A 208,208-nucleotide genomic window follows, 5' to 3' on the forward strand; every position below is an offset into this window, starting at 1 on the left:
TTTGGTCTGTTTCTTTTTTCACAACATGACTAATATGAAATTTTGGCAGCTAAGTGGTGAAATGGATAGAGCACTGGCCCTGAAATTGGGAGGACCCAAGTTCAGACACTAGCTGTGTGACCCTGGGCAAGTCATTTAACCCCAATTGCCTTAAACATCTAGGGTCATCTCCAGTCATCCTGATGTATATCGTGCCACTGGACCCAGATGGCTCCAGAAGAAAGAGTGAGGTTGGTGACCTTGCAGAGCCCTCCCTCACTTAAATTCAATTCATTGCAAGTCATTGCATCACCCCGATGTGATGGCCCTTTTCCAGCTAGAAGGACAAACAATGATATGGAAATATGTTTTATATGATTGCACATATATAACCTATATCAAAGTGCTTACCATCTTAGGTGGGAGGTGAGGGAGAGAGGGAGAAAATTTGGAACTCAATTTTTTTTAAAAAATGTTAAAAATTATCTTTACATGTAATTGGAAAAAATACTATTGGGGGGCAGCTAGGTGGCACAATGGATAAAGCACCAGCCCTGGATTCAGGAGTACCTGAGTTCAAATCTGGCCTCAGACACTTGACTCTTACCAGCTGTGTGACCCTGGGCAAGCCACTTAACCCTCATTGCCCCGCAAATACATACATACATACATACATACATGCATACATACATACATACATACATACATGGATGAATGAATGAATAAATAAATTAATTAAATACTATTAATTTTTTTTAATAGAGAGGCCTCATTCTGGGCAAGTTGTAATTTCCCAGAGCCTCAGTTTCCTCATCTATAAAATGGGAATGATAATGTCTACCTTTATTTGCTCACCAGGGTGTGATAGCAGCAAATGAGTTAATACATGTAAAGTACTTCATAAGCTTCAAAACTGTGAATACTATTATTAAGCTTCATAAGCTTCAAAACTGTGAATACTAATATTATTACTCTCCAGAATTTAAAGTTGGTCACTCTTTCAAATGCAAATGATAGGCGTGACTGGGGTGTCTTAAATGACTTTTACTGTCTGAATACATGAAAAGCCTCTGCTGTAATAACACCTTTTGTCACGGCACCTTTTACTGAAACCCAGAGGGAAGAGGGAATCTTAATTAACCCTATGACATCCTTACAGGAGAAAGCTGGGTCCTCTTTTTATAACTGTGTAAATATCCATGATTAGGAGAAGGAATCCTTCTCTTGGTACTAAAGTGTATACTCAGCCCCCATCAGCCCTTTGCTATTTATAGTTCTGGGCCACAGAGGAACTTGGGGCTCATCAGACAAAACCCAGAAAGATGGCCAGATGGAAAATGAGACCTATGGGGAAAAGATGAATACAACTAGGGTTATTCAATCTGGGGAAGAGAAAGTTGTGGGTGACCTAACCAAGTTTTCAAGTCCATAGATGATTATATTACTTGTATATGACCTTGGGCAGTGAGGTGGCACCATAGTGCATAGAGTGTTGGGCCTGGAGTCAGGAAGACCCATCTTTTTGAGTTCAAATCTGGCCTCAGGCACTTTTACTAGCTGTGTGACCTTGGGCAAGTCACTTAACTTCTGTTTGCTTCTATTTCCTTAACTATAAAACGGGGATAATAAGAACACCTACATCCCAGGGTTGTTGTAAGGACAAAAATGAGATGTTTGTCAAGCACTTAACCTAACGCATGGTATATAGTAGGTGCTATATAAATGCCAGTTGTTATTATTATGACTGGGGGCAGCTAAATGGCACAGTGGACAAAGCACTGACCCTGGATTCAGGAGGACCTGGGTTCAAATCCAGCCTCAGACACTTGACACTTACTAGCTGTATGACCCTGGGCAAGTCATTTAACCCTCATGGCACCCCCCCAAAAAAACCCACAAAAAACCTATTATTATTATTATTATTATGACTGAACAATTGCCAATATCTTCTCCTTCATGCCTCTCTCTTCCCTCCTCCACAAAGCTGCTAAACTGATATTCCTAAAGCATAGCTCTAACCAAGCCACTCAGATACTCAATAAACTCCAGTGGCTCCCTGCTACATCAAGAACAAATACAGGGGCAGGTAGGTGGATAAAGCACCAGCCCTGGATTCAGGAAGACATGAGTTCAAATCTGGTCTTAGACACTTAACACTTACTAGCTGTGTGGCCCTGGGCAAGTCACTTAACCCCCATTGCCCACAAAACAAACAAACAAACAGAAACCAAATACAGACTCCCCTGATTGGCATTTAAAGCCTTTTACAACCTGGCTCCAACCTGCCTTTTTAAGTTTACTATAGGCTGCTCTCCTTCATGCATGCTACAGTCCATCCAAAGTAGCCTAATCTTTCTTCCTTACACATGACATTCCATCTCCTCTCCTCATGCCTTTGCAAAGCTGTCTCCATATTCACTCCACACCTGAGAATTCCTAGTTCCCTTCAAAACTCAGTTCAAGCACCCTTCTAAAGTGGCCAGTAAGCTTTTTTTTTTTTTAGTGAGGCAATTGGGGTTAAGTGACTTGCCCAGGGTCACACAGCTAGTAAGTGTTAAGTGTCTGAGGCCGGATTTGAACTCAGGTCCTCCTGACTCCAGGGCTGGTGCTCTATCCACTGCGCCACCTAGCCACCCCGTCAGTATTCATTTTGCATATATTTGCCTCAATAATTGTATGTTGCTTTCTCTGAGAGGATATAAGCTTCCTGAGGACAGGGACTATCATTATTTCTATCTTTGTATCCCCAGCACCTAGGCTGTGCCTGGCGCATAGTAGGTACTTGGGAAGTGCTTGTGGAACAATCGATAAGTGGTTCTCTCTCTATTCCTTTCCCTCCCCTTCCAATAGAATATGCTAGAGGAGAGGCCAGAACCAAATGCCAAGGAGATTATAATGGAAGTAGAGATGGCAGAATTAGTTATGCTGCAGGTCCCAGGCCCTCTCTCTCTAGGTGCAGCTTATTAACCTGTCTGTAACTTTAAATCTTAGCCTTGCCCAAAAAAGGTTAAATGAATTGTTCAGGTTTGGGGAGTGGGGGAATGGGGAAAGAGCCTGAGCATTCATTAAATGCCTATTCTATGTTGGGCACAGCGCTAAGCACTTTACAGATAAGTGATCCTCATAACAATCCTGTGGGGTGGGTGTTAGTATCATTCTGATTTTACAGTTGAGGAAACTGAGGCAGGCAGAAGCTAAGTGACTTACCCAAGGTCACACAGCTAATGAGAGAAATCAGATTTGCACTCAGGTCTTCCTGATTTCAGGCCCAGTGCTGTCAGACGTGTCAGAGTTAGGACCTGAACCTGATTGCCAAGGCCTCTATACTCTGCACCAGGCTGCCTTTCCGTGAACATAGTGATATCCAATGATTGCCATTATTAGACCCCCTGTTGTTATTATCCACTTGTTTCAGTTGTGTCTGACTCTTTATGACCCCATTTAGGGTTTTCTTGGCAAAGACACTAGGGTGGTTTGCCATTCATTTCCTTTTTCTAGCTCATTTGACAGATGAGGAAACCAGGGCAAGCAGGGTTTGCAAAACTAGTGTCATCTGAGGCTGGATTTGAACTCAGGTCTTTCTGACTCCAGGCCTAGTGATCTATCCACTGTGCCATCTAACTACCCATAAGCCCCTTCCTAGAAAAATAACTTGGGAAAAGTTGCTGTGGGCATGAAGCTCTGCTTCAGGATAGACCCCAGGGAGCAAAGAAAGAACCCAAGCTAAGACATGATTACTGACTCTCTGAACAAAAGTAATGTGGTTTTAGACATCATGAGTCATTTAGAAATGGTCAGTAGGCTGTCATTTCTTGCTTCCTGATATATACAAGGAAGAACTTAAGACATCATTTTGTAGGCCACCTGCCTTCATATTATTCTGAACGACCCAGATTCAGGACTTAGTACCAAGGGGGTAACTACTCCAAGAAAGTGTTTATATGGGTCACCAAGGGAACATTGGGAAGAAGCCCTTTTTTTTTTTTTTTGGCGGGACAAGGAGGGTGAAGTGACTTGCCCAGGGTCACACAGCTAGTAAGTGTCAAGTGTCTGAGGCCACATTTGAACTCAGGTCCTCCTGAATCCAGGACCAGTGCTTTATCCACTGTGCCACCTGGCTACCCCCAGAAGAAGCCCTTCTAACTTTAGTCCTTGGATAGAGAAGGAAAGTGGGTGTTTCTGGAGATCTGAAGCGGAATGAGAGAGCTTGTGGCCACACAAAAAAAGTCACAGTCCTTTCAGTGACTCTAGCCTCAATAGTGAAGAGGCCTCAGCCAAACAATGGTGGATTCAGCCCAGCCAGGCTTGTTTGTCAAAGGAGTCTCCATCAGAGTGAGGGAGATTATTGGTGCTGAGAAATGTTCTGGGGGAAGGGAAGAGAGAGAGAGATAACCAGTCAGGGCATCTGTATTTGTGTGTGTGTGTGTGTGTGTGTGTGTTCACACCCCCACACATTTTGCTACCCTCTAGGGAGAGAATAATGGGACTGCCATCAAGACTGTGTCTTGGTTGACATAGAGAATGAATAGCTATCACATTCTGGCAAGGATTTCAATTTCTGATTATTACTGTGAACAATGATGGAGGCAAATCTATAAAACAGAAGGATTACAGTCTCATGAATGTTGGGCTTCTCTCAATAAGACAAGAAAAATGAATAGAAAAAAATGGTAGAAAGTTCATTAATTTGTTCAACAAGAATCTATTAAACACTCACTATGTCCTAGGCACTGTTGCTACAGAGATAAAATGACAAACTCAATGGCTTTACCCTCGAAGACCTTATAGCCTGCTGGGTAGTTATATTTACACAGGTGGGTGAGTGTAAATCAATCTGGAGAGGGAGAGAGTATTAGCAACCAGGAGAATTGAGAAAGGCTTCCCATAGATGGAAGAAGCTGAGCTGAACCATAAAGGAAGCTATAGTTTCTCAAAGGCAGTCGTGAGGAAAGCTATACACCAGGCATGGGGGACCCCCACCCTTTGCAAAGTCAGAGACAGGAGATGGAATGCTGAGGGCTGGAAACCACAACTAGGATACTTCAGCTTGAAGGTCAGATGAAAGATGGGGAGGCAGCTTGTGGTGCAATGTATCGATAGGGCACTAGGTCTAGAGTGAGGAAAAGCTGAGTTCAAACCCAGCTTCAGATACTTCCTTGCTGTGTGACTCTGAGCAAGTCACTTAACCTCTGTCTGCCTCAGTTTCTTCATCTGTAAAATGGGAGTAAAATTAAGGGCAGATAGATGGTACAGTGGATAGAGCACCAGGGCTGGAATCAGGAAGACTCCTCTTCATGAATTTAAATCTAACCTCAGATACTTACTAGCTGTGTGACCCTGGGCAAGTCACTTAACCCTGTTTGCCTCAGTTTCTTCATCTGTAAAATGAGCTGGAGAAGAAAATGGCAAACCTTCCCAATATCTTTGCCAAGAAAACCCCAAATTAGATCACAAAGAATTGGACATGACTGATATGACTGAACAACAAAAAATGGGGGGTAATAATAGCACCTCCTTCCCAGGGTTGTTGTGAGGATCAAGTGAGATAACTGTAAAACACTTAGCACAGTGCGTGTCACATAGTTTTTTTCCCCTTCTCCTAATGTGAAACAATTCTGGAAAGGTAGCCCAGAGTTGGATTATAAAGGGATTTCAATCTTTGGCTGAGGAGTTTGCATGTTATCCTAAAGGCAATAGGGAACCACTCAAAATTCTTGAGGAAGAGAGTGACATGGTCATACCTGTGCTTTGTATAGATTATATTAGCAGCTGTGTGGAAAATGGAGTGAAGAGGGGAGAGACTGGAAATAGGGAGATCAATTAACTTCCAGAGACATAGTAATCACAAATATAAAATGATTCTAATCCCTCTTTTAGGACCTCTACTGCCTGCCTTTCCACTTCAATAATACACCTCTCTAGCTACCAGAGGGAGGACCTCTCTATTTATTCCACCTATGATATAATTCCAATTTTATACTCTCAGGTAGGACCTGTGATTTCATCAATTGGGGGGGGGGGGAAGAGAGAGGATTCCTGGTGGGGAAACTCCCTGCTCCAATACAAATCTCATCTACCCCTACCCTTTTAAAAGTGGAGAGCTGAAGGGATGAATCTCATGTCTTCAGATTTAGGTTGGGGAAGGGGGCATGTGCTCCTTTCTCCTCTTGAAAGTTAAATCTAGATACTGAACAAAGCTTGGTCCTGGAGAATTGAAGAAATACAACTCCCTCCCTTCATTATAGAGGTGGGAGACAATGAGTATGGAATGGCATGTGCATTATCAGCCACTGTTAATGTGTTGATTAGTTTTGCTGAACTGCCTTTTGGCTTTTTAATCTGTTGGAAGACTCCCTGAATGAAGAGGAGGGAAGATGTAGGATTGTAGATTTCAGGCTAGAAGGGACCTGAGAGACAAGCGGAGCCATTTGTAAAATGGGGGGCCTGAAGCTTCAGAGGTTGTGTATTTTGCCCAAGGTCACACAGCAACTCAGTGTCTGAGGCAGCAATTCGAACCCAAGTCTTCCTGACTCCAGGTCCAGCACCCCATGTACTCCGTCATGCTGCCTCTATGTATGAACAGGATGTGAAAACATGATTTTTAAAAATATATATGTATTTAAATCTAGAGGTGGGCAGCACAGCACGGGGGCTGAGTCACTGTGTATTTCCCCTCTGTAAGACATGGGTATATCACCCACACTAGTACAGACACAGCCAGAGCTCATCTGTGTAGTTGCCAGTGCTAGATCACACCTAGATCACACAGGTAAATACCTGTCCATACCTGTATCTGTTCCCTGTGTCCTGCCGGATTTGGGGGAACCCCAAGCTCTTGGTTGATACAGAGATTGCCCATGGCCAGAATTTTTTCCTATAAATCCAGAGATTTATAGGGGGTCACACTGTGTTTCCAGCTTTGCCAATTGTGAGACTAGAAGGGAGGGGGCTGATCTTTCTACCCTGATATTACAATTGTAGGGATGCAGACCCCCAGAGAGAATACTGAGAGACTAAAGAAAGAGGGACCCATACCAGCTTGCTTTTAGAATAGGTTTGTTAGGTTCATTGGGTTGTTTGGGGGAGCTTACTTATGAGACTCAGTTTTTGGTGGCAGGAGGACCTAATAGTGTGATGGATGGATCGTCGCACCAAGCCCAGGTTAGGTAAGCAGAACAAAGAAGGCATAGGGCCAGGCGTGGCCCAGAGTCACCAGCAAGTGCTCCAGTGGCATACTTGGATCTTCTTTTGTTATTTACATTTGCTCAAGGTAGTTTACATTCATACCTGTGCTTTGTATAGATTATATTAGCAGCTGTGTGGAAAGTGGAGTGAAGAGGGGAGAGACTAGAAATAGGGAGATCAGAGGCTCTGGCCTATCCCCTACACCTTATAAGACCTTTTTTCATTCAATTTCTATCCACCTTGCTGTGTGTGTGTGTGTGTGTAAAAGTGGGGGCAAGGGAATAAGTATTTATAGAGCTCCTACTATGTGCTGGGCAATATGCTAATCACTTTACAAATATCATCTTAATTGATCCTCGGGACAACCTGGTGAAATCAGTGTTATTTTTTTTTAATATTCATTTTGCCGTTGAAAAAACTCAGGCAAAGGATGGTTAATTGACCATCCCTGGGTCACACAAGTAGAGTAGCATGTATCCTCTTCTCATCTCTGGCCTGGCCCTATCCTACCTCTCTAGCCTTCTTAAAGCCTTTTACATCAATCTCCTCTGTATATTCTATGGTTCGGCCACACTGGCCTATTTGTCATTCCTTGTTAATGGCAGGCACAGTCATTCCATCTCGCATCGATCTTTCGGCTGTCTGCACTGCACTGGCCCTGCCTCCATGCCTAGAGTGCTTTTCCTCATCATTTCCATGGAATCTGGGAATCCTTGCTTTCTTTCAAGACTCACCTTAAGCTCCCTCTTCTCCATGAGGCCTTTCCTGCTACTGCCTCCCCCTCTGCTTTCTCTGACACACCGTCCTCCCTCTGGTTACCTTCAATCTGCTTTATGTTTTGCATACACTTCTATGTATTTGGAATCTATCTCTAAGTATAAATATCACCTTCCCTATTAGAATGGGATCTCTTTTTTTTTTCTTTTTTGGTGAGGCAATTGGGGTTAAGTGACTTGCCCAGGGTCACACAGCTAGTAAGGGTCAAGTGTCTGAGGCCGGATTTGAACTCAGGTCCTCCTGACTCCAGGGCCGGTACACCACCTAGCTGTCCCTAGAGTGGGATCTCTTTTTTTTTTGTTTGTTTGTTTTTGTTTTTGTGGGGCAATAGGGATTAAGTGACTTGCCCAGGGTCACACAGCTAGTAAGTGTCAAGTGTCTGAGGCTGGATTTGAACTCAGGTACTCCTGAATTCAGGGCCAGTGCTTTATCCACTGCGCCACCTAGCTGCCCCAAGTGGGATCTCTTTAAGGGTAGGGGCTCTTTCCGTTTTGACTTTGTATCCTCAGTGGACGGCACTGTGCCTGGAACATGGTGGTTGATTAATTGATTGATTGATTGATTGGTTAATTGACAAGTTCCATGGCCAAATGAGTTGGTGGACCCCCCCCCACCCTCCACCCCAAGAATCTGACCAGCTCTGGCCTTCCCAATGCTAGATTGATGCTGGTTCTAGTATTGCGACTCCTGCCACTGCCTCTATTATAACTACTATTATTAATTATTTCCTGAGTACTAGGGCTGGAAGGTGAAGGGTTTTGGTCATACGGTGGGATGGCTTGGTGACTAGTTTGGGTTGTAAATTACTTTTTTTTTTTTTTAGTGAGGCAATTGGGGTTAAGTGACTTGCCCAGGGTCACACAGCTAGTAAGTGTTAAGTGTCTGAGGCCAGATTTGAACTCAGGTACTCCTGACTCCAGGGCCGGTGCTCTATCAACTGTGCCACCTAGCTGCCCCTGTAAATTACTTTTTTTTGGGGGGGGAGGGCAGTGGGGGTTAAGTGACCTGCCCAGGGTCACACAGCTAGTAAGTGTCAAGTGTCTGAGGCTGGATTTGAACTCAGGTACTCCTGAATCCAGGGCCAGTGCTTTATCCACTGCACCATCTAGCTGCCCCGTAAATTACTTTTAAAAGAAGGAGATTGGCCTTGGAATCTGCAACAAATCAATAATAGTACTTATTTCATCCACTGTGAGGATTAAATAAAAATCTTTCTTCCTCCCCCCACCCCAATCCTTTAATCCTTTGAATTTATATAACAAAATTTTGTGTGTGTGAGGCAATTGAGGTTAAGTGACTTGCCCAGGGTCACACAGCTAGTAAGGGTCAAGTGTCTGAGGCCAGATTTGAACTCAGGTCCTGACTCCAGGGCCACTGCTCTGACTAGCCGCCCCAACAATTTTTTTTTTCCCAGCAACTTCCCTAGACCCTGGATCCTCACAACAATGTATGTAGCTGAGGCCTTATTTGTGATTTACATCATATGGAGAGGTTAAGGGACTTCACAGAATCCTAGAAGTTGACTTTAGTTGACACATCCAGTCAATAAGCCTGGCATTCTGAATCACTCTGCTCCAGGAACAGAAGATGCTGAAAGATTTCATCCTCTGAGGAAGCCACCCCAAAACCAGACATGCATTTATTGGGATGCCCTGGGGTCTAGTGTCATGGCATTGTCATTCCATTTTTTGGGCAAGGTCCCTTGTAAAAGGCTGAATGCCTCATTCCCATATACAGAGGCAATGTACTTACCTTCATGGTATCAGAACAGTTTTAAACATAATAAAACTCCAAGCTGTTTTCAGATAGTTCATCAGCACACAAAATCAACTTTATCATCACCTTCTATTGGCTACCATTTCTTATACTTGTTGCGTAAGTGAGTAATTGGATAAGTGTCTCTTCATAAAGCCTCCCTACATCCTCCCTACAATTCCCACTGTCCTTGGGGAAAGCAGAGGATTAATAGAGCCTCAGGTGGGAGAGGATCTAATGAACAAAGATTGGAGTAGAAGCCTGCTAATGCCATTGCCCAAAATTTGGCTCAAAGTTTGGCAGATGATGTGTCTTTTTTGCTACGTCTAGAATCACTGCACAATTGATAAAAAGAATAGGTGATTTTCAGAGGAAGGAATCTAAGCTATCAATAGCCATAAGGAAAAAAAATGCTTTAAGAAATGAATATTAAAAGAACCCTGATGTTCCACCTCACACCTATCAGATTGGCAAAGTTGACAAAAAATGTAAAATGACAAATGCTGGAGGGACTGTGAGAAAACAGCCACGTTAATGCACTGATGAGGGAACTGTGGCCAGACAGAACAAGTATGATTCCTCTTCCATACAACATCCTCTTAGATACTTGAAGGTAGTTTTCATGCTCCCCTCCCCCAATATTTTTTTTTCTCTAGGTTTTTTCCCCTCTTCAGCACCCATTGTGCATCTTCTGACCACTGTGCCACCATCCCTGCCCTACTGCTCAATCACTGTTTGGCACTGTTTTAGGCTTGGTGGGTGGGGTGGTGCAGGATATAAATTACAGTCTCCATTTTTAAACTTGTAGTATTATTGAGAAGAGCCTCCAAATGATCCTGCCTTTGACACTTTTTAACAGTATCATCTTGGGCAGTTTCCCTGGGCCCCAGATTCTTCCTCTGTAAAATGATAGGGTTGGACTAGGTGGCTTTGGTCCTTCAAGCTCTAAACTTTTGACTACACCCCCCGACACACACCCTCCATACCCCATTTCATGTGTTCCTTTTTGAATTATACTCCAAATTCAAGGTTTGTTGTTGGTTTGTTGTTATGGGTTATCACCCACTTAAAAACTGTATTCACAAGCCCCCATCAGTGTTTTTCTTTTGCTAGGCAACTAAAAACCATATCGATTCAAAAAGTAAAAGACATTTAATTAAATAGCATCTAGCAAGGTAAATGACAAGAAAGATTTATTCCCATATACATGTGTTCACATATATGTGTACACATGTGTTAATATATGTGGCTTCTTATGTGTGTATACATGTATTCATACATATACACATATACACACATGTGTATGTGAATACATTTTCCTACAGGTTACAATATCAACCTTGGAGGAGGAGACACCAATTTGTGAAATATGTATCATGGGACACATGTAACTAGTGAAGATGTATACAGGGGTACACATACAGAGAACATACATTGTTAAAACAATTCACTCCTGGCATTGCAAAGCTGCTGATGTCATCTGGTGTTATTAGGCAGCCTGCTTTCTCTGCTATTTTGGGGTCGACTGCTCTCTGCTGTGTCACTGTGGAGTTGCCTTCTGCTTCCATCTGCTGGAGCGTACCCTCTAGTCAGCCTCTCCTGCTGGAGAAGGGCTCTGATCTTTTAGCCATCAACCCAAGTCCCCTGCCAAAACCTAACTCTACTCACCCAAAACACACTAGTATAGGAACCCAAGTTGAGATTAAGTGAGGATCTTTTTAAAAGCTTCTTCCCTTCTCCCCACCTTGCTAATCTTACATTCCTGTATCCCAGTCTTCTATCTGACTAGAGGTTAGAAAATTGCTTCTAACTCTTCTCATACCTTTAATCACTACTCTGAATTCTTTCAAATTATCACAGTTGTTTAGTAGTTTTTCACTCATGTCTAAATCTTCATGACTTTTTTGGAGTTTTCTTGGCAAAGATACTGGAATGATTTGCCATTCTCCAGATCATTTTACAGATGAGGAAACTGAGGCAAATAGGGTGAAGTGATTTGCCCAGGGTCACACAACTAGTTAAGAGGCTGAGACAGCATTTGAACTCAGGTCTTCCTGACTCTAGGCCCTGTGCTCTATGCTACCTACTTGCCCCAATATCAAATCATCCCAAGTGTTACACTTAACAAAACTCTGTTTTGGGTTTTTTTTTTGTTTTGGGGTTTTTTTTTGCAGGCAATGGGGGTTAAGTGACTTGCCCAGAGTCACACAGCTACTAAGTGTCAAGTGTCTGAGGCCGGACTTGAACTCAGGTACTCCTGAATCCAGGGCTGGTGCTTTAACCACTGCGCCATCTAGCTGCCCCTAATATATAACTTTTTTTTTTTTGGCAGGGCAATGGGGGTTAAGTGACTTGCCCAGGGTCACACAGCTAGTGTCAAGTGTCTGAGGCCAGATTTGAACTCAGGTACTCCTGAATCCAGGGCCAGTGCTCTATCCACTGCGCCACCTAGCTGCCTTAACAAAATTCTGAAGGACCTATGTTAACTTGGAGAGACAAGTTTTCTTTTAAACCCCATAATGTCTTTGGTTTCCATGTAAATCAACCTCTGTCAAGACTGAAAGGGCCAGGTGGAGCCAGCTGAGCTGTTGCCATTCACCCCATATCCTTTGTCCTACATTCCTGTCTTTGTTTTGCGTTTGTACCAGCAATGCAATCACTCCAAGGTCTTTCAGTCCTTAAATAACATAAAACCTGAGAAGCACAGTACATAATTAATTTCTAAATGAGTTGTTTAAAAACAAACAGTAAATGTTATAAGGTCAGAAAATGATTAGATCACTGAGATATGGAGTGTTCTGAAAACCCTTCTTGCTGCCTTTCCCCAAGTCATTACCACTCTCACCCAGAGGGAGTCTAGTAGGCAAGTTTCAAATTCTATCCACTAGATGCAAGAACTCTCACTATAACACAAAATATGAACCTGTTATGCCAGGAAAATGCCAGTGGTGTTTTTTTTTAGCATTAAGATGCCAACATTCATAAAAAGTAGTACTAAAAAAAAATCCTTAAGCACTGGCCCTGGATTCAGGAAGACCTGAGTTCAAATACAGCCTCAGACACTTGACACTAGCTGTGTGACCCTGGGCAAGTCACTTAACCCTCATTGCCCCACAAAAACAAAACAAAACAAAAACAAATAAAAATAAAAAGCATCCTTAATTTCCCCCCTTTCCCCTGCTTGTTGTTCTGACTCTGACCTCTTCTCCACTCTGGACTTTGGTTACTAGCAATGATAGCAAACAGAACAGAGTTTGGATTTCCATTGGCTATGTTCTTCTAAGCCAGAAAATGATCAGGGTTTAAGTGGGGTGAGAGTTGATTTTTACAGACCAGAGCACAGGCCAGGAGAGTGAAGAACTTGCCTCTCCTTAAATCCCATCCACCTGGGACCCCTGAAGCTTGGGGCAGTGTGTCCTGGAGGCAGTGCCCCACTTTAAGAAGGAGTTAAAAGTCAAGAAATAGGCTAGAAAAAATGAACAGACAGAAAAAAAATGCGGACCATTGAAAGTTTCTTTGGTGACAAGGGAGATCAAAATACACCCTCACATGAAGATAACAAAGTCAAAGCTCCTACATCCAAAACTTCCAAGAAAAATATGAATTGGTCTCAGGCCATGGAAGCACTCAAAAAGGAATTTGAAGATAAAGTAAGAGAGGTAGAGAAAACAATGGAAAGAGAAATGAGAATGATACAGAAAAGTCATGAAAAAAAGCCAAATGGAAAAGCTTTCTGAAGAAAATAATTGCTTAAGAATTAGGATTGAACAAATGGAAGCTAATGACTTTATGAGAAATCAAGACACAATAAAGCAAATCCAAATGAATGAAAAAATAGAGGGCAATGTGAAATATCTCTTTGGAAAATAAGCTGACATGGAAAATAGATCCAGGAGAGAGAATCTGAAAATTACTGGACTACCTATGTGGGGTGAGAGTTTAAGAGACAGACTAAGTCATGGCTTAGGCTTCATTTTTCTCATCTGTAAATGACTAAGTTGAAAGAGATGTCTTTGAAGGTCCATTCTATATTTCTAAATTTAAAGTGAGAGATGGAAACAAAGAACCATAATTTTGATAGCTCATCCAGATACGGTTGCTTCACATAAACATAAATAAATCACAGGAACATGACCTAGCCAACTTAACTCCTCAAAAGTTTTCCCTGAGATTTGCTTCAGCCCTACCCCACCCCTACCATTAGAATTCTTAGAGATAAGGACTGGGTTTATGATTTCACTGGTATAGGGAACTCCCAGATGAAGGGGGAAACCCTCTATCGGATTCCCAGAACCATCATTTGGAGAATCAATAAACTATGAAGAAGGAGCTTTGGGGGCAGCTAGGTGGTACAGTGGATAAAGCACTGGCCCTGGATTCAGGAGTACCTGAGTTCAAATCTGGCCTCAGACACTTGACACTTACTAGCTGTGTGACCCTGGGCAAGTCACTTAATCCCCATTGCCCTGCAAAAAAAACAAAACCCACACACAAGAAGGAGCTTTGGATCCCCACCAACTGCCAGCCATAGAGTAGGCAAGGGGGAAGTATCTTGAGGGGAAGACAAGAGGTAGCATGTCAGTTCACCTCCGTTCCATTAACTACTACCATCTCTTTTCAGACTCCAAAGGGGATAGGCCAGGACCTTGAGCCCAAGAGCCCTGGGAATAGCAGTGTTTCCCAAACCATTAGCCCTGCTTTCAAGCTAGTTCCCGTAGCCACCATTAAGGGGAGAAATTCTTGTGGAGAAGGGGGCCTACCTTTCTCAGCACCACCACCAACAATAATTACCTATCATCTGCCACAGGCAAGTAAGCTCAAGAATCCTGGGAATGGTAGGTCCTGCTTTAAACCCAATTCCTGAAGCATCCCAGGAAGCAACCTGTGTGAGACCTGGTAACTGCTTCTGTCGGTGTTATGGTTCCTATCTCCTTAGAAGCTCAGCTATACCACTAGTAGGTGGTACAGAGGATAGAGCACTGAACTTAGAATTAGGAAGACTCTTCTTCATGTGTTCAAATCCAGACTTAGGCCCTTACCAGCTTTGTGACCCTGAGCAAGTCACTTAACCCTGTTTGCCTCAGTTTCTTCATCTGTTAAGTGAGCTGGAGAAGGAAATGGTAAACCACTCTGGTATCTTTGCCAAGAAAAGCTCAAATGGGGTCACAAAGAGTTAGATGTGTCTGAAACCATACAATAAAAAAGTGGTGTCAAACTAAAATAGAAATGGGGGCCACATATTGACAGTTTTAAAATATAGTATTATCTGTGTTTTATTGTAATTTTTAAAATTTTGTTAAATATTTCCCAATGACATTTTATGCTGGTTCGTACTCAACTCAGGAAGGCGAGCAGGCCCATGTTTGACACCTCTGGCTAAGAGCACTGAGTTAAAGAAACTTGTCCAAGGACCCTATAGCCAGCCAGTATGTTAAATAGGTGAGACTTGAATTCAGGTCTTTCTGACTCCAAAGGCAGTTTCAAGTCTAGCATCAATATATAGTTATTATGTACTGCAGAACTTCGATCCTGGGTAACCTCTCAATGATCTACGCAATTGCTGTATTGGTTGAAGGTTTTTCCTCATATGGGAGTGCCCTATACCAGTGAAATCCCTGGTTTGGTCTTTAGTCTCTGTCCCTTTCTTTCAGACCAGAATTCTCAGTTCCTCAACTTATCGAAGGGGAAGGTGATGCTATTCTCTGTACTGCTTCACCTTGAAGGATCACTTCCACTTCACTTCTACTCCCTCCCCCACCCACCCAGGAATATCCAATTACCAGTAATGGAAGCCTTCTAGAAGTCAGGTGGGGGTGGATTAGAAAAAAAGCTGCTAAAGGGAACAGAGCCTCCCCTCCCACTTTGTTCTCATTTGTGGTTGGCATCCTCCCTGATAGTACAGGGAAAGAAAGAGGCATTTATTTGCCTAGTAGTTATTAAAATGCCCTTTTAACAGCCAGCAAATCTCAATGAGTAATTTAAAGGCACAACATAGTCTAGTTGGGCAGAATAGGCTAAGGACTCCACCACAAGTCAAGTCCTGGCAGCTTTTAGAAAAGGGAGATGAGAGGGGAAGAGGAGGGAGGCAGAGTCCTGGGCTCCATTACCGGTCTGCTAATGACTCAGCCATTAGCCTGTGGCAAGTGATTTCCCTTCTTTGTGCCTCAGTTCAACGACCTTTCATCTGTAGTGGGATAATAATATACCTCTTAGAGAGGATTCTTAAACTTTAATGCTGGTAAAGTCTTTTAAGAGTTTTAGATAAAAGGTTCTGCATAATTGTACGGTGGTTATCATAGCATCCGTCTTATATCTAGTGAGGGCATTCTAGAGCATTACCATGCACCGGGCTGGGGAAACCAGAGATGAGTAAGACAGATTGAAACCTCAAGGAGCTTACTAGTAACAAAGTATAAGTGATTAGTTCAATTAATGAGATACAAAGTACCATGGGAACTCAGAGGAAAGTAAGGAAATAAGTTCCTTTTCCTTGGGAACAAAGTACTTTATGCATAGTAATGTTTATAAATATATGACCCTGGGCAAGTCACTTAACCCTCATTGCCCGGCAAAACAAACAAACAAAAAATAAAGATGTACTTTTTTTTAGCTCCTGGGGTCGTGAATTCATTTTCCTTGAAAATCTTTATTTGTTACAAGAGTTCTTTTTTCTTCCCATTTTTTTTTTGTGGGGCAATGGGGGCTAAGTGATTTGCCCAGGGTCACACAGCTAGTAAGTGTCAAGTATCTGAGGTCTAATTTGAACTCAGGTTCTCCTGAATCCAGGGAAGGTGCTTTACCCACTGTGCCACCCAGCTGCTCCTTCTCATTTTTTTAAAGTGGAGGTCAGGGGGGCAGCTGGGTGGCTCAGTGGATAGAGCACCGGCCCTGGATTCAGGAGTACCTGAGTTCAAATCCGGCCTCAGACACTTAACACTTACTAGCTGTGTGACCCTGGGCAAGTCACTTAACCCCAATTGCCACACTAAAAATAAATAAATTAATTAATTAAAGTGGAGGTCAGGGTAGGAGGAAAAGGTAGCAATGGAGATTTAAAAAAAAAAAAAGAGGGCCCCTGAACATTTCTTAAAATGCATAGAAGAGAAGAGGAAATTCAGAAGGAATTAGAATCAAGAAAGTTTTGAAAGTAACATATGGAATTTATTATGTACTTTTAAGAAAAGTGGTATGAAATAAGAGTCATTGTTTTGGATGCAATCTTCTCTTTGTTCTTCTATATGTGTGACCCTGGGCAAGTCACTTAACCCTGTTTTGTCTCAGTTTTCTCATCTGTAAAATGACCTGGAGAACGAAATGGAAAATCAGTGCCTTCTCCAAGAAGAGTTGGACGTGACTGATGTATATGGAAATGCTCTTTTGGTGCTTAAGTTCAGAATTTTAAAATAAAATAAAATCTATGATCCTATAATCTGAGCTCAAATGCTAGCTCTAATACTTCCTAGCTATGTGCCTATAAGCAAATCATTTAATTCCTCCAGGTCTCAATTTCATCATCTACAAATCTTGGACAATAATTCTTGCTCTGTCTGCCTCCCAGGGTTACTGGAAGAAAAGTATTTTGTAAATCTGAAAGCATTGGAGAAATGTGAGTTATTATTAACTACCCACTTCTTCAGTCCTTTTGCTTCCCCTATCAGCTCCCCTCTCTGGTATGTGGCTTGTGTCAGAGAGAGATTCTGCCACCCTTGCTGTGTAGCCATTCTGTCACAGTTGTGAGCAGTGGGCTCCTTTCCCAGGAGCTCAGAGTCAGGCCACTGCTTCCCTCTGCTGGCCCCAGGGAAATGTCTGGACTTAAAACAACCCTGTGCTTTACTCCCTTGAACCCTATCTGTCCCAAAGCCCTGATTGGGGTCTTAAGAGGGAGGAGCTACTAGAACTCTGGGGACAGGAGGGTGGCTTGATCAAAACTGTCCATTAGGAAGATTATCTTGAAGCAATTTTCAGGATAGATTAGGAGCCTGAAATCCTGCAGGTGGAAAGAGACCACTTAGGGCTATTGCTCTAGTCCCATTGAAATGTATTGGAGAAAAAATTTAAAAAGAAATAAAAAATTAAAAAAAAAGAAATGTAATGGAGAATTGAGCTACAGTGGTGACAGTAGAAATGAAAGGAGGGGGGCAGCTAGGTGGTGCAGTGGATCGAGCACTGGCCCTGGAGTCAGGAGTACCTGAGTTCAAATCTGGCCTCAGACACTTAACACTTACTAGCTGTGTGACCCTGGGCAAGTCACTTAACCCAATTGCCTCACTAAAAAAAAAAAGAAAGAAATGAAAGGAGGGATGGAATCAAGAGACATGTCAGGAGTTGATATGGTTGATGAGAGAGCAGCCAAAGATGAATTTCAACCTTTTTAAACTTGAGGGATTGCCTCATTAATAGAAACCAGCAAGGGGGCGGTTAGATAGCACAGTGGATAAAGCATCGGCCCTGGATTCAGGAGTACCTGAGTTCAAATCTGGCCTCAGACACTTGACACTTACTAGCTGTGTGACCCTGGACAAGTCACTTAACCCCCGTTGCCCCGCAAAAAAAAAAAAAAAAAGAAACCAGCAATCCAAGGAAACTTTTTGTTTGTTTGTTTTTGGTGGGGGCAGGGTAAGGGGAGGATAATAAGTCCAGTTTTAGATATATCCAATTTGAGGTTTTAATAGGACGTTTGAGCTTAGAACTGAAGGACAATATGTGGCACACAGCTGAATAAATGTTGATTGAAAGAGAAGTAAGGGTATGAGAGAGAGATTAGGGAATCCTTTTTTTTTTTTTTTGGCAGGGCAATGGGGGTTAAGTGACTTGCCCAAGGTCACATAGCTAGTAAGTGTCAAGTGTCTGAGGCTGGATTTGAACTCAGGAACTCCTGAATCCAGGGCCGGTGCTTTATTCACTGTGCCACTTAGCCGCCCCGGGAGTCTTCTTTATAAAGGAGACAATTGAAGTTCAGGAAGTAGATGAGACTACCAGGAAGCAGAGAGAGAAAGAGGGAGGGAGAGAAAAGAGGGCCAAGGATAAAGGGTTGTTGTGAAGATCAAATGAAATGATTGTAAAGTACTTAGCAAGTTACATACATTAGCTATTATTGGTGTTTTTGCTATTATTTCAGGGGACAGGTAGGTGGCACAATGGATAGTGTGCTGGGCCTGAAGTCATGAAAACCTGGGTTCAAATCCTACTCAGACACTTACTAGTGTGACTTAGGCAAGTCACTTGGCCTCAGTAACTTTTGTGAAAAAGGGGATGATAATAATAGTACCTGCCTTATCAGGGTTATCGTATAGATTTTGTTCAGTCATGTCTAACTCTTCAGCACCCCATTTAGGGTTTTCTTGGCAAAGATACTGGGGAGGTTTGCCATTTCCTTCTCCAGCTCATTTGAGAGATGAAGAAAGTGAGGCAAAAAGGGTTAAGTGACTTGCCCAGGGTCTCACAACTAATGAGTGCTTGAGGCTGGATTTGAGTTCGGGTTTTCCTGACTCCATGCTTAGAGCTCTATCCATTGCACCACCTCACTGCCCATTGTAAGGATTTCTATATGTGTGTATGTATATACATATATACACACATGCAAATACATACATGTGTGTATATATGTATATAAATTATATATACATATGTAGAGAGAGACAGACAGACAAAGAAAGTGTTTTGCAAACCTTCTAAAACAATATAAATACTATAATGATGGTGGTGGTGATGATGATGTCTAAGAGGGAATAGGGTACAGTGGATGTAGCTTTGACTTTGGTGTTACCTAACTTTAATTTGAATATTGGTTCTGCCACTTAGCACCTGTCTGACCATAATAACGTCCTTTAATTTCTCTGGGCCTCATCTGTATAATGAAGGGATTATACTAAATGATCTCTAAGGTCTCTCCCAGCTTTCTATGATCCAATTACCCTGTGCTAGGTGTTGGGGATACAGAGAGTGAATAATATGAAAGTGTAACTAGGACTGAGGGTTCTTCAATACATGATCATGATCAATCAGTCGGAGCCTGATTAGATACCTCTAGACCCCTGGTGTCAAACTCTGATAGAAAAGTAGCCACTAAATACACATAACAATCCCTGCAGGGCACCTATTGTCTTAGAAAACCACATATTAACATTATCTCCACCCTATTGTATTTTTATTTATTTTGTTAACTATTTCCTGATTACATTTTAATCTGGTTCAAGGCAGATCTTTGGGAGTATTACAGGCAACTGAGGGAATCTTGTTGGACACCTCTGCCCTAGACTATAATAGCACCATTGGTGGCATCCCCTAGCACCTCTAGAATAAAGAGTCTAACATCACTCTCCCAGATTCTTAGCATTCATTTTCAGCTCAGTCACTAAACATATTCATAGGATTACATGAAAGATGCTCCTTTTCCACTCTGTGGGAAAGAATGTTCTTTCCTGCCTTACCTAAACACACTGAAGACACGACAAAGAACTGACAAACTTCTGTGATGAGTCAGTCTGGGACCTGTTTAAGCCACACTTAAAATGGGGGCAATCTCCACGTGAATGCTTGCAGATGGAGCTTGAATTTGTTTATGAACAATGATGGAGTGATTTTGATGAAGGAAGAGAAAGGATCTGACACTGAATATGGAGTTGCATATACTCATATCTTGCATGTCAGTGTGATCGGGCTGAAATTATGTTAGTAGATGATCAAACTTCACATCTTGTTTTGTGGAGGTAAGGCTACTCTGATCATTTTCTGTGGGATTCATTAACCTTGTGGCCAGAACTGGGACTAGAAGTAGAGAAGGTAGGCAGCCACCTAGAGCGTAACTTGTGATAGCCTGAAGGAAGAGAGATTTTTTAAGCAGCAGAGATGGTATCCATATAGCACATGTGGAAATGGTTCTGTAGGGGCTAGCCCAGGAACCATGCCCCTGAAGTCCCCTGTATACTCCCTAGCATGTCCCCTATAGTGAAACCACCTCTACTACATTAATATTACTTTTTATACGTGTATATATTTTTAATATCTGAAAGTTCTGTTCTCTTTGGTTTGAAGATGCTCATTTGGTACTGTCAATTTGCACAATGATGTGCATACAATAGGTGCTGATTGTGGGGGGGGTTGTGTTCTTTTTTGGTATGGGCTTTTTTTTTTTTGGCTAGGCAATAAGGGTTAAATGACTTGCCCAAGGTCACACAGCTAGTAAGTGTCAAGTGTCTGAGGTTGAATTTGAACTCAGGTTCTCCTGAATCCAGGGCTGGTGCTTGATCCACTTCAACACCTGGCTGCCCCTGCTAATTGTGTTTTAATACATTTCAATAAATGTTGTGATGAGAACACAGGCTGCAATTGTAAATGTGTTTTGAGGAAAGGGGGTGGTGTAATATTTAAACCTTGCCTAGTGTTCAGAAATTCCTAGTCTTGGCTTTCTGCTGTCTCTGGTCTATAAAGACATAAGGACTATAAAAAATAAATGCCCCTCTTTCCTTCCCCTTTCCTCCCAACTCTTTAACTCCTTTATTCTTTGTTTGTTTGTTTGGGGGGTTTTTTTGGGTTTTGGTGAGGCAGTTGGGGTTAAGTGACTTGTCCAGGGTCACACAGCTAGTGTCAAGTGTCCTGAGGCTGGATTTGAACTCAGGTCCTCCTGACTCTAGGGCCGATGCTCTATCCACTGTGCCACCCTAGCTGCCCCCCTTTATTTCTTTTTAATGTGTCCAAGCTATCACTGAGTTAGGATGGTTGGATTGGGTGGTGTGAATGGTGGAAAGGGTAGTAAAGAGAAGAGAAGAACATCATTGTGTGTGTGTGTGTGGGGGGTTTAAGCTGCCCCTCTCCCTCCACTCCACTTCAAACCCTCCTATAGCCATTTAAAAGCAGTAATTCTTTCCACACTATGACATGTAAATGTCTTTTAATGCATAATTGTGGCTGGGAATTTCAGTTGTCCCAAGTCGGGCTGTGGCTAGGTTTATGGACAAGCTCAGCACATTTTCTAGAATTCATCATCCTGGGCACATTTAACTATGTGAAGACAGGCAATTGTTGATGGGACTGAAATGTTGAAGTTTTAACCAATACCTGAGTTTGAGAACCACAGCCAGAGATGCCTGACCTTAACTAAATTTTATGATTCCCTTAGCCAAGTCACTCAATTATTTTTATTTCTACATTGTCTTGTCAAGTGTTTAAATCCCTTTTTTATTCTCCTGTTTAAAGTCAAGTCTATATCACATGATAGACCTGAGGACTAAGCCTTTGGTTAGCAATTTTTTTTGACGGGTTGGGGCAATGAGGGTTAAGTGACTTGCCCAGGGTCACACAGCTAGTAAATGTCAAGTGTCTGAGGCCGGATTTGAACTCAGGTCCTCCTGAATACAGGGCCAGTGCTTTATCCACTGCACCAACTAGCTGCCCGCAGGACTAAAAGCCTTTGGACAGCATTAGGGTGGTCCGATGTCGTCTTTTTTTTTTTTTCTTCAAATGTTAAAGTCTTCTCATTTAAAGTACTATCTTTAGACATTTTAAGGCCTGTTATAAGGCAGAAAGATTAGATTTATTCAAAATGGTTCTCAAGGGCAGAACTAGGACCAATGAATAGAGATGACAGGCCTTCAGATTTTCCCTCAATATGGGGAGGAACTTCCTGATGATAAGAACTGCCCCCAAATAGAATGGGCTACTTTGTGTGGTCATGAGTTCACCATTATCCAATGAGCGTTTGTCAAAAATGCTGTAGAGAGTGTTTGTACTTCAGGAAGGGGTTGGGGTAGGTGATATCAAAGGTGACTTCCAACTCAAAGATTCCATGATTCTAAAATAGATCCTGATGATCTTCCTTAAGCAACTTTGCATGGATCAGTTAACGATTCTGATGGACCTCTGATCTCAGTGATGTGGGTAAGTCCCTCCAGAGCTACAGATTGCAAGACAGCCAGGCCCCCACATCTTGTGCCACTCCTGTCCATATCCTCTCATAGATCCCTGGCAGGGGGACTGCACTGGTAGTCTTCTTGTAGTTCTCTTGACCTTTCATGGGTAAAAGTAGAATGTGCTAGGGCAACTAGGTGGTGCAGTTAATAAACCATGGGCTCTGGATTCAGGAGGACCTGAGTTCAAATCCCACCTCAGACACCTGACACTTACTAGCTGTGTGACCCTGGGCAAGTCACTTAAACCCTTATAGCTTGGCCCCCAAAAAGAGAAAGTAGAATGTGCAGGCCATCCATCAATTATTCCCTCCTTTTTGTCATATGAAAACTTTCTAACTGTATGGAATGCCCAGACACCCAGATTCATTTGAAAATAGTGCAAGTAAGAACCAGGAGAACATTGTATACAGTAACATCAATATCGCGCGATGATCTACTGTAATGAGTAATTTAGCTCTTCTCAGCAATATAATGATCCAAGACAATTCTGAAGGACTTATGATGAAGGGTGCTGTTCATATGCAGAAAAGAACTGTGGGGGAGGGAGCCTGAATGTAGATTGAAGATACTTTTTCTTTACTTTATTGTTTGGGTTTTTTTTTGGGGGGTGGGTCTATGGTTTCTTTCACAGCATGACTTACATGGGAAATGTGTTTTGCATGACTACATGTGTATACCCTATGTCAAATTGCTGGCCTTCTCAATGGGGGAGGGGGCCACAAGGGAGGGAGAGAATTTTGGAACTCAAAATTTGAAAAAAAAAATGTAAAATTGTTTTTACATGTAATTTGGGTGGGGGGAATAAAATATTTTTTTAAAAAAGAAAATAGTGCAAGTAACAGAAGTATTAATGAAGTGTTCAGAATGTCCCAAGCATTCTAGGGAATACAAACAAGAGAAAGCTTTTGTTATCAAGGAGCTTTTTAATAGGGGCAGACAAAACACACACAAAAAGACATTCTACAGAGGCATGACTACACAGACTAGTAAGCTGAATGTGGAGTGGGGATGGCCGGAGGTGGGGAGGAAGAAACTACCTTTGACTGGCATATTGGCAAAGCACAGCTGGCTTGGGCCTTTCCCCAAAATAGACACCCTGGAAGGGGTTAAATAACAACTCAGAGGCTTATAGATCTAGAGATAAAAAGCATCTCAGAGGGTATCTTGCCCAACACCATCATTTTACAGATGAGGAAATCGGTCCTGGGAAGGATGACTTTCCAAGGTCACGCTGGTAGTATGCACTGGAAATGGCATTTAAGTCCAAGTCCTCTGACTGTTGAGCCTCTGATTATTTCCACTGTGCTGTGCTGCCTCTCTCAAAATCTCAAAATGCCTTTTTAAAAAATGTGTTTCCATCTTCCTGAGTCTCTGTAGTGATGTTGCTAAGCGACGTGATATAGAAGGCTTTTCCCAGCTTCCATGCATTGTGCTTAACCTGTGATCTCTGTGGCTCTTCGGCTGTACTCTCCCCTGTCTGCTGACTCAAAGCCCTCTCATGTCTCATGATTTGGGGGAGGAAGAATTATTTCAGTCTCTCTGAGAATAATCTCTTGATGACCAGTTTCCCCATTTGGCTCCTCTCCCTTGCACAAATAACCAGTTTGTATGTGGACACCCAGAGATGTCCTTGCACACACATGTAGTCACATTCAGTAACACACACTTAAATCTTCTTTTGACAATTTCTTTCTTTTTTGGGGGGGGGGCAGGGCAATGAGGGTTAAGTGACTTGCCCAGGGTCACACAGCTAGTAAGTGTCAAGTGTCTGAGGCCAGATTTGAACTCAGGTCCTCCTGAATCCAGGGTTGGTGCTTTATCTACTTCGCCACCTAGCTGCCCCAACAATTTCTTAAACGAGTCAGTTGTGCGGTCAGCAGGTTTTGCCAGAGTGTGCCTTGGTTTCTCTACTGTTTGAATGGAGGTTTTTAGACACATACATGTATACATTTACTGACAACCCATCCCTAACCGTATGACAAAGGTTACCTTGAATGCCCTGATTCCTTTATGAACAAAGCATAATATGAAATGCTGTATCTTTAGATAGTTATGTGTAATTTTTGATGGACAGGTCCAGCTGTCTGCTTCTATTTGCGGAAAAGGTAATATGATATTGGCAGAGCATGACACCTTGTAAAAAAGGAAAGGATAATCTTTGGGGGTTTGGGGGGGAATATATGGTTGAAATAGGTGGATTGTTGAACCATTGTATTTATTTGTCAGTGGAAATCGGTTTCTTTGGAACTGTCACACTTGTCAGAGGAAGGGAAGGACAATAAATAGATCTCAAAAAGGAACAGTTGTCTGCATGGAAAAGTTGGCTGTTAATGCAGCACAGGGCCAAGGTTTTTTTCCCCCTTTTTCTTTGTGATTGCTCAAAGCTTGCCCGGATCTGGCCACAGATGCACTTCACTTTATTATTATTAACAACAAAAAGAATAATATTAATAATACCTTGTACTTATCTAGTACCTGCTAAGTGCTTTACAGATATCTCATTTGATTAAGCAAACCATGACTGTATTATTGGTCTGGAATATAGGCCATCCTGAATGTAGGTCATGTCTTGAAAAATGAGCTTCTTTGAAAAGAAAATAGGTCTGCACACACTCAAAAGCCATGCTGCTTATGGGCCACAGTCAAGTTAATAAATCCAGATTTGAGGAAATGGTGCTTATTATATTTGCACTAATGGAACATATGGAAATCCAGATTTCATACAGATGGAAAATTAGGGAGTGATTATTTGTCTCCCAGAAGGATCTGCTCTAGGATTACTTTAAGTAGCAAGATCTCTTAGTGCACTGAAAATATAATTCTATTTGCAGACATTCTGCAGAATAATGATATCCTGTCAAATTTCATTCATTGGGTCCATAAAATGTGATTTAAAGATAAAATAACACAACAAAGGGCAGTCAGTCCCATGGAACAATATTGCAAGTATCAAGATTCTGGTGTTTATTCTTACAGGGTTTGTGAACTTAGAGAAAAATTTGGCTTGAATGAATGAATGACAAAGCATTTATTACGTGCTTACAAAGTCATTGGGGACACAAATCCAAAAATGTGACATTATTGGTCCTTAAAGAGCTTTAAATCCTTTTGGGGGAAGACAACATATATAGGGGATGATGGCTAGGGTGGGATATTTTGGGGTTGAAAACTTACAGGGATGAGGGGCAGACTAGGTGGCTCAGCGGATAAAGTAACCAGCCCTGGATTCAAAAGAAGCTGAGTTCAAATCTGACCTCAGACACTTGACACTAGCTATGTGACCCTGTGCAAGTCACTTAACCCTCATTGTCCCCACCAAAAAAAAGTTACAGGGATGTTGACACATGGTGGCTGTACAAACCTGGGAAGTTATTTAACCCTTCAGTGCCCAATAAGCAAGAATCTAAGTTGAAGAGCAAGTATATGCCCTCATTGGTAGAGGGAATTTGCTCAGTGAAAGTAGCCTTATCCCTGGGGCAGCTAGGTGGTGCAGTGGATAAAGCACAAGGCCCTGGATTCAGGAGGACCTGAGTTCAAATCCACCTCAGACACTTGACAATTTACTAACTGTGTGACCCTGTTCAAGTCACGTAACCCCATTGCCCCCCCCAAAAGATGTCCTATCCCAGTAAAATCACATCTGATTAAAAAACAATTAACCTATCAAAATATGTTTAATCATTCCCTATTGTTGGTCACTAAAGCTCTTTATAGGTTTTTGCAATCACATTTTATGATGCTATGAAAATCTTTAGGGGGGCAGCGAGGTGGTGCAGTGGATAAAACACCAGCCCTGGATTCAGGAGCACCTGATTCAAATTTGGCCTCAGACACTTGACACTTACTGCTGTGTGACCCTGGGCAAGTCACTTAACCCTCATTGCCTTAACCAAAAAAAAAGGGAAGAAATCTTTAATGTATCATCAAAGTGATTGTAGAATGAAGCTGTTCTGGCAGTATAATCTAGGGTAATAGCCTACATTTGTCTGTCTGTTTTTACAAGGTGCTTTCATATACTTTATCTCATGCAAGCCTCAGAATAACATCTAGGTGTCCTAGTGGGCCACTTAGATCCTGGAGTCAAGAAGACCTGAATTCAAATCTGGTCTCAGTCCTTACTAGCTAGGCGACCCCAAACAAATTATTTCATTTCTGCCTGCCTCAGTTTTCTTCTTTGTAAATGGAGATCATACATCTACCTCACAGGGTTGTTGTAAGGACAAAATGAGATAAAGTAGATTTGTAAAGAACATTCAGTCTAAAACCCTCTGTAAGAATGCTAGTTATAATTTTTATTGTTGTTATCCACCACCACCCCTTCCCGCCAAGGAAGCATATGGCCAGGTGACCTTCAATAACTCTTGATCTTGTCTGATACTGAAAGCTAAGCAGAATCCTACCAAGTATGGATAGTAGCCTGCTTGAAACACGGACACTACTATGATACCTCATTTTCACAGGACAGAAACCCTGGATTTTTTGAGAGCTTTGTGAAACAGAAGCATGAGCTGTTTCTGTGGCAGGGTCCTACTGAACTGAAAATATTTGGACTCAGGACCCAAAAATAGACTGGGCATCAATTGAGGAAACTGAGTCCCCATAGGTTATATGACTTAACCCATGGTCACACAGGGAGTGTTAGAGGCAAGATTTGAACCCTGGTCCTCTGAATCCAAGTGTTCCTTTCCATACTACTTCTGAGGACAGCCTACCAAGGTGTGAAGAACTTTCAACCAGAGAAGATGATAGACCAGGACTGTCCCTTTTCCAGAAGGATTTTGCTCCAAGATTACTTTTAGGTAGTAAGATCTCTTAGTTGCACTGAATATATATATAAAATATTTTCTCCTCTTTTCTAGAAATTCTGTCCAATAAGGGTCAAGGGTTGAGGAGCCAAAAGGCCCTGGTCCATTTACATGCCTAGAGAGGTCAAAGATTTGAAGAGCCAGAGCAGGGTCTGTAGGAAGCTCGGTTCTAGGGCTAGAAATTGGACCCAGTCTGCAGTAACTGATAGTAGAGATAATGAGGATTTCCAAGCACTGGGTGATGATTAATATCTGTGTTCCTTTCAGAGACATCGAAACTGAAGGTGGACGTAGAGAGCCTGACAGAGGGAAATCCAGGAAAAGCAGCAGACCTGGATATAAAACATGGTGAGCCCACCTCTTGGTGATTACCTGAAGCTCTGGTCCCTCCCATCCTCCCAGTGACTCCCTGCTCTGACTGCTGCTGGCTTGCACATGTTAAAACAAGCAGAAAGAAGAAACCCCAAAGAACTCCTGATACTTGTTTCTCGTAACTACACCAGGGACAATGGCTGCTATAGCAATATGGTGGCATGATTTGATACATCCAGTATAGCAACATTTATTACATACCTACTGTGTCCAAGGTACCATGCTAGGAACTGAGAATACACCACGAACATAAACAGTTTCCACGTCCCTCCCTCCTTCAACGAGTGTTACTGGCTCCCTATTGTCTTTATATAATTGGTTCTCAAACTTTTAGTCCAAGAACCAAAAATGATTGAGGACTTCCATTCCCGCTGAAGAGTTTTATAGCTGTAGTTATAGAGATTTATCATATCAGAAATTAAGCCATCTTAGTATTATTATGTAAACAGTTTTGACCTTGAGGAACCCCTGAAGTGTCTTGGGTACTCCCAGGGGTCTCTAGACCTTACTTTTGGAATTGCTGCTTTGAACAAAGAAAATGCTCCTCTTTTAGCATTCCTTTTGACCTCAACCTCAGGCTTATACCAACTCTTCTAGCCTCAAAAGAGCCAGCGAGGTGGTAGAGTGGATAGAGCACCAGGTCTATAGTCAGGAAGACCTATATTCAAATCCAGCCTCAAACATGATTGTGGGTAAGTCATGTACACTCTGCTTTGGCTTCCTTATTTGTAAAAGTTTCTTATTTGTTTTTCATTTGTGTCCAACTCTTCCTGAACCATTTCAAGCTTTTTTTTTGTAGAGATACTGGAGTGGCTTGCCATTTCCTTCTCCAGTTCATTTGACAGATGAGGAAACTGAGGCAAACAGGGTTAAGTGACTTGCCCAGCATCGCACAGCTAGTCTGAGGCCTGATTTGAACTAGGGAGGATGACTCTTAAAAGTGGGCCTGGCACTCTATCCACTGCATCACCCAGCTTCCCTGTTTTGTAAAATGGATTTAATAACAGCACCTACCTGCAGGCTTGTTGTAAGAATTAAATAAAGGGGCAGCTAGGTGGCGCAGTGGATAGCGCACTGGCCCTGGAGTCAAGAGGACCTGAGTTCAAATCCAACCTCAGACACTTGCCACTTACTAGCTGTGTGACCTTGGGCAAGTCACTTAACCCTCATTGCCACCCTCCCAAAATTAAAAATAAAAATAAATAAAAGTAAGAATTAAATAAGATGAGTGTAAAGCTCTCATCATAGTGCTTGACACAGTAAATACTATATAAATGTCAGTGATTATTATTACTGTTGTTATTATTATCTGTAAAATAATATCACAATGGCACCAATCAGCATCACCATCACAATAGCACCTCTCTCCCAAGGGTTTTGTAAGGATCGAAGGAGGACGGTATCTGTAAAGCACTTAACACAATGCCTGGAACATAGTAGGTAATTAATAAATGCTTGTTCCTTCCTTTCCCTCCCCAATAGGTCCTCCATTCCAAGGGACTGTTAAGTAGCTCCCTGAGAGGAGGATGAATCTCTGCTGCTCTAACAGTAGACGGTAGTTGCTGGGGAATGGAAGGCATCAGGTTCCTAATGAGCTTCTTAGCAAAGCTGAGTAGCATTGAGCAGGGTCAGCTCTCAGTAGGGAGTCTCCTCTGGTCACCTTGGATACAGCCCCCAGCATGAAACAGAGTTTCCATGGAGTCAGCATCTCTAGCCAATATCCCATGGCCTTGGAAGTAAAAGAACCTGGTGGAAGTGGACTATAGTCAAGATAATGATTAAAAACTTGGAATAAAAAATCCAAACCGCATTAAGGACCCTCAGCACTTGGCTCTGAAAATGCCATCATCCTTCCTGTCCTTCTCTCTTTCCCCATTCCTCGTAAGTTAAAGGGCAGCTGCCTGCCATCTATAAATAAGCCATGTGAGGGGCTGCTAGGTGGTGCAGTGGATAAAGCACCGGCCCTGGATTCAGGAGGAACTGAGTTCAAAATCTGGCCTCAGATACTTGACACTTACTAGCTGTGTGACCCTGGGCAAGTCACTTAACCCCCATAGCCCTGCAAAAAAAAAAAAAAAACAACTAAATAAATAAATAAGCCAGTGGCACCTGGTTCACTTGCTCTGGGCCTATCTAGGCATTCCTGTGGATAGCAGAGAAGCGTAGCTGTGCCAGAGTTCTGGGCTCTCCTGGATACAATGGTTAGCACTCCACCAAAAGAAAACTTTACAAAGCTCTGGTTGGGGCTGCACAGATTTTGATGGTCAGTCTACTCTTGACTGTCTGGTGTCAGAAGCAATGAGAATTCAAGCAACAAGTGAGGTTGGGGGCTAAGAAGGAAGATTCCAGGGACAGAGAAAGTTATGAATTGGCCAGGCTTCCCTTCCATCTTTCAGATGTTTTTCTGAAAGGCCCCTTTTCCAATTCTTATTTTGAACCTGTGGTAACAGTGAGATTTTTTGTGGGGGCCTGGGGCATATGAGGGTTAAGTGACTTGCCCAAAGTCACACAGCTAGTAAGTGTCAAATAGGTAACAGTGAGATTTGGGGGAGATGGATAAAATCTACATGATTCAATGAACAACTGTGCTGAGTTTCTTAAAGATCATATCAGAGAAGGGGTTGGAAACTTCACCCTTTGAAACCCTTTTCCTATCTGAGGTCCATGAGACAATTCATCTCTTTCTTCCTGGTCCAAAAGGACTTGAAGCTAGGGGGCAGCTAGATAGCGCAGTGGATAAAGTACCCACCCTGGATTCAGGAGGACCTGAGTTCAAATCTGACCTCAGACGCTTGACACTTACTACCTGTGTGACCGTGGGCAAATCACTTAACCCTCATTGCCCTACCAAAAAAACAAAAACAACAACAACAACAAAACCCCAACAAAATGACTTGAAAGCTACAAGAGCAAACTTGATGGCTTCACCTATTGTCCCCACGGGACACGAAGCCTGTCAGTCAGTCAAACCAACATATATTTGGCACCTACTATATGCCCGGCACTGTTCTAAGCACTAGGGATACAAAAGCAAAAAACTGCCCCTCGCCTATCCCCGCCAACCCCCCCCCCCTCGCCCAACAACCAACCACAGTCTCTGCCCTCAATCTAATGGGGAGGCATGAAGAGAAGGAGAGACAACACACAAGGGGAGAGAGGGGAGAGGAAGGACTGGGAAAGTACTTGACATGGGGGGTGTGGTCAATAGGTCAGACCAATGCCAGAAAAGTTCAGCCAGGTGAGAGGTGAGGAGAGCTTCAGATTAGCTGATGTCATGTCATTGCAGGGTAGCAGCAGAGAGTCTGGACAGCCATCATGAAACTGAGCTTCAGAGCCATTATGAAGAGAGGCAGCAAGAGACCGAGCACACGTATGAGCTGCTGGAGAACAAGATACAGCTTCTGCAGGAGGTAAGTGTGAGCTCTGGAGCCCAGACAAGGACACCTCTGACCCACTCACTCACATCCTCTGCCTGGGAACAGGACTAGTAGCCCTCATATGTGTGTATATTTACACACACATGTCTATATGTATGTGTCACCTCCCTCTAAAACCCCGACCTGTCTTCCTGCCCCCATCCCAGGGTCATGGTTTTCAGACATGCCTCTTAGAGTCCAAGGCCTCGACTTGAGTCTCTGTCACTAGTCCTTGGTTACTATGGGCAGGTTGCTTGCTTAATCTTTCTAATTCTCATCTGTAGAATGGGAATGATCATGCTTTGCATATCCACTCCCCTCAGGGTTGTTGTGAGGAAAGTAATTTCTAAACTGCATGGTTCAATATACATGGAAGTGGGCATATAGTTCTGCATACAATGAGGCAGCTAATTGCTGCGGTGGATAGAGTATGGGGCCTGAAGTCAGGAAGACCTGAGTTCAAATCCAGATTTAGACACTTATTAGCTGTGTGAGCAAGTCAGTTAACCTGTTTGTCTCAGTTTCCTCATCTGTAAAATGGGGGTGATAATAGCACCTACATCCCAGGGTTGTTATGGGGATCAAGTGAGATAATAGTAGTAAAGTACTCTATAAATATGAGTATTACTATTATTAATTATTGTTATTATTAAATTGAACTATTATCACCATCCTCATCGTTGTTATTACATGTGACCTATCATTCTTGAATACTTGAATACTCGGAGCTGTTGTCATTTGAAGGCTCCTGCCTTCTATGGGCTTCCTTGAGATCTCCATTTCTATTCTCTGTCCAGGAAACCAAGCTTGCAAAGAATGAGGCTGAGCGAATGGCAGCACTGGTGGAGGCGGAGAAAGAATGCAACCTGGAATTAACTGAGAAACTGAAGAAGGTCACCAAGGATGGCGAAGACGTACCAGGAATTAAGTGTCAGGATAATAACCACTGCACCGCCCTGGCCCAGAGAGACAAGTAGGTGACTTGGGCCAGCCATCCTTCAATTTAGCCTTCCCTCTTGTCTTGTTGATGACAGAACCCATTCCACTATCTCTGATCCAAAGGAGGGTGGAGGAGGTCATAGTGGTTCTCAAACAGTGCGTGACGAGCTTTGGTAGTTGTACAAGGAATCTGGAACTGGTATTTGCAGTGATGGGAATGTTCTAATCTCCCAACTCTCTCATAGCATCACCAACTTAAATATTCTCTGGGTTGCCATTCTTCATGGCAAAGCATAGGACTGGGTTGGAAGATTTTTAAAAGGTTGGAAAATCCTAGGGTTAGAGCCTTGATCATTCCCAGTGGCTGGCATAGGCATGACCAGAGGAGTGGAAAGTCTAAAAACTAGCTTATCTATACCAGTGATAACAATACATGACCACATGCATTATCTTTTACATCTGAATCTCACTTTTCAGTTTAAAAATATATATATTTTATTTTCATGATCTTAGTTCATCATAAAACAAACTTGTGAAATAAGTAAGGAAAGTACTTCTACCCCTACTTTATAAGAGTCCACAGAGTAGAGTGAAAAGAGGGGACCATTCTTGATGCCAGGAAATCTGAATTTTGATCCCAAATCTTGTTACTTACTACTCTGGGCAAGTCATTTCCTCTCTGCCCCTCAGCAGCCATCATCTATAAAATGCAGGGTGTGGGTGGAAGTAAGGTGGTATATTAGTTGTAGCGCTGAACTTGGAGTCAGAAAGACCTGAGCCCAAATACTGCCGCAGGGGATTACTAGCTGTTTGACCCTGGACAAGTCACCTCAGATTGGTCAGCCTTGGTTTCCTTATCTGTAGAATGGGGATAACAGTGTTGTTGTGAGGAATAATTAATATCTAACATTCCGTTAAAACGATTATCTTGGTTTAAGCTTAGGAGGCAACATAATAGCTCTTTAGGTCCACTTAGTTCTTTCTTCTTCAGTTTTAGGGAGATCATTTTAGATGAAAAGTTCTGAGTTCAGTCATAACAACTCAGAGCTTCCATGTAGGAAATTTTCTGACAATTAAGCAGAGGTTCCCTTATGTTTATGTTTAGCTGTACTTAACCTCTGTCTTCTATGGTTCAGCTTACTGAATGTTTGGGTAATGAAACAACAGATTATTAATTAAATAAAAAATATCTATGTCTATATCTACCTATGTCTATCTATCTACATATATATATGTGTGTGTGTGTGTATGTATGTATGTATATATATATATATGTATGTATGTATATATATATATATGGATGTGGATAGACAGGCATCCATCCTGTGGGTGAAGTTGGAAAAAGAGCTGACATTTTCTTTTTCATTTTTTTTCCTATAAAAGTATTTTATTATTTTCCAGTTACATATAGAGATAGTTTTCAACATCTGTTTTTATAAGATTTCTAGTTTCAAAATTTTCTCCCTTCCTCCCCTCCCTCCCCCCTCCCCAAGACAGCAAGCAATCTGATAAAGGTTATATATGTACAATCACATTAAATGTACTTCTGCACTAGTCATGCTGTGAAAGAAGAATCAGAGCAAAAAGGAAAAACCTCAAAAAAGAAAAAAAATAGAAATAGTATGGTTCAATCTACATCTAGATTCCACAGTTCTTTTTTTCTGGATTTAGAGAGCATTTTCTATCATGAGTCCTTTGAACTATCTTGTACCATTGTATTGCTGAGAGGAGTCAAGTCTATCACAGTTGAGCAACACACAATGTTGTTGTTACTGTGTACAATGTTCTCCTGGTCCTAAGAGCTGACATTTTCTTAGAACTTCTCTCAGCCTAGGTCCTATAAATCTGAGATGCCTGTTGAGACAATGGCTTTCCTCCATAGCTTCCTTCTCTTCCACAGTTTGGTCTGCCATTTTCTCTTCAAAAGAGCACTGGAAATGCCACAATTGCTTCAATATTTTGGCTCTGAGATCGCTTCTTTCTTTTATACAAGTTGATTGAGGAGGAGGAGAGAAGAGGGAGAGAGAAACACATCCAGTCTCACACAACAGTTTTGATTGATTCAAAGATGTTTCATGGGCCTCCTTCAGGTTGTTTCAATCAATGCTACCAACACTGATAAAGGCAACAAAGCTAAAATAGAAGTGGTTTCAACTTTACCCTTACAAATGGATGAATGAATGAATAAGTGTTTATTGAGGACTTACTATGTACAAAGAACTGGATGTATATAGAACTGGAGATACAGAGACAGCTCCTGCCCTCAAGGAATTCATATTTGAATGAGGAACCAAAAGATATAACATTATGTAAAGCACTTTGCAAACCATTAAGTCAAGTAGCATTTATTAAGCATATACTCAGTAGCAAAGTTAGTTGTTATTATTATTAGGACCAGATGATCTCTCATTTACTTCCTATTTATCCTGTTCTATAGCTTATTTGTATGTTTTTGGTTGCTTGTTGTCTCCCCATTTGATTGTAAGCTCTTTGAGGGCAGGTACTGTCTTTTGGGGTTTTTTTGTATCCCCAGAGCTTTGCACAGTGCCTTGCATATGGTCAATGCTTAAAATCAATCAATCAGTCAATTAATAAAATAATTAATAAATTTTAATTTATTGACTGATTAATCAGCACAGTGCCTGGCACATTGGAGGTGCTTTACATCAAACAATAAAATAATAAATTTTTATTTATTGACTAATTAATCAGGTTCTTTCCAGTTCTAACAGCTTATGATTCCAGCTGAGGAAAATCATCTAAAAGTAAGTTAGATGACTTGCCTCAAGCCACAGAGCTAGTTAGCAGCAGAAGCAGGATGAAACTAAACTTTCCTGGTGCCCTTCCCAGCCCAGGGCTCTTTTTACTAGCCTCTTTATTCTTTCTTTTGGGTTGCCTTAAGCCAAAGGTGATAATATTTTCTTCATCACCCCCATCATTATTGACATTCTTTCATTGTTCCAGAAGGATCGATGAGCTGAGCCAACGCCTGGCTGCCCAGGAGAAGCTTGTGGAACAGCTGTCCAGAGAGAAGCAAGAACTTTTGCAGCACTTGGAAGAACACAAGGGCATGGACATACAGGTAAGGCTCAGGCTGCCTGCCTGGGAGATCATCTTCATCTTTTCCTCACCCCCAATTCCTGGTCAATAAAGCCATTTGTTGTCTGAATGCAGTCAACAGTCTTGTTCTACTCTCTGAGATTTCATACTTCATCTAGTATCTTGTTAAAGTTTAATTGGATTGGGGCAGCTAGGTGGCTCAATGGATAGAGCACTGGCCCTGAATTCGGGAGGACCTGAGTTCAAATCCGGCCTCAGACACTTGACACTTACTAGCTGTGTGACCCTGGGCAAGTCACTTTAATCCGGGTTGCCTCACCAAAAAAAAAAAAAGTTTAATTGAATTAATTCTTATTCATATAGTGGCATAGAGAAAAAGTATTGGAGAAAGATTTGCATGCCCACAAATGAGATGCCTAATTTCAATTTCCTGAGAAATCATTTTTTTCACTGAATTCCAGAACATGTCTCTGCTCAAATACCATTGACAATCCTGAGATGCTCTGATGGAGAACTTTTGTGGCTAATAATGTAGGACCACAAATTTAGCACTAGGAGGGAACTGTGAAACCATATAGTACAAACCCCTCATTTTATGTGATGACCCAGGGAGGTCAAATATGATTTACCTGTTGTCACACAAATAGGAAATAGATATGAACCTAAATATATTCAAGACTTGTAGGCAAGTAGGTGTCAAGACAGATCAGGAAAGAAAAGAATGACAGCTTTAGTGACCTCAAATTATTATATGTATGAATATACCCTTGAAGAGCTAATAGCATCAAATGAAATGTTTTTGCTGGCCATGAAGGATGTTCTTAAAGGGGAGTCACTACATTTTTCTGAGCAATGGTAGCCTCACTGCAATAAGTATATCGCTTCCCAGAGGGACTGCTTTGAAGGGAACACTCATTTAGAATGATAAATTATGGCATGTGGTTTAAAAATTAGTTAGGGGCAGCTAGGTGGCACAGTGGATAAAGCACCGGCCCTGGAGTCAGGAGGACCTGAGTTCAAATCTGGACTCAGACACTTAACACTTACTAGCTGTGTGACCCTGGGCACGTCACTTAACCCCTTAACCTCAATTGCCACACACACACACACAAATAAAAATAAAATAACAATTAGTCTAGACCATATATGTACAGATTTATCTCTTGGTTTTGGTAAATACTAAAATGCATGTTCTAGTATTTAAAGTTTCTTCAAACATCAGTCCTTTGAAAGATCCATTATTTCAATAGTTTGGTATTTCCTCCACCAATGCAAATCACAACCAATGGACCAGCAAACATACCTACTTTGTGCCAGGTACTGTGTTAGGCAGCAAAGAGACAAACACAAAAATGAACTAGGAGCTCACATTCTATCATGAGTAACTAAGTGTGAGAATATACAAAATTGGATCTACACAAGTAGGTGCGGTGGTCAGTCAATAAGCACTCATTTAGCATCTGTTCTGTGCTAAGCACTGGGGATACAAAGAAAGATCACAGTCTAACGGGGGAGACAGCATGAAAATGACTGTATAAAAAAGACATGCACAGGATAACTGGGAAATAATCGACATAGGGAAGGCACTAGAGTTAAGAGGGACTGGGAAAAAAAAGGGGGGGGGCAATGGGAAAAGCACCGACCCTAGATTCAGGAGGACCTGAGTTCAAAACCAGCCTCACACACATGACACTTACTAGCTGTGTGACCCTGGGAAAGTCACTTAACCCTCATGGCCCTGCAAAAAAAAAAAAAAAAAGAAGAGGGACTGGGATATAGAAAGGGGGATTTTAAATGGGACTTGAAGGAAGTCAGGGAAGACAAGAGGTGGGAATGATTGAGAGTATTCCAGGCACGGGAGATAGTGTGTGTATGTATGTATTTTTAAAACACACCAACAATAAATATATACACAAAATATATTTCAACCACTCCTCTCCTTCATATGCGGTCTTCATGAGTTGTTGGGGCACCCACATCCATAACCTGGCAGCCAACCTTGTAAGGATGAGTCCCGCCGGAGTTAACTAAATTGATCTCAGACAACAAATGGTTTGTTTCCAGGACCCATACTCAAAACCTTCTTAGGTCCTAGTGGAGGTTTCCTTCTGAAGGCCTACCCTTCAGGAACTTGGGGCCCACTCCAACCAATGCATTGGAAGAGGATTTAAATGAAGTATAACTCTGTCCTGAAGGGTGCAAATAATGAATTGACTGAATCAGACCAGAATTTGTACTATTCGAAGATATAATTGTATAAAATATGGAAATTGGGGGGCAGCTAGGTGGTGCAGTGAATAGAGCATGGGGCCTGGAGTCAGGACCTGAGTTCAAATCCAACCATAGACACTTACTAACTGTGTGACCTTGGGTGAGTCACTTAACCCCCATTGCCTCCAAAAATATTTTTTAAATGGAAATTGGTTTCGGTGTGGTGGAAATGTTCAGGGTGAATTTGAATAGAGTGGCTACTTCAGGGAGATTCATTATTTGTACTAATTAGGACTTAGCTGTAATATTTCCAACATAAGTGAGAAAAACAGGGTCTTTCAAAATCAGTCTTTCAGATGGAAAAAGGAGACAGATTTAAAAAACGATTCTCTTTTATAATCTCATTTTTTTTCTTTGAACTTTTGATTTAATTGGTTTAATGAGCTCCCTCTGCCAGGGCAGATCAGTATCTTCTCTGCCATTTATAGCTAGCACTTAATAATATTAACAAGCTTTAAGATTTGCAAAGCACTTTGAAACTATTATCTTTTGCTTTCACAACAATCCTGGGAGGTAGGTGCTTTTATTATTCTCATTTCACAGAGGAGAAAACAGGCAGGTAGAAGTCTTGTCCAGGGTCACAAAGCTTCTTAGGCTTGTGAGGGCCAAAATTTGATATACGGAGCATTATTTGGGTGACTTGCCTTAATATTGAGGTCCCAGAAATATGAGGGACCTTTTAGGTTCTCTCTCCCCTCTGAACTGCCCTTTTTAGATATTTCTCCCAGGCCAATAAGAAAGGAACTTCTAAGCTTTAGTTCACAAAAGGATCAGATTTTATTACTTGGGAATTAATTAGACAACAAAGGTGAAACTAATAAAAATCAAAGATAAGAAATAGGAAAATAGAAATACAGATAAATATTCGTAATTCTAAGCTTAACCTATTTAATCCTCAGACTGTTTCCAATTAAGCTAGTTAAAGGAGTTTGGGTTTTCGATAATTAACTCACTGAACCTGAAAGTCTACAGTTGCTCATGCTGCCAGAACAGCTAACACTCCCCACCACCACAAGGGCCAAATTCTGAAAAAGACCTAGTCCCAGAAGACACCTAGCCTTCCAGAAGACACCTAGCGTTCCGGAAGCAGCCTAGTGTTCTGCCTCCCTTCAGGGAGCGTTCAATCTTTCCTTCCCCCAAAGGGGAGGTCCTTCAAAAGCTGCCTATGGAGAGTCTAATTTTTTTTACCACAGGCTGGAGTTGAATTTGGGCCTTCCTGATTCCAGGACCAGCATTGTCTCTACCTAGATGCCTGGACAGAATAGTAGTGATAACAACAACATCATTTGTATAGAGCTTATAGTGTCGGCACTGTGCTAAGCTCTTTATAGTATCTCATTTGATCCTCATGACTTGCCCAGAGTGACATTTACTAGCCAGTAAGATTCTTTGTCTGGATTCGGTAATTAATGAATACATGGAATATAGCAAACTGAGCACTGGACATGAATGAATACATTGCCCTGCACGGATCATGCCACATTTGAGAGGTTCTTCTAATCTCCCTTGTCAGAACTCAGGGGCTGAGCCTTCAAGGACATCACCTGGTGGGCATAAGTGGCTGATGGTTGGGATTGTGACCTGGGAGATAGATGGCAGGAAGGGTGGGGCATATCAAAGAGCACCATTCTGAAAACACCTGAATGACCCCGTGGCATTGCTATAAATTTCCATCAAGAATTCTCTTCCTGCTGATTCTTATCTCTGAGTTATCATTCCCTGATCCAACCTACTCTAGCTGCAGGTCAGCTGCAAAGAATATGGGTGGCATCAGCAGTAACCACAACACAGCAGTATCCAAGTCCCTGTGCCCTGACTAGAATTATGGGTGTGGGTATTGGCATTGGCTCTTATATCCATCTTACTTGATAGAGTGGGGACCCCTTGTGGAGGGAGTTCTGTTTATCTGTCATCATTGGGAGGATCAGTGGGTCAGTTCACTGGGAAGTTGAGTTAGGTAAATAGATTAACAGAAAAAAATGGGAGTTCACAATGATAATTGTATGTTGAGAACTCATTCATTCAGCAAACTTTTATTAAGCACCTACTATGTGCTTAATATTCTTAGTATTTTATATAAATATACCAGCAATATGCTTATATACATATATTAATATTCCAGTGTTATATTAAAAGAGCTCTTTTCATCAATTATTTATATGAATACCCCAGTGTTATATTAAAGGATATCTTTTAATATCCCAGTGTTTTAGGCACTGAGATATAAAAAGAAAACACTCCACCCTCATAGAATTGTTGCCAGCGAGCATCCAATGAGATAATATTTATAAAGTGCTTAGCTGAGTGCCTGGCACATAGCAGGTACTTAATAAATGCTTATTCTCTTCCCTTCCCATAGTCATCACAGTTGTCCAAATGGAAAGCCTACGTTCAAGCGCAGTGGGTTTCCTCTTACTGCAGGTCTTCAAGCAAGACTAGAATGATCATTTGTTGGCTGAGTTTTAGAAAAGATTGTTGTTTAGGTCTGAGTTGGACTGAAGTTTTCTGAGATCTCTTCCAACGCTCAGATTCTGTGGCTTTGTGGAAGTGGAATGAACAGAACTTGGCTACAGTTTGGATCTGTGTAATGATTCCGAGGTTGAAAACCTGATTGAATAGAAGGATGGTGGTGCCGATCCACAGCAATAGGAAAGTTAGGAAGAGGGTAGGATTTGGAGGAAAGAGAGAATGAGTTCTGTTTTGCACATGTGGAGTTTAAGGTACCTTTGGGGGCAGCTAGGTGGCGCAGTGGAGTCAGGAGGACCTGAGTTCAAATCCAGCCTCAGACACTTAACACTAACTGTGTGACCCTGGGCAAGTCACTTAATCCCAATTGCCTCGCTAAAAAAAAAAAAAGAGAGAGAGACCTTTGGGATAGCTAGTCTAGTAGGTAATTGCCAATTCAGATTGAAACTCCAGAGAGAGACTAAGGCTGAATGCGTTGCCATGGGAGTTGTCTTCAGAGAGAGGAACCGAGCCCAGTGGAAGGATGAGATCAGTACAGGAGGGTATGAGGAAAGAAGAGAAGAGGATCCAGACTAGACCCCTGGGATACACCCACACATAAGTGCCAGGATGTGAGCGATGATCCTGCAAAAGAGACTGAGCAGGATTGCTCTGAAACATAGCAAGGGAACCACCACTGAGCTGTGTCAGAAAAACCAGGAGAAGAAAGAAGGAAATGCTGCAGAGAGAATTCAAGAAGGAAGAGAAATGAGAAAAGGCCACCAGTTTGACAATTAAGAGATCATGAGTGGGGGCAGCTAGGTGGCGCAGTGGTTAAAGCGCTGGCCCTGGATTCAGGAGTACCTGAGTTCAAATCCAGCCTCAGATACTTGACATTTACTAGCTGTGTGACCCTGGGCAAGTCACTTAACCCCATTACCCCACAAAAAACAAAACAAAAAAAGAGAGATCCTGAGTAACTTTGGAAAGAACAATGTCAGTAAAAAAAATAATGAAGTACAAAACCACATTGTTAGGAGGTTGAGAAGTGAAAGGAAGCGAAGAGGAGGTGATTTGTGTGGATAGTTTTTCCTAGGACTTTGGCCATAAAAAGAGTAGTAACTTGAGGGGATGGCGGGGTCAACTGAAGGGTTGTTTTGTTTTGTTTCGTTTATAGGCTGGGGTAGATCTGGGAATATTTGTAAAGTAGCAGGAAAGGAGCCAGTAGATAAGAAGAGACTGAAAAATTAGAGGGATAGGAGGGGGGGTACAATCGAATCTAAACTCTTTGAGTACTTCTTTGAGTTTGTTTTTGTTTTGTTTTTATCTTTGGATCCCCAGTACCCAACAAAGTGCCTGGCATATGATAGTAGACACTTAATAACTGTTTGTTGAAAGAATCCCTGACAACCCCTGATGACTGGCACCCCATGCCCAGGCCCAGGAAGGAGTTCATAAGACTGTTGCAGTTCATTTTGACAGAGCTTCTGGCTAGCACCCCGTGTACCCGTCTAACCTGATGATACAGCATCCATTTGTCTTCATGTTTAGAAGAACCTGAGATGAGAGAGAGAGAGAGAGAGAGAGAGAGAGAGAGAGAGAGAGAGAGAGAGAGAGAGAGAGAGAGAGAGAAAGAGAGAGACAGAGAGAGAGAGAGAGAGAGAGAGAGAGAGAGAGAGAGCCCTTCTGAAGCATAGAAAATGAAAAGCTCTTCTTCAATCCCCTTCCCTGATTCTCTCTTTTGTTTCTGGGGCTGGAGAAGACTTCCTCTTCACCTGGAAGCAGTTTGAGAGGAGTTTATATGACAGCTTCTCCAAAGTAATGTAAATATAGTCCAAAGTTACAAAGCAGTGAAATGTCTCATCTCCATGAAGCTTATTCATGAAACCAGACAGACAGAGAAGGTGTGATACTGGAGAAAGGGAGGTTGAGTCAGACACTGTTCTTTGTAGTCTCTGTGTTTTGTGATTTTTTTTTATATCAAGAGATGCACCCAAACCAAGATGCATTAATAGAGCTGTTCACTGAAGAAATGAAAAGAATTCCAATGCACAGTGAGATCAGAAGAAGCAGGATATTAGTCAAGCAGAATCGTTCCTGTCTTACAAAGCAGTCATCACTCTTGACACTTTGTTTAGACCTGGTATGGGCTCAGATATAAACAGTGTTGCCTGTGCAACAAAGCATACTATTTCTCAAAATAGCCCACATTCCCAAGTTGCCATGGAGAGATCTGACATAGAGCTGTGAGTCAAAAATATTCCACATGCTCAAAGCAGAGACTGAACGCGTCACAGGAATTAATGACCCTGGGCAGCGCCAGGACACTCACACATAAGGAGATTTCTCAGAGCGGCTTTGTTCAATCTCCTACTGGAGTGGACACCTATTAAATCTGCAGGCAGAGTTTCAACTTACAGATCTTCATCCAGCAGTCTTGTGTCCTAGACACCCATTAGATGCATGTCAATGACAGCCCTTATCAGTTAAGGCAGAAGAATGCTGAAACTTCATAACCAGCCCTTCCACCCAGTTAAAAAGTGTAAGATATTGGGGCAGCTAGGTGGTACAGTGGATAGAGCACTGGCCCTGGATTCAGGAGGACCTGAGTTCAAATTTGACTTCAGACACTTAACAATTACTAGCTGTGTGACCCTGGACAAGTCACTTAACTCCAATTGCCTCACACACCAAAAAAGTGTAAGATATTGATTTCCAACTTTTTCATCAGATATTTACAAGACACCTGCTACTGTGTTCAAGGCCCTGGGATATGTCCTGTGCTTGCCTCCCATCTCTAGTCTATCCTCCACCCACATTCCAAAGAGTTAGCCCTAAAGCACAGGTCTGACCATGTTACTCCCCTTCACACTTTAAACTTGTGTTGTCTTCCCTGATAGAATGTAAGTTCCTAATGTAAGAGAATACTCTCCCTTGAGGGCATCTTTTTTCTTCACTTGCCCTAGGACCTAGGAGCATAGTAGGTGCTTAATAAATGTTTGAGATTGACTGATATAAGGCAGTACGAGGAGGCATATTTTCAGTACCGAAAGAGGGGCACAGACAGTGTTCACAGTAGGCTGAGGTGACAGCAAAGAATTCACAGAAAAGGTGGAGATTTAAAGAATGGGTAGGGGCAGCTAGTTGGCGCAGCCCAGGATTCAGGAGGACCTGAGTTCAAATATGCCCTCAGACACTTGACACTTACTAGTTGCGTGACCCTGGGCAAGTCATTTAACCCTCATTGCCCCGCCAAAAACCCAAAAAAGAAAAAGAGAAAAAAGAATGGGTAGGATTTTAGTAAGCTACAAAGGGGAAGGTGGGGCATTCCAGACAAGGAACTGAGTTTAGGCAGAAGTTCAAAGGGTATATAAAGTATTTTCTGGGATAGTGAACAGACTATGCATTAGAGAGTTTCTGTAGGTGATTGGTTGGAAATAGAACTAAAAAGCTATGTTGCGGCCAGATTGTGGAGGGACTGAAGAGTTAATCTAAGGAGTTTGGAACTTCTAGATGTTTTGGTTTTGTCATTCAGTTATGTCCACCTCTTTGTGACTCAATTTGAGGTTTTCTTGACAAAGACACTGGAGTTGTTTGCCATATCCTTCTCCAGGGTTGAATGACTTACCCAGGGTCACACAGCTAGTGTCTGACATCATATTTGAACTTAGGTCTTCCTGACTCCAGGCCTGATGCTCTATCCACTGCACCACCCAGCTGTCTCTATCCCACAATGGCCTTTTCTCAGTCCTCATCCTCTGACTTCTCCAAAGCACATGATACTATTAAACTTCTCATTAATTAGAATTCTCCTTCCTTGCCTTCTCTGCTTCTGTTCTTCCTAGTTCTCCCTGTTTCTGTTTCCTCTACAGGGTCCTCTTGCTACTTTGCCTTTCACTGTGAATATCCTTCTAGGGGCAGTTAGGTGGCTCAGTGGATAGAGCACTGGTCCTGAAGTTGGGAGGATCTGAGTTCAAATCTCACCTCAAACACTTACTACCTGGGCAAGTCACTTAACCTCAATTGCTTTAAACATCCAGGGCCATCTCCAGCCTTCCTGATCTATATGTTGTCACTGAACCCAGATGGCTCTGGAGAAGAGAGTGAGGGCTGGTGATTTTACACAGCCCTCTCTCAATTAAATCCAATTCACTGCAAGTCATGACATCAAGAAAGAAGGCCCAGGGCAGCTAGGTGGCACAGTGGATAGAGTACTGGGCCTGCATTCAGGAGGACCCGAGTTCAAATCTGACCTCAGACACTTAACAATTACTAGCTGTGTGACCCTGGGCAAGTCACTTAACCCCAATTGCCTCACCAAAACAAAAAAAAGAAAGAAGAAAGAAAGAAAGAAAGAAAGAAAGAAAGAAAGAAAGAAAGAAAGAAAGAAAGAAGAAAGAAAGAAAGAAAGAAAGAAAGAAAGAAAGAAAGAAGGCCCAACAACAACAATGAATATCCCTCTGCACTCTCCCCATCATCCACTGACTTCTTTAGGGGATCTCCTCCATTTGCATGGTTCAAGTTATTACTACTATGTGTGTCTCTCCCGAACTCTGTCAGCAGCAAGCAAGGACATGGAGCAATCATATCTATCACAGTATAAGAAAAGGAGGAGGCCTGGCCATAGGGAATTTTACCTGGGGGTAATGATTTCAGATTTGCAAGGTATTTAGCTCAGGCTCCAGTACCATAAAACTGCTAGTGATCTGCTAACTGACCCAACCCCATTCTCTTGGAGCTAATGAAGAGCTCTGTGATCTATGTGCCAAAAATGGAGGAAAGATCTTTCTTTGCTTCAGCATGTTGAGAAAACCACAATGAGATCATAGAATCCTCCTTTTTTTATCATCATGCCAGAGTATCAGTAGGAATTGTTAATGGAATCAATCACATCACCAGTTGATGTGTCTCATGCTCAGGGCTGTGGCAGCTTGAACCAGCTGGAACCCATTGTTACCTTTTCAATGTGAGTGTATATACTACAGCCAATGATAAATGCTATAAATCAGGGCTTGTTTTATTGTGTTATTGATAATCTCGACTTCAGAAACTGAGAGAGAAAAAAGTTCATGCAAATTGTAATTAAAAGTGTGTGCTTTATCCACTGTGCCACCTAGCTGCCCCTTTCCTCTTCTTCATGTCCTGAGTACAGTCTGTCACTGGGTTTATGATTTCTAGCTTTGAAATCTTTGTCCTATTTGTTCTTTTCTCTTCACTTATACTATTGTCAATCTGGGCCGCTAGGTGGCACAGTAGATAGAGCACTGGCCCAAATGTTAGAGGACCCAAGTTCAAATCTGACCTCAGACACTTGACACTTACTAGCTTTGTGACCCACTAAACACCTAAAGCCATCTCCAGTCATCCTGATGTATATCTTGCCACTGGACCCAGATGGCCCTAGAGAAGAGAGTGAGGTTGGTGACCTCACACAGCCTTGCCTCACTTAAATCCAATTCACTACAAGTCACCCTGATGTCATGATCCTCTTCAAGAATGAAGGACAAACAACTGTCAATCTAGTCACTTTGTCCTCCCTGTCACATGCCTTTATTACTCTATTGCTATTCTCTCTATGATTGCCCAAATATATTCTTCCATGTTTGCCCCACTACCACCTTTTTTTTTTTGCAGGGCAGCAGTGAGGGTTAAGTGACTTGCTCAGGGTCACACAGCTAGTGTCAAGTGTCTGAGGCTGGATTTGAACTCAGGTCCTCTGACTCCAGGGCCAGTGCTCCATCCACTGTGCCACCTCATGTTTGCCGTTTTATAGGTCTAACACAAATGGGCAGGCAGCTGAGTGGTGCAGTGAGTTGAATGTTGGAGTTAGGAAGACCTGAGTTCAAATCTGACCTGAAACACTTACTAGCCATGTGATCTTAGGCAAGTCACCTAACTTTTCTGCCTCAGTTTCCTCATCTGTAAAATAGGGATAATAATAGTTGTTTTTTAAAAAAACTAATTACTATTGGTATTTCTGTATCTATATATGCATCAGTTTGGGGTAAGCATGTTATTAATTTATTCATATTATACCAGTAAAGGATTGGCCACGTGTCTCCCTAACTTCTCATGGTCTCAGGCTGAGTGGTAGAGAAAGCAAGGAGAGAGTTTCAGCATGCCAGTTAGCTCAAGCAGGAAAAAAGACCCAGAAGACCTAGAAGACCCCATGAAGATCCATGCTGTCTTAAAAAGAGAAACCTTCATGGTATCTTCCAAGGGTTTTTATCTTCTTTTGATAGAGGCAGGTCATTATACATTGGTTAGCATCATTCAATTCCATTGGTTGATAAGCTTTGAAGGTGGTCTACATTAAAATGAACTCTAGAGATGATTCCAGAGAAAAGAATGCAAAAGACTCAACTGAAGTTGCTTAAGGCAAAGTCCATTATCTAGGTGGGGTTTGATCCCATCAGTCCTTCACTGAGCTATAAAAAAGTCTGTCTCCATTTCTTTTGTTCCCTTGGGCATGTCCCAGATAAGATTTCTTGAAGTTTCTCAAGGAGAATTGGACTTTCTGGTGTGAGGAGAAAGCACTAATCTCTGGGGCTCCCCAAGAAATCCATTATCAATAATTATTTTCTCACATAGAACCTACTTTCATGCAGGCTTGTTGGAAGGATAAAATAAGATGTTTGTAAAGCACTTCATAAATCTTAAAGTAATTTCTAATACCAGCTATGTTGTTGTTATTAATTGTCCTTATTATCAACCAGATCCAATCTTGGAGTAGTCCCAGAAAAATCAATAACTTTGACTCACTATGCTTATACCCAGAATTTACTGTTTAAAAATGGCCAAATATAGCTGATGCCTAGGTTTCCATAAACATGCATGATAGCATTCCCATATCCTTACAAGTATGTAAAGTAACAAATGTCCAATGGCTACAGCTCCAAATGAACCGACCCATCTCAGGGCAGTGCTAGTCACTGAGGCTTAATCAAGAGGAGTTGTCACAGAGGAGAGGTGGTGGTTCTCAGGTATTGCTCAATAAAGAATTACACTATTGCACACAATTAGAATTAGTGGTCTTTTATTTGGCACTAGGGAAAGTGACTGAGTGGGAAGTCAAAGATTTCATCCCACAGGGAGGAGAGCCAAGAAACACTCTCCTCCTCTAACTGAGGGAAGTCAAAAGCTTTTACAGAGGATAGATGGGGTATCCACTTGAAAACTGGAACGCTCCCTTTTGGGGTGGGGTGGGGAAAGCTTGGATGCTTGTCATATTCCTGAGAATCCAGGGGGATTTTTTTGAAATGATGGTCCTGACCTTTGGGGTTATCTCTGTCTCCTAGCTCCAGTCTGGTAATAGCCACACCTAATTGACTTTCCTGCTATGGAATTTTATCTCCCCATACTTCTTAGGTATGTCTGTTCTGATATCAGGTTGGTGAATCTAAACTTTAATAGTCCCTTGATTCCTTGATACGTCTGTCCTGTTATCTGGTCATCTTTGGCTTTGCTTCTCACAGGAGAAACTTCTGATTTATTCCAAGCCCATGTCCATTAGCATCTATTGATTGTTGTTCCTCCTTTGGTCTCATTGACATCTGGAGGGTGATGTTTTGGCTTGCCAGTGAATTGGACTTAGGTGAGGCAGAGCTGTGCAAACTCATCAGCCTCACTCTCTTCTTCAGAATCCAGTGGTCAGGATGACTAGTGATGATGGCCAGGGCTCCATCTATTGATTTAAGAAAATAGATGGGGCAGCTAGGTGGCGCAGTGGATAAAGCACCGGCCCTGGATTCAGGAGGACCTGAGTTCAAATATGACATATAGACTCTTTGCAGTAACTTTTTCCCCCAGGAATTTTTGGCCTACAAGTTGGGAACCCCCGGTATAGTCTAAAGCAGCTGTTCTCAAAGGGGTCTCAGGACCCCTTTATACTCTTAAAAAGTATAGAGGACAGGGCAGCTAGATGACACAGTGGATAAAGCACTGGCCCTGGATTCAGGAGTACCTGAGTTCAAATCCAACCTCAGACACTTGACACTTACTAGCTGTGTGACCCTGGGCAAGTCACTTAACCCCCATTGCCCCACAAAAAAAAAGTATAGAGGACCCCCTCCCAAAGAACTTTTATGTGGGTTATTTCTGTTGAAATTCACAGTATTAGAAATTAAAATGTCTTACTATTATTATGAAGATAGTTTTGACCTGATAGGCCACATGAAGGGGGTCTTGGAGATACCCCCCACCCCAGACTATACTTTGAGAACTATTGGTCTAAAAGAACACTGAACTTATATAACATTGCCAACTCATTGAACTTTTTTGAATAGTTTCCTCATCTCTAACAGAGGCGTAACCCAAGTGGGACCACTAGGGCTTTGTTCCAGAGTGCAAGTGGGTAATTGACATCCAGGGGATACACACCTTCTCTGCCATTGTTGACACAGCCATAAGTGGGATTCTGCCTGCTCTGTGCCAATGGCCCTCCAGCTCTTTATGGGGACATACAGAAGTTATCAGGTAAGATCTTCTCCAGTTCAGCCTGTACAGCTTCTTCTAAGAGTAGGCTTCCAATACTACAGGGGCTCTCTGCCTCTCCAGTAGAATTTGCCCTAGGCTCAGAAGTGCTAGTTATTTGGGATAATAATACCTTATCAAAGGAGGCAGCTAGGTGTTGCAGTGGATAAAGCACCAGCCCTGGATTCAGGAGGACCTGAGTTCAAATCCAGCCCCAGACCCTTGACACTTACTAGCTGTGTGACCCTGGGCAAGTCACTTAACCCTCATTGCCCTGCCATAAAAATAATAATACCTTATGAGGTTGTTGCTAGGATCTAATAAGATAATGTAAGTGAAAGCTCTTTGTAAACTGTAAAGTGCTATACAAATAAGGCATATAAATGCTTGTTGATGACTATTATGCTGTTTAATTATTTTACTTCTCATCCTATGTTGACTCTACCTGTCAACCTAGTTTCCCTTCATTCTATACCTGAGATACTCATTAGTATCAGTCATTTTATTATGAATTATCTAAATAATAAACAAGACCTTTAATGTCTTCCCAACAGCATATATAGCCTTAGTTTTAAATTAGACACATTTTTAGGTTTAAAAAAAATCTAGCTAATATGATAATAAGAAGAATCATGAAACTCTTAATTTGCTAACTGGGTCACAAATTCTTTGATCCTGATGCAGAGGATAGAGCACTGACCCTGGAGTCAAAAGGACCTGAGTTCAAATTTCACCTCTCTCTGTCACTTACTAGCCATGTGACCCTAGGCAAGTCACTTAACCCCATTTGCCCTAAACATACAGAGCCATCTCCAGTCGTTCTGATGTATATCTTGCCACTGGACCCAGATGTCTCTGGAGGATAGAGTGAGGCTGGTGACATTTCACAGCCCTCCCTCAATTCAGCACAAGTCTTCACCTCTTTTTTTTTTTTTGTGAGGCAATTGGGGTTAAGTGACTTGCCCAGGGTCATACAGCTGGTACGTGTCAAGTGTCTGAGGCCAGATTTGAACTCATGTCCTCCTGAATCCAGGGCCAGTGCTCTATTCACTGTGCCACCTAGCTGCCCCAACATCACCTCTTGATGTCATGGTCCTCTTTGAGAAGGAAGAACAAACAACAGCAACAACAACAAATTCTGACCCTGGAGAAATGACTTCAAACCTTTGTGAGCTTCAAGTAATTCCCTAAGCATTATCTAAGTCATAAATCTCTTGGTGAAGGGAATTCCCTACTCATATATCAAGTCCTTATATCAGCCTAATGTTCGGTGACTCCCAGACTGATATAAGGATTGCTAAGCTTGAGGATTTCCCAACTGTGAAGGGAGAGGCCTTTTTAGAACATAAATACTTTGCTTTTACCAAGGGACAGCGAGGTGGCACAGTGGATAAAGTGCTAGGCTTGAAATCAGGAAGATTCCTGATTTCCTGAGTTCAAATCCAGCCTCGGATACTTTCTAGCTGTGTGACCCTGGGCAAGTCACTTAATCTTGTTTGTCTCAGTTTCCTAGAGAAGGAAATGGCAAATCACTTCATTATCTCTGCCAAGTAACACCCCCCCAAATGGGGTCACAAATAGTCAGACATAACTGGAAAATGACCTATTTGTATGTCCTCCCTTACAGGACTTGTCATAAAAAGCCGATCTGTACACGGTAAAGTACAAGGTAGATGGGAACTGTTATCCTTGAAATGTCCTTTAAAAAAAATAGGCATATATGATTTGATATTGAAAATCCATGCTGTGGCCTCAATCTGCATCTTGTCTCTGGGATTCTTCTCTTTTACATACACAGCTGGGCTAAGGTGAGGTCCGGATACACCCTTCCATTCCTTCTACCAAATCAGGGCGGATCAGGGCATACTCCCTACTTCACAGATCAGCTGCTGCATTTCTGAACAGTCTTGTTCAACACGTCCTGACTTGAAACTCCTACTACAGGGGGGCTGGCATATGTGATCACAGGAGACTGTGCTACTCGTTATTATCTTGGGTATTTCGCAGAGTTTCAGAGTTGGGAGAAAGGACCCCCTTACAACATACCTTATACTGACAGCCTTTGATGGAATTGCTTTGATTTGGTGTCAAAGCCATGATAATGTATAGTTAAATAAGGTATTATGATTGGAAGGAAGGGAGGGAGGAGAAAGCTTTTATTTATTTATTTATCTATCTATCTATCTATGTATTTATTTATTTATTTTTGCAGGGCAATTGGGGTTAAGTGACTTGCCCAGGGTCACACAGCTAGTAAGTGTCAAGTGTCTGAGATCGGATTTGAACTCAGGTCCTCCTGAATCCAGGGCTGGTGCTCTATCCACTGCGCCACCTAGCTCCCCCCCCCTCCACCGAGAAAGCATTTATTTATCACTTACTGTTTACCTGTGATATGTGAAAGACCAAAAGGTACAAAATCAAGCAAAAAGACAGTCCCTGCCCTCAAGGAGCTTACCTTCTAACATGGGAAGACAACCCACAGAAGGGATCTGGGAAGCTGGGGGAAGGGAATATGTGTGGAGGTGAAGGTCACCTCTCCCTGGGGCTTGGTTTTGAAACTTGGAAGTCAGGGGTGGAACCAGGAGGAGAAGGAAGACTGGGGAATGTCAGGGGCTGCACCAGGAAGGGAACAAAGTCTGACCAAGCTGGGCCCCTCTACAAAATGGAGGCCAGAGGAGGAATTCACCTGTGGGGAAGGGGTGGATCTTGCAGAGGGATAGACTTGAAGAGGCTCAGAGTTGAGGGAAGTCTCGGGATGAGACAGCAGCAGGGGAAAGGTCTGGAAGTCCAGAAGTCAGGGGCAGGGCTGGTATCTTAAGACTCCAGAACTCTCCAGTTCTCTAGCCTTGACACCCCCCCCCCCCCCGCCTCGAAAACTACTAATTGTTTTTTCTTTAGTGGAATATGATGATACTCTGGGGTTGAATATTTGCACACCAGATTGGAACTCTAAGGAAATAGACTGTGCAATTTATTGCAATGGCATTCAAACCTTACTTTGGAATCTTAGAACTCCACTTTGGGGGTCTAAAATTTAGAAGAGCAGAGCTATAAAAGTATCAATTCTCTGTTGGGAAGCAAGGCACTCACACTGGGTGCCAAATGGGGCACTCAATACCTTCTCAGGGATGACTGGTACAACGGGGGACCTACTTACCTGGGAATTTCTCCTTTGGTTTAGTGGAAAGAGCAGTGAACTAAAGACAAGACCTCAAGTCCTTGCTCTGGCCCTTTACTTGCTGGGTAACTTTGATGTGGGGGTGGAGTTAATTGATCAGATTGATTGTGAGGTGTCCCAAAGAATTACAAGACTCAGTGACTCAGTTCCACCCCCCACATCAACTTTAGACAGAAGAAGAAGAAGAATGAGGAGGAGGAGGAGGAGGAGAAGGAGCCAGAGGGTCGGCTAAGTGGCTCAGTAGATAGAGCACTGGCCCTGAAAAGTTGGGAGGACCAGATCAAATCTCACCTCAGACACTTAATACCTGTATTACCCCCAATTGCCTTAAACATCTGGGACCATTTCCAATCATTCTGATCTATATCTTGCCACTGGACCCAGATGTCTCTGGAGGAGAGAGTGAGGCTGGTGACCTTTCACAGCCCTCCCTCACTTCAATCCAATTCACCGCAAGTCACGACCATCACCCTGATGTCACTGTCTTCTTCCAGATTGAAGGACAGACAACAAAAACTTTATACAAGGCACTTAATTCCTGGGATAGTCCTCTGTAAAACTGTACACTCCCTCTCTCATTGGGTTATGAAGAAAGTGACCTATAAAACAAAGTGTTTAATATAATGTGTGCAGTTATTAAACTGGATATGAGCTGCACCAGTCAAACTAACTACAGTGCCTTGTTCATAAGAGGCACGTGAAAAAAAACAGCTGTTTAATGAATTGAACCCATATGCAGGGATCAAACTGAGCATCAATCTGGGGCATAGGATCAGATAGCTAGAGGATGAAGGAACCATCTAGACCAATCCCCATATTTTTCAGCAGGGGAACCTGAGGCTGAGAAAGTTTAAGTGATTTACTCAAATACAGTCAGTGTCTGAGGATTTTGAACCTGGAATCTCTTTTTTCAGGGGTTCTTAACTCTGTGTGTGTGTGTGTGTGTGTGTGTGTGTGTGTGTGTGTGTGTGTGTGTGTGTGTGAGAGAGAGATGGACCTCCTTGGAAGTCTGAGAAAGCCTATGAAGCACTTCTCAGAATAATGTTTCTTAGTGTACAAAATAAAATACTTCAGATTACAAAGAAAACTAAGTGGAAAGATTAAAGATTAAACCTTCCTCCCCCCGGGTTTGAACCCTCATTCTATCTCCAGAGCCAATTAATATCTTCACTGCTAATAAGGGGCCACTGGGACCTAAAGGGTCATCCTATCTATGGCCTTCATCTTACAGACTGAATTTCAGAGAAGTGGCGCTAGGTGGCGCAGTGTAGTCAGGAAGACCTGACTTCAAATGCTGTCCCAGCCTCTTAACTAGTTGTGTGACCCTGGGAAAATCACTTCACCCTGTTTGCCTCGGTTTCCTCATCTGTAAAATGAGCTGGAGAACGAAATGGCAAACCACCCTGGTATCCTTGTCCCTAAATGGGGTCATGAAGAGTTGGACATGGCTGAAAAACAACTGAACAAAACACAGGGTTGTTGTGAAGATCAAACGAGACAATATCTGTAAAGTACTTAGCACAATACCTGGAACACAGTAGGTCCTTACTAAATGTCTGTTCCCTTCCCCCAAAGTAATTAATACACAGGGCCAAGATTCAAACCCTAGTTTTAGCCAAATCCAGTGTTCTTGCCCTTTGCCTCTGTGCTTCTTAAAACTTACTCTCCTGAACACTGATCCGTCTTTCTTAGCCAATCTATTTGTGAAATGTCCAGCCCTAGGCCTTTTTCCTTGTTGCTCCTCCTTGGAACTGGAGCAGAGGACCATGTCATTTTCTTTCATTTTTCTTTACCGGTTGTTTTTTGGTTTTTGTTTTGTTTGTTTTGTTTTGGTTTTGGTGAGGCAATTGGGGTTAAGTGACTTGCCCAGGGTCACACAGCTAGTAAGTGTTAAGTGTCTGAGGCTGGATTTGAACTCAGGTCCTTCTGACTCCAGAGCCAGTATTCTATCCACTGCACCACCTAGCTGCCCCAGGTTGTTTTCTTTAAACCTTTCTCCCATCTCTGAATCTTCAACTCCAGAGACTGTCTTCTTCCCTTAGTCCCTAAACCTAGTTAGCTCCCTGAGTTTCTAGATCACAGAAAAGGGGGGAGGAGGGTACAACAGAAAGAACAGTTTGGTTTTTAAAATCAGAAGATCTGGTTTTTGGTCCTGCCCCAGCTATTTGTATTATCTTGGGCAAGTCACTTCTGTGTTCTTAAGTATAAAATGAGGTTGGATTGGATGACCTTTTTCTACTTTTCCTTATAAATCTATGATAAACCACACCTAGCTCCAAATTACCATTTCACCTCTTTTACCACCACCTCGGTCTAGCATTCAACTCTCTCCTCCTGCTTACCTCTCTCTACCCCAGGCTACAAACTATGGAGTGGATTTTCCATGGCTTTTTTTTTAAACCAGGGAAAAGAGAATAACAATATTCAGGGGGGAGGGGGGAATCCCAGGATAAGATAACCAGAAATGAGTTTAAAAGAAAACTACCCAGACTCAACTGCAACTACGCCTAAAATAATCTTTAACTAAAATCCCCAGCCCAAACTCAGACTTAATGGCCTTCTCTAGATAAGTATCTGACTCCCTTAAGGCCCGCAAAGAGAATCTGTCTTCCCCTTCCTAAATCCCCTTCAGCTAAAATAGGATTTGTCCACCTGAGTGCCCTAAATTGAGTTCGTGGGCTCGTTCCAAGTTTTGTGACGATCAAATGAGATAACTTATGTAAAATGCCCTGTACTCTTTAAGGCTATATAAATGCTAGCATTTACTGTTGTTACCCTTCCAGACCAACTCAATCAGAACGCACCCCTAATTGCACGGAAGGTTTCTGGGGAGTTCTGCCTCCTTGTCAAACACTTGCAAAAAAAAGGGGGGGGGAGTATTTTTATTCGCGTTTGTTTGCCCGTCCCGCTGGGTTACGCTATTCTCTGTTTCCCATGTCCTAGGAGAAGTCCTCGCCTTCCCTTTTTCCTGAATAGTTTGAACTGAGTTACTGCAGGTGTGATGGGAGGATATTCCTCCATCCTAATAGATCTCCAATCCATAACGAACATTTCATGATGTGCCCGCGGTCTGAAATGATGCGGGCTGAGCAGGGAGGGAAGGGAGGAGGAGGTGGTGGATGGTGCTGCCAGCTTGCACTGGGGTACGTGGCACTAGCTGTCCCCGCGGCTGGGGAGGAGGAGGAGGAAGAGAAGGAGGAGGGAGCTCGTTCTCTCCTCCCCTTGTCTCTGAACGGGAGGAGCCACCACCAGACTCACAGCTCCGAGAGACTCAGCCTGCAGTGTTTGGGGACCTTCCTCGGCGGAGACCCGAGCTAGCAAGGCACATCGCCCTTCGTCCCCGCAATCTCCGTGCCCTCTGCCAGAGCCCATCCCCAAGAGCGCAGAGAGGGGGACGCCTGGAGGCTCAGGGTGCTCGCCAGCTGAGAGGCCAGTCGCCGGCCCTTCGGACTACAACTCCCAGAAGCGCTTTGCGGTTCCCGCAGGCGCGGGGGCCGCTGGCGCCATCTTGAAATCTGATCCTCAATCTCTGAGCTGGAACGTTAGTGGCGGCGGCTGCTTCGGTGGCTCTGAGCGGGGGCGAGAAGAGGTAGAGAGGCCAGAACACCGTACCCGCGGCTGCATGGGCGAATCCAGGATGGTCGGCTCAGAAGGAGGCTGGCCCCGCGGTCGCTCGGCATCCCCTTGAGTCTCCCGCCGGCGGACGGCGGGTCCGTGAGGGGCGGGGACGCGCGCTCCCTGTGAGTGGTACCCAGAGCGGGGAGCGCGCGCGCGCGGGCGCGCCCAGGTAGAGGAGGTACAGGTGTGCGCCAGCCGGGAAAGCGGGTGCGCAGGGCATGGCGTGCGGGCCAGCCAGCCCCGGAGCCACGCCGCGGAGCCCCCGTAGGCACTGACTGCCCCCCATCCCACCTTGTCCTACTCCATCCCTTCTCATCTTCATCCCACTCCACCCTGTCCCCATCCCTGGGAATCCAGGAACAGCCGGGAGAGAAAATGAAGGAAGTCTGCAGGATCTGTGCCCGGGAGCTGTGCGGCAACCAGCGGCGCTGGATTTTCCACACCACCACCAAACTCAACCTCCAGGTACTCCTGTCCCACGTCCTGGGCAAGGATGTCTCCCGCGATGGCAAAGGGGAGTTTGCCTGCAGCAAGTGCGCCTTCATGCTGGACCGCATCTATCGCTTTGACACGGTCATCGCCAGGATCGAAGCCCTCTCCATTGAGCGCTTACAGAAGCTGCTCCTTGAGAAAGATCGCCTCAAATTCTGCATCGCCAGCATGTACAGGAAGAACAACGATGAGCCTGGCACCGAGGCCAAAGTAGGGAATGGCACCGTGGATATTTCCAGTTTACCTGATGTCAGATACACTGCCCTGCTCCAGGAAGACTTTGCGTACTCTGGGTTCGAGTGCTGGGCAGAAAATGAGGATCAGACTCAAGAAAACCACAGCTGCCACGCTTCAGAGGGCCCCGGAAACAGGCCCAGAAGGTGTAGGGGTTGTGCTGCTTTAAGGGTTGCTGATTCTGACTATGAAGCCATTTGTAAGGTACCCCGGAAGGTAGCCAGAAGCATCTCTTACGGGCCTTCTACCAGATGGTCTACAAGTATATGTACTGAAGAGCCAGCCTTGTCAGAGGTTGGGCCACCAGACTTGCCAAGCACAAAGGTACTGGCTGATGGGGAAAGCATGGAAGAAGGAACTCCTGGCTCCTCTGTGGAATCTTTGGATGCTACGGGACAGGCCAGCCTTCCACAACAGAAGGATGAGGAAACTGAGAGAAGCAGTAAAGAGCTCCCCAAGTGTGATTGCTGCTCAGATGATCAGGCGATCCAGTACACGTGTGGCCACAAGCTGGAACTAGCCCTTAGCATGATTAAAGGTTTTGACTATAAGCCCATCCAGAGCCCCCGGGGGAGCAAGCTTCCTATACCAGTGAAATCCAGTCCACCTGGAGCCAAGCCTGGCCATCTCATGGCAGATGGAACCAGTCCCAATTTCCTAAACAGGCCTGTGAAATCCCTTTCCAAGACACCTGTGGGCTATTCCTTGGAGATTTCTGAACTGCAGGAGCTGTGGGATGATCTCTGGGAAGACTATTTACCACTCCGGTTCCAGGTATATGATATATAATACTATGGCACTTAGGTTTTATCAGATTACACAGCTAGCTGGCTCTCTGCTTTTAGCACGGCATCTAATTAGTTGATATTCAAAGTTAACCAGCGTTTCTAAGGTTTTAAAAATATTCTAACTGCATCCTTCTTTGACTTTCAGGCTCCCAAATTTTTCTTTTGCCACTTTTTGGTGTGTAGATCGATCGATCGATCCATTTACTTCTTTGATTCTGCATGCAACATCAGTTGACCCCCCCCCCCCCAAATTTTTTAAAGCAAAAAGATTCAGCCAACACTTAGTAAATTTTGCCTTTAAAAAGTAAGGTAGCAAAAAAAAAAAAAGTAAGGTAGCCTGTGCTCTTAATACCACCCCTCTCTTGTTTACCTTTTCCTCTTTCAGCTTTGCAACTTTATTGATCCTGTTCATTGTCATTCAGAGGACTAGTTTTTTTCTTTCCCACAAACTAGCCTAGAACAGTAATCTTTGTGTTCAGGTGCTCCCAAAGTGATTGCAGCAGATGGTAAGGTTTGAGGAAAATCCATTAATTAGTAAAGTGCTACACCAGAAAAATGTTTTTGCTCAGCTGCTGTCTTTATTGTAATTAATGGGATCATTGGCAGGCTCTTGTTCAAGGTGACTTGTTTTATCCCTTGAGTCTTTTTTATTTTTAAGGTCTTGGGGATTAAAATAAGATATTACTTAAAGCATTTAGGTGAAAGCCATTCACAGCCATCAATCCCAGGTGCATCTGTTCTGGGTATATTTTTCACCAAGCTGAGGTTTACATGCCTGTTGTCTTGTGGCTTGAAGACTACACCAATTAGTGTTTTGATTTCACTTAATGACTTGAGAGAGGCCATTGGTTTTAATTCATCTGAACTCAGACACTAGAGAGGTAGTATTTCGTTTCTATAGTAACCATAAACACTAGATTCCTATAGTTTTCCTCAGTACTTGAGAAACAAACCATACTCATTCAACAATGATACAGGTACAAATGCCACCTAGAGTGAATCTATTAGAGTGTTGTTTGCTAAACAAAAGCAAGGAAGTGAGTTTTAAAAGTGAGTTTTATTTCTTCACAACTTAAAAAGCAAGTCAGGAATGCCAAATTAAAAATTTCCCTAGTATCAAAATAGTATCCAAAGTAATATTTTCTTTTAAGAAAAAAGTAAGAAAAATATAGATAGGGGCAGCTAGGTTGTGCAGTGGATAGAGTACTGGCCCTGGAGTCAGGAGGACCTGAGTTCAATTCTGGCCTCAGAAACTTGACACTTACTAGCTGTGTGACCCTGGGCAAATCACTTAACCCCAATTGTGTCACCAAGAAAAAAAAGAAGAAAGAGAAAAGAAAAATATAGATACTTCAATGTTATACACAATATGTAAGAAATATCTGTGGAAAACTGGGAGAAAATAAATACAAGGTAGTATACTTATGTTTTTTATTTTCCTGCATTTCAAAGAAAAGCCAGTTATGCTTAGGACTGATACCCTTTTCTTTTATGCTTGTTCCTTTTATATACTTTAGATGGAAATAATAATAATGATAATATATTGTTCATGTTTATGTAGCACTTCACAAAGCTATGAGATAGGTTGTTCAAAGATTATTTTCCCCATTTTTCTCGAGGGAGCTAAGACTCAGAGAGATTTAAGAAGCAGCCTTGCTAAATTTGTGGTCTTAGCAGCCACTTACTTTGCTAGGCATCATCACAAATAACGTTTAATGTTTTCATATCAGTTCTGCAGAAGCAATATTTGCCTGCGCAAGGTAGAAGGGGGAAATGTTTCATTTTATAGATCGATAAAAGCTAGGGCAGAGGAACAATGATCGGAAAAGCATTGACTCAATGCTAGGAGTTGGGTCTTCATTTTCTGTCCCCGCTCAGATTTTGAAGCTTCAAGGTAACATCTTCTAGTCTAACCCTCTTATTTAATAAATGATTTCGCTGAGTCTCCTAGACAATTGTGCCTTTACCTAAGGGTCACATAAAAACTAGATTCCCCCCCCCCCCCAAAAAAAAAAAAAACTAGATCCCCCAGTTCCTGGCATTCATTGTGCTTTTCCTTCTCTGCTATGCTGGCTGAAATATCTCCTTAAAGGGTGGAATTCTTAAGAGGAGGAGTCCCGAGTCCCTTCACTATAACCAGAATTACAGAAGATGTTTTGGGGGATTCTGTAGAATAAAATGTGGTAGTATTAGATATATGCCTCTAATCTCCAGGCCCATATTTCACAAAGGTTCAGGATATGAAAAGCAGTGCCTGAGCTACATAGCCATTGTGTGTGACCCCCTGCTAGCTAGCATCTCCTTACTCAAAGCAGAACATAGAATTAGAAAAGGACCTTAAAGGTGATCCAGACCAACATCTTTATTTTATAGAAGATTAGTTCAAGATTTTTCCCAAGGCTTGTGTGGCCAAGGACTCAGGTTTCCTGTTCCACACCTCTGCTTGGACCACTCACTGTATCATAATGCCACCCTTTATCCCATTGTTTGTAAGAGAACATCTCGGGCCAAATGAACGAGAAGACTTTTAGAACTGAATTTATTACCCTAAAATCTGCACTAATGGGAAATAAATTATACAAAGATGAGAGGCGTTTTCAGTGCTGTTCCTAGATAAAATCACTTGGTGATCTGTTTTGGAAATTGGTCCTATTGTTGGTTTCAGTAGCGATCCTTAGCAGGAATGCTTTGTACAGAACAAGAGCCGAGTAGAACAGAGAGAAGGGGGGTGGGGGCAAGCATTTCTTGGTTGTCTGCCAGTTCCCTTAAACAAATGGAGCAGTAGTAAATACAGACGTGTAAATTTGGTTTTGCTAACACTTGCTTTAGATTCTGGGAGAAAAAGACTAAGCAAAAAGAAATTTCTCTTTGAGTCCTTTGTTTAATCCCACCCTTTCCCTGGGACTACCACTCTGTGCTAATAACAATCTGTGCTAATAAACACTGCTCTCCTGATAGCTGATTTTCTCTTTGAAAAATGTTATTTATATTTCTACTTATTGATTAATCAATTCCATTTTTTCCCATGTCTTCGCCTAAGAATTCGAGGCTGTTATCATTATCATTTTTTTTTAGGTAGGTATGAAGCTATATTTTATCTGGGGACCTCTTTTCTTCATTGTCTGGCTTTGAACTCCAAAGGCCCTGGGGATATGCTTTCTTTTCCAAATAGCCTTTCAGGTTTCTAGTACATCTGGCATTTTTCCCTTTCCAGATAAATACAGACAGCACAAGATGTTTTTGATCTTTGCAGCAAACCTTGTAGTGACCGAAATGAATCTCTCCTTTGTTGGAGCACTTGGCTTGTTACAGTCATAGTTCCTGGCCACCCTTTGGAAGTTGACAGGAGTCAAAAGGGCCATCAGTCCAGGACAAGAACTTTCATTTTCTACTACCATTTTGTTGTCCGTCTTCCATTTGTTAGCAGCCTGAATCAAGAATTAAAACAGCATGAGATCTGGGCCTTGTTATTTTGAGGGCTGAAGCAGTGCCAAGCAAAGTGCTATTTAGCTAGAAGAATCTGGGTAACAAAAATAATGTCACAGCATTAGCCTTAGATTGAAGTGCTGGCATTTTGCTAGCTGCCAGGCCTGGAAGTGGTTTTGCTTTCTAATGTAAGGGAGTATAATAGTTCAATAAGGGTTCTATGTCTGGGTTAAATGATTTCATTTTAAGATTGCATTATCATTCCACCCTCATTTTAGCAGATCCCCAGATCTAGCAATTTAGGCAATGTTGAGCCAAAGTATTGCAGATTGAAGATTCGAGAAAACTTTCATACCTCAATTAAGTAGTAAGTATTTGATGCTTAAGTGCATTGAAATAGTCACCAGCGTAATAAAAATACAAGATCACAGGCCTCAGGTTAAGACCCCCTTTTCTTAAAAAAGGCAACATTTTTCTGATACATAGGGATTTAGAGCTGCAAGAAACCTCAAAAGTAAGATTTTTTTTTTTGAACCAGGCCTATTATTCATTGCAATAAGAACTCTCTCACTGCCAATGTCACCTATTCTTCAACTTAGACTTTGGGAGCTGCTGGAGGCATTGAGGAGAAGTTCAAGTGACTCTTGTCTGTGTCTGACAGGTAGTTTGTCAGGTGAGGCTCAAACCCAGATCTCCCTGATTCTGAGACCACTTATTACTTATCCCAGCCTAATTTAGGATTCAAAATAAAGACAGAACAGCCAGTTTCTGGATCCTTTATTCATTCATTCATTTATTTATTAAGTTGATTTTTTTAAAGTTTTTGTTTTGTTTTGCGAGGCAGTGAGGGTTAAGTGACTTTCCCAGGGTCATACAGCTAGTCAAGCGTCTGAGGTTGGATTTGAACCCAGGTCCTCCTGAATCCAGGACCTGTGCTTTATCCACTGTGTCACCTAGCTGCTCCTAAGTTTATTTTATTTTTTTTAATGTTTTTAAAAGTATTTTATTATTTTCCAGTAACATGTAAAGATAGTTTTCAACATTTGTTTTCAGTTTCTGGATCTTTAGGAACTATGAATTATTTCAGCATGACCATCCATTCACACCCACAGATGCACTAGGTGTATATTTCAGTGGAAATATATATATGTATATTTCAAAGGAAATATATATATATGTATATTTCAATGGAAATTCCTTGACTTTAGAAATCAGTCCTCTTCTAACCTGAGGATAATATGAATTGTAGCCACAGGCTTGATTTTTGGAGAGAACCATGTGACAAAGCAGCTTGCAAAATCAGCTTTAATAGTTACCATTCAGTTGACAAGTGATTATTTAATGTATTGTTATAGTCTATTCTTATTACTTATAATTACTGGAAATAATCAAGTACATTAGGTCCTTCTTCCCCAGCCCAAAGTTCTCAAAGGTTGGCCTTGTGGTTAAAATTCGTATTTATATACCCACCAATGCTTTTCACATCTTTTTTTTCTAGCCAAATAAGGAGAAAAGTATAAAACAGATTAAGGGATGGCTAGTATGTTTTACTTTCATTTGTCTACATAGAGGTTTTATTGAATTGTTCCTGGATAAAATTAGAAATTCAGAGGTATGGTTTATCTTTCCAAATTTATCATGGTTGTTCATCATCATCTTTTTTGTTTCTCTTTTCCCCATTTGCAAATGAACGTGATATTCCTTGGTCCTTACCTGATTTCCAGAGTTAAGAGATTTTTGAGCTAACTGGACATTAAAGATTTAACAAAGATTTCTTATTAGGAACTTCAGAACTCTATAGTTCTGATTTTTCCCCCAATTTGTTTTTGTGTTGCCTATACAGTCTTAGTGTATCTTAAGATGAATGTTCATAGTGCATAAATGCCTCCGAGACACTTTGGAAGACATGTATCAGCTCATATTTACTGAGTATCCATTAACTGAATTAGCTCTGTGAATATCGATAGATCTCAACCTCTCTTTTAAGAATTTAAGTAGTTACTGATTAATTGCTTTTAGGAAGGGATTTAGATCACTGCAGTACTTTTATCTTCTTGTTGGATTTGCATTTCTCTTGATTTTTTAGATAATTTATTATTCCATTAAACCCCCAGACTTCCATTTCTAATTACTGTGGTTCTTTGATCTGTATGCCCATTTAATCTTCTCTTATGAATAACAATATTGATAACTTGGCCCTCACTAAGTTTTCCAGAATTTTGAGAACTTCAATCATGATTTATATATATCCTAAACCCTTTGAACATAAATGTGATCATTGGTATATTGGTATTCCTACATTTCCCCTATCTTTGGCCTTCACAAAAAGTGACATTTCAAACTTCCTATATTCTTTCGTTATCTTTCTAGGTCATATGATATAAATTTGTCTCTAAACTTGTACTTTTTTGGGGGGAGAGGGAGCTGGGCAATGGGGGTTAAGTGACTTGCCCTGGGTCACACAGCTAGTGAGTGTCAAGTGTCTGAGGGCAGATTTGAACTCAGGTCCTCCTGAATCCAGGGCTGATGTTTATCCACTGTGCCACCTAGCGCCCCCTAAACTTGTACATTTTAAGGGACATACTTGGTAGAAGGTAACAGTAATACTTTGTTCTAGCTTTAAACTGCATTCTGAGAATTGTTCATAAATGACTTGAATTCTTCAGCTACAAGGAAACAGGCTAGTTTTTAGCCATTCCCATAAAACCCTGCCTTTTAAAATTAAAAATTATTATACCATTCTTCCAAACCCCACACTAAGCTGAATTTATTTAATATGATGTCAAATCAGTGTCACTGAAGAGAGGGAACCATTTCTATTCAAGTAAGGGATCCTTGGATACAAGTCTTTTGAAAAATGAAAGCCAAGATCACTTGTCAGAGTTGGATTTGACTGCTCTCATTTCATTTCTTCTAGAATATTACTAAAGAGCCACTCCAACAACAGGAACCGAATTCAAATGAGGCCGCCATGACCCAACAGTGTGTGCCTGATTCTCACTTGGCAGAACTTCAAGACAAAATTGAGCAAACGGAAGCTGCCAACAAGGTATGGCTTCATCAGTCGTGAGCTTGGTTTGGTTGTGGAAGGCCAATAAAAGTGTTATAGCCATGAAACCCAAATGTACTTGTCAGGTTTAACTAAGCATCCTACAAAATCTCCTGAGTAGTTTTCAGCCCCCCCCCACTAGGGAATATTCTAACTTTTCCCACAATTTTTTGTGATAACAAGGTCTATGCTTAGGACCAACATTGAACCTGAAACTTGGGAGGCTTCTAGGCTCTGGTTTGGCTCATCGCCACTTTTAAAGAAGGTGGCTACCTCCTATTTCTCCCATCTGCTTCTGATGATTCAATTAAGGGTTTATTGTGTACTATCCATAGAGAAGCAACAGGAGGCCAGGCCCCTGGTTCGTATTTCCCAGAATCTCAGTGGCACCTGGAGGTTTGGGAGGAAGGGTCTTGTGGCAGATGCTGTGGAAAGACTGCTCCTGAGCATCAAACCTTTCTTCTTTGCCATGTACAGATTCTACAAGAGAAACTGAACGAAATGAGCTGTCAACTGAAATCTGCCCAGGAAGCATCCCAGAGGCAGGAATGTGCGATTCAGAACCTCAGTCAGTCCTTGAAAAGCAGGGAGAGTGAGGTAAGGCGTCCATTAAGGAATGCTGAGCACTTCTTTCGGCATCAATCTGGTCACGTTTCTTCAGGGGCTCCCCATAGAATTAATACAGCTCAGGCTGCCTGGTCAGGAAGGGCTATCCTGAAGCCTTTTCTCATTCTCTTACTAACCCACCACTCTGGTTTTGCTCGTACCGTCCTCTCTGCAGCCCCTTTGCCTTCCTGGCCCTGAAAGCTGGGCCAAATGCCACCTCCATGAAGTCTTCCCGGAGCCACCCTCTTGTTCTTACTCCCAGACCTCACGTCACCATCTCTGCCAGTCTGTATTATTGACATCTGTGTACACTCCGCTTTTCATAGCCCGGCCCCTTCTTACCTTTCCAGTCTTCTTACACCCTACTCCCCACACGTCCTTTTTGATCCACTGACACCGACCCTCCTGCCTGTATCTCACATAAGACTCTCCAGCTCCAGACTTGGGGCATTTTCTCTATGCCTGGAATAACATCCCTCTTCATTTCTACCTCCCGGCTTCCCTGGCTTTCTTCAAGTCCCAGATAAAATCCCATCTTGCACAGGGAAGATGTAGAAGTCTGTCCCAATCCTCCTTAATTCTGGTGCTTTCCCTCTTTTGATTATTTCCAGTTTACCCTGTCTGCTGCTTGTTTGTAAGTAGTTTTTTACATATATCTCCCCATCGGCCTATGAGCGCCCTGAGAGCAGGCCTGGCCTTTTTCATTTAGCACTTGACATAGTGTCTGGCACATAGTAGGTATGTAACAAGTGCTAGCTGACTGAATAAATGAGTGTTTATTTGCCATTTCCTTTACTAGACTATAAGCTCTATGAGAGGACAGGCCTTCTGTCTTACCAAAGCATTTGTCCCTTGATGTTTACTGTAGTTCTCCATACCATGGGTATTTAGTAACTGCTCATTGATTCTGTAGAAGTAGGAAAATATGTTTTCCTTCAATGATTGTAGAAACTGGGCTGAATTTTCTTGAAAGTGAGCTAAATCCATTCTGGCATGACAGATTCTTTTGCTGTTCACCCGTGGTCAGGGAGGCAGTGAGCTTCATGTTTAGCTCTCTCCTTTACAATCTTTCAGACTGAAGAACTGTACCAAGTGATCGAAGGTCAGAACGACACGATGACCAAGCTTCGGGACATGCTGCACCGAAGCCAGCTTGGACAACTTCAGGTAAGCGAGTGCTGTCCAGGGTTGCCGGCTTCACGTGGTTGGTATTATACTCAGCTCTCGCTAGACTCTCATCGTCGGATGCTTTCCTCTTCTCAGACCGCAGAAGGCGGGTCCCCAGCCCAGCAGCAGGTGGCCCTGCTTGACCTCCAGAATGCCTTATTCTGCAGCCAGCTGGAGGTGCAGAAGTTTCAGAGAGCATCCCAGCGGAAGGAACGGCTCCTGGAGGAGGCCAAGAGGAACCTTCAGTTCATGGAGGCCACAGCCCAGGGGCTGGAGCAGCAGAAGGAAGCTGCGTGGACCCACAATCAGGTAAATCATTAATCTGCCTGTGGCAGCCGGAATCGACTTTGCCCTCACCCGCCACTTCTTCGGTCCAGGGTTTGCTTTACTTATGATTTATAAGCACCTTTGACCCAGCGGCCTTATCTCAGTCATTCAGCAAAGCCCTTATTTGCCAGTTCACAACTAGTGTCACCGCAGTGACACACATCTGGCTTAGAAGGGTCTTTAGCACACTACTCCCCTGAGAGGCTGCTGCCCATCTCACTTTGTAGCCCACAGCTGTTTCCTTGAGGATCTTAATCCAAATGAAGGTTTTTTGTTTTTTGGGTTTTTTTGCGCAGGGCAATGGGGGTTAAGTGACTTGCCCAGGGGTCACACAGCTAGTAAGTGTCAAGTGTCTAAGGCCGGATTTGAACTCAGGTATTCCTGAATCCAGGGCCGGTGCTTTATCCACTGTGCCACCTAGCTGCCCCAAACGAAATTTTGAAGATGGAACGTTTTGAAAATATCTACTGCAATTTATTCTGGAAAGTGTTTCAGCCTTTATGGGAGCCCTGAAGGAGGTCACCCAGACACTCAGAAATGTTGACTCTGAAGCATCGATTAAAGCCAAAGCTCAGAATCGGGGAGAGTTCTTACTTCTTCATGAGTTCCTTAAAGAAATCGTTTTCTTGACCAAGTTTCATCAGTTATTTTAGGGGGCAGTATATGTGAGTGTATAGATTAAAGTTTTAGATGGTCTGCCCTAAGTCAGGTTTTAAGGAAGATTAGTTATAGTCTTTGTCAGTTTGCTAGGAAAATCAGGAGAGCAGGCAGTAAAAATGGAATTTCCTAAGCCTTTTGAGGATAAGAAATAAGACAAAAGCTTTGATCAATTCCCGTTTCAGAGTTACAGAGACGTTTTGTTGCTAAATGTAAGCTTTGAGCTCGCCGGTATGATTCACTTCTTCCCTCCTCCTCATTGCCTGAGGTGGCTGACTTCTGGTTACATAAGGAGTCACCTCAGACATCATAATCCCCATCACAGCATCCTTCCTGGCAGCATTCTTTCAAGGTCACTGCTTCCCCCTTTCTGCTTAGCTATTTCCATCCAATGCCATGAAAGCGATTTCCTTTCCATAGTTGACACTTGAGCCAAATGTAATGACTTTATCTTTTTCCATCGTGGCCTCTGCTTCCCCACCTCTGTGCCTTCCTCATACTGTCTCCTGGGCCTAGAATGCTGTTTTGCCCAATATTTTTCTATTGACAGCCTGTCCATCCTTTAGGTCCCCAAATGCCAGCTCAAATGCTTCTTCCCACGGGAAATAATCTCCCTTTCCCTCTGTTTTTCCATCTTCTTCTTCTCAACTCCCATAGTATTTTGTATCTTTATTGTGCAGTTGTTATTTTGCATTATAGTACTGTTTTGATTTGAAGTCACTTGTATACATGTTTTATGTCTTCTGTGTCCTTTGGGGTAGGTAACACAGTGGCTAGAGTGCTGGGCTGGGGGTCCGAAAGACCCTGGTTCATATCTGGTCCCAGACATTTACTAGCAGTGGGACCATGAGCCCATCACGTAATCTCTGTCTAACTCAGTTTCCTTATCGGTAAAATGGGAATAGTAATAACCCCTCCCTCCATATTTGTAAAGTGCCTGGCACATAGTAGGTGCCTAGTCAGTGCTAATATGATCATTACCTTTGCATCTCCTTTGATGCCTGCCCCCTACATAGAAGACATGTAATAGGTGTTTATCCATTTGAGAGCATACATTGTTAAGGAGCCAACTTGCACCAGGGAAGTGAAAGTTTATGTGTTTGATTTCAGGAATTGCGACGTACCCTGCAGCAGCTACAGGAAGATTTGTGCAGTAGGAACAAACAGCTTCACCTGCTGGAGGGTATGAAGTGCCGTGAGACCCAGGCCCAAGAGCAGAGCATTCAGCGGCTGAACTGCAACCTACGTCAGAAAGACAGACTTCTGCAGGTGGGCGAGTGTGATGAACGCTCCGCTTGGGTTGGAACCTTGAAAATTCCTTTTACTCATCATGGGTGACCCCAGATGATGGGTGATTGTCATCCAGATCTGAGTTCTTGTTATATCCAGAACTCTGAATTGGGCCCTGGAGGGTAATATCTGTGAAATAGAAGATGTGGGTCCTACCCTCGAGAAGATTCCCACCTGGCTGAGGAAACAACAATGCAGGCCAGGACACGGCTTATGAAAACTCATACCACCCTCAGCTTCAGTCACCAGACCTGTAGTGACATTGGCACTGGGAGCTCCCGGGGGTGAAACCCCCTTTCCCAGTGCAGACAGGCAGTAGCTTGACCCAGCTGTTCACTTTAGAGAGTTGCCTCAGCCATTGGGAGTCTGAGTGACTTGTCTAGGACCACAAAGCCAGGTGGTATCAGAACCAACTAGAACCTGGGTCTGCCAGCCCTGTAGCCACTGTGTCATAGTGCATCTCCCCAGTACAAACAATTGTATAAGTGAACAACTAAGGGAAAACCAGAACCTGAGAACAAAGTGCCAAGACGTAGGGAAAGATCTGATTCCATCTGAAGTTGATATTTTATATTAGAGGCCACAGTATCCCATGCTGGGTCTACCATGGCCACTCATCACATGGCACCCTGAGGTGCTTCGGTGGATCTGTCCAGCTTAGTGTTCTGTTTGGGGGTACAAGGGATGTTGTGGAGGAGAGCGTGCGTGTCCTATCTCAATTAGCCGTCAGAAGGTTAGGAAGGGAGCTTTGACTTTTCCTCCATAATACATGTGTCATCCTAAGGTTGAAGCTGTAAAAATCCCTGGGCTTTATTTAAAAAATCCATTTCCAGACGGTGGAAATCACCCTTGAGACTGGACTCTCCCGCCTTATGCAAAACAAGGAATTTTATACTTGAAGCTCATGAAAAGCAGGAATTGGAAGGAGAGGTCCCAGGAGAGTGCAGCCGGACCTGCTCAAGCAAATGGGCGGTTCAGGAATATGAGAAAAGAACCCGTTTGTGCTCCTTTGGGTCCTCAGAAGAGCAGCTTCTGCTGCTTGTTCCCCTGGGGCCATACCCTGGCCTGCATCTGCCTGCTTGTTATCTTTCTGCTCCACTCATGAGTTTACTGCCTCTAGCCTTATGATGCTCACGCGAGGTGCAGGACGGTTTAATGGGTTTCGGCCATTGTGGTCCCATCCTTTCATGAGCAGGTTGGCTTCCTGTGGCTTTATTTACTAAGAAACAGGCAGAAAGAAAGGCCAGCCACTTTGAAATGCACCCATTTACAAGGACTGAAGATTTGCTGTGTAACCTTGACCGTTATGTTATCTTTGACAATGTCTAACTAGGGGAAATGCTTTGTGGGTTTCACTAGGAATACCGAGAACTCATGCAATATCAGAACAACTCGGAGAAAAGCCTTGAGGCAAATGAAATGATGCTTGAGAAACTTCGACATCGCATCCAAGATAGAGATGTGGCTTTAGAGGTAAAATCAAATGTAATTCTGCCACTTCCTAGAATGGCTGTGACAGAGAACTGCTATCTCTTGTGTATAAGGGCTTTACTGTGAGAGGGGTAGAATTAAAAATGTTCTCTGTTGGGGCAGCTGGGTGGCGCAGTGGATAGAGCACCGGCCCTGGAGTCAGGAGGACCTGAGTTCAAATCCGGCCTCAGACACTTAACACTTACTAGCTGTGTGACCCTGGGCAAGTCACTTAACCCTCATTGCCCTAAAAAGAAAAAAAAAATGTTCTCTGTTGAAAGAATTCTGAATGCAGACTGAAGCGTACTATTTTGGGGGGTTTTTGTGTTTTGTTCCTTTTTTTCTGTTTCTTCTTTTACAACATGACTAATGTGGAGGTACATTTTACCTGAAAAAAAAGAATGTCCTCTGTTTCTCACTTTATTTTCTTTTATTTTATTTGGATAATTAACAATAATCAATTTATTAATTAGGCTAGAAAATAATAAATTGATGGTCAGTGGTCTCTCTAGGTAACCAAAGACCCTGTTCCTCACTTTAAATTGTACTAGAACATGCTGCCATTTGAGCATCCATTCTTTTTTTTTTTTTTAGTGAGGCAATTGGGGTTAAGTGACTTGCCTAGGGTCACACAGCTAGTAAGTGTTAAGTGTCTGAGGCCGGATTTGAACTCAGGTACTCCTGACTCCAGGGCCGGTGCTCTATCCACTGCGCCATCTAGCTGCCCCTGGACATCCATTCTTACGGAGGCCCAGGATTTTTTCCTAAAACCTCCCACTGTTAGATCATTATCGAAATATTTGTATAGTCCAGGGCACATAGTAGGACTTAACAAATGCTTATCCCCTCCCCCACTCTTTCCTGGCAGCAAGCCATTGATGAGAAGTTTTGTGCCTTAGAAGAAAAGGAGAAAGAACTCCACCAACTTCATCTTGCTGTGAGAGAGCGAGATCATGACCTAGAGAGGCTTCGCTGTGTCCTGTCTTCTAATGAAGTGACCATTCAGGTGGGTACCGCGCCCGGCTGCTTCAGACTCTCTTTGCCTCCTGCTCTAGCCTTAGCTGTTTCCCATAAAGATGAAGGTAGCAGTCCCTTGTCTTTTTCTGGGAGGAACAAACACCGTGCTCTTCTGATGTCGCATTGTGAGATGGCAGTGTTAGCGGTCTGCCAGGCTTGTGTTGGCTCTAAAACATCAGCCCTTCATCTGCGTAATTTCTCCCAGATGGACTTAAATAGGTACTTGAGGCTTTCACATTTCAGCTCCATCTTAAAAGACTTGCCACCCTTTTCGGGTCCAGTCCACTTTCATTCTAAACCCTGGCCCCACATCGCCCACCTTGATTTTCACCAGAATCTTAGTCATCAGGGTTGAGGATTTCTAACATCAGGTCATGTGGTCTTGCTGGGTCCGATGCTGAGTTTTCCTCTTGACAAACGATGTGAAAAGTTAAGCCCATCTTTCCTAGGAAAAGCTGAACTTTGCTTACAATAAAAAAAAGAGAAAGCTAAACTGCACTTTTGTCACGTCATTGGGAAATGGTTCCTTAACTCCTGGTTTTCATTTTCTCTTTGTGGCCGTAGAGCATGGAGAGCCTTCTGCAGGCAAAAAGTTTAGAACTGGAGCAGTTATCAGTTACCTGCCGAAACCTTCAGTGGCTAGAGGAAGAAAGGAAGAAGAAATTCAGCCACTGGCAGAAGGAGCAAGAAGGCATCATCCAGCAGCTGCAGACGTCTCTGCATGACAGAAACAAGGAAGTGGAGGCAAGGCTTTGTAGGGAGATCTTGGCAGGCTGGCCAGCTTCCTGGGGTCTCCCACGGTCCTGCCAGTGGCGTGTTAGGGCGAGAGGTCTGGGACTCTGTGCACCTCTTTTTGGCTTTTCCTTCTTTCACTGAATGACCGGACAGGTCATTGACTTCATCTGTGCTGCCTGTCTTCCTTCTCTGGTATGTGTAGGGGAATAGTTACCTACTTTGCAGGAATGACATGAGAACTGATGAGATCTGTATTTTGCACGGAGCTGCTAGGGAAAAGAAACGTGCACACCCATCAGGCTAGTGGGTATAGTGTAGTGTGCCCTTTTTTTCTTACAGTAAAGCAGCTTTTGCTCTTTCTTGGAGTTTCATGAGCAGAAAAATAATTCTTTTTTGTTCACCCCAAGTAAGTCATTGTTAGCCCTTAGCAAGCAATGACTGTTTCCCAGACTGACCTGTAAGTTGTCATTCTAAACTTACTGGTCATATAATGTGTGATTTTCCTGTTTGAAGTGGCCAGTAATTTCTGAATCTCTCCCACAGGCCAGAGATTGACAAGCCTGTGTAGCCACCAGCCACAGGGTGCTGTAGATGGAGGAGGGCACCACCACTTCCTTTCCTTTTCAAAATGTCTTCTCTGTGTTTTCCCTCAGGATCTTAGCGCAACATTGCTTTGCAAACTGGGACCGGGGCAGAGTGAAGTTGCTGAAGAGTTGTGTCTACGCCTGCAGCGGAAAGAGAGGATGCTGCAGGACCTTCTGAGTGACCGGAACAAGCAGGCCCTGGAGCATGAGGTGGAGGTTCAGGACCTGCTCCAGTCTATGGGCACCAGGGAGAAGGAGAGCCAAGTAAGGACCAGTCCAGACTCCTCCTGGAGTACACCATTATCTCCAAACGGCAAACAGCTCAACAGGATCACAAGACATTTATATGCATACTCACTTTTCCCCCTGACAAGCAGTATCTTCTTCCCTAATTAATAATTAATATTTTCTGTGTGATCATAAAATTAAAGAATTGAGATTCTTCAGTCTGACAAGATGAAGCCAAAGGAAGGAATCAAAGGTTCTTTAGAGGCAGTAGAAGGCTATAAACCTGTGCCAATAGTGGTTATTACCCAAATCTCCAAATGACCCAGACGTCATACCACAGTGTTAGCATGAAGTCGTTTTTCTATTCCCTTGAAGGTTCTCAGAAGGACTTAGGCTCTTGTCAAAAGCAAAGAGACTGGCTACTATAACCCAGGGCTAATGCATTGATCATAGCCTGCTGACTTTCCATTAACTTACAAGTTGAGTCATTCTAGTTGTCATTTATTTATTTATTTATTTATTTTTGGTGAGGCAATTGGGGTTAAGTGACTTGCTCAGGGTCACACAGTAAGGAAGTGTTAAGTGTCTGAGGCTGGATTTGAACTCAGGTCCTCCTGACTCCAGGGCTAGTGCTCTATCCACTGCGCCACCTAGTTGCCCCTGTCATTTATTTTTTAAAATGCTTATTGCTGTCTTATTTTTACATTCCCTCCTCCACATATGTTGCTTTTCCCAGGCCCTCCTCAGTGAGCTATCAATTTAAAAAAGGCAGTTCAGTGAAACTGACCAACACATCAGCCAAGTCTGACAGCATGTGGGCTGTTCTACACCCATTGTCTGCCCACCTCTGCCAGGAAGAGAGGGAGGAATGTTTTTTCCAGTTCAACATAGGTCACTATAACTTAATTTCTTCTTGATGCTGCTAGAAAATAAAAATTGTTTCTGGGCTTCATTCACACCAGCAGTGTTGCTTGGGCTTTCCCCTCTGGACTATTATCAGCCTTATAAAACCATGCTAACCTAAAGCAGTGAGAACACCCACTGGCTTTGGTCATGTTGTCTTTGTTGGGTTCTCCCAAGGATTTGTTCTGATTGTAGATTTCATCTGGACAGCACTAGGGCAAAGAAACCTATTAGCTGCACTACAAAGAGTGACAAGTATCTGAAGGTGAAATAAGCAGTGCAAACAAGAAGGATGAGTCTCCCTACTTACACCAGGTCCCTGACACATTTTCAGCTTGCTCAGGTTCCAGTGGCCAACAAGGGACCACCTCTGCTTGCCTTTTTCACTGAGATAGGTGTTCCCAACCTGTTGGACAAGTTCACCCTCCCAAGCTGGGGTCCCTCGGGCCCTGTCAACTTACCATAGAACCAGCGTGACACAACTCCAGTCTCTACATCTAGATTCTCTTTCTAATGTTGCCCTTTTGTATATCCTCTCATCAGGTTGCTTTGGGGAAGATGGTGCAAGCTCTGATGCAAAGGAGCACGGAGCTGCAGACCCTGCGCCAACACATTGGAGGGAAGACCCTGGTAACGTTTAACTTGTTTGTTGTGGGACCAAGCGGGATGATGTGTGCCAAGCAGTTGGCCAGCCTAAAGCATGATGGGGCCCTGAGCTAGTATCGTGTCATTGTGTTACAGGGGTTCGGCACGAGCCAGCCGGCCGAAGCAACCACGTTCATTGGCCGCCATCGCGAGGAGCAGCCTGTCCATGTAAGAATCATGATGCCGTGCACCCTGAAGGCAGTGGTTCCGTTTATTCCTAAATCTTGCTCTCAAGGATGACACTTTAATCTTAGATCGTGGCGAGTCCTTGGGGCTTTTCAAGGTTTAGGCTGGTTTTCCTTCTAATACCCTTTCAGATGGAGCATTTCATAGGGGCTACATGTCACCCAAGCTGCCTTTCTTCTTTTTAGGAATCAATGCAAGGAAACATCAAAGAAGAACTTTCTTCAGTGACAGCTCAGGACGATGCCAGCACATCCAGGCCTCAGTCAGGCAAGTATCACCTGGCATTGCATCCTTTCTAGAGCCGTTACCACATTAGGCCGGGGCGCTTCACTTCTACAGTCATCCAGAGGGTGATAGTGGTGTTGGATGTGGGGGAAACAACCTGGGAGGGGGTGACCTGTACAGAACGAGCCTTAGGGTGATGATCCAAGGAGGGCGCCCGCCTTTGGAGTAGCCATCCCACCCAGGGAGATCCGGGCTGTGATTCGGGGAAAAGGAGGCCAGATGCTTTTCCACATCTCCAGGCTTCCCTTATCTTCTTTCCCAAGGCAGTACTTGATGACCATTTTCACTTGATTTCACCTGTATTTAAACTTATGGGTAAGGGAGAGATGGAGCACAAGTCATTTGCCTCAGGTGATACCCCCATGATAGCAAGCCTCTAAGTCCCAAAGCCCGTGAGGGACAGCTTTGATCCTTTGTGTCGTGGGAGTAGTTGTTGTGTTACAAGTCTCAATATATCCTGTAGGCCAGGCACAATATGAAGGGACCTTTCAAGGAGGATACCCAGTAAGTTTCAGAACCAGAGAATTGCCATTCTGTGTGATAAGGGTACAGTGACAAGTCAGGTTATGGGTGCAATATAACAGGGCATGGCTTCCTGTTCTTGGGGAGGCTGAGGTTTGGTTTTTGACAGTTATTGTCTCTTACTGATACATAATGTTTTATGATTGTTATACAATTAATTCATCAATCATAAAACATGTTATGAAGTAAAACCTTGCTGGATTTTGTTAACAGCTCTTTCTACATTACTTATTTGCAAGGTGGATGTAGACTATTGGAGTCTAGTGGTTATTAGAAGCTACTAAAGCCTGGGATAAGCAATAAGGGTTGGGACAGGTTTTAGTAACAATTAAACCTCCATTCTGTGTTTATTTGTAGGAAACGTGGAGACCGCTGCCGAGCTGGAGAAGGAACTGATCCATGCCAAAGAGGAACTTGAACTCATAACGAGAAAAGAAAGAGAAAGTCGGGTGAGTTCTGCGCACAGGCTTCATTCCTAAAGCCAGTTTAAACCAGTTTTGGCACATTGGCCCCTTCAGTCATGGTATTCTGAGTTAGAGAAAAGGTACTTTTTAGGGAAGGAAGGCATACTGTGTTAGACATGCCATGAGCTGTCTCCTTACACAGTTGGAACATTAAAATCGCTCATGCTAATTGTTTCAAATAAAAATCATTGTTAAACATCAGAGATGTTTTAACATTTGGCTGCCATATTTCTGAGTGTGGTTGAAGACCAGCAAATGAGATCATTTGAGGCTGATGCTACAGAGGACAGGTGGGCATGGTGTGCCCCCAAATGTCTAGAGCACTTCATTAACTGATATTGTGACAGAAGATGAAAGGGAGGTGACCTGGGGGAAGATGCTGGCCTTGGTCTTCCCTTGTGATGTTATGTGGCCTTGCCACAGACTTTGTCCACTCTGCCCACCAACTCCAGAATGTTCTCTCTTCCCAGGTGGAACTCTCAGCCCTCCAATCCATGGTTGCTGTGCAGGCAGAAGAGCTTCAGGTTCAAGCTGCTGACATGGAGTCCCTAACCAGGAACATGCAGATCAAGGAAGACCTAATAAAGGTCTCTGCAGGCACTTGAGTTGGGCCAGGGCCGATCAGAGTCCTGACTGTCTTTAGGGTGGCCCCAGACATTATAATCAGATCAGACCATCCCATTGCTGTATTTCTGCTAGAGCTCTACTAGTAATGTACTTAACAGGGATCAAATCTGCTGAGTTTTCCTTTGGAATGGGAGTTGCTCTCCTTGTGAGCCTTGCACCTCCATGTGGGTGGGGAGGGGACTGTTTCAAGGAAGATGTACACCCTCATTCCTTCAGTTGAGTCTGTTTTTTGGTCACCAGGACCTTCAGATGCAGCTTGTGGACCCTGAAGACATCCCAGCTGTCCAGCGACTGACCCAGGAAGTCTTGCTCCTTCGGGAAAAAGTAGCCTCCTTAGAATCCCAGGGTCAGGAACCAACAGAAAACCGCAGGCGTCAGGTAATGATTTCTCTCCTGATGTCACTTCAGGGAAAAATGTGGTCTTGATGATTTCCGAAGTAGCCAGCCTGTTTTGTTTTCTTTTGGTAGCAGTAAAGAGACTTTGATCTAATTTTCTACCTTGATTCACAGAAATTATGGTTCTCTTATTCTGAGATTAGGGATTAGATAGGAATAATGATGTGTTTTGTTACTAGACCTACTCAATTTTACCTCCAGACTAATAAGTGTTGCTACCATCTTGGTAGGGAGATATGATTATTTTGGCTACCTTGTACTTTCTGGAAGGATTTTCTTTTACATCTTCTTCTTTTTTAATTTTTTTTCTTCTTAAAGTTGGAAGTACTTGGGAAAAACATTACCTTTTCTACTCATCGTGTAAGTTATATGTGCCTGGGTGTAGGAAGGGAAAATATGGCATAGAATTCCCTGAAGGAATAAAGTATGTTGAGGTCTGGAGAAGAGAAGATGTGGGGAGCGTGCTAGCTGTCTTGGAGTAGAGTGCTAATGTGCAGAGGAAGTATCCGCCTTAGTCCTCCTTGGCCTGGAGGAGATCCAGCAGCGTGGAAATGAGTGCTAAAGAGGCAAATTGTAGCTCAATAGGAGGAGACCCTTCCTGACATGCAGAAGGATCCAAGTGTGGGGGTTGGACTGCCCTGGGAATTAGGGAGTTCTGTGTCCTTGGACGTCTTCCCATTGAGGAAGAGACATTCCTGCTCAGGTAGTGATGGATGAGACAACCTTTAAGTTCCCTTCCAACTCTGAAATTCTGACCCTCCCCAAAGAAGCCAAACTGTCATTTCTCGCTGTGCTTTTCTCTCAGCTGCTGCAGGTGATGGAGGGGCTGGTGGAGGAGCGGGGCCGGCTCAACGAAGCCCTACAAGCAGAGAGACGGCTCTACGGCAGCCTGGTGGAGTTCCACTCGCATCCAGGCGGGTAAGAGGGTGCAAGCTTGTTCTCTTGGGAATACACACTGGGGCAAAGTCCCTTCTCTGTTACCAGAGGCAGACAAAGGCGGAAGGAATGCAAAGGGGCCCCAGTGCATCCCATTATCTGCCCCAAGAAGACCCTGTTTATTGGAGGAGTGAGATAGTAAAGGGCCAGGCAGAAGCATTCATTTCTGTCCATAGAATCGTTGAACCGATATTGAGCTTGCTGCTAAATGGGCGCATTCCTTGGGCCACTGCAGTTTTCTTTCTTTATGTTTTGTCATTCTGCTTTAAATTTTTTTTCTATTTCCTCTTTATTATACCACTTTCTCATTTTTCAGGAATTCCTAGTTAATTTCCCTTTAGTTTTGTTCTTCCTTTTCTACATTCTTTATCTGGAAATAAAGATTCTGAAAGGGATATTTAAGAGAAGAAAGACTATACAATAAAAGTGGACCAAAGATCATTTGAAAACACCTTTTTCTTAGTAGTACTTGAATCTTTGTTATTGGCATTTGAAAAAATATCTTTGAATCTTCAGTTTCTTTATGTTGATAATCTTTTCAGGACTCGGCAGAGTTACCCCAAAATTTAATAACTTGTAGGGGGAAAAAAGTCTTTAGAGAAAGATTCTCTCTGGTCATGGTTTTCTTTAAAATTGCAACTTGTTTTAGTAATCCACATAGGACAATTCTTCTTTAGTATAATGTGTGGTTAGGGAAGTAAAACATGTAATAGAAAATTGGAATTCTCTCAAGGTGATATGAGCTCTGGGGGAGAGCAGGAGATTCTAGGAAACTCCCTTTCTGTGAATTTGGGCTAAAACTTGCAACTGAAGGAGTAAGGGTTGAAATAGGTCTAACAGGCAATCAGCAAAAACATTGATGCCTGTAGCAGGATGGGGGCTTTTCTGATGTCCTAGATAGCAATTCGTTTGGAAAACTTAGTGACTCCAGCTTCATGGAGCATCATTGGATCTCATTCAATCCACTTTCTAATTCTTCCTTTCTGTGTGGCATGTCCAACCAGCTCTGAGCAAGATCAAGCCCTTCAGGTGGAGCTGGAAGGAGCCCAGGTGCTACGCAGCAGGCTAGAAGAGGCTCTCGGAAGAAGCCTGGAGCGCCTAAGCAGGCTGGAGACCCTGGCTGCCTTTGGAGGTGGGGAACGGGAGAGTGTGAGAGCTCACCACAAGCATGCCTTCTGAGCGCTGGCGGGTCAGGCTGCAGCCCAGGATGGAAAACGATGTTTGCACTAACAGAGAGAGAGGAGAGAGCCTTGTTTGACTTGGACAGAGATAACTGGTGATTTACTAACGTTAGAACTGTTGCAGTTTAGAATCAACTCAGAAGCAAAACTCAGTTCAATACACCTGTGTTCGCTTTTGTATATGCCTATCTGATCTTGCGGTGGAGGTTACCAAATGTATTTGCACATTTAATCCATTCCATTTTAGTTTATTCCCACCCATTTTCATTCCCTCCCTTTTAGTCTCTCCCCTTACTCCTCCATCCCTTCTGTGGGCCAAATAAAGTTTTTTTTCGCCCCTTTCCTCAAACTATTTTAAATGTTCTACATCATGTCACAAATGCATGCGTGTGTATTATTATTTTTTCCATCCAGAGGATTCTTGCTTTTGAAATGAGGACTGCTTTATGACCAGAACATAACTGTAAAAGAAATAGGTTGAGGGTCTATGAAGATGATTTTCTTGAAACAGCAGTAGCATCTTTTGCCTGGAAGAGATTTAAAATGAGGAGAGTAGCAATGCAGGGCTTAGGGAGTGGGGAAAAGCACTATTTGTGGGATGGGTAAGGGCCAAGGCATTTTGCTTCATCTTTGCTACTCCTTCGGGGCCATCATGTCATGTAAATGTAGATTAGGACCAGCACAAAATTAAGCCTTGAATCCTTATTTGCTGATCATTTGAGGCCTCCTGGATCAAGGACCAGCTGCTCTTTTCTCATGGGATCTGTCCAAAGAAGCCCTGGGATCCTTCTGGCCCAGAATGTCTTATGTATGAAGTTCATTTCAGAACTGAGTTTTCCTCCTCTTTGAAAGCTTTCCACTGGTAACGGTAGTGATGGGGACAGGAGGCAGAGACTAGCGAGAGAGCAGCATTACCCCATACTTAAGTTGAGAGTCAGAAGAGACTTGTGTAGGCACTTGTGTTTGGCAGTGGGGAAAGAGGGCTTGGAATAGACAGGCTTCCTGGGTGCTTCCCAGATGAGTGCTAACACATCTCTCCAGTAAACAAGAACAGCTCCCGATCCTTGGAGAGCTTTGAATAGTTATAATTCACTGAACCAATGTGTCACTTCCGTTTCATAAGAGGTCTCCCATAGGCATAGAAGGCATGACTATCTTATAGTGGCAGGACATGTGTAAGAAAAGCTGCCCAATGTGTTGTACTAAATAATTTCATTTTCAACATCTTTACTTTCAAGGTTTCCAAGATTATAGGCTATGGGGGAAATAAAACTTGTTAGTTTAGACTAGGAACTCCTGGAATTTTTTGCCCAGTTAAGATGATTGAACATTTGTTCTGACTTGGGCAGGGCCCAGAGATCAGTTTCTGACCATTTTACATGAATTTTTTTTTCTTCTTTTCCCACATTCATGTGCCGAGTGGCTGGAACTTTGTTCTGAATTCCATCCAAGTTTCTGTAACCTTAGCTGGGCATGTAACAGATACCGCATAACACAAACTGGAGTGGCGAGGGGAGAATAGGAGAAATTTTCCAGTCACGTTTAGACTGATGAGTACAATTTGCATCAGATTAATCATCTACCCATGGGATATGGAGGCTTGCTATTCTGAGACTCCTTTGGGGAGGGAAAAGGCTGCTTGAAGTAAGAAAAATGAAGAGGTAATCACTGAAGAAGCGCAGTAGATTAAACCTAAGATAACTTCTTCCAGTAGTCAGGAAGAGTATTGTTCTTAAGAGCTATGAAAATGGCAGAGTGCTGCCAACCCATCTGGAGAGCAAAGGTAAGAAGGAAAGCTCTGGAGTCCAAGGGAACATAGGTTGATGATAGATCCAAAGCCGTAACTCAAATACAATAAGGCCTCGTGATATTTTTGAATATCTGTTCTGTCCCGATCATTTTCAATCATGAAAATTAGAGATGTTCTCTTGTTCTTTTTTTAAGCTATTGTAAAATGCCCATCAATACCCCCATTGAAGTGGACTGAGAAAAAGAGTAGGTTATGTAATTGATACCAGTACTGAACCATTTCTTCTCTTTTCTGTCTTGCCACTGGGCTTCAATCACAAGGCACTTATGGTTTATAAATGGACAGGGCGGATCCAGAGAGTATGGGTATTTCAAAAGGGCGAGTTAAGAGTGTGAACTTGGTAGCCCAGATGTAACCAAATACTAGTGTGAAACCTTGTTTAGCTGATATGGGACCTGAAGCCAGAGCCTGAAGGAGGTCTGCTGGTTTGGAGATTTTATAACAGATTGACCCATTCAGAGAACAGGAATTTGTTAAACTTGGTTCATTAGCCCACAGAGGAGTGCTTAGATGGGGTAGCACTCCTGTTACCCTCTTCTCAATGTAATCTGAGGCCACCATGACTTCAAGGGTACAGACCTGGTCTGGGACTGGATTTTTCTACCTTTTCTTAGGTTTTCCAGCAATACTGTAATTCAGTATACATTGTAGACTTAAGAAAAAAAAAAACACCTTTTTATTCAAGAGGGAAAATGTTTATTGCTCTAGGACTGCTGGTTTTAAGGTATTTTGTTGGAAACCTAGAGCTTAAATTAAGAGAAATCCACATTAAGCACTAGAATATATTGTACAATGTATAGTGCCCGTTCCTCCCCTCCCCCACATTTCTTTTTTCTTTCTTTCTTTTTTTTTTTTTTTGCAGGGCAATGGGGGTTAAGTGACTTGCCCAGGGTCACACAGCTAGTAAGTGTCAAGTATCTGAGGTCGGATTTGAACTCAGGTCTTCCTGAATCCAGGGCTGGTGCTTTATTCACTGAGCCACCTAGCTGCCCCTCCCACATTTCATCTCATTTGCTTTTCTTTCATTTGGAGAGTGGGCATTCTGCTATGTTTCCAGTGTTATGACTTTGAGAATTTGGGCTGCTGCAGTGGGCTTTGTGAACCACTGAATGTTTAAACTTAAAGTGGCGTTCAAGAGGTTTATGAACTGAAAGGGAAAAATCATTCCCTCTATATTATTTTCATTTGTAGTTTTAAAATCCGTGCTGTTTAAATGTAGAATTAAGCATTTCTTTGATCAGCCCTTCCTTTTACACAATCTCTCCAGCCCACTATCTATCCATGTTTAAAAAAAAAATCACAATTGGGTGATGGTTGTGTGTGCCATGGGCTGTTAAAACACCAACCACCAATCAAATTCCCAGACTTAACCTTTTATCATTGCCACCTCTTTCCTTCCCCAACCAAATCCCCATTCAATTATGGTGTACAATCCTGCTAATACCTTGCACTTTCACAGAAAGAAGTGAATCTTTCATTCCGTTCTTTCACTAGTCACATGCCTATAAAATTATGACACAAAGGAATTGTTCAGTTAAGATCTGAAAGGTATCAACTATCAAAACAAAGACCTCTTTTTGAATGTAGTTTTAGGGTTTGGTTTTGGTTTTTGATACACAAGAACTACTAAGGATGCAGAGTGTTTTGAACCTAAATCTACCATTGATTTATTTCTCTCTTCGTAGATCATTTAAAAAAAAAATATATTGTAGGGGCAGCTAGGTGGCACAGTAGATAGAGCACTGGCCCTGGAGTCAGGAGGACCTGCGTTCAAATCCAGCCTCAGACACCTGAAACTTACTAGCTGTGTGACCCTGGGCAAGTCACTTAACCCCAATTGCCTCACAAAAAACCAAAACAAATATATATATATAGTAATGTTTCTGCCAGACTCCCCTACGAGTTTATACATAGGTGAGCATCCAGGAAAGCACAAAATTACCTAATATTTTATGCTAATGTGCCCTATTCTTGCATTGTGACACATGCATACTCTGTAAGAGTTGAAAAGACAGGTGCCTGTGGCAAATGATCTGGGAGCATTTTATCAGAGGGTCTCTCTATTTCCATGCCAAATCGGACTTTTCTGTGTCACCAAAAGGATCACATCAAACAGGTCTTTTTGCTCTCAACAGTCAGCTTTGCTTGTTAGTCAAAGTAATAATTCTTCCATCGCTCCCCTTTGTTTCAGAGATATTGTTAGAGATGTAGGTAGAAGGCTTTCCTGAGCTTATGTGAGAGAACCCTGGCCCCTTGTGGCAAGAGGATGAATATTTTTTCCGAGCTTCATAGCTTTTTGCAGAGAAAACCCTGCATTTGCCACAAAATGAAAAAAAATTTAAGTGCTTAAAAACCCAGCCTCCACCCTGTTCTGTGAAGGTAATGCCAGAATGAATGAAAATGGCATTTTTGTAAGTTAACCCTCAGTTAAATAATTCTAATAGTGCCACCAAATGGCCCCTTGGCGGGGTTGAGTTAAATGAAAGTAGGTGGGTGGTTCTATCATGTCACCTAGGGCAGAGGTATCAAACATGTGTTCCACAGTGCTTCTGAGTGAGCCCCAAACCAAATTAAAATGTAACTGGGGAGTATTTACCAAAATAAGTTAAAAGGCAATAAATTGTAGATAATAAGTATGTGGGTTTTTTAAGCCAATATGTGGTCACTGTGCACTGCTTACTGGCTCCTTTTTCTACTTGTTTGACTCAACTGACCTAGAGAGAGGGCTCAAGGGAGCATTCTCCCCTTTGTTGGATAATATGTGATATGCAGCTCTATAGGACTGGGAGAAAGAATCCCTGGTGGAGAGAGTTCAGCCGCCCCTGTGGTCTGAAAAATGCTACATTGTGGGGATGATCTCGGGGTAGTGATTTGAGTCTTCCGCTCATCTCTAAAATTAGTTTTCAACATTCCATTCTCCAGACACCCACAGGGATGACTTTCTCAGAGCATTTCATCATAGTCAGGGGACAGATATGTCCCTCCATGGGAAATGGTCTGAATGTAACCAGAGGTAAGTCCTGAACTCCCATTTAATCACATCAGCATTAAGCTGCCAGGTTGACTTTTCCATACAACAAAGTGGCCTTTATTTCTATTTTTCCTTCAGGAAAGAATGAAAAGTGAAGAAAAAAAATGGATAGCGTGGAAGTGCAAATATCAGTCTCATAGCACATTTCAGTCAATGGATGAGATTGCAATGGGGGACCATAAAGATAGAAAATGCACATGGCTTTATACAATTCCCAAAGGAATCAACTCAGAAGTAGGCTTTGTTCCCTCCTTCCTTTTGTACCTGCAAAATGGGATTCCAGAAATGAAAATCTGTCCATTCCACTGTTTTCTTCCTATTGTGTCTGAAATGCAAAGAGGGCAACGTCAGAAATGAAGTGAATACCTGCAAATATTTTATTTCAATGAACAATGTCAAGGGCAGGGATCTTTAGCTGTGCAACCCCTAACTGCATGCTCAGAATCCACTTCACATTCCCTTTGGCTGAAGGGAATTGTTCCGGCAAATGAATGTGAACGGCCACTGGTTGCCTTTCGTGTTTGCCTAAATGTGCAACACTCGCTTTTCTAAGCATTGATGCTCTTTGGTCTAAAAAAACTTTCAAGCCTTCTCTTAACCTGTGAGCCTCAGAGGTGCGTCTGTATAAGTATGCAAAAGCTTCTTTGTATGAAATTTGACTTTCCATCTCAGTTTCCTCCTTTGTGCTAAGAGTTTGTTGTTTTAGTAGCTTTTAACTTTCCTGGGATTGCAGGACTATTTAGAGAAAATGAAAGGATCCGTTGCTTTTTTCTGGGGGAGAAAGAAATGACTTTTATTACATTATCAAGAAACTTGACCCTCGTATCTTTCCAGGAATTCCCCATCCCTGCTCCTCTTCCCAATAAGTTTTATATTTATTTCCCTCTCGTTAAGTTCATTTTTGTGCGGTCATAGTGCCTTGTTGTCTGTTTCATCCTCCATTTCAGAACACGTGTTATATTAGTCATTAGATCTTTCAAGCAGCTTTCAGATGGATAAATGTTCTATTGGCTCAATAAAAGTCGACAAGGATCAATAGAAATGATTTGGTTTCATTCTGTTAGGGAAAGCTCAGTTGTTTTTCTTATAGGAGAATCAGCCTTTTGAGCATCACAACAAAATTCCAAGCCAAAAGCTTTTAAAAGTAAGAAACAAGGGTGAGTTAATGAGTACCTTTTTATTTCAAGTGGAGAGGAACTTACAGCCTCATCCTAGATGCCTCTTGCTCCAAAGCAGTGATGAAGAAGACATTATGTTATGTCTTCACACAATTTGGACTGGGAAACCTCAGAATCTTTGGCTCCTTCTCCTTAAGGAAATAGATGAAAAACAGGAAGCATTGAGAGAATCCGGTGTTAGGGGGCAGGATCTGCTTGAGAGAGAGAGAGAGCTTGGTGTAGTACAAAGTAGTGGACTCAAAGTCCATCAATATTTATTAAGCATCAGGTACTATGCCAAGCTCTGAAGATACAAAGAAGCAAAAGAGCCCCTGTTGTCATGGAGTTCACAGTCTAATGGGAAGGGGCCACCTTCAAAGAATTGTAGAAACAAACACATACAGGATAAATGAGAAATGATCAGCAGAGACGACCTTAACATTAAGGGAGATCAGGAAAGACTTCCTGTAGAAAGTTGGGTTTTATCTGAGACCTGAATGAAGCCAGGAGACAGACCAGGAGGGGGAGAATTCCAAGTATGGGTATGGACAGGCAGTGAAAATATCTGGAGAAATAGAGTATCTTATGTGAGAAACAAAGAGGTTAATGTCACTGGGTCATATAGTATATTGGGGATGAGTAGGGTGTAAGAAGACTGGAAAAGTAGGAAGGAATCAGGTTATGAAAGGGCTTCAAAAGCCAAATGGGATTTTTTTTTTTTTTTTTAGTGAGGCAACTGGGGTTAAGTGATTTGCCCAGGGTCACACAGCTAGTAAGTGTCAAGGGTCTGAGGCCGGATTTGAACTCAGGTCCTCCTGAATCCAGGGCTGGTGCTTTATCCACTGCGCCACCTAGCTGCCCCTAAATGGGATTTTATAGTTGACCCTGTAAGTGGTTACACCTATGCTTTAGGAAGGTCAGTTGGACAGAGTGAATCCCAGTTTTGAACCACGGTTCTTAGTAGCTGTAGAATAATTTCCTCTCTGCAAAATAGATAATACTTGTTCTGGTGTGTTGTGCAGAATGTACAACGTGCTATATAAACATGAACTACTCTGCTCCCGTGCATCCAGCAGAAACATGGAAAATACCACTTGTGTCCTTTATGGAGAAAACAGAAACTCGGGAGGAACTAAAGTCTCTCTGACTATGGTTTATTAACAATTAAATCGTTTTAATTATCCTTTTGGAAAAGCGATCATCTTTCTGGAATGTTTCCCGGGATTTCAGATCTCCCCAAGTCAGATTGTGAATGGTAATAAATGAGGTAGCGCTAGAGCAGAGCAGAGGAAGGCCGTCACTCAAGAAGTCCTTCCATAATTTACAAGCTCGTAAGACTTCCAGGTTACCAGAGGAAGCCATTGAAGAGACTCAGGAAATAACAGAAATCCAAGTAGCTATTTTGAATGGCAGTTGGCCGTTCTGCCAACACCACCAGGATGACTAGATAGTGGTACTGGTCTCTACCAGGGGAGATTATGGAGCAATTTGGAGCCCATTGTAGAAAGGGCAAAGGAGAGCTTTCTGATGTTTCTTCAGGGAATAGCAGCAGGTGACAGTACAACTGCGTGGAGGAGGGTCACTCTGGCTTAGAACAATCGCTCGTAAACGGCAGGAGGGTGCGGAAATGTGAGGTCCTCACCTTTTAGACAGTAGCCAAAGTGTTGCTTGAGAATGGAATTCAAGTGGACATTTTTCTAAGATATCCTAGGATAAGAGGGTTGGAATTCAGGAAGAGATAAATCTTGGAATCCATCCTGAGCTGGCAGGCCAAGAAACTGTGTTGGGGAAGTATTTACTTTAAATTAAGAGCCTAGGACCTCCTTGTGAACAGCTAGGAAGTACACTGGATACAGTGCCTGGCCTGGAGTCAGGAAGACTCATCTTCCTGAGTTCAAATCCAGCCTCAGACACTTACTAGCTGTGTGATCCTGAGCAAGTCACTTCACCCCATTTGCCTCAGTTTCCTCATATGTCAAATGAGCTGGAGACCAGATTTGAACTTGAAAAGATGTGTCTTTCTGACTCTAGGCCTGGTTCTCTAGGCACTTAAGCATCTAGCTTCCCCTTTCTGGCATCTAGGGGCAAACGAAGACACTATATACCTATTTGTGTTAGCCATCTCTAGGGCAGGGTGGTAGGGGGGAGGGAAGAAAAAAAAGAGAAAAAAGATGTACGTGACAACTTCATGATATATGTAATATGAATAGCAAGTTGTACATAATAGGTTTGCAGTTTCATGTGCAGTCATCTTTTTTTTATCGTGTCATGGAAATACTGGTTTTATTCCACAAATTACAAATTAAATAAATTTAAGATAATAAAAAAGACACTGAGAAGGGAAAGGATTTAAACAGGATTTATCAAGGTTATCAAGTAGAGAAGTCTTCTCCTTCCTCCCTAGAGGAAGTCTGGGCCCTAATTTATTTATTTATTTTTTTAAACTTTTTTTTTTTTGGTGAAGCAACTGGGGTTAAGTGACTTGCCCAAGGTCACACAGCTAGTGTTAAGTGTCTGAGGCCGGATTTGAACTCAGGTACTCCTGAATCCAAGGCCAGTGCTCTATCCACTGCGCCACCTAGCTGCCCCTGGGCCCTAATTTAACAGCCGCCCTTGGAACTTTCTAGTATGTGCCTTACTCGTTAAGAAGACCTATTAAGAAAGCAGCACCAAAAAAAAAAAAGAAAGAAAGAAAGAAAGCAGCACCAAAAACAATTGTGGATCTTTTGTCCAAGTCATAGCAATATGATACTTTCCTCTTGTATCATGTTGAGACTTTTAAAAAACATTTTCAAATCCTTGTACTTATGTAACCAAAGAGGTGTATGTGCCTGCTTTGTGTGCGTATTCAAGTTAGTGATGGACCAATACACTTCAAAAGATCCACACTTTCACAAGTTCTATTCTTCACTCTACCAACGCAGATAGCAATCCTTCCACACCTTAGCAGAGGATCTTTATAATTTGGTTTGGCAAAATAAAATTCATCAGCTGGTGGCCAGCCTTCTTGAGATGAGCGAGCTTCTCCAAACTAGAAGAGTCTTCCAGTGTTGACGAGACATACAGTCCATCCTTGAAGGCCTTCTGGCCTGGGGCTGGACCGACTAGCCAGCACTTGGACTATCTTAACTTAGCCTTCGAGGTCACCTCCACCCCATGACAAGAAAATAGAAGAGAACCAGATTTTAATAGAAAAGAAAATTGCCCTAAAATAACATTGGATAAACTCTATGGCCTGACCCAGATCACCTAAAGGTTTTTTTTTCCTTCTTTTTTGTGGGTGAGGCAATTGGGGTTAAGTGACTTGCCCAGGGTCACACAGCTAGTAAGTGTCAAGTGTCTGAGGCCGGATTTGAACTCAGGTACTCCTGAATCCAGGGCTGGTACTTTATCCACTGGGCCACCTAGCTGCCCCAATCACTTAAAGTTAATGCTTCAAATGTGTTATCTCATGTGATCCTCATTAAAACTCTGTGAGGTATGTGCTATTTATTAGCCTCATTTTAGCAATGCTGAAACTCAGGCTGAGAGAGCTCTGGTGACTTGCCCAGGCTCAAAGTCCATGTCTGGGGCAGGATTTGAACTCAGGTCTTCCTGAATCTAAGTCCAGTCTTCACCACATAGCCTGATCAAGGATCCACAGTGATCCTTGAACCACACTCTGAGAATCAGAGCCCTAGACCATAATCCTACTTCCTTAGAAAAATAGAAACAACAAAGTATAAATCGTAAAATATGGTCACAGACCACTTCTTTGGGTTTTAGTCTATTTTAGAAGGAAGAACTACTTAGATAATAATAGGTAAAAAAAAAGTAGGTAATTTTGCTGCTTGAGAAAAGCTTAGTAATGGAAATTCTCAGGAAAGAGGGTCATACTCTTAAAGACATATGTAAGATGAAAGATGAGGGAAGATGTTATTGTTGTTCAATTGTTTTAATCATCTCTGACTCTTCGTGACCCCATTTGGGGTTTTCTTGGCAGAGATAATGGAGTGGTTTGCCATTTCCTTCTCCAGCTCATTTGACAGATTAGGAAACTGAGACAAACAGGGTTAAGTGACTTGCTCAAGGTCACACAGCATAGACAGTGCACCTGACATGCATGGGATGAAGCTTCTGTTCTCAGAGCTAAGTTATGAATTTGAGCTCCCTTCCCTTACCCCACCACCACATGAACCCTATAACTTTCAAAAATTATAACAAGAGACCTTGTTTCAGTCATCCTTCTACAACTAAAGTAGATCAGTTCTCTTTATGGGAATTATAAAAAAGTAAAGCTCCAATTTGCACTGTCTTATGAAGAAAGATGAAACAAAAAGTAAGTAAGTAATTGGGCACTCACTGGCAAAGCCCAATTTAATTAGGTTGGAAAGGCCCTGAAGCAGAAACATTGATTTCTCCCCAGGGACCATTCCAGTGAAATAACTCTAGGCCTGATTTGCTAGAAAGAGCATTGGTAGTGTGTCTGTCTGCTTCATAATGCAAATGTGATCTTATTTTTTAAATGCATTCCCCCTCCTCCCCCCAATTAACACAATTTTCTTCCATCCCCCACCACTGAGGGGAAAAAGAAAAAGAAAGCCCTTTTAGCGATTCTGTAGAGTCAAGCAAAAGTTTCCTTCCTTGGCCTTGTCAAAGCACTGTGGTCTATTGAGCCACAATGGTGTAACTTGGCTGACAAAGCACCGACACGGGAGAACCTTCAATGAAGATTCTGCTCCCAGTAGCTGCCAAGCCACCTGCTGCTGTAGGTAATGCTGTTCTGTGAGACTCAGTGTGAGAGGAATTCCTAGAAACAGGCAAATTTATCACTATCCAGTCCTTTGGAGTCACAAAGACCAGGACTTTGGAAACAAGCAACCAGAGTAATGCCATCTCTCCTTGTGAATCTCCTTAGCCGAGATTCAAAATTTCCCTTGTTAGTCATATTGAAGCTTTCCTCCAAGCATGTTTGGGTTCAAGGGCAGTGTCCCTCATTTCCCAGGTGGAGAAGGCAAGAGCAGAGTATTTATGAGATGAGATGACAGAGGAAATGATGGTTTCAGTTAAGCAGGTACAGATGGGGGACTGTCACAATGTAGGGAGAGGCACAATACCTTTCTATCTATACATAAAGGCACCAAAGAATTTGTCCATCCAGGTGTCATATCTTGGTTCTGACAATTACTCTGGGAATTTTGGTTTCCCCATCAGTAAAATGAAGGGGATTAAACTAGTTGTTAAAGGTCCTTCAAGAATCAGTCTCTGATCAAATCAACCTGATTCTGAACTATTCAATCATTTAATAAATATTTCCTAATCCACCTAGCGGGTATGGAGGGTGGGTGGGTACAATACTGGAGGGGAAGGAGATACAGATGCTAAAGAAGCAGCGACTATGAGGAACAGGAGTTTCCTAGAGGTTAGACTAACTTTCTCAAAGTGGGTCAGAACCCTCTCTAACTGTAAATTTCTTTGTCACTGGAGTTCCCGTCACCTTCTGCAGAGCCAGTAGGTATTTGTCATCATCACTGATCACACACTGGTCTAGTCCAGAATGGTTGGGAAATCAGTGTAACAGACTGGTGAAGGGAGGAGCATCCTTCACAAAAGACCTATCAGAAAAGTGGTTTCCCAGAGAAGTCGAGGGATTCCCCTGCTGACGAGATAACAGACCAGGCTTGAGAAGGGGAAGGATTTTCCAGTTTGGATTGACCCTCACTTGGGGAAAGAAAAACCATAAAGAAATAGGGAGTTGTGAGAGTGAAGCCCTCTAGACAAGGAAAATCCAAGGAAGTTTCCATTTCCCCAGGAAGATAAGTTGTAGGGCATTTCAATCAACAGGCATCCTACAAACCAAGCCTAAGGCTTGAGTCTTCTTAGGACCCAGTGTTTCTAAGCAGATAGGTTGGATTTTGGTCCCAGTTTATTGATGGAGAAAGTGAAATTATTATACAGGGAGACAATGACTGAACTGGGAAGAAAACCCATGTTTTCTGGCTCCTGGTCAGCATCTGTGTTCACTTGCCTGCTGTCATGGTGAGTCCAAGACCTGGTGTCTTACAAGGGTGTCGATGGCAGTGCAAATAAATGCAAAAGTTCTAGTAGAAGAAGGCCAGCCTGCAGGTGTGGCTTCTTCTTCTTCTTCTTCTTCTTCTTCTTCTTCTTCTTCTTCTTCTTCTTCTTGTTCTTCTTCTTCTTGTTGTTCTTCTTGTTCTTCTTCTTGTTCTTGTTCTTGTTCTTGTTCTTGTTCTTGTTCTTCTTGTTCTTCTTGTTCTTGTTCTTGTTCTTGTTCTTGTTCCTGTTCTTCTTCTTGTTCTTGTTCTTGTTCTTGTTCTTCTTCTTGTTCTTGTTCTTGTTCTTGTTCTTCTTCTTCTTCTTCTTCTTCTTCTTCTTCTTCTTCTTCTTCTTCTTCTTCTTCTTCTTCTTCTTCCTTCAAGGACATTTGTACTGGTCGGGGATGAGGCTGGACGGTGAATAGGGGAGGCAGGAGATCAGAGACAGCAATCTGAGGAATGTGAGTGTAATTGCTGCTTGGGGAGTCACCTTTTTTTTTTTTGGTCCTTTCTTTCAGGCACAGTTGTGGGTGAGGACACCGAAGATGCTAGCACCGAATTCACTGACAGTATTGAAGAGGAAGCCATACACAATACCCACCAGCAAGTAAGTCAGCGCCAGGTCCTGGGGTACCCAGGGGGGGAGATACACTACCCTTTGGGAGTCTGATAATCTCCTGGGGCCTATGGCAGCTGAAAAGGCAACATTTGGACTGAAACAACCTGCCAGTGTTTTCTCTTTGTGTTCTTTTTAAAAAACTTATTCTCCCCCATTTGCCTCTCCCTTCTTCACCCCTCCTCTCTGCACCAGCAGCTTCAAGAATTCTCTTACATTTCCCAGGGCAGAGGCCCCTTTGGTCTCTTGTAGCCAGAAGGGTGACTTCAAGGGACTCTGGGGAATCAAGCAGGATGTGGGACTACTTCCTGAAGAGGCACTGAGTAACTCTGGGAGGCTGCGTGCTACCTGTTCAGTGGAATCTGACAGGCTCTTTACGGAGCTACCAGCACCTCCTGACTAGCTGCAAATAGTAAGGCAAGAACACGCCTTGAGAGCTATGACTTATTTACAACTGTGTGGCAGAGGCAGCCTAGTCTCTATCCACAGGACTGGCCTATTTGCAAACGTGTGCCTTATGTCTGTCTACTACACTTGATGTGTCTGAGAATAAATGCCCCATGCCAAACAAGGACCTGGGCCAAAGACACATCCCGTGGCACTCACCACCAGAACAAGGGCACCTTCCTTCTTCCCCGATCCCACATGCGTTTAATCTCTCCTATGCCAGGATTTGGCATGACTCAAAATAATTGCCCCACATTGTAAGAGCCAGAGAATATGCTTTGAAGTCTCTTCCTTCCCCCAGTGACTAAATTCTTTCTACCCTGGAAAAAAAAAAAAGTAGTTGTGATGGGGAGAAGATGGTGGCTTCCTCGGGCTACTTCATTTTATGGATGGAACCTTCCCTCTAAGTTTGACCTCTTGAGATGCTAATTTCACATGTGTTAGCTTCAGAGATGGCCTTCCCGGAAGCCTGCCCCACTTTCCCAGTGAGGCTTCTTCACCTTACACCTTGGTCCTCTTTCTGTTGCTTGGTTATATCCAACTTTGACTCTTCCCTTGAACTCCTTCGTGAAATGCCCTCCTTCTTACACATGAAATGTCTCTCTCGAACTTTCCATATTACTAACCCAGGTTTCTGTCTTCAACTATGCCTATTGAGACTGGTCCTTCTATTTATTTTTGGTTGGCTCTTTCAGTCCTGGACTAGGGGTCCCTACAAGATAAGTGAGAGTGCCCATTATTGGATTAGCCAAAGAGTCCCCAAGAACACTCATTGTAAGGATTGTGACTAGGGCCAGTCTTAGAATTTAGAGGAAATAAGGTTGGAAGGAGATACTGAGGATGCAAATAAACCACCCCAAGGGGATTTGGCCCAAGGCTTAATAGGCCTTAGAATCCTCCTTTGAAATGGTATTATCCTAGGGAAGCCAATATGCAGGTCATTGCCTCTTTGGTCTTCCTCCCCATAATATAGAGAGGGTTCTGACCCACTTTGAGAAAGTTAGTCTAACCTCTAGGAAACTCCTGTTCCTCATAGTCGCTGCTTCTTTAGCATCTGTATCTCCTTCCCCTCCAGTATTGTACCCACCCACCCTCCATACCCGCTAGGTGGATTAGGAAATATTTATTAAATGATTGAATAGTTCAGAATCAGGTTGATTTGATCAGAGACTGATTCTTGAAGGACCAGGCAGGCCTATTCATGAAGAGCCTCTTAAATTGCTGTTATCACATGATGCTGTTGACTTTTCTTGAAACTCAGTATGTATATCAGGAAGCCAGGGATTATGAATCTTTGTAAACTCCCTTTGAAACCCAGTGGTCTGCAGGATGTGATTTCCCCTGCTGACAATGCAATAAAGCTTGTTTTGTCTTAACCTCATGGTGTCACAATGCTCCAAGATGTGTTCATTTGCCTCTAGGGAAATAACCACTTGAGGCTGGGTCTACAATACCTTTTTTTTCTTGGTTGCAGCCCTGGATGATGGGCTTGATACATGCTCCCAGAACCTCTTAAGTACCCCTTTAGCATTCTATTAAGACGCTTGACCTTTTGCTGCCCTATCAAGCCACCCACTACCCACAGCTTCCAGGATGCCTTATTTCCTGAGGTTCATTTCTTCCCATTTTGTCAGAGTGCTACCTCTTCACCAATGGATTCAAGGCGTATTAGGTAACTTAATAGACTTACGCAGGTTTGATAAGTATATCAATAGATCACATCATCGAATAGAATTTGGGGGTGTAACAAAGACAATTTCCTAGGACTAGGCTAGACTAACAAACTAGGACAGTCATTCATCCTAATGGGGAAGAAATTATCTGGGTTTTTATATTCAGGAGCCAAAGAGAAGGGAAATCAGAAGTTGGTAAGATAACGAAAAGACAGTAGAGGAAAACAATTTAAAAAAATACATATGGATCATTCTTTAGGAAAGATCCAATGAAAGGAACTGAGTCACAGGGGTTCCAAAAAAAGAGGACCAAAGGCTCCTATGAAAACACAATGTATTTTACTAGGCAGCATGACAAGAAACCAGAACCCTACAGAAACCAAAAAGCCATGGGCAAAGTTAGAAAAAAAAAACACAACAACACACACACACAATGACTATAAAGAAATTGTCCAGTCCTAGGACAAGAAGATTGGACAGACTAAAATTAGAAAGGGTAAAGACACAAAAACCAACTTTCCAAATACATACACACATCTTTAAAAGAGGGAAATAAGATATTCCTACCTCCCCTAGATGATAACTACATCTTGTTTTGTTTTTAGAGGCAACTGGGGTTAAGTGATTTGCCCAGGGTCACATGGCTAGAAAATGTCTGAGGACAGGTTTGAACTCACAAGGTCGTCCTAACTCCAGAGCCAATGTTCTATTACTGCACCACCTAGATGCCCCTACAGTTGTTTTTTTGTTTTGTTTTGTTTTTAATTTTTTGTTTTTAATTTTATTTCCCCCCACAGTTTTCAATATATTCATCTACTTTGGTTATTTCAAAATAATACTGAATGGGAATGTTGACTAGTAAAATCATAGACTCTGAGAGCTAGAGGGGAAGTTAGAGATAATCTGGTCCAATATTTACCTGGAAGGTGAATTCTTTCTAAAATTTTCTCCCAAAGTGGTCAGTTAGCCTCCATGGGAAGAGTAGGTCCTAAGGGGATTCCTGCCATTTTTCTCTAATTGTTATGGCTCTTCAAAAGAAGAAAGAAAAAGATGACCCTTGTAATTCATTTCAACAACAAATGCTGGTACCTATTATGTACATAGCACTGTTATTAGATCTTGCAGATACAGAAACAAAAAAATGATTCCTCCTTTCAGGAAACTTACATTCCACTGAGAGATACAATACATTAGATGGGGGCAGTGAGGTGGCACAATGGATAAAGCACTGGCCCTGGATTCAGGAGGACCTGAATTCAAATCTAGCCTCAGACACTTGACAGTTACTAGCTGTATGACTCTGGGCAAATCACTTAACCCTCATTGCCCTGCAAAAAGAAAAAAAGAAAGAAAAAGAAAAAGAAAAGAAAAAAACCCCAACCAAATGTAGAGAATTCTGGAAGGGAGAGGACTCAGTCAGTTAATAAATATTTATTAAGTGTTTACTATGTTGCCAGGCACTGCACTAAACCCTGGGGTTACAAAAAAAGTCAAAGGTCCCTTCCCTCAAGGAGCTCCCAATCTAATGATGGAGACAACATGTGAACAAAGCTAGAAGCTATATATGCAGGATAAATAGGGAATTATTTATTAAGAGAGGTAAGACAGCTCTTTCCTGGGGACTCTGGCGGAGAAGGGAGCTAGAAATGTGCTCTCCCTGTAGTAGATAGGAATCTAGGCCTTTCTCTCTCTCTTTACCAAATTCTTATTCTCCTTAATAAATGCTTAAAAGCCTAACTCTTGAAAAAAAAAAAGAGAGGTAAGACACTAGGATGAAGGGAGATTGAGAAAGGCTTTCTGCTAAAAGTGGGATTTTAGTTTGGACTTAAAAGGAAGCCAGGGAAGGCAAGAGACAGAGATGAGGAAGAAGAGCATTCCAAGCACAGGGAACAGCCAAAGAAAATGCCCAGAGCTGAGAGATGGAATGACTTACCTTGATAACTAAGGACCTGAGAAAAAGCTTCCCACAGAAAGCAGCTGCCAGATTGAGCCTTGGAGAAAGTTGGGATTCTACGGAGCAGAGAAGGCATGAGCATGGCAGATAGAATGCTGAGTTAAAGTAACAGCAGGGGCAGCTAGGTGGCGCAGTGGATAAAGCACCAGCCCTGGATTCAGGAGGACCTGAGTTCAAATTTGACCTCAGACACTTGACACTTAACTAGCTGTGTGACCCTGGGCAAGTCACTTAACCCACATTGCCTCTCAATAAATAAACAAAATGGACAGTGTATAAAGAGGGGAGGAATTAGAAATAAATCTGGGGAGATAGGTGAGAAGCAGGAGGTCTTCTAATACTAAGCTGGTGAGTTTGTGTTTGATCTTAGAAATGATAAGAGTTACTGAATGTTACTGAAATGGAGAGTAACATGGACAGATCTTTATGCTTAATAGTCTTAGATTATTTTGGCAGCTAGGTCAGAGGATGGATTAGAGCGGGGCAAGACTTGAAGCAGAGAGACACAAAGCAAGAGGTGATGAGCCAGGGTAGTGGCATGTTATTGGTCAGAACAGGACAAAGGCATGAAGCTACTGATGGGGGGAAAGTAAAGGAGAAAAGCATCAAGAATGACTCCTAATAGCAGTGATGGTGCCCTCAGCAGAAATAGAAGCATATTTTGAGGATGGGGCAGTTTAGAGGAGAAGATAGTGAGTTCCATTTTTGGACAGGCTGAACATCAGATGCCTTTGGAACATATCAGCAGCCATGATGTCTAGCAGGCAGTTGGACATGAAACAGTGGAACTCAGGAGAGGTATGAAGACAGGATATATAGATATAGAAATCATCTATATAGAGATAAGAATTGAGCTCAGAGGATCTGATCATTGACAGAAGGTGTAAAGAAGAGGAGGGGAGAGGAGATGGGAGGGGAGGAGAGGGGAGGGAAGTGGAAGAGAGTGGAGAGGAGGGAAAAGGAGAGGAGAGGAGAGGAGAGGAGAGGAGAGGAGAGGAGAGGAGAGGAGAGGAGAGGAGAGGAGAGGAGAAAAGAGGAGAGGAGAGGAGAGGAGAAACCCAGCATTGGGGGATACTCAAACTTAGTGGATAGAAGATAAATGATGATTAAACAAAGGAACTGAGGAGAAGTCATCAGGCAGGAGTAGCAAGAGAGCAATGTTCTGGTTATACTGGTAAAATATGAGGGAGGGCACCCTTATCAGTGTCAAATCCTGACAAACATGTTTAAAGGATGAAAAACAAAACACAACCTAACAACTGGCAACATTGACGAGATCATTTCCATTCAAATGGTAGGGTAAAGAGCCAGCTAGCAAAGGGTTTTAAAATGAGGGGGATGTGGGGCAGCTAGGTGGTGCAGTAGATAGAGTACTGGCTCTGAAGTCAGGAGGACCTGAGTTCAAATCCAGCCTCAGACACTTGACACTTACTAGCTGTGTGACCCTGGGCAAGTTACTTAAACCCGATTGCCCCACCAAAAAAAAAAGAAAGAAGGAAAGAAAGAAGGAAAGAAAGAAAGAAAGAGAGAAAGAAAGAAAGAAAAAGAAAAGAGTGGGATGAAAAAGTAGGGACAATGAATATAGAATACTTGTTTAGGAAATTTGACTGTGAAACAGGAGAAGAGATAGAGCAAGATAGCTTTGAAAGGTTGGCAGGACCAAGCCTATTTTGCTTTGTAGACCCTAGAACACTCTGTAACATATACTTGAATATAATCAGGTTAGCAAGGACTTACAGCATTCAGGTTAAGGCAAGGCCAAGCAGCTGAGTTCAGATTTTGCCTCAGTAGCTCACAATCTTTGACAAGTCACATAAACACTTTGTGCCTTAGTTTCCTCATTTGTAGAATGAGGGAATTGGACCGGATGGTTTCTCACATCCTTTTCACTCAAGTATTTTCTCCCTTTTATATACATAAAGAAATAGGTTCAGAGGTGAAATAATTTGCCTAAGATGCCACAGGGCAGCTGGGGGGCATGGTGGTAGACAGAGTGCTGAGCCTGGAGTCAGGAAGACCTGAGTTCAAATCCACCCTCAGATACTTACTAGCTATGTGACCAAGTCACTTCACCCTTTTTGCCTCCATTTCCTCATCTAAAAAATGAGCTGGAGAAAGATATGGCAAACCACCCCAGTATTTTTGCTAAGAAAACCCCCAAATGGGGTCATGAAGAGTCAGACATGACTGAAAACGACTTAACATCGAGTTGAAATCAATCAGTAGGATGCTATTCCATGTGCCTCACACTGTAATAGCTCAGAGGAAACTAAAGAGTAACTTCCTCAAAGGACTCACATTTTATCTCAAGGAGTATTTGTGTAAATGGGGAGAAAAGGGGTGTGTGTGTGTGTGTGTGTGTGTGTGTGTATATATATACGCACATATGTAAACACAAATACATACACATGTATGTATAGACACACGCACAATAAATACAAGGTTTTTCAAAGGGGAAGACAGCTGGGGAAATAAGGAAAGACTTCCTGTATTAAATGGCCCTTGAGCTGAACCTTGAATGAAATCAGAGACTCTAAGAGGGTAGAAGTGAGGAGAGAGTGAATTCCAGGCACATGCACAGGCCCGTGTATGTCTGTATGTGTGTCTGTGTCTGTGTCTGTGTCTGTGTGTCCCTGAAGTTTTTGAGGAAGAGGATACAAGCCCATCTGTCCCGAGTAGCTTGACTCTGTTCATCTGCCTGACACTAAATGGTTTCCTCTGGTTCCTTTCAGTTAAACATTCTGATTCCATGATTCTGTGACTTCACATCATTCTTTTGTCCGCCTAAGTACCTGCCCCGCCCCCCATCTCTTTTGTTAAATCGTCAAGAATCCTAGGGTTATTTTTGCTTTTTGTGTACCCATGATGTACTAGTGATACTCTTATTCTTTCTTTTCTTTTGTTTGGAAGCTACTCAAGGTGGACTTTCAAACAGTGGAACCAAGAGAAGGGGTGTGTTCTCACGCCTCAAACTAGTTTGAGCCCCACCCTCTCTTCTCCTTTAAAACAAACAAAAAATAATGCTTTCATCTTCATTGACTGGCTCCCAGAACAGGACAGCAGTCATCCTCAAGTGAACTGTCCAATGGCAGCGCCTCTCCTTTTTTGTCTGGTATGTCCGTTCCCCACCCCACAAGGTCCATTCAATGCCCTTATGTATTGCTATCTCTACGGGCCAAGGATGCACTTGGCAAGAAAGAACAGGTCATGGGGTCTAACTACTCCTTTCTTCTTGGTGTGGTCTTCACTGTCATCCCTTCAGTCTGTGGATACTCTTTTTTCTTTCTTTCTTTCTTTCTTTCTTTCTTTCTTTCTTTCTTTGTTTTTTGCGGGGCAATGAGGGTTAAATGACTTGCCCAGGGTCACACAGCTAGTAAGTGTCAAGTGTCTGAGGTCGGATTTGAACTCAGGTCCTCCTGAATCCAGGGCCGGTGCTTTATCCACTGCACCACCTAGCTGCCCCCAGGCTGGGGTTACTCTCAGTTTGGGTAGGTGACCTAACTAGTTTAAACTTTGGTTTCTTTTCAGTACATCAAAGAGGCTTCAGAGAAAAGCCTGGGGACCGAGGAGACCCCACATTCTAATGGTCCTCCTCCTTCCCCAACTCGAGGAGACAAAAGCAGTGGCCTGGAGGAGGAAGTACTCTGCCTGAAGGCGGAGATCCAGCAGCACCTGGAACAGAAGAGGAGAGCTGAAGGGGAGCTGAAGGATCTGAAAGCCCAGACTGAGGAAGCAGGATTCTCCTCTGTTTCCCATATCAGGTCAGAAACAGGCACCTAGAAAGGAGGAGTCTCCCAGGCGAGAGCCAGTGTCTCTGAGAGGCTGGCTCTGCCCCAGCTTGGGGAGGCACTGAGGTACAGCAGAAAGAGCACTGGCCTTGCTTGGCAGGTCGGGGACAGACCGAGGTTCTGGGAGGGAGGAAACAAACATTTAATAAGCACCTCCTAGGTGCCAGGGTACTGTGCTAAATGCTTAACAAATATTATCTCATTTGATCCTCACAATGCTGGGAGTTATTAGGCCTTTTCTTTTTTTTTTTTCTTTCTTTCTTTCTTTTTTATTTTTTTTTTTTGGTGAGGCAGTTGGGGTTAAGTGACTTGCCTAGGGTCACACAGCTAGTAAGTGTTAAGTATCTGAATCCGGATTTGAACTCAGGTCCTTCTGAATCCAGGGCCAGTGCTCTATCCAATGCGCCACCTCGCTGCCCTTAGGCCTTTTGATAGTAGAGGAAACAAAGGCAGACCGAGGTTAATACATTGTTATCTACATTTGGGACAGAAACCTAGCTAAGAAATAGAGATCAGGATGTCATAGTGAATAGAGTGCTGGGCTTAGGGTCCTAGGCTCAGAAACTTAGAGGTGGAAGGGACTGCAGAAGTCTTCTAGTCCACCCCTCTCATTTTACAGATGAGGAAACTGAGGCACAGAAAAGCTTAAGTGACTTGCCTAGGGTCACAAAGTGCCTGAGATGGGCTTTGAGTCCTGAGGGTCTTTCTGATTCCAAGCCCAGTGCCCTACCCCTTAAACCATAGGCTTATCTGTATAATATAGTACTGATGCATACATATACATATACATAAGTATGTATGCATATACATATACATACATGCATATCATGGTGTGTAATGGATAGAGAGCTGTTTAGACCTGGATTCAAGTCCCACCTCTTATATGTCCAAGCTATGTGACCCTGGGCAAGTCACTTGACTTCTCCGTGGTCCGGGCCACTCTCCAAGACTAAAAGTTGTAGATGAGTTGGTGATTAGAATTAAGAGAAGTGGTTTTCACATTGATGCAATCATAGGACTGAATGAAATGTATATTTGATCTAGAGCTGTCCTTGAAGCCAAGAAGACCTGGGTTTAACTGGTAACTCTTCCATAGGCTGGCTTTGTGACCCAAAGCAACCTCAGGATTCTAGGCAACTCTCTAGGACACTAAGATTCGGAAGAGGGGATAATCTGTATTGGTGGAGGAAATTTCCTCACCAGGGAGTTCCCTATACCAATGAAATCAGAGGTCCACTCCCTGTCCTCTTTGTCTCTCTGTCTTTCTCTCCGGTCTCTGTGTCTCTGTCTCCTCCCTTCCTCCCCTTTCAATCTATCTAGCTAATCTACCTACCTATCAGAGAGAGAGAGAGAGAGAGAGAGAGAGAGAGAGAGAGAGAGAGAGAGAGAGAGAGAGAGAGAGAGAGAGAGAGAGAAATAGTAGAGAATGTAAAAAAGAGAATGTAAAATTCAAATCATTTTGCTATTCATTCATTGCCTTGATAAAGAGTTGGATGAAAGAGAAAAAACCATAACGTATTAGAAAAAACAAACACGCAACTTAGTTTCTTTGGAACACTTTGTGAGTTTGATTGTGATTTGTCTTTCCTCACCTCAGTCATCATCTGTTGAGAAAACACTTCTGATGTGGGCTGGAATTTGGGGTCAAATTGATCATGAGTTGTCCCAAAAGAATTACAAGACTCAGTGACTCAGTTTCCCAAGTTTTATTGCAATACTCTGGGTGACCACAGGGAGAGAACCATAAAAAGTCCCCTAAAACTCACAGGAATTAATTTGTCCCAAGAAAGAATATTCTTGCTTTTTGTCCTATGAGAGAAGTTAAAGATTTATTTGCAAGGACTCAGATTTCCTGCCCATTGTAGAAAAAAGACCTGATAGTCTAGTCCTGGCTCTTGCCATTCATTATTTGTTAGTGGTCGGCCTCTGAGCGTTGATTTTCTCATCCATGAACTGAGGGGATCATCCTCAAGCCCCTTACTGAATGAAACTTTGGGTTCTTGAATAGACTGCTGCCATATGATTATGTTAAGGAAATCTCAGAATGCTTGTTGAGGTTCTGAGCCTGGTACTGTGTGTCTATAATGTAGGAACACCTTGCTGAGTCTGTGCTTAGAGAATGCTGAGCTGAAGGAGCAGATGGGAGAAGCAATGTCTGAAGCATGGGAAATGGAGGAAGACAAGGAGAAGGAAGAGGGGCTGGGAGAGGATGCCGGACGGGGTTTGAAAGAAGACAGCCTTTGTGCTGAGGTCAGAAAGCTGCGCGGGAAGCCACGGAATGCCGGTGCCGTAATTAACCTCCTCAAAGAGCAGCTGGCCTTAAACAGCAAAGAAGGGGACAGTAAATTTAACCCACAGCTTATTGTCCGCCTGGCCAAGGAGATCGACCGTCTGAAAACTGAAGTAGTTTGGGCTCCTGGGAAGCCCTCGGCTCTGGGAGACCAGCTTCCAGAAGACCTCGTGTCAAAGAGGCCCCATTCCAGACCCCAGACCCTTGACCTTGTGTCTGTCCTTGACTTACAGCCCAAAGAGGGCCACCAGGTGAGTACAGGCTCCCGGGAGAGGAACCTGAACATTCTATCTGTCCTTAACTGGTAGATAAGCTAGTGGAAGTGGGCTGAAGGAGGTAGGGTCTCCCGTAGTTAATCAGCATCACTTTCCCCTCCTGGATCCACCCTCCTCATTGTCCAGGGAAACAATGTTTCTCTACTGCCTCGCCCCCAAGCTTGACTTTCAAATCAAGATAGGGGTGTGTTGGGGCATTAATCCGAGGATCTCAGAATTAGAAAGGATTTTAGAGACTATTTAGCTTTCATGCCACATATATTTAGTCTTAATGATTTACTCTTACATGATTTACATATTTAGGGCAGCTAGAGTGCCAGGCCCTTCTATCCTTTACTATCTCCCAGAGTTGGTTTCCATGGCCCAATCTATCCATCTCATCCTCTACCCTCCCCCTTTCCTTTGGTCTTCAATCTTTTCCAATGAGTCCCATCTTCTCATTAAAATTGTGGTCAAAGTATTTAAGCTTCAGTATTTGATCTTCCAGGGAATAGCCCGAGTTAATTTCTTAAATTATTAAAAAAAATTTTTTGTAGGGCAATGAGGGTTAAGTGACTTTAAGTGCCCAGGGTCACACAGCTAGTAAGTGTCAAGTATCTGAGGCTGGATTTGAACTCAGGTCCTCCTGAATCCAGGGCCGGTGCTTTATCCACTGCGTCACCCAGCTGCCCCTAATTTCTTAAATTATTGACTGATTTGATCTTCTTGCTGTCCAAGGGAGTTGCAAAAGTCTTCTCCAGCACCACGGTTCAAAAGTATCAGTTCTGCAGATCTCAGCTTTCCTTAATAGTCCAACTCTCACAAGGATATATAATACTACTGGAAAAACCATAGCTTTGACTCTATGGATATTGGGGGGGGGGCAATGAGGGTTAAGTGACTTGCCCAGGGTCACACAGTTAGTAAATGTCCAGTGTCTTGAGGCCACATTTGAACTCAGGTCCTCCTGAATCTAGGGCCGGTGCTTTATCCACCTTGCCACCCAGATGCTCAACTCTACAAATCTTTGTCAGCATGCTATCCAGTCTTGCTAAGTGCTTTATAATTATTATTTCATTTGACCCTCTAACAACTCTGGGAGTTAGGTGTTATTATTATCCCCATTTTAGAAATGAGGAAACCAAGGCAAACACAAATTAAGTGACTTGTCCTGAGTCACACAGATAATAAATGTCTAAGACTGGCTTTGAACTCAGGTCATTTGGACTGCGGGTCCAAGTGCTTTATTTATTTTTTTTTAAATAAAAGCATTTTATTATTTTCCAGTTACATGTAGAGATCGTTTTCAACATTTGTTTTTATAAGATTTCCAATTTCAAAATTTTCTCCCTCCCCCCCTCCCCTAGACAGCAGATAATCTGATATAGGTTTATATATATATATATATATATATATATATATATATATATATATATATATATATATATATATATATATATATATATATATATATATATATATATATATATATATATATATATAATCAAACATATTTCTGCATTAGTCATGATATGAGAAGAATCATAGCAAAAAGGAAAAACTTCAAAAAACAAAAAACAAAAGAAATAGTATGGTTCAATCAGCATCCATACTCCACAGTTTAGTTGTTTTTTTTTCTCCTGGATTTGGAGATCCTTTTCCATCATGAGTCCTTTGGAACTTTCTTGTACCATTGTATTGGTGAGAAGAATTCTGTCTATCACAGTTGATTAACACATGATGTTGATGATACTATGTACAATGTTCTTCTGGTTCTGTTCATCTCACTCATAATCAGTTCATGCAAGTCCTTCCAGGTTTCTTTGAACTCCTCTTGCTCATTGTTTCTTACAGCACATTAGTATTCCATTACATTCATATACCACAACTTGTTCAGCCGTTCCCCAATTGATGGGCAGCCCCTCAATTTCCAATTCCTTGCCACCACAAAAAGAGCAGCTATAAATATTTTTGTACATGTGGGTCATTTCCTCTTTTTTATGATCTCTTTGGAAAAAAATAACCTAATAGTGGTATTGCTGGGTCAATTTCTATTTCTTAGCCAGTACCAGATAGTTTTGATGACTGCCGATTTATAGTAGAGCTTCAGATTTGGTACAGCTAACCCACCTTCCTGTGCATTTTTTTCCCATTATTTCCCTTGATATTCTTGACTTTTTGTTTTTCCAGATGAATTTTGTTACTATTTTTTCTAGCTCTATAAAATAATTTTTAGGTAGTCTAATTGGTATGGCACTGAATAAGTAAATTAATTTAGGTAGAACTGTCATTTTTATTATATTAGCTCGGCCTATCCATGAGCAATTGATATCTTTCCAATTTTTTAGATCTGATTTGATTTGTGTGAAAAGTGTTTTATAATTGTGTTCATAGAGTTCCTGGGTTTGTCTTGGAAAGTAGATTCCCAAATATTTTATATTATCCACTGTTACTTTAAATGGAATTTCTCTTTCTATCTCTTGCTGCTGAACTTTGCTGGTCATGTATAGAAATGCTGATGATTTATGTGGATTTATTTTATATCCTGCTACTTTGCTAAAGTTGTTGTTTCAAGTAATTTTTGAGTTGATTCAGGCCCAAGTGCTTTATCCACTGCACTACTTACCTATGATCATGAGTAACTATCCAGTCTGTGCTTAAAAACTAGTTTTAGGGAGTTCACTAGCACTAACGGCAGCCTATTCCATTTTTTGAAAGATCTAATTATTTGGATACCTTCTTTACTTCAAGCCTAAATCTGCCAGGTGTTATCCTTTTTTCCATGTTACTTATGACCATTCTAATCCTTGAAGACAGCGATTAGGCTCTTGCTCAGTCTCTTCTTTTTTCCAAGCTAAATACCTATTCCTCTACAGAGTCTCCTTATTGACTGAGTCTTCCTTTTTGGTTCTCTCAGGTGAACAGTCAAGGCCAGTTCAACAGCAATGGGCCACCAGCAGAATCTAGTCTGCAGGGGCCAACTCACCAGCTCCGCTCCCAATTGGAACAGTGTAGACAACGCTACCAAGATCTCCAGGAGAAACTGCTGGTGTCCGAAGCTACAGTCCAAGTCCAGGCCAGCCAGCTAGAACAATACCGAGTCTTATTTCGTAAGTCCTGAGTAAAAGGCATCAAATTGATGGATTGTGCAGTACCTTAGATGTTAGTAAGATACCTTAGAGTTCTCTGAAGAGCTCAAAATACTATATAGGCTTTCAAAATTCCTTTTTAAAATTAATTCAGTCCTTCCCATGTTTCTGGGAAGGAAGAAAGGACAGTATTTTTTACCCCATTTTGCAGATGGGAAAACTGAAGTGCAGTGAATATGAAGTTACTCCATCCAGTTTGCTAGTAGACTAATCAGCAAAGTCAATTACTCTCACTTAATTCAATCAGTTTAGATTAATCTCCAGGTGAGCCTTTGCGTATCTGCCAAATCCCATTATTTTCTCACAGCTGAAACCTAAAACAAGTGCCCGAATAATATATGGGTCTGAGCAGAAGTAAGCATTAACTTTCAGTAACATAGGGCTCATTAATGCCAGCAACTCCATGTGGTAGATAATGTAAGTAGGAAAAAAAGAAAATCACACCCATTTTTCAGATGAGGAAAACAGAGATCCCAAGCAGCAAAGTGACTTCCCTACCGTCATACATCTAGTAAATGGTACAACCCTCACTCAGGTCTTCCAGCTTCAAGCTGGAGGCCTCTCCTCCATCAGTGATGGATGGAGCAGGAACCAACTTCTTGTGTAAGAGTGAGTCCAAACAAACCATGTGTCATGCTCAGGAAGTGAAAGGCACAATCAGTGTGTGATGATGATGATGCCACAAGACTAAAGAGGGATAGAGGCTGTGACAGACACAACCATTTTCTCTTCTTGGCCAGGTGAGCCAGGGGTGAAACAGGACAGCAAGCAGGTCCAGGTGGATCTCCAGGACTTGGGATACGAGACATGTGGCCGGAGTGAGAATGAGGCTGAGAGAGAAGAAACCACCAGCCCTGGTAAAAAAAAAAAAAAAAAAGACAGCGACACAGAGAGAGATGGGGATGGGTGTGGGTGTCTCCTTACCCTCTTCCATGAAAGCCAGCTTTGCCACTTCAAACCCTTAGCAAAGTTGCCTTCTTCCTTCACCAACTGGCTCAATAATGTGAAATGGTTATGGACCTGGATTTATGGGGGCTATTGTAGGGAGAGAAAGAAGGTGTATTCCTCTTACTCTTTGCAGTTGTGGAGGACTATGGACGTGAAATCCTGCCACGAGAGAGACAGAGAGAGATGAGAGAGACAGAGACACAGAGACAGAGAGGGACAGAGGGACAGAGAAACGACACAGACAGAGACACAGACTTATCCTGCTGCTTGTGGGAAGGTCTTTAAAATGAAAATATGAACTTGTTTAGTGTCTTACCAGCTGTTTCTCTGTCCCACATTAAGGTCCTGTCTCCTTAAAGGAGAAAGAATGCTAGAATGGCCTTGGGGTCTGACTAACCCTTACTAGGTAGCTGGGCCACCACAGTCAAGGCACTGCTCCTCTGAATCAGAGTTTGCTCAGATATAAAATAGGGATAATAGTACTTTTAATTTCCTACCTCCAGTGCCATAACCAGGAAGGGGCCACAGGGCCTTGGCCCCAGAGGACTAACATTCTCAGAGCTGGGGAGAATGCTTACTCCCCAGAGTGGTTGTACTGAGCATCATGGTGCAAGAGGAAGAGTGAGGACTGCTGCAGGGAAGGGAAACGTTTTAGATGTTGACAGCCTGAGGAGGGAGGGGCAAGGCAAGGGAATAAGCATTTATTTAGTGCTTACTGTATGCCAGGCACTGTGTTCAACACTTTTACAGACATTATTTCCTTTGATCCTCACAACAACTCTGTGAGACAGGTGCTATCATCATCCCCATTTTATAATTGAGGAGAGAGACAAGCAGGTGAAGTGACTTGCCCAGGGTCACCCAGCTAGTAGTGAGTGTCTGAGGCCAGATTTGAAGTCAGGTCTTCCTGACTCCAGGCCCAGAGTTCAATCTGCTGTGCCACCAGCTGACTCCTTAGCATTTTCTCTGAGGAGAAGATTACTGGGTCATGGGCTTAGGGCTGCATGTTCCCTTAAATATCTTACCTTCTCCTGCCCTACTCCACATAAGCTACACACAGGAATGAGCATAGCCTTGATCCGCCATCTCCTGCAGATGTTCTGCTTCTGTATTCGAGAACTTAATTTCTCTTCTCTGATCGAAATCTTTTATCTTTGTGTCTCTTCCTATGCCTTTCTCCTCCCAAAACTCCTCTGCAGTCTCTCTGTGCTCTCCCAGGCCATCTCTCTTGTTCTGGCTACATTCTCTCTCCTCGCTCTACCATGTCTGCAAGATAGCCTTCTATAGTTCTCCTCCCTTCTAGGCTAAAATCCATCTATAGTGGGTGCTTCTACTCCCTCTCCTCTCACTCTCTTCTAAACTCTCCATTCTGACTTCTCCATCCATCTAACTGAAATTGTTCTCTTCAAAGTTTCTAGTAATCTCTTAATTGCCATTGGGCAGCTAGGTGTGTAGTGGATAGAGCACTGGGCCTGGAGTCAGGAACACTCTTCCTGAGTTCCAATCCAGCCTCAGACACTAGCTGGGTGACACTGGGCAAGTCACTTCAATGATGTTTGCCTCAGTTTTCTCATCTGTAAAATGAGCTGGAGAAGGAAATGGCAAACCACTCCAGTATCTTTGCCAAGAAAATCCCCTTTATTCATCTCAATCCTTCTTGGCTTCTCTGTCTCATTTGATGCTGTTGACCAACTTCTATTGCTGGATAGGTGGTACAGTGGATAGAGCAGTGGCCCTGAATTTGGGAGGACCTGAATTCAAATCAGATACTTGGCAAGTCACTTAACCCCAATTGCCTTAAACATCCGGGGCCATCTCTAGTAGTCCTGATCTATATCTTGCCACTGGACCCAGAAGAGCATGAGGTTGGTGACCTGACACAAGCCTCCTTCATTTAAATACAATTCAGTGCAAGTCATGACATCACCCTGATGTCATGGTCCTCTTTGAGAATGAAGGACAAACAACAACAATTGCTGGATGCTCAGCTAGGTTTTCATTAGGATTTTCTCTCAGCTCTCTTCCTACCTGTCTCCCTGTTCCTTCAGTCTCCTTGATTGGATCTTTGTTTATATGATGACCACAAAGTGTGGGGTCATCTCTTGGGGCTCTGTCTACGGCCTTCTCTTCTCAGCTCACATGGGTATCTCCCCAGTGATCTAGTTGTTCACTCCTAGTCTTGTTCTTGAGCTTTCTTCACCCCCTCATGAATGGCCTGTTGGACATGTCAAGCCGGGTGTCCCTTACGCATCTCAAACTCAGGACTTTACCAAATCTCATTATTTCTTTCTCTACAAATGGTTTATTGCATCCACTCCTATCTTTCTACTCACCATCATCACCCTACTTTAGACCTTCATTACCTTTTTGTTTTGTTTTGTTTTTGCTTTGTGGGGCAATGAGGGTTAAGTGACTTGCCCAGGGTCACACAGCTAGTGTCAAGTGTCTGAGGCCGGATTTGAACTCAGGTCCTCCTGAATCCAAGGCCAGTGCTTTATCCACTGCACCACCTAGCTGCCCCCTTCATTACCTTTTGCATGGACTACTGTCCTTTCCATTCAACTCCCTGCCTCAGATCTCTCCTCCATCCATCCTCTGATCAGCTGCCAAAGGAAGCTTGTGGTCAAGTCTGACCATGTCCCTTCCTGACCCACACCCCCAACTCAAAATCCTGTAGCTCCCAATCCTCCCTAGGAACAAATATGCCCCCCCACACACACACCCCTGTTTGGTACAACCTAGCTCTTCCTCTCTTTCCATTCCTTAAATGGAGCCTCTTCTCCCCTCCCCCATACCATGTACTCTACAATCCAGCCGTCATACTCAACTACTAGTCCTTCCTCACACACAAGAAGCTCTTCCTCTCATCTCGGTGCCTTTAGATGGAGCCCTGTCCATTCCCGGAATGCTCCTTGTCTCTGTCCCTTGGACATCATCACCTTCTGTAGAAAGCGCTTCCCTGTCCCACCAGCCACCAGTACCTTCTTTAAGGCCACCTTTTATTTTCTCTGGCAACACGTGCACTATTGCTCATATCGATTTATACAAATATTTTCTCATCCACTAGAACGTTAGCTCCTTAAGGGAAGGGACTGGTCTGGCTTTTTCTTTGTAAATCCGGAGTTTCGTATTTTGTAAGTACTTAATAAGTCCCTGCTGATTGGTTGATTGATAATCCAATCCCCTCACCGGACAGATAAGGAAATTGAGACCCAGGGAGTTCATGTGACTTGCCACCATTTCTGTCTTCTCGGCATCCATCTTGTGTATGGCTTCTCACCCACTGGAATGTAAGCTCCCGGAAGGCAGGGACTCAGCTTTTTCTTACTACCCCCAGAGTTTTAGCACAGTGCCTAGAGTATTATAAATCCTTAAGTGTTTATTGATTGATTGACTAATTAATAATCTAACCCTCCTAGTATGGATAAGGAAACTGACACCTCACAGGAGGTCACAATTTTTCATTAAGGTGATGTAGGTAGCTTGAGCTGGGTTCCTCTGCATCTTCCTACTGAGGCCCTGGGTCAAAGCGCTTCAGGATTCTCTTGTCATCAGGCCTATCTCTTGGACCCCAGTGGCGATGGCAGCAAGTATCAGCCTGGACTTGTCTTAGTCTGCCTGTCTGTCTATCTGTCTGTCTGTCTCTCTCTCTCTCTCTCCCCTGCCAACCAAATGATTTTGCCCAAGAACTGGAATTTTCTGTTATAGTTTTGATTATCACATGGGATCTGTTGTGGGTCCATTTTATTTTTATTTATTATGTATTTTATTTGCTTTTCTAGACCCCAAAGTGCTACTAAGTGTAAATTGTCATTGAGATGAGCCTCTTTTGTCTTTCACAGAATTCGAGGAACTTGAGGTCTTCAGTGATGCCAGACTAACCGAGGGGTTACACTCTCAGTACAATTTTCTGGGGTCAGCACTGACCAGTTCCCCTCTGAAAAAGCCCCCGGGGAAACAGAAGGATTTCTTGGACTATGGAAAATCCGAGGACATTACTGTCCTCCAGCAGCACATCAGAGACCTGAAGGCCAGGCTGCAGAACTCAGACAAGGTCATCCAGAATCTCAAGTGCCGAGTGCGCTCTTTCTCTGTCACCAGCGACTATGCGTCTAGCCTGGAGAGACCCCGGAAGATGAAGCTGAAGGGTGGCGATCTCACATCCTCCCCATCCCACAGCCTCACAGATGAGGATGAGGGGTGGCAATCTGATAGCATGGGGGTCTTCTGCCCGCCTGAGATGCAGGCCAGAAAGGATCTGGAGAAACTCATCCAGAGAGTGTCCCTGTTGGAGGCCCAGCTTCCAAAATCCCAGGTGGAAGGGAAGTTGGCAGAAGAGCTAAGATCAGCCACCTGGCCAGGGTAAGGGGGTGGGGGGGGACCAGTTTCAGGTGGGCAGAACAAGAGGGAAGCTGAGTTTGACATAGGAAGTAATTACAGATTTAGTGTTGTAAGGGATCTCAGAGGTCATCTCATCCAGCCCCCTGTATTCCTTGTCTTAGAGAGGGCCCTGGATAGGACCTGCTCAGATCACACAGTTAATCAGTTACAGAGCTGGGAATTGATCTCAGGGGTCTGATTCCAAACGGTAATTCTTTCCACTACAAAACTCTCTGAGATTACAGGGTGGGTTAGTACCCAAGCAGTGTTTGAGGTACAGAGTAGGGATGAAGAGGGAGCCCCCCACTAATTACCTTCTTGCCGACCCATAGGCTTATTTTTTTTTACTTTTTAAAAAATATTTTTATCACATTAAATATTTTCCATATAAAACTGTATTGTGTATAAAAAATTATGTTCATTTTTAAAAAATTCTGGGTTATAAATTTGGATATTGGGCAGCTAGGTGGCGCAGTGGATAGAGCACCAGCCCTGCATTCAGGAGGAGCTGAGTTCAGGTCCAGCCTCAGACACTTGACACTTACTAGCTGTGTGACCCTGGGCAAGTCACTTAACCCCAATTCCCTCACCAAAACCCCCCCCCAAAACCAAAAAACAATAAATTTTGGATATCAATTCCCTCCCTCTCTCCTATGCTTCCATTGCCCATTGAGAATGCAAACAACGTGACATTGATTATACATGTGCAGTCACTCAAGGCACATTTCAATATTAGCTGTGGGCTTATGTTAATTTCCCCTATGACAATTCCATCTTTTCAGTAGAATGTAAGTTCCGGGGCCTCGTAAATAGTGGGAACTGAATAATGCTGGCGAAACTGACTCTGCCTCATTCACCTTCTATCTAGTCACCCCTCAAGACCTCAAGATCCATGGATGCCTGGGGCCATGGCGTCAGCCCTTTCCCATACAACACTATTGTTCTTGATCTAGTTTTGCATTCACCCACTCTACAAACCCAGTGTGTACTATGGGGTGTGATGATAGATAGAGAGAGAGATAGATTGGAAGCAGTTAAGATCAATTTGAGCTATTTTTAATAAGACAATGATAAAGGACACCAGGTTCTCTTTGTGGAAACAAAGAGTTTTTTGTTTGTTTTTTGTGGGGGGAAGTGAAGGTTAAGTGACTTGCCCAGGGCCACACAGCTAGTAAGTGTCAAGTGTCTGAGGCCAGATTTGAACTCAGGTCTTCCTGAATCCAGGGCCAGTGCTTTAATCCACTGTGCCACCTAGCTGCCCTCTAAACATAGGATTATAGAAGGAGGCTTAGAGGCATTCAAGTTCAACCCCTTCATTTTACAAATAAGGAAACTGAGGCAAAGAGGTTGAGTGACTTGCAGAGGATCATACAGCAAGGTAAGATTTGAACTCAGATCTTCCTAATTCCAAGGCCAGCATTCAAATAGAATGCTTTCTACAACATGATGCCTATTGACATCTTAACAAGGGAAGTTTGTGAGGCAGCAGAGCATACTATGCATATTATACTGGCTTCATAAAGGAAAATGGATAGGGTATTGGACATGGATTCAAGAAGTATGAAGAGTTTTGATCCTACTTCAGACACTTAGTAGCTTGGCATGACTAAAGGCAAGTCACTTTTCCTCTTAAAGTCTCAATTTCCTTATCTGTAAAACTTGTACTATTGATTACACAGGATTGTTGTGGGGAAATGTTCTTGTAAACTTCCAAGCACTACCCATGTGCAAGTTAGTATTAAAGTGTAAAGGGGGTCAATGTGTCTCTTCTCCCCTCACTCCCCACTAAATGCAAGAGTGTGGGGTGGCGGCACCTTCTCTTTGGGAGTGGACTTTCTTGGTGGTTCAATGAGAAGGTGCTGCTCAGATGCCTTCAAAGGCCCAGACTCTAGAATCAGTTGGATTGGGTATGTTCCTTTGGTCATTATCACCTCATGACCCATTGGCACAGCTGATTCTCATTGTCCATGACAAAATTCAGACTAAGAAAGGAAGGGGCCGATTTTGGTGAGAGTCGGCAAACTTTCTCCCAGAATGCCTAGAAGTATCATAAGCCTCCCTTTTCACCTTTGTTCTTTCTTCTTCCATCTCCATCAGGAAATACGACTCCTTGATCCAGGCTCAGGCCCGAGAGCTGTCCCATCTTCGTCAGAAGATACGGGAAGGGCGAGGTGTGTGCCATCTCCTCAGCCAGCACCTCAGGGACACGGTCAAGTCTTTTGAGGACCTCCTCAGAGGCACAGACATTGACTACTACCTGGGACAGAGCTTCCGGGAGCAGCTTACTCAGGGCAGCCAGTTAGCAGAAAGACTCACCAACAAACTGAACACCAGTAAGTTGTCCCACTGGCATCTGTCCCCGCCCCAGTGTACGCGTGCTTCCACGATAAGCCCTTTTCTGTGCCTGGTTCTACTGTGCTCCTACATGTGTGACCAGGGGAGCCAGCTGGGAGAAAGAGGTCAGTCCACAAGAGCAAGTCAATAGGCATTTATTAAGCAAGTCATCTGTGCCAGACCCCATCCTGAGAGCTGATTATGAAAATCCAAGCCGACAGACAGTCCTTGCCCTTGAGAAGACTCCGTGCTAATAGGGGAAGATGGCACTGAAAAGGGAGCTGAAAAGGGGGGGGGGTTGGGTGTTCAGGTGCCCAGTGGGTGGGAGAGAGAAGGGGGAATGGTAGAAAAAGCCCTGTGTATAGAGTTGGGAGTAAAGCCTGGAGTGGAGTGCTGACAGGGTTGGTCTGGGACCTCCTCCTTAAGAAGGTACTTCCAGTAGCAATCACGGAATCAGAAGGGAGAGGCCCTCAAGGAAAGAGGGTCCTTCCAATGTAAGTACTCCAGGGGTCTGGAGGGTAAACACATTGGTTTTATAGCATGTGGAAAGTCAGGAGTATAATAACATGGAGAGTGATGATGCTGACCCTCCATGAGTGGTCACCTGATGATGGAAGGAGCAGGGAGATAGACACAATACTAGTGGGGATTTGGGGAGAAAGGGGGTATAATGCCACCTCAGCTTAGTTGTTTAATTCAATTTAACAAACATCTCATAAGTTGCCTACTATGGGCAGGGCACTGTGTGTTGAGTCCTTGGGGAACAAAGATCTTTAAAATGACCTAATAATGCCTGTCCTCAAGGAGATTATATTTTACAAAGGGTTTGAGGGTGGGGAGGGATATCGCCTCATTCTTACAAATAGTAAATTATAATGTGAATGTAAGGTGGCATATGATTATTATTAATGGTGGTTAAGACTTTTTTATGAAGTGACTTTCAATGGTAAGTAGCAGAAAAGAATAAGAAGGTGGGCTTGGGAAGATGGAGTAGGGGTGGGGGGAGTTAGCTATGGATTTGCCTAAGACAAGGACAGAATTGAGATGAGTGGATCTGTCCCACTAGTTTCAACAAATACAGTTATGATTGCAATACTCTTCAGAGATCATAGGGGAAGCCATATGTCAGAGACCAGGCCAATGGCAGATCTTTGAAGATGTGGAATTCCTTAGGAGGATTTTTTTTTTATCCTTGTCTCCAATCTGTTACAACTTCTCTGGGATTTAAAAGGAGGGCTTTGCAGAAGAATTAAACTAGGCAGTGATGCAAAGTCAACAGGCTTTTATTTGGCATGTTTTAATTCACAGAAGAAAGTTTACGTAGCTTAACTTGAGATACCACAGGCTGAGGAGACAAGGCAACAAAGGAAGGTTATTAGGTCAACACCCTTACCCACCCACCCCTAAATGAGGGCAACACCTGACACCTCTAAAATTAGTGCAACAGCTGACCCCTACAATGTGATACAAGGATACCAGAAAGGATGGAACCAGAGCCCCAGGCACAATGATTGTCAGGCTATGGCAGGATGTGGGAGCAGGGAATCCAAACTGATCCCCAGAGAGGTCATCCCGTGGATTAGGGGCATCATTGCAGTAAACTCTCACCACTTAACTAGGTGAGAATCCCAAGTCATCACTCCAGTAATCTGAGCGGCTCAGTTCAAAAGTGAGTTGATTTATTGGGAAAGGTGGGGTCTCATCTGATTAACTAGGATGCTGCAAGTTTTCTAGGTATTCCAGAAAAGGAAGGAGGGAACAAGAAAGAGAAGGGAGAATATGGAGAGCAGTATCTACCTTTCCAGGCCCTGAAAACCAGCAAAGATTTCTGTACTATCAGAGTCCTTTAGAGTTGGGAGGGAAGCAAGGGTCACCTCTCATCCTGCTGAAACTCTGCCTATTGCCATAACCTTTTGAAGATATACCTGGCCTGCTCCCCTGAAGACCATCGAACGATGGAAGGAGAATGAAAGTGTGTTGGGAGATTGATTATCTGCCCTGAGCAGCCCCAACCCCCATCCAAGCTAGAGGGGATCAGTTCTCTTTTTCCAAGTAGCCCCTGTTGTTTACCTGCATGTACAGGGTGAGCTTTTTTCATTTCTAATTAGACCTATCTGGGTTTTGTTTCCAGAAGATCGAGGGAAGGTGGATGAGAAATCAAGCCATGAGCTACTGGCCCTCAGGTAAATGTAAACTACTATTTAGTGATGGGGTGTCAAGGGGGAACCTCTTTTCCTGAAGTAAACAGAAGAGAGAGACACAAGGGTAATTGGAGAGACTGTGCTTTATACATAGACACTTTCTTTTGTGTAGAAAGCTTGCTTCACTTTTTTGGGGCCTTCTTTATTTTGACATCATCACATCTGTTTTCATTTGCTTATTAATTCGCCAAGCTTAGTAAGCTAGCATAGGTCACACTTAAAGATCAACTAACCAGGCCCCAGCAAGGTTTAGACAATGAAGACACATGGTGTGGTGGTTCTGGAAAGAAGCACTTGATCTTAGATGTAGATCTGGAAAAGACCCCAGAGATTATCTTGTTCAATAGCTTAATTTTATTGCTGAGGACACTCAGGCCCATTGAAGTTAATTTACCTGCCCAAAGTCTCACAGCTAGTAAATATCACTCCTAGACCTGCATCTCCTTAAGAGCCATGTTACTGTAAAAATCATTGGTTTTCTAATATAACAGCAGCTATTTAATAGTAACATACCTTCTACAACATCCATGTCTGTCTTTCTCTATGTCTTTCTTTGACTCTATAAACCATCTTCAGCCATCCATCCATCTCCATCTTAATCTCTATCTATGTATCTTATGTATGTAGCCATCTCATCTGTCCATCCATCTATCTTATCTATCCATCCAAATCCACCCACAGATGATTGAACAAATCATAGTACATGAATGTAGAGGAATGCTGTTGTACTCTTAAGAAATAAAGGGGAATAGTTCCAAGAAAAACCTGCAAAGATTTGTTATAAACTGATCCAGAGTGAAGTGAGTAGGAAGAACTAAGAGAGCAATTTATATGATAACAACATTGTAAAGACAAATAACTTTGATCAGCCTAATAATGAACCACAGTTCCAGAGGACTGAAGATTGAGTGTTATCCACCTTCTGATGAGAGATAATGGACTCAGAGTGCATGTATATGTGTGTCTGTGTATGCATGTGTACATACATATGTGTGTGTGTATATATATACATACATACACACACATATACACTGGAAAGAGATGAGGGGATCAAGTGGTAAAGAACTTTAAATGCTATTTTAGAGATAATAGGAAGCCACGGGCATTTATTGAGTAGGGGAGTTATATGGTCAAAACTATGCTTTGTTTTTTGTTTTTTTGCGGGGCAATGGGGGTTAAGTGACTTGCCCAGGGTCACACAGCTAGTAAGTGTCAAGTGTCTGAGGCCGGATTTGAACTCAGGTCCTCCTGAATCCAGGGCTGGTGCTTTATCCACTGCACCAACTAGCTGCCCCTGTAATATATTTATTATATATTTGCCTAGTCAAGAAAAACCAATTCCCATATTGGCCATGTCCACAAAATAAATGTCTCATTCTGCACCCCAGGTCAAAGGCACATATACAGTTTAATACTTTTGGGGAGTAGTTCCAAATTGCTTTCCAGAATGACTGGACCAGTTCCCAGTTTCATCAATCCACATTAATGTGCCTGTTTTCCTGCAGCCTTTCCAACCCATGTCATTGTCCCTTTTTATCAACTGATTGGATGAGTGTGAGGTAGAACCTCAGAGTTGCTTCAATTTTCATTTTTCTATTAGCAATTTGGAGCCTTTTTTCATATTGCAAACCTACGCTTTAGGGAAATATCTTTGGTACTGTGTGTAGGAAGGATTAGAAAGGTGAAAGATGAGCAGGAAGAAGACCAATTAGGAGGTGGTTATAATTCTCAGGGACAGATTTGAACACTGCAATCCAATCTCTTGAGAGATGGATAGCTCAAAAACTGCCTTGTCTTAAAAGGAGATTTCGATTTAAAACGGACCACCATTTCTCTGCTTGGGCAGAGAAAAAACATTTTTTGTCCAGCTATTGCAAGGCTCTGGGTCTTCTAGCTGACATACATACATTTCTCTAGTGTCTTGGCTGGCACCATCACCTCCCAGCTCTTTCTACATTAGCAGGTGTGTTCTCATCCCCTTCCCTCTTCCCCCAACCTGCCCAAAAGGTGTGATGAATTGTTTGCCCCTCCCAAAGGAATTCTCCCTTCTTCCTCTGGGCTCCCACTCATGAGCTTTCCAGCAGGGCCAGCTGTGGCAATGGTGGCTTGCCAATGACCATGCCTTAATCTCCTGTCCTCCCCTTGCCACCAGGCTCAGCAAGGAACTACAAGAAAAGGAAAAAGTGATTGAGGCCCTGCAGTCCAAACTCAACGCTAGATCCCTGACTCCCTCCAGCAGTCATGCCCTCTCTGACTCCCATCGCTCTCCGAGCAGCACCTCCTTCCTATCTGATGAGATGGAAGCCAGCTCGGACATGGATGTGGCCAGCGAATATACCCAATATGAGGAAGACTGCACAGGCAAAGCTTCACCCAACCTCCCTGGTAAGCATCAGAGCTCTGGGCACTCCCGCTGTTTTAGAGAGGGACTTACAGATCACTGTGAGGTGTTGAGTTTGAGGCTCATGCCCCATTGGGCCAGTTGGCTTTGCTCACTATGTTCTATGCTCACAGTCCTGCCACCATCTCCCAAATGCATGCTATGGGTCAGCAGTGTAGTTGGAAGGGAGTTGGGGGTGGTGGTGATTCATGAGGAGAGGCAGTGTCTGGATCACTGTAAATTCATCATCACAGCTGGCAACACAACCATGCTCATTTGCTGGGTCGTGGCCTCATCCTCATATCAAAGGCTAGCACATGCATCAATCCCTCCTTAGTGAATTCCCATCTCACCTGTGCCAACCTTGCTCTTCATAATAGTTCCCAAACAATCTGCTCCCTGGGTATCTTTTATCACCCAAAGCTTCCATCCGCCTACTTCCCTAAGGGCTCTAGGCCCTGAGATCATCAACTGATATGGAATGGCTTCTCCACTGAAGCATCTCCCTTCCAAATGTAGATTCTCTTTCCAAAGAAACAGGGATATGAGCAAGGTTTGCTATGTTCACTATGGGTGACACTCTGGCCCTGGCATTTCCAGGGGAAACAGTCAGAATTATACTGCTCTGTATAATACAACACCTTCTCATGGATTTTGTAGACACCATCCATCATTCAAGTAACAATGCAGCTCCTTCATCTAACCCATCCTCTGCCAGTACATCCCATGGGGCTAAGAAGGAATCCAGCATCCCCGCAACCATGCCATCTTCTCAGAAACCCCCCAAGGAAGCCAGCCAGGCACATGCAGGTATGCACCATCCCATACAGGTATGGGACAGCAGCCTCCCCCGAAGGGGCAAGCAGGACACCAAAAATCCGCCCTTGCCCCAGGACTTCACCCCAAACTACCTGTTCAAATTTGCCTTCCTTCGTCTGGCTTCAATAAAGAGTTGGTTCACGTGGGTTAAATCTTTTTATGGAAAGCTCTAAGGGACAGCCACAACTCTATGGCTGTGTTGGAATATTGTATTAATTTCACAGAAAATGTGTGACATCCATCGCTTTAAATTTGAAAGTCTTATTATTATACATAGACTTCTCTGAAATGGTGTCGTTTTTATAACAGCTTCGGACCTATACTTATTTACCTCTTTCTTTCTTGGGTTATGGTGGTGATATGTGCCTCATTGTTCAACTTTTCTTTCAATGGGTATTCTCATTTCCATTTTTCATGGGAGCCTGAGGCACAGAGGGTTGAAAATAGCTCCTTAATTTAGAGGCCACTGAAACCTGAACTTGAATCATGGATCCAAACTTTCAGAAGGGCAGATGTTCAACCAGAGATCTACAGATATCAGGGCAAAAAGGAAACTGGTATTACTTCTCAGCCTTTTGTCATTCTTAGTCTCCTAGCTTCTCTTCATCTTGGGAAAGCAGCTGTGGTGTTTGAAAAGAGGAGTGTCCTTGGAGTCAGATCTGAGTTCAAGTCCTGACACTGGTTATATGATTTTTCCCTCCTGTAAAATGAAGATGATAAATTCTGGGCAGAAAGCACTTTGAAAATGTTAAAGTACTATGTAAATTTGAGCTATTTTATTTCCACAACGGGATTTGACTCCTGTAGTTTCCCAAGAATTTAGTCAGAGCTTATTTCCTGCCCACCCTAATTCTTTCTCAGGAACTGCCTGACTTTCCTTTGAAGGAAAAGGAAGTCCCATATGATCTTCTTCAGTGGCTGTATCTGTAAATCATCATTAGGAGGAAGCCCAGCACTGCAGCTTCAATACCCTTAAGCAAGCAGAGTTACTGGCCATCTAGGTGACATCTCTAGGGTCAGATAATTTAAATCAAATATTTCTTGAATCCCCTACTGTACTCAAGGCACTGTTTGGTGCTATGGGGTTTACAGTGATAATCAGAAGAAAAATTAGAACACCAAAGATTTCAATTTTAGCCTTTGAATGTCCCTTTGTTCAGTTCTTGGTCAGAATAACATTGGCATTTTGGATGACATGAAAATGATCAATCCCAGGGCTAGCGGGGTTATCAGCAACAGCTTGGGGCGGGGGGACACAGGACATTTATTATCGTAGCGTTTAAAAATGGGAAGAGCCTAAGATCATCTAACTGGTTCAAACTACCTCATATTATAGCTGAGGAAACAGAACCAGAATGAAACAACTTGCTTGGGATGACATTATTAGTAAATAGCAGCTCTGGGATGAATATACGCCACCTTCCTTTGACTCCAAATCAATTCCTTTTTTCATTCACTGCCTCTACAACTTGGGAATGTAGTAAATACCTTCCTATGACCAGACTCTGGAGTGCAACCCCATGGCCCCAGATGGATGGTAGGGAAATGTCATCATGCTTTTATAGAGCCAGATCCTTGATTTCATGGTAATCCAGACTACATTTCAAAAAGGCATTTCTATGGGGGATAAGGAAAAGGGAAGCCAGGAAGGTGATGGGCTTCCTAGGAGGTAAGAAGTCACTTTTTTGCCTTTTCAGTAAACACCAAACCTCACTCTACAGCTGTCTGGAACTTCTCTCTCTCTCTCTCTCTCTCTCTCTCTCTCTTCCTCTCCTCCTTTCCCCCCTCTCCCTCTCCTTTCCCTCTTTATCTCTCTTCTCTCTCTCTGTCTCTCTGCCTTTCTCTGTCTCTTTCACCCTTACTCTTACTCATACTCTTACTTTCACTCTCTATCTGCCTCTGTCTATATTTATTCTAATGTTCTCCCTTTAATGATTTTTCCCCTTCTCCCCATCTTTTTTTTTTGTCTTTGTTTCTAGGCCTTTATTTTAACTCCATACCCAAGCCGGTTGGCATTCGCCAGCCTCCACTTTCCTCGACCCCCTCCCTCTTTCTGCCTTTTGGCCCCCCTCCCCTTTCTGCTCCTCCCATCCTTGGCTGCTGTGGGACATCGGTGCTCTCCTTGGCAGAGGCTCAGCAGGAGTTGCAGATGCTACAGAAGCAATTGGGAGAAAGTGAGAGACTCCCGGTGGATTTGTTCCCTCTCTGTGGCATGTGGCTCTGCATGGCTTTCAGTGAACTGTATGGCTTAAAATTGAAAAAAAAAGAGAGAGAGAGATTTGCAGCCTTGGACGCAAAAGCAGATTGGGGGCAACCCTGCTTGCTTGGTACATATGGGCATTCATTCAACTGCAATTGGCTAAGTGAGTGTGTGTGTGTGTGTGTGTGTGTGTGTGTGTGTGTGAGAGAGAGAGAGAGAGAGAGAGAGAGAGAAAGTGTGTGTGTGTGTGTGTGTATGAAAAGTGTTTATTCATAAGGCATTAGACATGGTCCATTTACCATTGTTGTAGATGAATTGGAATCCAACAAGGATATTTAATGCAATAGTCTTTCCTATAAGGAAGGACTTCACTTTCCTCTGCCGTGGTTTGTGCTGTGGAATTTTTAGATGGGATCCTGGAGAAGACAGGGGAGAAGTGGGGTTACTCTCTGTCCTTTGACCCTTTCATATCTATACTGTCCTCTGCTTGTAGCTGTTATCCTGAGAACAACCTTGAAAAACAGCAGAGAGAACAGACCAAGAAGGTTGAGGGCAAACTATTGCATAAGCTGATATGTCTGGTCTGGTCTGGTCTGGTCTGCCAGTGACCAGGTGAGTGGCCAAGCTCCAGAGACCAGAACAGGAGGATGTGGGATCTGTGGGGTGAATACTATGTACGGCATTTTCTAGGATAGTTCTTTTACTTCACAGTGTCCCAAACACGCCCCAGATTTGTCTACTTATCTTTCAGGAGAATTCCTTATTGGTGTCTGTGTTGGCTCTACTCCTTCTCTTTGAAAGGTCAATTTTATGGGACCAGCTATAGCCAGCCAAACAAAAAAGCCCAACCCTCTTTGCCCCATGGAATTGCTCAACCCAGCATGAATATTTCTGGCTCTGCAACATTTTTTCTAGGAAGAAGCTAAATGGACTTGAAAATACCACCTGTGACAAGGGTGGGGGTGGGGGTTGGGGGCTGCTGGGGCTGTTCACTGAGTCGAGGGACCAGTTCAGTGTCAGAGAAGTCTTTCACCCAGAGTCTGCAGCTGAGGCTCCAAATTATTGACCCTGAAAGGGTGCGTGTTCCAAACTAGAAGTGTATAGCCAGCCACACTTGGACTCTCTCCCCTGCTGTTTTTCAGATTTGCCCTCAGGATGAGGCTACATAGCTGGCTCTCTGCAATAGCCAGTTTGGGGCTATTTGTAGATGACTAATAGAGGATGGTTCAGTGGAACATGAGGGACTCTTAAGTAGCTCAAGCTAGTTAGAACATCCTGGTAGTTTGAAACCTAATGGAGCAACGACCTATTTCCCAGAGATAGAGATCTCTTTCCAGGGAAATGATGGAGAATAGGAGAAGCATTCTTCTGCCTGCCCTGGCATTCTTCCCAAAGTATGGAGGTTGAATGAGTCAAGGTCCCTTTTGGAGATCGTCTTCCTAAAGGAAGGTGCCACATACCAGCTCTTCCTGTACTCTCGTGGTATGGAGACTTTCCCAACTTCCCAAGAATCATAGAATCTTGGAGCTGGAAGGGAAGTTATCCAGTCCCTTCATCTCCTTTCTTCCTTCCCCCACTTCCTTTTTTGTTCGTAGTCAGCTTGACCTGATCCAAAGGAAAATATGGAAAAAAGAAAAGGGGGCAAGGAAGGAAGCCTGCAGAGGATGCCGATGGCCCTAGCCTGGGCTGAATGGGAGGAGCATCTGGCATCCGAGCTTTGGGCACCCCTTTCCTAGCTTCTTTGGGCTAGAGCATTAGGAGCCATAGTCTCTGAGCCTTGGAGGCAGACACATGAACTCCATTCTGCCTTTGGAATGCGTCAGGATGACTGTTGCTCAGTATGGCTCTTTCTCTGCTCCAGCAATCATATGCTTAACCGATGTGGTGTGCATGGCAGCTTCTCCGGTCAACGAACAGCCGATGTGTTATGTGCACAGAGGCTTAATTGTGTGGGTGTCGATGAGTCCTCACAGCACACGTGTGTGTACGTGCTCTGAGCTTTCTGGCAAGGGGAGTGGGGGATATATGGGCATCACGAGTCCTCTTACTAACACATTCAGATGTTTCCATGACTGGTTGAAAAGTATGTTCACTGCCTTTGGTTTGTACCTTTGCCTTATCCTCTCCCACCCCCTATTCTGAGACCCTTAAGAACGCTGAGTAGGTGTTCTTCAAATCAGGGAAAAGAAGGGACTGTATAGTGGGATGGGTTGGTTATTGAGGGGGAAAAGGAAAGCATGTCGATCCCTCTAAGGACCCTGGTGGGGTTGAGGGCAGAAACAAAGACATCCCTCAAGTTTCCAGGCAGAGACATAAACCCTTTGTCCTTTGTTATGTGCCCAGCACACAGTAAGTGCTTAATGTTTGTTGCCTTTCTTGTTGTCTCGATGACCACCTGGAAGGACTCAGAATCAACTGGATTTTCCCTGAGGTCCAGCCTCCCCAGCTAGGATTTTCTGCCCAGGGAACAAGAAGAATTAGAGATGCCAGAGGGTTCAATGGAAGGGCCTACATTGCACAGAAGTTTGGTCAGAGGGTCATCTAGTTCAAGAAGTCCCTAGGGCTCATTCTTTGCCCAGGAGCTAGATGATGTCTCCTTTAAATAGTGTCCTAGGATGTTCCCTATGGAAAACACTTGGCCTCACTGCTCAGCCTGGCCTCTGGGGGAAATGAGCCCATATTTAGAGTCCGAGTTCCTTGTCAAGACAAAATAGGTGAAGCACAGCCAGGCGATGTCATCATTGTCCAGGTGACACTTGATGTCCTCTGCCTTCTCCCACTGCCCCAAAGCGGGACTTTGAAAGACTAGCCAGATACCAGTCTCTGCCCTCTCATTCCATGATTCATTAATGAATTCTGAAGTCCCAGGACTCTTGTACCAAGCACGGATGGTGGGAGGCCTCTCCCCACCTTGTCTCCACCTCTTAATCTACTAAGTTTTGTCCTTGAGGTGAAAGTTACAGCTGCCAGCAGCACCCTAGCCAAAGTCACTTTCTAATTCTCTGCCCCCAGAAGGTGTGGGATGTGGGGAGGGAGAGAGTGAGCCCCCTACCTGGCTAATATTTCATATGACCGTCACCTGGTGCAGGTCACTCAATCCTGTATATCCCACTTCAGTCTCCATTCATTTCCTATTGCAACATCCAACTATCTTCCTCTTGCCTTCCTCCACCCTTGTCCCCAGTCCTTCCCCTTTTCTCTGTCTTACAAATGTATTTTTTCTGTCCAGGTATCAGTCCTACAACTCCTGCCGTGCCGGCCCCTTTGCCTAGCAACCTTGCTGAAGTCGGCTCTCCCCACTGCCTGCAAACCCCTCACCGTACTTCCCAGTCCCATCCCCTGGGGATATCTGCAGAACTCTGCAGGTCAGCAGACTCGGGGCTCCTCAGCAACAGTGGCCTTTGGGAAACCATTAGACCTCAGAAGGGAACTGCTTTGGGGGACCTGTCCTCAAGCTCCTCGGGGTGCCAACCCCGATCCAAACTCACAGGTAAACGTCATGAGTTTGAAAGTTTAGAATCGGGAGGTGGGGATGGTTAATAAGAAGGACCAGCTGTTCTCTCCTTTGTCAAGGGCTCTGCTAACTTTAATGGCTTTTCCAGGGAGTTGGGTGGGGATTTAGAAATAGCACTCACTTCATGATAGAAGCACTGAGATACAGAGGTGAGGGGACTGAGCTCCCCACCTCCTCCTGGTGCCCCTGCCCTCTTGGTCACTCTTCTGGGAAAGGGTCAGCCATCAGAAGAGAATGTCAAGGTTATCTTCTCTTCCAAGGGCATTGGCTTTTTAAGCCTTCTCTTAAATGATTAGATCATAGTTTGTCTTCCTTTTTAGAGGGATGAGTCAGCAAATGTGAGATAGATAGACAGAGAGAGATATATGCATGTATACATATACACATATATGTATTTTATTTTAATATGTATACATACATACATACATACATATATATATATATATATATATATATATATATATATATATATATATATATATATATATGGTTTTTGTTTATTTTTCACAAGTGGGACTTTCCCTAATGCCTGATATTCCACAATGTAGGTAGCCCACTCTTTTGCCCACAGAAGCCAAGACTAACTTGTTCAATAGGTACTTATAAGTTCTATTCCCCACCTTCCATTGGGGCAGCTAGATAGCACAATGGATAGAGCACTGGACTTGAAATCAGGAAGACTCATCTTCCTGAGTTCAAATCTGACCTCAGGCACTTACTAGCTGTGTGACCCTGGGCAAGGCACTTCTCCCTGTTTACCTTAGTTTCCTCATCTGTTAAATGAGAAGGACATGGCAAACCGCTCCAGTATCTCTGCCAAGAAAACCCTAAATGGGGTTCACAAAGTCTGACTCAACTGAAACAACTCAACAACAATAAAAAGTTCCATTCATAGAATATTAGAACTTCATAGTTAAGTTTTCATTCAAAGTATAAAATCCCAGAAAGTGGCCATCTAGCCCCTGACCGAAGGCTTACAGTGAGGGGAGGACTCACTACTTCCCAAATTAGCTGATTCTATTTCAGGTCAACTGTTAGGAAATCTGATGCTTATATATGGAACCCAAATTTTCCCCCTTGTCACTCCTACTTAATTCTGCCATCCAGGGTCAAGGAGATTAAATCTAATCCCTTTTCTGTATGATGGTACTCGAATATTCCCTTGTCCTCCTCCCCATCCCCTTCTTCTCTTCTCCCTTCAGCTCATCATTTTAAACCATCTCCCCATTCCGGCTGCCCTCTCTGGACATGATTGCTAAGCACAAAACTCCAGATTTGGTTTGATCAGGGCAGCTCCTAATCAAACCACCACCTTCCTCACTCTCTTTTGTTCTTTTTTCTTTTTCTTTTTCTTTTTTTTTTTGAGGGGCAATGAGGGTTAAGTGACTTGCCCAGGGTCACACAGTAAGTGTGAAGTGTCTGAGGTTGGATTTGAACTCGGGTCCTTCTGAATCCAGGGCTGGTGCTTTATCCACCGCGCCACCTAGCTGCCCCACCTTCCTCATTCTCATCACCAAACAAGTCACACAAAATAGCCTCCTATTGAGTTTGCAATCCACTAAACCCACCCTGGGTCTTTTTCACTCACATCATTTTCTAGCTATAGTAGCCCCCTCTCCCTCATGTGTGTTAAGTTTTTGTAAAACAAGCGCAGGACTTTCCACGTGTCTTTACTTAGTCCATTGTTCTAACCTCTGGAGAGGTTTGGATTCCAATTTTATTAGCTAGAGTTGTCAGCCCTTCCCATCTTCCCTGTAGCACAAACTAGTTCTACCAATGATTATATTTCCACTGTTGCATTTCATCTTTTATGGGCTGCAAGCATTTAAACCTCGGAAAACGGGAAATGCCATGATTCATCTGGGAAATTTGCACCCATCAGCAAATTTGGTAATCAGGCTGCCTATGCTTTCATTCAAATTACTGGAAAAACTCAACTTGTTCAATGAATACTTATTGTAAAAACGTTAGGGGTCATCTGTTCCCATTGTTGCTCTCAGACAGGAAACCTTGCCTAGAGACCAGGAAAAAGACTAAAGGGTTTTTTCAGGCTTCTGACAGCCCCCGGGCCCTCTTTTGATTGATTGCTACATTCTTGCCCTGTGTCTAATTGCCTCCCTAGAGAGAATTCAACTGGGCTATCTGAGGCTCTGGAGGAGTGGGAGCAGGAAAGATGAAACTGTGGCAGGAGGAGGGTGATAGGTATTGGAGACTGCATGAGCCCTAGCACTCAGCACAATCCCTGGCATAGAGTCAGCAGTTAATAAATGCATGTTGATGGGCTGACCGACAGGCACCCAGGCCACCCTTCATTTTCCTGCTGGGTCCCCTTCTCAATTCCTATTTCTGTGCCCCATTGGGACAACCACAGGGGCTGATCTGCTGGAAGAACATCTCAGTGAGATCCGCAACCTACGCCAGCGCCTTGAGGAATCCATCTGCATTAATGATCGCCTTCGAGAGCAGCTGGAGGACAGACTCTCCTCTGCCACGAGGGCCAATGGTAAGACAAATCCAAATCAGCTCAGTTCTGTTCTGGACCTTTCTCTTAGTGCTTGGGGTTCGGGGCTTGATCGCTGAAGGTGTGGGGAGGAAGGCACGGGGCTTGTCTGGGTAGGACTTATTCCTCATGAAGGGAATAATCATTATAAAGCTTTACAGTCCTCACTACACGCCCATGGCATAAAAAAAAATCATAGAACAGGAAGGGACCAGAGAAAACATCTTTTTCAGACCCCCTTATTTGATAGGCACTCAAAAAGGTTGGGTGGATTTGATTAGGTCATATCTCGATAAGTGAAGTTCCCAAGATTAAAATCCAAGTCTCCTGATTTGTAATTGATTATCTCACATCCATCATCTTCACGACAACCTCAGGAAATAGGCAGGATGGATATTATTGCTATTCCTATTTTACAAATGAGGGAACTGAGGTTTGAATAGAACTGACATCAGAATTCAGGTCTTTGGACTCCAGAATGGGCTTTTTGTTTGTATCATCTCCATCATCATCACTTTTCTCCATTTTACCAAAGTTCTCTTGGCTGGGCAGTACAGGTGTGTTCTAAAGTGACACCCCCCCCCGCCCCCCGCCAATTCCTTGTCCTTCATCGATCTAATGACTCATCATCTGATATTTCCCTGCTGTAATCTTTCTTTGTATTACACCTCTGTATTGTCCCAATCACCTCTGTCCAGGAGTGAGCTGGGAGCCAGCTTGTACAAGCCTCAGAGAGCTGATTGTTAAATTTACAGTGTGAGTCTTTACACCCTGGAAATTGGCAAATGGCTACAAATCAGGGCTTGATTTATTGTTTTGTTCATTGTTTAGACTTAAGAAAGTGATGGGAATATGCTAATAATGCACATTTAACTTAAAAGTGAGGTTGGGATAAATTTTTTTTCTAGAGAGCCAATTGTTTTTTGGGTTTTGGGGTTTTTTTGGTGGGGCAGTGAGGGTTAAGTGACTTGCCCGGGGTCACACTGCCAGTAAGTGTCAAGTGTCTGAGGATGGATTTGAACTCAGGTCCTCCTGAATCCAGGGTCGGTGCTTAGAGAGCCAATTGTTAAACATTTATCAGCAAGGTGTTGCCTCTATCATTTCCAGCAGGGTTTACAAGAGGTAATGTCTGGAGAAGTGATGTCTGGGGGTTTACCCTCTCTATAATCCAGGATAGGCAAGAAAAAGCTCCCCTTCCTGTGACTACAAGCATGGCTATACTGATTCTGCTATTTTAGTTGGATGAGACACTGTAAGAAAGTTACTTTTCTTTTCTGGAACTTACTTTCCTCATCTGTAAGATGGGCATGTTGAACTACATGATCTCCAAGGTCCCTCTATCATTAAACCCTATAATCCTGACATTCATCTTGTCCTAACCCAGGGCATGGTATGCTTAGGAGTCTCCAACAATTCCAGAATCACAGAATCTCAGTCCTGAGAGATTTCAGAGATCTTCTAGTCCAGTTCCTTGCTTCTTCTCACCCTTCCCAACAGGAGGCACACTCTAAAAATGGTTATCTAATTCCCACTTATAATTCTCCAATCATGTGACCCCACTATCTCCTGTTTAACTCAGAGAGAGTCCTAACTGTTAGCAAGTTCTTGCTCCTAAGAAGGCAAATACATCTTCATTGCTCTAATTCAAGCCATCAACGTTAAGATTACCCACCATATTCCACCATGGGTCACCAAGAATTTATTAAGTGCTTGCTGTGTGCAAAGCCCTGTGGTAGACAAAGAGGGAACATACCTTAGGGCATTGATGGACGTTTAGAGCTGAAAAGACTGCTGACTAATCTGATCTCTTCATTTCACATATAAGGAAATTGAGACCCAGAGAGGTAAATTAGCCAAGGTCACACAAGTAGTAAATGACAGAGGCACGGTTTGAACCAGGGTCCCCTAGTTGGAAATCCACCACTCTCTTCTCTGGACCACAGTGTCCTTCAAATACCTTAAGACAACTGTGATGGCTTCTCTGCCCCTTCCCTCTACCAGTCTTCTCTCTCCCAGCTAAATTCCCCTTCAACAGGCCCTAATACATTATCATTTCTGTTCCTTTCAATACAAGTCAGACTTTTCTGGAGATACTCCAGTTCATCAATATCCTGTCTCCAATATATTACCCAGAAGAACTCTCAGATAAAGCCTGAATGGGGCAGAACATTGTGGGTTCCTTATGCCCTCCTTGTTCCGGACACTTTAGTGAAATCCTCTACCCATTCATACTTTATCCAAGTCTTTCTGTAAATTCTCCATGGGAAGAAGGCTCCAAAGTCCTTTCTCTTTTATATTTTGTAATAACTAGTACAATGTTATTTTATTTTTTTTGTGAGGCAGTGGGGTTAAGTGACTTGCTCAGGGTCATACAGCTCTTCCTGCATGACTGGCTCTCTTCTGTTTCTGGTCATAACTACACTTGATCATGATATCTTTTGAGCTATTTATTGTTGCAAATTTGTTTGTTTGTTTTGGCCTGGACTTGTGCTTTCATGGATATGGGGAATTCCTTGTGTGGAAACTCACTCCACTGATGTGGAAAGAGATGTAATCAGAGAGATTTCTGGAACAATTGAGAAGTTAAGTAGATTGCTCATGGTTACAGGGCTTGTATGTGTTAGAAGCAGAATTTGAACCCAGTCTTTTTGACTCAAAGCTTGGTCCTTTATCCACTCCACCACACTGGCTTTCAGTGTAAATAAATTCACACCCACCATGCACCTTTCTTTTGGCCCTGGGGGGTAACCTGTGATTTGGGGACTTCCAAGATCTCGTGTTCTAGGATGTGTAGCAGTTACATAGCATTACTGGGAGAATACAGGTGTTAAAAGATAGACCTTTGAGGCAGGACTCAACTTAGGATGGTTGAAAGTTCTGCACAGCTCAGTGGATAGAGCACCAGCCCTGGAATCAGGAGGACCTGAGTTCCAATCTGGCCTCAGACACTTTCTAGCTGTGTAACCCTGGGCAAGTCACTTAACCCTGATTGCCTCCAAAAAGAAAAAAGAAAAAAAGAATGTGAATCAGTCTTCTCTCTTCCTCACATTTCAATCACAGGCTCAGTTTGTTGTCCACTCACGGTGCCTGTCCAAAATATTTGGATGAGAAGGACTAACTCAGTAGATCGCCCATCCATGACATGTCATAGTATGGGCAAGATTACATCATTGACATCATCATGGGTGAGATCGTGACGTCCCTCCCATCCCTTATTTTTTCTCTGTGCCTCATTAGACCCACCTTTGTTGAATGGTCACTTGATCTCACCAAGGAGCTAAAGGTCACATTAACTTTGTTGACTCTCATGTTATGCCATTGAGTCATACTCAGCTTGTAGCTCTCCACCATGCCTGGCTCTTTTCTATGTTAACTCGTCTGGTCGCACCTTCTCCATCCTGTTGATTTTATTTTTAAATCCAGAAGTAAGAGTTGACATCCATTTATGTTAAATTTCATTCGATTAGATCTGAATGACCATTCTAGTCTTTCCAAACCAGCACCTACTTCCTGGGGTTGTTGTGAAGGTCAGCTGAGATAATATTTGTAAAGCTCTCAGTCCAATGCCTGACACATAGTAGATGCTCAGTAGATGCTTGTTCTCTTCCCTTCCCTTGAATCCTGACTCTATCATCTAACATGTTACCTGTTTCTCTTACCTTGGAGCCTTCTGCAAATTAGATACGTCTGTCATAAGGTACTTCAATGGCAATCCAGGTCATATACAAAAATAATGAATGCCCCAGAGCACTCCACTAGAGACTTCCTTCCATGTTGGTTCAATCCGTTTGGTATCTACCTACCTGTACTTTCATCCACCCCACCCCTCTCCTTCCCATTCACAACCATGAGAGGCTTCATCCAATGGGTCCTTGAAAATCTAGGTATATTTTGTTAACAGAATTCCCCAGATCTACTAGACAAATATCAAGTCAAAAAAGGGGAGGGGGAGCAGACTTTTGCTAGAGTGGGGTGTAACCACTCATGCCATCAAGCCAACCCGGGATGCTGTGTGTGTATCACTCACCTAATCTGTCTGATGCTTCATTCCTGGACCAGGCTCCTCCTCTACCATTTACATGCCGGGTTTGGAATCCATGCCCCAGTTGTGCAATGAAAACAGAATCCTCCGGGAAGAAAATCAAAACCTTCAGGCTCAGCTGAACCACCTCTCCAAAGGTAAGAGGGGCAAGATCCCAGGCTCTGGCCTCCTCCATCCCTGGGGGAAATTCTGAAGCTGCTTCCGTTGGTGCGAGCTACTCTGTGACTCTGGATCTGGACTGCTTCCATAAAAGAAGGTCTCTGTGTTCTAGGAGGGCATAGGAGCCAACATTTCAGGTGCCACACAGGTGGTCATGCTACCCTAGCTGGACCCTGGGCTAGGGAGAGGCAGTTTGGCGAAGTAGAAGAACAACCAAATTTAGCAACAGAAAGCTTGGGTTCAAGTCCTGATTTTGTCATTTCCTGTTTGTATGACCACAGATTTCTTTATCTCTCTAAGCCTTAGATTTTTATTTTCATTTGCAAAATTAAGATCCTTAATACTTGCCCTACCTACCCCTCAGGGTTGTTGTGAGTATTAAATAGCTAATAATAGCTCTCATTTATATAGCACTTTAAGATTTGCAAAAACACTTTAACTCTATTATTTCTCTTTTTATTCTTTTTAATTAGAAACTTAATTTTTGTTTCCAGTTTCAAATTTTCTTACTCCCTCGCCCATTGAGAAGGCAAGAAATACAATACCTTTTATAAATAGGGAGTTATCCTCTCTCTTGATAATTATAACAACCCTATGATTTAAAGATGAAACTGATACTGAAAGCAGGTAAGTGAGGCAGGATTTGAATTCAGGTCTTCCTGACTCTAAATCCCAGGGCTCCATCCATCATACTACCCATCACACTACCCAGTTACCTCAAATATAATGGAGCCCAAATGGTATATATAAATTACAAGCTAGGACTATCATTATTTTTTTTCTTTTCTTTCCTTTTTTTGTTTTTGCAGGGCAATGAGGGTTAAGTGACTTGCCCAGGGTCACACAGCTAGTTAAGTGTAAAGTGTCTGAGGCTGAATTTGAACTCAGGTCCTCCTGAATCCAAGGCCAGTGCTTTATCCAGTGCGCCACCTAGCTGCCCCTTAGTACTATCATTATTATGTTGTATCCAGAGTCTATTACATTCCTAGCATTGAGGCACAGCTAGATGGTTCAGTGGATAAAGTACTGGGCCTGAAGTTAGGAAGACCTGGGTTCAGATCTGGCCTCAGACACTTACTAGCTGTGTGACGCTGGGCAAGTCACTTAACCCTGTTTGCCTCAGTTTCTCATCTGTAAAATGAGTTGGAGAAGGAAATGACAAACCACTTCAGTATCTTTCCTAAGAAAACCCCAAATGGGGTCAGGGAGAGTCAGACACGACTGAGGTGACAGAACAAAGCACTGTATTTGCTACCAGCCTTTTCACCGTGTCTTCTTAAAAATATTGTATAAAAAACTTTCCCAGAGAGAAGCAAACACATTTTCCTTGTGCCAGGACACTAAGTGCCCAGGCGCTTCCTTTGTTTTCATTAGGGAAGGGTAAGTCACACCAGGGCCACTGAATAACTGTCCAATTGCCCTCCAGTGGAGCCTGATGCTGTGGCACTCGGTCCCTCCCTCCAACTTACCTTTATCTCAGTTTGCCCAGTCTCTTGGGGCAGGGCTCCCTTCTTCCTTGCTGAGGTTTGAGAGTTTCAGAGGGATCTGGGCCCCTCGGTGCTAGCAACATAAATCCTCCTCCCCTGCCCCTGCAGAGCATTCCAGGGAGCTGGAGCGTCTGCGGGAGGCTCTGCTGGCCTCCCGCGCCCGACTTCAAGAGCTAGAAGCTGAGCTGGAGAGACAGAAGGCGGAGCGGCGGCAGACCGCCGAGGACCTGAAGGAGAGGCAGCAGGAGATCCTGCAGTTCCGGGAGGAGCGCCTCTCCCTGCAGGAGAAGAACAACAGGTGAGCGAGCGGGGGCGTGTCTGGCGGCAGGTGGCTCTTGGCTTCTGCAGCAAGACTGGTGAGACAGGCCGGGAGGGAGGGATCCCCTCAGGAGACCGGGCATCTTTGTCTGCCTCTGCTCATGACTCCCCAGGTAACTAACCCTGAGTCAGAAACGTGCTGTGGCACAGGGAGCCAACTGGTGAATTTCAGCGTGGGCAGTTACACCTCAGAAATCAACTAACGCTACAAATCAAGGCTTTATCAAGGGTCTCCTCGGTTGCCTAGACTTAAGAAAGTGATGGAGAAAACATCAATGGCGCAGATTAAACTTAAAAGTCTGTCATGTGTACATATTTTTCAGAGTTGATTGTTAAAAATTTACCAGCACACCCCTGCCCTAAGTGCATGAGAGACCCTTTCAAGAAACCCCTTTTTCTTTCAGAGTAGGACCAGTGAAGGGAAAGTAGATGGCACAGTGGATAGAGCACCGGCCCTAGAGTCAGAAGGACTTGAGTTCAAATCCAGCCTCATATATTTACTAACTGTGTGACCCTGGGCAAGTCACTTAACCATGATTGCTTCAAACACACATGTAGGACTAGTGATATAGTGAGGCCCTATTACTCCATGGGTGATATAGTAACAGCTAGTATTTAACACTCCAAGGTTTGCAAAGTGCTTTACATGAGTTATCTTATTTAATCCTCACAGCAATTTTACATAGGTTATCCTTACATAGGGAGTTAGATGGCATAATAGATAGAATACTGGGCCTGGAATCCAAAAGACCTGACTTCAAATCCTGCCTCAGATAACTGTGTGAACCTGGGAAAGTCACTTAATCTCTGTTTCCCTCAGTTTCCTCACCTGTAAAATGGGAATAATAATAACTTCTACATCCCAAGATTGTTATAAGGATCAAATGAGATAATAAATGTAAAGCTTTTAGCACAGGCCTGGTACATAGTAAGTGCTATATAAATGTTCGCTATCACCATCATTTCATTTAATCCTCACAACAGGCCTAGGAGATAGGCTACAAATGAAACTGAAATTTAATGAAGTTAAATTTCTTGCCCAGGGTCACACAGCTAATAAGTGTCTAAGGTAGGATCTGAACTCAGGTCATTCTGACTTTGTCACTCTAAGCCTTTTATCTACTGTGCCACCTTGATCCTCAATTTGTTATTTGGTCACATTCAACTCTTCATGACCACATTTGGGGTATTCTTGACAAAGATACTACAATGGTTCGCCATTTCCTCCTTCAACTCATTTGACAGATGAGGAAACTGAGACAATCAAGGTTAAGTGACTTGCTCAAGGTCTCACAGCTAGTAAGTGCCTGAGGCCAGTTTTGAACTCAGGAAGTTGAGTCTTCCTGACTTTAGGCCAGGCACTCTATCCACTGTGACACCTAGTCTCCCAGCAGATACAACTATATTGAGAGCCTATTAACCTCCTCAGTGACACACAGCTCATCTCTCTTGCTCTAAGACAGAAGGCCCTCATGGTCACTGTTCTCCTTGTCCCCTTACACCAGCAATACACCACCCTCAGGCACCCGCCCCTGGAGAGCATCACTAGATCCCAGTTAAGCTGTCCTGATGTGTCTGTTGCCTTGTGGGTTCCCTGGTGTTCATAACTCCCGCCCTCTCTCCTGGTAGGCTGCAGCACAAAATGATCCTCCTACAGCAGCAGTGTGAGGAGAACCAGCGTCTCTTCCGGTCCCTCCAGTCTGAGCTGCAGGTCTACGAAACACTATACGGGAGCTCCAAGCAGGTGATGAAGGGTAAGCTTCTGCCCCCAACTACCTCCTGCCTCATCTCCTTGCCTGGGAACTCCATTTCCCACAGATATAGCAGGAGAGATGGGCTGGAGTTTGGTGGTAAAGACAAGGACAAGAGGAGGGACATCTTCAAACACATATCCCAAAGATGAGTTGTCAGTGGTGGGATTGGGCTCAAGTCTGGGCAGCCTTGACAGTAAGACCGTTAAACCTCATCTATCCAGGTTACTTAAGGCAAAGGTCAGTGTGAATTCTTGAAAAGCCCAAGTTATAGACTGAATTTTAAAAGAAATCCAATTGTATTGCCTTTAAGGACAAGAATACTTCTGGATTCCTAGTTTCACAATGAGCAGCTTTCAAACACAGACAGATCAAACTCAGTAGCTCAAACCCTCCAGCTCCTCTTTCTTGTTAACACCTGGGAGTTTGGTCTAGAGCCCAGAAAAGCCGGGAGAATGTTCTCTATCCATCACATGGACAATATAATATTTCAAAATTACAGTAGAGTGTGTTCTCTATGGAGAGAGTGGGCTTCCTAAACATAGACTGACTGACACTGGGCAAATAAAATCTCTACGACTTCCAATGAGACAAAATTGAAGGGGTAAATAATTAATTTATAAATGGATATTAAATGATAAATGATAATTTGGCAAATAATTAAATGATAAATAATTTGATAAATAATTAAATCATGAATAATAATCTGATAAATAATTAAATGACAAATTAAAGCCCCAGATTCAGGTTCAAAAAATCCATTGTTTAAGTATAAGGTGAGGGAAGACCTGCCTTGAGAGAATTTCACATAAAAGAAAGTGCAGAGGGTTTAGCTGAAACAAGGTTCATATGAGACAGTGTTGCATGTGGTGTTATGACTCCTCCTCACACATCATGCTCCCATTTCCCATCTCCGTGCCTTTTCAGTGGCTGTCCCCTATGCCTGATGTGCATTCCCTGCCCACCTCTGCCTTTTAGAATCCTAAGTTTCCTTCAAGGCTCAGTTTATACAGATGAGGTTTTCTGGATCCAGCCTGAGCTGCCAGTGCCTTCTTCCCCAAATTATCTTATCCTTTTTTTTAATGCAGTGGAGTCAGGAAGATCTGAGTTCAAATCCTCTCAACATTTACAAGCTGGGTGACCACACGCACTTGTCTAAAATGCCAAGTTGTGGATTTGCATTGGGGGTGGTAATTTCTAAACTGGGAGTTCCCTGTATGAGAGAAATCACAATTCTGGATTAAAAAAAAAATAAGTGAAGATGGATTAGAGAAAACAGTGCAAGAAGTATGTTTAGAGATCATTTAGTTTCACTCTTATTGTAAGATGAGAAAATAATAACAAGAAGTTAGAGAAGGTTTATTGCAAAGAGGATGAGACTTGAGCTAGGTCTTAATGGACAGGGTAAGATTTGGAGGAGAGAATGGAGAGGAGAGACAAGAGGCTGGGAAAGCAATTTGAGCAAAGGCCTATATAGAGATGAAAATTAGTATGGTACATGTTGAGGACATTTAGCTTAGAGAAGATTGGAGTTTATAGGAGGGGGGCAGGGGACAGTATGGCTGTCTTTATCTACTGAGCTGTAATTTGAAAAAGGGTTTAGACTTTCTTTTCTTTTTCCTTTCTTTCTTTCTCTCTCTCTTTCTTTCTTTCCTTCTTTCTTTCCTTCCTTCTTTCTTTTTGTGTGGGGCAATGAGGGTCAAGTGACTTGCCCAGGGTTACACAGCTAGTGTCAAGTGTCTGAGGCTGGATTTGAACTCAGGTCCTCCTGAATCCAGGGCTGGTGCTTTATCCACTGCGTCACCTAGCTGCCCCATGACTTTGACATGAAAGGGTGGAATGAGTTGCAATGGAGGGAAGCTGAAGGAGGCAGGTAATGTGGGAATGGGATGATGAGCTCCTGGACAGAAGCAACAATAGAAATGATTCAGAAGAAGGGATACAAGTGAGGCATCTCAAAGAAAGAATGAGTGATACTTAGTGATAGCTTGCACATAAGAAAGGAAGGAGAAGAATGAGGGATGTAAAGGTGATGCCAAAATTTCAAGCCTTGGAAGACCAGTGCCACCATTGGCAGAGATGGTAAAGTGGGAAAAGGGTGGGGGAAGGTGTTGACTTCTGTCGTGATCAGGAAGTTCCCAGATCAAGGCCACCAAAATTGTCCCTCAATCTTTCAGCTTACAGCTGGGATATCTATCGCCAGGCGCCTCTGAGCAGTGACTTGAGCGCCCTTGTATCTGAGGTTCGAGCTCTTCGGAGTCAGCTAGAATACAGCATCCAAGTGAACAATTCCTTGCGGCAACAGCTGGAGCAGCAGCTGGATGGTGGTCCTGGGAAGGCCACCCTCAGCTCTTCCTGTGTGACCCAGGGTTTCCCAGCCACAGACCCTGGGAACAAGTGGCAATTCTTCCAAGGTAGGAAAGAAGTCTCACAAAGATATGAGGGTGGAGAGTTGGGGAGAAGGTGGGATTGTTTGCAAAGAATCTGTGGTGGAGACTCCCAGATTGAGCCCTGAGGGCTGTAGATGGCATCATCATCATCCATGTAGAAAGAGTCTGTTCTCAGTTTCCTCATCTGTCAAATGAGCTGGAGAAGGAAAAGGCAAATTACTCCACTATCTTTGCCGAGAAAACCCCAAATGGGGTCGCAAAGAGTCAGACACAACTGAAATGACTGGATGGCAACGACGACTCCCAATTTAGTACTCTTCCTATTGCACCAGTTTGTCAGTCTCTTATTTGAATCTAGGTGGAAGGACTTTAAATCTATATTGGGTCCTAAGTAGTTTTCTTTTGTCAGAGAGGTCATTTTATTTTTCCTTAATATTTTTCCCAATTACATGTAAAAACAATTTTTAACATTTGTTTTTTTTAAATTTTGAGTTCCAAATTCTCTTCCTTTCTCTCTCCACTCTCCCACCCTGAGATGGTAAGAAATTTGATATAGATTACACATGTGCAATCATGTAAAATGTATTTCCGCATTAGTCATGTTGTGAAATAAAACAGATGCCCCACCCTGCCAAAAAAAAAAAAAACCAAACAATGGAAAAAAATGAAGTGAAAAACTTTCACTTTGATGTTTGACCTACATTCATAGTTCTTTCTCTGGATGTGAAGAGCATTTTTCACCATAAGTCCTTTGGAATTGTCTTGGATCATTGCATTGCTGAGAATAACTAAGTCATTCACAGTCATTCATCTTATGATATTGCTGTTACTGTGTACAATGTTCTCCTGGCTCTGCTTACTTTACTTTGCTTCATTTCATATGTCTTCCCAGCTTTTTCTGAAACCATCCTGCTCATCGTTTCTTATGGCACAATAGTAGTCCGTCACAATCATACACCACAACTTGTTCAGCCCTTCCCCAGGTGATGGAAACCTCTCAGTTTCCAATTCTTTGACGCCACTATAAATATTTTTGTACACATGGGTCCTTTTCAGGGAGGCCATTTTAAACAAGCAAGAGACGGGGTTGTGGTTGTCTAGTAGTTGTCCGGAATCATCAGATATCATCAACCATCAAATATCAAATCAACCCATCAATTATCAAATAAGCCGGGATCCAGAAAAGCATGGAGATTCTTTGGGGATCAGTGTATGTTCTTATGTGAGGCTTGCATACTGTGGCCACTCACCCACACCTTCTCCTTATAAGTATCTTCATTTCCAGTAAAACAATAGACCAGTTGCTGTTTTCAAGGGATTGGGCCACCATCTCCAAGTATAAGAAGCCTCTCAGCTCTGGGCTTCTGCATGTTCCAGGCTCAGTCCTGAGGGTAGCCTGACCCCTGAGGGATCAGGCTCTTTATTGATGCCTTTGGCTCTTTATATCCACCATCTCAGAGCCCCTGGGTAAATTACTTTCAAGCTTAAATTCAACATATATTGAAGGTCTCGCCAAAAGGAAAAAGAAAAGCATTCAAGGTCCAAGGTGGGTAAGGTTACAGGATAGAAATTTATTTCCACTTCTACAAAAGAAATGCTTAAAACACAAAAGACTCATAAGCATACATTGACAAAGGTTAAAACATGACTCCATAGCCTATAAATCCCAGGAGGTTAATACTTTTGTTTTGTTTGTTTATTTGTTTTGAGGGGCAGTGAGGGTTAAGTGACTTGCCCAAGATCACACAGCTAGTAAGTGTCAAGTGTCTGAGGCCAGATTTGAACTCAGGTCCTCCTGAATCCAGGGCTGATGTTTTATCCACTGTGCCACCTAGCTGCCCCCAGGAAGTTAATACTTTAACCATTTTTTTAAAAATAGCAACATATTTTTTATTTCTTTGTATTCATTTGCATATTAAGAAGAAACTTTTATTCTCTAATGTAAACTCATCGGGGACAGATAGTCCTTAAGGTTGCATTGTGGAGTGAAAATTCCCAAAGTTGGGGACCTTTGGTTCATCTTGAGCTTCCTCCAGAAGGGATCCTTACTTCTTCTCCCACTTGAACCATCCTGAACTATCTGTGCCTAGTGAGCCCTGTGCTGTTCTTCACTAGAGAAGGTCCAGGGACAGGAGACTTAAAACATTAAAACACAGCGTAGATTGATGAGTGGCCCTTTTCTCGTCACCTACTCTGCTGTCTCCTAACAACTCTCTCAAGGTCCATGTCTTTTGGCTAGCCGGGACCTAGCTTGGGCTCATTCTCCTGGCAGTGGGCATCTTGGCGGAGAAGAGTATAAATGTAGAAATTCCTTTTGCTACTAGTTAGCTCCAACAGAGGAATTCATGAAATCCTAAAGTCCAATTCATGAGGTTGTTGCTAAAGCTAAACAATGACCATCTCAGTCACCTGGGCTCAGGGAAAGAAACACAAAGCAGAAGTCAGCTAGAGACTGGGGTCTGGGTTCAGATTTGCATTGTTCAAGCAGCTATCATAGCCGCTCTTCCCCCAATAAGAAGTCCAAGAGAGGGAGCTTCCATCGAGTTTCCCACATGCTCAGCAAATGGGGAGAGAGGACCAGAGGACAGAGTCACTCCTTGTAAGGTCTATTCTTCCAAGCTCAGTGATGCAGCCCCTCTCCCCCCATGCCCTTGTGAGGACCAGGGAGATGGCTTTGAAATCCTTCAGCACTGAGCATGTGGGTCACTGAAAGTGGCCTGGGAACCCACCTCAGCTCCACCTATGTTTCACTGGGGTGTGCTCTAGCCTGAACACATTAAGGTGGGCTCCTGACCACCCTCATTCCATCCATGTCTCCTGCCTAGATGGGGACATGATGGCGACTGAGCCCCCCAGAGCTGAAGTTGGCATGGAGGTCACGAGCTCAGCCTTATTCTTGTAAGGGAAAAGTACCTCCCAGACTTCTCTAATGCTGAACTTCTAATATTTCATGCCAACTTTTCCCAGGTCACATTCCTCATTTGCTTCCACTTTCCAGGCTTGCCCCCCATCTTTCCAGGACTGTGAGCATCAGCTTTCAGAGCATTGCTTCCCTGATTTCCCCTTGATTACGTTTTGTTCCGTTGTGTGAGAATTGAAGTGACATTTTTTTACCCCAATATTATGGCGAGCCGTCCAATGAACCCTTCCCATTTAAATTTGGCCCTTCCACTTGGGAAGACGTGATGATTGTCACGTTGGATTCTGCCCTCTTCTCTCCTGTGTACTCATGCCTCCTTTCCTTGGCTGCCAGGAAGAAGCTAGGCCTCATGCCCACTGTCTTGCTTAATTCTGCTTCAGCTCACACATGACAGAGAGCCTTTGGAGGAGGCTGGGCTTCCCTCTACTCAGTTCTAGCAAATCACTCTCTGTTCCCTTTGTTATATATCTCTGAAGATCCTCCATCCATGTCTCTCTCCAGTAGGTCTTCATCAGTCTCCCATTTCTATCTGCCAAGAACTCTCTCCCATACTTTTAAAATTTGTGTGTGTGTGTGTGTAAAAAATGTAAACATTTATCTATTTACTTATCTACCTACTTATCTATCACCTATTACTTATCACCTATCTATCTATCTATCTATCTATCTATCTATCTATCTATCTATCTATCTATCTATCTATCTATCTACTTATCTATCTACCTATCTATCTAATCTATCACCTATCTCCCTACCTACCTACTACTTAACTACCCATCCATCCATCCATCCATCTATCTATCTATCTATCTATCTATCTATCTATCTATCTATCTATCTATCTATCTATCTACCTATCTACCTATCTATCTACTTATCTATCTACCTATCTATCTAATCTATCACCTATCTCCCTCCCTACCTACTACTTAACTACCCATCCATCCATCCATCCATTCATAAATCCATCCATTTACCTACCTACCTATCTATCCCCCAATACCCTTCACATGCCATGAAGCTTCCATGCCAGATTTGGTGAGCAGAATGGGGCTTTCATTCCCCATATTTAGTCTAGCAATTGTTTTTCCATGAAATCCTTTTCAAATATAAGAAATTTTTGTTTTTAAAGAAAAGAGCAACTGGCTTCCAGTTTCTAGTTCCAGTAGTTTGGGAACTCCTCTAAAAGAGCCTTTCACAAGAGTGTGACAGGCCCATAATTCATAAAGCAATAGACCTTTGTTATAATGAAACAATAGGCCTTTAAAAATACTCCTACATATACAGACACATATGTCTATATTTATACATCTATCAATAGGGAAGCAGAGCAAGAGAGGAAAGAGAGAGGAGGAGGAGGAGGAAGGGAGACGGGAGAGAGAGAGAGAGAGAGAGAGAGAGAGAGAGAGAGAGAGAGAGAGAGCACGTGTGTGTGTGTGCATGCTGGTCTAGAAATCTGTTTTTGGGGGGCCACCCCAAGGCACATAAGACTCACTGGCAGTAGGATATATCTGCTCTGGATTTCTCTGTTTGTCTCCATGTTCTATATGTCTCTATCTCTGCCTTTTCTCTTTGTTTCTGCTCCCCCACTACACACACATGTACACACGTACACATACACATGTGTCTTGTCTAGATAGAGTGTCTGATTACTGAGTTAGACTTGTTTAGGAGGCAAAGACTAGATTTGCCAATGTTTGGTAAAGCACATTTTGGCAACACTGATGGTGATGGTTATCTTTCTGGTGCAGATTCAATTTCTTCCCCTCCAGTTCGGGACGTTGGCATGAATATTCCAGCTTCAGTCTTCTCCACAGTCACATCCAGCGCTCTTGATCCAGAGACCTCCCCATTCAAGAGAACAAAAGGTAAAAATATGACCACTGAGGAAAATTGTGAGGGGGAATATTATGGATATAGTTATAGCCTGACTATCTGTGTGCAGACTGTCTGCATTGTGGTTTGCTCTGATGCTCTAAGCCAGGGCTTCTTAAACTTTTTGCCCTCACTACCCCTTTTTGCCTGAGAAATTTTTACACATTCCTGGGTAGAGGTATAAAAAATAGGTATGCAAATCAAACATTTACTGCCAAATTTTTCATGACCCCCCACATTCAGTTACACGACCCCATGTGGGTCTTTGCTCTAAGCCCCACTTGTCATTGTCATTACCCAGTACACTCCCTGGAAAGGATTTTCTTTTCTTTTTTTTTTTTTTAGTGAGGCAATTGGGGTTAAGTGACTTGCCCAGGGTCACACAGCTAGTAAGTGTTAAGTGTCTGAGGCCAGATTTGAACTCAGGTCCTCCTGACTCCAGGGCCAGTGCTCTATCCACTGTGCCACCTAGCTGCCCCCCTGGAAAGGATTTTCCACCATTATGGGTTTTTTTTTTTCCTCTTTAGTATTACCTGAAATCCTCTAATCCTGCAAGTTTTACAATTTTTTTCCCTCTAATCTGGATCACTAAATCCAGTGATGTAGAAATTGATGTAGAATCAATATAGATTGGGGGCAGCTAGGTGGTGCAGTGGATAAAGCACCGGCCCTGGATTCAGGAGGACCTGAATTTAAATCCGGCCTCAGACACTTGACGCTTAATAGCTGTGTGACCCTGGGCAAGTCACTTAACCCTCATTACCCCTCAAAAAAAGAAAAAAAGAAAAAAAAATAGAATCAATGTAGATCAGCAATTCATCTGTAATTCTTGGAGAGTTATTGCAGTCACTGAGAGGTTACGTTGCTCATCTCAGGTCATGTGGCTTTTATGTATCAGAAGCAGGATTTCACCAGGTCTTTTTGATCCCAATACTAACCTTCTAATCACTATTCCACACTGCCCCTCCATTTGCAGGAGAACACAAGGTAATCAAGATTCCTTTATTTTTGCTTTTTCTGTTTCCAGACTGTTTATTATACCTAGTTTTCTTCATTGCTTTTATTCACCAACTATAATTATATCTGACTACCTGATAATATCACTACTGTTAGACAGTACAAGATAAGGAATTGAAAAAGAAGATATCAACAAGATTAGAATAAATTGCCTCAACTTACTGCTGGACATTTCCCAGAGATGACCTTTTCATTGCCAGCATCTTTTCCTGTTTGGTCTTTTGTCTCTTAAACTAAAGGACTGAGTGATTTCAGAGTGACGAGTAATGTGGCTAAGCTTTGAAATGCGCTTTATCTTGCTTTTCAGAATTGAGTTTGGATGTGTCCCCAGGAAGGAAGACCCCGCCCATGCTGGAGGGGGATGCTCCGGATGGTTCATTTGCCAACAAGCATGGCCGCCACATGATTGGCCACATCGATGACTATAGTGCTCTGAAGCAGCAGATCCTGGAAGGGAAAGTTCTGGTTGATAAGATGGTCTCTCTCATGCAGGTTACTCTCAGTTCACCTGCCCTGGAAGCCCAAGGCACTGAGGTAATCAGATCGTTGACTCTTAGAAAACAACCCCCCTTTTCTCATCCCTTTCTTCTCACCTCTGGGTTCTCCTCCTCTCTCATTTCCCAACATTTCTTCTTTTCCTCTAGGCTTCCTGATTTCTGCTGGTTCCTCTGTCTTCTCTTAGCCATTCCTTGGGTCAGCTGCCTCCATATCACACCATTTCCTTTCTGGCTCCTCTTTGGAGCATATATTGTTTCAACTATAGAAGTCCTCATATTTTCTCACCTTGTTGTTTCACTGCTTTAAGTTTACAAAGAAGCTAGTGTCCTAGAGATCAGTGTTTAAAAAGCGCCAAACTTGGTGCTCGGGACTGCGTGAAAGACACAAATGACAAAGTACAAACATTGAGGCTATATGGATGTATTGACATCCTAACAGGTTATGAGTAAGTTCATTCTAAGCACAGAGTGGAAGGTCAGAGAAAGTAATGGTGGAATCTTCACATTTACATGGAGCAATAGAAGGTTCACAGAGAAGACAGGCTTTGAAAAATTGTTTGAGTGAAAGAGATTTTACATATATATAAATAATATAATATATAATAATTATCTAATATGTCTATAACTAGTGAATATTGATGCAAAAAATTTTAAATAAAAATCTAGCAAAAAGACTACAGCAAAATATTCAAAAAAGTTATTTTCTATTAACAGGTTGTGTTTCTGTACTGTTTCTACTTTTGTTTTTGTTTTTTCTTTTTTGAGGTTGTTCCCTTTTGTTCTGATTCTTCTTTCACAACATGACTAATGCAGAAATATAAAAAAAATTAAAACAAACCCCCCCAAACAACTTGTCTTTCTACTAGAAAAGCAAGGATGCTTTAACATTAGGAAATCAGTTAACATAATTACATTAAAAATAGAAAGCACATGATTGTATCAATGGATATAGAAAAAGCCTTTGGGAAAAAAGCACCTGTTTGTGCTAAAAATCTTAAAAAGTACAGTAAGGGTCTTTTAAAATATGATCACAGTATATGCATACAATATCAAAAGTTCACATTGTTCCAATAGGGAGACATTAGTTTCCCTAATAAATGCAAGGATAACGCACAGGCTTTATTTTCCCCTCCATTTATTTATTCATTTGTTCATTCATTCATTCATTCATTTATCTATTCATTTACTTATTTACTTACTTATTTATCTATCTATCTATCTGTTTGTTTGTTTATTTATTTATTTGCAGGGCAATGAGGGTTAAGTGACTTGCCCAGGGTCACACAGCTAGTAAGTATCACATGTCTGAGGCTGGGTTTTGAACTCAGGTCCTCCTGAATCCAGGGCCGGTGCTTTATCCACTGCGCCACCCAGCTGCTCCTAGGCTTTATTATTTGACACTGTTTTATAAATTATGGTGTTTAGCAATAAGACATTAGAAATAAAGGCACAAGTATTAATGAAGAAGAGATGAAATTTCTTATTTGTAGACTAAAGACTTGAGTAAATCAGCACATTAAATGAGGCAATTAGTAGCTTCAATAAGAATACAAAATAAGGGGCAGTTAGGTGTTGCAGTGGATAAAGCACCAATCCTGGATTCAGGAGGACCTGAGTTCAAATCTGGCCTCAGACACTTGACACTATCTGTGTGACGCTGGGGAAGTCACTTAACCCTCATTGCCCTGCAAAAAAAAGAATACAAAATAAATCCACTCTTCTCTAGCATTTTTACATAGCAATAATAAAAACCAGAAAGAATTGATAGAGAAATCCTACTCAAAATAACTACAAAATGAATAAAATACTTTGGAGTCAATCTACCAAGACACACACACACACACACACACACACACACACACACACACACATCTGTATGTATTTACACTCAAACACAATTACAAACCACTCAATAAAAATAAAGAAAAATTCAAATAATTGGAGAGATATTCAGTGCTCCATAATTGAGCTCTATCAACCTAATAAAAACTATAGTACTGTTTAAATTAAGTTACAAACTTAGTGCCATACCAGTAAATCTATCAAGGTGTTATTTTAGAGAACTTGAGAAAACAGTCAAATTCACATTGAGAAACAAAAGGTTTAGAATCTCAAGAGAAATGGTAGGAAAAATCAGGTATACAAGGGGAACAGTCCTTCCAGTCTTCCTGGAGTAATCATCAAAGCTGTTTGGTACTGGTTACAAAACAGAAACGTAGACCAGGAGAACTGATTACATAAGCAAATATCTAAAACAAATGCAATAGTTCAGCGTTCAATAACCCCAGGAACACATTTTTTTTTTTAGGCAAGGACTGTGTATTTGACAAGTATTGAGAGGAAAACTGGAAAGCAGTTCAGCAAAAAATAAGTTTAGACTAGCATCTTATACCATATAGCATAGTAAGTTACAAATTGATATATAACCTAAATATAAAAGATCATATCATTAAAATTGGAGGAAAATGGAAATAACTTTCATAACTATGGCTAGGGAGAGAATTCTTAATCAAACAGTGGAGAGAGGCGATCATAAAAAAAGAAAACGGACCATTTTGATTATGTAAATTAAAAAATCTTTAGCACAAATAAAGCCAATGCAATTAGGATAAGCAAAAACAAAACAAAACACCCTATCAACTAGGGGAAGAAATCTCTGTATCAAATATCTCTGATGAAAGTTTGACATCCAAGACATATAATGAAATAAGACATTTATGACCAAGGGTTATTCCTCACTAAATAAGGGGTTGTGACATTTAAAATTAAATGTGTTGGGGGCGGCTAGGTGGCGCAGTGGATAAAGCACCGGCCCTGGATTCAGGAGTTCCTGAGTTCAAATCCAGCCTCAGACACTTGACACTTACTGGCTGTGTGACCCTGGGCAAGTCACTTAACTCCCATTGCCCCGCAAAAAAAAAAAATAAATAAAATAAATGTGTGGTCACTTTATTCCTGTTCCAAGTGTAGGGAAAGCTAGCTAGGGTTTAGAAAGCTTTAGCACCAATTTTGGGGCATTAAGCATTTATTAGAAAAAAAAGAGAACACCTGGGTAAGAAAGTTAAGAAAAAACCTATCTAGCCTAGCGTTCCAGCCATGCCTGGTTCTTCCTCAATTTCTCCACCACCAGCCTATTTGAGGGACAAATTGAGCATGGAAGCTTCCTCTTCATCCCAAGGAGAGGCAGTCCTTCCACACAGCTTCAAGCTAATTGGTTAGCATCACCCAAAACCATTGGTTCACAGGACTTGAGGGTGGTCCCATGTTGAGGTCAGAGTTCACAGTCTTTGAGAACACACCCTCCTGAGGGCCAGGCAGGTGTGGCTTCAATTGAATAAACTTTAAGTGAGTTAATTAGCAAAGTCTGGGGCCTTTGGGCATTGGCAAACCCCATTATTTTCTTACAAGGTGAAAGGATATGATTAGTTTTCAAAAGAAGAACTTAAAACTATTAATAACCATCAAATGACTAATAAGAGAAATACAAATTAAAACAAGTCTGGAGTCTCACCTCACATCTATCAGATTATAAATGATGACACAAAGTGGAACTAGTGTTAAAAAGGCTGTGGAAAGTTAGATACACTGAGACATTGTTCATAGCGCTATAAATTGGTCCAAGAATTCTGGAAATTAATTTGGAATTATGTGAGAAAAGTGACTAAACTACTTATCACTTTTTATCCTAGAATTCCCATGTCTGGACATATAACCCCGAGGAGATAAAACCTCCCAAATACACTATTGTTCTGTTTATCATAGCATTTTTTTATTTTAGCAAAGACCTGGAATGGGTGTACATTAATTGGGAATAATTTACTATGAATATAATGGAATATTTTTTAACCATAAGAAGTGATGGAAAAAAAAAAAAGAAGTGATGACTACAAGATATTCAGAGAAACATGGGAAGACTTGTATGAACTGATGCAGAGATAATTAAACAGAACCAGGAAAAAGACAATGCTAAAGGACTAATGATGAAGCATACTATCCACCTCCAGAGAAAGAACTGATACTGTTTGAATAGAGACTGGAGCATGCTATTTTTACCTTCTTTCTTTCATCTTTTTCTTTCATTCGAGTCTTTTTATACAAAAATGACTAATATAGAGATATTTCACATAATTGCCCTTGTATAACCTATATCTGATTGCTTACCACCTCAGAGAAGGGAGAGGGGAGGGAGGAAAGGAGGGATAGAATTTGGAACTCAAAACTTTAAATAAAAATGTTTTTTAAAAGCAGAACCAGGAAAGCAACACAAAGACTACAGTGATAGAAACTGAAAATGAAACTCCAAACACTGGCAGTTACAATGAACAATATTGTCTCTGGGGAAAGTTAAGTTGGAGAGGTGGGGCATTACAGTTATAGAATATTGCATATGCTTTCAGGCATGATCACACTTTAGGTAGTTCTGTTGAATTGTTTGTCTTTGTCACATGGGAGGCTAGGTATTCATAAGAGTGCTGGTGAATATGGGGGCATCCAGAAATGACCATGTTGTAAAAGACAGAGGTAACTGATAAAAATAAGAAGGGGGGGAGAAGGAGGAGGAGGAAGAGGAGGAGAGAGAGAGACAGAGACAGAGACAGACAGAGAGAGGGAGTGACAGAGAGAGAGAGAGAGAAGAGGAGGAGGAGATGGAAAGAGACAGAGAGAGGGGGAGAGAGAGGAGAGAGAAACAGTAAGAGATCTTCCTGTGAAATAGTCAACATTGATTGGAAGTAGTTTGGAAGGAAGGGTGACAGGGAATAATCCAGGGCTAGGAATTGCTACAATGGCAAGTGAAGTCTAGGGTGTGAGTCTATGTTGTTAATAAGGACTGCCTTGAAGTAAATTGAGTACAGAGATCAGATGCAAACATTTTGTAGAGGATTAACATAACTCATAAAATGTCAATGAAGATGCATAAAAGAAAAAAAAAAGAAGAGAGGAAGGAAGGAAACAAACGTCTTTGTCATTACAAATTTTATGCAACACTCATTGACTGTTGACTTGAGGTGGGAAATACTTGACTTCCCCTCCCAGACTCTCTCTCTCTTTCTTTCTTTTCTCTCTCACTTCCTCCCTGCCTCCCTCCCTCCCTTCCTTCCTTCCTTCTTTCTTTCTTCCTTTCTCCATTCATTTATTTGTTTATTTTGACTAGGTAAAGGAGGCCATTCTTTGCTTCACTTCTTACCTAGCCTTAATCACTGAATGGATATTGCCTCAAACAAACTGAGACCAGGAAAAGACTTTAGCTTTAAAAAGCCAAAGTCTCCCACTGCATGGGGCCATTTCCAGTCATCCTGATGTATATCTTGCCACTGGACCCAGATGGCTCTGGAGGAGTGAGTGAGGCTGGTGACTTTGCATAGCCCTGCCTTACTTAAATCCAATTCATTGCAAGTCATGACATCACCTTCCAATGTCATGGTCCTCTGAGAAAGGACAAACAACAACAACAACTTGCTCAATCTCTATTGTATAGACATAGGATGGCAAAGACATTCAACATTGTGACCAAATCCAAGTTGCTCATCAATTAGGTGACAAGCCAGGAATAAAACCTGGGGTTCCTGAATTTATGGCCACTATAAACCCTGACATATACATAACTCATCTTCACTGAATACTTAAGAGGAGGAGGGTGATAATGTCCTGAGGCAGCTGAGCCTCAATAGCCAAGGAGGCTAGGGGAGTAGGAGGAGAGAGGTGATATGGGGACAGATGAAAGAGACATAACTGGAGAAGAAGGGAAGGGAACAAGGATGTGCCGGGCACTGTGCTAAGCATTTTAAAATTTTATTTTCACAAACATCTCCTTTGATCTTTACAACAATGCTGGGAGGTAGATGCTATGTTACTTCATTTTTCAGATGAAGGGGCAAATAGAGGTTAAAAATAGGGTCCAAAAGCAAGTAAGCGTCTGAAGCTGGATTTGAACTCTGTTCTTCCTGACTCCAGTCTCTCTACCTACTGCTCCACTGGCTGTCTCTAAGAATAGCAGGAAATTTCCATCAGAGGCAGAGAATTAGAAGCAAATCGATCCTCTCTTGACAGGGAAGCCATTACTCAAGGTTGTATATTCTGGGTTATCCAATCAGGAAAGGATTTTAGGGGTCAAAGATATTCTATTCTCTTAGCCAGAACACGTTCAAATGTTAAAAGCGCGTTTGCCTCCTCTCCTTTACTAGGTTCTTGCCTCTGGAAGCATCCAGCAGCTCCGCGGCAGCACCAGCACCCTGCACCAGATCTTGGAGGAGTCTGCTTCTCTCCTCACCATGTTCTGGAGAGCAGCCCTACCCACCTCCCACAGCTTGGCACAGCAGGGGAAAGTGGTAAGAGCCCGGAGGGATACAGCTCACGTTTCAGGACAGATTGAAGTGTTGTTCCCCCAAGAGGAGAGGGAACCTCTGAGAACTAGTGTTAGGAGAGGGAGTGTGAATGTAGAGGACTCTGGTTAGGGAGACAGGGCTTTCTGGCTTGGGTTCCCCATAGGCAGCTCCATATGGATTGATGAGCTACTCAGCCAGAGAAGCAGAAAGAGTTTGGGAAATACTGAAATGACATACCCCTGGAGATATTAAGATGTGCTACTACTTTTTCCATTGGACTTTTCTACAGCAAAAAAAAAAAAAAGCCATTCACCATTCCTCATTCTCCATTAATGATAACAATAGCCAGCATTTATGTATAGCACTTTAAAGACTATGAAGCCTTTTTGTTTCTGGGCAGAGCAATGAGGGTTAAGTGACTTGCCCAGGGTCACACAGCTAGTAAGTGTCAAGTGTCTGAGGCCAGATTTGAACTCAAGTCCTCATAAATCCAGGACTGGTGCTTTATCCACTGTACCACCTAGCTGCCCCCTTCTAAGCCTTTTACAAATATTATCTCATTTGATCCTCACAATGGCCCTTGCAGATGAAGAAACTGAGGCAGACAGAGGTTAAATGACTTGGCCAAGGTCACACAGCTAGTAAGTCTCTGAACTCAGCTCTTCCTGACTACAGATCTAGCATCTTAACTTCCACTAAACTCTTCCATTGCAGCCATCAGTACTGTGTCAGTAGTCTGACATAATCACAAGATGGCATTACTAAGTCATAGGGTTTCCCAGGCACAGCCACTGGAAGCCTGGCTTGTCTTTGGAATCTTAGGATTCTGGGGGAGGAGGTGGGGAAGGTGTGAGACATTGACAGTCATACCAACAGATCTTTTCTGAGCTCAAGCCTGACTTTCAGGCTAGAACAGGGTTTCTTAACCTGGGAGGGGGCTGGTGGACATATTTCAAGGAGTCCATGAACGTGGATGAAAAAAAAAATTACAACTTTATTTCTACTAACTTGAAATTTCGCATGCTCTTCAATTATGATTGTAAGGTGACATACACTCTGAGAAAGGAGTCCATCAGCTTCACCAGATTGACAGAGGGGGTCCATTCCATGCCACAAAAAAAAAAGTTAAGGGCCCCTGAGCTAAAAAATCTCTAGAGTCCAGGGGGGGCAGCTAGGTAGCACAGTGGATTAAGCACCAGCCCTGGATTCAGAAGGACCTGGCTTCAAATCCAGCCTCAGACACTTGACATTTACTAGCTGGTGTGATCCTGGGTAAGTCACTTAACCCTCATTGCCCTGCAAAAAAATTTTTAAAAATCTCTAGAGTCCAGTATCCCCTTTCTCCTCCTTACAGGGGCTGGACATTGGATTAATGTCCTAGATCTAGCTACAGACAATTTCTTTAGCCTCCTTTGAGACTTTTTAACAATTGTTTTTCATGAGATTTGGCAAATTTTGATCAGCCTAAACATGCAAAATTTCCCCAATCCATTCACCCTCCCAGTTGTTGAATACATTAACAAATATTTAATGAATGCTCACCCTTCATGTAATGACACCGTAACCATGCAAACAATGTCAAAGAACCCTAATAATTGTGAAGAAGAAAAAGATTCCAAGTCTTTTAAATTAAGATTCTGACATGCCTTATTTCATTCAGGCTCCCAGTTTACTGGTACACTTGCTTTAGATGTGTTACATCCCCACCCTTGTGAAATCCGATCGCTAGAGAACCAGGCTTTGTTTGGAAAGCAAAAAGGTGTTGCTGGCTGTAATAGAAGGAAATCATCCAAGAGTCACAGCTGAGAAGGGTGTAGAATCCTGCTTTGGGCTTTGACAATTGCATAGCTTGTGGTACTGTAGGCATTCTAACAACTGACAAAAAAAACCCTAAAACCCTCATCTTTTATGTAGGAGGAGTCGATGAAAGGAGAAATTCTAGAGCTGAAATCCAAATTGTCTGAGCAAGAGAATCTCCTACAGAGAACAAATGAACACCTAAAGACAGCCAACCGGCTGAAGGAGAGCATGGAGCAGTTCATTATCAACCAATGTAGGTGTTCCCAGCCAGCACTTCTCGGGATCAAGGGGGATTGGGGAAGTAAGGTGGAAAAGGAGAAGTCATTTGTTTCTACATGTCCCTGCCCTTCTGCTAGATGTCCAGTAACCACGGAGACCAGAGAGGATCCATTACATGAATGGGTCTGTGGAAGGAGCTTTTCTGATGTCCCCATACCTCCTGTGCATTATGTCTAATCAATCAACAGGTGTATTATTTGTCAGGCAATATGCGGGACACTGGAAATACAAAGATAGAAATAAATGTCCCTGTCCTCTGGCAGCTTACATTCTATCAGTGTTGTTTTTTTTTAAAGTGTACATATAATAGATACAAAATTGATACCAAGTAAATAGAAAATGATCTGGTAAGGGGGATGTTCTGCTACTCTAGGAATTGTCTTATGGCATTATTTGAAGGTATTTGGAGGGAATTGGGGGAGAGCTCGGAGGAGTCACTGCCTTTCCTCCACTATCTTGGCTCCCAAAGCAGATGTACTAACAACTGGGGGTAGAGGGGAAGAGGATAAGGACAAGCCCCATATAGGAAGTGGTACTTGAGCCAAGGTTTGAAGTAAGATGTGAATTCTAAGAGATGGAGGTGAAGAGAAGGCATCCAAATATAGGGAAAACTGTAGAAGTGCACATGAAAAAGACAAAATGTATGACACCTGCAGAAATGTCTGGCTGAATCGTAACAGTGTATGAAGAGGAATAATGTGTAATAGGACTCGAAAGTATAGATTTGGGCTAGGTTGAGAAGAGCCTTAAGTGCTAGAAGAATTTGTTTTCTATCCTATAAGCAATAGGGAGTGATGGGAGCTTCTTGAGCAGGAGAGGGAGATGGCCAAACCTGTGCTTTAGGAATATCGCTTTGGGAACTGTGTGTTAAGATAGATTGGACAAGAGAGAGACTGGAGGTAGGAAGAACCAAACAGGAGGCTGTTATAATTGTCCATGCAAGAGGTCAGGGGGTTTGAAATGAAGAGTATGGTCATGTAAATGGAGAGATTGATTATGGGGAATGAGGGTGAGCGAAGAGTCAAGGATGGCACTGAGATTGTAAACCTGGATGACTGGAAAGATAGTCCAGTATCCTCAACAGAAAGAGGGAATTTGGGCAGAGAGGGATGGGTTATTGGGAAACATAAATTCTTGTTTTGGACATGTTGAGACTGGGATACCTACAGGACGACATCAAATTTAAAATGCCCAATAGGTAGTTGGTGATGTAGCTCAGGAGCTATATGTATTAGGGCTGTATAGAGAGAGGTGGAAATTAAACCCACAGGGGCTAATGAGTTAGCCTAGAAAGGGAAGAGAAGAGGATCCAGGACTGATCTTTTATGCTTATCCATGGTCAGGGAATGGAACACAGATGACGATCCAGCAAAGGAGACTAAGAAAAAGTCAGGTAGGAGGAGAAATGAGAAAGCAATAAAATGAAAAACCCAAAGAGGATGGAGTAGCCAGGAAAAGACAAATATCGAGTGCTACAAGGAGGTCAAAATAGAGGAGGATTGAGAAAAGGTCATTGGATATAGCAGGTAAGAGACCATTGATAACTTTGGAGAGTGCATTCTCCATTGAGTGATAAGGTCAGAATCTAGTTTGCAAAAGGATTAGGAGTAAGAGAAGAGGAAATAGAGGCAAGGTATATAGGTTGTGGGTTTTGGTTTTGGTTTTCCCTCTCTAGAAGCTGGCTGGGAAAAAATGGGAATATAGGATTATAGATTGAAAAGGGGGTTTTAGGTGAGAAGGTTTTTTCCCCCAAGGCAATGAAGATTAAATGACTTCCCCAGGGTCACACAGCTAGTAAGTATCAAGTGTCTGAGGCCGGATTTGAACTCAGGTCCTCTTGAATCTAGGGCTGATGCTTTATCCACTGTACCACCTAGCTGCCCTGTTTTTTGTTTGTATGTTTGTTTTTGTATTTTTAATTGGGTAAAGTGAGGGTTTTTGTTTTGTGTTTCTGTGTGTTTCTCTGTGTGTGTATTTTAAAGATAGGGAGTTTGTAAGCACTGGAGGAGGATAGGGATAGATTATAGATGAGAAAGACGGGATGGCTGTCAAAAGAGACAGGAGAGAAAAAAAGAGATAGGAGAGGATGGGATGAAGGGTACAGATAGAAGTCATTCTTTATGAGAAGGGTCATGTCTTCATCAAAGATTTGAATAAAGGAGGAAACGAGGGAAATAAATCAGGGGCATTTTGATAAAGAGAGTAGAGGTGAATGGCCTCTTTTATTAGTAAAGTTGAGACAAGGTATTCTACTGAAGAGATGAGGGGGAAGGGTTCTGTGGAAGGCTGAGGAAGAGAAGTTTCAAAGAAGAGTCTCTATGGAGAGTCCTTGGAGCAGAGAGTCGTTCAGAGAATAATAAAAAGACTGCTTTGAAATACATGGGCCCAGTGGAGATTAAAGTGTATAAATGTGGAGCAGGGTCAACATGGTCTCATGACTTCCTTAAGCACCATTTCAGCAGTGGATTTAGCTGTAGTGGCCAGTGTGGATAATCTGGGATTGGGGAATAGTCAGGCAAGAACAGTGAAGGGATTCTCATGGACAGAAATCATGAATGAGAGAAACGGAATTGACCTAGGCAAGGTAAACCAGAGAAGCACATCTACAAAGCACATCTGCTTTGCATGCAAAGCCAAGGGAGTCGTCAGCAGGCTCTTCTGATTTTTGCCTTCTTATCATTCCAGTAACTAGGACACATGATGTTTTGAAGAAGGCAAGGACAAATCTTGAGGTAAGAGAACCGCAGTGGCTGGCTCTTCCAGCTAATCACTACCACCTCATCCATCACCTGTAACCAGGTGGCCACCAAAGGCCCCAGTCTAGCTTTGAAGGCCACCAGGATGCTTCCACCACTAGCAATCATCACAGGGGGGGCCGATGTTCTGCTTCCTATTTCTTTGTCACTTCTGTGCCATCTTACATTGTTAACCTCACTCATGCTCTTCTCTATTCTTCATTTCCATCACCCCCTTTTCACTTTAAGCTTGATATCCGAAGAAATGCAATTCAGTTCCAACCTGGAAGAACAGGGAATGTAAGCGATCATGGTTTTGTGGGAACCATAGGGAGAAGGGAGGGAGGAAGCTAAAGAAACATCAGAACATCTTTGACTCTTTCCTTTGGCAAGAGTGGCTGGTGTTTGTCAAGCTTGGTGGGTAAGACTTGGGGAGGGTGGGATGGGTAGAAATTAGACCAGCTTAGGGGCAGCTAGGTGGCACAGTGGATAAAGCACTGGCCCTGGATTCAGGAGGACCTGAGTTCAAATCTAGCCTCAGACACTTGACACTTATAGCTGTGTGACCCTGGGCAAGTCACTTAACCCCCATTGCCCCACACAAAGAGAAAGAAGGAAAGAAAGAAAGAAAGAAAGAAAGAAAGAAAGAAAGAAAGAAAGAAAGAAAGAAAAGAAAGAAAGAAAGAAAGAAAGAAAGAAAGAAAGAAAGAAAGAAAGAAAGAAAGAAAGAAAGAAAGAAAGAAAGAAAAAAGTAATTAGGCCGGCTAGCCAGAGTGAACAAAACTCAAGAAAAGGGAGATGGAGAGGGAATGGGATCTCTGACAGATCTGTCCTAGAATAGCATTGGCAAATAGCTTTCCCATCAGGTTTTTTTTTTTTTTCCATTTCATCTACTTTCCATCTGAATAATAAAAGGTTGTGATCAGAGAAGAGCAAGAGGCACAAAGATTACATTACTTGGGTCCCTTATACCTTTAACTTTTCCCTTTAAGGAGGAAGAGGGTTTTTCTATAAATTTCTTTATGAAAAATTTCAAATGGGATCTCTTAAATCTTATTCCAAAGAGACTAGGATAGTACGTGAAACTTAAAACAGGGAGTGACTTAAGGAAAATAATTCTAAATGCACATATACTGTTGTTTTTTTAAAAATAAAAGTATTTTATTATTTTTCAGTTACATGTAAGGATAGTTTCCAACATTTTTTTCCATAGGATTTTTAGTTCCAAATTGTTCTCCCATCCCCCCTTCCTTCTCTCCTCCCCAAGATGGAAAGCTATCTGATATAAGTTATCTATGTACAATCACACATATACTGTTGTAGTAAAAACAAAAAACTAAAAAAGTATGAAGGTGTGAGGATAACTGGGAGAACATCCTTCTCCAAAGAGAATTTGAATTTGAAGCCTCTAAAAGAAGTAGAAGAAATAACTTAAAAACATCCATGTGTGCAGATGGACAAAGTACTGCCAACCCACGTCCCAATAACGTTACTCTAAGGATCTGCAAGTGGTCACCTGGTGTGAAGACCATCTTCAGAGGGGTGGGAATAGGGAAGGACTCCATTCTTTTTTCTTGCTAACATCCCTTCTTTCTTTCTCGGACAATCCCTTTCTCTCCTGAGACCCTTAAGAAGAATACTTCCAAGATTAATTATGTAAAGCTTCATCCCTCTCCTAGCAAAGGTAACAACAAACAGCCTCTCAAGCCTGTTGGTTTTTTTCCCAGCTTGCTTCCTCTTATCTCTGCCATGATCAGTCTTTTGTGGTGCCATGGGAAGGGTATTTGACTAGCAGGCAGTTGTGAGACTTGGATTCTAATTCTAACTCTGTCACTAGCCCTTCAAGGAGGGTACAGATCATTCAACCTCCCTAGACTCATTCTGCCTCTATAAAATAAAGGGTTCTTTTTGATGTTCTCTGAAGTCCCCACAATTTTCTATGCCTATGTCAAAGAGAGAGGAGAAGTTGCTCTCACTGAAGTGGTGGGCATGGCTCTGTCTCTTCTCCCCTGCGAGATGTTTTCTTCTTAATTTGCGCCTTAGATGCTAATTGCCTTTCTATCCTTTTGCTCCAAATAGAGGGTACTAATCAGCGATCTCACTGCTAAGGAATGGGAGGGATTGTAGAGTAGGGTAAGGAGAGCCGAGGCTGAGAGACGGGCTCTTTATAGATCTGGCACTGCCACTAACGAGCTGCATGACCCCAGGCTTCCAGAACTTCTCATTCCTCATCTGCAAAATGTCAGGGTTGGGCAATAGTGGAGCCGCGTGGTACCGGCTTTGCTGCTTCGCCACATGCCTCTGTGGACTCTGACCGCAGCAGCTTTATGTGAGGAGGGTCCACATAGCGGCTTTCCCTCTGACCTGCTGGCACTGATCACCGCTTCCAATATTGTAGCCTGTTCCCCTGCTGATTCTTTTCATGTGAATATCACTTCTCCCAGGGGCCATCCTTGGCTTCTGCTAACCTGTTCTGACTCCAACCGTGGCACACATAGTCACACCAGCCAAATGACTTATTCTCTTTCGTCTTGTATTCCACCCGCAGGTTAACTCCCAGAGAGTTCTGCCATACACCCAGGTCATGTGACCCCTGTCTTCCAGGAGCCCGGCAGAAAGCGGAGCCATCAGGGGTCCCTGAAGCCGCAGGAGAGACGTGCCTGCCCTCCATTTCTCCAGTTGCCTAACCATTGAGGAGCAGCCCCGATGTGGGGCTCAGAGGAACTGGAGGCGGGAGGCCCGGAAATGGAAGCGGTGCAACAATTCAAGTATTAGCACCATCCTGCTGGGGTCCACCTGGCTCTGGGGGAAAAAAAATGTAGAAACTTAGTTATAGGTCTAGAGCCTAAAATGCTGCTTCTAACTTAGCCTTGGGCCATTTGGATCTGGTCCCAAGGGAGCGGAAAGCCTAGCGCACAAGCTTCTCTCCTCAGTACCTGTTCTTTAAATGAGTAAACTCAGGGGAAATACAGCCATCCTCCCCCGTGAATGGGCAGCGGCATGGCCCACAGACACTGGACTAATTCCATATGGAAGTGCATTGGTCAGGGCAAATCTTGAAGCATACTTTCCAGTTATGCATGAGCAGTTGCAAAGGACTGACCTAGTCCCCCCGTACTCGCTGTTCTCGACTCTTCTCTTTGGAACAGTCTCATTTGGATCGTTCACGATATAGGAAAGAAATAATACACAGAAAGTAACATGCAGAATTGAAGTTTCACCCTCGGAAGGGTCACCACAGTGACTTGTCTACTTTTGCGCTGGCATGGGGAGAAACGAGACCTGGAGGTCTAAAGCCACATTGTCCCCCTCCCCTTGGAGCAGTGGCCTGATAAATGGCTAGATTCCTGGACTGTTTCCCACCTTCCATATCTAATGTTTTAATTCTTTTTCCCCCCCTCCAATTTGTGATATCCAAGTTTCACTTGATTTGGCTTAGCTGTGGGATGGTTTTTACTTGCTATACCCTTTCTTTATCCTAATTTCTCCCTCTGGTGAACCCCAGGAGTGGCTGGCCAGACCCTGTCCAAGCCTCCACCTTGGGTCCTCAGACAAATGCCCATTTTGAAGTGAAATGCAAGAAGACTCCCGCTGTGGTGAAACCTCATTTGTGGCATCTCAGTGCTTGTAGGATATGTGTGTGTGTATATATGCTGCCACAGTGGTGTGAGCCACAAGACAGACAGCTGGGGATGGGAAGGAAGCAGCAGGAGAGGTATTCGGGTCTCCATACTAGGCTGTCTTGTATCCTAGGGGAGGATAGATTGTGTGTAAGAAATAAATGGTTTTTTCTTCACTTGAGCTTTTGTTTCCCACTGAGACACCAGTTAAATGTAGAACCTGTGTCTCCTTTCTTGAATTGCTCGTTTCATGGTGGTAGAGCCTCTCAGCCCTAAGCTTTAGGGCCATATCTTAACCACAGGTCTATAATGGCAGACTAGGTGTAAGGAATATTCTAGTTGCTTGAGGATCTCATAAGTAAGCCTTATGTACCTGTCCTCATCTCCTTTGGAAAATGCAAATAAATTTCCATTTCCCCAGAGCCTTCATGAAGGGCCCCATCACATGCTGAATGATGAAGTCATTTTGTTTTCCAATATGGCCCACCCCTAGAAAGTCAGGCAGCATGCTGACACATGAACTAGTCTTCACTGCTGCCTCACAGAGGGGTCTGAACAGGGCCAACAGCTCCTGGGGAGGCATCCCCTCTGAGTGAAAATCAACATCTGCTCTCACCTGGGACATGGAGAGTTCAAATGACTTGTGAGGGGCCCACAGCCAGAATGTGATGGAGGTCACACTTTAACTCGGCTCTCTCCACTTTACCATAGTGTATTGATCTTTTCAAATGTGTTCAGTATGTAAGCATGGTTTCCATTTCACCATGAGCACACACCATCGCCTCGGGCTACATGTCCATGTTTGGAGTCTTTACAGAATTAGTAGAATGAGCAGGTAAAGTACATGTGTTTATTAGGTGGGGATGAATAACCAGATCAGTGAAATGTGATGTCATGAAAAATGGAAACTGCCTTTGTGCTAATATCTCATGTGCCCATTCTCTGACACCTCATTATCTACTACTACTGAATAATCCCAAGTCTCTGGCTGCCAGGCCTGGTGTGCTTTGGTAATATGCAATAATGGAAGGAGACTCAACAAGACTTAAGTTGTACAATCATTTTTATTTTAAAAGTTACATTCATGGGAAAAGGAATCCATGCACATTATCACAGAGTCTCTGCATACTACCGCTATCACACAACTCATCCAGGGTTCAGTCACAGGTTACCAGTAGTGAGAGGTAAAAGGGTCTCTACACCTTTGAACAGTACATCTTGAGAAATATCAAAGATTAACTCTATTCCTTAGCATATTAGGGACAAAGAGCACCAGCTACTCAAAGAAGGGGTCTGTTTTTTCATCCTTCCCACAAATTATAGGTTCACTCCCTTTCCCTCAAAGAGTATAGCCTATGAACAACTGCCTTCATTCAAATCATTCCAACACATATAGGTACAGCAACAGGTAAGAATCCTCCTGTTTTCTGAAAATTCAATCGGCCCTTTTCAAGGGCCCATGCAAAGATTTAAGACCATTCAACAAATGGGCATTCCTGCTCTGGGTGCCTGGAAACATCCTAGTCAGGTGATGTGTCTGCAGAGAGGAAGGAGACATCACAGAGACTTAAAGACACTGAATGTAGGTGCCCTTCACTAGTCAACCTTTTTGAGATAAAATTGACTGGGTTCAGCACTTGTCTCAAATTTCATGTCTAGGAATACCTCTATGTTAGCCAGTGTTCTCTGGGGCAGTGATACCACCTCAAGTGAGAAGTCAAAATGGAACTAACCTTGACCTTCAGGCTATAGAAAAGGTCTTCTCTAAGTGTAACAGAACCTTGTCAGTAACAACACCTCCCCCTCTCAGGTGGCAAACTGGGACAACAACTCAATTCAATTCAATTTATAAAACTCTGATAAGGGCCTTCTCAGGCCTGGAAGGTCTCCTTCAATGCTGACTGGGCTGGCGTAGGCCCTCATGCTCCTGAAGGTCTCTTTTTCTTCTAGAGGAGCTGCACCTCACAGCCTTGAACTGTGTCACCATCTGCTTTGAAGCAAATGCCCTGACCCATCACATAACTATTTGGACACTGAATAACTGGTTAGTAGCAGCTGATAAAAGTGGCAGGGATTTGGTTCTGAAGATATAGCATAAACTAGGAAACAATGACCCACTCAGACTCACATCCTTGTTGGTTTGTACCAGTCAAACCTCTGAGGATGCGGATTTAGAGAAGGTGCTAGAATACCGTGTCCATGGCTTGTTTCCCCAGGGAAAAGATGGCTCCAAGGGCCTTCCTAAACCAATGCATTCATTTCATTCCCCCACTTAGCAGCAGTACTTTCTCCCCCTGTGTGAAGCTAGAAATGGGTTAATTCTGCCACTTCAGGGTAAACAGGTTATAAGAGTTTCCAAGGGCCCAGTCTGCCAAGGAGGGAGAGATCTGGGAATGATGTGATTAGCAAAGAAAACAAACAGGCCTCTTTCCTAAGTCCTGTACTGGGGACAGAGAGCTGCTTCCTGGATAGGTCTACGTGAGTGAAAGCCGAGCTGTAGGGCCGGGGATGGCCGTGGCCATAGAGGTCCCATCACATCCCACCAAACTCCAAGGAACCCCTACTTCCTTTTACTGGTTCCAGTGTGGCTTAAAATAAAAAGTCTGCTTCAAGGGACATCGAGTCACCACTCCCTTCGGAAATGAGCATTTATAGGGAACCCACGATGTGCACAGCCAATGGAAGAGAATGACTGGGACTGGGCATCCCTCAGATCCCATGCTTGGTTTGGCAAAGGCAGGGCTAGGCCAGGGTTCGAAGAGTGGCTGAAGCTCTTGCCTGCCCTCAAGCCTCTCTCCTGTTCCCCCCTTCCCCCCCTGTTCCTATACCATGTTTTGGTTCTTTCACGGTCTTTCCTGAAGGACAACCCACTCTGTTAATGTGCCAGCTCAGACATTCTGGGGAAATGACCAACAAAAAAGCTTCAAGGGTTTCACTGCTTTTGCCCAAATCGATTGCAAACTTTTATCAGAATCTCTAAGGCAGAAGATAAAGGTATCATTGAAACAAATGCTTGTAAAAGCTTTTGAAAATCACAGGAGGTCATGCTCTGGACCACCTCCTCTTGGGAGGCCAAAATAATTTTGGGGGCTACTTCTTAGACTCAGGTCAAGTGTCCTAACCCATGTGGAGAAGGAAGGGAGTGGCAACTGGCAGAGAGAATGACCATGCCCCTCCTTACCAATTCCATTGTAACGAGCTGGCTAGCTTCATACTCGTGGCCCCAAAGCTTGGCAAAGTGGTACATCGTGCATCATCCAGAACAGCCAAGTCTGAATGGAGAACACCAGCACCACCCCCCACTGCTACTGAGCCAGAGGCTTCTGGTCTGACAGAGAACAGGAGCATCCCCTTCCCTGCCTCACCCCACTGCTCTACAGACCTACCGGGAATGAAAAGCTTAATGCATGAATACAGAGGTTATCAGATGTAACAACTACAACTTTGTTCAATCCTGTCACAATCTGGCATCCGAGTCTCTACCTGTGAGTCACTCGATTTATGTTGTGTTTTGTTGAAAAAAATTTCAGTGTTGTTGTGATTTGACCGGTTTAAACAACAACAGCAACAATAACATAACAGGCCAAGGGGCATCTGGGCCCCAAGTAGGTTCTCCACCCAAGATTTCTGGTGCAAAGGGGTAAAAGTTGTCGAGTGTCCAAGGCAGCATAAATCAAGCTCAAAAATTAGATCAGTCCCTAAAGAGTGTTACTCACTCCTTCCCCACTGAGCTAAGATTGAGCCTGGCCAGGAGGCTTCACTCCCAAGAAAACAGGAGGTGGCCAAAGTGAGCTGCTGGTGCCCTGTTAATGTGGTGGGGCACATCCTGGGCAGTGTGGGGGCCTCAGTCAGAAACAGCTCTAGCATCCTTAAATGGGGGAGAGACGGCCTTCATTTCTCTGTAAAAAAGGAAGGCCCACAGACACCTGGCAAAATTTTAAGCCTCAACAATCTAACAGTGAATTTGGCTCCATGATTTCTGCTAAGTCAAAGTCAAGTTACTTTTAAAAGGAGAGCAAAGGGGTAGCTCGGTAGCGCAGTGGATAAAGCACTGGCCCTGGATTCAGGAGGACTTGAGTTCAAATCCAGCCTCAGACACTTGACACTAGCTGTGTGACCCTGGGCAAGTCACTTATCCCTTATTTCCCCGAAAAAAAAATTGAGAAAAAAAAATCTCATAAAGAGATCAGTGCACTATTCTTAAAGCTCATACAGTGTGAGGAAACAAGGGTGGCATCTTGTGTTTTAGTTTCAGGGCAAAAGACTTGGGGATGAAGGAATTCCCTTCTCTACCCAAGGAAGCCACAGTGAACTTACACTTAGAGCAGCATGGCAGAGTGGTCAGAGGGCTGGACTTAAGGGTTAGGAAGACCCGGATTCAAATCCCACCTTTGACACTTTATTAGGTTTGTGACCATGGGCAAGTCACTTAACTCCCCCAGACTGAGTTTCCCTCATCTGTAAAATGAGACAAATAACATGTCATACCTACTTCATAGGGTTATTAGTCACATGAAATCGGGTAGGTAAAATGCTCTGTGAAGTATAAAGCCCTATAGAAACGTCATTATTATATGACGTTCTACACACCATATATACATATGACACACACAGCATTACATTCTAGTGGCAGGCCCAGGAAGGGCTGTCCAAATGTAAGTTTTCAGGAAACTAGGCTCAAGAACAAGATCTCCCTTTGAGACTGTTCTCCTATCTGCCGGAAGGAGCTGAGAGCTAGCCTACACGAGGCGGAACATGCTTTATGAACCCTGCCAGTTTTAGGACCTTCTGAATGGGTTTCTTCACTAGGAACTAAAGCAAGCCAGCATGGAACATCTCAGCACATGGTCTAAAGAGAAAGGGTGTCTCTGGACAATGCTGCCCCTAAGACAGGAAACAAAGTCTCCACACCCACTGCCCTTCACAGGGACCCTCACCTTTGTTCCTAAGTTTTGTCCTGAAGGGAAAAGAGTGAGGAATAGGTGCTGGGGAGGGGATCAGGAAGAATGAACATTGTTGTATGGGGAAAAAAATCATAGCTTTGGGAACTTGAGAAAAGACGAGACTTCCACTTAATCCAGGACAACTTCCACAGAGAGATGCAAGAAATCCTATGGGAGGGCCAGGCCGGCAGTGTGACCCACTTCTGTCCAGGTTCTATGCTGGACGAGTTTCCTGCACATTTATTATTCCATGCAGGTCAGGGAAAGTGGCTTTAAGTGGTGTTCTCACTTCTGCTCCCCCAGGCCACTGAAAGGCACCCAATAGGCATCCTACAGAAAGAGATTTGGCAGAGGCCAGGTTTCCAATAACATTAAGATACTGTATGTGCAATATATACATACAGAAGCCCACCCTTTTCTCTTCAAGAAAATACCCCCCGCACACACACACACACCAACACACACAACCACAGGCTCTCCTGCTGTCCAATGTAGGAGCAGAACAGCCTATTCAGAGGAGGCACAGAACCAAACAAACTGGCCTCAAAGCTCAAGCCAGTTCTCAATTCTAAGCTAAGGCTGGGATTCAGTCCCGAAACACAAAGAGAACATTTCTCCCACGTCCAGGGTAGCAAAGAGGGATCCGCTCAGATGGGCTTGTACAGCAGGGTAGTGACATACTTCTTTTTGTAGCGATGAGTGGCACTGAGGACCATCACACTGTCCTGCAAGAGAGACACAAATGTGTAACTCAATCCTCATCCCAAGGCTCAGCTCACCCTAAATCCTAAGTACCACCAAGGAGTTGCCAACTCTCCACACAAATCAATCTCAGGGACTGGGATTAATTGGAGGTAAAAACAAAGATATTCCATAGGAAATATCTCTTTAGTAATATCTAACGGGGAAGCCTGAAGAAAAACACGAGTGAACTTTGATCTCCTCCCTAAAACATACCTGGCTCTTATCTGGCTGGAAGAGCCTACGATCATTTGAGGAGAAACAGGAAATCTAAGGCAGTTCCAAATGGGCCAAACCCTCAGATCTTCCCTAGAAAGAATGACCGAATAGTTTAGCTCTAAAGACCCTAATTGGTTTTCCAACTGTCTTCAGGGCTGGGGATGACTCTAGGCCAGGATAAATTCCTGCATCAAGGCTTTTCCTTGGACTAGGGGGCAGCTAGGTGGCGCAGTGGATAGAGCACTGCCCCTGGATTCAGGAGGACCTGAGTTCAAATCTGGTCTCAGACACTTGACACTTACTAGCTGTGTGACCTTGGACAAGTCACCTAACCTTCACTACCCTGCCCCCCCCCCAAAAAAAAAAATAAAAAGAGAGAGAGAGAAGAAAACACTATTGGCTGAACCCAAGCTGAAGCTACGTGCTTCTTCTCCAGGTCTGAAGCTGTCACAGGATCTCAGAGGTGGAAGAGTCCTCAGGGGACGTGCCTCTGGTCTGACTCATACCTGAACAAGTAGCATGTACCTGACAGGTCCTTGGGCCTTTCCCTGAAGACTTGTCATGTACTTACATGGACACCCACTCCACTTTTGGGAGGTTCTAGCTGTTGGGAAGTTTCTCCCCACGCGGGAGCTGAAATCTGTCTTTCTGCAACTTGTAGCCCCTGCCTCTAGGTTACCCTCTGGCACTAAGTAGTATCCTCTGTTTCTCACTCAAGATGAATGAAGCCCTCTGACTATGGATTGCACAAACTTACTAAAAAGAAGGTGACACTTAATGACTACTATGGAATTAATAAATTGCTAATAGGTTCCTTCAAAGCCAAAGCAGTCCAGTTCCAGAGCACTGATGGAACAGAGACTGGGAACAAAAAGCTGACCCCTCAGCAAATGCCTTCTTAGGAAGTGGCCATCACTGCGGAGTGGAGCGAGGAGAAGTCACTGAGGTCAGCCTAATGCACCATCTTCCTTGTCATTATGTGTTCACCTCTTTTACCTAATCCCCATTCCAAGAATCCTTGTGAGTAGCCAGGCCCTCACTCACCTTAATGGACAGTGCATACAAATGGTTGAGCATGACGTGGTTTGGTTCAGGCAGCAGGGCTGGGTCACACTGAATGAGAGAAAGAAAACACCAGAGTCCAATCAAAAAACCAAATAAACAACTGGAGCCCTCCTTTCTCAAAGGTCAGAAATCTATACCTAGAACACTAAAAGGCAAAACCCTTAAAATCTACTTAATCCTTCCGAACGGATGTGAAATCCAACTCACAGACCCCAGGCCCATGCTGGAGATTTGAAGGCCAAAAATCTTTTTTTTTTTTTAAATCATAAAAGTATTTTATTATTTTCTACTTACATGCAGAGATAGTTTTCCACATTTGTTTCTATAAGATTTCTAGTTTCAAGAGATAGAGTATATTATAAAATGCAAAATGGATGATTTTGATTATATTAAATTAAAAAATTTTTGTACAAACAGAAGCAATGCATCCAAAATTGGAAGGGAGGCAGAAAGCTGGGAAACAATTTTTGAGGCCAGTGCTTCTGATAAAGGCCTCATCTCTAAAATATATAGGGAATTAAATCAAATTTATAAGAATCCAAGTCATTCCCCAATTGAGAAATGGTCAAAGGATATGAACAGGCAGTTTTCTGATGAAGAAACCAAAGCTATCTATTCCCATATGAAAAAATGCTCTAAATCTCTAATGATTAGAGAGATGCAAATTAAAACAACTCTGAGGTACCACCTGACACCTATCAGATTGGCTAAAATGACAGAAAAGGAAGATAATAAATGTTGGAGAGGCTGTGGGAAAATTGGAACACTAATGCATTGTCGGTGGAGCTGTGAGCTGATCCAACTATTCTGGAGAGCAATTTGGAATTATGCCCAAAGGGCGATAAAGCTGTGCATACCCTTTGACCCAGCAATCCCACTTTTAGGTCTTTTGCCCAAAGAAATCATGGAAGGGGGAAAGGGACCCACATGTACAAAAATATTTATAGCTGCTCTTTACGTGGTGGCAGGGAATTGGAGGTTGAGGGGGTGCCCATCAATTGGGGAATGGCTGGACAAGTGGTATATGAATACAATGGAATACTATTGTGCTGTAAGAAATGATGAGCAGGAAGAGTTCAGAGAAACCTGGAGGGTCTTACGTGAGCTGATGATGAGTGAGATGAGCAGAACCAGAAGAACATTGTACACAGTATCATCAACATTGAGTGTTGACCTACTGTGATGGACTATATTCTTTTCACCAATGCAATGGTACAGAAGAGTTCCAGGGAACTCATGATGGAAGAGGATCTCCAAATCCAAGAAAAAAAAAGAAAGAAAGAACTGTGGAGTATAGATGCTGATTGAACCATATTATTTCTTTTGTTTTGGGTGCTGTTGTTTTTTTTTTCTATTTTGAGGTTTTGCATCACTGCTCTGATTCTTTCTCTTGTAACAGGATTAATGCAGAAATAGGATTAATGTTATTATGTGTGTATATATATATCTATATGTATATGTATAGAGATATATAGATATAACCTATATCAGATTACCTGCTGTCTAGGGGAGGGGGGAGGGAGGGAGAAAAATCTGAAATTGTAAAGCTTGTATAAACAAAAGTTGAGAACTATCTTTACATGTAACGGAAAAAATAAAATACCTCATACATTAAAAAAAAACACACACTAGAAAAGAACAATTACCCCCCCCCATTAAACACCAAATGGGAAATTTTGAAAATCAAAAAAGAGATTAATAAAATTAAAAGTAATAAGAAAAAAAAAAGATTTCTAGTTTCAAATTTTTCTCCCTCCCTCTTCCCCAAGACAGCAAGCAATCTGATATAGGTTATATATGTACAATCACATTAAACACATTTCTGCATTAGTCATGCCGTGAAAGAAGAATCAGAGCAAAAGGGAAAAACTTCAAAAAAGAAAAACAAACAAAAAACTAGAAACACTATGGTTCAGTCTGCATCTAGATGCCACAGTTCTTTTTTTCTGGATGTGGAGAGCATTTTCCATCATGAGTCCTTTGGAACTATCTTGGACCATTGTATTGCTAAGAAGAGTCAAGCCTATCACAGTTGATCAACACATAATGTTGTTGATACTGTATACAATGTTCTCTTGGTTCTGCTCATCTCACTCAGCAACAGTTCATGTAAGCCCTTCCAGGTCTCTCTGAAATCTGTAAATAGATTTTTTTTTTTTTTGCAGGGCAATGAGGGTTATGTGACTCGCCCAGGGTCACACAGCTAGTAAGTGTCAAGCATCTGAGGCCAGCTTTTGAACTCAGGTCCTCCTAAATCCAGGGCCAGTGCTTTATCCACTGCACCACCTAGCTGCCCCTAAAGGCCAAAAATCTTAATGAAAACAAAGTACATTGATTACAGCTTTGGGTGATTAGTTTCTAGAGAGTGAGGAACAAGTCTTACGCTTCTTTATGCTTTATATCTTATGGTTTAAGTGCCTCAAAGCACAAAAACACAATTGAATGTTCAGTGCTGAATTGTGGCCCCAGAAGTGGGTCTCAGCAAACCAATATTCCGGACCCAGTGATATTAAAGCCAACAAAATATCCATGTTGGTGTTGCTATTCCATGAAGTCACGATTTTACTCTAGGGGAGGGGAACCAGGGGCCATACTGTAGTGTTAGATAACTGATATCATGTATCTTTGCTCCTGAATCTTCATCTTTCAGAACTACTGACCTTTGGCTCATGATATTGCCATAAAGGTGCAAATGATTTTTATGGAGGAGGTCTTTCCATCTCCAGCAGTTTTGAGAAGCCCTAAACCTTAAAAGGACAGTTACAAGATACTCACAGAAATATTAGTGTCCTTGTTAAGAATAACCTGGAGCAGGTGAGGAGGGAGGATGGGTGGGGATTTGAAGCGCTCCTCAGATCGAAAGACATACATTTCTTGCCCATAAAGCCCTGGTGGAGAACTGGACAAGTCTGAAAGAAAGTTTCCCAAATATTAGAAAAAACACTGGAAAATGTGAATAGAAATCAGACTTTAGCACTAGTGAAAGATGACGTTGCTGCGATTACGTAAAGCTAACGCTATCACCGTGGTAGTCGCTTACTCTGATTTGGAAGGGACCACTAATGCCGAGGGAATGGGTCCAACCTGATCAACAATCTCCACACTTCAGCACACCTGACAAGCAGTTATTTGCTATTTGCTTGAAGGCCTCCAGTGAGGTCTAACTTTACATCGTTGAATGACTATGCTATTTGGCAATTTGTTTTGTTTTTTGTTTTTGTTTTCTTTTTTAGGCAATTGGAGTTAAGTGACTTGCCCAGGGTCACACAGCTATTTGTTTTTTAAGATCAAGGGACATAGGGGCAGCTAGGCGGCACAGAGGATAAAGCACCGGCCCTTGGATTCAGGAAGACCTGAGTTCAAATCTGGCCTCAAACACCTGACACTAGCTGTGTGACCCTGGGCAAGTCACTTAACCCCCACTGGCCCGAAAAAAAACCCCCAAAAACCAAAACCAAAACCAAAAACCAAACAGAGATCAGAGATCATACAGCTGGTCAGTTATCAGAGTATGATCAGAGATCATACAGCCTGAGCTGGGAATGAAGCACATGTTCTATCATTTTCAAGAAGATGTTCTTTCTACTGTATTACCATTAATTAATAAAAAATGGGGGAAAAGAAGTTAATGGAATAAGAAACTGGGTAAGAGAGAAAAAAGATATAAAGACCAAAAGCCCCCAACTAATTGGATAAATTCAGGGGAAAAAATAGTTCTTTTCCTCTAAGTACATTTTTTGATTTTTAAATTTAATTGGAAATATTCAGGAAATAAGAAAGATGCAAGTTTTCTTCCCTCTAATTTTTCTTTTAAATTTTTTACCTACTAGTCCTCATTAACCATAGTAAATTCAACCAATTCTCAGTTGAGTGGGGTGACCAGTAAGATCTAGAACCTGAGGAGCAGGTCCAACTAACCCTTCCTCACCAGGCCCTATGTGTATGGCTGTCTCTACCAGTAAGAAGGTACAAAAGCAAAGATAGGAAATGATCCAAAAGCTTCCAGCTAAATGATCAAGAAGGTATCAAAATGAGAAGCTTCTGTTTTACAAAGAAAGGCCACGAGGGAGGTCTTACGAATTACAGGTGTATTTTAAGGTGGGTTTTGTAAGTAAGATCAAAATATAAGTTACCTCGACATGAAGTTTCTGAACTCTCCATGGAATCTAACTTCAAAGCATCAAATACCTCAAAATCAGACTTTTTGACATGTATCAGGTTGTTAATAGTGCCGAGCTGGCTGGTAACAACAGGCTGAAAAAGAAAAACAAGAAGTGTCATGAAGTCCCTTTCCAGATTCACCTCCTTTTTGCTGAAAATGCTCACATCTAATCTTTCTCTTTCACCAAGAAACAAAACTCAGCAAGAGTAAGGCCAGATCAAAAATCAACAAGAACTACCAAAAAGAATCCCCAGGATGTCTCATTCAAAACATGTTTCCTTTCCTTCGGTCCTGATAACAATGTATTTAAGATATGAAAGACCTGAATTTGATTAACATTTATTAAGCATCTACTCCAATGAGTGAAGGGACACCTAGTGTGTCTAAGTGTTGAGCACCAAAGGTAAATAGGCTACGTTCTTTGCCCTCTAAGAACTTACAGTCTATTAGAGGAAATGAAAAATACACAAATAGCTATGGAAACAATACATTCTATTTGATTCTGTGCATCAAATGTTCACCACACACAAGACATAATGCTTGTGTTGAGAGAAAACTTCTTTTAAATATTTTACAAAGTTCTTATGATTCCATATCATCAACCTATCATATAAAGAGGAAATTGAGACTGATAGAAATTAAATGCCTTGCCCACAGTCACAGAGCTAATAAATATCAGAACCAAGTCTTCTGGCTCTGTTCCACGGGACTCTCCTTACTGTGCTAAGGAGGAAGAACGTGATTAGTATCAAATGGATGGACACAGTCCTAGATATATGGTTCAGAGATGTGAAAGAGCACTTCCTGCGAGGGGAATCAAGGGAGGTTTCACGGACAAAATAGCAATTAAGGGGCAGCTAGGTGGCGCAGTGGATAGAACACTGGCTCTGGAGTCAGGAGAACCTGAGTTCAAATCCAGCCTCAGACATTTGACACTTACTAGCTGTGTGACCCTGGACAAGTCACTTAACTCCAATTGCCTCACCAAAAAAAAAAAAAAAAGCAATTAAGCTAAACTTTGAAGGAGACAAAGCTTTTGAGTAGTTGTAAATGTGGAAAAGGAGAAAGAACCTTCCAAGAACATCACTCCTCTTCAGCAAAGTGAGAAAAGGTAGAGCAGATTTGAAACTCTGGTAAAGAATTCTGTTTAGCTATGGTATACGCTATATGAAAAGGAGGAAGGTGACAAGAGGCTTGGAAAACAGATCACAGAGGGCCTTGAACATGAGGCTAACCTTGCACTTTATTCAATGGGCAATGAGGAGCTGCCAAGGGCAGTGACTGTCTTTTTAAAGAAATTGTGTGGGGCAGCTAGGTGGCGTAGTGGATAAAGCACCGGCCCTGGATTCAGGAGGACCTGAATTCAAATGTGGCCTCAGACCCTTGACACTTACTAGCAAGTCACTTAACTCTCATTGCCCCCACAAAAAACAAACAAAAATTGTGTATGCCCAAAGATAATCGAAGCTCTTTGTACATTTAGTAAGCGGTTTCCCCCCCTTTTAAATGGAAGACAATTGAGTAGAGGAGAGAGATGGTTAATCTTCCTAGTATACAAGCGATCTAATCTGACAATGCTTCGTAGGACGGATGGCAAGGCTGGTGCATCAGAGATGAGGATATCAGTTAGTAAACTATTCTAACAGTCTGAGAGTGAGAGACAAAGAGGGTCCAGTCTAGAGCAATGAGAATGGAAACATAAGATTGACACGAGAGCGATCCAATAGCCCGCTTCCTTACCTCTGATGGATCATGGACCCACTGGCCATCCACGAAAAACTTGTACTGGTGCTCCCCCTCGGGGAGGTCCAAAATGGCAACAAAGTCATTGTGGCTGCGAGGAAATGGAGGATGAGAAGAGACTGAGTCACTCCGCCATGGACTCCCGAGGCTCAGGGCCAATCTAACAACCTGGAGCTGAGACTGTTCTCTCCCTCCTCAAATGCTGTCATGTTGCCCCTGCATTTTGCTTCAATAATTTAAGGATCCGGGGCAGCTAGGTGGTGCAGTGGATAGAGCACCGGCCCTGGATTCAGGAGGACCTGAGTTCAAATCCGGCCTCAGACACTTGACACTTACTAGCTGTGTGACCCTGGGCAAGTCATTTAACCCCAATTGCCTCACCAAAAGAAAAAAAAAAACCCAAAAAACAAATAATTTAAGGATCTGGGATTCATTTTGGTCTAGCTACTCCCTTCACTGACACAGAATGAAGATCCTCTATGACTTAAGAGGTTCTTCAGGAGTCCAGCAGGGGCTGAACAACCCATGACGGTGCAGCCTGTTGGGGGACAAAGAACCTTCCAGACTCACCCCGCCCACCTCTCATACTCGGTCTCCTTGTGGCAGGTGTTATGTCATTTTTCACCTTTGCATCCCCAAGTGTCTTACAGAGTTGCCATTTAATAACCTGTTGGAATGGCATGTTGGGTTGGGGTAAGGGCTATTTATATAGAGCTGTGTTTTAGGAACACAGAAAAAGGGGAAAGAGCACTGGACTGTGCTCCCCTCAGTGCGCCCAAGACTTGAGGCCCCTTCCCCTCCGTTGTATTACGGCCATGTAATATTTAAATGAACGATCACTGCCTATTTCTATGAATTCCACGCCAAAGAGAGGGGGTCAAAAAGGCTTTGTTCCATGAAGAGATTTCTTCTTAGTTAACTGTGCCAAGTCAGCCCGCACAAGCAGCCCCTCCAATCTGAGGTGGTTTTAAGAATAGAAGTCCTAAGTAGAAGTAACTGAGAGCTACCTTTTATGATTCTGTTCAGGCTCTTTTCTAGATTATCTGACCTCCAAGGACCACGTGGATAACAAGCTCCTTATAAAATAACTCACTTTTGGAGGAAGAAATGATCTCTAAAAGTGTTGCCTGGGATCAAAGGACTGTCCATTTTAGACACAAAAAGGCCTCAGGTACTATCTAGATTAGAGAACAAAAGCAGGGTGACTCATTCCAGGTCACTCACTGAAGCTGAAGAACTGCTGAAAAAAGTCTTGTCCTTGGTAATGGATAAGGCCCCCACCCCAGGAGAAAATGAAATCTACATCATGGTGCTGCTTCTAGAGGTGCCCGGTGGCAAAAACTGGGATTTCTTCTACTTGGCTTTGAAACCCCTGCTCTGCCATTCCCTCTCTGTATGACCTTCATTAGGCCTCAGTTTCCTTGGCTGTAAAATAGTGTGTGTGTGGGGGGGGAGGGGTTGGATTAAATGACCCCTAAGGTTCTTTTCTAGCAGTGATTCTCTATCTGAGCCCATGGAAATGTGTTCTTTCCAACACGTTTATCCTCTTTATATAATTTCCTAGTGCTTTACGGTTTACGAAGAGCCTTCACCAACAATATTTACAAATACCCAGTGGGGTTGGAGAGGTAGATATTGTCATCTCCATTTACACATGAGGAAATTGAAGTTTAGGTAGGGGCACAAATGTCTTAACCCCAGTTCTACCCACTAGTGAGAAACGCTGCCAGAACTCAAGCCAATTCTTTAGCTAGTATTGTTTTCACCATCTGTCTCTCTCTCTCTCACACTCACTCACACACACACCCCTTCTAAGACTTGGGATAATATATCATTCTGAAGGACATGAACCCACTGTCACAGAAGCAAAGAACTTTAGAGCTTGAGGGTGTCCCCGAAAGAATCTCTGCCCAACGTACTGGACAAGAAGTCATCTAACCTCTGCCTGAAGACCTTCCATGGGGGAGGATCCAGCACCAATCCAGGCAGGCCATTGTCACTGGGGCCATTCTCCTGGTTAAGAAGCATTTCTTTTTTTTTTTTTTTTTTTTTTTTTTTTTGTGTGGCAAATGAGGGTTAAGTGACTTGCCCAGGGTCACACAGCTAGTGTCAAGTGTCTGAGGCCGGAACTGAACTCAGGTCCTCCTGAATTCAGGGCCAGTGCTTTATCCACTGCACCACCTAGCTGCCCCCAAGAAGCATTTCTTGACAGCAGGTCTTCATTGCTCTACCCCCACCCCAATCATTCTTGTTTTCTACCCTTTGGGGCCTGCCAAGTCCTTTAGAACAGCTCCCACATCTCCTTGGGGTCTTTCCTTCAGGCTAAGTAGCTCTTCTTGGACTCCATCAAAATTGGTTTAGTTACCAAAAGCATACGATAGAACTCATCTGTGGTTTCAAAGTCTAAGATTATTTGGTGTACTAATGTTATAAATAACAGTTTAGGTACAAGAACATGGCCTGCATATTTCTAAGGCATGACAATTCTGTGACTATAGCCAGTGGCCACAGAGCTAAGCACTTTACGGATGATCCTCTTGGGAAGGGGGGAATAGTCCCAGTTTGAGGCCCGATGGACCCACCACAAATACCGATCTTCACCTCTTAATGAGGGGGATTTTGGCACTCCAGTTGTTGAAGGATCCAGAGATAAAGACCTCCTTGCCTCCCTCGGACCATCGGATGACCGTGGGACGAGCTTGCTGCATGGGCTTGACAGAGTCTTCCAAATCTTGCTGCCAGGACACAAACTCTTTATCCCCAGGGAGCTGTAAGAAAAAACGCCCAAGTTATCCCTGCAATCAAGTAGAGCACAAGTTTTTCAGCAAGGAGGCAGGCTGTTCCCCAAGCAGGGTCTCATTTGCCTAAAAGACGATCATCTTTGTAACAACCTCTGAATAATCAATCACTACTGAATTCCGGATGCACTAGAAAAAGGGGGTTGTTGTAGTTAAAGTTTAAGGGTTACAAACCAGAGTCTACTAAACAAAGCACCGCTAGTACAAACTTCCTTAGTCAAGTAGAGGTCACTTAGAATCTAGCATATGAACATTTGGGTTTCCTTCTGATACTATGGGTGACTGCGGGCAAATCATTCTCCCTTTTCAGAGCTACAGCCCTTCTGTCTAAAAAATGGCTTCCATAAATCAGGATGAAGGATGCTCTAAGTACTTTGAGTTCCTCTGCTGAAATGATGAAGCTTTGTTGCTATTTTGAACATACAGTCAGTTTGCCTTAATGGATACTATGTGACTAGAAGGGGGCAGCTAGGGACTGTACTGGATAGAGTCCCCAGCCTGGAGTCAGGAAGACTCATCTTCCCGAGTTCAAATACAGCCTCAGACACTTACTAGCTGGGTGAACCACTTAATCTTGTTTGCCTTGGGTTCTTCATCGGTAGCATAAGCTGGAGAAGGAAATGGCAAACCACTCCAGTAGCTTTGCCAAGAAAACCCCAAATGGGGTCAGGAAGAATCAGAGACAACTGAAAAACAACTGAATAGCAAACAAATGCAACTAGAAGATGGTGGAATCCTTTTTTAAAAACCACTATTGGGGGCAGCTAAGTGGTGCAGTGGATAAAGCACCAGCCCTGGATTCAGGAGGACCTGAGTTCAAATCCAGCCCCAGACACTTGACACGTACTAGCTGTGTAACCCTGGGCAAGTCACTTGACCCTCAATGCCCTGCAAAAATACAAAACAAAACAAAACAAAAAACAAAAAACCCCACTATTAAGTCAGTGATGCATATGATAGGCAAATATAGAGGACTTTTGGTTTTTAATTATAATAACAGGCCAACAAATAATAAATCAAATTTAATTAGTAGTTTTCAATAACAGAAAGAGAATAAGGATGGGATATGTTTATGAATAATCACCAAAGTGGTGATTTTTCACAAATTTAGAGGGAGGTATATAACACCTTATTCACTCTGCTTTAAGATAATTAATTTAGAAATGGATGGGTGGAAGGCTCTGGACACTTAAGAGTTCCCTTTAATCGAAGTAGTGCCAAACTGCCCTGATGTTTACAGAATACCACAAGAATTACTCACTTGGTTCCTGCCACGACTGTCTTCCCCCAGCCTTAGATAAACAGAGTGAGAAGACAAATAGAATATTCAAAGTTTTGTTCAGATTAAAAAGAAAATGAAAATCTGGTAACGACTACAAGACAAAAAAAAATCTATCATTTCTTTTCATCTAGCATTTCTACCCAAACATCTGAAGTGATTCTCGGTATTTCTCAAAGTGAACCATAAGACAATTTATGTGAAGAGATAACGCACAAAGAAAGTAGAATCAAAATACCATACGCACTGATAGTGATTATATTTAAACATAACACAAAGCCTCACAGGCACACGAAATAAAAATGAGACTGGAAGAGGAAAGAAAATAAGATGTTATCAGAGTTTCAAGTTTAAACAGTTTTTCCTATTATCAAAATGTAAACAGTTCAGCATTTATCCTATTTTTAGGATTGTATTTCTCATTCTACTTGCTCCTTTCTGTTGAGAATGTAAATAAATTTGTAACAAGATACTGAGTAAGGCACACGGACAGCACACGCTGGAAAAGGGTCAAAATTATTTCCCCAGTTTATAAGTTGAATCAGCTGGAAAACTGTAAGCCTCCAGACCCTGGCAGTTCCCTCTCAGATGGGGTCACAGAGAACCCAAGGCCATACAGATGTCACCACTATCAGCTGCTTCTGTGAGATGCCCTTCTACCAGTAGATTTCAACCCTTGGCAGTGAAATCCCATGGGACTGGCTAGAGCTGGCATCCGGGGTAGGATTCGAACCTAGGTCTCCTGGGTGCCATACTCAAGCACTCTACCAACTGCAATATTGTCTTTCTTCCTTCCTTCCTTCCTTCCTTCCTTCCTTCCTTCCTTCCTTCCTTCCTTCCTTCCTTCCTTCCTTCCTTCCTTCCTTCCTTCCTTCCTCTCTCTTTCAAAAGATAGGCTAGGGGGCAGCTAGGTGGCGCAGTGGATAGAGCACCGGCCCTGGAGTCAGGAGTACCTGAGTTCAAATCTGGCCTCAGACACTTAACACTTACTAGCTGTGTGACCCTGGGCAAGTCACTTAACCCCAATTGCCTCACTAAAAATAATAATAATAAAAAAAAAAGATAGGCTAGGCAAACCACCTAAACCCCTCAATAAGGACACATGTAGATGAGCAAAGAAAGTGAACTTTAGAGGACTGAGCAGCTGAGAGATCTAATCCTGGCAAAGGCCTTGATGTCAGCAAGGTTGAAGTTTACAACTGGCTCAGGCTCTTCTGGCTCCACAGCTTTGGGCAAGCTGACCTGGAGTCCTTTGGCAGTCTGTGGATCCTCTATCAGAATAATGTTGTTACATGCAGAAAATAAAACACACAGAATTACAATTATACTGAAATATGTTGTTGTGGCTTAGTCGCTTTCGGCTCTTTCCAACTCTTCCTCACCCCATCTGGGTTTTTTTGGGCAAAGATACTGGAAGTGATTTGCCATTTCCTTCTCTGGCTCATTTTTACAGATGAGGAAACTGAGGCAAACGGGGTTTAGTGACTTGCCCAGGTCACCCAGAACCTGTATTTGAACGCAGGGCCTTCTGACTCCCAGGCTGGTGCTCTATCCTCAGTTATCAAAGACTTTTTTAAGAACCAAGTTCATAGACTCTTAGGTTAAGAATCCTTGCTCTGAAACTCTAAATTCCAAAGCAGGTGGTGACATGCATGGGTGGGGAAAGCTTTGCTGTCCAGTCCCTACAAAGGTCAGAAAGAGCTAATGGGGGAAAGAGCCAGGATCCAAGAGGCCCATGTTCAGGGACAGTGACCCTGGTCTTTGCTCAGGATGTTGGCACCCAGTTCCCATCAGGCAAATGAGGAAAGGCTATGCTTTTCCATACCTTAAGATCAGTGTCTGGTTTTATCTAACCAAAATGGAATCCAAAGGTTATAAACTGGGGGGGTGAGGTGCCTCACGCTTGACAGGGACCATCTCTGGAGGGGCTGTTCTTCCCAGTAAGGGAAATGGAGGATGGGGTTTAACCTGTGGGTCATCATTCTAGGAAATGGGAATCTCCAAAGAATAGCATGGGCCAAATCCCCGGAGACGACTGATTCTCCATGTTTTCATCAAAAAAGCAGCTTAGCTGATAGAATGGGTTATGAGGAAGAGGGGAGATGAAAAATAAAATACCAGGATACGTTCCTGCTATCATTTATCTTCTCCTCCCAAACTGAAATCCTTTTCTCAACCATGTCCCAATATAGTAAACAAAGTGCAGAAATAAGAAATGCTGTGTCATCAGTGGATTAAATTGCAAACTTGGTTGGGGAAGAAGAGAAGTACTAGGCACACCCCTATGTCCTTAAAAAAAAAAAAAAAGACAAAAATACCATCTCTTGTTTTATTTTTAATCCACCAAGTCAGGATACAGGAGTAAGTCCTGAACAGATTAAAGGTGGAGTTTCTAAAATAATAAATTACAGTCTCAGGGCTCATTGGCTCCATCTAGTTCCTACACAAAAGCACAAAACATTTAAATACCATCAGGGCTCCAGTTCTCTTCCAAATCTAAAGAATTGGGGTCATTCTAATTTTCCCTTAGATTTCCCTTAGGAAGTGCCCGGGACTGGAGACATTTTGGGACCAAGAGTTTGTTGCAAAAGCCTCACGTTACCTTCAAAGCTGGAGGAAGCCCCCAAACACAGATGGCGTCTCCCCTCTGGTTCTGACCAGTTGGGAGAAACTCACCTCTTCAATCACTATCCCTCTAAAACATAAGACTGAAGAATCAACCATTTGTCCTCATCAACCACCCTGTTAGACAAACAAACCAGTGATGACAGCAGTGGAAAAAACCCGAGAGTAAAATGGAGACTCATTTGTGAAACCAAAGGCCCAGGTGTTTTCAGAGAAAGGCAACTGTAAGAAACTGCCCAGCAGTCAGCAGCTGATGGGAATATAATATGATATGATATAATATAGAGCCAGGAGGGGCCTCAGAGGGCATGGAGTCTGACCCTCCTCATTTTCCTTGGGACAGGACCCAGGCCCAGGCTGCCTCTGGGTACTGTCAGCTCAGCTTGCTTCCCCCTTTTTTTCCACAGGGCACATCATAGAAACAAGCAGCACTTAGGAGGCTTAAGATTCATTAGGAGAGCCAAGGCTTCTTAGTCCCGTGCCCAATCCAAGCCATCTTAGCAATGTGTTCCACGGACTAAACACCTGGAAAAGACCAGGACCCAGTGGCGGAGACCCTTCTTTTGGGTGCTTCTGCCCCCAAATCAGGAGGAGTCCCACCTAGAAAAACAAAAACAAGACCCCACACATCACCTTTACTTGAATCATTCAACAAGCCCTAATTAAATATCTACTAGGAGGGAGGAGGTGGTGTGGCCAACCCTTGTAAAGAATCCCCTCAACAACAAGCATCCCAGATGGGTTCTTCATTCCTTTCCACGCTGTTCTGGCCCTCCCAGACTCCATCTTCAGTTAGCACAGGACCTGGCACATAGTAAGCAATCTGACTTGACCAGACAAGTGGCCACATACCCTCCGCTTGAGGACCTAGGAAAATCCACAACCAACCACAGCCAGGATAGCTCTCCTTGTTGGACAGTTTTTCCTCATCATGAGCTGTAAACTCCTTCCCCGTAATTGCCACCCACCATTCTCAGCCTGTGGTCCTGGGGCAGACGTCCAGGGGCAAAGCAGATCTAATCCTTTTTTCCACATGACTGACTCTGGGAATACCTGAAAGCAGCTCTCAAGTCTCCATCAAAGTTCTCTCTTCTTCAGGCTCAAACAGCCTCCCCAAACCAATCCTCAAATTGCATGATCTTCAGGGTCTGCCTACGGTCCTTCAGCCCATTCTCCATCTTCCTGAAATCACAGATTAGGGCTCGGGGAAATCTTAGGAGCTATCAAGTCCAATCTCCTGATTTTACAGATGAGGAAACCGAGGCACGGAGAAATCAGGTGATTTATCAGTCCAGGATCACACAGCTTGTAGGTGGGATTATGAACCTAGTTCAACCTAGCTCCAGGCTTTTCCTAAACTGAGGTTCTCAGGACTGAATACAATACTCCAATAATCCTACACCATCGCTCTCTTTCCCTCAGTGCAGACTACAATGGGCTGCGTTATTTTCTTAGGCTGTGCAGCACTGTTCTCATATTGAGCTTGTGGTCCAATAAAACCTTCAGGTTTTTTTCAGATAAAAAGTCAACGCTTCCCCCAAAGCTACTACTTGTTTAGTCAGTTATTGTAGAAGGATCCAGAGAGTAACAGGTATATCTGGGCTTCTTAACTTGAGACCCTAGCCTCCCTACCCCCATCCCCAGGATTTCAGAGTATCTGTAAACTTGTATGGGGGAGGGGAGGAGAGAATCAAATTTTAATTTTCACTAACCTCTAATTGAAATCCAGCATTTTATTTAGTAACATTATTTTCAGCCGGTAGGTCCATAGGTTTGCTTCACAAAGGTGGCTCTTGATACACACAAGCAACGTTAAGAATCCCTGATTTAGAAAGACAGTTCTAATGGAAGCATAGTTTCCCTTTGCAATTCCCCCAGACACCTGCCCCAAATCATGCTTAGCTCCTCACCCCACACATTCATCCAATCTGTTGCCAAGTCTGATCTTCTACCTTAACATCTCTCCTACACCTGCCCTCCTCTCCTCTGACACAGTCACCACCTGGCTCATCAACTCACACCTGAACTATTTCAATAGCCTGCTGTTTGCTCTACCTACCATTTGCCCCCAGTCTGCAGCCAGTGATCTTCCTAAAGCCCTTTCCTATTTAGTAAAGTATTCTCCTCATTGTAAGGAAAGACTCTCCAACAAGTAGAACAATTAAAAAAAATGATTGCTGCCTACTACTTCAGGATACACACACATATACATATATACACACATACATATATTCATACACATATATATTTTTCTTTTTCCCTTTTAAACCCTAAGCCTGGCCCTCCCTACCTTTCCAGTCTTGTTACATTTTACTCCCTCCCACCCATTCTATGATCTAGTGACTGGCCACCTTGCTTTTCCTCGAACATGATACTCCCATCTTCCGACTCGTTTCCACCACCTGGCTTCCTTCAAGATTCGGGTCAAATCCCACCTTTCCTGAAAAACCTTTCCCCTCCCTCCGCCCCGCCCCGCCCCGCCTCTGATATGACTTCCCATTTACTTTACAAATCAAGTTAATACACAGCTGTGTGCCAGCTCCCTTCCATTAGAATGGATGTTCCTTGAGGGCAAGGCCTGCTTTGGGTTTCCTACGTAGCCCCGCCCCTCTCTCGGCCGGTCATTCAAGACGGGGGGGGGGGGGGGGGGGGGGAAATTGAGTAGACTCAAAATGCCTCCCTGCACCAGTCATCCATTCACGCCCGCCAGTTCTTGCTCCTGGGGCCCTGCAGCACAAATCTAATCCCTTCCCCAACATGACAGCTCTCGGAGGAGTCTCGAAGACGGCTACCCTGCCTGCCTTCTGCAGACACCAAAACCCCAGCACACGCCAAGAGGGCAGATAGCCCAAGCTCTCTCCTGCAATTGACCAGGCTAGAAATTGACCAGACTCCTGGGTTGGAGAGGAGGCTGGGGGGTGGGGAGGGGACATAGGGACCCTGCTCCCGGCCACGAGCGCTGCGCACCTTGGAGTCGGGCACGCTGAAGACGCTCGGGTCGTCCGTGCTGCCCACCATGATCTTGTGCGGGTGCTCCTTGCCGTGCGGCTGCCCGCCGGCGCCATCGGCGCGGTGGGACTTGGAGCCGTGGCGCTCCCCGGGCACCCGTTCACTCGTGGTGTTGCCCATGGCGGCTCGGGGGTCTCCGGCGGGGTGGCGCGCTTGTCCTCCTCCTTCGCCGCCCCTCCCTGAGCTTCCTCAGGGCACCACCCCCTCCTTCTCCGGGGAAGACGGCGAGCAGGAGCCCGGGATCCCCTGCCTTCCTCCGACAGCTTTCCGGGAGTCCCTCGGGACAACCGCCCCCAACCGAGGATGTCGCCCCATTCGCCTCAGCTGCGGAGCGCCCTCCTCCCGGGAGAGGGAAGGGGAGGGAGAGGGAAGGCGGCCGCGCGTGCGCAGAGGAGGTGTTCTCGGGCCTGAGGGCTCAATAAAGTTATTGAAACGTAAAGGCCTGAGGTTCGCGTTTCCTCCTAAAATGGCGAGGAAACCTCTGGGGGGCGGCCCCGCCCTCCCTGCCCCCCCCCACCCCCGCCCTTCCTCCGCGCTTGACTCTCTAGGCGCGCGGGACCAGGGTGGGGGAGGGGGCAGGCGGGGAGTGACCAAAGCTTCGCTGTCAGAGTGTGGAACGATGTGGAGGCGGACCCGGGGAACCTAGTGAGAGGTCCTAGTGTCCTGCCAGCACCTTGCACGGATGAAGAAACTGAGGCCCGGGGGTGGGGTGGGGTGGGGGGGAAGTGACTGGTACTGGAGTCCCTGAATGAGCATTTTATTTAAATCACCACTACTAGCAAGGCGGTCAGTGACATTTCTGCTATCCATTTCCCATTTTTGATTGTCAATAACTCGTTTAAATAATTCAGGGTATGTCTCGTTAACTACGATATGTTTTTTTTTATTTAAATTTTTAAAATTTATTTTGTTAACTATTTCCCCAAGATATTAAAAAAAATTAACATTCATTAAAAAAAAAGTGGGGGCAGCTAGATGGCACAATGGATAAAGCACCGGCCTTGGATTCAGGAGGACCTGAGTTCAAATCCAGCCTCACACACTTGACACTTACTAGCTGTGTGACCCTGGGCAAGTCACTTATTGCCTTGCAAAAAAAAAAAAGTGAGTTCCAAATACTCTCACCAGTTGAGAAGGCAAGGAATATGATACTGATTATACACGTGAAGTCATGCAAAACACATTTCCATATTAGTCATGTTGCAAAAAAAAAAGCAAAAAGCAAGAAACATTAAGTTTTTTAAAAGTCAGTTTCAATCTGCACTCAGAGCTCATCAGTTTCCTTTCTGGAGGTGAGGGACATTTTTCATCTGAAGTCCTTCGGCATTATTTTGAAGCATTGTATTGCTAAGAATAGCTAAGTCATTGCAGTTGATCATCAGCCAATATTGCTGTTACTGTGTACTATGTTCTGGTTCTGCTCGCTTTGCTTTTATGCAGCATCTTTCATTAATTTTCCTGTTTGTTGTAAATGTTGATCAGACTGTGAAGAGTTAATGGACCCTGCACAGCTAACTCCGGAATAGCTCCCACTTCAGTAATAAGCTACTAAAATGTAGAGTTTCCTTCTTTACTACATTATTTGGTGTTCACCATATCTTGCGACGACCAATTTTTAAGAAAGTTCATGATACAGAAACTTGTGGCTTCTGCAAAATTTACAAGTCCTTGGACTTTCTCAGTTCTTTCTTCTGAACCATACTTGACCATATACATCTCCTTTCCCACCTCTTCCCATCTTTGCCTTAAAGTAATCAAGTATCAGAATGAATGTTGATTTGATTTAATCCAAAAATGGAAAAAGGGGAGATATATGTCATCAAGCATGGGGTTTTTTTTGTGGGTTTTTTTTTTTTTTGGTGAGGCAATTGGGGTTAAGTGACTTGCCCAGGGTCACACAGCTAGTAAGTGTTAAGTGTCTAAGGCCATATTTGAACTCAGGTCCTCCTGAATACAGGGCCAGTGCTCTATCCACTGTGCCATCTAGCTGCCCCCTCAAGTATGGCTTTTAAAGTATGGTTTCTTTTAAGAAAGAACTGAGAAAATCCAAAGACTTGTAGATTTTACAGAAGCCACAAGCTTCAGTATCACAAACTCTTTCTTCAAAATTTCTGGATGCTATTGATCAGAGAAATGCAAATTAAAACAACTCTGAGGTATCACCTCACACCTATCAGAGTGGCAAATATAACAATATGTGTATATATAATATAGCAAAATAATATAATATAGCATGTATAACAAAAAGTATATAATAGCAAATATAACAAAAAAGGAAAATATTGGATGTGGAGGAGATGTGGGAAAACTGGGATGCTAATCCACTGTTTGTGGAGTTGTGAACTCATCCAACCATTCTGGAGAGCAATTTGGGACTGTGCCCAAAGGGCAATAGAATTGTGCATACCCTTTGATCCAGCAATACCGCTGCTGGGTTTATATCCCAAAGACATCCTAAAAAAGAGTAAAAGACCATTTGTACAAAAATATGTATAGCAGCTCTTTTTGTGGTGACTAAGAGTTGGAAATCAAGGGAATACCCATCTATTGGTGAATGGCTAAACGAGCTGTGGTATATGATTGTGATGGAATATTATTGTGCTATAAGAAAAGATGAGAAGGATGACTTCAGAATAGTCTGGAAAGACTTATATGAACTGATGTATAGTGAAGTGAGCAGAACCAGGAGAACACTGTGCATAGCTACAGCAATATTGTTTGATGAAGAACCTTAAATGACTTAATTTCTCACAATACAATGATCCAAGACAATTCCAAAGGACTAATGACTATCCACCACTCCAACGAAAATTGATATCAATTGAACACAGACTGAAGCAGGCTATTTTTCATTTTCTTTCATTTGTGTTCTTTTATCCAAGTTTTCTTGTACAAAATGACTAATATGGTAATGTTTTACATAATTGCATATGTATAACATATATCCGATTGCTTACCGCCTCAGGGAAGGGAGAGGGGAGGGAAGGAAGGAGGGATAAAATTTGGAACTCAAAACTATAAACAAAAATGTTTAATATATTTTGTTAATTGGTGGATTCGGGGCAGCTAGGTGGCACAGTGGATAAAGCGCTGGCCATGGATTCAGGAGTACCTCAGTTCAAATCCGACCTCAGACACTTGACACTTATTAGCTGTGTGACCCTGGACAAGTCACTTAACCCCCATTGCCCCGCCAAAAAAAAAATTAGTGGATGCATGATATGGTGAGTACCAAATAACATAGTAAAGAATGGAAGTGTCTACATTTCAAAAGGCAAGAAAACTTATAATAGGGTCTTTCTTATAAGCTCTTCATGGAAAACAAAAATGACTTTGACTAATAATTTCATCCAGAAGTTAAACCAATGTAAATTAATTCCCATACAGAGAATGAAGGAATCCAGAAAATGCCTTAGTCAAGAAATATTTGTCTTATTTGCTGGAGAGTGGGAGAGAGAGAGATGCCTGTCAAAGACAATACCAGGCTAGAATATGAACTCTGTTAAAAATGTTGTAAAGAAGAATTATAGATAACTATAAGGAATATCTTCTCATAAAGCAGTGAAAAAGCAAGAGAGGGTCAAAGCAATTAAAAGAAAACTTGGCAAGAATATTCAACTAAGCAAAGTCATCCCAGTCGCATTCAAGGATGAAAAGGAAAAGAAAACTACAAATGGAAGAAAAATGGGAAAGATTTACAAAAAAACCATTTCAACAAACTTCTGTAAGGCTAGTGGAACCACCACATGTCAACCCTGAAATCATAGTTCCTGAGGTAGAGATAACACTAAAGAAAACAAACACAAGAAAAACAGCCAGATTTCACCAAGTAAATTTAGACATCTGTCCTGGCATTATATAATTCTGAAGACATTAAGAGACTTATTTACAAAGTATCTGTAGGAGGAATAGATAACCAAAGGTTTGCAAGTTAATGTTGATGATGAGAATGTCAGTGACTACTGACCTATATAACTTCTTTCCTATCTGTATTAAATTTTTATGAAAGTCATCTGCATAAATTGAGGGTATCCTTGATGGTAATACTGGGGAATATGCAAGCTTTCTAAAGTAATATTCAACAATGAACACAATTGACGGCAATCTCAAAATTGACCAAAAGATGTAGAATATGAGATCCCATTGTGCTCATTGTGCTCATTGGCAATTAGGTGGAAAAGTGGATAGAGCACAGGACCTGGAGTCAGGAAAGCCTGAATTCAACTCCAGCTTCAGATACTTACTATGTGATCCTCTGCAAGCCGCCTACCCTCTGTCTGCCTCAGCTTCCTCACCTGTAAAATGGGGGTAATAGTAGCACCTACTTTCTAAGATTGTTAGGAACAAATGGAATATTTGTAAAGCATCTTGCAAACCTGAAGCACTACATAAATGCTAACTATAATTATTATTGTTGATTATGAAAAGCACTTGATTCAGAAGAACAACAGGCTCTTTTTACAAGAAGGTGTTTCCCATCTATCCATCAAGATCTTTCAGGATTCCTTGGAAGAAATGACCCTGTTCAGTGACCCTTTGACAATAAACACCAGACAAGTATCAAACAGAGATATTTGCTCTCCAAAAGTATTTGTTATCATAATGGAGATCTAGCGCAGGGTCCAAGATGAGGAGGATTTGTAGATGATATTTTATTGATTTCACCAAGCCCCAAAATATTGCAGAGCCTCCTGAAAAATTTTTAATCACTCAAAGGAGTTTAACCCATCTATCCACACAGGGAAGACCAAGTGGATTGAAAACGTCTGTTGTCTAGAGTTTCAAAATTTATCTGAATGAACACACTATAGACCTTTCCAACAGTACACACACGTACACACACACATACACACATTTCACATGGTACAAGTGGGACACTAAATTGGGCCCAGAGCTGAAGAGGAGAACAGTTTGCATTGCTTTCCAGAAACTGCAAAACTCTTACTGGCCCCAAGCTTTCCGTGAGAGCTTTCCCCTCTTCTCCACAACATGGCAGCTGGCCAACAAAGCCCCAGTTCTTTGAGTATGTACAATATGCTCGGCCTGATGCCCATCCATGTGAATATCTGGTGAGCCTGTTTCTACATATATGAGGATAGTGCCTTTTCCCAGAGCATGTGCAGGTTTGGTTTGTTTTTTTTAAAGACTCAAATGAACAGAACTCTCTGTTTCTGGCAGCTGTCAGTGAAAAGGAGGAAATTCGGTGAGCGTCCAAGGGAAAGTTGCACAGACACAGGTGCTTCAGCAGCTGCCCTATCTCCCCACCCAGCCACCATGTGGCTATGAATTCACTGTAGTGTTTTTTATGTGTAGTCTATTTACTTATCTTGGCTGAATGAGTATCAGAGACAGAACAGAACAGGTTATGACCTGGGCAGCTTTAAATGGTTGGAAGAACACCAGAGATCTAACAACTAGTTTCCATGTGTAGTATAAAAAGACACAACTCCTGAGACAAAGAATCCTGAAGGGAGAAGTCATCACTTTCTGGGGACCTGACCTGCCTATTGGAATGGGAGTTAGGAGGGTGAGTCCAGAGGGGATGCTGTATCTATTTAAGCCAGACATATTATTTTATTGGCACAGGAAATCCCCAGTGAAGAAATCCTTTTTACTGATGCAGGCTGGTACTTCTTCAATTTAAAGTCTTAGCTGACTGAGTCAATAACAAAATTAAGTGACTTGCCTAGGGTCACACAGCCAATATATAGCAAAGGTTGGATCTGAGCTTCTCAACTGAGAACAATTATACATACTATATCATGCAGCCTTTTGGTAGTTTCGGTCAAATCTTCCTTTCAAATTTGATTTATTCTTTCATCCCATGGTAGCTTTTCCCTTCCAGTTCATTTTTATATGGACTTAAACTACTTTATATTAGTTTAGAACTAACTTCTTGCCTGGGCTCTTGTAATACTTTCTCTTCGGTGTCTCTGTCTTTGGTTGCTGCCTCCCCACTGTAAGCACCTAACTTCCAGCATGTACCTGAAGCCAAAAGCTTAGAAATACCTTTGAAGGACCACATGTGGGTATGTATGCATGTATACATGTATACATTTATGTATATGTGTATGAATGTGTGTGCATATGTGTGCACATGTATGTATGTGTGTGTGGAGACATGTATGTAACAATAGCAGTTTAATGGAAATCAAGACGAAATTTATATTGAAAAATATGTTAAAAGGATTGTCAAGGATGGGAGGGAAATTCTCCAACTTAAATTTATTCACAAATCCACAAAAACAAGGTTCATAGCATATAAAACCTTAAGATAAAATGAGTTTTGAAAAGACTTTTCTTTCAGCATATTGACTGATTCTCTTTTGTACCAAAAGGTGTGCACACTCTACTTTGAAGACCACTGCCCTAGTCCGAAAGTCTTTTTGAAAAGAATTTACCATTGTTTTGTGTTTTTTTTTTAAGCAAAGTTCCTGATGTTTTAAAGGCAAAGAAATGATAACTGCTATCTAACTTGTAGTACTTAGCAAAATGTGGCCAGCAGTGATTAGACATTTAAATATCATATACTCATTATTTAGGTTCCTAGTGTAGAGATGAGTTCATCACCAAAAACTTTCTGTTAGGATGCTTCTATACCAATATTTACCTTCTTTATGTGTTTCTAGTGTACCAGTAAGTTAATAGGTATATAACAGGGACTACGTATCACATTTGACTTTTTCAAAGAAGAAACATTATTAATAAGAAAAATAGAATTGATAAGTCCTAAATTAACACTTTTCTGATTCCCCCCAAGGTTAATCTCTCAGTAACTTTAAATCTGGGTCAGCTAGGTGGTATAGTGGGTAGAGCAACAGAATTGGAGGCAGGAAGACTTGAGTTCAAATGCAGCCTCAGACACTTAGTAGCTGGGTGACCCTGGGCAAGTCACTTAACCCTGTTTACCTCTGTTTTCTTATCTGTAAAAATGAACTGGAGAAGGAAATAGCAAACTACTCCAGTATCTTTGCCAAGAAAACCCCAAATAGGGTCACAGAGTCTCAGACAGGACTGAACACCAGCAAAAACTTTAAATCTGAAGAGAAAAATGGCCTAGCTGTTAGTGATTATTTGTGTAGATTATCTTTGATAAAGGGCTTTAAATCTTATAGTGCAGAGTTGTAAATTGCTGCAGGCACAGGTGTTCCTTATACACAAGCCTCTCTGCTATGATTCTGTAAGTTTGTGTCCACTCCCCTTCCTCCATGGATACTTATACATAGAGTGTGGAATGTGCCCTCAGTTCACAGGTGGAGTGTTCTGTTATTATTCTTGCTTTGCCTTTTGTTTAGTCAATGTTTCTGAGTTAACTGAGCTCATTTTGGGCTGGTTTGGTAAGTGGGAAGTATATTAGTGGGGGCTCAGGAGCCCCACTTACGAGTAGTATAAGTCTAGCTCTTATACCCTAGCATGTACCCTAGAACCCTCAGAGTGATTTGTAACACACACTCTTCTCTCTAGGAACGCTTAACCTGTCAGCATAAGGGCAGGTTGGATGATTGAGCCAACCCAGAAAAGAAAAAGAAGAGGGGATCAGATACCACATCCACTGCACTACAAAAAGATTGGAAAAACATCAGGGGGGCAGCTAGGTGGCGCAGTGGATAGAACACTGGCCCTGGAGTCAGGAGGACCTGAGTTCAAATCTGACCTCAGACACTTAACACTTACTAGTTGTGTGACCTTGGGCAAGTCACTTAACCCTAGTTGCCTCCCTTAAAAAAAAAAAAGAAAAACATCAGGAAGATATAATTATCCAGAGCAAAGCTATTTTTAAAAAGTCTGAGTTGCCCTGTGGAAAATAACTGTCATGGAACCCATGTACAAAACTCCAGGTGAAGCTAGCATCTGGCTTTTGCCCAAACAATATACATAAAGTTAGGCTGTCAAATGTAGGCTAGAGAGACTCAGTTACAGCAGGAAGAAGTGATAGCCTGAGGGAAGGGACAAAACTTCAAAACCATGGAACTAGAAAATCAGGGCCACCTAAGGCAGTGGTCTCCAAAGTGGAGCATGGGCACCCTCTGGGGTACAAAAGAGAATCCACCAATGTTCTGGGAGAAAATAGAACTTATTTTGTTTTATCTAAAGAAAGAAATTAAGCTTTACTAATATGAATATAGAGATTGAAATCGATGCCCTCATTAATCCCATGTGTCGGACAGTTGTGTGCCACAGGTCATGCATGGGTCTTCCTGAGGAAAGAGAGCTCCCACAACACAGAGAGATGAACAACATAACCCTGGCTCATTGCTTGCTTCCAGAGGATTGTTATGTGTGCTTGATTAAGTGGATTTATGGAATATATTATCTAGCTTTAATTAAATGAATCCTCCCAACAAAGACAGATGACTTGAAAAGATTCCTACTAAGAAACACAAGATGAAAGAGAATGCTAAAAATGTGAGCACAAGCCAAAAAACGAATGGCTGAGCTCCTACTCCTAGTCTGAGCCTTTTAGCCTTATAGGAGGCAAAAAATAACAACAACAAACAAAACCCAACCCCAGTGCTGATGATGTAAATAGATTTGACAAGATGTTAGCCAAAGCCCTTCTAAAGGATCGGTTATTTGAAATATTGATTTATATCCACTTCCATTAATGTGGAGCCTTGCTCAAAGTATAATTGTGTCTTGAGAGATTAGCTAATGATAACATGAAGCCATCATGATTAACAGGTATAGCAAGTATGTTCTCTTTCTCTCCCTCTAAGCCAGCCAGGTTCTATTTTCCCCTCAAGATTCTAGGGTATCCTGAGGAGTTGGGGGGGTGTATTTTCTCTATAGCCACTGGCTTGAGCACCTACTGACAGTGTTACTCCCACTTGCAGATGATGGTGAGTAGCATGCCAATTCTCTATGACCTCTTAAAATCAATTAGCTTTTACATAGAGTTATTTACTTAAAAGTTATAGCAAGAACAAACGTACAAATATCTTCCCATATACCTCAAGGGCATAGTGTCCCTTATACAACCTCTGTTATGGGGTTGGTGGAGAGAGTAGGCTCAGCCTTGATTGGTTCTTACATAGCACTCACTGGTCCTACCCAAGTTCATATCCTTAGGCAACATAGCTGCTTGATGAATCCTTGTGTAAGTTACCCCTGAGGTTAGGGTGCAGAATGTCTTTCCTTGAAGATTAATCCTTGATCCTTGGCATTGGATGCAGACATGGACTCTGGAATACTGGGGCATCAGAGAAGCCTCTTGACTTTCCAAAATTCCCAAAGTCTGAGGCTCCAATCTCTCAACCAAAATGGCTAAGAATAGAATGAAGCCAAAGACACTTCAGAGGGGGAGGCGGCCCTAAGGATTGTCTCTCACTGGCCATGAGTGAGAGAGTCATTAAACTTTCCCCAAAACCCTGAGACAAAGCCCACAAAGATGGAGGCCAAGGTTGATGGGCATTTTTGAATGCATCCACAGTCAATTAAAGAGCCTCCTTTTCATCAAATGGTGACTAGAAAAAGCTAATGAACATCCTTGCATGCTCTATGGGTTCTGCAAGGCCTTCCATTCATACCATCCTGGGCTCTCCCAAAAATAGGCTCCCTAACCTTCCCCCAAATGGAGAAACACCAACTGAAGCACTCTGTGCGTGCACCAAACCCTCCTGTGCAGAGAAAGGCACTGTACCTGCGATCATTGATAATGGAATAAATGATAATAATGATAATAATAATAATAATAACAATAATAATATCAACTATATTTCTTTCCTTCATTTTCTACATTATTTCTCTTCCATTTCTATCTATTCTAGACCTTTATTCTTTGACTCATGGTCCTTATGTTTATTTAGTCTTTCTTCAGTCTCTGTATTCCTCATGGAATTAAAGCATCTAAGGCGCTTACTTTGAGGTTACCCCTTCTACACAGTTTTTATGCTATTGCTTTGTAGTTCTTGTCCTCGACCCCCTTTTCTATTGTCCTTCACTCTTAGAAATACCAATTCCTGTAGGTGATAGAAAGGATAGAAATATTGCCTCGTGGTAGGTTTCTTTGTCCCTGATTATGGAGATCTTTTTTATTCTTTGTCCCTCCAAAATTTTTCCCCATTTGTCATGAAATCTCTTCTTATGCTTCTTGACCCCCCCCCCACTTTTATGAGTTCCAGTTGCCCCCAGGATCTCTGATTCCTCTTTTCTTGAGGCAAGATGATTGATCTCTCTAAGAATGAAATTCCTACATATTCACACCCATTATAAAGTCCCTATCTCGAATTATAGGATATTTCTTTTCTTCCCTGGCAACATTCTTCTTTGTTACTCCCTCCCACCACTGAAAATAAAATTTCTCCCTGTCTTCTACTTGTTTCAATTCCTTCTTTAGCCTCCTCATCAATTTTTCTGTAAGCCCTTTTCTTCCTGAGAGACCATAGGCATTATTTTCTCTTCATCGTTAGCTATTGACTTGTTTAGGGTTTAATACATATTATTCTCTTTCTTCTACCTCTTTTCTCTCTTTCTGTGCCCTCCCATTTTGCAGTTTAATTTCATAAAAAACATTGATTCACCTGGTGGTGGGGTGTTGTGAGGTTTAAGCCCATGTTGGGTTTTTTTTTTTGTTTTTGTTGTTTTTAGTGAGGCAATTGGGGTTAATTGACTTGCCCAGGGTCACACAGCTAGTAAGTGTTAAGTGTCTGAGGTCGGATTTGAACTCAGGTACTCCTGACTCCAGGGCCGGTGCTCTATCCACTGCGCCACCTAGCTGCCCCTTAGACATTTTTTTTTGAGAAGTCTCATTGTTTGATTTGGTTATTGGCAAAGCTTTTTTTTTGTTGTTGTTGTTGCGGGGCAATTGGGGTTAAGTGACTTGCCCAGGGTCACACAGCTAGCAAGTGTCAAGTGTCTGAGTCCGGATTTGAACTCAGGTACTCCTGACTCCAGGGCTGGTGCTTTATCCACTGTGCCATCTAGCTGCCCCGGCAAAGCTTTTTAAAGTTGCATTAAGATCAATTTTGTAGGAAACTTTCTAGCTGATTTCCAGTATCTGAAACACCTGAGAGACTTTCAATCACACCTGAAACTCTACAGCTGAGACTTGTTAGTTGATCATCAGCATCCACACCTGAAAGATTTTCATTCCACAACTACACCCAGAGGACATCCCAAGAACCATCTGAGATAAGACTTTCAAAGACTTAAATAGACATTTTCCTGTTTTCTTTTTCTCCATTGCATACACTATTTGTAATAATCACCCACTAAAGGGAGTGCCCCCTTTTATTTTTCTTTGTAATATCCACCTGCTAAAGGTGAGTGTCCCCTTTAGCTTCTGCCAATGCGTCGCTCAATTTCTTTTCTCTCTTTTCATTCCCTTTACTTTGTTAGTCATAAGTATCTGTAATGTTATTGCTTCATGTAAGGAAACCATATTTCTTCATGAAGCACAGGGGGAAATGTGAGAATATTATTAGAGAGCATGGGTCCCAGTGTCCGGAAGTTACCTCACAATTCATGCACTGCCTTCAAGTCATGTCAATCAATGGACTTGAATGCTACCAGGCAATTAGCTTGGAGCTGTGTGTGGGGACCACCCCTCTTCCTGTCCCGCAGGGAGCTTCCACTCAAGGAGACTCAGGATCACTCTCTTTTGTTCAGGAACAAGTTTGTGGTGGCAGAAGAAGCAGACCAGGGTAGACAGGTTTTTTCTCCCTCTCCCCCGTGTAGATCTGGGCTAGGGCTTTTCTATTCTTTCAGAGATATGTGTTCCCTCGCTCTATCAACTTCTAATATACTTTAATAAATGTTTAAAAGCCTAAACTGTTGCTGAATTTATAAGTAAACCTTAGCTAGTTCTCCCCCCACACTGGGGGTGGTGGTGGTGGTAAGGACACACACATTAGATTTTAATAATCACATGCCATTATTATTCTTATTTTATGAAACTTGAGGAAGACAGAAGTTAAGGGATTTGCCCAGGATCACACAGCTAGTAAGGATGGATTTGAACTCAGGTCTTCCTGACTACAGTTCTAACACCTTTATCCACAGAGCCACCTAAAAATCGATGGTATTTTAAGATTTTCAAAGTTATATGTAACTGTGCGTATAGACATGTATATATGTACATATACACATATACATACACATACACCTGTGTGTATATATGCATATATGTGTGTATACACACATACATATATATATATATATATATATATATATATATATATATATATATATACAGAGAGAGAGAGAGAGAGGAGAAGAGAGAGAGTTTTACCCTCAAAACGACCCTAGAAAGTAGATGCTATTATTATCCTTATTTGAATGAGGAAGAGACAGGCCAAAGTGATTTGCCCAAGGTCACACAACTAATGGTGTTTAAGGCAGGATCTGACAGGGATTCCTCACTCTATGTCTAATACTGCACCTGTTAGTAGCTGCATGCTAAACTTCTGGATGAGGAAATTTTATCTATCAATGCAAGTCAGTACCTTCATTCCTTCACAAAGTATTACAATCACTTAGAGCACTGGGAAGTTAAGTGACTTGCCCAGGGTCACACAGCAAGTATGTGATAAAGACAGGTCTTGAACCAAGTTTTCCTGGCTCTGAGGCAATCCCCTTTTCCACTACATCACATTGCCTCTCATGCATGATTAACAAGACATTGAAAAACTAAGTGTCAAGGGGCAAATCAGTGGTGGGGGTCCTTAGGTATTCCTCTTTAAAGAATTGCAGCCTCTTCCACACAAATCCAATTAGAATAAAATAATCTTTTATTTAGGCGCTAGAGAAAGGAACCAAGAAAGATAGACTCTCAAGGGGAGACATGATTCTCTGAAATACATTTCTCCTTGAACAGAAGAAAGACAAAAGCTTTTATAGATGGGGTGACCCCTGACAATGGAAAATTCCCTTTTGGGGTGGGGAAAGCTTGAGTGAGAGGTGGTGGTTATCTCTGTCCCCTGGAATGGTTGGGCAGCAGCCACACCTAATGGGCTTATCTCCCTTGCTTCTCAATGTGTCTGTCCTATAGTTTAGCTGGCCAATTTAAACTTTAATAGTCCCAAATTCCTTGATATGTCCCAACCCCATAACACTAAGTAGATGTTGCTTAAAACAAAGCAGAACTGTGTCATATATTAAAACTTCCAAACACTTACAACACTAGGAAACAGAATTTTTTAAACATGTTTGAAAATCTTCCTACTAAAAAGTTTCTGTAGATTTTAAATTCTTGTTTATTTTTATAAAATATAGCAATACAACACTTTCTGGCCTGTTTACAAGAACAACTGATTGATATCAGAAGGAGGAAATCTGTCAGTAGGATTTCAACAGAAGCCTTTGCATCATTGGTGAATGAGATTGAAAAATGTATATCATTAGTAAAACACAGCCAATGATGCACTTCTTCTGCTTGGGACTATATCTTTTTATTGGATGCCTTTTTCCCAGCGTGAGAAATGGGTAATTGTCTCCTCTCAATGTGGATATAACAGTCAGTCATACTCCCCTGACCTGTTTGTAGGACAAAGGTCTCAGATCCCCTCCTCCCCCTCAGGTTAGCAAGGTCACATGGTTCAAGGAGCCCTGGTCTCAATTAGGTCCTCTCCAGAGTTCTGTCCATATAAGGAAGTATAAGGTCCACTCCTGAGTTATGCCCATACAAGGAAGAGGGGTGGGAATACTACGTTTCAATTAGCTAGTTTTTGCCTGTAGATTGTAACCCCAACCAGTGATGAAAAAGGGGAAGGTCCATTCGAGTTAGGGACTAGGGTATAAAACAGGGCTTTCGAGCCCCCTTTCTGGGCACCCATTTAGCTGCACACTAGGGTGCCTCCTTCTCATGAGGAGAAAATAAAGTCTTTGTCACCTCGATGCTGAGTTCCTGAGAATTATTGAGAAGAGGATGAATTTTTCCCTCACATTCAGCAAGTATTGCAAATAAAAAAAACATGAAAAAATTAACATTTGAGTTACTATAACAAAAAGTGTTTTAAAAAACCTTTCAAAAATAATGAAACATATCCAATTACATTGCTTTCACTATAAAATGACAGCGAAAGTAAAAAGGTTTTGTTGTATTGGTAATAGATAAAATAAAATAATTTTTAAAAGTATTTTTAACATCTTTATCTCATAATTTAAAAATTCTGTTTGGATGTATGTTCCATAACTTGTACATAATAGATTATTATAGTGGTGCAGGTGTAGAATTTAAAATATACATCTATTGTGACTTGGATGCCAAACTTTTTTTTACTGATGGGTTGTATGCTATTAGAAAAATTAGGAGACACTGTCCTGGAGACATTCAGATAAGGGCAACTAGTCCCTTAACACCTAAATAAACCTGGAGGACTTCATTGAATTATAACAATAAGCTAACTGATGGTCATATAATGGTCCCAAGTCATTAAGTGTAAATAATATTCAGAAGCCAGGAAATGGGTGCCTAGATGCTTTTGGCTTTTACTCCTCTCTGCATCTCCACCTTAGCACAGTGCTTGGTTCATAGGGAGTACTTAATAAATGCTTGTTGACGGACTGACTGACTCACCTCCATCCACTTTGTGAGGGCGGGGAGGTTACAGTCTCTTATGAGTCAGTAGAGACAGGATCCAGTTGAGGGTGGGTGTGGGTGGTGGAGGGTGAGGAGAGAAGGAAGGGAGCTGGTCCTGCTCTTTGAGAGGCTTGGGGACAGCAATGAAATCCAGCTCTGTTCCCCCACCTGGCTTGTTTACCTATTGTATGCAGATCCCGTACTAGGAGTGGTAAGGAATGCAGAAAAGGCTTGGTTCCTGCCTTCACAGAGTTTACAATCTGTAAAGATTTTCTTTAGGAAGGCTTAAAAGAAAAATTTTGAAAAAGAATTGGTGAATTGCAAAGTCATAGATCCGTAGCTGAAAGTACAGTGCCTGGTACAAAGTAGGTGATTAAAAAATTCTTCATGATTGATGACTGGCTGAAAGGGACCTGAGAAGTCATTTGGTTCAACCCCCACCCCCTTATTTTTCAGATGAGGAAACTGAGGCCCAGAGGGGAAAGTGTAGGGACTTGCTTAAGAACAGAAGCATGGAGAGTAAAGTATTAGACTCCGAATTTGCCACCATAAATTCATTTATGTAATGAGGACATGTCCCTAGCATGTACCTCAGAAGTGCTTGGGGCACAAAGGGCTCAGGCACAAATGGGTGTTTCCCCCACTCACTTTCTCTTGGCTTTCTATTCTCATCAAGGAAACCTAAGAAAGCAATGCATGACAGCTCCAGCTGGCTTTAACTAGCTCTGCAATTTTTTTCCCAAACTTTTTAAAAAAAAATGAATCACATTCCACAGTACAAAGCTTTTCAGTCTTGAACAATATCCGTACAATTTAATGGTTTCAATAAGCTGTTCAGACACAAACATTTCAAACAGATAATTGGCAAACATAATTAATTACGAGTTAGAAGTAGGCTATCCCAGTGCTTTGAAACATTAATATAGCAGTAATGTACAATTGTTCAATTATGGTTAGCAAAAAAATTCCAGAGTGCAGCCAGGAATTGCTACTATGAGTCCCTGAAGTCAGATTCCTTAGGTGCCAGTCAGATTCCTTGGGTCCACTGCTATTGGTTTAATAAGCACAATGCCAAAGTTGTGTGCACAAACACCATGACCTCCCAAGGAAAATGCAGAATTTCCAGTTTACACATACTAGCTTCTCAATTAAAAACCAACAATTCTCATCATTACAGAAGGACATTTTATTACTCCCCCAAAATGGAGAAAGATGAACAAAGCTAAAAACTACGAATGCCTCAAGATTAGTCCCAAAGATTTAAGTCACTCTTGTTTTGAAGAGCTTTATAAATTCCCAGAGTCAGTCAGAGTTGCAGGTAGGATGGTTCTTCTCATGTTGTGGTACCCAGGAGATGGTCTGGGCAGGGGCCTGGAGCTCTCTGCTTCCTTCCAACTGTTCTAACATAACTCTAGTGGTGGCTCTTTCTTTAGTTCTATTTGCTACCCAGAGGGTCCTCGAGGTAGCTCCCTTTCTCATTTAATTGTTCTTTGGTTAAAAAAAGTTAAAAAAAAAACCCAAACAAGCCAACGTTTCTATGGAGTAGAGCTTTTTTTATTCTTAGGCATGGTCTTAGCTTCCAATGGGTTAAAAATATGAGTTTTGACAGGAAATACAGTGCATCCATTGCTCTAGTCAGCCTCTGGTTATCTATCAGTAAGTATTCCCAGAAAGCAGGACCAAGCCTTGTTCTCCAGCTTTGGGAGACTCCCTTTCAGTTATCAATTCTAGATTTCAATAGATAACCACAAATCTTGATGTGTCTCCCTTCCTCCCCCCAACAGCTGGGAGGAGCATCTTGCACCTAAGGGAACATTCCTGGATTGTTTAGGAGCCAGCAAGGCAGCTCATTTTCTTCCCAGTCATCTCTCTTGAGGACTTGGATGGGATTATTTTGATCATCCATAGCTATCAGAAGTCTTGGTCAGTTGCTAGTCCTGCCTAAAGTGAGGTCTGTGCTTTTAGCAGACCTCAGGCAAGTATACCATCTGGTTGTCAGCCTTTCCTTTCCCAAACAATTCAGTTGGGAACCAGGGAAGGGAAGGAGAGCCCAATACCTGCAACATTTGCTATGCCAGGTAACAAACTGATAATCTGCCAACTATACCAGATATTGTTTGTAGAGAGAGGCAGCTGTGGTGTCAAACTCAAATAAAAATAGGGGGCCACTTATGCATAAAGATCCCTGAGAGCCACATATAGACTTGGTTTTAAAATGTAACATTATATTGGATTTTCATCTATTTTGTTAAATGTTTCCCAATTACTTTGGGGGGGGGCAGGGCAATGAGGGTAAAGTGACTTGCCCAGGGTCACACAGCTAGTAAGTGTCAAGTGTCTGAGGCTGGATTTGAACTCAGGTCCTCCTGACTCCAGGGCCAGTGCTCTATCCACTGCACCACCTAGCTGCCCCTTAGGTCTGTTTTTGAAAACTAACAATTTGGAAGCTAGGTAGAGAATAGCTTAGATAAGGAATGGGCTGGGGGAAGGGGGCAGGGAGGCTAATTGCAGGTTCTTGTTAAAATCTAAGTGAGAGGAGATGAGGGACTGAACCAGGGTGGAGGTTATGGGAATGGAGAGGAGAAGAGAGAAAGGTTGGTTAGGTGGAAATAAAGAGACTTAGCAACTAATGGTGTCTGGGGTCTGAGGGTGGGGGGAAGAGTCAAGGATAAGGGCAGGGGGTGCTTTCATTTTTCTCTGTTATCACTAGCATCTGCATTGTAGGGGGATTGGACCTGTGATTTCACTGATATAGGAAACTTCCTCTACCAATACAGGTGGGCACCTTCTCTGCAATCTATGGTCTCAGAGACTTACCTAGAGCTTGGAGAGATTGAAGTCACTTGCTCAGGGACACACAGCCAGTAGGAAGGAGTCAGAGGCAGGTCTTTGAACTCAGATTCTTCAGGCTCTAAGACTGGCTCTTTAACCACCATGGGCACTGAAGAAATGTTTTAGAGTTTGTTGGTTCCAAGGTTGGGAACCTTCGTGATTGGAAAGAAGATGCTGCTGGCAACAGAAATGGGGAGTTTGGAGGGGAAAATAGAATATGTTCCCTAGCAGGAAGTTTATTCTCCACAGAGCAAGGGAGTCCTGGTACCATTTTGTATTCCAGTAGTAGGGTACCCAGATGAAGGTCAAATCTTCATCAGATTTCTGGTCCAGACGACCTTTTATTTTGAAATTCCTTCGACAGCCATTTAGCTACAGCCTATGGATGGGGCCTTTTCTGATCCCATTTTCTTGGCTCTTCCATACTCTGGTGCACTTGTTTCTTTATTAGTTCAATTAGTTCTCCTGTGGGGCAGCTAGGTGGTGCAGTGGATAGAGCAGTGGTCCTGGAGTTGGGAGGATCTGAGTTAAAATTCAAGTTCATATACTTATTAGCTATATGATCCTGGGCAAGTCACTTAACCCTGTTTGCCTCAGTTTCCTCATCTGGAAAATGGGCTGGAGAAGGAAAATGTCAAACCACTACAGTACCTTTGCCAAGAAAATCCCATAAGGGGTCACAAATTGTCGGACATGACTAAACAACAAAGTTCCTCTATGGGCAACAAGTAAATGCAATGCATCATTTTTGTAGAGTCCAGTTGGTTTCTTTTGCTTTTATAGAATGACAGACTTCCTGACAACAGCAGCAGGAGGAGAGCAACAACATGTATTTAAAAATTACCAATGATATATATATATATATATATATATATATATATATATATATATACATATATATGTAGAACACTGTGCTAAGCAATGCTGAGGTGAAGGAGAAAGGACATATTAGATTTAAAGAATATATAGTCCCCCACCCTTTCAGAGATCTGATGGAGTATCGCTTCTCATCAGTCAACAAGCTTGTGTGCTCTAGTGACACTAAGGTGAGGTAGCAGAACCATCACTTAGCTAGAATTCCTGACAATGAACCCGATCATAACAAGGCAGTTGATTTCTCTCAGGTATTCTGTGCTAAAGCTCTGGCTATCCTTCTGAGTGTTATTCCTTCCAGTCAGAAAGAAGTTTTGCAATGTTAGTATTTTTCCAAAACTTTCTGATACTAAACCACTTAAAAGTTAGACATGCCTTTAGCTCATGATAATTCTCTGGGTATAGCCCGTGCTTCTCCCCTCCCCACAATGTCAGCACTTACTCATTCTTGAGATACTATGAGATACCAAATATTTGAAGATCTTGGGCAAAGCTGAAATTCTCAGTGGACAGAGAGCTTTAGACTGGTAGCCTCCAGCCTACCCAATGCATTCAGAAGTCTTCCCTCCTGCCCTAATGCCTTCTTTTCATCCAGGTAGACCAGCCTCTCTAAGAGTTCCTATTGACAACCACTTTTTTTTTTCATGAATTGTTGAAAAGTAGTCAGTGTCAGGGCAGCTAGGTGGTGCAGTGGATGGAGCACCGGCCCTGGATTCAGGAGGGCCTGAGTTCAAATCTGGCCTTAGACAACAATTACTAGCTGTGTGACCCTGGGCAAGTCACTTGACCCCAAATGCTTCACCAAAAAAAAAAAAAGAAAGAAAGAAAGAAAGAAAGAAAGAAAGAAAAGTAGTCAGTGTCCAAGAAATCTTTTACTTGAAGCCTTTGCTTAAATCAGACATTCTTAACCTGGCATCCAAGAATCCCTAAAGGGATTGGATGGGAAAAGAATCACATCTTTATTTTCACCAACCTCTGATGGTTTGCATGTCCTTCAGTTATGAATATAAGCAACAGAATATTATCATGAGAAAGGATTCACAGGCTTTAGCAAGCTTCCAAAGAGGTCCATGATATAAAAAAGGCTAATAATCCCTGATTTAAATAGGTGGAACTGGGTTAACATAGTCTTCTTGTCTTCCTCTGCCATGGGGCTCTGAAGGCTTTCTCTCTGAAAGTCCAATATGGAGAATCACCGCATACCCAGCCGTCAAGCCAAGGCAAACAAAACTCCTGCCATGGCGACTGGTCCATCTCAGTCCAAAGTATTGTTCTTTTTTTTAAAGTATTATTCTTAACCATATCATGGTTTATTCATTCTAAGCTCATGAACATTTTCATCAACACTATAATTTATTTTCTGCTCTTTCCACATAACTGGAAGACTTTTCACTCCCTTCTTGGATTGTAGTTTAGAATTCAACACAGAGGTCTTTGGCCAGTCCATGTCCCCCAAGAGGCACTTAGGGACCCTCAAACAATCATGTGCCACACCAGAATGAATGGCTTTCCATTTTGAGTATGAAACACATCATATTCAGGCCCACTGGGATTCCCTAGCAGTTGTCTTAGCTCTTCTGCTTTGGACACCTAAGATTTCTATAATAAATGGCAAGTCTCATTTCGCCAGTCCTGGGCCAACAGTATCTTCTGAATAGAATGACAATTTCCATGCTGGGGGTGGAGGGGGGGGGGACTATTCAGAGAACAATTATCATACGTGCCTCTGTGTCTGCCCAAGGATCTATGACACGTGTAGAAATGCCTCACCTCTTTCTTTTAAAAATATTGACAGCATTTTTCTCAGGGTCCTAGACTGAAGGCTCTGGACCTATCAGAATGAGAAACCTCATCGGTCTTGAACTATCAATTCCTGAAAAATTTCTCTCCCCCCTTGTCAAAGTCCTAATCACTTCCTTTGAGGAAATTGAGTAAAAAGTTCAGGAATTCTGTTCTCCTGGATAATAGAATCAGGCTTTTTATAACCTCTCCAGTCTTCTTTTACCCTTTTCCTTCTCCATGTATCCTGCATTCCAGCGACACTGGCCTCTTTACTGTTCCTCCTCTAAGATACTCTGTCTCCTGCATCCATGCATCTTCGCTGACTATACCTCACTCCTGCACTTCACTCTTTGCTAATCTCTGCCTCCTTCCTGGCTTCCATCCTTTCATCATCATTAGAAAGCTATTCTTGACAGTAAGCTTACATGTGCTTCTTTATAATTTCCTCCCATCATTCCTTGTTCTGCTTTCCATGGTTTAACAGTCTCACCTTTGTTCTGTACAAAATTCCTTCAAATATTTGAAGACAGTTACCATGTTCTTTTTTTTTTTTTAAAGTGAGGCAATTGGGGTTAAGTGACTTGTCCAGGGTCACACAGCTAGTAAGTGTCAGGTGTCTGAGGCTGGATTTGAACTCAGGTCCTCCTGAATCCAGGGCCGGTGTTTTATTCACTGTGCCATCTAGCTGCCCCCAGCTTTGTCTCTCTTAAAGTGGCCCAAGTTTAGATGAACTTTTTTTTGCTTTCCATATCAAATTGCTGACTCACACTGAACCTGCAGTCTACGGAGACTCCAAGGTCATTTTCCGGCAAATTCTTGTTCAGTCCTGCCTTCTATACTTATGAAATTTAGGTTTTCAGCTCAGGTATAAGACTTTACATTTATTCCTATTGGATATTATCTTCTTGTTGTTGCTGTTGTTCAGTCACGTTCGACTTTGTGAACCTGTGGATTATAGCACACCAATGTCGTCCTTGGGGATTTCTTGGCAAAGATTTTTGACAAGGTTTGCCTTTTCCTTCTCCAGTGGATTAAGGCAAATAGAAACTAAATGACTTGCCCAGGGTTACACAGTTAGTAAGTATCTGAGGTTGGATTTGAACTCAGGCCTTCCTGACTCCAAGTCCCGCACTGTAGTTACTGAACCACTTACCTGGATCTTTAACTTATTAGGTTCAACCTATCAAACTCTGCGGACCCTGCCTCTGCCATCCAGTGTGTTAACCAGCCCTTCCAGCTTTGTATCATCTGTAGATCTGATGAACATTCATCTATGTCTTTATCCAAGACATTGATAAAAATACTCAACAGGACAAATTCCCAGGGCACTCTACTGGTACTGGAGATCTCCTGCCAGTGACAATGACCTATTAATGACAGCTCTTGGAGTCTGGCCAATTAATCAGCTTCAAATCCATTTAATTGTTTTGTTTTGTTTTGTTTTTGTTGTGCGAAATCCGTTTAATTGTATTATTGTCTAGTCCATGTTGATCTTCTTGACATCTACAGCCCTACTGAGGAAACCTAGGAAAATCTACATGCTTTACCTCCAGTATACTGAAACCAGCTCCCCATTTGCAGGTATTTATGTCATAACTTTGGGCAGCTAGGTGGCACAGTAGATAGAATTCCTAGACTGAAGTCAGGAAGACTACTCCTCCTGAGTTCAAATCTAGCCTCAGACACTTAGTTGCTCTGGGATCCTGGACAGGTCACTCCACCCTGTTTGCCTCAGTTTCCTTATCTGTAAAATGAGCTGGAGAAGGAAATGGCAAACCAGTCTAATCTTTGCCACAAAACCCCAAATGGGGTCACAAAGAATAAGATACAACTGAAAAGCAACTAAACAACAAAGTTCATCCCATTACAGGTAAAAGTTTTATTGAAAATAAAAAAGAGGGACGACCAGGAAACCTGTGAACAAGTAACTATTAATTGCAAATAGTTATGTAAATCCTCACTTAGTCTAAAGTCAGTTTTTAGTGTGGCTCTCTGCTGCCCTCTCCTGTCCATCTATAGCTCCCTCTAATTTTTCTAATTGTTATAGTTAAACTTTGGCCCCAGCAGGGGCTCTTGCTCAGAGGTGCAGTGGTCTATTGACCCAAGAGGGTTAAAAAAAAAAATGCTTTCTGAGGAAGCCAGAGGACAATATTCTCCTTGTCATCAGGTTTAGACTCTCCCAAGTTCTTTTCCTCCATCAGGAAATATTCCTTGCGGCTCTCACTATGCAGGGCCAGATCAGGGCCTTTCTCTCATTAGAAATGTTTTGACCCTGCCACTTGGCTCTTGTTCTCCAGCTTTTGGAGAGTTCCTGTCCCATCAATAGATAGAGGCAGAAGTGTTTGGGTAAATGTTTGACAACTGGCTTTCCCCCCACCCCCAATATACCTGATACACTTTTTTTTTTCTTGATACACTTTTAAGTTCAATTGACATGTTAAACATTTCCTCCATCGCTTTCTAGACAACCAAAGAATCAATAAACCAATTTGTAGCAATTTTGGATTTCTGAAGTGCAAACATTCTCATTGATAGTTTAACAATCAACTTTTGCTAGAAGTCTGACTCCAGCTTACCCCTGGATGGGTGACTGAGTGTCTTTTTATCCTGTCACCTGGTGATGGCATTCCAGGATCATGGGACATTAGAAGTTATGAGCAATCTGAAGCCTAGAAAAAGGAGGAGACTTTTCCAAGGTTTCACAGATAGTAAGTAGCTGATCTTGGATTTGAACTCAGGTCCTCAAAAGCCAGGGCTTAAACCACACAGTGGGGGGCAGCTAGGTGGCACACCCTGGATTCAAGAGGACCTTAGTTCAAATCTAGCCTCAGACACTTGACACTTACTTGACCCTGGGCAAGTCACTTAAGTTTTGCCCCACAAAAACAAACAAATAAATGAATTAATGAATGAATAAATAAATAGATAAATAAACCTCTCACTGGACTAGTCCTGTCCTGTGTGTGTCCCCGTGCATACAATAAACGTCATACATGATTTTGTTCCTTCTTCACAGCAGAACAGAAGATATGGCTATAACTCCTGGCAAGATTTGGGCACAGGGGTACACATGCTCACAACCCAGTGAACTCACTTTGTTTTCTATATTCTCATTGAGAGGCTGCCACACCCACTGGCTTCCACTGACTCTCATGGACCTCCACCTTCCTGCTCCTGCTGGGAAGGACCCATGTGCTCGGGCACACGTCGGACGTCTTGCCCAGAAGTTTTCTAGGATCTCGCCCAATGCATATAATATTGCGTGAACCTCTGCTCCTAGACTCCCTATCTGTCCTCCCTGGCTCCCCCTGTCCTTATCTCTCAGTTGACAACTGTGCCTTATATTTCCCGAAAAATTGAAATCATTTGCTGAGTTCCCTCTTCTCTTTTCATCTTCATCTCATGTGATTCAGCTGCCTTTTATCACCATCTCTTCCTTCACCCCTGTTTTACATGAAAAGGTGGCCATCCTTGCCAAAGCAGAACCTGATAAGTACACAACTGACCCCATCCATCCCACGTGGTCTATTGGATTGATGTGGCTTCTGTCACCCTCACTCTCACTTATTGTCCTTTCTTTCTTTCTTTTTTTTTGGGGGGGCAGGGCAATGAGGGTTAAATGACTTGCCCAGGGTCACACAGCTAGTAAGTGTCAAGTGTCTGAGGCTGGATTTGAACTCAGGTCCTCCTGAATCCAGGGCCAGTGCTTTATCCATTGCACCACCTAGCTGCCCCCACTCTCACTTATTTTCAATGTCTCCTTGTCTAATGGCTGCTTCCCTACTGCCTATAAATGTGCTTCTGTCTCCTGCATCCTCATAAACCCTCACTAATCTCTCTCCCCTCTAATTATTGTTCCATCTCTCTCTCTTTTGTTACTAAATTCCTTAAGAAGATTGTCTGCAATTGCTACCTCCTCTTCCTTCCTTCTCAAGCTCTTCTTACCTCTCTGCAGTTGTTGTTTGTCCTCCCCCCAAAGCCTTCAACTCCTCTTTCTCTTGTCCCATCAATCTATTGCAAAGTCTTTTTTGTCCTCTAGCTCTTGAAAACCTATTTATTTATTTTTAACACTAATTTAAAAAAGGTTTTTGAGTTTTAAATTCTTTCCCTTCTTCTAGTCCTTCTCTCATCCACTGAGAAGGCAAACTATATGATATGCATTATACATGTGATGTCATATAAGACATATTTTCATATTAGCTATGTTGAAAAAAAAGCAAGAAAAAATACGCTTCAATCTGCATTCAGAGCTCATCAGTTCTCTTCCTGAAGGTGGATAGAATTTTTCATCATGAGTCCTTTAGAAATGACTTGGATCATTTCATTGATCAGAGTAGTTAAGTGTTTCACAGATGATCAATGTTACAATATTACTTTTACTATGTATAATGCTCTTCTTGTTCTAATCATTTCACTTTGTATCAGTTCCTGTAAGTCTTCCTAGCTTTTTCTTATAGCACAGTAGTATTGGATCACAATCGTATGCCACAACTTTTTTCAGCCATTCCCCAACTGTTGGGAATTCACTCAATTTCTGATCCTTTGCCACCACATAAAGAGCTGTTATACATATTTTTGTACATATAGGTCCTTTCCCTTTTTCTTTGATGATGACCTACTAATGGTATTGCAAGGTCACAGGATATGCACAGTTTCATAGCCCTTTGGTCATATTTCCTCATTGTTCTACAGTTGTTGGACCAGTTCACAATTCCACCAACAGTGATTAGTGTCCTTATTTTCAACATCCCCTCCAGTCTTTGTCATTTTCTCTGTTATGTTAGCCAATTTGATGTATATGAGGTGGTACCTCAGAGTTGTTTTAATTTGCATTTCTCTAACCAATAGTGATTTAGAGCATTTTTTCCGATGACTACAGATAGCTTTGATTACTTCATCTGAAAAGTGCTTTGACTATTTATGGGGAATGGCTCTTAATTTTACAAATTTGGCTCAGTTCCCTATATATTCCCTATATATTCGAGAAATAAGGCCTTTATCTGAGAGACTTACTCTAAGATTCCCCCTCCCCTCCTAGTTTCCTGCTTTTCCTTCTAATTTTGGCTGCACTGGTTTTGTTTGTACAAAACTTTTTACATTTCATGTAATCAAAATTATTGATTTTATTTCCTGTGTCCCCCTTTATCTTGTTTGGTCATAAACTCTTCCCTTATACATAGATCTGACAGGTAAATTTTTCCATAATTTCCTTATGTCTAAATCATGTACCCATTTTGACCTTATCTTGTTCTTATATGTTGTGAGATGCTGGTCTATGCCTGATTTTTATTGAAATGCTTTTCAGTTTTCTCAGCAATTTTTGTCAGATAGTAAGTCCTTGCCCACAAAGCTTGGATCTTTGGGTTTATCAAACACTAGATTACTATAGTTATTTGCTACTGTGTATTGTGTACCTAATCTATTATACTTATCCATCACTCTGTTTCTAAGCCACTGCTACATTATTTTGATGATTACTGCTTTATAATATAGTTTGAAATCTGGTGCTGTCAGGCTGCCATCCTTCACATTAAAAAAAAAATTATTCTCGGGGGGGCAACTAGGTGGTGCAGTGGATAGAGCACTGGCCCTGGAGTCAGGAGTACCTGAGTTCAAATCCGGCCTCAGACACTTAACACTTAACTAGCTGTGTGACCCTGGGCAAGTCACTTAACCCCAATTGCCTCACTAAAATAAAAAAAAATTATTCTCTTGATATTTTTGACCTTTTGTTCTTCCAGATGAACTTTGTTAGTATTTTTCTATCTCTATAAAATGATTTCTTGGTAGTTTCACTGGCATGGCACTGAATAAGTAATTAATTAGGGTAGAATTGTCATTTTTATTATATTGACTCAGCCTACCCATGACCAGTGAATAATTCTCCAGTTGTTTAGATCTCTTTATTAGTGTGAAAAGTGTTTTGTAATTGTATTCATGTAATTTCTGGGTTTGCCTTGGCATGTAGATTCCCAAGTATTTTATACTTTCTTCAGGTTTTTTTGTTTGTTTGTTTTTGCTGGACAATGAAGGTTAAGTGACTGGTCCAGAGTCACACAGCTAGTAAGTATCAGGTGTCTGAGGCCAGATTTGAACTCAGGTCCTCCTGAATCCAGGGCCTGTGCTTAATCCACTGTGCCACCTAGCTGCCCCCTCTTCAGTTATTTTTAATGAAATTTCTCTTTTTATCTCTTCCTGCTGGATTTTGTTGGTAATAAATAGAAATGCTGATAATTTATGTGGGTTTGTTTTATATCTTGTGACTTTGTTAAGGTTGCTAATTATTCCAACTAGTTACTGTAACTAGTAGGAGGACTCAGGTCCTCCTGAATTCAACCAGTGCTTTATCCACTGCACCACCTAGCTGTCCCTTATTTTTTCAAATAGTTTATATAGTATTGGAATAATTTTTGTTTTGTTTGTTTGTTTGTTTGTTTTTGTGAGGCAACTGGGGTTAAGAGACTTGCCCAGAGTCACACAGCTAGTAAGTGTTAAGTGTCTGAGGTTGGATTTGAACTCAGATCCTCCTGAATCCAGGGCCGGTGCTCTATCCACTGCGCCACCTAGCTGCCCCTGGAATAATTTTTAGAAAAATGTTTGGTAGAATTCACTTATAAATCTATCTGGGCCTGGGTTTTTTGTTTTTTGTTTTTCTCTTTAGGAGCTCATTTATGGGTTGTTCAATTTCTTTTTAAAGATAGGCTTATTTAAATATTCTATTTCCTGTTCTGTTAATCTGGGCAATTACATTTTTTGGTAAATATTCATCCATTTCACTTAGATTGTCAGTTTTATTGGAATATAATTGTGCAAAATAGCTCCTAATAATTGCTTTAACTTCATCTTCATTGGTGGCATATATACCCTTTTCATTTTTGATACTGGTAATTCAGTTTTCTTCTTTCTTTTTGTTAAATCAAATTAACCAATGGTTTATCTATTTTATTTTTTCCCCATAAAATCAGTTCCTAGTTTTATTTGCTAGTTTCTTGCCAAGCCTTGTTTTTATCTTTACATCATCTCTCCTATATGCTTCCTTTCCTCTGACACCGCCACCACTGTGGTGCAGGCCCTCCTTCACCTCACACTTGTAATTGTAATAGTATTATCATAGTCTTTTTTTTTTTTTTTTGGTGAGGCAATTGCTGCAGTGAGTGACTTGCCCAGGGTCACACAGTTAGTATGTGTCAAGTGTCTGAGGCCGGATTTGAACTCAGGTTCTCCTGACTCCAGGGTCGGTGCTCTATCCACTGCGCCACCTAGCTGCCCCATTATCATAGTCTTTTGATTTATCACACTGCCTCAAATCTCTCTCCATTCCAGTCCCAATCACATCAGTTCCTTTGCCTTGTTCTATAAACTTTGTTGGATCCCTATTGCTTCCAGGATTGAATATAAAGTCCTTTGTTTAACATTCAAAACCCTTTATAATTTGGTCATTTGGTCCTTTTCTACCTTTCCACTCCTCTTACACTTTACTCCCCTCCATATATTCTTTTTTTTTTTTTTTTTTTTTTGCAGAGCACTGAGGGTTAAGTGACTTGCCCAGGGCCACACAGCTAGTAAGTGTCAAGTGTCTGAGGCTGGATTTGAACTCAGGTCCTGCTGAATCCAGGCTCAGTGCTTTATCCTATCCATATATTCTTCTTTTTTTGTCTGTGTGTGAGGCAATTGGGATTAAGTGACTTGCCCAGGGTCACACAGCTAGTAAGTGTCAAGTGTCTGAAGCTGGATTTGAACTCAGGTACTCCTGACTCCAGGGCTGGTGCTCTATCCACTGCGCCAACTAGCTGCCCCCATCCATATATTCTTGATACAGTGACACTGGCCTCCTTTGATGGTCCTTGAACAAGACACTCCATCTCCTAACTCCAGGAGTTTTCACTGACTGTTGCCATGCTTGAAATGTTCTCTCCTTTTCTCTCTTTCTCCTGGCTTCACTGGCATCTGTTAAGTCTCAGGAATGGAGATAGACTGGAAGTAGCATGACCAATCCATTTCTTTAAGAAGTCTTTCCTTGGCTTCCTTAATATGAACATCTTCCCTCTTGAGATTGCCCCCAATTTATCCTGTATAGACCTTGTCTCTAGGAATCAGGAAGGCTCATCTTCCTGAGTTCAAGTCTGGCCTCAGACACTTACTAGCTGTGAGACCCTGGGCAAGTCACTTAACTCTACCTCAGTTTCCTCATCTATAAAATGAGCTGGAGAAGGAAATGGCAAACCACTTCAGTATCTTGGCCAAGAACACCCTCAAAGGGGCCATGAAGAGTTGTACATGACTGAAACAATTGAACAAAAAAAATACTGTTCTTATGTGGGTCAAGCAGGACCACTCACTGCAGGGAATGAGTAAGGAGCCCAGACCTAGTTTGCAGGTCAAGATTTTGGGACTGGTACTGATTCATACTGGGGGGAATTAATGTCTAGTTGATATTAAAATCCTCCACAAGTGGGAAAAAGATCTTTCAGTCATTTCTCCAGGCCTTAATTTGATGAAGTGACTCAAGGGATTTGAGGTTCCCCAATGATTTCTTTGTCTAGCAGGGTTGGGGTGGATACTGAGGTCCTTATAGCCTCTCTATGCCACTGGTCCATTTGAACTACCTTCCTGTAGATCTTTTGTAGCTCTGTTATATCACTGTTGAGAAAGAGTGAACAGAACAGCATCCATTATAGAATGTCAGGTACACACATACGCAGTTCTGATACACACTCCTAGCATATGTGGTATTAGCAGGAATTTTATCTGTGGCTAATATTACTGGGGCCTGACGCTATAACTAGCATTAAGCAGAAATTATTTTCTTGATGAGTAGAGTGATAGGATCATAGACCCCGAGTGGGAAGAGTGCATTGTTGGTCACTTTAACCAACTAAAATCTGCTAGTGGTGATTCTTGCCTTTGTGCAGTCAATCCAGGAAATAAAAGGTTCTTCTAGGTCACTCAGGGAAGAAGAGGCACATCATCTGGAATCCTCGCTCTTGGTTCATGAACTTGGGATTCTGTGGGGCAGAGAGTGTGAGTTAAGAACTCCAAAGACAGGCAGAGGACTCTGTGGAAAAGATATAGTGTTCTTGCCTTGGTCTGTTACTGTTAATTATATGTGGGTTTTTAATCATGGAAGAAGGGTTAGTGAGGAGCTGTCCTCCAGGTGTTTGTGACAGATGGTGCTGAGAGCTATGGCATACTGAAAATGGAGTGGGGACCTCTCAACTACAAGTCAACAGGAAGATCTGAGAACCAAGGCAGACATTACAATCTCTGGTTCCATTAAAAGAGCCACAGCAGGTGTTCTCTGCTTTAGGCTGTTTCTCCAGTATTCTCTTTACTCTTAGTACCATCCTTTACATAGAACATTGATAAACCATTGGAACAGCCAGATATCCCAGGCAGTGAAGGGCCTCCAGTCGATGCCATGTGATGATCAGTTGAAAGAACAGGTGATGTTTAATCTGGAAAATAAAATGGATTTGGTGGGGGGAGGTTTTTGTTGTTGTTTAGTTGTTTTTAGTCATGTCCAACTCTTCA

The 208,208-nt window shown here is 42.7% G+C and overlaps 2 protein-coding genes across 8 annotated transcripts; one reads left to right on the forward strand and one right to left on the reverse strand.

Moving 5' to 3' along the window:
* The first annotated feature begins 31,071 nt into the window (after positions 1–31,071).
* On the forward strand, positions 31,072–156,264 carry LOC122754441 (myomegalin-like). 7 transcript variants are annotated; one of them, XM_044002865.1, is made up of 43 exons: positions 31,072–31,191; positions 31,995–32,170; positions 35,104–35,218; positions 63,038–63,169; positions 63,647–63,766; positions 64,850–64,942; positions 65,039–65,251; positions 67,037–67,195; positions 68,576–68,689; positions 69,555–69,692; positions 70,268–70,447; positions 71,092–71,286; positions 72,697–72,783; positions 72,895–72,966; positions 73,170–73,251; positions 74,149–74,240; positions 74,726–74,842; positions 75,123–75,260; positions 76,084–76,196; positions 77,219–77,346; positions 89,947–90,035; positions 97,647–97,879; positions 99,997–100,447; positions 103,368–103,560; positions 104,340–104,456; positions 108,390–108,909; positions 111,025–111,260; positions 113,393–113,444; positions 115,615–115,847; positions 116,503–116,652; positions 118,641–118,835; positions 122,091–122,351; positions 124,747–124,878; positions 128,935–129,054; positions 130,672–130,861; positions 132,511–132,635; positions 134,810–135,046; positions 139,694–139,810; positions 141,142–141,368; positions 147,514–147,657; positions 149,569–149,707; positions 152,419–152,465; positions 155,073–156,264. In XM_044002865.1, the coding sequence occupies exons 2-43, from the start codon at positions 32,028–32,030 to the stop codon at positions 155,160–155,162; spliced, it is 6,729 nt and encodes a 2,242-aa protein (XP_043858800.1). In that variant the 5' UTR covers positions 31,072–31,191; positions 31,995–32,027; the 3' UTR covers positions 155,163–156,264. The 7 variants fall into 7 exon arrangements, with proteins under 7 accessions (XP_043858800.1, XP_043858802.1, XP_043858799.1 ...); XM_044002862.1 differs by lacking the exons at positions 31,072–31,191; positions 31,995–32,170; positions 35,104–35,218 and adding exons at positions 54,815–56,680; positions 154,092–154,152 and having other exon boundaries at positions 155,017–156,264; XM_044002868.1 differs by lacking the exons at positions 31,072–31,191; positions 31,995–32,170; positions 35,104–35,218 and adding exons at positions 54,815–56,680; positions 154,148–154,152 and having other exon boundaries at positions 155,017–156,264.
* Positions 156,265–157,133: 869 nt separating this feature from the next.
* On the reverse strand, positions 157,134–179,143 carry PRKAB2 (protein kinase AMP-activated non-catalytic subunit beta 2). The gene is made up of 7 exons (XM_044002869.1): positions 178,631–179,143; positions 171,563–171,729; positions 168,959–169,052; positions 167,190–167,310; positions 165,832–165,965; positions 163,036–163,104; positions 157,134–161,756 (listed from the first exon to the last, which is right to left on the reverse strand). The coding sequence occupies exons 1-7, from the start codon at positions 178,790–178,792 to the stop codon at positions 161,679–161,681; spliced, it is 825 nt and encodes a 274-aa protein (XP_043858804.1). The 5' UTR covers positions 178,793–179,143; the 3' UTR covers positions 157,134–161,678.
* Between the last annotated feature and the right edge of the window lie 29,065 nt (positions 179,144–208,208).

The sequence above is a fragment of the Dromiciops gliroides genome, chromosome 4, assembly GCF_019393635.1.
Source record: "Dromiciops gliroides isolate mDroGli1 chromosome 4, mDroGli1.pri, whole genome shotgun sequence".
NCBI classification, from domain to species: Eukaryota; Metazoa; Chordata; class Mammalia; order Microbiotheria; family Microbiotheriidae; genus Dromiciops; species Dromiciops gliroides.

Coding starts and splice junctions, on each gene's coding strand:
- LOC122754441 (XM_044002868.1), top strand. CDS start 55,556: ATGAAGGAAGTCTGCAGGATCTGTGCCCGGGAGCTGTGCGGCAACCAG. Junction 67,196..68,575: donor AGAAAGACAGACTTCTGCAG/GTGGGCGAGTGT, acceptor GGGTTTCACTAG/GAATACCGAGAACTCATGCA. Junction 74,843..75,122: donor TCAAGGAAGACCTAATAAAG/GTCTCTGCAGGC, acceptor TTTGGTCACCAG/GACCTTCAGATGCAGCTTGT.
- PRKAB2 (XM_044002869.1), bottom strand. CDS start 178,792: ATGGGCAACACCACGAGTGAACGGGTGCCCGGGGAGCGCCACGGCTCC. Junction 171,730..178,630: donor TCAGCGTGCCCGACTCCAAG/GTGCGCAGCGCT, acceptor TTTTTCTTACAG/CTCCCTGGGGATAAAGAGTT. Junction 163,105..165,831: donor ACAAGGACACTAATATTTCT/GTGAGTATCTTG, acceptor TCTCTCATTCAG/TGTGACCCAGCCCTGCTGCC.